Genomic DNA, 249,635 nt, shown 5'->3' on the forward strand with positions numbered 1-249,635 from the left:
ACCCGCCTCAGTCTCACAAAGTGCTGGTATTACAGGCGTGAGCCACCTCACCCAGCCGGTTTATCCTTTTAAAGTCCCCATTGCTATTGTTACAAGAGTAGAGTTTAGTTAATTGCTTTCTATTTATGACAGGGCATGGAGTGCAGCAAAGTCTACCAAATTGAATACAGTTTTGGAGTGTCGACAAAATATGAATTTCCTCTTCACTTCTGCAGACTATCCATATGAAATTATATTTAATCTGTATAACTAACTCCTCAGTCTATTCTGCTGTAATAAAGCATCTTTTCAAGAAATGAAAATAATATCTACATGATTAGAAAAGCTGTTTATGCCAATTTGATGAAGCATTTATTTTAGGTTTGCACCTATATAGTGTGGTTTTGGAACTGGCAACACTTCTATTTCCATCTGTCATTTAAAGCAAGCTTGGTTTAGAAGAGCCACATAGTGTACTAAAGGTTAGAACAAAGACTCTAGAGCTAGGTAAATCTGGGTTTGAATCCCTTACATGCCTTCTAGTTGAGTATCCTTGGACAAATTTCTTAATATCTCTCTGCACTTCCATTTTCTCATCTGTAAAGTGGGTAGAAAAATTACACCTACTTTATAGGGATATCATGAAGATGAAATGAGTTGATGCATATGAAGTTCTTAGTACAGTACCTGGCATGCAGTGATGTTAGCTGATCATCAGGGATTACTGGTTCTCTTTAACCCACTGCTTTTACACAATGAACAGTTAGGTGTAAGGGTGATCAAATTAAAGCACATCTTTTAATATTGTGGGGCTTGGGTCTATATTTAGACTCATTTCCAGAATAGTCTCATGGCCAGAATTTAGACGCAGCCAGAATAGTCAGTGGCTAATATTTTTTGAGGACATCTTCAGTGCCATTGTTCTATCATCATATATTATATTAAACAATGTAATATTAGTGTTGTGGGGATATTTTTTCAGGAAAATTATGTAAATTTATGTCCAGATATATTACTTTTTGAATTTCATAGAACATATATGATTGAAGGGAAGCTGAAGAGTAAATTTTGGTTTTCTTGAAACCACTACTGAAAAGAGTTCACCTCCATAATGCCTCTTGCTATATTCCCATTATTCAAGGTCTATCTAGACTGCCCCAGAAGATTTTCAGACATTTTAGGTAATCTACACTTTTTGATTTTTCTAGAGAAGTCAATCGAGGAATCATGGGAATTAATCTAAACTTCTTACAGGCATTATTCTAATTTTCTAATCCAGGAAGGTGAGAACGGACCAGGAAAACTTCTTAGTAATAAGCAGAAAGAATTTGGTGCTAAGAAAGAAGACAAGTACACAGATTGCATTCTGTTTTTATTTACCAAGCAGTCCTGAACATTTGTAATAAACAAGGCTGTATACAGGCACAGTATAGAAACAAGTGGCACCATCTTTGCTCTCAAGTAGCTTATACTTCACATGACAAAAATATATGCATGAACAAATACATAGCAAACGAGGAAATGCATATAAAATAGCGTCCTATCAAAGCATGATTGTGAATAAGCTTTAAATCCTAAAAGATTCATTCCAGCAAGTATTAATAGTATTTTGGTTCTGATTAGTTCTACCAATAACTTGGGTCTTGAACTTTCAACACTTCATTAACTGAAAGAAGAGGCTGGGGTAATCACTGTTGCAATAGCATGACTGCTATTTTTTTTCTCTTGCAGCCACCAACTGAGAGCTACAAAACTGCACTTCCTAGAGATATGTTGAGAGAGGTTCAAGGCTCAACAGAACTTACCCTTTTTCTGTCAGAGGTACAATTAGATGTTTGATGTAGCTCCCAGGTTAATTACAAAGTGAGCATTACATTAGATTAATAAATGCTGAGGTTGATGCCCTTGCAATGAGGGAAGACAGTACCGAATAATTCAGCTCACATTTTCTGGTCGACAGTTACCAATGTTAGTTATTTGGCAGGTCAGCCTGACCTGGGTTATGTCACAAAAGGCCACATGGGGCAGCTGTGGAAGCAAATCAGTGATCCTAGCTCAAGGGTTGTACAAAGCATTTTGTGCATATTCAAGTTCAAGTACCATACAGTACAGGCTGATTTTTCCCTGAGATTAAAAGTAAATATATTTTCCCACTTTTTAATTGGTCAAATATTTTATTGAAACATTTAATTGAAAGTAACCTCCAAAAGTATTTCCAAGTTCCAGGAATTTGAACAGTATGCTGATAGAATAAAGGAGGCTATTACTGTAAAACTTCTTTCAGTATATATAACCTATGCAGTACATCAGAAAGCAACTCTGCTTGAGCATATAAAAAGTGATGTCTAAGTAGGAAAAAATTTGGCACTAGGCCAGGTGTGGTGGCTCACACCTGTAATCCCAGCACTTTAGGAGGCAGAGGCGAGTGGATCACTTGAAGTCAGGAGTTTGAGACCAGCCTGGCCAACATGGTGAAACCTCGTCTCTACCAAAATAACCCAAAAATTAACCAGTTGTAGTAGTGAGCACCTGTAATTCCAGCTACTCAGGAGGCTGAGACATAAGAATCGTTTGAACCTGGGAGGCAGAGGTTGCATTAAGCCGAGATCATGCCACTACACTCCAGCCTAGGCGACAGAGCAAGACTGTCTTTAAAATTTTTTTTTAAATTGGCACTTTATTTTATTATAACAATAGAAATGACAGTACAAAAGTTCATCTTTTCTAAATAGAACAATGACTAGCAGATCGTAAGGTCCTAATAAATATTCCTTGAAAAAATCTTTGGATAGCCTGAGAAAGTAGAATTCATTTGGCATTTATACCTAATATTAATTTCCTGATGATTTACACAAATATTTTTGGGTCAAGTTTTGAAACCCCAATAACCTAATTCCTTACTATTCCACAGTGTGGTCCACAGACAAGCACCAATATCACCTGGGAGCTTGTGAGATCTGCAAAATCTCAGGCCTAATTAATCAGACCTGCTGAATCAGAATCTGCACATTAAAGTTTGATAAAATCTCTTTCAAAACAGGTGAAATAAGGCCAGGCGCGGTGGCTCATGCCTGTAATCCCAGCACTTTGGGAAGCCAAGGTGGGTGGATCACTTGAGGTCAGGAGTTAGAGACCAGTCTGACCAACATGGTGAAACCCTGTCACTACTAAATACAAAAAATTAGCTGGGCATGGTGGCGGGTGCCTGTACTCCCAGCTACTCAGGAGGCTGAGGCAGGAGAATTGCTTGAACCTGGGAGGCAGAGGTTGCAGTGAGACAAGATCATGCCATTGCACTCCAGCCTGGGCAACAAGAGCAAAACTCTGTCTCAAAAATAAATAAATAAATAATAAAACAGGTGAAATAGTCCTAAAGTTAAGATCAAAGCCCTCTTTAAAGAGAGAAACACAAGGGAAGTAGATCTTAAAATATGGTAATGGAACCAGAAAGGATGTTTGGAAGGTGCAGAATATTACTTGCACATGGGATGTGGCAGGTACATACAGTCAAACGCTCATACCCAAGTGATTATTGTGACCTTGGGTGAGTTTCTCAACCTTTCTTGGAGTTATTTGTAAAAGAAAAAAGGCAAGTTCGAAAACTTCTAGTTCTAATGTGACTTTCCTCTTGTCTTCAGGTGCTTTGGGTCTTATTTCCCACAAATTAACAAAAGCATCCCTTTCACCCTATGTCATACCAGTTTGGCCACTGTGTGTGCCTCTTGTCCTAATTTTTACCTAGCCCTCACCCTACACTACTCTGCCACACACCTGAGACATATGCTGTAGGCATTCTGGATATACTTTTAGCCCATTAAATGTGAAAACAGCATTTATTCTGGAAAGCTCTCTTCGTTTCAGATAAATCAGAAAGACATTTAATTGTATATATTATACGTATATCACCTGATTAAGTGGGCAAAATAAAATGAATAACCCTTGTAATATCCCCTTTTCAACACATATTCCCTTCTGTTATACTTCGTACTATCGTTGGGGAAACAGGACAGATGTTTTTTTTCTCTGCTCTGTAAAAATTTTTAAAGAAATCTTTCATAAAGATCTCTTTTGTATTTTTTAGTTTTATATATTTGTTCTACTAACTTAATAAGGTATTTTAATGGAGATTCCGTAGAAAAATAATTGCTAGCAGAGCTTTAAAGACAGTTTAAGTATTTATATCCCTAGAGTAGAGGAATATTGTATGACATGATTTAAGAAAACCATTGCTAATGAACACAGTCATCAGCAGATTTTGACTTAAGGGGCACTGAAAAATCCTCTAATCTTATCTTCTCTTCCAAAATATACTATCTGCTGGGACCTTCTATTTGCATAGTACAAAGACAAAGAACTACTAAGCCATATGACTCCAAGATAATCCTGATGTGGTAACTTAAAAGATGTCATCAAAGTCTTGCCACACCTCTCATCAGGAGGTGAAATCTATTTCCACCCCCCTTGAATCTAGACTGGCCCTGTCACAGACTTTGACAAATAGATTGTGGCAAAAGTGATTATGGAACTTCTAAGAGTAGGCCTTCAGAGATCTATAGACTATGCTTTCTCCCTCCTGGAATGCTCTCTATTGGAAGTGAGCAACCATGCAAGAAATAACAACTACCCTGAGTCCACCATGCAGGGAGGAAGCCTGAGCTAACCTCATGAGAGTGTGTGAAGGAGTACAGAAGGGCCATACTTGTGAGTAAAACTTTCTTGGAACTTCCATTTCAGCTCCACCACCAGATAAGCACAACTGAGCGAATGACACCAACCAGTGTCAAGAGAAGCAGGACTACCCAACTACACTTTGCCTAAATTCCTGATTCACAGAATTATAAGCAAATAAAATGATTGTCTAAAGCACTAAGTTTTGGGTTAATTTGTTATGCGGCAATAAAGAATCAAAACACCTGGAATCCAGTTACCTTCTCTTTTATTACCCACCACACATGGTCTGTCTCCTGTAGTATCGCTGTTTTTCCTGACTAGCTTTCTCATCCTGCTGTTACATTCTTACTAGGAATTTCTCTAAGCAATATCCAGTTAAAATTCTGGAAGGGAATAGGCTGGTTGGCTTTGCTCATTGTCTCACTTTTCTTGGGCAGAACCTTTTGTACCAATCCATTTCATCAGCATTTTTATGGGTGAATCTTAGTTTACCAGGTACCGACTCTCATCAAATTAGTGTCTGACTCTACACAAGAAATACACAAAGAGCCTGGTGCTGCTTTCCTGAGCAGGACAGTTCATAGGGACATTGAGCATGGTTGGCATCTAACCTGGTTATTCTGAAGATTTCATGATTAAATCCTCAGTCCTATGAATTAACCAATTGTCCAGTGTTAAAATACAGACACCCCCTGCACACATGAAACTACTCATCAATTGTTTAAACTTTAATATATGTAAAATGTGTCCTGTAGGATCTAGCTGAATCTGAGCATTAATGCTGGAAAAGGAGGAGGAGGCCTGAGATCTTTGGCTGCTTGGTAGAGTAAAGGTGGTAGAAAGAAGTCAACAAGAACTTAAAGGAAAGATCAAAGGACAGTGAAAGAACACTTTTCCTAGTTTTGCCTAGAGCAGGCTTTTGATTAAAGGTAGAGTGCTGACTCTCTAAAGATAGATATCTAAAAGGATTCTTCTAGATACATGAGATCACAAGAAAGATTGTGCAAGGGCATAAATAAGAGCATACTATAGTGATTAAGACCATGTGACATTAAAGGAAGAGGAAGATGGAAAAAAGATACATGAAGAATATAAACAAGAGGTTGGTGCCTAGAAAAAGAGGAAGATAGTAGAAAGTTTGGGAAGTATAGAAAGTATAAGATCCTTTAGGAGTTGTTCTTTATATACTACTATTTGCTAAACTTCAATGTTTAAAATTCAGCATTTGTACAGCAAGCGTAGGTATACAGCTAATATTAAATTCTAATATGTAATGGTCTGTATACTTCTAGAAGCTTTCAGAGTTTTGAACTGATATTCCATTATAAATTTTTTAGGAATTCACCATTTGTAATGTACATGTCTAGTGATAATTCTTTCCCTCAGCCCCACCCCCCAGATCTTTATATGTCTGGTAATTTCTCATCATTCAGGCTTTCATTGAAATGGAAATGCCTCAGAAAGCCTTTTGCTTTCTTAACCATCCTTGGCAAGAAGAATTCCATGATGGACCCTCCAGGTTCCTGGCCTTGATATACACACATCTCTCAGTTACTCAGTAAAACACACTAATGTAGCTATTGCTGTAAAGGAAGTATGGAGATGAAATCAAGGTCTCAAATCTATTGACCTTTAAATAAAGAGATTAAATGGGTGGAACTGACTAAGTCATATGAGCCCTTTAAAATAAATTTTCTCAACCACAGTGAGATACGACCTCATAGCTGTTACAATGGCTATACCAAAGAGACAAGAGAGGCTGGGCATGGTGGCTCACGCCTATAATCCCTGCACTTTGGGAGGCAGAGAAGGGTGGATTACTTGAGGTCAGGTGTTTGAGACCAGCCTGTCCAACATGCTGAAAGCCCGTCTCTACTAAAAATACAAAAATTAACCTGGCTTGGTGGAGGGCATCTGTAATCCCAGCAACTCGGCTGAGGCAGAACAATTGCTGAAACCCAAGAGATGGATGTTGCAGTGAGCCAAAACTGCACCACAGCACTTCAGCCTGGGCAACAGAGTGAGACTCCATTTAAAAAAAAAAAAAAAAGACAAGAGATAACAAGTTCAGCTAATTTAATGTATAGCATGCCAATTATAATTAATAACAATGTAACATACACCCAGAAATTGCTAAAAGAGTCCATTTCAATGTCCTCACCCCAAACAAATAATATGTGAGGTAGTAGATATGTTAATTAGCTTGACTTTTCATTTCACAATGTGTACATATATCAAAATATATTGTACACCATAAATATATACAATTTTTATGTATTCATTTAAAAATAAGTAAAAATAAAAATGGGGCTTATACTTTAAGAAAATTGATTTTGGCCAGGCACAGTGGCTCACACCTGTAATCCCAGCACTTTGGGAGGCCAAGGTGGGTGGATCACCTGAGGTCTGGAGTTCGAGACCAGCTTAGCCAACATGGTGAAACCCCATCTCTGATGAAAATATAAAAAATTAGCTGGGTGTGGTGGCAGGCTCCTATAATCCCAGCTACCTGAGAGGCTGAGGCAGGAGAATCACTTGAATCGGGGTGGTGGAGGTTGCAGTGAGTCGAAATTGCGTCATTGCACTCCAGCCTGGGCAACAAGAGCAAAACTCTGCTCAAAAAAAAAAAAAAAAAGAAAAAAGAAAAAAAAAACTTGATTTTATCTGGCTGTTTGAAGAAGTCAGAGATGTGAAGTTTGTGAAGGTTATCACATGCCATTGCTGACAAAGATGGAGGAATTCAAGGAATGTGGCAGGCTACTGGAGCCCAGAGTAGCCCTTGGCTAACAGCCAGCAAGGAACAAGGATCTCAGTCCTACAGCTACAAGGAACTGGATTCTGCCAGTAACAGCAATGAGCTTGGAAGCGGAGTTTTTATTTCAGCCTTGTGAGACCCTGAGCAGAGAACCCAGCCATACCACGCCAGACTTCTGATCTACAGAACAGTATATAATAAATGAGTGTTTTTTTAAATGGCTGAGTTCATGATAATTTGTTACATAGCAACAGAAAACTTATTTACCATCCTAATCTAAAATAAGACCCCCTAATCACACTCCAGTCATTATTATACATCAGTTTGTTTTTCTTTCTTCAAAAAATATATAATAATATATGTATTATATATAAAACATAAAATTAATATTTACTTGCTTGCTTGCTATATATCTCTTCCCTAATATTATATTAGACAATAAGCTTAGTGAGGGAACGTAAAAGGTACCCAATCAATATTTACTTAAAAAAAGATAAATGTCAACATTTAAACAAATATTTTTCAAAAAAAAGGTTAGTCAAATCTCAGAGATACCATCCCCCCCAAAAAATTTTTTAAATATGTCTTCTAGGCCAGATGCATTGGCTCACACCTGTAATCCCAGCACTTGAGGAGGCTGAGGTGGAAGGACTGAGTCCAGGAGTTCAAGACCAACCTAGGCAACATGTTGAGACTCCATCTCATAAAATAAATTTGTTTTTTAAAATGACTTCTACTTGTCAGTCCTGCTATAGTTGTCCCTTAAAGACCTACATATACTTCCATAATATGAATTTCAATTTATACTCAGAGCCTAGCAAAATGGAACACACATAAAAGTTAAAAGTTACAATTGGAAAGGACTCAGCTGATTATGTATTCCACTCTCAATGCTGTTTAAAAAGAAAAAATATATGAGTCTTCATGTAATATGGAATGTCCTGACAAGTTTCCTAACAAATTATTTCACAGACCAACAATAGAAATCACCAAGAAAAATGTCCACTTACTTAGGGTAAATCTTTCTAGGTTTAGTGTTCTTTATTAACATCTCTGTTGTTCTCTCCTGGATTACTCACCCTCCTTCTCCAACCTTTTCTGTGCTCCAGAAGCTGGCCTGTAATTAACTACATCAACAGACGCCCACATCCTCTACTTTCTAGTAGATTTAGCCTAGTCCTGTCCAAGAGAAATTGTGTGATATGGTATGATATTATGTGATATGGTATGATATTATGCGATATGATATGATATATGTATAAATAGTTTTTTAATTTTAATAATTTTCTAAAAATTTAAATTTTCTAATAGCTATGATTTAAATTAAAAAGCAGGTAAAAATAATAACATGTCAGATATTATTACATATTATATATTGATATATACATATTTAATATGTGTTAATGTTTAGTAATAATGTATATCAAATATGTATGTCCATACTATTGATACCATTTTTATTTAACATAAAATTATTAAGGTGATATTTTACATTCTTTTTTCATACTAAGTCTTCAACATTTGGGATGTATTTTACACCTAAAACCACATTTCAGTAGCCACCTGTGACCAGGCTATCGTATCAGGCAGTGCAGTGTAGCCCAGAAGAAGCCCTGACAATGGATCACCGAGAGGGCCAAGAGTAAATGTGGGATATTTCTTCCCCTGATTCCTTTGCTGTGGCATCCCCTCAGACTGGCACTGTCCTCCATCCTAACATCATAGTTCCTTTTAAGGTGGGATAAACTACACATCTCTTTCGTCCTGCGTTCAGGTAACCATTTTCTCACCTTTCCCCTTGAGCCTAGGGATGATAACAGCATTCCCCTTTGTGATTCCTATAAGCATTTTCCAAACATCTGTAATATTTCTATATAAAACCCTTCTCAAATTATCATAATGTGAGTATGCCCTCTATTTCCTCCTGGGACCATTTCTGATTCGTGGCTCTTTTGTTGGAATTTTTCTAAAACCTTTGAGGGCTGTATTCCCAATATTTCAAGAATGACCAATTCTGAGTATATACTCATCAAACGATAGGGTGGTATAACTAAAAAGTATGCTAATAAGCAGAATAAATAAATAGAATTTGGTAAACTAAAAATTGCTTAATGTAATGTATAAAGGTACAAAACAGGGGTATATATTCTCTATTCAATGACAATTGTTAAAAAAATAGCTGCATGGAAAAGTTGTAAGGTTTTTAACAGAAGCTTTAAATATATATATATATATATATATATATATATATATGTTTTTTTTAATGGAGTTTCGCTCTTGTCACCCAGGCTGGATTGCAACGGCATGATCTTGGCTCACTGTAACCTCCGCCTCCCGGGTTCAAGCAATTCTCCTGTGTCAGCCTCCTGAGTAGCTGAGACTACAGGCGCCCACCACCACGCCCAGCTAATTTTTTGTATTTCTAGTAGAGATGAGGTTTCACTGTGTTGGCCAGTCTGGTCTTGAACTCCTGACCTCAGGTGATCCACCCGCCTTGGCCTCCCAAAGTGCTAGGATTACAAGCGAGATCTTATATTTTATGGATAAAAATATCTACTTCCAAAAAGGATGTGGAAAAAAATAAAATAAAAACATTCATTTATCTTACATAGATATTGACTCTATTTGTCTTATATAGATTTATTCTAATTTTTTTTTTTTTTTTCTGAGACAGAGTTTCACTCTTGTTGCCCAGGCTGGAGTGCAATGGCACAATCTCAGCTCCGCCTCCCGGGGTCAAGCGATTCTCCTGCCTCAGCCTCCCGAGTAGCTGGGATTACAGGCATGTGCCACCATGCCAGGCTAATTTTGTATTTTTAGTAAAGATGGGGTTTCTCCATGTTGGTCAGGCTGGAGGTCTGGAACTCCCAACCACAGGTGATCCACCTGCCTCGGCCTCCCAAAGTGCTGGGATTACAGACATGAGCCACCACACCCAGCCTATTTTAATTTTTTAGACAAAGGGTCTCACTCTGTCATCCACAATGGTGTGCACTGGCATGGCCTTGGCTCAATTCAAGTGATTTTCCCACCTTAACCTCCCAAAGTATTGGGATTACAGGCACATGCCACCATGCCCAGCTACTTTTTAAATTTTTTGTAAAGACATGGTCACAGTATGTTTCCCAGCTCATCTCGAACTCCTGGGCTCAAGCAATCCTACAACTTCAGCCTCCCAAAGTGTTGGGATTACAGGCATAAGCCACCACTCCCAGCATAGTCTTATATTATTGATTTCTAAGGTGTATCTATATTGAGAAGGATTGTTAACTAGTTCCAAGAAGCAAATTATACATAAATATCTTTCTAAGTTGTAATCTTTGGCATTTTTAAAATAAGAAAACTCTGTTTCCCTCTGTGGAAGAAGAGAAGTTGATCCAATTGTGTAGCCTAATCCCTCATGTAAGCTGTTTAGGGACAGTTTCTGAACTCACTTTTGGCCCAAGGGAAATGGCATGTCTCTTTTATCACAAATTCTAATCATAATTTTATTTTTTTATGAAACAGAAAATTCAATTGTTTACACTTCTCTAAAGAAAACCAGACATTTCAGTAAAATATTTGCCTTTGAGGTTGTTTTTCTTGGCTAAAGGAGTTGTCCATGAAACAGATGGAAAAATCTATGCTAAAATGAAAAGTAATTGGAGTATAAATTGACCTTAACCTAATGTGATAAGAACATTTCTTCTCTAAAAAGTAATACGATTATCTTTCTTAGGGATCAGTAAATAGTAACCACACTATTGAAAAATATATTTGAATGAGATTCTGGGAAGCACAGCAGAAACAAAAGCACTTACAAAATCAGTTTTCTAAGCTAAACTCCATTTGTCTCACTGAAGCCAGCCAATCCCCTCCATGTTTTGAAATAGTTGGCAGGTGTCCCTAGGACCATGACATTATGAGTATGTGAGGATAAACTTATGCTTAGATACTGGTTAAAATAGAATAGGGAGTGGAGAGATTACTTTCTAAGCTGGAGTCTTCACTAATATATATGTGGATTCACATGAAGCAACTTAGATTTTTAAGGACAATCACTTGTAAAACCACAAGAGGGTTACCCCAAACCTTGGTCATTTATAATTAGCCACATAAGCCTGCTTTTGAATATCAGACTCTGTCAAACATTAAATTAGGCTTCATGCTTATGAGCCTCTGCTTCTGCTCAAAGGAAAACATTAATCTAGATTACTAAGCAATTACATTGTTGAATAAGCTGTCTCAAGAATATTTCTATGTTACATTTACAATCGATTTTTTCTAAAAACGGGTACAATGAATTACCTGAAATACTCTCTGAGAATTGTTTATGCAAATATCTCTTGGTCAATCATTCAGCAATGACCCAGATTTTTAGATCACTCTTCCTCAGTAAAATGTCTTGAGAATTACAGAGAAAAAAAAGACATTGTTACAGAGAAGGAAATCTTGTGGCAAGAAGCATTTGGTGCTGAAAGGTAAGTAATAAACCAAAATATACGTGGCTTAGTATCCTGACACTAAAAGATTATGATGGGAAGCCAAGATAGGCATTATAGCATCAGAACTTTCTAGGTTTTTCTCCTGATAATGAAATTATGTGATTTTTACAACTGATTTCATAAATATTAGACCTAATGTTGAGAATGTTGATAATTAAATTATGTGGTTTAACACATATTTCTATAAATATGAGACCTCAATTTTCTAGGACCTCAGAAGAATAGAAAAGCTTGAATGCAATAAAATGGAGGAGACAATTTTTTATCTTTAATATGAGCTTACTTTATATCTGCAATAATGCATTCAGTAAAAGATATATGAAACTCCCAGGAATAGTCATATCAATAGAGATTTATTCTAAGGAGTAAGTTATTCGCAGTTATACATTGAGATGGAATTGTTTCTAATAACTCTGGGGAAAAAATTTATTTAAACGAGTTGTGTCACCTGCTTAAAGAAGTTTGGTGACTTTTCCAAAAACTAAGAGATAACTAGAAAGTGGTAAATTGGTAGTAACATTGTTTGGAAAACAAAATGCAACTTTCTTTTAAGGTAAAAATTATGTCTGAATTTTTTTCAAGATTATACAAAAAGTCACTAAAAACTGACTCATTTTCTCAAAATTATATTTCCTAAAAGTCTTCAATAAGAAAGATATTTTATTATTGGATCATGTTATACAATTATCTCTCATAGCAAATGTAAGCAGAGTTACATTTGGTCTCATTACAAACATTTGGTACAAACATAGGTACAATCGACTAGCTGACTGAGTATTCTTATTTATGACTTTTAGAGAGTTAGATGGTGTTCATTCAAGATTAATTACTCAAAATTTGTTCTTTAAAAATCTCAAATCTGATCACATCCCAACCCTGCTTACATCCATTTCATGACATCCCATTGTTGTTGGGTTAAAGACTCTTTAGGTTGGGAAGGACATAAACCCAACAAAAAGTAGATTGCCCCCAAAAAAAGGGGAAGTGGAAGAGGGATTGACTAGCATAGTGAAAACTTGCATAAATAGGTCATCTTCATGTTTAGCTAGAAAAATGAGCTCAAATGATATCACCAGGATTCCATCTCACTCTGCATTTCCCAGCTCTCATTTGGTCTATTTTAGCTCTGTTGTCAGGTAGGTTCTTCATTCATGATAGATGCTAGAAACTCTAAGCTTACATTTTATGTTTGCAACATCCCAACAAAGAACTGAGTCTCATTTTCTCTGATTTAACTGATTTAGCTGTGATCCCGTGATTCAGAGAGCCACAATAAATCAATCACTAACATCAGAGGGATACAATGTTCTGACTATCCAGGGCTGTGTCAATGTTGGCCTTGAGGCTGGACGTGAAGTCAAATTCACCTAGTCACGTGTAATAAATGTAGGGGGAGGAATAGTTCATCTGGGAAAATCAGGCATGAACCTAGGAGAAATGGATTCTGAATAGGCCAAAATTGCATATTTATTCCAGTTTACCTCTTGGCTGCACAAGCTCATGTTTCTATATCTTTACCTAAAAATTCAGAAAAACCCAAGCCTATATTAAACAGTAATATCATATGTAATCAAAAACATGTATCAGCATCACTTCAGTTTTATTCAGTTACTGCATCCAGCCTGAGTCCAGACTCTACTGTTAATGTGCCTTTCTCATGGTCCAAAAACCTATCTTTAAATGATACCTTTGACCATCTCCAAGAAATCTAATATGCATTTATTTGGAGGAAACAAAATAACCATCATAAAAACTCCTACTTGAAAAAGGGGATATGGGTGGGAGATGGCAGAAAATGATCACCGTTCTTTAGCATGTATACTATCCTGCTAGACAGGAGCAGCAACAACCCCTTGTCCTGGTCTTGAGGCAAATTCCTTCGTCAGTCCTTCAGTCTGCTCTTGGATCTGTCTTTTGGGATGCCATTGTTGCTTGTCCTTTATGGTCACAGCTGCCAAAGGCACTGGGGATAACCACTTTCTGGTTATCATACCCTACTGATAGTGCTGTTTCTGTTGGTATAGATTTAGGATCCTGACTGAGTATTGCCTCAGGGGTTGAGCAATCATAGCACTCAGTTTACCGGTATTTGCATTTCTCTGGAAACCTCTGTTCCTTAAAAGTTTACTGAACTCTACAATCTGTTTCGAGTAAATTCAGTGAGTTTACAACAAAACTGAGTTAGTATTGCATTCTAATCCTTGATTCTAGATTCCAAATTTGTTGTTTCTGTCTTCTAACAATTGGTCTCAGTGCTGTCTCCCCAGGTAGGCAGAATTCCTAGTTTCACTCATAGCTTCTAATTTTATTCTACTCTCCCCGCCTTTGCTAACACTAAATTTAGATGAGAGTGAAGCAAAAATGCTTCTGACTTTTGGCTGGCTTGTCTATCAGGACAAGGGCCAAAAGGGCCGCTCTTAGTGCTTTTACTGCTTCCAGAGAAGCCAGCTTTTAATGCAGCTGTTTCTCGCTTGTAGGACGTCATTAAACTCTACAAAAAGGAACAAATACATTTCTGGAGCTTTTTTTCATATACATCCTTTAATCTTCAGCCTGAGTGGACACATGGTCTGAGCCCCAAGATATAAAAGACAGGTGAATCAACATCTGTGTCAATTTCTCAGCTAAAGAAAGAAGGGTCCTCAGTGCTTCTTTACTACCTGAATTGAGCCAATTCCACATTTAAGGATCTGTTACTTACAACGCTTCAAATCTTGCACTATTTAAAAAATATACAAATCAGTACTCTTTCACATCTAAGTGACTAAAAAAACCTCAAACGGGCTTGTTTGGTGGGAGAAATTTGCTGGTTCATAAAACTAAAAAGTTATGGAGTAGATCTGCTCAATGATGTCAACTTGACTTCCCTCTTATCTCTCTGCTCCACTATCCTCTGTGTTGTCTACGCCACAGAAAAGGCGTTTCCTTTGAGAAAATGAGTTTTTTCCTTCTGGCTGCTAGTAGTATTAGGTTTACATCCCATCACATCGGCATCCCCAGCAGAAAGGGAATACTTTTCCCCAACTACACAAGCAGAAGGCCCAGAACTAACTTTATTGGTTCTTATTGGCCTAGCTTGGGTTGTATGCTTTCCTTTCTTAGTAATTTCTATGGTGAGAGGAGGATTATTCTCCAATTGGCCAAGGCTGGATTAACACATGTCCAGCTTTAGGCTGGGTGCAGTGGCTCATGCCTGTAATCCCAGCACTTCAGGAGACTGATGGGGAGAATCACTTGAAGTCAGGAGATTGAGACCAGCCTGGAGTTTCATCAACATGGTAAAACTCTATCTCTACTAAAAATACAAAAAATAGCCAGATGTGGTGGCGCATTCCTGTAATCCCAGCTACTCAGGAGGCTGAGGCACGAGAACCTAGGAGGTGGAGATTGCAGTGAGACAAGATTACACCACTGCACTCCAGCCTGGGCAACAGAAAAATACCCTCTTCCCCCCGAAAAAAATGCCCAGCTTTGAAGCTAAAGATAGACAACCTGAGCCTTGTGGTTTGAAGGTTGGTTTTCCAAGGATAAATCATAGTGTTATTACTTGACAAAAGAGGGGATAGATCTTGAGTAGGTAAAAAAATAATAATTTTTTAAAAGACTCAGTGTGTCATATAAGGCCCTGGAAGATCTGACCCCTGCCTACCTTATCTGCCTTGTCTGATTGTGGTCTCCTGCTTACCCTTTGAGCTCCACCCCACTGGCCTTATGTCATTTCTCGTTCTGCTTGTGGACATTCACATGGGCAATTTCCTCTGCAAAAAGCAAAGCTCCTTTCTTCAGGTTTCATTGGATTGGTTCATTCCTACAAATTTTTCAAAGGTCAGCCCAACTATCACTTCCTCAAGGAAACGTTAGGTTGACTCATAAACTGACTTGTATCCCTCCTGTTATCATCCCCCAAAGTCTCCAAACCTTTCATTTATATCTCCTACCATAATTGTAATTTAAGTATCTAATTGGGTAATTTTAGCTCCATGAGGACAAAATTTCTCTGTAAATTTAAAAATATGGTATTACTGAATGGATAAATGTAGGCATGAGAAAATGGGAAAGGTGAAGGAATACATAGGTGCTGAAAGTAATTAGTTTTTCCCATCGATCTATTTCTGGATCTAGTTTTTCATCAACTCTCTCTTTCTTTTGTATATCAATACCAGTATCTCCCACTGTGGGTTGTTCACTATTGTGTAACAGAGAAAATTAGTTGTAAAACATAACACTGCTATGAGGGTAATTTGAAGCAAAACATTGTCTATCTCAGAAAATGAGCACTTTACACAGGTGCTCATCATCTGAAATGGATAAACCTAGGTGAAGTGCTAGTCCAGTGATTTACCAGCTCTTTTGAGACAGAGTCTGGCTCTGTCACCCAGGCTACAGTGCAGTGGTGCAATCTTGGCTCACAGCTCACTGCAACTTCCACCTCCTAAGTTCAAGTGATTCTCCTGTCTCAGTCTCCCAAGTACCTTGGATTACAGGTGTGTGCCTCCACACCCAGCTAATTTTTTTTGTATTTTCAGTAGAGATGGGATTTGCTATGTTGGCCTGGCTGGTCTTGAACTCCTTGCCTCAAGTGATCCACCTGCCTTGGCCTCCCAAAGTGCTGGGATTACAGGCATGAACCACTGTGCCTGGCCATTTACTAGCTCTTTGATTGCAGGAATTTATTTATTTTCTCTGAGCTATTACTTATCTGTAAGCTGAGGATAATAATATCCACCTTGCATAATTCTTACAAGAGTATGAAGGCAATACAGTCATACCTCAGAGATCTTGTGGGTTCAGTACCAGACCATAGCAATAGAGCAAATATCACAATAAAGTGAGTCACATAATTTTTTTTGTTTCCCAGAGGATATAAAAGTTAAGTTTACACTATACCATAGTGTATGAAGTGTGCAATAGAATTATGTCTTTTAATTTTTGAATATTGCTAAAAAATGCTAACAATCTTCTGAACCTTCTGAAAGCCATGACCTTTTTGCTGGCAGAGGGCCTTGCCTCAATGTTGATGGCTGTTGACTGATCAGGGTGTGGGTTGCTGAAGGGTGGGGTGGCTGTGTGTGGCAATTTCTTAAAATAAGAAAACAACGAAGTTTGCCACATTGATTGATTCTTCCTTTCACAAAGGTTTCTGTGTAGCATGTGATGTTGTTTGATAGCATTTTACCCACAGAACTTCTTTCAAAATTAGAGTTAATCCTCTCAAATCCTGCTGCTACTTTACACACTCAGTTTACAAAATATTCTAAATCCCTTGTTGTCATTTCAACAGTGTTTATAGTGTCTTCACCAGGAGCAGATTCCATGTCAAGAAACCACTTTCTTTGCTCATCTACAAGTAAAAACTCTTCAGCCATTCAAGTTTTACCATGAGATTGCAGCAATGCAGTCACATCTTCAGACTCTCTACTAATTCTAGTTCTCTTGCTGCTTCCACCACGTCTGCAGTTACTTTCTATTGAAATCTTCAACTCCTAAAAGTCATCCTTGAGAGTTGGCATCAACTTCTTCCAAACTCCTGTTAATGTTGCTATTCTGACCTCCTTTTGTGAATCACAAATATTCTTAATGGCATCTAGAATGGTGAGCTCTTTCCAGAAGATTTTCAATTTACATTGTCTGGATTCAACAGAGGAATCGCTATCTATGGTAGCTATACGCTAACAAAATGTGTACCTTAAATAATAAGACTTGAAAGTCAAAGTTACTCCTTGATCTAGGGGTTGCAGAAAGAATGTTGTGTTAACAGGCATAAAAACAACATTATTCTCCTTGCACAAGCCTCCCAGAGCTCTTGGGTCACCAAGTGCGTTGTCAATGAGCAGTAATATTTTGAAATAAATCTCCTTTTTTTGGATAGTAGCTTTCAACAGTGGGCTAAAAATATTCAGTAAACCACGTAGTAAATAGATAGGTTGCCATCCATGCTTTATTGTTCCATTTATACAGCACAGGTAGAGTAAATTTGGCATGATTCTAAAGGGCCCTAGAATTTTCAGAATGGTAAATTGGCATTGGCTTCAACCTAAAGTCACCAGATGCATGAGCCCCTAAGAAAAGAGTTGACCTGTCCTTTGAAGCTTTGAAGCCATGCATTGACTTCTTGTCCCTAGCTATGAAAGTCCTGGATGATGTCTTCTTCCAATACAAGGCTGTTTTGTCTCCATTGAAAAATCTATTGTTTAGTGGAGCCACCTCCATCATTTATTTTAGCTAGATCTTCTGGACAACTGCTACAGTTTCCCCATCAGTACTTGCTGCTTCATTTTGTTCTTTTTTTTTTTTTTTTTTTTTTTTTTTTGAGACAGAGTCTGGCTCTGTCACCCAGGCTGGAGTGCAATGGCACGATCTCGGCTCACTGCAACCTCTGCCTCCCGGGTTCAAGCTATTCTCCTGCCTCAGCCTCCTGAGTAGCTGGGACTACAGGCGCACGCCACCACACCCTGCTAATTTTTGTATTTTTAATAGAGACAGGGTTTCACCATGTTGGCCAGGATGGTTTCGCTCTCTTGACCTCGTGATCCCATTTTTAATAGAGACAGGGTTTCACCATGTTGGCCAGGATAGTTTCGATCTCCTGACCTCGTGATCCGCTGGCCTCCGCCTCCCAAAATGCTGGGATTACAGGCATCAGCCACCACGCCCGGCCTTCATTTTGTTCTTTTATGTTAAGGAGATGGCGTTTTTCCTCAAACTTCATGAACCAACTTCTGCTAGCTTTCAACTTTTCTTCTGCAACTTCCTTACCACTCTCACAGACTTCACAGAGTTGAGGATTGTTACAGCCTTGCTCCAGAGTAAGTTTTGGCTTAAGGGAATATTGTGGCTGGTTTGATCTTCTATCCAGACCAATAAAACTTCCTCCATGTCAACAATAAGGCCATTTTGCTTTCTTATCATTTGTGTGTTCACTGAAGTAGAATTTTTAATTTCCTTCAATAATGTTTTCTTTTTTTGCATTTACAACTTGGCTAACTGATGTGAATGGCCCAGCTTTCAGGCTGTCTTGGCTTTTGACATGCCTTCCTCACTAAATTGAATCACTTCTAGCTTTTAATTTAGAGTGAGCTGTGCAACTCTTCCCCTTGAACATTTAGTGGCCATTGTAGGGTTATTACTTGATCTATATTTCAACATTGGTGTGGTCTAGGGAATATGGAGGACCCAGGAGAAAAAGACATAGGGAACAGCCAGTCAGCAGAGCAGGCAGAACACTTACTGCAATTAAGTTTGCCTTCTTACATGGGTACAGTGTTGCACCCAAAATAATTACAATAGTAACAAAGATCACTGATCACAGATCATTACAACAGAAACAATCATAATGAAACTTAGAATATTATAAGAATTATCAAAATGTGAAACAGAGAAACAAAGTGAGCCCATGCTGTTGGAAAATGTACCAATACGCTTGTTCAACTCAGGGCTGCCACAAACCTTCGATTTGTAAAAAATGCAGTATCTGTGATATGCAATAAAATGAAGCACAATAAAACAAGATATGCCTACGTATTCTTTGGGCCCAGCACAAGCAATATTCTTATGATTATTCTTGGATCACAGAACTGTCACTGCAGTGGCAAGCATAAATTTAAAACCATAACCATCATTGTACATCACCCAGGTGAAGATCCTTTTGCCAGTGTAAGAAACATGGCGGCCAGGCACCATGGCTCATGCCTGTAATCCCAGCACTTTGGGAGGCTGAAGGGGGGGGTGCGGATCATCTGAGGTCAGGAGTTCAAGACCAGCCTGGCCAACATGGTGAAACCCCATCTCTACTAAAAATACAAAAATTAGCCAGGCATAGTGACAGGCGCCTGTAATCCCAGCTACTCGGGAGGCTGAGGCAGGAGAATCGCTTGAACCCAGGAGGCGGAGGTTGCAGTGAGCCAAGATTGTGCCATTGTACTCTAGCCTGGGGACAAGAGTCAGACTTCGTCTCAAAAAAAAAGAAAGAAAGAAACATGGCATGGGAGGGGGAGGGCACAACGAAATCGCCTATGTCAGTAACTATGGAGACTATACACCAATTCTGGAGAGGCATGTGGTGAAAAGTCCCTCAGGTCTTGGGATTTACTCTATAAACTTACCTGAACCATAAAAAGAAAACTTTACACTGAGTCAATTGGCTCTGGAAAACCAAAGAATTTCTGTGACTTGCTTTATTATGATACTCTTTTTATTTTAGTGGTCTGGAACCAAACCCATGGTATCTCTCATACTTTCTTATCAGACAGAAGAAATGTATTGAAACCATGCTCTTTTATTGCTTAAGGCTGAAGGGGGTGACGTTTGATGGGTTTAGTCCTTTATAAGACCACTCCTCTACCTCAGCTTGTCAGTAGATTGATTTTTTAAAAGACCCAATTTTTCAGGGACCTTATTCAATATATTATCTTCTCTTCCTTTTAACTATGCACCTCCGTTTGCTCTCTCCCATTAGCATTTAGACATGCTCAATTCTTTCCCATCTTAAAAAATTCCTTTCTCAATCTCACATCCCCCCACAGCTACTCTGCTATCTCCTTCCTCCTCTCTGTAGCGAACATTCTTTAAATAGTCATCTGCACTCACTATCTCTACATCCTCACTTCCTGTTTAGCATTCAACCTCAGGCAATCTGGCTTCTGTCACCACTGCTCTTCTAGTAAAACTCATTTTGCCAAGGATTGCAATGAATGCACTACCATCCAAGGGATACTTCTTATCACTTGTCTCAGGTGATAGTTCAGTATGTGACCCTGCTAATGCTCTGTCATGAAGCATTTCCTTAATTTGGCTCCCATAAAACCACACACATCTGAGTTTCTCCTTTGGGGGCTCCTTTTTCTCTTGAACCTCGAGAGTGGTGTTCCTCCGTTTCTCTTCTGGAGTTCCACTTTTCTTCTCCCTCATTGTATGAGATTATCTTCCTCAACTGCCATCTTTATGCTGATGATTCACAAATTTCTAACTCCAGTCTGGATCTCTTTTCTGAATTTTGGGCTCAGATACCCAGCTACTCACTGTGTGTCTCATAATGGATGTCCTTCCAGTGCCTAAAACTTAACTTGTTCATTGTGATCGTTTCTTCCCACAACCCCCAAACTCCTACTCCCAGGTCCTTCTATCTTCTTTTTATCTCCAGTGAAAGCTACTACCAACCATTCTGTTGGCCAGGTCAGAAACCTGGCTGACATCCTCAATCCTGCCTCTGCCTCACCCTGCTCCAAGGTAGTTACTGTGCTCCATTCCTGCTACTTCTGTTAATACCTCTGGGTCTACCCATTTCTATCTTCTCTATTATTGCCTAATTTCTCATCTAGACCACTCTAATTTTCTACTCTCTCCTCATAGGTGTCCTAGCCTCTGTTATTGTGTTCCCTCAATCCATTTTCCCCACAGCAACTACAGAAATATTTTCAAAGCCCAAATCTAATCACTTTCTTCTCTTTTCAAATCCATTATTGATTTCTCAGTCCACTTAAGCCACAATCCAAACCCCATACCATGATTTAAAGTAACCCTCATAATCTGATCCCTGCAAACTGCTGCATCCCAATAGTATGAACTCTTCCTCTTTACTTTCTATAAGGCTTTTGGAATTAATTTTATTTCGTCAAACATGTCATGCTCTCTTATGTCTCTAATATAGATACAGTCGTTTATCTAAAGCAAGCACTTTTCTCTGACTTACCGCTTGGCCTGAATAATTCCTATTCATCCTTTAGATCTCAGTTCAAATGTTACTTCCATGGAAAGATCTCCCTGAACCCTGAACCTACAAGGATGAATATTAAGCACCCTTCCTATTGCATCCTGGCATACTTTTATTCACATAACTCAAAATATAGAACAAGGCTGGGAAAATAGAGCATGAGAAATGCCACTACTAATGTGAAACAAGAATGAAGAACAAATATGTCATTCTTTCTTTTTTTTTTTTTTAGAAAAAGACATTTATTCAGCGTCACAATCAGACTATTACATTTAGCAATCAAAGCATGGGTGCAAAAAAAAATCTACATTAAAACCCTTTGTTGGAATGCTTTACACTTTCCACAGAACAGAAACTAAAATACCCTGTTACACAATTAGCCACAAATACAGTCCTCGAGTTTTTTGCCCATACACATGAGTATTTGTCTAAAACATGTCTTCTTTGTAGCAGCTAGGCCCTGACACCACTGTGCTTGGCTGAGTTCACAAATCTGTTGTAACCTGTAGCTTCCCTGTCATTCTTATAACACACTTGTGAGAGATGTTCTATGACGGTATTTCCATCTACTTCTGATCCTTCTGTATTTTGGGGATTTCCTGGCAGACCTCCATGATGACACAGTTTACTCTGTTTGATTTTGGTCATGCACTGATTAAACTGTCTCTCTAGAACGTAGAAATCAAAACACAAATGACACATTAATCTCTTAATGTATCACCATAAACTATGATAAATTAGAAATTGATATTTGAGCAACCATTTATGCAATGGAAATGAGAATAACAAGCCTTCATTTCTACAGTTTTTTTAACAAAAAAAATTATTTAAATGTGTCCTGACTAGGTTAGATTTTATTCATCTCAAATTCTTTGGTAAGCTCCTCCCTCCTCTCAATTCATGGCACATACCTTTCAGGAGCAAAGCAATTCAAAAGTCCCAACTAAAAGTGGGACCTATAACTATTTCCCTTGTCACCCCACAGCTATGATTCTGAATTTTATAAATTACTACAAAAATTCACATCTTTCCCATTGGCTGCCATCAATAAGTCTCTCAAAAGTAAAAATGTATGCTACCAAGTAAAGTAATTATTATTTCCAAAAGCTAATAATTCTATAATAAATACATTCTACATTTGCCCTTTTTCTAAAGATATTGGATATGCAATAAAGTATTATTGCTTGGTAAACAGCCTTGTTGGAGAACATTATTATTTGCCAGAATTATATGAAATTTGTCTTTTCATGAAATAGTTTAGAGCAAAATGTTTCACTCATTCTAGATTGTATGCATCAAGTTTCATTCTGTTTTTGTTTCATTAGAAAATATGTGAATTTGAAACTCTAACCTAAATCCACCAAGCCCCATCCCTCCAGCCTTACTCAATAAAAAGGGGAATTGTTTCAATAAATTTCAAAATTTTAAAAAAAACTTTTCATAAAACTTTCAGTTCAAAAACTTCTGGTCTAATGATTTTTTTCTCATTACTTACACACACACACACACACACACACACACCCCTTCTCTCCCTCTAGCTCTTTCTCTCTCCTCTCTCTCCCCTTCATCCAAACATCTTTCTCAGTTGCTTTGAAGGGGAGACAGCAAGGAAGAGCTCCAAACATTTTGTCTTTCATGCCTTTGAATAACTTATTCTTTCCCTTAGAAATGCTTTTAGGGAACAGATTAACTTTCATCTCACATTTGGAATAAACACAATTACTATCACAGTGGATGGCCTACTTAAAAAAAAATACACAAAGCACTCTCTTCCTAAATGTTTCCTTTACTGTAGCATTCTCCTCTATCTGTGTGAGCACAGGCAAGGAATGAAAATGTATCAACCTACGATACAATGTCACAAGTTGGTAAGAGCTTCTTTTCTGCCTTCAGGAAAGAATTAAAGTTGCCTTATTTCCCTTTAGTTTGTGGAAAGAATACTGAAGAAAACTTGAATTTGAGAATTTATCACCTGCTGTGTCACCCTGGGCAAGTTCTTAATCTCTCTGACACGTTCCTTCATGTATTAAACACATGTTCCCTGGTGTTAAAAAAATAAAATTCAATAAAATGGAAATTATAATGGTCTTACCTGTTTTCAAGATTACTGTAAATACTAAATGACATAATGCATTTTAAAGGTTTTTGTAGGTTTTCAGTAGTGGAGGCTAGACTACAATGTTGGATCCTATCGTATACTTATTGCCTGAGTTTGACACTTCCAATAAGTGTGCTTTTGGAGTTTCTCTTTCTAAATTTTTTGAATATCTATTTTTGACCTCACACTACCTTTACCTTTAACAGCAATTCTCACTTATCAAAATTATGACTTTACTGTTTCACCAATTTTAAATTTAGAGACTCTCTAGTTCTTGTTCACTAGTAGACAGTGCCTATTGACATTGTATTACTAAAGGGGTTTCAGAAAACTTTTCTTCATTAAAATATATCATCATCATCCTAGAATCAGCATGCACCTGACCACTAATCCTTCTAAAGAAACCCTTCTTCAATAGTTATCACTGTCTTGCATCTTCCTATCCAGTCAAACTAGGGCCAGTGTTCATAAGATTTCAGAAAACCTCAATGAAATGCTCCTTTGGGATTTGTTTTTGCTATTCTGATGTGTGTGTGTGTGTGTGTGTGTGTGTGTGTGTGTGTGTGTGTATGTGTCTGTGTGTGTGTTTTCACCTTCTACTCTAGCCTGTCAGAAACCCCTGTTTTGTGGTCCCTGCTTGGATATAATTTATTCTCTTGAGGATACAAGTCATTGTGAAATGCAGAACAATTGCCTGGCAACCAACCCATGTTCACTTTAGTGGTATGCCTAATTACTAACAGATCAAGGAGGTTTTCTGCCAAATCATATTGTACTCTGAGATATAACATAAGAAAACAAATTAAACAGAGGTTGTTAGTGCAGAGCTTCACAGGAAACTACTTAGCCTCTCATGCTTGCACAGGCTTTGAGTTGGATCTGAGTCAGAGCTCAATTTTCCCACACATCTCCAGAAAATATGAAAACACATTTTAGAAGATTTGAAGAAAATTGGATATCAACTAATAGCTACCTTACTTCCTTTTTAATTTGCCTTCTCCATATAGGGTGTCTGTAGGAAAGGGAATAATTTAACTTACTGGGGCCTAAACATTGTTTAATCTCTATAGGTCTTCCTTCCAGGAAGAATTGCACTAACTGTTAGCATGATGCCACATAATAACACTCATAAACTATTGCATGACTATTATTTTGGAAAAAGAAAAAAAATCATATTCAACTGGTGTAATTGCCAAGATTATAGGAATGGCTTAAAAACTTTAAAATTTTTGACAAAACTCTATCAGTAGAATTTTCCCATGAGAATAACCACAACAACAAAACAGAATATTCTTCACACATGGAACTCAGGCAATGTCCAGTACTTCTTTCTCCCCACTGCTTCAGGGCATTGTTCCTGTCACTTACATTTCCCCCTAATCATTCTTATTCACTACTTATAATCTGAGTCATTCTTCAGCTGCTAATTATTTATGTCTTCCTCAATTTTTTGACCTATCACAAGAGAATTCAGAAATATTTAATCAATATGAAATATCAAAAGAGTTAAAGGCAGCTTTGTAGGATCTTTGCAAAGGAAAGAGTTCCACTATACTATAGAGAGATATATAAAGTCTGTTCTTTGTCATAGGATATTCTATGAATGATAATATTGTGTGCCTGTTAACTATTCATAATAGGTGTAAACACTAAATGTTTTTATTGCATTCTCACACATTAAGCTATCCCAGTGATTTTCAAGCACAGTTTGTACATCTCATTGTGAATCATTCAAAAAGTATTGTTACTCCTGCCCCATCCCAGACCTCCTTAATCAGAATCTCCAAAAGGCCTGCGGGGGTAGAGGAGTGTAACCTAGTCATGCATATTTTTCAAAAGCTCCCTAAATTAGTTTTTGTTTTCCCAATTGAAAGGTTTGGTGCTATCCCATTCTGAGCATTTTATTAATATCACCAAAGACCCATGTCCGATTAATGATTTCAGTAGATGGCGCTCTTTCCACCTGCCAGCTTCCTTGCTTGGCGGTATGAACCCTAAGTCATTCATAAAAGTCAAGGGCAGGTCAAAGGTGCAATTCCACGCCAATATTGAAAACATACACTAGAACTTACCTTTGCAAACCAATTGTTAGTCAATTAAGACACATGTTAAAGTGGTTGTGGGGAAGGGGTACAGTATCACATTTGCTTATTACATGAATTATTCTTCTGAAGAGTTCAAGAATGTCAACTCTCTGGCACAAAATTGGAAACTAAAGAAACAGAGTAGAAAGCAATGATTTTTTTTTTATAAAGTAGAGATTTGGACAAAAGAGGTTTTTTTAAAAATATGAGAAAGATATAGGAAATACTGATGTTACCGCTATACAACCTACTGTGTGAAAAACTTATGATGGGGCAAACATAGATGTCTGTATCTGCTAAATTGGGAGACAGCACCAGGTAGCCTGCAAGATCATCAGCTTTAGAGTCAGCTAACCCTGCTTGAGACAATTCTTCCCGCTATTTTATAGCAACCAAGTTACTTAGCCCTTAATTCTCAACAAGATATTACCTACTTTACTTGGTTATAATAAGCATTAAATTAAAAGAGATAATGAATGTAAAACAATTATTTCAATGCTTGGTGCATAGCCAGTATTTAACCAATAAAATTACTTTTCGAGTGCTAAGTAAATGTAGGTGCTGAGTTTTTAATTTTTTAAGTAGCAAAGGATAATAGAAAATTACCATGAGGTTTTGAAGGGAAGATGCCTTTACCAGTCAGTGCTAATAATGGTGAGAAAAAAATTAGAGGAGGATAAGCAGGAAAAAACCAGAAGGTTAGCTTTGGTATAATAAAAAAGGCCTAAATCTTAATTCACAAAATTTAGATTTGTAAGGTGCTCTCTATTTACAGGATGTCTGACCCTAAGTAAATCAATTAATCTCATCTTTAATATTTATATGATGGAAATTACATTAAATAAATCACTTAACCTCACCTTTAATATTTATATGATGGAAATTACATTAAATGCCATTTTTAATATGACATGATTTTGCATATTAAGTCATAATAATGCACATAAAATGCCAAAAAACTATAGAGTCCTATAAAATGGTGCTGAGGTAATTATTAATAGTTAAATTTTATTGATTACTGAAATTCATCATTAAAGTTAAAAATTATTCTTTCAAAATAAAATGAGATACTAAGTGAGTTAGTAAATTTGGATGAGGACAAAAAGAGTAGTTACTGGACTGTGAAGTCAGAATTTATGAAAAGAAAAAGTATTCCCTAAAATTGCAAGAGATTGGTATTAGCAATATTTGCAATAATTGTGGAGGAATTTCCATGATGTTGTCCCACTAATGATTCTAATATTCTTTCATTTTCTTTTTGAGACAGAGTCTTGCTCTATCACCCAGTCTGGAGTTCAGTGGCACAATCATGGCTCACGTGGCTCACAGTCTTGAATTCCTGGGTTTAAGTGATCCTTCCTCCTCAGTAATATTCTTTCTATAATGCCTTTGCCAATACTTTTCAGTTTATCTTATATTCTACTTTGCCCCCATTAAATTAGTACACACATTGGATAGTTCCTGATTTCATTAATTTAATATTATATAATTTGTATTTTTTCTTTAAAATTTTCAAATTATATAAAGAAAAATTAACCAAATAAAATCAGATTAGGAAAAAAGTAACTAGAAATCATAAGAGATTCTATCGAGACTCTCATCATATTATAATCCCTGGGTTTAGACAATAATTTTTATTAATAATAATTTATATTAATAAGCTAAAATATTATATCTCAATATGTCATCTATTGGAGACTGTTAAAACTTAGTATTCTGTGTTAAATACGTACCTACATATAATGTGCAGTAATGTAACCAAACAAAATAAATAAGAAAGCTTTTTCACTGCAGTGACTGCTATGCTGTTTGATGGTCAATTGTCTTTTAAGCATACAGAGAATCTTTATCATGTTATACTTCAGAAACATGTTTTTGGAGATGGGAAACAACAGGCCATGATTTTATGTTTTTGTTAAACCACTATAATTCTTTCAAAGCAGTGTATATCACAACTATTTCTCTGTGTTGAAGAGAGTATCAAGTCCTTAAAGAAAAATGTAATCCCAGCACTTTGGGAGTGCGAGGTGGGCAGAGCACGAGGTCAGGAGTTCGAGAGCAGACAGGAGAATTGCTTGAACCCGGGAGGTGGAGGTTGCGGTGAGCAGAGATTGCGCCACTCACTCCATCCTGGGTGACAGAGTAAGACTCTGTTTCAAAAAAAAAAAAAAAAAAAAAGAAAGAAAGAAGGAAAGAACACTTTCTATTCTGCAGGTGGGGAGGAAATGAAGAATGCACCTATTATTTTTGTGTTAGTACAACATAAAAAAATTTTGCATTGTAAAGCAAACTACCATCTTCAGCTCTTTAATGGACAGCAGCAGACAGGAAACTGCCTCCACCCTAAGAGACTTAAAGACTGAGCAACTGAGTTAGATAGTAGGTGCGCAGGCCAATCAAGTCAATTTTCTAACACAGAGTAGCATGTTGTGGAACTTGTTCTATTAGTCTTTTTTCTCTGTTAAGGAAGCAAGGGTCTCTCTGCATGGAAGCAGTGCTGCTATTTCTAGTTTGAGGAAAAAAATGGTAAAGAACTTGATAATTAATTGTTGTTAAAACAGCAAATTATATTTTAAACATAGATTGTCCACACCTATAGGAGGAGGAATCTCAAGAATGCACACAATTAATAAAAGCTGGTTCTGAATTACCCATACAAGTGTGCACTGCGTTCAGTAAACAACTGATTATGCAAACTATATCCTTTCTTTCCCAGAAATAGCAGGAGGAAGTTTTTTAAATCAAAAAAAAATCTAACTAAAATATTTTATACATGAAGGCCTGCAGAATTTTACTTCCTTTTGCTGTTGAGAAGTCACAATAGCCAAGAGGAGTAATGTATTTTATTTTAAATTTAAAAAAGTCATGATGGTTAAGGGTAGAGTGGAGGTGCAGAGAAAGAAGTTGGCAAGAAAATGTTCAGGGCCTGTTGTAAAACCAACTGCAAGCCAAACATGATTCCAAATAGGCAAGAACACCCTGTTACAACAGAGAGCAGTTTTCAAAGAAGAAATGAGAGGGAGGTGACCTGAAAGATCATTTCCCAGTTATAACTAAAGGAACCTACGGATACTTTTATATTAAACACATGTTAATATAATATTTTCCACGTATTATTAAATGTAAGAAGATATATAATTATATACTTCTATAGTCAGAAACAAAATAACTCCTAGAAGTAAATGGTTTGTTACTGTAGTAGTAGCAACTACCTGGGCACTTACCTAGTGCTCTTATTAAAAACTCACCACAACCCTGCTGTCTTACAGGTTGTTGAACAGATTGAAAGAAATCGATACCAAGAGAGTTAAGTAAAATGCACAAGGTCACACTGGAAAGATAGAGTTAAGAGTCACTCAGCTCTGTAAAACTCCAAAGCCCATGTTTCAACAGCTCTGCAATACTGTGCACTATATAAATGTGTGTTGTGATCTTGAGAGAACTTTATTTCCTGGACTCGGAAAATACATCACAAGCCGGGCGCGGTGGCTCACACCTGTAATCCCAGCACTCTGGGAGTCAGGAGTTCCAGACCAGCCTGGCCAATATGGTGAAACCCCATCTCTATTAAAAATACAAAAAATAGCTGGGCATGGTGGCACACGCCTGTAGTCCCAGCTACTCGGGAGGCTGAGGCAGAAGAACCGCTTGAACCCGGAAGGCCAAGGTTGCAGTGAGCCGAGATCGCGCCACTGCACTCTAGCCTGGGTGACAGAGAGGCTGTCTCAAGAAAGAAAGAAAAGGAAAGAAAAGAAAGATAGAAAGAAATAAAGATCACAAAGAACTTTCAAACAGCTTAGATTTTAAAGTGTATTAACAATTTCCAAGACCTAAGTGACACTTTAGTGTACAGCTAGAAAACATGGAATGTCATTCCCACCTGAAGTGTTTAAGGGAAAATGTACTATTTTCCTTAGTTTGTGCAAAATCTGAAATCTGAGTCAACTTTGTTTCAAAATGGAATAAATAAAGTTTGATTGGACCCACTAAACATTCTTCTTAGCAACAATGCGACACTTGCAAGGAGTTCCCTTTTTTATACGCTTCAAAGAGGAAATATTCCGATTTCGTAAAATTAGGGCTCCACTTTTAAAGAAATTACAGACCAAAAAAAGTGTGGTTACACAATATAACTAGTATTGACTTAAGGGTATTGTGATCACCATGCAGTGATCCCATAAAAGATGTGACCAAAATACCCACTTAAAATTTGAACGTCAGTCATGTAAGAACATGTTAAAGATGAAGGGAATATTTCAAAAACGACTATCTGACGTAATATGATACTTACTATGACTCATATGGGCTTTGTTCTTCATCTCATCTTCAAATAAAAAGTTGATGATTAGAAAAAGGAGCATTAGAAGGGGAAGTAACACTACTCGGCAATAGAGAAAAACTCCGGTCAAAGGAAGAGCATAGTTACAGAGCTCCGAATGCCAGGGAAAATCAAGCATCCGTCATTCGGAATTAGCTCTGTATCGGTCGGTTTCTTCATTACTTAATTGTACGGGGGGAAACTACTTCAAAGTAGAGGCTCTTACGAGAGGCAACTTAAGCATTTGAAGTGCAGGTTTATTTCCTCCTAGCGAGAAGTAGAGGGTCACTAGTGAGAAACCCATCTTCAATCTGTGAGACGCCCCCTTCTACTCAGCCCACATGGCTAAAGTAAACAGAAGGTGGGCCGGGGCGGGGAGAAACAGAACTCGGTCAATTTCCCCGTTTGTTGGGTCTTTAAAAATACAGGCCCCTGAAACACTAAGGGCATGCCCTCGGTGAAACAGGGGAGCGCTTCTGCTGAATGAGATTAAAGCGACAGAAAAGTGAAAAGAGAGCGCGGGCAAGGGGATCTAAAGGGAGATAGAGACGCGGGCCTCTGAGGATAAGGCGGGCGCAAGCAGAGGTGTGGTGCGGGGAGAGGTGCCAGTGGGTGGAGGCGGGGGCCAGAGCGAGGGCACGTGCGGGTACACTCCGGAGGAGGTGGGTGCGCGCAGGGGCGTGTGCGCGGTACCTCGAAGTGGTGGTGGAGTGCAGACCAGCAAAAAGTTTCAAAGGGAAATCTTGGATGTCATGTCCTTGTCCAGGCACCCATGCCATCCCAACCTCCCACCTCGCCCCCAACCTTCGCGCTTGCTCTGCGTCTTCTCCCAGGGGTGGAGACCCGCCGAGGTCCCGGGGGTCCCCGAGGGCTGCACCCTTCCCCGCGCTCGCCAGCCCTGGCCCCTACTCCGCGCTCATCCAGGCGCACCACTACCCCCGCGCCACTGCACGGCGTGAGGGCAGCCCAGGTCTCCACTGCGCGCCCCGCTGTACTGCCCCAGGTGCCTCCGGGCTTTGTGCTGGACGCCCGGTGCGGGGGGCTAATTCCCTGGGAGCCGGGGCTGAGGGCCCCAGGGCGGCGGCGCAGGCCGGGGCGGAGCGGGAGGAGGCCGGGGCGGAGCAGGAGGAGGCCCGGGCGAAGGAGGAGAGCCGGCGGTAGCGGCAGTGGCAGCGGCGAGAGCTCGGGCGGCCGCCGCCGCCTCCTCGCGAGCGCCGCGCGCCCAGGTCTTGCTCGCATGCGAGTCACGTCCGCCCCCTCGGCGCGGCCGCCCCGAGACGCCGGCCCCGCTGAGTGATGAGAACAGACGTCAAACTGCCTTATGAATATTGATGCGGAGGCTAGGCTGCTTTCGTAGAGAAGCAGAAGGAAGCAAGATGGCTGCCCTTTAGGATTTGTTAGAAAGGAGACCCGACTGCAACTGCTGGATTGCTGCAAGGCTGAGGGACGAGAACGAGGTCAGAGCGCTTCTCTTATGCCGCGAAACTCTCCCTTTCTTCTCCCCTTCGCTTTTTCTCGGGCTTCCAGGGATTGGGGAGCAAACCCTGTAGTGTCACCCACAAATACCAAGAGGGAAGAGGGAAGCTTCACAAATTACTGGAGCCTCTTCAACATGGCTGACAAATATAGTTTTAATTCCCTCTACCCCTTTTAAACCTGTAGTTCTGTGTTCTCTTCTCTCCTCCTAATGCTCGGCCCCTCATCTCCCAGAAAACTTACCTTTGTGCCTCCGACGAGCCGGTTTCCCGGCCTTTTTTAATCCTCAGAAAAGTGATTTTTAAATTTGCTTTCCTTTCTAAAATAGTTCAGCTTTGGGGGGCACTACTTTTCCCTTTAATCCTCTTCCCCTGTTTCTTTCGTGTAAGTGAAACGAGTCTCCCGTTTATCCTGAACAACCTCAGAGAGAACACTGATAGGGTGTTTTTCGACCCTTTTATCAGCTGTAGGGTCTGGGTCTGGGTTTGTGTCTGCCTCCTCCTACCTTCTTATCCCCCTTTAGGGGGCTGTACGAAGTGAATGTCACAGGGAGTGGAATTGGAGTACACTGAGTGGGGTTTTTTTTTTCCTTAAGTCCGCGCGTTTTGTTAGCGGCGCTGAGTGAAAGAGGAAAGAATAGTTTCTCTGGTTCCCCGAACAAGACCAGAACTCACTTTTCTCAGGGTACATAAGTCAGAGCTGGGCTGAGCCTTCCAGCCTGGGGAATGTATGTAAGAGAATTTATGGACAAATCTGTGTCCCGGCTTTGTGCTTCTCCCGAATCAGCTTCGTTTGGTTCCTTGGTAAGTGACAGGCAGACACAAAGGCAGGCGCAGGCCCGGGGAGGGGGCGGGAGGGTGTGGGGAGCGCAGCGTTGAGAGTTGCAAGACTGCAAGGTCAGGGGCGCCGAAAGAAATGAAACCCAGCAAAGAAGTGAAGAGCAGATTTATAACAGTCCCATCCAAATTTCTCTTTTGGCTTCTCTCTTTGGTCTTTCATCTCTCTGCCTTTCTCTCTGTGTCTCCTCTCTACTCTTTTCTTCTCTCTCTCTCATACACATACATACACACACACACACACACCTCACTCGCATCTTGCTGAATCTTTTCACTGGGACTGCTTGTCTAGTTTTATTAAGCTAATAGGGTTTGTATGGAGAATTTTCTACCTATGACATAATGAAGTGTGGCCTGGATAGACTCCTGGAAAGGCTGAAAATGAAATATAAGTGTTATTTGCTGGTTATTCCCCTCATGATATACTTTTAATTACATTGAGTGAGTTCTCCCTTCTTCATCTAATGTTTAAGGATTGAGAAAAGGCTTATTTTCCAGCGGTAAAATTTAGTGCATAAAATTTAGTGAAATATTTATATATTTACGTGTCTAGGGAATGGAATACATTCATGAATTTAATATCTCAAATCACACATTGTGCTTTTTCCCCTTCAGTCAGGGATTATAATGGGAAACCCAAATTCAAAGATATTCATCAACAAATGATCCAACGTAGGAATAAGATTGTATCTTAAGGGAAGTTGGGATTCACAGAGAAAAGACATTGGTTTGGTTTGGTGTGATACTGTGGGTATTGTTGCCTGGCTAATGAAATCATTACATTTGCATTTTAATGGAAATTTGAAATACTAAGGGGAGTTATGTTCTTTTACATGTTTGTATGTGTGCTTAATAATGTTTGGAATAGAATATAAATTTAAACACAATAAATATTGATTTTTTTAAATGTTAATAAGCAGAGAACTGTTAGTGAAGTGTTGGATAATCAAACTGAAGTTTAGAAGACAATTTATAGGATTAAAAAATGGATAGAAGGAAAAACACAATAATAGATATTTCTCCATAAGTCGAATTTCCAAAACTATTTGTCCTCGATAGTTCACTTTGTAACTTTCTATTTTGATCTTTGTTAATTTAATGTAGTTTGCTTTAATCATTGATACGCGGGGTTCTTTCACATGATTACAAGGGAGAACCATTACTCTTCTCTGTGGAATAGAAACGGTTCATTGGTTAGTTCTTATTTGCCCTAAAATTAAAAAAAAAAAAACTTAGGATTTTACCATTAGTGCTGTTCATGGTAAACTATCGAGAAAACTATGGTTAATTATTCCAGCGATTCAGAATTAAAAACAATTCCTTTTGCTAACAAACTAGTACATACTTTTTGGGGACAACTTTTCAAATGTTGTGGTATATACTGTCTTCAGGCTATTCAACTAATAATAGATATAACATTTTCCACTCAATAAATAAGAATAACTGCATTGGTTAATAATTTTGAATACAACTATGAAGGCTTGTTTTTTCCTGTCATCAAATTTAGGTTCTTGTTATTTTGTGCATCCTACTTTTATGCTGAAAATAGCTGCTAATTAATACTGTATAAAGTATTTCAGTGATTATAAGGAAAAGATGTGTATGTTAGTCACTTTATCCTTTGTTGGAAAAGAGAAATTATTTTAATAAGTATGGGGTAGTTTACAATAAAAGACATAACCTCAGTTCTTTCTTTACCATATATGTGATCATACTACCTAGGTGCTCCAAAAATTCCATAGGACTGTCTTGGGTTATTGAATTTTAGGAACATGATAATGGACAATAACAAGATAGATAGCTTTTCTTAACTATGACATTGTTTTGCTTATTTTCTTATTGAACTAATCATTAATGAGAAATTAAGTTGCAGTGAGAGAAGTCCCTTGCTTTGTTTAAACTGTCCTATTTGCCAAACTCTTCTTAAGGCTTTAGTTAGGTCTGATGTGTCAGTTTATGCCAGAAGCCGGAGGAATTGATATGATTTTGAGGCAGTGGCACATGGTCCTACTAGACATTGGCAAGTGAACATCACTTCCAGAACAAGTGAAGTGCACCTGCCAAGGAGTTGTTATGAAAGAATTCCAAAGTCTTTATTGGGCACTGGTCTTGTATTAGGTAACAACAACTGGAGTTAATGTTTTAGTTTCACTTGCTGAAGTTAAAAGTTCCCTATCAATTCTTCTAAGACTCCACCTCCAAACAATGTTGTAAGTCAAATGTCACTATCGAAATGTATTTCCTTAATTGCTGACCTCATTAAGAAGCCCTTCTTATGATTCATAGGCACACCTCACAGAAACTCTATTTTCCATCCTGCCCAAAGTCTGAGTAGGTAAATTCTTATAAATTCGTATGAAATTACCTTGAAATAAAATGTCTTCAAAAGTTATGGATGCTAGACATTGTATAATGTCAATATTTTAGAATATCTAATATTTAGAAAATCTTAGATCTACTTTTTATGCTTTAATTGCTTCTCATGCAAGTTAAATTGTTTTTGTTGTTAAGAATTTCATAGTCTTATCTAGTAATTTCAAATTGCTGGAAAGAGTCATCTTTGTTTTATAAATAACCATGTAGACTGTTTTAATGTAATTGTTTCCTACCTTGGGAACAGGCTAAAACTTTGGACCAGCTGTCAGTATTTGTTCATCAGAATAACACTTTGTCAATGATTATTCTACCATTGCACAGTAGTTCTTAAGGATAGTAATGGTACCAAAGCCAGCAGCAATAGAATACCTCCCAAGCCAACTTTACAATTGGAGCCTTAACTGTGGGAAAGACCAGTTGCCAAGTAGAGCTGGTGGTTATCTGGGAAACTGTGCTGAAGAACACAACCACAAATGATTTTGCCAAATATACAGTATTTACTTGGTCTAGATCTCCAATTTCTATTTCCACTCACTGCCAAAACTGAGTGAATACTGTGACATTATTGAAGGAGGTTATGCAGTACATCTGTTGGTTTGGTGTATAGTAGGAGAGAAGGGTTCCAGGAAGGAAAGGGGAAGGTGAGAGCATGTGAATCACTGTGACTACAATCCAAAAAGAATTATGTATGTCTGCTATTTCCAGCATTATTTTTGTCCTATATTGTACATTGCAGAGACTTGCTGACTTAAAATAGATACATAATCTTTTTCTCAAAAGAATAGATATTTGGTTGTCCATTCCAAATAACAAATTTTGGATGGGCATGGTGGCTCATGCCTGTAATCCTAGCACTTTGGGGGGCCAAGGTGGGAGATCACTTGAGGCCAGGAGTTTGAGACCACCCTGGGCAACACAGTCAGGCCCCAGTCTCTACAAAAAATTTAAAAAGTTAGTGGGGCACGGTGGTACATTCCTGTAGTCCCAGCTACTCAGGAGACTGTGGTAGGAGGATGGATTGAGCTCAAGTGTTCTAACTTACAGTGAGCTATGATCACACCACTGCGCTCCAGCCCAGGCAAGAGGGAGAGACCCTATCTCAAACAGCAACAACAACAAAACCAAACAAACAAAAAAGCACATTCTATCAGCTTTGATTTATGTTTTCGTCATTTGTAATGACATGTAGTTAAATATGTCATACTTCAAAAAGAAGAAACAGCAGGTGGATTTTCAATACAATATATATTATATATAGATAATATATATTTTCAATATATAATATATGTAAAAATAAATTCAGTGATAATATCATCCTACCTGCAGTTTGAAGAATTCAGAACTCAGGCCGGGTGTGGTGGCTCATTCTGGGAGGGGAAGGCAGGAGGATCACTTGAGGCCAGAAGTTCTAGACCAGCCTGGGCAACATAGTGAGATACTCATCTCTATTCAATAAAAATAAAAATAAAAATAATTCAGAACTCAATGCTTTATACTCACTGAAAGTTGTTCCTCTAAACTGACTTGAAATCATGTTCCAAATAAACTGAGAATTAAAGTAAGAGACGAGGCCGGTTGTGGTGGCTCATGCCTGTAATCCCAGCACTTTGGGACACCAAGGCAGGTGGATGACCTGAGTGAGGTCAGGAGTTTGAGACCAGCCTGGCCAACATGGTGAAACCGTGTCTCTACTGAAAATACAAAAATTAGCCGGGCATGGTGGCACACACCAGTAATCCCAGCTACTCAGGAGGCTGAGGCCCGAGAATCACTTGAGCCTGGGCGTGGTGGCTCATGCCTATAATCCCAGCACTTTGGGAGGCCGAGGCAGGTGGATCACCTGACGTCAGGAATTCGAGACCAGTCTGGCCAACATGGTGAAACCCCGCCTCCACTAAACATACAAAATTAGCCGGGTGTGGTGGCACATGCCTGTAGTCTCAGCTATTCTGGAGGCTGATACAGGAGAATTGCTTGAACCCTCCCGGGAGGCAGAGGCTGCGGTGAGCCGAGATGGCTCTGCTGCACTCCAGCCTGGGTGAGGCAGAGAGACTCTGCCTCAAAAAAAAAAAAAAAAAAAAAAAAAAAAAAAAATTAATAAATAGGAGATGAATAAATTGGGATAAAATGTTTTTGAAGGACAGTCTAGGATATAAAATGAACTGGTTGTTTGACTAAAAATACTACAAATGTTTCTTTCAAATTACATTTCTTTTTTGTCTATTGGAAGGTAGGCACTGATTCCTATGTCTTTCTATTCCCTAATAGAACCTACTGTTGATCTCTCAGTCAATATTTAATGGATGATATAGAACTAGTGAAAAACCATGCAATTTAACTGGAAAAAAAAGTATAATCTATTTTCTTTTCCTTTTTCTTTTCTTTTTTGAGACGGTATCTTGCTCTGTCACCTAGGCTGGAGTGCAGTGGCATGATCTCGGCTCACTGCAACCTCTGCCTTCCAGGTTCAAATGATTCTCTTTCTCAGCCCCCAGAGAGTAGCTGGGACTAGGAGTGTGCCCCACCACACCTGGCTAATTTTTCTGTTTTTATTAGAGACAGGGTTTCACCATGATGGCCAGGCTGATCTTGTACTCCTGGTCTCAAGTGATCTGCCTGCCCGGGTCTCCCAAAGTGTTGGGATTACAGGCATGAGCCACTGCACCTGGTCTAATCTATTTTCAATGTATAAGGGAAAAATAGTGTTAAGTGTCTTGGTGATGGTGATGGTAGGAGTAATGGTGTGTTTTCCTTACATTTAATTTCTACAGGCTATGGCGATTGCCCTATAAAAGCCACCCATTTTAAGCACAAAAGTGAATGGTTTTTAGTAAACTTATATGGGATCATATATTTTTAATTGAAATATTTTTTGAGATAATTATAGATTCATATGCCATTGTATGAAATAATACAGAGAGATTCCACGTATACTTGCTCAATTTCCCCCAGTGACAACACTTTGCAAAACTATAATATCATATCACAACCATGATACTGACATTGATATGGCCTACTAATCTTATTCATATGTCCTCAGTTTAACTTGTACTCATTTGTGTGTGTTTTGTTTTATACCATTTAGTCACATGATCACATATTTTTAAACCTTTTTTTTCCTCAAAACAGAGAAGTTTAGCACAAAAGTTTAGCAAACATGTGATTGTGCTGTTATGCCATATTAAAATGTGTGTCAGAATGTAAGTTTTTGTTTTCTTAAAAGTCCTTTTTTTGATAGAATGGCCTTTATGTTAAAAATATTTTAAGTTGTTTTTTGACAGTGTAAGTTGATGTCATTTAATTCTCATCACAACCCTAGAGATAGGTATTATTCTTATCCCTTTTTATGAATGAGGAAACTGAAGCCCAGTGAGGTTAAATAACTTCCTGAAGTTCATACAGCCGATACATGGCTTAGGCTTAGCCAGCATTTGAGTTAAGCAGTCTGTCTCTAGTGCCAAATCTTTTAATCACTATATTATACTTCCTCATTATCATTGATAGCTGTAAAAGTGTATAATATGGACTATGTAGAGAAAGACATAAAAGGAGATTTAAAATGCATACCGTTGTTGACATGAAAACTTGTAGCCAAATGTTCATTACAGCATTATTAATAATGGTAAAAAATGGAAACAACCCAAATGTCTATCATGTCATGAGTGAATAAACAAATTGTGGTATATCCATACAGTGAAATATTATTAAGCAATATAAAGGAATGGATTATTGATAAATGCTGTCACATAGGTGAATCTGAGAGGCACAAGAAAGGCCACATATGATATGCTTTCAATTTTAAGTAACGTCCAGAATAGGCAAATCTAAGGAGACAGAAAGTTGGCTAGTTATTAATAGGGGCTAGGGGTGGGAGGGAAGTGACTGCCCATAAGTGTGAGATTTCTTTTGGTGATGATGAAAATGTTCTATAATTAGGTAGTAATGATTGCCCAACTCTTTGAATATGCTGAAACCCACTGAATTATATGCTTTAAAAGGATGAATTTATTGTATGTGAATTATATTTCAAAAAGCTGTTGTTATAAAAATGAATATAGTTATTTGGTTTATGTTATGTCAGAAAATATCTTACATCTCATGCAAAAGAAATGCAGGAACTATTTGGACTGAATGAGGCTAAGCATATCTTTCTAGGAAGATGGCATCAAGGAGTTTTATTACACCTGTAATCCTGGCACTTTGGGAGGCCAAGGCGGGAGACCAGAAGTTTGAGATTAGTCTGGGCAACATCCTCTTATAGATGAGAAGGATACTTAATCACTCAAAAGTTGGCATTGTGTTTTGTGATAATAGCCTTTAGAGCTTATATGGGAAGATTCAATAGATAGTGATAGGTTATATGACTTGGTAAACAGGGCTTAATGTATAGGTGCAAGAAACTTTCTCAGATGTCTTTAGTTACCTAGCCATTCAGTTCAGGAGATGTAACCCAAGTGTTAAAAGGAATGTGACTGGGCGCGGTGGCTCACACCTGTAATTCCAGCACTTTGCGAGGTGGAAGTGGGCGGGTCTCTTGAGCTCAGGAGTTGGAGACAAGCCTGGGCAATGTGGCGAAACCCCATCTCTACAAAAAATGCACAAGTTAGCTGGGTGTGGTGGCACATCCCTGTAGTTCCAGGTACTTGTGGGGCTGAGGCGGGAGGATGGCTCGAGCCTGGGAAGTTGAGGCTGCAGTTAGCCATGTTGGTGCCCCCACACTTCAGCCTGGGTGACAAAGTGAGACCCTCTCTCTCAAAAAAACAACAACAACAAAAAAAAAACCTATAAAAATTGCTGTTCTTGTTTAAATTACTACAAAGTGCAGTTTAATCTAGAAATAATAACAAATTACTAGATTTTGGGGGGGTATTAATGTCTTATCTATGTGAAAACAGAAGGGCAATGCAGGGCAGAGAATAAACTTCAACACTTTGAGTTTGTTAACTGTTTATATCTCCACTTGTCATGTTTCAGATTTTAAAGTTAAAACGACAGAGTATCTCATAGGGTTTAAACAAGTGACTCTTTTTCTATTAACTGATACTGTGGCATGTTGAAGATGTAAAATAAGGTTGAAAAGGAAATTGCTCTGCAGCAGTCTTCATAATGCCAGGACAAAGTGAGAAACAGGGTCAGAATGATGATGGCTCTCCATCTTTGCTACACATGGCTGCAAGTATTTACAAATACCAGCAGAACTTCTACAAACCACTTAAAGGTAAAATGAGTGCAGATTTTTAACACTAGTCCCTATGGAACTATGACTTGTAGTTTTGGACACACAGGGTGAATTACTTGGGGTTGATTGTATTTGAATTTCTAACCTTATGTAATTCTAGATACTAGACATTCTTGTTGTGCAATACTTCTCTCCCTTTTTATTCTCATGAGAATGTTGGGTTGCAGCCAGTTGGATCCCATACCTTGGGACCATGACTGATAACTGGAGTGGAGAAAATTCACTGATCTGGAAAGGTTGAGCTTTAGGGATCAGAGACATATTTAAGGTACACATGTGATTGTACCCAATAAGGAAGTATATTGGCTTTATATAATTGTTATGATCACTTGTTCAATGAGTAACTGTAGAATTTTACTTTTTAAGAGTATGATCATAGCATCTACTTGTAGGTTTGTTGAGTATGTGTGACAAGCCCAAGATAGGTGCTCATGTTAGACCCATTAAGAAGTTGGTGTAGTGACGGTTATGGAAAGCAGTAAGATAGAATTTAGGTTCTGTTCTCCTTACTGGAGAAATGAGTAGCTTACTTGTCTTCACTCTCTCTTCTTTCTCTTAAAACTTTGTGAACCACCTCAGCTGACTATAAATTTTTGTACTAGTATCTCCATAATTTTAAAAAAGTTGTTCACAAGTTTGAGTGTAGTACTTCATCTTTGCTTTTTAATGCACTTCCAAAAAATGTAAATCTGTTCTCACATATTAGGAACATTTTGATTTGTTGTTTATTTTTAGCTTTGCTTTTTATAAGTAATTTATACAGAAGATACACCATATTCGAAAGAAGAAAAATGGGCTGTGAATTTTTGCTGATGTACTACTCTCTTCAAAGGGAATTGCCTATGTTCAGGCATAGAAATGCAGGCAGTCTGACATTTAGGTATGCCATACAGAGTATTGATATTTTTAATTTGCTACTTTTAAAATTTTGAGATTTGTCACAGTTTGTTCTGTGGGTGGGTAAAAGTAATGGTAATTTTAATTACAGTTGTCGTGCCTCATTAGCCATTGCTAAAACCTGCCTTACCAAATCGCTTATTTTCTTGATGCAGTGTTAAATCTAGCTTCTGTGTCCAGATTACACATTAATGAGAACATTGACCTATCTCTCAAATGGGTTATTATTATAGTATTTTCTCCTGAAATAGATGATGCATAAAAGAAAAGTAAAAAAGCTTCAATGGGGATAATGAAAGCCAGATAATGTAGCATGGTATATGAGTTATTCCTCCTGTTTTTCTTACCTGTTTGCACTAAGGGCACCCATTAAAAAATACCATAATTATTAGTTGTGCTGCCTCTGAAGTAGAGCACCAGAATGTGAGAGTAATACAATGAAACCACACCCAGATTCTATCCATAACGTACTGTCCTGGTCTTATTAATTTTTTTAACCTGCTTGTTCTTTTAGCACTTTTCCTGCTTTTGTTTGAAGTCTCTTGCTTTGAAGTTATAGAATTTTTATATTTGCCATTGGCTGTAAAGTTAGCTCTTTTATAACTTTTCATTATATTTGCATTAAGAGGATCACTTTGAGCACCCTGTAATTAGTTCAGATGATTATTAGCTTTTTGTTTGTTCTACTGTGCACTCTACTATATACATTATAACAGAAGAAAAAACCATTTCTACAAATACGGTGTCTGATAGTTCATCAAATCAGAGTGAGCATCTTAAAAAGTGAATTAAAATATTAATTCATTTACGTTCCTATTTTAATGTACCAAATGTAACTGATGAAAAGAATACCATAAATGGGTACCTTTCAAAAATGAAGGAAGAAAAAAATCTCACAACTAAAGATTCTTACCATATAAATTATTTATTTTAGTAAATAATTATTTTAGTACAAACAGATACATTTTAGCAGGAAAAAAACATACTTTAAACTTTGTTTTATGGATTTTATCTTTCTTCCAATCTAGCCACCGAAATGGTTTTTTCTCCAGTGAAGTTATATTATCTACATAAGTTGAATTTAAAACAAGGTTGTAGTTTAATTTTGCAGTTGTCTGCCACATTACGCTTGTGGAAAAACACAGGCAGAAAGCAAAGCTAATAGACATTTTGCTGTTGGCTCACCTTATTAATGGCTAAGATTTAATTATGTATTTCTACTGAAAAGCAAACTTGAAAAAGACATTTGGTTACTAACTGTGGGAACTAAAAATTTTTATTTATTTTTTATTTTTTATTTTTTGGTAGAGTCTCACTCTCTTGCCCAGGCTGGAGTGCAGTGGCATGATCTTGGCTCACTGCAGCCTCCTCCTCCTGGGTTCAAGTGATTCTCCTGTCTTAGCCTCCCGAGTAGCTGGGCTTATAGGCACCAGCCACCATGCCTGGCTAATTTTTGCGTTTTTAGTAGAAACAGCGTTTCGCCGTGTAGGCTAGGCTGGTCTCGAACTCCTGACCTCTAGTGATCCATCCGCTTCTGCTTCCTAAAGTGCTGGGATTACAGGTATGAGCCATTGGGCCTGGCCAACTTATTTACCATTACAATTATTTACTTTGAAACAACTTATTTACTGTTAAAAAATGTGGTTCTTGTTTCAAATAAGAAATTTTATGGACATCAACTAATATTTTAAACATATATTGTAATTTTAAAACATTTTTACCAACATGTTTTTCAAGATCATGGGAAATCTAGGGTATGGCACTTTAAAGTGACTTTAAAGACAATTCTTGGGTTTTGTTGAAGTCAGAATATTTTTAAAAATACAGTGAGTTTAATTTACTACTGACAGTTTTCTTTATTTAATTTTTTTTGCATTGTTATAATTAGTCATGCCTTAATACTAGGGCTTTTGGGAAACTATATTTAGGGGTTAAAAACTTAGTTATTAACATTGTAATTTTTCTCAGTATTGGTAAGAATTCAGGTGTTTAAGGAATGGAGTTTACTTTTTTTCTGTTCACAAACCCATTGTAAAAGATATAATGAATGTAGATGAAGGTGAAATCTGAGATAGGAAGAGAGGTAAAATACTACTTTTTTTTCCTTCACCCAAGGAAAGCCATTGAATACTGAATGGGTCATGTTGTAATTTAATTGGGTGTAAATTATAACTTTGTAAATCATTTGCCTACTTAGTGTATATCTCTGGTTTTTATGTAATTCATCTCTCATAATATCTCAGTTTACACTGAAGTAAATAAGCAAGCAAGAATAAGTCCTGCAAACAGAGGAAGTAGAAAGTGCATTCAGAATGCATTGCTGAAATTATAAAACTGATCCTAAATTGAGTTAGGTAGAGCAGTTAATTTAGGTTACAAGAAATGCAACAGGAAAAAAATATTCCAGTTCTTCCTCTCTTTTGGAAAAAAAAAAAAAAGAAAGAAAGAAAAGACAAATCACCCTTAGTTAGAGATAATTCCTTGACATCTGTATGCTCATTTTTAGGGCCAAAAAATAGTAGGCTTCTCTTTGGAAATTGTAGAAGCTTTCTCTCCTTCCAGTTACACGGGGTCACATCAACATTTGACACGTGGGTACCGTGCACGTGGCAGCAGTATTTACAAACACCATCCTAGGATTCCAGAGACTCTTATGTAACAGTGGAGAGAGTAAGCTTTGAGTGTCTGTGGGCGGAGGAATCAACACAGTTTAATTCGTTGTCCGGAATCCCTTGTCTGGCTCTGATAGGGTCATGAACCAAAGATCAAGGTGTTTAGGTCAGGATCTTCCCTAACGCATGGTTTTCCTACCAAAGCCTCAAAAGCCGTGCCTAAATACAAGATTAATCTTTTTTCTTTCTTTCTTTCTTTCTTTCTTTTTTTTTGAGACGGAGTTTCGCTCTTGTTGCCAAGGCTGGAGTGCAATGGCACCGCGATTTTGGCTCACTGCAGCCCCAGCCTCACCGGTTCAAGCGATTCTCCAGCCTCATCCACCCAAGTAGCTGGGATTATAGGCATGCGCCACCACGCCCGACTAATTTTGTATTTTTAGTACAGACGGGGTTTCTCCATGTTGGTCAGCCTGGTGTTGAACTCCCTACTTGAGGTAATCCGCTTGCTTCGGCCCCCCAAAGTGCTTGGATTACAGGCTTGAGCCACCGCGCCCGGCTAAGATTAATCTTTTTATGCCCTGCAGCAAACAGAACTAGTCATGCCAAACCATTCTTGTGATTTGGGGAAACGTGAGCAGATGATGCTTTGGATCTGATTATAATTCACAGTGCTCTTGTAATTTACGTGAGGTTTGCATACCTGCCTCCCAGCCTCACAAAATGCCTTTAAAAAATTACATCTTGGCCAGGCACGGTGGCTCACGCCTGTAATCTCGGCATTTTGGGAGGCCGAGGCAGGTGGCAAGAGATCGAGATCATCCTGGCCAACACGGTGAAAACCCGTCTCTACTAAAAATACAAAAATTAGCTGGGCGTGGTGGCGGGCGCCTGTAATCCCAGCTATTTGGGAGACTGTGGCAGGAGAATCGCTTGATCCCGGGAGGCGGAGGTTGCAGTGAGCCGAGATCGCGCCACTGCACTCCAGCCTGGCGACAGAATGAGACTCCGTCTCAAAAAAAAAACAAAACTTGATATTTGTAAACATCTTAAAAAGCAAGAGAATTCATGATTGACTTCCCAAACTAAACGGTCTGACCAGAAAACACTCAAGAAAACTCTTGGTTAATCATGCCCCTTAGTATACCATTATACCTGCCTCTTCCCTTTCCCCATCCTCTGTAAATTCTCTCAACCTTCCTTCATTTTTAATTTCATATCAAGACCTAGAGCTAAAACAACAACAACAAAGCTTTAAGTCTCTATATTTAGAGAATGTGCCTCCTATCCCAAATTGATTTTTAGAGCTTTTCATTTATTTTTATCAATACAAAGCAAGTTGAAATAAAAAAAAAATAAGGCATCAAAAATTTAAATGTCTAACCGTGTATATTTGGTATATGTGTACTGGTGCTATTTATTAGCTGTAAGCAGACTGGTTTGAATATTTAAAATATGAACAGAATTTGAGTTCTTTTTGTATTGCATCTAAGGATCATTTGAGATGGATGTCATCATTTATCATCCAAAATAGAAGCCTTCTTGCCTAACAAAGAATTGTAATTAGATCATCAAAGATGAAATTTATAGTTAATTGAAAAGTTAGCTCATTTGACTGCTTCTTTCATAGAATATGTTTTTGTAATTACACTACCTTTCTAAAGATAGGAAAAATCAGAGTCTCTGAAATGTGATTCTATAAATGAAATATATATATATGTTTAAATAAAGGATCTTTTCCCAAGAGCTAAACCAAGCACCAAATCTGTTTTTTGGGGGTTTTTTGGTTTGTTTGTTTGTTTGTTTTTGACAGAGTCTCCCTCTGTCGCCCAGGCTGGAGTGAAGCGGAGCGATCTGGGCTCACTGCAACCTCCGCCTCCTGGGTTCCAGCAATTCTCTGCCTCAGGCTCCCGAGTAGCTGGGATTACAGGCACTCGCCACCACGCCCGGCTAATTTTTGTATTTTTAGTAGAGACGGGGTTTTACCATCTTGGTCAGGCTGGTTTTGAACTCCTGACCTGGTGATCCACTCTCCTCAGCCTCCCAAAGTGCTGGGATTACAGGTGTTTTTCTTTAAGTAATATTTGGTATAAGAGAACTTTATATTTGGAATAATTTAAATATTATCTGACCGAATCTATTATTCACATATAGAAACTCAGGTTTTAGCCATTTAACATCTAAAGCTGTTCTCATTTAGAGGAAATTACCAAAAGAGTGACTCATTTAACTAACAATAAAATCTAAGGATAGATATTTTTTCATTCTGTTGCAGAGCAAAAACAGCCTTCTGGATATGAAGATATTACTTCTTTAGTGTTTATTACTTATAATTTATTATTGTACGTTTCTGATACACTGAATTAAGATACGGTGAGAGTAGGTTGTAGATTTTTAAAAGTTCTTATTTGTGTGATTTATCTACTTGCTTTTTTAGTGTTGCACTAGAAATGATGTATTTCTCTCAATTATCCTCGGCCTAAATAGTAAAAGCTTGGGTGAAATTACTTATGAGTGTACTTTTCCTGCACAGAGCAGAGCCATTACTGAACACTCTTGAGCTTTAACAAAAATCATCCTATCTTATATTAGAATATTAATATTTTCCCTCTTTCTCAGACCTTTGTTTCACAGTAAATCGTATATGGATATAAGCTGCAAGTGCTCAGAATTTGATTAAGGCTGTAAGTTAATTTCTACTAAAAAAGGGATTTAAATATAACTTTCATTTGGCTCTACTGTAGTTTCACTTGAAGGGACAAGCATGCAATAAACATTGACTTATTCAGTGCATAGGCTGTCTTCATAAAGATGAGACTGAGTGACAGTTGTCTCTGTATTATAAAATATCAAAATGGTAGATTGAGTCTGATACATACCAAGGAGCAATGTGGAAATTTTAGGCTGTTCAACTTTTTTCAGTTACTACTAAGTGTGTGTATGTGGTGTGTATGTGTTTTGAACTTTTCATATTTAAGCTGAATCCTCTTTGGTAGAAATGGTTAAATAGACTATAGTAAAAGTTTCTATCTATAAATATAAAATGAAAAAATACTGATGTCTTGCATTTTCCCTAATATATTGAAGGTGCACAAAATCCTTGGGGTCTTTTGTATAAACTGTTTTTATATGGTTCCTGTAGAAGACAGCTGAGGCACCAAACACACACACAAAACAAACAGCTTGCTTGGTGATGATAACATTCGTGCGAGGGAGTTCTCTTGCGTAGGAGTCCCAGGTTACCCTAATGCCTTCCCACATGGTCAAACACATGGAGCTTTCATATTTACACACAGCTCCAGAATTCTGAAGCCTGCAGTTGTTTATCAGTGGGGTACAGGGAGAAAGAGTGGTGTCTATCTTACTAACTGTTTAATGACCTGGATCATGAATATTGATACAGAATAAGAAAGCACTGGCCTGACTGCAGGGGAAACATGGTAGATGCCTAAAGGAGGCTTTTCCCTGCCCCACATTGTTTATTTTAAACTATCATTACCACCTGAAAGGAGCTTTTCACTTTGAACTTAAAATAGTAGCTTTTAACCCTGACAAGCAAGTAGGCACTTTAGTATTCAAGAACTGAAGGCGACAAGCCCTGAGGAGTGTTACTCTCTTTCACAACCAAGCTGACTCAAACTCTTTTAGAAGCTAGTACAGTAACTTAACCGTCTCTAATAATGTTGCTGCATGCCTTCATAGAAACAGTTGGAGCAAGAGCTGCATTTTCTTGTTTTTAAGTGTTTATCTGTTATTTACATTTTATTTTTGAAAACATGCCATTCCTATTACATATAGAAATACTTTCCAAAATCACTGTTTTTATAGAACTATTTTGCCTAACATTAGGATTCTATTGAAGAGCCCATATCTGCAATAATACGGGGAGAAAATCCCCTTTTGTGTGACAGATTAATGATAAAGAGAAAGAAAAGGTGAGAAGTAATTTTGGAAAATATGCAATGATAAACTAGTGGTATTTATTGAACTAAACACCAGCAGCTGTGCTTAGCATGGATAATTGCCTAAAAGGATGAGAGAAAAAATGTAAAAATCAGGAGACTATAAATTTTTCAGTGAAGAATAAATTTTCTATCACAAATCATGAACATTTTAAATATGTATTTTAAACTTTTTCCTACTTGTAACAAATTATCAGACTTTTAAATCTACCTTTTTTGAGCTTTTCATCTTTTTCCCTGAATTATAGATTTAATTCTGTGTATGTATGTGTGTGTTTGAATATATTTTTATATTTTAGATCTAGATTTGTAAACTAGAGCTGTTTCTAACTGCTTATAAGACATTGCCACCTGGATTGCCACCGCCTTCACTCCAGTATTTCAATAAACAATTCATCAAAAACATAGTTTATTTTCAAACATAGAATCTTGGATTGTTACAAGCTGAAAGGACTTTAGAGACTCAGTAACCCCATTCCTTGCATTTACAGATGAGAAAATGGAGGCATGGGAAAGTAAAGTCAGTTGCCTCAAATAGCATAACAAGCTATGTATATTTCTAATAATAGCTACTATTGATTAAGTTCTTATGTTGGGTTAAGTACCATGCTAAGCACTTTCCAGTGATTATCTAATTCTTACATCATCTATATTTTTGTTGGTGCTATTACTCTCCCCACTTTACTAAGGAAGAAACCAAAACATGGGGTTAAATAACTTCCCTATAAATTTTGAATTATCTTTGGCATCATCTCCCTATTTGCAAATCTCCATTGTCTCTTTGTTCGTAATCAATGTAAATCAACTCCTAAACAGCTGGATGCCAACAAGCAGTCTGGTGTTTGGAGCTCGAAAGGTTCAAGAGTGTGTGTGTGTGTGTGTGCGCGCTCCAGCTTTATTGAGGTATAATTGACAAGTAAACAGTCGACAAAACTGTACATGTTTAAGGGATACAATGTGATGTTTTAATATACATTGTGAAGTGATTATTACTATCAAGCTAATTCACATGTCCATCACCTCTCAGTCATTTTTTGTGTTTACGGTGAGAACACTTAAGAGCTACTCAAATGTAGTCGAGGATACCATACAGTACTAACTGTAGTCACCATGCTGTACATTAGATCTCCAGAATGTATTAAATATTCATCTGGCATAACTGAAACTGTTTACCCTTTGACAAACCTATTTCCCCTACTACCCAGCCCATGGCAACCACCATGTTATTCTCTGCTTTTATGAGTTCGACTTCTTTAGATTCCACATATAAGTGAGATCATGCAATAGGAAGATCTAGTTTAGAATCCTGACTTTCCTTTTTATTAGCTGTGTATGTCATATTCAGGTTGCCTTAGCATTTGTGAATCTGCTTCTCTACCTGTAAAATGAGAACAACTAATAATTCTTATCTCATGGATTACTGAGAGGATCAGATGAAGTAACATAAATAAAACATCCAGCATGTTACTTGGCAAAATTGTAGTGATTGAATAAATATTTGTTTATTCTTCAAGCATGTGTTGAGCATCTATGTATCAGGCAAGAAGAGAGCCATCATCTTTACCCTTCTGGAATATACAGGCTCATAGGAAATAATCAATACTTTGATCTTTTTTAAAAACATAATGAGATGAAAATTATAGGACTCATAGACTGGTCAGTTGAGGAATTTCCCAGGATACTTCTAGCCTCTGCTCAAAAGGTGTGAGTTCCCAGTTGCCTGAATAGGTACTAGAGTTGGCATAGCTTTCTCAGTATTGGGACCTGACAGGGAGATTGCACAAGTGTAACAGCACAGCCTCTGAAGATTGTCTCAAGGGGGAAGAGATGAAGGATTACTTCCATCCCTTTTATTGTTTCAATCAAGATATAAATTATGAGCTCATAGTACCATCCTTTCACGATCATCCTTTATTGTCTTTATTAGATACAATGAAAAGATACAAGTTTGTCCATAGAAATATTAAATGATAGCAGGCATGATTTAAAAAGTACTAAGGACTATAGATATTACTGTTTTTCCTCTATTTTATATCGTATTTTTAGGAAGAAGAGACAACATTTTGGCATACCTTGCTTAAAGATAGATGATAGCCAGGTGTGGTGGCTCAGACCTGTAATTCCAGCACTTCGGGAGGCCGAGGCGGGCAGATCACCTGAGGTCAGGAGTTTGAAACCAACCTGGCTAACATACAGAAACCCCGTCTCTACCAAAAAATACAAAAATTAGCCAGGCGTGGTGGTGGGCACCTGTAATCCCAGCCACTCAGGAGACTGAGGCACGAGAATCGCTTGAACCCAGGAGGCAGAGGTTGCAGTGAGCTGAGATCGTGCCATTGCACTCTAGCCTGGGTGACAGAGGGAGACTTCGTCTCCCCCCCAAAAAAAACATAATTGTCTTGGTGTGCTAATCAGGAGCTTCCTGTGAGAATGGAAATTCCTTACATGGCAGTGTCATGAAATTTTAGGCCCATGTGAAAGATGTTTTTGAGTGTCTCTTAAAATAGTTAACGGTTTAAAAATACATTATTTATGTGTCAGAAACTGCTTTCATTGAGATTGAAGTTTCTTTGAGAACTAGGATCACATCTTGTATATCTATTGAATTTCCCACAATAATTATCATGCAAGCAAATGAATAGCAGACCCTCAATAACACTTACTGATGATTATTGCCATGTATAAGTTGGGATACTCTTGAGTACCTTTCTAAGTCTGCATTTAGGGAAATACAGAACACAAAATGAAATGTTTGATTGGTTGCTTAGTTTCCACAGTGACTTTTCAAAATATATAGGAGCAGGGTAACAAAACTATTTTAAATACTGCAATCATAAGTATGCCTTTATTATTCTTACCCACAATAATGCATTGCTTTAAAAAATTATTTATCAGTGTCAGACCATACCTTTCTGAGTCTCCACTATGTAAGATGTGAAAGTTAATATTCTTCAATTCCAGCTACTTTTCTTTTCCTGCCTTCTGTCAACTCCTCTATTCCATATCATTACTTCCTATTGCTAAATTTATAATATTTATATTCTGGTTTGCATCTATAGTTAATTCTCTTGTGCTTCATTTCTCAGTGCTAATTGAAAAAGAAAACACATCATTTACAATGTCATGATTGTAATAAATAAAATTCACTGTTAACACCAAACAGTATGGTTAAACATGTAGAAAAGGAAAAAGTGATCCTGTGACACTAAAACTTAGCTTGTTCTAAGGATGCTACTTTAAGCATTAGGGTAAAATGGATTCCCTTTCGCTAAATTCTTTCAGTTCCTCAAAATTATGCCACATTTTTGTTTCTTTCACATTTGGACTTAGATTTTCCTGTAAGCATTCAATTTTTCTTGAAAATTTTAATTGCATTTTTTTATTCTTGTTGACAGAAGAAACATTTTCATCATATCACAATGTTTTTTTCAGATTTCTTAATTATACCATTTGATGAATGAAATACACTTTCTTCTTGAAGTCTGATTTTTCTGTTCTAATTTAGAGTTTCTTCTCATTTTTCTCCTGGCTATGTCTATTATTGCTTTAGTTTCATGTCTTTGTATTTGATTATTATTTTTCTTTTTACTACTGTTTTTCTTCTTACAGGAAAAAAAAGAAAAAAAAACGGGTTTTTACAAATATTGTGCTTAGTCTTTACATGTCCAAAATGCCTTATATTTTTCCTCATAGTACATTCATAAATTATTGTGATTAGAACCATAAATTCGAAGTAATTTTCTCTCAGAGCTTGGGAAACATTGGTACATTGTTACCTTTCATCTAGTATTGCTTATGAGATAGATATCTGATGCCAGTCTGATTCTGTCTTTTTTAGATAACTTTTTTCCCTATTCATATGTTTATTAGGATCTTTATCTTTTCACTTCTGAAATTCCTCCAGATATGGCTCTGTTAAAATGTGTTCTTCTCAGCACTTGATGATTCTGTACAATCTGGAAACAACTGCCTTTACTTAGCTTAAGGTACTTTTCTTCCATTGTACCTTTGATTATTTCTTCCTTCTTTTTTTCACCCTATCTTTATGAAACTCATGTTAATGGTGCATTAGAACTTGTGAACTGATTTTTCTTATTTATTAAATTCTATCACATATTTTTCATCTGTTTATCTCTGTATATTTTATTTTCTCAACTTTTGATATTTTTGTTAATTGAAATTTAATTTCCAAAAAGTCCATTTTCTATTCTCTGATTGATTCTTTTTAATGGTAGCCTATTTCATGGCTCAAATCATATAAAATGTATTAAATTTTGTGGGAAAATTAGGCAAACAAAGAAAATTGAATTTTACCTAACTATATCTAAAAACAATACAACTAACCTTAAGAAAAGTGCGTATATGTGTACACATATACATACGTGTGTATATGTGTACACATATGCTACATGTACATGTATATGTAGTATATGTAGTATATGTACATGTAGTATATGTGTGTATGTATGTATATACACATGTAGTATATCTATATACATGTATATGTACAAAGAAAAAATAGGTATATAATAGTTTCACTGTACTTTATTTGCTCCCCTTTTAAAAATAACAGTGCTAGAGTTCATGACTGACTAATTTTCAGAATTTGGTGTGTATGGTTGTTTATTAAGCCCTCAATAATAATGCTTTAGTATTACAGTGCCCAGGCATAGTCAGTGACTGTGCTAATAGTCCTAGCAGTAGCGGTTCATCCTGTACAGATCTAAGGTGTAACTATTTTCATTTCTGGGCCCTTGGAGATTCTTTGCTCATCTTCATATCTTTTTACCTATCTTGCTGTTCAATAACAGGTAATAGAAAAGGAGATAAAACTTAAATGTCATCATTTTCCACTGCTTAACAGTCTTTAAAAATAAATGTGAAACCCATAAGGACATAATCTTGCCTAGCTTTAAGGAATGAAGGAAACACTAGAAACAACAGAGAGAAAAGGAATAACTGATCCTCCAACATGTTCTGTTGACTCTACCTGTAAAGTATATTCAGGATCTGACTATTTCACACCATTTCACCAATTTCCATCTCCATTCAAACCACCTTCATGTGTTACTTTGAAAAGTGCAGTTTCCCTGTCATGGGTTTCCCTGTTTCTAGCTTTGCTTCCCTTTCTTACCTCACCGTGGGTTTTTACCCAAACAAAAATTCAAGTGATCATTTAAAATTAAGTCAGGTCATGCCTCTCCTCTGCTTAAAACCATTAATGGGTCTCTGTTTCACTCAGAATATAAACCAAAGCCCTTTTCATGACCCACCAGTCCTCAAGTGAATTGGCTGCTATTTGTGTTTCTGATTCCATTTCTTGCTGCTATTCTCCCTCATTCTATTCTAATTTCCTTGGTTTTCTTGCTGTCCTGGCAACAAGAAGAGCATCCTTTTTCCTCCAGGCCTTTGCACTTGCTGTTCCCTCTTCCTGGAGCACCCTTCCTTCAGAGAGCCACAGGTATTGTTTCTATCTTTCCTTCTAATCTCTCCTTGAGTGTTACTTTTTCAGAGATAAATTCCCTAACCATTCTATCTAACAGAACTCTCACTATTGACCTTGCTTTATTTTCTCTCTTTTTTTTTTACATTTTATTTTTTTATTCCCATAGGTTATTGGGGAACAGGTGGTATTTGGTTACATGGGTAAGTTCTTTAGTGGTGATTTGTGAGATCTTGGTGCACCTATCACCCGAGCAGTATACACTTCACCCTATTTGTAGTATTTTATTCCTCACCCCCTTCCCACCCTTTTCCCCTGAGTCCCTAGAATCCATTGTGTCATTCTTGTGCCTTTGCATCCTCATAGCATAGCTCCCACTTATGAGTGACAACATATGATGTTTGGTTTTCCATTCCTGAGTTACTTCACTTAGAATAATAGTCTCCAATCTTATCCAGGTCACTGCAAATGCCATTAATTCATTCCTTTTTATGGCTGAGTAGTATTCCATCTTATAAATATGCCACACTTTCTTTGTCTACTCACTGATTGACGAGCATTTGGGTTGGTTCCACATTTTTGCAATTGCAAATTGTGCTGCTATAAATGTGTGTGCAAGTATCTTTTTCATATAATGACTATTTTCCTCTGGGTAGATAGCCAGTAGTGGGATTGCTGGATCAAATGGTAGTTGTACTTTTAGTTATTTAAGGAATCTCCACACTGTTTCCCATAGTGGCTGTACTAGTTTACATTCCCACCAGCAGTGTAGAAGTATTCTCTGTTCACCATATCCGTGCCAACATCTACTATTTTTTAATTTTTTAATTTTTTTATTGCCATTCTTGCAGGAGTAAAGTATTGCATTGTGGTTTTGATTTGCATTTCCCTGATCATTAGTGATATTGAACATTTTTTTCATATGTTTGTTGGTCAAACATATGAAATTTGTATATCTTCTTTTTAAAATTGTCTATTCATGTCCTTAGCCCACTTTTTGATAGGATTGTTTGTTTTTTTCCTTGCTAATTTGTTGGCGTTCCTTGTAGATTCTAGATATTAGTCCTTTGCTGGATGTATAGATCGTGAAGATTTTCTCCCACTCTGTGGGTTGTCTGTTTACTCTGCTGAATGTTCCTATTGCTGTGCAGAGGCTGTTTTGTTTAATTAAGTCTCACCTATTTATCTTTGTTTTTGTTGCATTTGCTTTTGGGTTCTTGGTCATGAAGTCTTTGCCTAAGCCAATGTCTAGAAGGGTTTTTCTGATGTTATCTTCTAGAATTTTTATAGTTTCAGGTCGTAGATTTAAGTTTTTGATCCATCTTGAGTTGATTTTTATATAAGGTGAGAGATGAGGATCTAGTTTCATTCTTCTATATGTGGCTTACCAGCTATCCCAGCACCATTTGTTGAATAGGGTGTCCTTTCCCTACTAATTTATGTTTTTGTTTGCTTTGTCAAAGGTTAGTTGGCTGTAAGTATGTGGGTTTCTTTCTTGGTTCTCTATCCTGTTCCATTGGTCTCTGTACCTATTTTTATACCAGTGCCATGCTGTTTTGGTGTCTATGGCCTTCTAGTATAAAGTCAGGTAATGTGATTCTGCCCAATTTGTTCTTTGTGCTTAGTTTTGCTTTGGCTCTGTGGGTTCTTTTTCGTTTTCATATGAATTTTAAAATTGTTTTTCCTAATTCTATGAAGAATGATGGTGGTATTTTGATGGGAATTGCATAGTTTATCAACCCTTGGCATAGTGTTTCTGCTTTTCTTAAAAAATTTTTATTTTCTGCTTTCCCCAGTAGATGTGAGTTCTATAAGATGAGGAACATTGTCTGGGTCACTGACATGTAGCGTCAGCATACCAAACAGTAGCTAGCACATGGTGAGCACTCAATAAATATTTGGTGAAAGTTGCAGTGAATAAAAATGGTTTCTAAAATGGCAATGTTTATAGTCCCAGCTACTCTGAAGGCTGGGGCAGGAAGATTGCCTGAGTCTCAAAAGTTTGGGGCTGTAGTGCACTATGATTGTGCCTGTGAATAGCTACTGCACTGTAGCCTGGTCAACACAGTGAGAACCCATCTCTTTTAAAAAATGGCAATGAAATAATCTTATTTTTACTGCTTTTCTCTTTAAGGCTGCCAGTGTTGTCTTTTCTCTGCTGATTTATCCTCATTGGAAATTGAAGATAGATAAAATATCCGTTGATTATTTATAGGTGAAATTAGGCTTTTGGATCCATGAGGAATAGCTGAGACAATCTTCCAGGAGCTTCTGGAGCCGAGGAAACATTGGTCACTAAAATACCATTTATATTGGCAACTATACTCTTTTCCGATGCTAGTGTTTCAATTACATTGTGCGTTTAAAAGACTGTTGTGGCTACCTCAAAATATAAACATGATGTGCGACACTACTTGTTAGTTTTGAACAACTGATTTATAAATAGACTTAGGGTGCTCAAGCCTCCTGCAAGTTGAGCACTGCCTGTGTTCTTCCTTCTGCTTCCTTTATTTCAGTTGTGTGTCTACCAACTTCCTCCTTCTACACTAGGAGAAACTGCACTGTTTCCAATATCTTTAACATCTGCTATCATGATGAGAAAATATCTTTTCTGGATTTGAAATACCTTCTTCATTCATTTTTTTTAAATGGCGGAAATAAATTCATAGTGTTTTGAGTGCAGTTTTCTTCCTGCTCTTATTGCTGGCTCAAAATCCAGGAGAATTTCAGTGTTATTTCTGAGCTCCATGATGGGAGTTCCATTTCTGTTTTATTCAAAGTGTTATCTCCAGTGTCTAGCACAGTGCCTGGCACATTATAAGCCTATAATGTTTATCTAGTGGATGTAGACCAATACTATTAAAGAATTCTCATTGCAAAGATTTAGTGGCATGAAAAAATGATAATGATTAATGCTCTACTCCATGCTAAGGAAATGAAGTGCAAATTGTTAGTTCTTTATTTTTCTTCCAAGTATAGAGAACTTTCTGAAATTAAAGAAGCATTGATTAGTAAGTTTTAATATATGTTATTGATCATAATAATATGTAATCATATAACCAAATAAGATAACACAAGCCAATAGTTCCTTATTCATCTTTTGTTCTTTAAAAAATGACAGGAAGATTAGAATAAGAGAAAAAATTAGAGGTCAAAACAGTTTTCTTCAAACCAGTAGTGTAACTTACCAAGATATCTTCTGTAATACTTAAATTCTGTATTGGTGCTACCAAGATGCAACTCTTGAGCTACAACTGCCTCTTGATAAAGGATGCTGGTCCCTGCTGCCAGTGTAATGTTTGCTCATTTACAGTGGAATGTACAATATAGCACCTGGGATGGTGAAGAAGGTGAAGCAACAACTTTAAAATAGCTGTGGGTAAACCTACAGAAACAGACTTTTCTCTTTCTTCCAGATTGCATTATTCATTTTCATATGCCTGCCTTTGTCTGCTTTGGAAGCCTATTTCCTAATCTTCCAAGATTTATCATCACCTTCATATGTCCATAGCATGCATTTCTCAGACAGGTAGGATAGAATTGGTATATATTTGGTATAGCAAAAAGTCATGGTTGTCTTTAGATTATATCCTTAGTTTTTCATGTGGTACTGAGGAGAAAGCCTACTGTTTCTTCATCTATAAAATGAAGGACCTGGGCAAGATAACATTCTGTGAAATTTCACTGAACTTTGAGCTCAGCAAAGTAGGGGTGCGTGTGTGTGTGTGTGTGTGTGTCTATTTGCAACGCATCACAGACCTTAAATAAATACAGTTGACCCTTGAATAACATGGAGGTTAAGAGCACCAACCCCCTGCACTGTCAAAAATACACATGTAATTTTTGACTCCCCAGAAACTTAACTGCTGTTGACTGGAAGCCCTGCTGATAACACACACAGTTGACTAACACATACTTTCTATGATATGTATTGTGTACTATATTCTTACAATAAACTAAGCTAGAGAAAAGAAACTTATTAAGAAAATCTTAGTAAAGAAAATATATTTACTATTTATTAAATGGAAGTAGATCATCATAAAGATCTTCATCCTTTGTTGTCTTCACCTTGAGTATGCTGAGGAAGAGGAGGAAAAGGATGGGTTGGTCTTGCTGTTCCAGGGGTGGCAGAAATGGAAGAAAATTCACATATAAGCAGATGCATGCAGTTCAAACCTGTATTGTTTAAGGTCAACAGTATTTGTTACATTGCATTTTGTAAGTGACCTTGTTATTTTTTTTCAATGAAAAAAATAGTGCTCCATTCAAATGCCTGTATGTTTATGAGAAACATTTCAGAACTATGAAAGTTGAATTCAAGGTTTCTTGCAGATTGTTTGTATACTTTCTGTAATGTTTGTTATATAATGAGAATACTAATGGTCTTACAACTTGAAACTGATTAACTGATTAACTCTTTAAGCAACTTAAAAAGAAAATCTTACAGTGAGGAAAGAGTATTCATCAGAAGTATTCTAGTAGATGACATATTTTTGGTAATGAAATTGATATGGGCAATTAACAGCTTTTTCCAAGTTGGCTATGCTGCTACTCTCTTATTATACAATGATACTATTTTTCAAAGCAGAAAGCAAATTAGTTTTATTTTTATAAACCAAATTTTAAATATCCCTTTAGAGAACAGAAAATACAAAAAAGTATTTGCTTCTCAGACCTCTCAACAATGTAAATTTTCTTCTTAAGAGGAAATTTATTCTTGCATGCCAACACAAAGGATAAAAAGTTTACCTGTCCTTAGTTTCTAAGAGGAAAATGTGCATAAAATTTCCATCTGCTGTGTGCCAGTTACCAAAACGATAAGTTCCAACTCAATCTTGGTTGGGTGTGGTGGCTCACGCCTGTGATCGCAGCACTTTGGGAGGCCGAGGTGGGCGGATCACGAGCTCAGGAGTTTGAGACCAGCCTGGCCAATATGGTGAAATCCCGTCTCTACTAAAAATACAAAAAAAAAAAACTAGCCAGGCGTGGTGGTGTGCGCCTGTAGTCCTAGCCACTTGGGAGGCTGAGGCAGGAGAATCGATTGAACCCAGGAGGTGGAGGTTGCAGTGAGCCGAAATTGCACCACTGCACTCCAGCCTGGGCAAAAGAGGGAGACTCTCTCAAACAAACAAAAAAGACTCAATCTTACTAAAAAATTGCAGAGAAGAATGAGTCATTTTAGTCAATAAAGGAAATAAAGAAATTCTAGTTTTGAAAATGACATAATTTGCTACAAGAATGCAAAGGTGATGACATGAGGAAAAAAGGGGTTTGCCGATTTGTTTTCTCTACTACTCAGCAAATGCAGGCCAGGAACCCATTTATTCAAATATTTGTTACATGGTAAATTAAAACATTTATAAAATTAGGCTTATATTCTTAGAATTCCTGTTAACAAAGTGACATATAAACAAGATTATAATCTAGTGGAGATTAATATTGGTTGAGAAAAATCTTGAGACTTCTTCAAGACTTCAATTTAATAAAATATTGACTTAGGTAGATATATGTGAGGAAATATATATTTTACCCATGCGTGCAAAAATGATGTATGTATTTCTTAAAAGAGTAGGTAGCAATGACTTCAAAGGACCATAGCTGTCCCTATCAACATATATATATTAACAAAACAATTAGAAACATGAACTTAGTGTGCTAATTATATTTCTACCCAAAGCCTCAATTTGTTCTATAGCTATACTGTTCATATATAAATAAAATTTTAGGGGTATCAGAGAGAGTTAGAAAAGAGCAAATACATGTATGAATTTGATAAGCCTATCCCTTATTTGATAGATCTTAAAAGACATTTTATCACTGCATTCTTCTAAAGAAATGTATTTGTACGTTTCAAAACAACCCTTTTTGAGAAGTAGACTATGATCACAGATTTTCTTGCCACTAGTATTTCCTAAGATTTATTTGGAATAGAAGATTGATATTTTTCTGGGATTACATATGGTTAAAAAGTAAAAAAGAAAACAAAACAAAAAACTCTTTAAAAACACAAGTAAAAAGCTGAATAAATTGGAAAATTAACGAATCTTCTTAGATCTGTCAGAAAAATGAGATTATAGGGCAAACCACTGCATCAAATATTAGAGAATCAGACAGGTAGATAGAAAGAATCACAACTTAGTGGGGCAAAAACCTACAAGGAAAATTTTTGTGGGAACCGGTGCCAGGTAGGAAAACATGAACTGTAATTGAAAAATTGCTCAGTGTGGGCAATTGTTCAGTGTGGGCAAGTCTGAGGGTTAAAAACTCCAGGAGGACTCACTTATGGAAGGGCCTGTACATTTGTGAGATTAACCTCCAGGAGTGTTCACAGTGACTACTGGAGAAAATTCCGTAAGGGGAGAAGAAAAGGAACCATCTTGAAATATGTCAGAGCATTTTGTTAGACTCAAGCCTGCCCTCAAGAGAAACTATTTTACCAGAGCCTAAACTTTTGGGATTTTATAAGAGCGGAAAATAGGGAGGGGAAGGGAAATACCTAAGTTCAGCCCCCTTTTAGCTTTCCACATAGGGAAAGGAAAATATATAACTCTGGACAACTCAAACCATCCTGTCCACGTTAGGGAGCCTAGGGGAACTGAGAAAACTGGTGAAGTTCATAGTCCATGGGTACAGTTTCACCAAAGAGGGAGACCAAATCATAAGGCTACAGAATGCTTCCCTTTCCCACACATTTTACTATCATATTACTAAAAGCCTATTTGCAGCAGTTTCTTTTACTGAGTATATCATGTATGTCATTCAACCAAAAAATTATAAGGCATGCTAAAAGGCGGGAAATGCAGTTTGAAGACACCGAATAAGCATCAGAAGCAGAGTCAAATATGGCAGTGACATTGGAATGATCAGACCAGAAACTTTATAAAGAACTATGGTTAATATGGTGAGGGATTAAAAAAATGACATACAAGAACAGATGAATAATGTAAATATAGAGATGGAAATTTTAGGAAAGAACCAAAGAGAAATGCCAAGTATCAAGCATAGTGTACAGAAATGATTAAAAATGCCTTTGATAGGCTCATAAGTAAATTGAACATAGCCGAGGAAGAAATCTTTGAAGTTAAGGATATGATAATAGGAACTTCAAAACTAAAATTCAAAGAGAAAAAAGACTGTGAAAAAAACAGAAGAGAATATTCAAGAACTGCAGGAGAACTACAAAAGGTATAATGTATGTGTAATGGGCATACTAGAAAAAGAAAGAAAGGATTAGATGCAATATTTGAAGCAATAGTGTGTGAAAATCTCCCCCAATTAATGTCAGACACCAAACTACCTCTCCAGAGAGCTCAGAGAACACCAAGCAGGATAAATGTCCCAAAACTACTCATGGGCATATTATATTCAAACTTCAGAAAATGAAAGATTAAAAAAATGTTGAAAGAATCCAGAAGGAAAAAACACCTATAGAGAAGCAAAAATAAGAATTTTATCTGACATATCCTCATAAACCATGCAAATAAGAGAGTAGAGTGAGACATTTAAGATGTTGAAAGAAAAATCCAGCAGTGTACAATTCTGGAGCTTGCAAAATTATCCTTCAGAAGTTAAGAAATAAAGACTGTCTTAAAGAAACAAAAATTTCAGGAATTTGTTGCCAGTGGACCACCCTTGCAAAAAATGTTTAAAGTTCTTTAGCGAGAGATAAAATGATATAGGTTAGAAACTCAGATCCACGTAATGAAAATAAAATTAGGGATACAGTAGTATTTCCCAACTTGATAAAGAAAATACACAAAAAACCTACAGCTTCCATCATACTTAATTTTTAGAAACTCAAAGCTTTCCTGCTAAGATCAAGAACAAGACAAAGGTGTCTCCTCTTACCACTTTGTTTCCTACTGGAAGTGCTACCTAATGCAATAAGACAAAGGAAAGAAAATGAAAGGCATACAGATTCCGGAGGAAGAAATCAAACTGTCTTTGTTCACAGATGACAGTTGTTTATATAGAATATCCAAAGGATCAGAAAAAATAAAAAACTGGAACTAATAAGTGATTATTGTAAGGTTACAGAATACAAACTTAATATAAAGAAGGCCAATCACTTTCCTATATACCAGCAATAAACAAGTGTAATTTGAATTAAAAACACATTACCATTTACATTAGCACCCCAAGAAATGAAATACTTTTGTATAAATCTAACAGAATATATATATGAAGAAAACTACAAAAGTGTAATGAAAAATACCAGTGAACTAAATAATGAAGAGATGTTACATGTTCATTGTCAAGATGTCAGTTCTTCCCAACTTGATCTATAGATTCAGTGCAATGTCATTAAAAAACACAGCACGATATTTTATGGATATCAACAAAAGGATTCTCAAGTTTATATGGAGAGGCAAAAGAGCAGAATAGCCAACTCAGTATTTGAGGAGAACAACAAAGTCAGAAGACTGACACTACCTGGCTTTAAAGCTTACTATAAAGCTCAGATAATCAATGTAGTGGGTACTGGTGAAAGAATATTCAAATAGACCAATGGAATAGAATAAAGAGCCCAAACAAACCCATATAAATATAATCAAATGATCTTTGACAAGGGAGAAAAGGCAATACAATGGGGCAAAGATGGTCTTTTCAACAAATAATGCTGGAAAAACTAGACATTAACATACAACAACAAAAATTTTTAAATCCAAAATGAGTGTAAACACAGATCTTATACCCTTTGCAAAAATTAACTTGAATCATAGACCTAAATGTAAAATGCAGGACTATAAAACTCCCAGAAGATAACACAGGAAAAAATCCTAGATGACTTTGGTATGGCAGTGACATTTTTTAGATAAAGCTCCAAAGGCATGATACATGAAGGAAATGATTGATAAGCTGGACTTAACTAAAATTTAAAACTTCTGCTCTGTGAAAGACAATATTAAGAGAATGAGAAGACAAGCCATTTCTGCTCTATGAAAGACAATATTAAGAGAATGAGAAGACAAACCACAGATGGAAAAATTATTTGCAAAAGATACTTGTCATAAAGAACTATTGTCCACAATGTGCAAACAACTCTTACAACTCAACAGTTTGAAAATGAACAACTCAACTTAAAAAATGAGCAAAAAACCTGAACAGACACCTCACCAAAGAAGATACACAAGTGTCAAGAAAGCATATAAAAAGATGTTAAACATCATAGTCATTAGGGTATTGGAAATTAAAACAACAATGAGATACTGCTACATACCTGTTAGAATGGCCGAAGTCAGAACACTGATGAAACCAAGTGCTGGTGAGAATGTGGAGCAACAGGAACCTTCATTCATTGCCGGTAAGAATTCAAAATGGTGTAGTCACTTTGGAAGACAGTTTGGCAGTTCCTTACAAAATAAACATACTCTTACCATATGATTCAGCAATAGCACTCCTTGGTATGGACTTGAAAACTTATGTCCTGGCTGGGCACAGTAGCTCACGCCTGTAATTGCAGCACTTTGGGAGGTCCAGGCAGGTGGATCATTTGAGGTCAGGAGTTCAAGACCAGCCTGGCCACCATGGTGAAACCCCATCCCTACTAAAAATACAGAAAAGTAGCTGGGTGTGGCAGTGTGCACCTGTAATCTCAGCTACTAGGGAGGCTGAAGCAGGAGAATCACTTGAACCCAGGAGGCAGAGGTTGCAGTGAGCTGAGATCGTGCCACTGCACTCCAGCCTGAGTGACGGAGCAAAACTCCATCTCAAAAAAAAAGCAAAAACAAAAACAAAACTTATGTACACATAAAAACCTGCATACATTGTTTAACAGCTTTACATAATTGCCAAAACTTGGGTGCAATCAAGATATCCTTTAATATTTGAGTGGATAAACTGTGGTACATCCAGATGTAAGAATATTATTCAGCACTAAGAAATGAGCTATCACATCATAAAAAGACATGGATGAAACTTAAATGCGTATTATAAAGTGAAAGAAGCTAATCCGAAAAGGCTAAATACTGTATGATTCCAACTATATGACATTCCGGAAAAGCCAAAATTATGGAGACAGTAAAAAGAGCAGTGTTTTCCAGGGTTTAGGAGGGGGGAGGAATGTATAGGCAAATTTTTAGAGCAGTGAAATGAATCTATGTAATACTATAGTGGTGGATCCATGTCATTATACATTTGTCCAAACACGTAGGATGTAACCACCAATAGTGAACCCTAATGTAAACTATGGGCTTTGGATATCAAAATGCATCAATGTAGGTTTATCAGTTGTAACAAATATACCACTCTGGTATGGGATGTTGATAATGGGGAAGATTGTGGGTCTGTGGGGACAGGGGTATATGGGAACTTTCTACTGTTTTACTGTGAATCAATTTTCCTGTAAAGTTTATTAATGTTAAAAAATTTAATGCACATGTACCCTAAAACTTAAAGTATAATAATAATAAAATAAAATAAAAAATTTAGGCAATCTGAAAAAATGTTAATAAAAAAGAAAATAAACTAGTTGAATGTATCAGTTCATTTTCATACTGCTATAAGGTACTGCCTGAGACTGAGTAATTTATAAAGGAAAGAGATTTAATTGACTCACAGTTTAGCATGGCTGGGGAGGTCTCAGGAAACTTAACAGTCATGGCAGAAGGTGACTTCACAAGGTGGCAGGAAGGAGAAATGAACGTAGAAGCAACTACCAAACACTTATAAAACCATCAGATCTCATGAGAACTCACTCACTATGATGAGAACAGCATGGGGGAAACTGCCCCCATGATCCAATTACTTCCACCTGGTCTCTGCCTTGACACATGGGTATTATGGAGATTATGGGGATTATAATTCAAGATGAGATTTGGGTGGGGACAAAAAGCCTAACCATATCAGTGATAAAAGTATGTCTTTCTTTTATGGGGTGCTATAGTGTTTCATTTCAAGTCATCTTTTTGACCTCCATTTTCCAATCTGGGGATAGGAAAAATAACTTTGTCTCCTCCTTAATTGACCCACAACCTTGTTTGCAATGAAGAATCAACACAAAATCTTTCATTAAAAGAAATAGGGGAGGTGATAGGGGGATATCCATGAGTGTCCATGGGCATAATTCAGTTGCCTTCATTCAATGCCAATGATACTGCAAAGCCTGCAAGGCAAATTCATGTACCTACAGACAGACTCCATCCTTTTTCTCAAAGTATTCAAGATAAAAAAATCTTGTTTGATTTTATGTGAGGATTTTTTTCACCATCTATCCTCAAAAAAATGAAAAATATCCTCTTCATTTGGGAAATGAGTGCTTATAATAGAAAGTAATTTGTAGTCAGCTGTTACACTTAGATGACTTGTGTCACCTCTGACCTGCTTTCTGATAATGCGTGACTTCATTCATGGCTCTCTAGGTGACCTGTGTACCCTGACCTGGCATAAACCTGGAGTATTAAGTCATTTCAGTGGCACATGTTTGAGGGAAGATTGACATCCCACTGGAAGACTATCTACAGTGAGATCCTCTAAAGCAGCTGCATTCCTAGTGAGGCATGATTAAGTTTATCCCACTATTAGGTTCTGGAGTATTACTTGTCATGCCCAAGAGGAAAGTTTTTCTAGCATGCAGAGTATCTGGTTTTTAATGGCTACTGACCTGAAATAAAATGTGCCTACTAAGAGTTGTTCATTTGTCTGTCTCCCTTCTTTCACTGTTTTTTTTTCTTGGAGGTTACAGTAGTTATGCCTTTCTGGTCAGCTGGCTGTTGACCTATCATAGAAATGACACTTTCACATCTTCAAGTGTAAGAAATTAGATGTTCCAGCCTTCACTTAGTTTCTCATCCAAAATCAATGACAAAACTTTCAGTATTGATTTCTCATGGCCTATGAACCTGAGTCAACTTGGCATAAAGGACTTTTTTAGACAAGCTTCTCTAAACGCAGAGTCAGTGGCTTCTTTTTGCCAGACTCCACTTTGCTCAGTGATAACATTAAAATGGTGATTTGATTCGTTCCTAGTCTAAAAATACTTCCTCATATTCCAAAATCTCAGTCATTAATACATGGAGGAAAATACAAATTATTACATGCCTGTGCTTCTCGACTGTTGTAGATAGATAAAATATATACAATTGTGTTCTATAATTATTGAGTTCTTTTAAGTTTTATCTTTTTTGTTTTATTAGGAAGCAAAATTATGTTTATTTCAGAGCTTATTTACTGCATTTAGAATCTCATGACACTTAAAAACCTTTCTAAAATGTAAATATTCTCCATGATCTCCATGGTCACAAATAGTATTTCACGTTCTAATTGATATTGCCATTTTATCATTTTTTTTTCTTGGAGACAGTCTCACTCTGTTGCCCAGGCTGGGGTTCAGAAGCATGATCTTGGCTCACTGCAACCTCCACCTCCTAAGTTCAAGCGATTTCTCCTGCCTCAGCCTGCCGAGTAACTGGAATTACAGGCACGTGCCACCACACCTGGCTAATTTTGTATTTTTAGTAGAGACAGGGTTTCATGATGTTGGCCAGACTGGTCTTGAACTCCTGACCTCAGGTGATCCACCCACTGCAGCCTCCCAAAGTGCTGGAATTACAGGCGTGAGCCACTGCATCTGGCCCTTTTATCTTTCTTTTAACTCAAATCCTCAAATTTATCCCTCCATGTGAAGTTGCCTTCCCTGATTATGTACTGTCCTAGTTTAATCTTCATTCCTTGTTTGCCTCTATAAAACCAAGTTTAAAAATAGTCTCTGATTCTATAAATCATCACTCTTATGCTCATTTATATTTCTATCTAGAATATTTTAAATCCTTTGTAACAAAGTTTCTACTATGCAGTCTCCCTTTCTCAGCTACAATCTATATACTCCTTGGCCATATCTTTTGTTATTGTGTGTGTTTGTCTTTGTGTGCGTCTGTATGGTAGTGGTTTGTAAATTCTCCATTTAGTCACAATATGCTTTTTGAGGATTTTCCTTTTCCTGGGAATTTCTTGATGATTTTTATTTTGTCATGTGATGAAGAATGTATGTCAAAGCACCATTGCAGAAATAGTGCTTTTCTATTTACTTGCACTCTTCCATCTTAGAAGAGCTGGTGATAGACAACCAACTCTTCTTTTATCTTGGTTTCTACAACACAGAGGTTGCTAAGCGACTTTAATCCCTTTTAACACAGGACAATCAACAATAACAAATTCCTGCTTTCTTTAGATTCAGATATTTCACTTAGAAAATCTAGCAAATAAAAAATGGTTTAAAACTTTTTTTAAATGTGTAATTCTGTACAATCTCCTACATCTGTAACATTGCCCCAAATATTTTTTACTTATGCTGCTGTTTCTTGAGCATTATGATATGCTTATTCATAGGCAATCAACTTGTAAGTAGCAATAGTGTAGCCCCCTTCTAGGAAATTGAAGATGTGAAAATTCAGTTTAATGTGATAATGACAGTTACTTTGATGAAAAATACTATGTCACAATTTGTTATAAAAATACTCATTTGGATTTCTGATTCACTTATATTACCCTCCAACCTTAAATATGATTGAATGTATAGCTTTTTATACTACTTTCTTTATTTAGGGAGAAGTGTATTTAAATTCTATTATCTTGGTTATTACTTGAAAGTTCAACCTCATACTTTCATTTTTATATAATTTTAATATTATGAAAATATTTTATGTAATTTTATGTATAATTCGAAGGCATTTTTAAATATTGCATCTTTAAATTTTTATTTCTTTTATCAAATTTTCCCTATCATTTGTTCTCTGGCTACAACCAAAGTTAATAGTTACATTTTTTTCCAGTGACAAATGGTAGATTTGCAAAGACTTGTAACAGTTGCTTAATACTTTTTTATCCCTTATTTAAGAATCATGCAAACAACCAGAGCTGATAGGCAGCAGGTGCACATGAGTGTGGCTGTGCTGATGGTTACTGAAAGATTTCCAAGAGACATTCTGAGATTCAGCTAAAAACCTAGCTCCCAATAGAATTATTGTCCTGCAGTCAGCCACGCAAATACAATCACAAATACCTGAAGTTCCTTGTGTAAAGAAAAATAAAATGACTAATAAAGCATCGAAATCAATGCAAGTTACCTTTCTTTCCCCCTTTCTTCCCCTTTCACTCCTTTCTTCTCCTATACTACTTGAAATTTCTAGCGGGGATCACTAAAATGCCTGGATGTTAGGAATGGTAAGTCTATTGTAGAGAATTATATTTTCTATTTTAGTGGATGAAAAATAAACCATACCCTTAAGAGGCTTTTCAAAGTTAAGATTTTGAGCACACCCTTCATTGGCCCAGTCTCTGACCAGTGAGGTCAAGTATTAGCCAGTGTCAGAATGTCATGAAAAGTTTGTGTTTCAGATGCAGAATTTTTTTTTGCGTTTTCTGCATGATGTTTTAGGGTATTTTCTTCTGAAATGTTTTCCATCTTGGTTTTTAAAAATTATTTTAAAAAATATTGCCTCATAACTTCTTTTTATTTTTGGAAACTATATAAATTGATCTGATAATCTATACACAATGCCTTGTGAATTTATACCTGTACCTCTCATGTTCCACTGTTTGGTTCCTAAATAATCACTTTGTGTAATGGAAATACTATGTTAAATTGTTTATAACTGGTGGTTGACATTTCAGCCTTGTTTGGCAATTGTAGTACATAAAGACTGTTGATTAGAAACAACCTCGTATGGTGTATACTTGTTTTTATCTTCATGGAATTTGTTCTGCAAACACTTACTGAGTTCTTCACTGGGAGTCACCACTTTGTCTATGTTAGAAGGAGCAGGAAGTGAATACATTTAAGGTATTTAATTTTCTTCTTAAAACTTTGACTACCATAGTGGTTTTTTAAAGCATTAACAGGAGAATAGCCATCACTGCCAAGTAGCTGACATTCTGAAATAGCACTTCCCTTTAGGCACTGTATGGTTGGGATCATTTACTTGCAGAGGTGTGTGTGTGTGTGTGTGTGTGTGTGTATTTATGTGTGTACTCATGTGTATAAGAATAGGAGAAACACTTTGTGGGCATATGCTGCTGAGGTGAGTAACGTGCTGATTAGTGAACTCCAGTCTGACCCCATTTAAACCTGGAGGAGAATCACATCAAGCACAGAAGCAGCCAAGGCAGCATTTCAACAGGAAGGAAACATCTATTACTGGGGCTTTGAAGAAACATGCCATGAAGGTGTACTAGTATCACAAAGGGAAGGGAAGGACTAAATTCAGCATGATAAACAAAGTCCCTTTTTTGTAACAGAAGTGTTTGATGATGTTTGATCAATGGTGGATCTATCTCTTGAAAGGAAAATGCATTTAAACCCCAAATGGAGGATTCTTATGTAAGGTGCCTAGCTTGTAGTGATATATTCATGTTTATAGGTAGAGTGACTGGTTTTTAGAGAAGAGGTGTTTTTTTTTTTTTTCCTTCATTTTTTGAAAGAAAATGTGTCTGTTTCTAGGCTTTGAAATGTAGAATTATTTACCTTTCACCAAAATGAAATGTTTCATTGAATCTCCTACAAGCTTGTGGAGGCCATGAAGCATGTTGATTAAGAGCGCAGGCTCCGGAGGCCCTGCTACCCACAAAGGGTGTGCTAAGGTAAACAACTGATAGTATTTTGAAAATTAGATGACTTAGAATCCATTCAATAAATTTTAGCTATTTTTATTGTCTTTTTTTTCCTAAATCTATTTGGAAAATATTGCAGATAAAGTAGATAATACCTTTTTAAAACACAGTGAGACCAGGCGCAGTGGCTCATGCCTGTAATCCCAGCACTTTCGGAGGCCGAGGTGGGCACATCACGAGGTCAGGAGATCGAGACCATCCTGGCTAACAGTGAAATCCCGTCTCTACTAAAAATACAAAAATTAGCCGGGCGTGGGGGCATGTGCCTGTAATCCCGGCTACTCAGGAGGCTGAGGCAGGAGAATGGCATGAACCGGGGAGGTGGAGCTTGCAGTGAGCCAAGATGGCACCACTGCACTCCAGCCTGGGCTACAGAGCGAGACTCTGTCTCTAAAAAATAAAAAATAAAAATAGAAGAGTGAATAGTTTATAAAGATAAAATAGAATAGGCTTCAATTTAGGGAACAAAGGAAAATATGTTTAGGAATGATATTATGCTCAAAATGATTGCAACTTTGATGGTGAAGTGTATTTTATTCAATTAAAAATGTAGATATGGCTGGGCATGGTGGCTCACACCTGTAATCCCAGAACTTTGGAAGGCTGACGCAGGTGGATCATTTGAGGTTAGGAGTTTGAGACCTGCCTGGGCAACATAGTGAGACCTCATCTCTACAAAAAATAAACAAAAAATGTGCTGGGTGTGGTGGTACATGCCTGTAGTCCTAGCCACTTGGGAGACTGAGATGGAAGGATAGCATGAGTCTGGGAGGTCAGTGCTGCAGTGAGCCGAGATCGTGCCACTGCACTTGAGCCTGAGTGACAGAGCAAGACCCTGTCTCAAGAAAACAAACAAAAAAACAAAAACAACAGTAGATATGTGTGTGGGAATGAGAACATTTAAATGTGCTCATCGGCTTAGATTTTTCTTTAACCCCCTTCATGGCCCTTATCTTAACCTCTGTCTTCAGCACTACCCTTCATATGTTTGTTCTGTTTTGTCTTCTAAGTGATTTTTTTTATAACTCTTAATGTATCATGGCAGAAGGAAAACTCAATGTATAAGCTGACTGTATTTTGCATTTTCTTTGAGAATTTTTTTTTTTTTTTTTTTTTTTTTTTTTGAGATGGAGTCTCACTCTGTCACCCAGGCTTGGAGTGCAGTGGTGCGATCTCAACTCATTGCAACCTCCGCCTCCTGGGTTCAAGCAATTCTCCCGCCTCAGCCTCCCGAGTAGCTGGGACTACAGGCTTGCACCACCATGCCTGGCTAATTTTTGTATTTTTAGTAGAGACGGGGTTTCATCATGTTGTCTAGGCAGGTCTCGAACTCCTGACCTCAAGTGATCCACCCACCTTGGCCTCCCAAAGTGCAGGGATTGCAGGCATGAGCCACCGCGGCCTGGCTTCATGATTCAAAATAGCATCATTAAGCTTCTCTTTCAAAACATGTATATAAGCCTGTGAGTCATCACTGTATTTATTCCAGAATATTATCATATTGGAGACTTTCCAAAGCTGAACAAAGCCAGAATTATTGGCTACTGAGGAACTATATTCTAGCAAGAGACTATTCTATTTGTTGGGGATCACCTCTTTTTACTAAAGGGGACTGTTTTGGGCATATAAGACTAGAATTCATGGTTTCTCCTTGATAGTTTGCCAGCTTGATTCCCAGCCAACCAGATAACTGCTGGTAGTGACACTCATGTCCTCTAGGACTCCCAATCTTGTGCCAGCTCAGAGAGGGAAATCCCCCTAGAACTGCTCACACTGTTCCAAGAACCACGAGCACCACCTTGGTATAGTTAAAAATGTGATACCAACTCAAATTTTGATAAAAACAAGTTCTATAAAGCTTAATAAAGATATATTTTTTACTTTTTAAGTTTTGTTTTACTATTTTAAACAGAAAACAGAAGGTAAAAACTCCTCTGCCTTCCTCAATGTTTGGTTTGTCAGTTGCTGAACTCAGATTTAAGAGTCTAATCATATATGGGCAATAACCCTCTTCTAATCTTAATAATGTTTCTTTGATCATATCTTTAAAAAGAAAAATGAAATAGCCTATTGACTCCAACCCTGACCTCCTGTACTTCACCTGCCTGATGAATATTTATTTGAAATACATAAGTTTTTTCAAATGCGTCATGTCAAGAATTTGTCATTTCAGATTCCTTTCTAGAATTATCTATTTATCGGATTAATAGCATCGTTCTTCCAGACAACCAAACTCAAAAGCTTTATCACTATAATTGAATTTCTTTTTTCTCCTTACATTTAAAATGTTACTAAATGTCATTCATTTCTTTATCAGAATATTTGTTTGATCATTTTATTTCATTTATTCTGCCACCCTCTCATTCCAACTATCACTTATACTTGAGTACTGCAATAAGCCAATATCTTGCATATGATTATTTATAACACCTAAATCTTCTACCACTTCACACTCACTGGGATGGATATAATTTTTAAAACATACAATAACAGGTGTTAGTGAGGATGTGGAAAAATTGGAACCCTGACACATTGCTAGTGGAATGTGAAAAGGTGCAGCCACTTTGCAAAACAGTTCGGCAGTTCATCAAAAGATTAAGCATGGAATTACCATAAGACCCAGTAGTTTTGCTCTTACGGATTCCACTCTCAAGAGAATTGAAAACATATGCCCATACAAAAACTTATAAACATTGTATATCCATGTTTGTTGCAGCATTATTCACAATAGCCTAAAGGTAGAAGCAACCCAAATGCCTATAGATGGATGAATGGATAAACAGAATGTGGCATAGACATACAATGGACGATTATTCAGCCTTAAAGAGGAAGAAAATTCTAACACATGCTAGAAAATGGATGGATCTTGTATACATTCTGCTAAGTGGAATAAGCCAGTCACACAAGGAAAAATATTATATGATTCCACTTACATGAGGTACTTAGAATAGTCAAATTCATAGAGGCATACAGTAGAATAATGATTGCCAGGGGCTGGGAGGAGGAGCAAATGGGAAGTTATTGTTTAATGAGTATAGAATTTCTGTTTAGGAAGATGAAAAAGTTCTGGAGATGGGTGGCGGTGATGGTTGCACAGCAATGTGAATGTACTTAATGCCACAGAATAGTATACTTAAATATGGTTTGAATGGCAAACTTTGTTACATATATTTTATCACAATTAAAAAGTTTTAAATGAATATCCAAAGAAGCATTATTTATGAGGCTAAAAGTGGGAGTAACCCAAAAGTTCATCATTGATAGCTAAAGGAAATATGGTATATCAAAACAGTAGAATATTAGTCATACAAAGGAATAAAGTACAGACACATGCTACAACACAGATGCACCTTAAAAACATTACACTAAGTGAAAGAAACCAGACATAAAAGGCCAAATTTTGTATGGTTTTATATATATATAAAGTCGTTCAAAATAGGAAAACCCGTAGAGACTGAAAGTTGATTAGTGGTCACCAAGGCCTGGGGGAGGAATGAATGAAAACTGGCTCCTAATGGTACTGGGTTTTTTGCGGGGAGGGGGACAGAGTGATGAAAATATTGTAGAATTTGATAGTAATGATAGGTGACAGTGGCATAATTTTTTTTAATATACTAAAACCCGCTGACTCATATACTTTACAAGGATGTATTTTATGGTATGTGAATTATATCTCAAAACACCCGTTAAATCTTAACGTATGGCTTTTATGATGCCGTGTTTCTAAAGAAGCAACATGTCCCAGTCTCAGCTTACTATTTCTAGGCATGTGACTTTGAGAAAAAATTAAGAGGCCTCCCTTCTTACTCTGTAAAATGGGAATAATAATAATGATGATAATGATAATAATAATGATCTCACCAGATTTTTTTGAGTGTTAAATGAGGTAACATATGTAGTGCATCTAGCATAGTGTCTGGCATTTACCAAGAACCCCTGGAACCTGAGCTTCAACTGCTTCTGATACTATTCCAGATACTATTACAGGATATTCCAATACTGTTTCCACATATTCAGGACAATGGACCAACTCCTTTAGCCATTTTATCAAAACTCTTTAGATTCTGTTTCAAATCGGTCTTTCCAAAGTCTTCTTGTGCTCCTTTGTAGACACTCTTCAGTCAGAGAGAGCTTTTTAATCTCCTCCAATTTGCTGCAGCTGTGTCTTTGCCTCAAAGCGCTTTCTCCCCATTTCTCTTTTCTCTCTGCCCTTGGAACTCAGTGGACTTCTCTCATGTTTTTAACCTACTCCCTTATATCAGCGCATGTCATCTCCACTTATTTGTAGCACCCAGTATTTTTACTACATCTTTGACCAATTAAGTCTTACTTGGGTTATGTTTTTAAAGTAGGTATCTTATTAGGTGGTCCTTTTAAACTATATGTCCAGTCTCTCCAGCTAAATTAAAACCCTTGAGCACAGAGACCACGTTATAATGTTTTACCTTTTCCATACATAGCACTTAGCATATTACCTTGACATGGCATATACTGAATGAATCCTTGCTATTTATGAGTTTAGTTAGTGCCACATCTCATGAAGTACGGGGACTTAATGGTTCTCAATCCTGACTTCATCTTAAAGTCACCTGGAGAATAAAGTTTCCTCTTAGCTCAACAAGTCAGAATCTCTGAGCAAAATCCTCAGCTTCTTACCTAGGTGATACTCTTGTAAGCCACACTGTGAACCACTGGATTCAACAGATGAAGTAATATAAGCCACTGGCTCTTAAGCCTCATTGATTATTGCCGTGAAGATGTGAAGACTAAAGATGCTTTGGGCATTGCAAAGTGTTCTACAGATATTAGAATTGTTATTATGGTACATTTGAGAGTGTCATTGCTTTGAGAAAGATCCTCTTAAGTTTTTTAACAGCCACAGTGTAATGGAAATATCCAACTATAGGTATCTAAAACCTTTTAAACTCTTTATATCAGGTGTATATACCCTGTTCCTTTTTGCTAACTTAAAAATGTTCAAACTCTGTCTTCTCTAGGCTGGCAAACATTCAGCAGCACACCCTCTCAAGATTGTTTACTTGCCTTTGCTCCTGTTGAGTTACGACGCTTGGAAGCAGGAGATGGGCTCAGCATCAGCCAATAGGACATGATCCAGGAAGAGCAGTAAGGGACTGAGCTGCTGGTAAGACAGTAGAGACAGTTGACGCTTGTTTGTCAAGTATGAATTTATTCCTAATTTAATGGTTAATTTCTGTCCCAAACTTCAACTCCAAGTTACCCTGCACCCTCTCAAATACTTTTCTTTATTGTCTATGCTTAGGACACATGGATTAGATTGTTAAGATTTGTGAATTTACTGAAGTTGTGTGCTGACTTATGTATAGCTGTATTTTTCTGGAGAAAGATAGATTTTTATCAATTCTCAATGTCTATGGAGTTTTTAAAAAGAGGTAAGGATTATTCAAATGTAACTATAAACATAAGAAAATGTGATATCTATAACCAGGTGTTACAGTATTTATTGCCTCCATTTTGCTTCACTTGTAGCCACTTTGTCTCAATCTTGTTAAGGACCAAATAAATGGTATTTGTGGTTACTTGCTGATCTGAAAAGTGAGTACCTCCTACACCTGGCTAGTCAGTCTTGTGACAATTTGGTGCCGTAGAACTAGCAGAGAATTAATTATGGAGTGGCAGATCTCAGGAGCAGCTATGTGATTTTACATACGGTTTGTTTTTAATGGATAGAGACAGAGTCTGGCTGTGTTGCCCAGGCTTCTCTGAAACTCCTGGGTTCAAGCCATCATCCTGCCTTAGCCTCTTAAGGAGCTGGGATTACAGGTGCATGCCCCCCAGGCCCAGTTCATATGATTTTCTGAAAATACAAAAGAAAGAGATAGACACAAAATACTTTTTTAATCATGTTCTTATAACTATCTTAATAAAAATCAATTTGCTCTGAATGCCATGACCTGCTGAGTGTCCCAACCTAAGGGTTGTCAGACCATTTTCTCATATATGCATGTATAGAAGTAGGGAACTAATATATTTTTGTCCAAAATGTTTAAGATGAAGATGAGAATGAATTCTACAATATATAATTTTGCCTGTACTATATAAGACTTAAAATTATAGAGACATTGCAGGAGAGACTCTGGATTAGATAGAAAAAAGAAAGAATTAGGCTTTTTTTTTTTGTCTATAATCCTTTTAGTAGGTAATTCAGCTTCAGTTTCACTAAATCTTGTTTATGCATTCAGCATAACAAATCTTCTAATAAGCCTGTATAGCTCTAATCTCTGCCTTACTACAGACACCTGAGGATATAAGTATCCACTCTGCCACTTGATACTTCTTAGAGACTGTCCTGGTGCTGAGAAATGCTTTCCAGTGTGTCCTCAGTTGAACTCCCATGATTCCTGGATGTTGCCATTTTCAAGACACAGGGCAAGTGCATCTGTCTAGATTACCTCTCTACCTTGGGAATTTTAAGTCACTCTGTGAGGGAAAGAGAACTCTCAGTATAGTAGTAACTCTCAGAATGAAAATTTTCCCCTTGCATGTTAATATTTTTAGAGTAATCATTGTCACTGAAAATAGACTTCCTCTTTCCCCTCTCATGCTGGAAAATCTTAGGTAATTATGAATAAAGCATTCTTTACTTTTCCCCTCCTCCCTTGATGATTGCTTTACCTCACTCTGTGAGAACTGTGACTACTCATTCTGCTCTTTTACATGAGAACTGAGAACGCATTTTTAAGATGGAATTTTCCTCCTTAATGAAGTCATAACATTAGTCAGAAGATTTTCTCTTCTTGAACGTTAAGCCTGGGTAAGGAATAAAGTGCAGAAGTTTATGGAAAATTATAAGATAACTTACACACACACAAAAGAAGACAACAAATTAAAATATTAGCCATTGAGGGTAAAGGTTTTACAGGTAGCTCTCTGAGGAGTTCTTCCCTCATATCTCCTCAAAAATCTTGTTTTGCATTTAGTTTTTTACAGTTGGATAAGCTCAGCCCTTGACATATTTTCAATAGCAAATAAGCCTAGAGCTTATTTTTAGTACATTTATTAGGAATGTGTTCTTGGGAAAATTATTTAACCTCTGTAAGCCCTGCTTTATATGGCAAAGAAGAAAGTAGGTAATAATAGATAATAACAGGATTATTTTATGCATTACCTGTACATTGCCCAACATATAGTAAGTTCTCAATTTTATATTGGTATTTGTTTTATTATTAACCACTTTTATTAATGTTGCTTTTAGTTTTAAAAATATGAATTCATTCAAAAATATTTCTTGAGCACCTGCCAAATACTAGGCACTCTTCTAGGAGCTAGAGTGGCATTAATGAGTAAGAGACAAAAATCTCTTCCCTTGTTGAGCTTAGAATCTGTTAGAGTGAGAGACAGACACATACAAAATACAATGTATAATATACTAAATACCAAGAAGTGCTAAGTATAAAAATATAAAGCAGAAAAAGGAAATTGAGTGGCAGGGTTAGGTAGTAATTGAAGATATAGTAGTCAAGTAAGGCAGCTTCAAGAGAAGATTATATCTTAAATAAAAATCTGATAAAGGTATAGAAACAAGCCATGAAGTTATCTGAAGGAATTGCAGGTAGTGGAGAACAGCCAAAAGACCTGGAGTAGTAAAAGGTTTTATGCAGAGTGATTTAAAAAGAATCACAGTATCTTATACATCAGTAAATATTTACACATACACTTAAGTAAGTGATATGGACAAGAACTTTGGAAGTTGAATAGCAAGGCCCATCTGGACTATAACAGAGGAGGCTTCACAAAGGAAGGTGACAGGGCATGGCCTGGATCCTGAAGGACAGGAAGAATTGGGATCGATAACAAAGAATGACATCCCAGTGGAGAGAAGTAGAGGGGAAACAGCATGAAATGAAGTGAAATAAGAATGTTGGCCTTTAGGGCAGGAATGGGCCAGGCAGAGGGCAAGTGGGAAGCAGGAAAAAGGCGACCTTGTATAGAGTTCATGTTGACAAATAGAAGATGGAAAAGCGGGGTAAGGCCAAATTTAGTAAAATCCTAAAGTCAAGCTAAAGATTATTGCATGCTATCCTGAAAATATTGGGGAATAATTAGAGCAGATGAGTAGAAAGGTGAATTATTGTATTTAGCAATATCATTATTTTTACAAATTTAAACAAATAAGGAAATGGAGGCAGTAGTTGGAGTAATTTAGGAGATAAATTGAAAATGGATTTTGTTAAGAGAGAAGGGAAGATAGATTTTATGTATTTTAAGGAAAAATCATGAGGATTTATTTGCTGACTGCACATAAGAGATAAAAGAGAGGAGTCAAAGATTTCTCTAAAATGTTCAAAATGATTAATTACGTGTTGGTATTAAAAGAAATAGGGAAGTTGGGACATATGAGTTTGAATTCAGCGTAAGTCAGTTAAGACAATCAGATGCAGATATTCTTAAGGCAACTAAAGTTCATTTGATATTTGTCATATAGGCTGAATTAAGTTTCTAAGAGCTGTTTTTACTATGCATTAAATCCATGTAATACTAACATAGTACAAAAGTTGTTTGCTATCCAAATTTTATATTTTTATAACAAGTTGGAGAGACAGAGAATCAAAGCATTATTGATTTGGAACCATTAGACATCAACTAATCCAATTAGTTCACTTTGTGGAAGGAAAAAGGATACCCAGAGATGTTACATGACTTTATAGCCATGCCTCTAGCTATTATGTAACTTGGTCTAGCCCAGGTCTCCATATTGAGACTCTCCTCCTGCTAATAAAAAAATAATAAAAAAGTATTAGTGATTTGTATTTTGCCAGCTTGCTTGTGGAGAATAGGATTAGAAGGTTTGACTTGCCTGTTAGCACTCTCTTGTAGCCATTTTTCTAATTAACGTAGACACATTTTATCCATTCTCATGAAACAGATCTAACTTGTTTAGAAGCTTCAGTCTTCTTGATTTAATTAATCACTTTCTCCCACCTTTAGTCATTGTTGAAGTTTCCTGATTTACAATGTTATCTTTTTATCTCTTCAGTAGTTTAAGGAGGAATGATATTTCTACTGTTGTACTATTTTTCTGTTTATCTTTCAGAAGAAAAATAGCTTTTCTTATTGGCCCAAAAAACCATCACCCTGCAGGAAATAAATCACACTCTTTGCTTGATTTTCCTGATCTGGCTACTGATTTCTCTTCAAATTTAAGTCAATACTTAGACTTTAAGACTTCATTGTTACTTCCTTACAGGTCATTCTTATGAACTAAAATCCATAGTCATTGTTCTAGCAAGCCTGAGCAGTTTATTCTTTGAGTCACAGGATTGTAAAAGAAAAATAGACCTTAGAGATCATAATACAGTGCTCTTCAAACTGTACTCTTCAATTTTTCTACTAATCAGTTATTTGTTTTTTATTCTAATAAAATATAATTACCTAGCAAGTGAGCAGACATGTATTTACAGTAGCTTTACAATTCTTTATACACTTCTTTACTCTCTCCATTACACATGCCACATGGTATGATACAAGTCATAACTCAACTATGTGAAAGCAAAACCACTCTTATACATGGTGTCTTGCATATATGTTAAGGCCCAGAGTGGTATCAGTAGTCTCTCTGTCCCGAGAGACTGAATTAAACAAGACTGTTGACGTTCTCGTGGCATTTATCTGACAATCTTGGCAATCCCTAAATTCACAAATAGCTGTATAGCATTTTTTGCATTTAATGCATATCCACATATGATGTGTCCTTTGATTTTAGAACAAGTAAAGCAGGCTAAAATAGACTGCACCTTATGAAAGTCATTTTCACTATTCTTGTGTTTCAGTTTCCTCATCAAAAGGTGAAATATCAGCTGCCTCTATTGATCTCAGGATCTTTTAAGTAGAAATGGAAGAGTCTTAGTGAAAACAGTTTGTATTCTGAAAGAAAATTGCAATGTAAATACAGGCACTAAAAACGTTTATTCATCTTTACAGATGTTAATCTGACCAGACATTTTTCTCAAAATGTGAAAATAGTATGGATTTTCTTAGCTCATTTAATATTGAAAAGACTAGAAAAACAAGTAATGATGTTCTAGAAGAATCTATGATCATATAATTACAGTTGTCCTTCAGTATCTGTGGGAGATTGGTTCCAGGACCCCCCATGGATATCAAAATCTGTGGATCCTCAAGTCTCTTATATAAAATAGTGCAGTATTTGCACATAATTTATGTATACCCTCCCATATACTTTGAGTCATCTCTTGATTATTTATAATACTACAATGTGCATGCTATGTAAGTAGTTATTATACTGTATTGTTTAGGGAATAGTGACAAGAAAATTAATCTGTACATGTTCAGTACAAACACAGCAATCCATTTTTTTTCTGAGTATTTTGATCTGTGATTGATTGAATCCACAGATGCTGGAATCCATGAATACCCATGGGGGGCTGACTATAATGTTGTCTATGTGCGTAGCAATTTTGTAATTCTCAACCGAGGACGTGTATAGTCCTTGAATCTTGGTAGGAATCTTGGGGACTTTTCTTAAAATATTTTGACCATCTTCTCAAGATCTTGACTCCTACCCCCACTTGTACACGTGCACATACTTGTGCACACTCACACACAATACCCTTCCTTAAGTCCTGCTCACCAGCTTGCTTCCTATTGCATTGAGAGCATTCAACTTGTAGACCAAGAACTTCTACCATTTTTTTCCACCTCTACCCCAAAACACAGTTTAGACATATCCATTCTTTTCATTCTTCAGAGTCATCTCACCACTTCCATAAATTATTTCCTAATTGTTCCCTCTGCCTCTGTTCTTTTTTCTTTTTCTGATGATCAGTTTAAAGTACCTCTGTATGCTCATTCTTAAGTGCAAATCTGACCATCTATATGCCTTCTTAATATCCTTTCTTTTATGGATACCCATTTCAAACTTTATTAAAGGAGTGGAAGCTTCCCCCTCCCCACCTCACCACTTGAAGTTTTTGCAGTTAGAATGGAGTTTATCTGGTTAATGCAAAAATAGATGTGATGTAGAATTCTTGGGGATACCTACTTATCCTCTCTTCAGAGTGGCCCTGAATAGCTCTGTGAACCCAGGAATCTAAAGAACTCAGTACAGAAACCATCAGCCTACAGAAAGCAGATCAAACTCTATGCTTGATATTCCTGATCTGGCTCCTGGTCACTCTTCAAATTCTTCCTTACTATATTGTCCCTTCAGATTTGTAAATCTTTACCATGACATCATATTTTACACATTGAACCTTTGTACCGCTGTTCCTCTCCTGATGAACTTCCCTTTTCTCTTAACTACACAGCTCAGATTTCTCATAAGGGAAGCTTCATATTTGTTGTGGCACTGTTGTTCCTCAAACATCCTACTTCCTGTAGTCATTTGTTTGTGCTTGTCTCCTTTGCAGATTCTGAAATTCCTAGGGCAAAGGCTGCATCTTGTCTTCTTATTACTGATATTTTACACAGTATCTGGTTACATAGTAGACATTCAATCATACAATTTAAAATAACAGGTTGACTTTGTGATCTTTCTCATATGTTTTATTTCCCTCTCCCCCTACTGGCAACTTCTTCCTACTTCTTAAAATAGATACAGCACTTGCCCATTAAGTGGAGGGAAGAGGTGTGGGAGTCCAGTAGTTGGAACTTCAAGTGTCAAAACATGATAATCTCATTTGCAAAGTTACATTATATCAGAGCTTGAACCTCAGAGATACTTAATTATAAGTAACACTTGTGGAACATTTGATACCTACATTTTTTTTGCTAAAGCATCCTATCAAAATTAAATGTGTTGCAGTTGAGATTTGTGAGGTTTTAGCTATTTGGAGATTTTAGGGATATGTTTAGTGTTCTAATTCTAATAGTATTGATGAATATAAATGTTTCACTGTAGAAAGAGAAGTTTGAGAGCTGTTGTGAATGATATTTGATGTCTATTAGGTGATAATTTTTGATGACTAAATATGCTGAAGACCTTAGTGAGAAATACATGAATACAGAAAATATTTTGAAAATTATGAAAAGTTCATCATTGATTATAGATTTTCTTATCCAGCAGTTTTTGGTTGTGTTGTGTTTTTCACCGTCAGAGAAGCAGAAAGTGGTCAGTGGACTTTAGAATGTAGGCTCTTGTAGGAGGCCATATGTTTGAGAGTGCTGTCCAGGTGCTTTGTGATGTGGCTGAGAATGGGTGCAGGCTTGCAGGGAAAAACTAATACTGTAGATCTCCAGAGAGCATTTTAGGAAAGACTTCTAAGCTTTAGGTTCCCTGACCAAAGAGTAAAAAGTGATTCTTAATATCCATAGCTATAGAGGAAAGTAAATACACTTCCCACATCAAATTTAGAATTAAATATTTAGGCATTTCAAGTGTATTTCATTTAGAACAAAATAAAATCATATATTCATTAATGAAATATGAAACCAGATGGTCTCTGGAAGGTTTTTCCCTTTACTGACTTTCAGACTAAGGCAAGGAAGAGTAGTTTTGTTTTTTAATTTATATTTTAATTGTCCCTTTCTGTGTTTCCAAAAGTTTTATTTTTTGAAAGTGAGTCACCTTTTAGACATTTGAAAAATTAGAATTACTATGATGCTTATTCTATTAGTAAGTCTTCCTAGAGTAGCAAGGTAGAAAAGCATCTCTGAATGCTTACATAGTAAGTATTTAATAAATGTTTTTTGGGCCAGGTGTGGTGGCTCACTCCTGTAATCCCAGCAATTTGGGAGGCCGAAGTGGGTGGATCACCTGAGGTCAAGAGTTTGAGACCAGCCTGACCAATATGGTGAAACCCCATCTCTACTAAAAATACAAAATTAGCTGGGGGTGGTGGCACATGCCTGTAATACCAGCTACTCGGGAGGCTGAGGCAGGGGAATCGCTTGAACTCAGGAGGTGGAGGTTGCAGTGAGCCGAGATCATGCCATTGCACTCCAGCCTGGGCAACAAGAGTGAAACTCTGTCTCAATAAATAAATAAATAAAATATATAAATAAATGCTTTTTGATTTAACGAAGGTGTCATTGTCCTATGAAAAGGAAAACTATCAAAATATATTTTTTAAAACTTAGCTTTTGATAATGATATGGAAGATATTTCTCTTAATAACCTAAGTCAGAAACTAAAATATGTTATAAAATGCTAATATCAAATATTTGAGACCAGTTAAAGGAGACAGAAGGAAGTTATGGAGAAAGAAGCAGTAGCCAGAAAATAAGGGCAAGAGAATGTTTTCTAAATTTATGAGAATCAGAATGTTTACAAAATTGCTATTATTTTCATCTGGAAAAAATATGCCTTGTAGCCTGAAAAAATGAACATTCCCTTTCCATACCATGCAGGAACCTTCTTTACTGCACTCCTAAGAGGACTAGTCTAGCACCTAATTGGATACTTGTGGTAATAATTGGGAACTCACTGATCTGGTACATCAGTGTGGGAGTCGAGTAGTCGGAATTTCAACTGTCAAAACATGATAGTCTCATTTGCGAAGTTACACTATATTAGAGCTTGAACCTCAGAGATACTTAATTATAATTAACACCTGTAGAACATTTGATACTTCCTTTTTTTTTTTTTCACTTGAGTGTCCTACCAAAATTAAATGTGTTGCAGTTGAGAGTTGTGAGGTTTTAGCTATTTGGAAACTTTAGGGATATGTTTAGTGTTCTAATTCCAATAGTATTGATGAACATAAATGTTTTACTGTAGAAAGAGAAGTTTGAGAGCAAGTTGAGCAAGAATCTGTCACTCTAGGTCTTCTACTCTTTATTAAAGAATGTTGGATTCATTTATAACTTACTGGTCCCTTAAATATTAAAGTTTGGTGTTTGGTATCTTAAACATGATTACATCCTTATAGGGCTCTCTTCTAATTGCCTGGATACTGCACATCTATTAATACAGTCTCAAAGCACACTTGCTTTTTTGATAGTAAGAGCATACGATTTAATCACATTGAAGTTACAGTCCGCAAAAGTTTTTGTCTTTTTTTCAGGCAAGCACCTGATGAATGAATCTCTACTATCCTTCACTTTGTGACTGATTTTCTAAATAAATGTTGGAGATTTTAACTTACAATTTATTAATTTCCATCTTGTTTCTTCAAGTCCCTCCTTTAAGTCTAAGGAAATTTATGGAAATCTTTTTCCATACCATCAAGTAGCTTATTTCTTTTTAACTTTTTTTTTCCTTAAGTTCAGGAGTACATGTGCAGGTTCGTTGCATAGGCAACCTTGGGTCATGGGAGTTTGTTGTACAGGTTATTTCATCACCCAGGTATTAAGCCTAGTACCCATTAGTTATTTTTCCCGATCCTCTCCCTCCTCCCGCCCTCCACCCTCTGATAGGCCCCAGTGTGTGTTGTTCCCCTCTGTGCGTCCATGTGTTCTCATCATTTAGCTCCCACTTATAAGTGAGAACATGCAGTATTTGGTTTTCTGTTTCTGTGTTAGTTTGCTATGGATAATGGCCTCCAGCTCCATCCACGTCCCTGCAAAAAACATGATCTTATTCTCTTATATGGCTGCATGGTATTCCATGGTGTATATATAACACAGTTTTTTTTATCCAGTCTATTATTGATGGGCATTTAGGTTGATTCCATGTCTTTGCTATTGTGAATAGTGCTGCAGTGAAAATACGTGTGCATGTGTCTTTATAATAGAATGATTTTTTTTTTTCCTTTGGTATATACCCAGTAGTGGGGTTGCTGGGTTGAATAGTATTTCTGTCTTGAGGTCTTTGAGGAATCGCTACACTGTCTTCCACAATGGTTGAACTAATTTACATTCCCACCAATAGCATATAAGTGTTCCTTTTTCTCCGCAACCTCACTAACGTGTTATTTTTTGACTTTTTAATAATAGCCATCCTGACTGGTGTGAGATGGTATCTCATTGTGGTTTTGATTTGCATTTCTCTAATGATCAGTGATGTTGAGCTTTATTTCATATGTTTGTTGGCCGCATGTATGTCTTCTTTTGTAAAGTGTCTGTTCATGTCCTTTGCCCACTTTTTCTTGGGGATGTTTGTTGTTGTTGTTGTTGTTTTTCCTGTAAATTTAAGATCCTTATAGATGCTGGATACTAGACTTTTGTCAGAAACATAAATTGCAAAATTTTTCTCCCATTCTGTAGGTTGTCTGTTTTCTCTGTTGATAGTTTATTTTACTATGAAGAATCTCTTGAATTAGATCCCATTTGTGAATTTTTGCTATGAACTGGGTCTGATATGGTATGAGCATATGTTTAATTTTAACTCCCAGGTCACACTGTGTTTTTTTTTTTTTTTTTTTGGAGATGGAGTCTCACGCTGTCACCAGTCTGGAGTGCGGTGATACAATCTTGGCTCATTGCAACCTCTGCCTCCTGGGTTCAAGCAATTCTCCTGCCTCAGCCTCCCGAGTAGCTGGGACTACAGGCACACACCACCACGCCCAGCCAATTTTTGTATTTTTAGTAAAGATGGGGTTTCACCATGTTGGCCAGGATGGTCTCTATCTCTTGACCTTGTGATCTGCCCACCTCAGCCTCCCAAAGTGCTGGGGTTACAGGCTTGAGCCACCACACCTGGCCCCAGGTCATACTTTTAATCAAAATGAGAAAAAAAGATTGACTTCACTGGAGTGCTTATGTCTTGTTTTATATTCAAGTTTTAAGTTTATGTTCTTGAGATTATTACATCTTGAGTTACTTGATAATACCACAGTTGAAATCCATGTTGTTGAGTCCTTCAACCCCTTGAGGACTGAGAATTCCCTTTAATTATCTGTCTGAATCATTTAAATACTTGTAAATCAAGAGTTCAATTTAGAAATGTTATACTTGATACATTTTTTAAAGCTGGATAAATTAACCTATTAAACAAAATTCTCTCTTCTTCAAAAAAAGGCATCACTTCCCCACAAATGTGTAATTTAGGAATTGTTTTCTATTGCAGTGGTTCATGCTTATATATTTTAGCTGCTCTAATGCAAGGTGTTTCCTAAAAAGTTTAAGGAAAGTATAACTTTATTTTCATGTATGATAGTAAATAATACAATAGGGGGTGCATTTGTGCTGTGCGTGTTTTTGTTCCCATTTCAGTGCTCAATTACTGTAGCTTCTAATAAATAAAATTATCAGTTGCTAACATTTAAATCAAACAGTTCCACAAGTGGAAGTATGGCTTATTTGTGAGAGTTGTGTTTTTTTAAACTTAACCTTACTGAGGGGTTTTAAGGACTGCTAATTATAGATTGTACTAAGCAAAGTATAAAGTAATAGAAGGTTACCAAGTTGAGGCTAGAATTCAATTAGTGCCAATACAGTTAAAATGGTATCATTAACAGAACATCTTCATCCAGGATCTTTTTTTTTTTTTTTTTCCCCAGACAGGGTTTCACTCCTGTTGCCCAGACTGCAGTGCAGTGGCTTGATTGAGGCTCACTGCAGCCTCAACTTCCCGGGCTCAGGTGATCCTCCCACCTCAGCTTCCAGAGTAGCTGAGACCACAGGGGCGTGCCACCACCCCTGGCTAATTTTTTGTATTTTTTGTAGAGACGGGGTTTTGCCATGTTGCCCAGGCTGTTCGCAAACTCCTGGCCTCAAGCAGTCCACCTGCCTCGGCCTCCCAAGGTGCTGGAATTACGGGAATGAGCTGCCACACCTGGCCCATCCAGAATCTTTAGATTACCAACTTCTGTCTTCCAGGTTTTCATGCCCTTGGAAATTTCTGCATATTTTTAGAGGTAAGACCCATCCTCATCTTCTTCCTAATCCTTAACATATTGTGAACACAGATGTATATACAATTAAGTAGTTCCCCGAGTTACAAATATACTTAAATATACTTTAACTTATTATAGAAGGCTTACAAAAACTGTGGATAAATAACATATATTTATCTTAGTTAATGAATAACTGATGCTGAAAATAATGTGAATGTCAAATTAGTTCTCTTTTTTTCTAGCCCTCACCTTTGAAAAGCCTGAGCCTCTGAGACGTGAGATGACTGCTGTAAAGTGAAGCAGTGAATTTCTAGAGGCTGGGTTCACTCTTCGGGTCCTCTAAATCCTAGGTCGCTTCCCACTACTACATACTACCCTAAAAAATCTGTAATTCACAGTTTTATTTTTTAATCTTTTTCATAACATTACATTTTTATTGAACAAATACAGGAAACAGTTTTAAATTACTCATTGCTCTTGAATACATTGGTGATTATTTTTCTTCTCTGAAATTCTGTTTTCCTTAAAGGCAGTCGTTTTTTGGCCTCTTCTAAATGACACTTCGTATTTTTAGTAACATCATAACTTCAGTGGCCACAATGAGCCCTCATTTTGCAACATATGCCTACTTTTCATATCTGGCTTGCCTTTTGTTTATTATTTATAATTTAATGAAAAGAAAGTACCACTCTTTCCATAGTTTTGTAATAGAATTGCTGTCAACAAAGTAGTGGATGCACTGTTATAAAGATTTCATTGTGAAAACATGAAATGGCTGTTAACTATATATCAGGCAAAATAAAAACAGGAAATATAAACATTTCCTGGAACAGGGCAGAGTATGAGTAAATAAGGTATCAAATATAATTGGATACCTGGCCAAATATTTTTAAATGTCTTAAGAAATGTCACTGGAAAGACTGGAGTACTTGGATTTGTCTCTTATTCTTATTTTGATTCCTAACACTGTGCTTGGCACATGGTAGGTAATTAATAAATGTGTGGTGGATGAATAATGATTATCATTCAGTTAGTGACTAAGAGAGTTGGAAAGGGCTATCAATTTCAAATTGGTTCCTTTAAGACGTTTTTGCATAAGATTTGGGAGAAAAGTAAAAGAGCACCATATGATTATGCTTTACTAAGAGCTACTTCCATTCCTACATTGAGCATGTGGACTCATATTTGGCCTATATAATTACATTAGAATAAACAAAGCACCAAAAGTTGGAAAAGGAAGTAGTAGTAGGAGAGGGTTTTAAGCTATGTATTTACTGGGAAAAAAAAGTCATATTTTCTTTTTTAAAAAATTCTAAAAATACTGTAATCAGTTGGGAATTGAATGTGCTTTGTGTCAGACAAAGGTCTTTGTATACAATACATTACATTTTATATACCAATACATTACATTACATAGAAGGGAGTGCCTGGCTTTGGGAAACACATCTACCTAAACTCTTAACATAGCACCGATGCTGCCATACAGTAGGTAATACCAAGACAAATCAGGGCTGTTATTAACAACCTTGAGGAAATGTCTTGGGAAATATTTAAATAATTTTTGTTTAATTATAATAAGGAATATACAGCCTCTGTGAAGTCATCCCAAACTCTTCGAGGCAAATTTAGTCTCCTCCCACCCCTGTTTTTTAATGTTTCTAAAGGATGTTATGTATAATCTATTAGAAAACTGGCCAGGTACAGTAGCTCATGCCTGTAATCGCAGCACTTTGGGAGGCCAAGGCGGGTAGATACCTGAGGCCAGGAGTTTGAGACCAGCCTAGCCAATATGGCGAAACCTCTCTACTAAAAATACAAAAATTAGCCAGGCGTAGTGGCAAGTGCCTGTAATCCCAGCTACTCAGGAGGCTGAGGCAGGAGAATCTCTTGAACCTGGGAGGCAGAGGTTGCAGTGAGTTGAGATCGCATCACTGCATTCCAGCCTGGGCGACAGTGAGACTCCGTCTCAAAAAAAAATATATATATATATATATACACACACACACACACACACACACATATATATACATTAGAAAACTAATTACATTGTTTTCTTAAAATGTTTTAAACATCTCTCTTCCTCAAGGACAAGAATCTTGCATCCTTAGTGCATACCAGGTACTTAATAGATATTTAAATGAATAATGAGCTACTGTTGCCTAAAAATATTAGACATCATGTAATATCAGGCCTACAGTTGATAGAAAAAAGTATTCTCAACTAAGAATAATTTACCAGTGGAGAAAACTATTAGTTTTCCCTTCTTTTTCTTTGCTTTATAAAATTTAAATGACATTAAGAGTTATGTTTCTTGGAAAATTGAAAAGAATATCTGTGGGAACAATGGGCTCTGGGTGTAATTGCAGGATAATTTGAAAAGTTTAAAGAATATTTTCCATAGGTATAAGTTTATTTAGGCTCTATGTCTCCTTTTGAGATGACTTTAGCAGTATATATTTTCCTGGAACACCATTCACTCTAGGTTTTCTAATTTATTGGTTTAAAATACATGGCATTTTACCAAGTAAATATTCTCTGTATCTGTAGGTACAGCACCTCTGTGTACACTAAGTTAGTGTACGTATTTTTTTTAAATTGCCTTAGTTTTGCTATTCACTAGATTATTTTCCAAGGAACCTACTCTTAGATTTATTAAGCCTACTATATATATTTTGTTATTAACTAATTCTCTTATTTTTAAAAATTACTTTTCCTTTCTTTGCTTAAATTTGCTTTGTTTTCCTAAATTATTGATTTGGAATACTTGTTTTTATTTTGTTTTGTTTTGTCAATAAAAGAGTTTTAAGACTCTAGTTATACTATAGCTATAGCCAATGCATTTTGAGAGGTGCTTACATATTACAATTATTTTCAGAAATTCCTTATTTCAAAGCTTTGCTTTCTTTGAACAAAGAATTATTTAGGAAAAGAAAGGAATAAAAATCTCTTCAACTGATTCTCCACTTGACTAGCTTTATTATTTGCAGTATTCTGTTTTTTACTTCTTGTAATACTTCTTTATATTTTGTTGTGAAATTATGTTACCTAACAATATTTTCCTTAACTTCTTAATTTTAGCCTGTTTTCCAAGTTAATCATTTATCTATTGTTTCAATGAATACCTAAGAAAATTTTCTTTGTCAGGATAAGGCACATGAGGTCTAAGATTTATTTCTAGAACAGTAAGCAAATCATTTCTGAAAGTGTGTTCTTCTACTATTAAGTAACATGTTTATTTTTGTCTTTTAGTTGAAGTCCCCCCCTACCCAATAGGTACTATTCTGATTTGTTCTCCTATTCACACATTCTTGAAGGAGAGCTGATTCATCTGTACCCACGAAATTATATATAATTTTCTCAGAGTGTACAAAACATTGTCTTTTTTTTTTTCTTTTTTTGAGTTTTTCACTCTTGTTGCCTAGGCTGGAATGCAATGGCAGGATCTAGGCTCACTGCAACCTCCACCTCCCGATTTCAAGAGATTCTCAGCCTCCCGAGTAGCTGGGATTATGGGATTATAGGCATGCACCACCACTCCCAGCTAATGGAGTTGGGGAGTTGGGGGTTCTCCATGTTGGTCAGGCTGGTCTCAAACTCCCGACCTCAGGTGATCCACCCGCTTCAGCCTCCCAAAGTGCTAGGATTACAGGCATGAGCCACCACACCCAGCCCAAAACATTATCTTAATGGAGCATTTAGAACGTTATCACTGACAAACTTTTTTCTATTGAAAATATTGCTTAAGAGATCAGGTCATGCCCACCCCACACCCCACATCCTTTGTATTTCTCTTTTACTTGTCTTGACCTCTAGTTCAGATTTATAGTTTGGTAATGTCTGATTTTCTTTTTTAGTGCTTCAGCCCATCTGGTTGGGGAACAGCTCTATCCCACTGGGACCTCTCCCTTTCCCCATGAGTGACGCCAGGGTCCCGCTGCCCATAAGCATTCTGTTTGCTGAGTTTGTATATATTTCCTTTCCCCGGCTTTGCTGCCTTTGGATGCTTTGTGGTTAAATAAGACATACCCATGTTTCCTAAAGCCTCCTTCACCTTTAGTCCTTGATGCTGGGGACCTTTTGGTTGGGAAGACAGCTTCCTTATGTCAGGGTGAGCCTGCTACACAAGTATGTAACTCAGACAGTGACCTACTGTTGTTTCTGTTTAGTGTTTCTTTGTCTCCCTCAAACGATACAAATGTGGAGGTCTTCAATTGCAGTCTCCCTCTCTCCTATTAGTTTTGTCTGCCACAACCCATGCCCTCCAAATAAGAGATGATAGAGCAGTCTTTACTTATTTTCTGTAGCACTCCACAACTGACTTTAGAAGAGGGACTGGGATTGGGCTCTTAGTGATGACTTTTAATGTGGATTCATCTGCATTTTCTCTAGAAATTCTTTAAACTTTCTGCCTCTCAGCTGGCACTGTTCCATGGTATTTTAGTGCTAATGGGGGATCTTTTCTAATTTTTGTTTTTCTTTGACTGTTTAAATCATTTACTGGAAAGAGGGCTTAGATATCTGCTCATATGCTCCTGCTAGTCTACAAGTCCTCCAGCCTGATTTTGTTCATGAACATGATGGAAATAAGCTTCTTAAATGCCTTTAATATTGGATACTGCTTTCAAGGAAATTTAAAATAGCAAGCAGGCTTTCAAGAAGAGAGAATAAATTATCAGCCAGTCTCGCAAGAATAAAAATAAGCCAAGTCATATAAAACAAGTTTGGAGTAAACTTGTTTTTACATTTCAAATTCGAGTTGAACTCTTCAAGTGAAACTTCAGAAATATAAAAAACTTTAACTGATAAAGATTCCAAACATTAATATATGGAAATATATGAGCTCACTGAAAATTTTACATAAATTTTACTAGAAGAGGTGACTGACCAGTTGCTTTTATAAGATGCTCAAAAAGATCTCAAATCTTAGGGACTAATATTGTAAGTATATGGGGAAATTAAGACAAAGATTTACCATCTTGTGAGTTTCTAGTTTGGATAATAAATTTCACAAGAAATTGCTTTAGCACAAACATGAAAACCTTAAGCATGAGAACTCTCCTTTTGAAGTACAAAGGGACACTAAAGTGAATAACTCAAACTGGAAATGTAGAAAATTGAATTTGCTATGATTTGAAGTCCTTTCAGAATAGCCAACAGATTTTAAACAAGAGTTTGTATTGCATAGTTTCTTTGGGATATACATTGAAGGAGAAAGGAGGAGGGAGTTTTAAAAGACAAGTGGAAGGCCCTTTCTGTTTGTTTTGGCTATGGCTTCCATTTCAGTGTCTGTATTTAAGGGATCATAAAAGGAACTGAAAAGATTGGTCACAATGGCAACTCTGTACCTGTATGATTTCGGATGTGGAAAGAGTTTAGTGATTTCCCTGTTAACGTATACTGCTGTGGAAGTCATTCATTATGCAGTTAGGCATTAGCAGAATAAATACAGTTCACAGCTATAGGAACCAAATTTAACTTTATCACTCTCGTGATTTAGAATATTTTCATATGCTTTCATATGTCCTACAGGCAATAAGAAGATAGAATCAATACTTGGTGATTTATAGGTAATTTTTTAAAAGGGAAGAAAGAATTAAACATCCATGGTTTCTTCTTAAGTAACTGGGTGGATGATAGTATCCCTCACACCAATGGGGAATATAGATGACAGGTTTGGAGTGAAAGACAGTGAATTCCATTTTGGATAAGTTGAATTTGAAGTGCCTATGGGACATACAGGTACAGATGACTAGAAGACAATTGAAAATCCAAATTGTGAACTCTGCTGAAGGTTAGAAGTACAGATCTGAGATTGAATTGCTACTTGAGTTCATGAGAATAAAATAGGTCATTCTGCAAATGGTTATCTCAGTATCTTCCTGGCCATCTCTTGGGTCACCTTGTTGACTTTTCATTCTCTTTACAATCTCTAAATTCTCATGTTTTTAAGGCTCTCATCTTAGGCCAACTTATCTTGGGTTACCTTGCTAACTTTTCATTCTCTTTACAGTCTCTAAATTTGTGCTTTGAAGGCCTCATTCTCAAGCTGGCTTCTCTGTTTTGGTGGGAACTGGTAGCAATCATTCATTTGTAAACAACCCAAATGGCTAGCATTGAGCAGGACTCCCCAGCATACTCCTCTGAATTATGTTTTGAGTTATCTGAAGGATCAATATCTCAAACTAGGAAACTCTAGCTTTCTCATTTATTTTTATCATCTGATTATTTTTCTTGCCTTTAAGTATAAGGGATAGAGACTTGATTGATTTTTATGTACAACAAGTTAAAAAATTTAGTTAGGCATCTTTGCCATGTAATCAGTTTATACTTCTTGAATCTTTTCCAGTCATCAAAAAGTTGCTGAGCATGCGCAGCTTTACTTACTAGCTTATAGCATGAAGAAGAGTAAAATAAGAGTGGATAAAGGCACAGTGGTAAGTAGTCAGTGTTTCCAATTAATCTCACAGTTTAGGATTAATTTAGCGTGAATTCTGTTCTTTGGTGTCTTCCTGCTTTTTGACGTGGTAACCTGCCATAACAAAAGGAAACAGCAGGAAACTTGGTACCAATTAAAACAGTCTTCTTCCACCAAAGAACGAACTGTCAGCAAACAATCTCAAATTCAAAGTGATAAGTGTTTTAGAGTGAAACAAGGATAAAGAGACAAAGCTATTAAATTTTAACATCTGCTGGAACACAAAGCGCATGCCAGTAGAATTAAGTTTGGCATTTAATTAGATACAATTTGCACATCAGAAATCAAATAGATGCCTCAAGGCATGGTATATATATATATATATATATATTTGAGCGAGGGGCACTTCTAGCAAAACTGAATACACTGGTATAAATGTCTGTGTGAAAATTTTTTTATCCATTCACTTTTGGTGTGTATTCCAGCTATGAGTTATTCAACCAGGCTCACTAAGTTTGAGTCTGATTAATAACGTTTGAGGTCACACCTGATTAACAGTATTTGAAGTTTGAATTTTTTCTAAGATGACTCAAGCGCAATAACATTTTCTATATCAAAATGAATCTCCATCCAAATAGGAAAGAAATCTGAAATTTCTGTTTCTGTGTTGACTGAGATGCTCCGGATGAGCCTGGACTCAGACCTCACCAACTTTGGATCTTTATGTTAAGTAGTCAGTGGGGTTGACTTCTAGGACTAGAGATCAAAATGTTCTACACCTCTTGATATAGATCAATGGCTGATGTAATGTGCTTCCAACAACTTTCTTTTAACTAAAACAGTACATATACCAAGTTGGTTTGTCACAATGGAAACAAAACAGAAATCTGACAACAGATTTCTCTAATTTTTTTTGTGTATGTTTCTGAATGGAGCTAAAATACATAATTTTACTCTTCCTTGGTGAAGATGCCTTTATAAAAGAGGACGTGTTTGAGAAAATTAAGAAATCTTGTGGGTAGCCATGAAAGAATTATTTTAAACAGAATTAGTATAGAGGTGTGAAGATCTACTGAAGAGTGATAAGTAAGTATGGAAGAGATGGCGTTCAGTATTGGGCTTCAGTATGAATAGGTAGAAGATGAGCAAGGCTTAGAGGCAAGAGGTTCATTCAATAGGCTGTTGCGGTTATCCAGCAATGAGATGGTGACAGCATGAGCCATGGTAGTAAAAGTAAGGATATGGATAATTTATGGGTCCTACAGACAATAAGAACATAGAACCGATAGGTTATTTTTTAAACGGGAAGAAAGAATTAAACATCCATGGTTTCTTCTTAAGTAACTGGGTGGATGATAGTACCCCTCACACTGATGGGGAATGTAGATGACAGGTTTGGAGTGAAAGAATGAATTCCATTTTGGATAAGTAGAGTTTGAAGTGCCTATGGGACATACAGGTACAGATGACTAGGAGACGATTGAAAATCCAAATTATGAACTCTGCTGAAGGTTAGAAGTACAGATCTGAGATTGAATTGCTACTCGAGTTCATGGGAATAAAATAGGTCATTCAGTAAATTGTTATCTCAATATCTTCCTGGCCATCTCTTGGGTCACGTTGTTTACTTTTCATTCTCTTTACAATCTCAAAATTGTAATGTTTTTAAGGCCCCAATCTCAGGCTGGTTTCTCCAACTGTACTCTTACTTGGGATGATCTTATCTAGTCATGGGGCATTAAATACCATTGGTAGGTTAACACAGTTCACAGTTATCTCCAGCTAAGACCCCTTACTGATTTCCTGACTTGTACACTCAACTGCCTGCCTAATATACCCACTTTAATGATAACGTACATCTCAAACTGAGCTTGTTCGAAATAGAAGCCTTAATTTTTCTGTCAGTCATATTGGTCCCATTTACCCATCCTAACAAATAGCACCATCATTAACCTTTTAGCTCAAGACAAAACTCTAGGCATTATCTTGCTTTCGTTCCTTTCATGTACTTTCTCACATCTAATCCATTAACAAGTTATTCTGTTTCTGCCTCCAAAATGTGTCCTAAATTGATCCATTTCTCTGCCACTGCTCTTCTCTAGTTCAGGACATTATATCCTTTCTCTTGGATTACTGCAGTCTCTAAACTTCATGCATCTGTGTTTTATATTTTTAATTCATTGTCTGTACAGCTACCAGAGTGATCTCTTAAAGGTCCAAATCAGTTCATGTCACTGCTTTATATATATAATGCACCTATGGCTTCCCACTGGATTTAAATAATAATCTTAACACTTTACCCCTCCATGGCCTTTGCATACTTCTAACCTCACACCTCAAAACACTCCTCTTGTTCACTGAGAACTAACTAGACCAGTTTCTCTTCTCCTCAGCTATACCATGCTAATTTATGCTTCAGTGCCTTTGTACTTTTTTTCCCTCTAGCTGGATCATTCTTCCAGGTCATTCTATCATTGGCTTTTTCATTCAGTTCATATAGATATCAACAAATCAAGAGAGTCTCTGCTCTATCTAAATAGTCCTGTTTTAGTCCTCTTTATCTCATCACTCAGATTTATTTCCCTCATAGCACTTATCAGTCTGAAATTGTTTGTTTATTTGGCTACTTGTTTGTCTAGATAAACTTCACTGATGAAGGAATCCAGACTATCTTGTTCACCCCTACATCCCTAGAACAATATGTTAAAGATAAATAAATAAATAGATGAAAGAATGTTGAAGAGAAGAGTGTCCAGTCCAGCCCCCTGAGGTGACCAGTATTTAGGGAATAAGCTGAGGCAGAGGAGGGCCATTAAGAAGGAGCAATGAGAGATAGAGGAAACCTAAGAACAAGGTGTCCCTAAAGTGAGAATGTCCTAACACAGGTCTAAATGAAAGGATAGTTCAGAAGAGGGCACTGCAGCTGGCTGAAAGAGAACAAGAAAGGCTGTAAGGTGGAGGTGACTTTTTAATTGAGCCGTGAAAGATAGGGAAATTCTTTATGAAGGAGTAAATGGAGGCACAAAGGCATAGAGGCAGAAGATGCATGCCTGTTTGGGGAATAGAGAGTCATCCCATTTGTCTTTCACATATCTCATTTAATACTTCTCATTTAATCCTTTTAGTGTTAATGTTGTCACTAGATTAAAAAACAAAGGCTCCATCAGGATCACAAAGTAAACAGAAGAATATGGATTTAAATGGAGATCTATCTGACTACAAAGACTACTTACTGCAACTTAAGTCATTGAGATTCCTTATGGGCACCTCATATTCACCCTGCATATACCAGTATGCCAATGTTGAAATGAGGTGTGAATAAGCAGGGTAACAATAGAAACAGATATTCTTACCTTGATTATTCCTTTGGTAGCTTCAAGGGAAATTGAGTTTGAGGATAAAGTAACTCTTCCCATGTCAGCACTTTTTATCTGTCCTGAAACATGAGAAATTCTAAATGTTCAAGCCATGCAGTTTTCATCTAGTCAGATGGTTGAGAAGTCCAGGTTACCCATAGTTGTAATGAATACCTCCTCTTTATCTTCTTAATGTTCTGCTTTGCCAAATGATCTATAAAGATTACTCAGTGTACCTTTCAGATTGAGGTCCAGCAGACTTTCAGAACATTACATTTAATTACAGAAACCCAACTAATAAAATAATAAGCTCATGTTAGTTTCAGGTGTTGATTTGTTTTTAATGTAGTCTATATTTACATATAATGACTGGCAACTTAACAGAGTTATAATAGATTATTCACCTGTATTTGCCTTTATTTGTGTGTATACACACATGTATACACACTTTAAACTAGAGTAAAATCATTTATGCATACTAAATCAAACTTGAGAGTCCCAAAATTTTCAAATTGTGTATGGCTTGTCTGTATTTTCTAAGACTGTCCTTTCTGGTTTAAGTGAAATTAAAAATTGAGTTAATGGTATTAGTCTCTTTTAATTTTCCATTTTTTTCATGATTAAAAAATATTAATTTCCAGCCAGGTGCGTTAGCTCACTCCTGTAATCCCAGCACTTTGGGAGGCTGAGGCGGGTGGATCACCTGAAGTCAGGAGTTCAAAACCAGCCTGGCCAACATGGTGAAACCCTGTCTCTACTAAAAATACAAAAATTAGCCAGGCATGGTGGCACATGCCTGTAGTACCAGATACTTGGAAGGCTGAGGCAGGAGAATCACTTGAACCTAGGAGGTGGAGGTTGCAGTGAGCTGAGATCTTGCCACTGCACTCTAGTCTGGGCGACAGAGTGAGAATCTGTCTCAGAGGAAAAAAAAAATTAATTTTCCCCATTCCCCCACCCACCCACCAAAAGACTCCATTGGAGTTTTATTTTACAAATGCATCTGCTCATCTACTTCTTTTTAAGTGCATAAACTAGTTTTACAAGCTTGAGTTTAAATCTTAACTCCTCAATTCTTTTTCTGACATAGAAATATACAGGTGCATTATGAAATAGCTAATAGTGACTATTTTCTAGGGCTGTAACTCAATATTTATAAGCATAATGATATCACCTGCTGAAGTTTGACACGTCAGTATAGTTCTTTTGTTACTCTAAGTCATAAAGGCAGAATTTGGGAAAATTCACAGCTTTTCAAATATGCAGAAGAGGAAAAATTGAGAGGAAGCATACTAAAATTTCTTTAGCCAATTTTAATCAAGTTGAGTTTGAAACTTACAGGATTATGCTTCAAAGCTTGTAATGATCATCACAAGTAGCCTTATTCAAAATGACACACTAATTTCTACCGCATCTGTACTCTTCTCATTGTAAGATGTTACATATACCTATGCTTGACCAAATGGACTTCCTGCTATTTTAAGACATTTTTCTGTGTTTTAAGTCTTTCTACAAATTTTCTCAAGCATTCCCCTTTACCTAGGATGTTCTTCTTTCACTGCAAGTGAAGAAATTCTAAAAATTCTTAAAGCACACTACCAAAAGCCCTTCATTTGGATGACCCACCTTCCTATGAGTCCCCATAGTTGCATGTCTGATGGCATTTATTTTAACTCTATGATCTGCTTCTAAATTAGATAAAAGCTCTCAGAGAGGACTATGACTAATTGTCATTCTGTTTCCCATGGCACCTAGTACAGTACTCAGCTCACAGGCTCAATAAGTAATGAGTTGAACTACGTTTTTTTGAAGCAGAGTCTCCCTCTGTCCCCCAGGGTGGAGTACAGTGGTGCAGTCTCTGCTCACTGCAACCTCTGCTGCTGGGTTCAAGTGATTCTCCTGTCTCAGACTCCCGAGTAGCTGGGACTACAGGCCCATACCACCATGCCTGGCTAACTTTTAGTAGAAACAAGGTTTCACCATGTTGGCCAGGCTGGTCTCGAACTCCTGGCCTCAAGTGATCCACCTGCCTTGGCCTCACAAAGTGCTAGGAAAAGTTTGCCATTGTCGTGTTATGATATATATTGGTTTTTGTCCATGGTTTCTGGTTCATAGCTCCAATATCCCTTTTTACAGTCTTTTGTTAGAATGTGGGGTGTGTTAGGCCTCGGGGCAGGCCTTAGAAAACAGAACCTCTCCTGCCTTCCTTTTACTTGCTCCCTGAGGGAGATTTTTTTTTTTTTTTTTTTTTTTTTGAGACAAGACTTCCCTGTGTCACCCAGGCTGGAGTGCAGTGGCATGATCATAGCTCACTGCAGCCTCAACCTCCTAGGTTCAAGCAATCCTCCCATCTCAACCTCCCAAGTACCTGGGACTACAGGCACATGCCACCACACCTGGCATTTTTTTTTTTTTTTTGTAGAGAGGAGGTTTCGCCATGTTGCCCAATCTGGCCTCCAGTGCCTGGGCTCAAGTGATCCACCCACCTTGGCTCAAACCACCACACCCAACCCTGAGGGAGATTCTAATCTTCCCCACCCTTCTGATTTTGAGTCTTAAAACCCCAGAGAAAGTCCCACCCTTTGCACTGGGGAAAGGAATGCTGATGATCATGAAGCCTCCATAAAAACCCAGGAGGATTGAGTCTGGGGAGCTTCTGGATAGCTGAACCAGTGGAGGTTCCTGGAAGGTGGCTCATCCAGGGAGGACTTAGAAGCTCTGTGCACTTTCCATATACTTCACCCTAAGCATCTCTTCATCTGTATCCTTTGATAAACCAGCAAATGTAAGTGTTTCTTGAGTTATGTGAGCTGCTTGACCAAACGTATTGAACCCAAAGAAGGTGTTGTGGGAACCCCAACTCTAAGCTGGTTGGTCAGAAGTTCTGGAGGCCTGGATTTGTGACTTGTGTCCGTGGCAAGGGCATCTTGGGGACTGAGCGTTTAATCTACGGGGTCTGACACTGTCTCCGGGAATTAAATTGGAGAACACCCAGCTAGTGTCTGCTGCTTGGTGTTGGGGAGAAACCCTCACACATTTGGTCACAAAAGAGAAGTTTTCTGTTTTGAATATTGTTGTGATGTGAGAGCAGAGGAAAAATGCATTTTGGAGAGGTTTTTTCCTACACAGCCATAGGCAATGATAAGAATATGATGCTTTTTTCCAGAAAATGCTACATGAGACCTTTTTATAAAATCTAATTTTCTTCAACTGAGTAGCACTTAAACTAAAAAGAATAGGTTATTTCAGTGTCTCTCTGTAATAACATCTTACAATCACTTGTCAGACCGTGAAATAATGTTCTAGAAAATTAATGAAAGAGCTTTTTAAACTTTGTGACATTTGACTTATATTTATTACCAAAAAGCCTGAATTATTATTCAGCATATTATAATTTTATTTAAAATTTAAATTAGAGATGAAATACTTGTAAATGTTTATAAGATTGGTAGCTGTGTGGGCTTCCAGAGTTAGAAATGCCTCTGAGAAAAGATTTAGAGTTTTGAAAGTATTTTGAAAAAAGAAACAGAAAGGAATACAACATTTTCCCAGCACTGCTTCAATAATGCAGTCTTCAGCATCATCTCAAAGCAGTAACTGCAGTACAGATGAGATCAGCCAGTTTTTTTTTTCCCCCTTATCTGCAGTGATTTTACCATCTCTTCATGCTACATCTTACCACAAAGAGAACATTGAAACATGGGAAAGAGTTTGCTTTGATTTCAACCAGAATGCCAACTCATTTCTGGGGTTCTAAACCATAACCTTTTTTAGCAGAGCAGTGTAGAATTTTTATACAATACCATAAATGGTTGGCCTGAGTAACATTTTAACTGTAAGTCAATACCTTTGAAGAGACATGTCTGACAATTCAGAGTTCTATTTTCTCCATGTGTGACTAAAGTACCTTTTCTATTAAGAGACCAACCACCATTTCCTTCTACTCTTTGTTCTCCACTTAAATAAACTTAATTCAGCTTCAAAATATTTTATGATCTTGATTACTAACTGTGGGTCTTTAGAAGACAATGTAAAACATTTCCATGCTGTGAATATTAGAGCTAGTATTTCTGGGGGAGGTAGAAGAGGAGAGATAGAGTGCAAATGAATATTTTTAAAGCCACGCTGACTAAAACAAAAGGAATGTTTTATACATGTTTATTTTATCGTACTTCTTTGAAACAGGTTGGGGGGAGGAGAGTTAAAATATTGGTTTGAATTTTAATCAAAGTTCTTTCATGGAATTGTTGGTGCTTCTGGTAATAACAGTTCTATAATCTTTGTGAGTTAATCTGAAATGTTCTTTTTCTTCATCGTAATTCAGTGCTTGTCTTAACTGGTGGACTTATTTTATGGTATCATGTTTATAAGATGGCAACTAAAATCAGATTTTTTATACTCCTAAAAGATGGATACGATAGAGGGGAAAGGGGGTAAGCTACAACTTTTAGGTTGTTGGTGATATTTGAAGTGTTTATTGCTTCTGATTTACATTTATATATTATATTCAAATATAAACTTTAAAAGTAATGATTTGCCACAGGTTAAAGCAGAACATTTATATGATATTTCCTAGATGTTTTCCTCTACAATCCTGTTTTTGTTCTATGAAAAATGCCATAAACTTGGATCATTCACTAATTAATTTGTAGCTGTTTTCAAACAAAAAGCTAATTCATCTTTTAGCGGATTTAGTTATAATCATGATAACAGATGTATAGCTAAGTCTGTTGGACAAACTGTTGGTCACATCAATCTTAAATGCATCATACAGCGTGACGTGAATTTATGATATTTCCTAGGTAATGCTAAGGTTATATGGAAATTTCTTTGCAGGTAGTTAAGTCTTATTTTGAATTCAAATGTTATTTTCAATACATACGTGGAAGTATATTTTTTGTTTGTCCTAAATGTTTAGATTTTGTGAGTTTACAATTTTTTTGTGTGTTATTTGTTCTTGCCCCTCCCTGCATTCCCTATGAAGATGTATGTCAGCACTATGCAACACTAAAATAACAATCAACCAAATTATATCCTATGAACAGACCTTTCTCTTCATTTCAAAGGCATAACTTGGATGGTCTGTTTAGCTCATGGTGAAAAAAAAAAGTTATGATTTTGTATTTGGGCAAAGTACAGGTGAAGAGCGTGAATAATTAGAACAGCAATATAACTGGAAGAAGATAGTTTTTACAAGTTAAATTTGAAGCTAAAGCAAAACTTGCATAGGTATGTGTCCTTTGCTCTTGAAAATGAACTCAGAACTCTACATCTGAGTGGTTATATGAATTTATACTCTCCTAGTCCACAGGTTCTCATCAGTGCCTCAAGATCTATGCACAGATTAAAATTACATAAGATATCATATACTACATCTGAATTAGGGGTTTCCAAAGTATGCTATTCCATGGAAATACTGTTTTTTCAGGGTGCTCCATAAACAATGATCCTGTATTTCATTATGTCCAGGAAATGCCACACAGCACCTTTCCAGACATCCTATCATCATATTAAAGACTTTGAGGCCATGCATTAAAGAAAGTTTTAAATTAGAAAAAAAAATAAGTTTTCTTACTTGAGCACAGAACTTTATTATCTCTCAGGCTGGTCCTCCTTTTTTAAAATTACATGTTAATATCCCAAAGAACCAGTGTCCCATAGATAGATATCACATATGATAAGAATCTGTTTCAGTGGTGTTGGTGTACATGTGTGTTCAGGTACCTACACATTAGGACACATCTCTAGTTTATTAATACTGCACTTATAAAGAGACATGATAGAGACATCAAGAAGACATCATTTTAGGGTGGACACCATTGCCTAGGACCTGCTTCTTAATGTTAAAAATGCAGAAACCCAATTTTATCTCTCCCACAGAGTTGACTGGAGTGAAGGAAATTGAGTTGTTTTAATTAAACTCACATGAGATTGATGTTTAAACAAAATTGTAAGTTTATCAATTAATAATCAAGAATTCCCATTTTTAATTTTCAAAATATTATTTATGTCCACTGTCCAGTGTACTTGCTTTAAGGGCACCCAATGATTCTTGAAGATGAAGAGTCTTAGGAATATTTATTATCTAGACCTCAATGAAGAAAGCTTTTTAATCATCCTGCCCCATAGAAGAATTTATGTTCCTAGTGATGTGATCATATTGGCCAATCCAGTGTTTCTTTTCCAAGGACAGTACTGATAAGGAGCACCAAATCTACCTCTTTGTCCTGAACAGATCATCTCCATCTATTCATAGTTTGGCTCAGAAGTTGGACAAGGCTGCATTTTATCTCTACTTCTTCCTCATGTTGGCTATGCCATGCCACTTCATTCTTTTAGCTTCTATTTACTTATGTGTAAAATGAGGTAAAAATTATACCCTTCGAGCCGAAAGTGGTCTTCGTGATGACTTATTTAATTGAAGCCCCAATAGATATTTATCATTGCCAGTTTTAGAGAATCATAGCATTTTAGAACAAGACGGCCTTAGATGTAATCATGTTCATTCCCCTCATATTATAAATTTTTAAAAATTGAGATGTGGGGTGGTTATGACTTGCTCACAAACCCACATTTAGAACCAAAACTCAGCATTCTTGTTCTGACTGTGTCTTTGTCCTGTAGGTATATGTCTTGTCTTCTCAATTAAATAATTAAAGATTCTTAAAGATAGAGACCATATTTTATGCAACTTCTGGATCCCATAAATTATGTTTCCAGAAGAACCTTTTGTAATGAAAAAATATATCTATGTATATATTATATATATAGTCTATTACTATTTTGATAATCTAAAACATGCTGTATAATTTTAGGCGATCTTAACCTATTTATCAGAGCTTTTCAGATCAAAGAAAATTAGAGTAATCTTCATCATGTATGGGAACATAAATGTATTTTTCTGATGAACACATGGTTATATGATACTCTTTTAAAGCATCTGTATAGTTGAAATTTGTCATTTTCCTAATATTTAACCCATGAGAGAATTTCTTTTACTCTTTCTTCTGATGGACTGAAGTTATTTTATGTTATGAAATAATGTTGGCAGCTTTTCATTAGAACTGGTACATATTGAAATTTCTTAAATCGATAACTCATGGATGTGCAGTTAGTTTAATGGCATCTCCATTATTAATCTGTAAGAAGATCCTCATCTTACTCTCAAAAATAACTGTAATATCCTACAAATTAAAACATGATCATTGCTAGTTGTTCCAAAATAGGAAGAATAAAAATGACCAGATTGTTATGGTAACCAGTTGATTAAGACTAGATCAATATGAAAACGAATTTGTTCAAGTCTGTACAAAACTTCTCCAAAACATAGATGGCATGCCTTTTGAGGCAATGGTAGGGAACAAAATATTTTTGAGAAGGAACAGATTTTAGGGATACAGTACAGTACATAATTGCCAAAATGCCTGTGTTGCAAGGATTCCTGGTAGAGTTTTTAAATAAAATGCTAGGTATGTCATGTTTGTTTCACGTTAATATTGTAGAGCCCCCTGGGGATGTGACAATTTAGTTGACCAACTCTAATATAGTTAATTTCTACCTTTTGATAGCTTTGTGGGGTTTTGTTTGTTTTTGGTTTTGCCATTCTTGATTTTAGGGCTGAAGATATGAGACAATGTATCAAACAATAAAGAATTATGCATTGATTAAGATCATCTTGGTGAATTAGATGTTTATTATATAACTCGACTTTAAGACTTTGTTCAGATCTCACTATCTTAATGAGATTTACTCTCACTGTATAGTATTTAGTAGGGCAACCACTCCCCGATACTCTTGATTCCCCGTTAGCTGCCCTATTATTTCTTTGTTTTTCCCTTAGCACTCAACATTTTCTTACCACACCACATAATTTACTTTCTTATTGTGTTTATTGTTTTTCTCCTCATTAGAATATCAGGTCCAAAAAGACAGGAGTATTTATCTCTTTTGTTCAGTGGTGTGTTACTGGTGACTACTAGAGTGCCTGACACGTAGAATATGTTCAATAAATATTTGTTGCATGAAAGAATGAATACCTTGACAGATTATTTTTATAACTCTACCAGTGTCATTATATAACTACACTGAATGATTGTGAGCCCTCCTAGAAATTACATAAAGTTCTTATATATTATTAGAACCCATTTGTTGCCCTTATGTAATGGTTCTATTGGAAAAATCATGCCTCAGTATATAAAAATGAAAGTTTTTTTTTCTACAATTGCCCCTCAAATATACTATTATAGTCTCCTTCACCCCATTCAGCCATTGGTGTCTTCTTGACCAGATAACATAATTTTTACAGCACCTTTTGGTTATTAGAACAATTTTATTTTAGTCTTTCAAACTCAGTCCTATTCATTTTAAAACTCCCACCTCAAGCCTGAGTCAGTGTTCTTCTCCCAGCACAAACTTAAACACTGGCTCCAACCCTTGGAGTTGAAAGTAGGGGAGGCTCACTCTTGATACCTCCCCTCCCCCTCTACCTTGAGCACCAGTGCCTAGGAGATTGGGCAGGACTGAGGAAGGATGAAAAGGAGCTCAGGGCTCCTTAAGCACCTGAACGAGACTGGAGGACTTTGGATGTTGCTATTTTTCTGCCTGGCATTGACTGGCTATTGGACGCCCTCTATGAGGCAGGCATCCAAATGCCGGCTTTCTTGACACACATGGAGCGTTCTTTAGAGAGGCCTACAAGGGCTCTCACTGCACAGTACCCTGATAGGAGAGATCTGTCCCTATCTCTTCTATCGCCATAGCTACTTCAGCTTTGCCTGCTGAGTCCACCCCACAGTCTCTTTCTGCTGAGGCATCCTTGCCCTGGACAGATTCTTAGAGCATGACCAAGCCTAAACAACTTCTGCAATTTTTCTAAGTACACTTTTATTTAACTGAAAGTTTCAAGCATTGGATAATGTAAATGTATCCTAGACAGTGTTCCAGTAAGGACAACCAGCTCACAATTATCCATTCTAATAATGGGAGTCAACTGAAATGGAAAAATATAGATTTTTAAAATAATTTATGAGAAACAAATATTTGTGACACGTTACATTTCTAATTATGTTTATCTTTATTATTATTATTATTATTATTATTATTATTATCGTTTCCTTCAGTACACACTAGTTTGGTGAGACTTGGAGAAAGGCCAGGAATAAGCCCAAATTCAAGAAACAATTCCAGGATTAACAGATACGTGGATAATAGAGAACTGACAAAAGATCATGCCCATTTTACCAATGAGAAACTAGTTGGTTAACTTGGGTTGCAAACTGAAAGCAGATTTATACTAAACTGGCAGGTGTCTCCAGATCTTAAATGCAGATCTCTGTCTCTGAGTTAATCTGCCTCTCATCTTCAATGGCATTCCTCTGAATTTTTCTCCCTCAAATAATCTATACATTATTAAATTTTGTTTATACTGCCATTTTAGGAAACACATTTTAAAACTTTAAACGTGGGAATTAAATAATCCCTGCTGAGGATTATGAAAAACCTGACAAAGCCTCCTATGCACATGATTTAGATTAGGAGCAGGGCACATGCTGTATGTATATGTGCAGCTACTTGTCCAATTAACACCTTTTCAGAAATCTGAGGACTTTGACATATTTGTGTGTTCAGCAGTCCTTTTTCAAGAGATGTGAAGTACATCTTCACAGATTTTTAAATATTAAGACAGAAAGTTCTTACAGAAGGAGAAATAAAATGTTAGCTTTGCCTTAAAAATATTAATTCACCTAATATTCTCCATACTTAATCCATATAGGAAACATATCCCAGGTCTAACATGTAGCTTGGTTACATTAATTTTGCTGTTGAAAAATATATGTTTTGGATTATGTTTTTAAAATTTTAGCTTTAATATTTAAATATTAAATAATGTTAACTTTAAATTAATGAAGAATAGTTTTGTTTTTTTTTTTTCTTTTATTATTATTATTATTATTATTATTATACTTTAGGTTTTATGTGCGCAATGTGCAGGTAAGTTACATATGTATACATGTGCCATGCTGGTGCGCTGCACCCACCAACTCGTCATCTAGCATTAGGTATGAAGAATAGTTTTTAATTTTATAAGAAATGCCCTATAAAAAAACACTTTCTTTACCTCAAGAGTGAGACTTGCCAACCATACCAATATTACATAGTAATTTTAAAGTCAAACGAAATGGAGAGAACTTAATAGATACAGAAGATAAGAATTTAAACTAACATTTTGCTCGGGATTTTAGAACACTATCCAGAGGGAAATTTAGTAGACAATAATGAAGTCCATTGCATTGCACACATCTTGAAATAAGTGTATAATTGACACAAGCTATGTCCCATGTTGATAGGAAGAATCCAAAATAGTTTTGGAGAATAGTGCCATCTATGCAGGAGGTATGGCTGTATATATCATCTTTACTCAGTGTTTTCCATGTCAATAAATATTTAATTCCTAACACTCTGAATTACTAATGGAGGTAAAGCCTGTCAGTGGAAGTGACAGAGAGATATACAGTGATTCCTGTAAGTTTGATCCTGAAACACAGTACCGTTAGCAGATATAGTTCCCATAAGCAAGCAGTCTGAAGTATTTACCCTCAGTAATCTGAATGTGTAAATAAACAGGATTCATGATGGTAGAGTAATTTATATATACTTGTAGTATTAGGACATGCAAAACTTTTTTTATGGAAAAAAATAATTTACTACCTTATAGTATGGCAACTATACAAATCTATAAATTGACTCTTTTGTCCCCTTGAAAAAAAGCTGACATAAAATTTAAATGATGTGTATTTTTTCTCTTAGAGCAATAAAAGATATACCCCCACCTAGAAAATCAATAAACCAAAAAATAAAACAAAAGCAAAATCAAGCCCTCTTCACAAATTTGAGCATATCTACAGCTTTATGTGGTGAGAGATACAGCTACCATTCTTGAGTAATCCGAAGAGTCAAATGGTATGGAGCAAAATTACAATCTTAAATGCATATTGGTGAAATGAGATGCTGATCCATTTGCACACTAATGTGCTATTTTTAAGTCATGCATCATAGCATCTTCAAAGAGGCCTGTCATAATTATGATGGATTAGACTGCAGAGTCAGTCCTAGATTCAGTAATTGTTTCACAGATGCTGCCAATGCGACTTGAATTTATAATAAATTATTTTCAGAGAGGTGGGAGAAGGAACAAAATCAAAGGAAAACTGCTGTGGCTAAAACCTGTTTTGGTCTTAGGAAACCAAAATGTTAGCTAGCAGTCAAAAGGCCAGTATTTTCAACTGAGATAAACATGCTTCATTAATACATGCCTCTGACATAGAAGATAAAGGTTAACATAATTGACATATCAGCCAGTTTCTCTCTCTCTCTCTCTCTCTCTCTCTCTGTCTCGTAACTTATGAAAATTTATTCTGGGGCATTAGCTGAAATTATTGAGTGGCCATATAATTGTTGCATGTTTCTATTTATGTTAAATTGCCTGGTTATAATTTGACCTTTAGAATTTCTGAAAAAAATGATGGTATTTATAGTAAATAGAAATATTCTTTTTGGTTCCTTGGAAGTCCATGCATTACAAAGAACATTAGATTATTGGAATAAAAGGATAGACATACATAATATGACCAGTGGGATCTAAATTATAACCTTTTAAAATTGTGATTTAATTAATCTGTCATTTAGGCAAATGATAATTTCTAAAACTGCCTTTTTAGACTTAAAAAAATACCAAAGTTCTTATAACTTTAGTATTATATTTTGTTCATTCTTAAAGTTTAATTCACTTTGTTGCCTTTTTGGTAAACCTATGAAGAAATCTCATGCTGCACCATATAGTAAAAAATCGTGTGTGTGTATATTTGTGTGTGTGTGTGTGTGTGTGTGTGTCGTTTCAATAATGAGCTATGTTATATTTTGATAAGCAAAGATAAGTTTATAGTGAAGCAGATAAACATGCCATGTATTTTCCTAGGTTAAGGGTTCAATAATCAGAAGAGCTTCCACAACTCATTTGCTGTCTCACTAGTTTTTTTGAAATTGCACTCTATGAGTTTTTTATGTGGTGTTCTCTGTACTTGCTGACTACTGATGCACATTTCTACTTAGGTCACTGGTTCTCCTCCCTCAGTAATGTTGTAGGTAGCTTTGATGAACATTCGTTGTCAGCCTTTTACCTTTGACTTAGTGTTTTTCTTTCATACTACGGCAAGAAGAAATGAAGTTAAATTTTACAAGAGTGACTTGGGTGGCTGATATGCCCACATTGACAGGGACAAGAGCTCTACTCTTCCCCTCTCCTGTATTCCCATGGCACTTCAGTAGTCTCATTGCCTCAACATAACCACAGTTCAGGGCAGTAGAGGATGTATGCATCTTTGTGTTAGCTCCATGCCATGGCAACTGCACTGAGTGAGGATTCAACTCAGTGCAGCAGGACTGAAAAAATAAATGAACTAATGTGTCTTGAGCTCCAATTCTCTGAGTGACATTACCAGGGGAGATTCATAAATCATCCTCAAATATTCTAGAGAAAAATCATCAGCAGTCCAGCATTGCAAAGATAATCTGGGAAGGTGGCAAAGAAGGGATCAGAATAACTCTGTGGCAGCTTCAAATTCCATGTCCTAGAAGTTTACATTTTCTTTTTTATTCTATCCCAAACCACATAAAGAAATGATTTGTTGGCAAAAGACATGCAAAATGCCCTTAATCATCTTAATAATTACAGACCTACAGATACGTAGCCGAAATACTTTGTTTTTTAATCCTAAACCTTAAAAAAAAAAGCTTAAGTTGTTGGCTAAATGTGAATTTAATAACAAAACTTACTCCTTTAATTATGCACTTGTCTTAGTATTATGTGGTGGGAAGAGCTTCAGAGAGCTGCCAGAGTGCTTAGGCCTAGCCCCTGTGGGAGCCTCTGTTTTGGTGCTTCACCATGGGCAGATTCCTCAGTTTTCACATCTTTAAAATGAGAAAATGGTACTAGATCCTTGCTGCTACTCTGAAATGTTTATACATTGTTAGGACCATTGTTACATATTATTACTCATATTTGAGTGTTACCTTAGAATTTCTTAGCCTTGTGATATGGTTTGGTTGTTGGCTCCTCTAAATCTCCTGTTGAAATATAATCCTCAGTGTTGGAGGTGGGGGCCTGGTGGGAAGTGTTTGGATTATTGGGGCAGATCCCTCATGGCACGGTGCTGTCCTCCTGATAGTGAGTTCTCAAGAGATCTGGTTAAGGGTGTGTGGCACGTCCCCCTCCCTGTCTCCTTCCCTCCCTCTCTCCTTTCCTCCCTCCTCCTCTCTCTTCCTCTCTCTCTTTCTCCCACTCCCACCATGTTAGATGCCTGCTCCTGTTTTGCTTTCTGCCATGATTCTAAGTTTTGTAAGGCCTCACCCAAAGCAGATGCCAGTGCTATGCCTCCTATACAGCCTGCAGAACCATGAGCCAATTAAAGCTATTTTCTTATAAATTACGCAGACAGCTATTTCTTTATAGCAACTCAAGAACAGCCTAACATACCTTTCAAAAAGTTAAAATGCTATTTAGTCGTTCTAGAAGCAAGAGCTCTTTCTCCAGAATCCTGGAAATAAAGATGCCAAAATAATATGGCATGTATTTGATCTCAGGGAAGTTTCATTTTTTCAAAAGGAGGAAAAAAGAGTAATATAATTTTTTTTAATATTTTCGTAGCTCTAACAGTGCTTAGAACCAGTTCTCAAGAGCACATTGTGAAATTATCAGGAATTGCATGAGCTGTAGGTTGATAACATGATACCAGCTATAACCCATAAGAGCATCTCCTGAGGAATATGTTAAAAACTGTATTCATTCTTAAATTTTAACTAAATGCAATGAGTGAAGTATTGACATCATGAAAATCATCCCTGGGTAAACAATTAGTCACGCCACATTTTCCCAAAGGTTCTTCTGTCTCTGTTCTTGTATATAAACTTCGTAACCAGTTTAACAACCCAAAAAAAGGCCTTAATTTTGATTGGCCAGCATCCTCTTAGGAAAGACGTTGCCATCCTCTTGTAAAGTTGCTTCTCATTCTAAAATAAGAATTGTTTCCATCTAGGGAATGATTTTTATAGGTAGGATCTTATTTGGCATGGACTCTCTTGCATACAGTGAATTACAATGTGTAGACCTTCAATAGCGAAGTGTTTGAATATTTAGTTGCACAATAGAACAGTATCTTGATTAATATTGTATACCGTGTTAATTTTGTGTTCTCTGGTGTAAGAAAAAATAGAAGGATGTTTAATTTCAACTAAAAAAATCAATCATGATAATTCAGAATATTTCCGATGAGTCATTTATAAGAGCAGATATGAATTAAAATTATATTTTTGTTCTTAGTCTCTGAGAAGCAAAAATCACACAAATAATCTCTATAGCAAAAATGTATATTTATCTGAAAAACAGTTTAACTTTGAAAAACTTTTCTTTGCAATCATTTAAATTCATTAAAAAAATTCATTAACTCTACTTTCACTGACTAGCAGATGAATAGCAGGTAAATATCTACAAAAATTCATCTTTGAAGATTTTTTTATCTTATGCAAAAATTATTGACTTTATGTAGGCTTTTTATGCAAGCTTGAAAACACTGCATAAATGACCCCATAAAAACTACAGCATGAAAGCTTTTTCAGTATTTCTACAATGAGCAAAATGCATAGGTCTCATTACCTTCTCTTTTATTAAGCAAAATAATACTTTATCAACATCAGTATGCAAGCACTAAGAGCTTGAAAGAGTACTGTGCAAGTGGGTTACTGGATCATAATATTCCAGGGTATGTATATAAAAAGTGTGATTTAGCACATATTAAAGTAAAAGAAAATATTGCCTTTTTCTCCTTCTAAAATGGCAGTTTATTAGTTTAAATTTCCTGAAATAAGATTTAAAGACCAATAACAAATTTTCCTCATTCTAACATATAACTTTCCTGCCCTTCTTGTGAAAAAGTTAACCATTAAACTTTTCACACAAATGATTGTATAAAGGACTTGCTGTCACAAAATAGTTCTGTATAATGTTTAAAAATGGCCATTGTGTTTAAAACTCCATATTGAAATACATTTCTTATTTAGTCACCTACATTTCTTAGTAGCTATTATTATACTCAAAGGATTTGCCCTTGACACTTTAAAGAATGTCCAAAATTATGTGGAATGGATCATAATAAAAGGTAATATATTAAATGCTCAAAATATTTTATACCTTAGAAAGTAGAAAAACATGTATTATGTACAGATCCTACAAATTTTATATAATTTATCATAAATGTACACATGTATATACATGTAAATACCTTTTGATTGCTCTGTATATGAATTGGTGTTTTACAGTTACCAAAAGAAAAGTGCCTTTTTTTGGTAGTATCTGGACAGCTAATTGACTTTCTTTCTACAGGATTTATTTAGATTTATGTCTATGCTCCTTAATTTTTGAAAAGTGATAGTGTCCTGATTTTGGAGAAGCCTCTTATATCAAAGACTACAAATCAATGTTCATGATTTTAAAACCTAAAGTTTCTTTATTAGGTGTTATTGATGATTAAGAGCCATTGTCTCACCCAAATTTTCTACTTGTTCAATAGAAACATAATGTAAGCCACATGGAATTTTACATTTTCTAGTACTCACATTAAAACAAGTGAAAAAGAAACAAATTGATGATACGTTTGATTTAACCCAATATATTTAAAATAGTTCAACATGTCTTAAATATTTTTTGAATATTTTTGTGTTTTTTTAACACTAAATCTTTGAAATCCAAACTAAATGTTTTCACAGATACCACATCTCAATTTGGACTACACACATTTTAAGGGCTCAGTACCTATATGTGACTAGTCACTGTTGGATGATGTATATCTAGACCATCTCTTAATGTATGGAAGGAAGTAAATCTAGCAGAAATAAAAACACCACTTTGTTTTCTTTGTCCAATATGAGTTATAACTTTATTTTTTTGAGACGGAGTCTCACTCTGTTGCCAGGCTGGAGCGCAGTGGCGTGATCTCGGCTCACTGCAACCTCCGCCTCCCGGGTTCAAATGATTCTCCTGCCTCAGCCTCCCAAGTAACTGGGACTACAGGCGTGCGCCACCATGCCCAGCTAATTTTTGTATTTTTGGTAGTAGCGGGGTTTGACCACGTTGGCCAGGATGGTCTCGATCTCTTGACTTCGTGATCCGCCTGCTTCAGCCTCCCAAAGTGCTGAGACTACAGGCATGAGCCACCATGCCTGGCCTTTTATTTTATTTATTAAGTAATACACATGCTTGAAAGTTATTAAAAAAAAAAAAAAGGAATAGTTAAAAGTAATCCCCCTCCCAGTGCTTTTCTCCAGCTGCCCCATTCCTTTTCCTGGAGGCAAATTATTATGGCCAGTTCGTTATATATTCTCCAGAGATAATTTTTTTTTTTAATTTTACAAAGGTATAGGTTGTAGCATTCTTATATAAACTGTTGTGTAGCTTCCTTTATTCCATTTAATTACTGGGAGATACCTCCATCTGAAAATATAGAGATACTAATTTTAATAGCTACATGGTATTATATTGTGTGGCTGTACCATAAATTATTTAACATAACCCTTATTGATATAGGTTGTTTCTAACCTTTTATTACTGCAAAAGATTGTGCCTACATCATTTAATGTATATATGAGCATATTTGTCAGATTTTTTTTTTTTTTTTTTTGAGACAGTGTCTCACTCTGTCACCCAGGCTGGAGTGCAGCATCACAATCTCAGCTCACTCCAACATCCACCTCCTGGGTTCAGGTGATTCTTCTTCCTCAGCCTCCCAAGTAACTGGGATTACAGGTGCCTACCACCATGCCCTGCTAATTTTTGTGTCTTTTTAGTAGAGATGGGATTTCACCATGTTGGCCAGGTTGGTTTAGAACTCCTGGCCTCAGGTGATCCACCGGCCTCAGCCTCCCAAAGTGGTGGGATTATAGGCGTGAGCTACCACACCCAGCCTGTCAGATAATTCTTAAAAGGATCAAGGAAAGTGTTTCTGAAATTTTATACATATTGCCAAATTGTCATCCTACAGGATATTTGTAGCAGTTTTGACTCTCAATAGCCACATGAGAGAGTATCTGTTTTCCCACATGCTTGCCAAACATAGTATAGTATCAAGCTTACTGATCTTCACTAATTGGAGAAGAGAAAAACTGTACCTTGTTGCAGTTTTAATTTGCATTTCTTTTTATGAGCAATAGTAGACATCTTCTTAAATACTTAAGAGCCATTCACATTTCATTTTCTATGAACTGTCCATGTCCCTTGTCCATTTTTTAGTATGTGGTTATTCATCTATTTGTAGGAGTCCTATATGTTAAGAAAAGTTTTATACAACTTTTAACTCTTTTTACATGTTTATTTTGGCACATATAAATTTTAGCAAACTTTCCCATCTTTTATGACTTCTAGATTTTGTTTCACAAAAAAAGAACTTACCCAGTCATTAGTTTTTTTTTTAAGTTTTCTCAGATTGTTTTTAACTTTTGGGGGGGTTTTATTTCCTGTATTCAAATATTAAATTCATCTGGAATTTATCTTAATATAAAGTGTAAGGGAATGATCCCACTTTATCATTTTTTCAGATTACCCAGTTGTTCTAATATCAAGTATGTCTTTGAAATCCCATCTTTATCTTGTAGCATATTTCTGTGGTTTGGGTCTATTTTTGAACATTCTGTTTTATTCCATTGATCATATTAATATTATATGTGCAAACACAAACTATTCTAAGTATAGTAGCTTTGTTGCTTCTAATTATCTTTTAATTTGGCTACTAGGCCCCATACAATTCTTTTTCAGAATATTCCTGGCTACCCAATTTGTTTATTTTCCCAGATGAACTTTGGAGTCAACTTCCTTAATTCCTCAAAATATTCTGCAAGTACTTTTAGTAAGAGTATATTAAGTGAATAATTTGACAACTATCTAAGAACATATTATAGCTTTTCACTTGTTTTGTTTTTGTATTTATATATTACTTAGTATAGTTTTAAAGTTATATTAAAATAGGTCTTCCACATTTTAAAAACTTATTCCTAGCCTATTAATTTCTTCTATTATAACTACAGTATTTTATTCCAGTAAAACTTCTGACTGGTTGATGCTCTTATAAATCAAGGCTATGAATTTTTCTTCAGCTACTTTGCTGAATTCTCACAAACTGTAACCATTTTTTACTTGATTCTCTAGGTTGACCTGTATATAATCTTTTTACCTGTAAACAATAACTTTAGTGTTGCTTTTCAACATCTATATTCTTATTTCTTCTATTTCATTTTTCTTGTTTATCAAGAAATAGCTGTTTTAATAGAGTTATTTTTCGCCCAAAGAGAAAATAGTCTTTTTTTCTACTTATATCTTTAAAATAAATGTAATGAGAAAGACTGTGGGAAAATAAAGCAGACACCTTATACAATGGATTAATTTTTTTAGTGCCATTTCTTCTGGCTTTCTCTATTATTGGGACTCTGAAATCTTCATTAGTACTACTCTCAAAAATGTTCAAATGAATGAAATCAGATTCAAGGGTTACAAGTGCAGGTTATATAGGTGAATTGCATGTCTTGGGGGTTTGGTGTACAGACTATTTTGTCACCCAGGTAATAAGCGTAGTACTTAATAGGTAGTTTTTTGATCCTCTCCCTTCTCCCATCCTCAAAGTATCCCTGGTGTCTGTTGTTCCCCCTCTTTGTGTCCATGTGTTCTTGCTATTTAGCTGACACTTAAGAGAACATGTGGTATTTTTCTGTTCCTTTGTTAGTTTGTTTAGGATAATGGCCTCCAGCTCCATCCATGTTGCTGCACAGAACATGATCTTGTGTTTTTTTATGGCTGTGTAGTATTCCATGGTGTATATGTAACACTTTCTTTACCCAGTCTACTACTTACGGACATTTAGGTTGATTCCATGTCTTCGCTATCGTTAATAGTGCTGTGATGAACATACGTGTGCAATATGCCTTTATGGTAGAATGATTTATATCCCTTTGGGTAATATGCCGAATAATGGGATTGCTCGGTCAGATGGCAATTCTAAGTCCTCTGAGGAATTATCACACTGCTTTCCACAACAGCTGAACTAGTTTACATTCCCACAAGCAATAAGTGGATAAGTGTTCCCTTTTCTCTGCAGGAATGATTAATTCTTTTAGAGAGTCAAAGATGGAATCCTAGGGAAGATGATATCTGAGGCAGGTTTAGAGTCATTGGGCAAATAAGGGGATTAAGAAGGCATTCTAGGCAGACAGAAAACCAAAGGCATGAAGCTCTGAAACAGCTTACTATGTTTGGATATTTATAAGCTGTTGTTATTGTTGGAGTGTAAACTGTAAGAGAGAGTGGGAGGACAGAAAAAACAGCTTGTATGCGGGGGGAAGAAAACATTTAAACAGAAATTCTCAAAAGATTTGGGCAGCCAGCCCCTGTAGAGGAAAACATAGAATCACCTAGAAAGGGTTTTTCATAAACTACACTTTTCATCACCCCTATTCTGTCACCTGGAATATTGATAACACTGAAGGGAGTGTGCCTTATCTCTCAGGTGTATTTGGATGGAATAGTTTGAGAACCATGCAGGCAAGTTTAACCCAGTGGGTTAAAGAGAATATGACATCAGATTTGCATTTTAGAATCTTCCTTTTGATAACAAAGGGAACCTTAAAGGGCTGGAGGGGAAGGGCAGAGGGGGCTAGGGGAGGAGAACCCTTTTAAAAAGCTACTTCAGGTGGGGTGCGGTGGCTCGCACCTGTAATCCCAGCACTTTGGGAGGCCAAGGCAGGCAGATCACCTGAGGTCAGGAGTTCAAGACCAGCCTGGCCAACATAGTAAAAGCCCGTCTCTACTAAAAATACAAAAATTAGCTAGGCATGGTGGCAGGCACCTGTAATCTCAGCTACTTGGGAGGCTGAGGCAGGAGAATCGCTTGAACCTGGGAGGTGGAGGTTGCAGTGAGCCAAGATCGTGCCACTGCACTCCAGCCTGGACAAAAGAGTGAGACTCCATCTCAAAAAAAAAAAAAAAAAAAGCTACTGCAATAGATCAGGAAGCACAGTGATAAAGAGAAGATCTGAGCTATGAAGTAGCAGTCAAGATGATTAAAGGAATATATAGGAAGTAGAGTTGATAGAACTTAGCAAGTGATTAGGTAAATGAAGTGCTAGAGAAAATAAAAGGTGATATTTTTCAATTGTTTTTAGCATTTTGGCAAAAAATTACTTAGGAATGAAATTGATGCTAATAACTAAGGGTATGAACTTCCCACATTAGCTGGTAATTTTGATCACCCTTGTTTTCCATGACCATAAATATTTTAGAGTTGCTAGGAAGACAAGAATGTTTATTTCCTGAGTAGCTGTCAGTTGTCACTATGAAACATGAAAATAAATATCAGTTTGCTATGTCTAGGTATTCCAATATTTATGCACAATTATTCCTTAAGATATATTAGTATTTTATATCTATATATCTATATTTATATAAACACATTTTAATTTTTGTTTCCATGCTCTTTAGAATTCAACTAGAGGGCAGCCTTGTGGATGGCCCCGAAGCAAGCCTGATGGAACAGGATAGAACCAACCATGTTGAGGGCAACAGACTAAGTCCATTCCTGATACCATCACCTCCCATTTGCCAGACAGAACCTCTGGCTACAAAGCTCCAGAATGGAAGCCCACTGCCTGAGAGAGCTCATCCAGAAGTAAATGGAGACACCAAGTGGCAGTCTTTCAAAAGTTATTATGGAATACCCCGTATGAAGGGAAGCCAGAATAGTCGTGTGAGTCCTGACTTTATACAAGAAAGTAGAGGGTATTCCAAGTGTTTGCAAAATGGAGGAATAAAACGCACAGTTAGTGAACCTTCTCTCTCTGGGCTCCTTCAGATCAAGAAATTGAAACAAGACCAAAAGGCTAATGGAGAAAGACGTAACTTCGGGGTAAGCCAAGAAAGAAATCCAGGTGAAAGCAGTCAACCAAATGTCTCCGATTTGAGTGATAAGAAAGAATCTGTGAGTTCTGTAGCCCAAGAAAATGCAGTTAAAGATTTCACCAGTTTTTCAACACATAACCGCAGTGGGCCTGAAAATCCAGAGCTTCAGATTCTGAATGAGCAGGAGGGGAAAAGTGCTAATTACCATGACAAGAACATTGTATTACTTAAAAACAAGGCAGTGCTAATGCCTAATGGTGCTACAGTTTCTGCCTCTTCCATGGAACACACACATGGTGAACTCCTGGAAAAAACACTGTCTCAATATTATCCAGATTGTGTTTCCATTGCGGTGCAGAAAACCACATCTCACATAAATGCCATTAACAGTCAGGCTACTAATGAGTTGTCCTGTGAGATCACTCACCCATCGCATACCTCAGGGCAGATCAATTCCGCACAGACCTCTAACTCTGAGCTGCCTCCAAAGCCAGCTGCAGTGGTGACTGAGGCCTGTGATGCTGATGATGCTGATAATGCCAGTAAACCAGCTGCAATGCTAAATACCTGTTCCTTTCAGAAACCAGAACAACTACAACAACAAAAATCAGTTTTTGAGATATGCCCATCTCCTGCAGAAAATAACATCCAGGGAACCACAAAGCTAGCGTCTGGTGAAGAATTCTGTTCAGGTTCCAGCAGCAATTTGCAAGCTCCTGGTGGCAGCTCTGAACGGTATTTAAAGCAAAATGAAATGAATGGTGCTTACTTCAAGCAAAGCTCAGTGTTCACTAAGGATTCCTTTTCTGCCACTACCACACCACCACCACCATCACAATTGCTTCTTTCTCCCCCTCCTCCTCTTCCACAGGTTCCTCAGCTTCCTTCAGAAGGAAAAAGCACTCTGAATGGTGGAGTTTTAGAAGAACACCACCACTACCCCAGCCAAAGTAACACAACACTTTTAAGGGAAGTGAAAATAGAGGGTAAACCTGAGGCACCACCTTCCCAGAGTCCTAATCCATCTACACATGTATGCAGCCCTTCTCCGATGCTTTCTGAAAGGCCTCAGAATAATTGTGTGAACAGGAATGACATACAGACTGCAGGGACAATGACTGTTCCCTTGTGTTCTGAGAAAACAAGACCAATGTCAGAACACCTCAAGCATAACCCACCAATTTTTGGTAGCAGTGGAGAGCTACAGGACAACTGCCAGCAGTTGATGAGAAACAAAGAGCAAGAGATTCTGAAGGGTCGAGACAAGGAGCAAACACGAGATCTTGTGCCCCCAACACAGCACTATCTGAAACCAGGATGGATTGAATTGAAGGCCCCTCATTTTCACCAAGCAGAATCCCATCTAAAACGTAATGAGGCATCACTGCCATCAATTCTTCAGTATCAACCCAATCTCTCCAATCAAATGACCTCCAAACAATACACTGGAAATTCCAACATGACTGGGGGGCTCCCAAGGCAAGCTTACACCCAGAAAACAACACAGCTGGAGCACAAGTCACAAATGTACCAAGTTGAAATGAATCAAGGGCAGTCCCAAGGTACAGTGGACCAACATCTCCAGTTCCAAAAACCCTCACACCAGGTGCACTTCTCCAAAACAGACCATTTACCAAAAGCTCATGTGCAGTCACTGTGTGGCACTAGATTTCATTTTCAACAAAGAGCAGATTCCCAAACTGAAAAACTTATGTCCCCAGTGTTGAAACAGCACTTGAATCAACAGGCTTCAGAGACTGAGCCATTTTCAAACTCACACCTTTTGCAACATAAGCCTCATAAACAGGCAGCACAAACACAACCATCCCAGAATTCACATCTCCCTCAAAACCAGCAACAGCAGCAAAAATTACAAATAAAGAATAAAGAAGAAATACTCCAGACTTTTCCTCACCCACAAAGCAACAATGATCAGCAAAGAGAAGGATCATTCTTTGGCCAGACTAAAGTGGAAGAATGTTTTCATGGTGAAAATCAGTATTCAAAATCAAGTGAGTTCCAGACTCATAATGTCCAAATGGGACTGGAGGAAGTACAGAATATAAATAGTAGAAATTCCCCTTATAGTCAGACCATGAAATCAAGTGCATGCAAAATACAGGTTTCTTGTTCAAACAATACACACCTAGTTTCAGAGAATAAAGAACAGACTACACATCCTGAACTTTTTGCAGGAAACAAGACCCAAAACTTGCATCACATGCAATATTTTCCAAATAATGTGATCCCAAAGCAAGATCTTCTTCACAGGTGCTTTCAAGAACAGGAGCAGAAGTCACAACAAGCTTCAGTTCTACAGGGATATAAAAGTAGAAACCAAGATATGTCTGGTCAACAAGCTGCGCAACTTGCTCAGCAAAGGTACTTGATACATAATCAAGCAAATGTTTTTCCTGTGCCTGACCAGGGAGGAAGTCACACTCAGACCCCTCCCCAGAAGGACATTCAAAAGCATGCTGCTCTAAGGTGGCATCTCTTACAGAAGCAAGAACAGCAGCAAACACAGCAACCCCAAACTGAGTCTTGCCATAGTCAGATACACAGGCCAATTAAGGTGGAACCTGGATGCAAGCCACATGCCTGTATGCACACAGCACCACCAGAAAACAAAACATGGAAAAAGGTAACTAAGCAAGAGAATCCACCTGCAAGCTGTGATAATGTGCAGCAAAAGAGCATCATTGAGACCATGGAGCAGCATCTGAAGCAGTTTCAGGCCAAGTCATTATTTGACCATAAGGCTCTTACTCTCAAATCACAGAAGCAAGTAAAAGTTGAAATGTCAGGGCCAGTCACAGTTTTGACTAGACAAACCACTGCTGCAGAACTTGATAGCCACACCCCAGCTTTAGAGCAGCAAACAACTTCTTCAGAAAAGACACCAACCAAAAGAACAGCTGGTTCTGTTCTCAATAATTTTATAGAGTCACCTTCCAAATTACTAGATACGCCTATAAAAAATTTATTGGATACACCTGTCAAGACTCAATATGATTTCCCATCTTGCAGATGTGTAGGTAAGTGCCAGAAATGTACTGAGACACATGGTGTTTATCCAGAATTAGCAAATCTATCTTCAGATATGGGATTTTCCTTCTTTTTTTAAATCTTGAGTCTGGCAGCAATTTGTAAAGGCTCATAAAAATCTGAAGGTTACATTTTTTGTCAAGTTACCGATGCTTGTGTCTTGTGAAAGAGAACTTAACTTACATGCAGTTTTTCCAAAAGAATTAAATAATCATGCATGTTTATTTTTCCCTCTCTTCAGACCCTGTAAAATTTGAATGTATCTGTTTTAGATCAATTCGTCTATTTAGCTCTTTGTATATTATCTCCTGGAGAGACAGCTAGGCAGCAAAAAAAAAAAAAAATCTATTAAAATGAGAAAATAACGACCATAGGCTGTCTACTGTAGGAACTTTAAATATTTTTTAATTCAAGGTAAAATATATTAGTTTTACAAGATTTCTGGCTAATAGAGAAATTATTATCTTCAATCTTCATGAGTTGGGGGAAATGATAATGCTGACACTCTTAGTGCTCCTAAAGTTTCCTTTTCTCCATTTATACATTTGGAATGTTGTGATTTATATTCATTTTGATTCCATTTTCTCTAGAATTTCATCTTTTTGATTAAAAAATATGATACAGGCATACCTCAGAGATATTGTGGGTTTGGCTCCATACCACAATAAAATGAATATTACAATAAAGCAAGTTGTAAGGACTTCTTGGTTTCTCACTGTATGTAAAAGTTATTTTTATACTATACTGTAACATACTAAGTGTGCAATAGCATTGTGTCTAAAAAATATATACTTTAAAAATAATTTATTGTTAAAAAAATGCCAGCAATTATCTGGGCCTTTAGTAAGTGCTAATCTTTTTGCTGGTGGAGGGTCCTGCTTCAGTATTGATCGCTGTGGACTGATCATGGTGGTAGTTGCTGAAGGTTGCTGGGATGGCTGTGTGTGTGGCAATTTCTTAAAATAAGACAACAGTGAAGTGCTGTATCAATTGATCTTTCCATTCACAAAAGATTTCTCTGTAGCATGCAATGCTGTTTGATAACATTTAACCCACAGCAGAATTTTCTTTGAAAATTGGACTCAGTCCTCTCAAACTGTGCTGCTGCTTTATCAACTAAGTTTTTGTAATATTCTAAATCCTTTGTTGTCATTTCAGCAGTTTACAGCATCTTCATTGGAAGTATATTCCATCTCAGACATTCCTTGTTCATCCATAAGAAGCAACTTCTTATCAAGTTTTTTCATGACATTGCAGTAACTCAGCCACATCTTCAGGCTCTACTTCTAATTCTGGTTCTCTTGCTACATCTCCCTCATCTGCAGTAACCTCCTCCACTGAAGTCTTGAACTCCTCAAAGTAATCCATGAGGGTTGGAATCAACTTCTAAACTCCTGTTAATGTTGATATATTGACCGCCTCCCATGAATTATGAATGTTCTTAATAACTTCTAAATGGTGATACCTTTCCAGAAGGCTTTCAATGTACTTTGCCCGGATCCATCAGAAGACTATCTTGGCAGCTGTAGACTAACAATATATTTCTTAAATGATAAGACTTGAAAGTCAAAAGTACTCCTTAATCCATAGGCTGCAGAATCAATGTTGTATTAACAGGCACTAAAACAGCATTAATCTCCTTGTGCATCTCCATCAGAGCTCTTGGGTGACTAGGTGCCTTGAACAGTAATATTTTGAAAGGAGGTTTTGGTTTTGTTTTGTTTTTTTTTGTTTTTGTTTTTTTTTTTAGCAGTAAGTCTCAACACTGGGCTTAAAATATTTGGTAAACTATGTTGTAAACAGATGTGTTATCATCCAGACTTTGTTGTTCCATTACTCTACACAAGCAGGGTAGACTTAGCATAATTCTAAAGGGCCTTGGAATTTTCAGAATGGTAAATGAGTATGGGCTTCAACTTAAAATAATCAACTGCATTAGCCTGTAACAAGAGAGTCAGCCTGTCCTTTGAAGCAAGGCATTGACTTCTATCTATGAAAGTCTTAGATGGCACCTTCTTTCAATAGTAGGCTGTTTAGTACAGCCACCTTCATCAGTGATCTTAGCTAGATCTTCTGCATAACTTGCTGCAGCTTCTACATCAGCACTTGCTACCTCACCTTATCCTTTTATGTTATAGAGACAGCTGCTTTTCTTAAACTTTATAAACCAACTTCTGCTAGCTTCCAACTTCTCTTCTGCAGCTTCCTCATTCTCTTCATAGAACCGAAGGGAGTGAAGGCCTTGCTCTGGATTAAGCTTTGGCTTAAGGAATGTTGTGGCTGACGTGATCTTCTATCCAGACCACTGAAGTGCTCTCCATATCAGCAATAAGGCTGTTTTGCTTTCTTACCTTTCATGTGTTCACTGGAGTAATTTCCTACAAGAATTTTTCCTTTACATTCACAACTTGGCTAACTGGCATGCAAGGCCTAGCTTTCAGCCTGTCTTGGCTTTTGACATGCCTTCCTCACTTAGCTCAATCATATCTAGCTTTTGATTTAAAGTGGCAGGCATACAACTCTTCCTTTCACTTGAACACTTAGAGGCCACTGTAGGGTTATTAATTGGCCTAATTTCAATATTGTTGTGTTTTAGGGAATAGAGAGGCCCAGGGAGAGGGAGAGAGCCCAAACGGCTGGTTGATAGAGCAGGCAGAGTGCACACAACATTTGTCAGATTATGTTTGCACCATTTACCAGATTATGGGTACGGTTTGTGGCACCCCCCAAAAATTAGAATAGTAACATCAAAGATCACTGATCACAGATCGCCATAACATATATAATAATAAAGTTTAAAATACTGTGAGAATTACCAAAATGTGATACAGAGACATGAAGTGAGCACATGCTGTTGAAAAAAATGACACTGATAGACATGCTTAACACGTGGGATTGCCACAGACCTTCAGTTTGTAAAAGTCACAGTAACTGCGACTCACAAAAGAGCAAAGCACAATAAAACGAGGTATGCCTGTATTTTTTTTTAAAAAAAAAGCTTTTTGTTAAAATTCAGGATATGTAATAGGTCTGTAGGAATAGTGAAATATTTTTGCTGATGGATGTAGATATATACGTGGGTAGAGATGAAGATCTTAATTATAGCTATGCAGCATAGATTTAGTAAAAGACATTTGAAAAGACAAATGTTAAATTAGTGTGGCTAATGACCTACCCGTGCCATGTTTTCCCTCTTGCAATGAGATACCCCACACTGTGTAGGAGGATGGAGGGAGGACTCCTACTGTCCCTCTTTGCGTGTGGTTATTAAGTTGCCTCACTGGGCTAAAACACCACACATCTCATAGATAATATTTGGTAAGTTGTAATCGTCTTCACTCTTATCACCCACCCCTATCTTCCCACTTTTCCATCTTTGTTGGTTTGCAACAGCCCCTTCTTTTTGCCTGACTCTCCAGGATTTTCTCTCATCATAAATTGTTCTAAAGTACATACTAATATGGGTCTGGATTGACTATTCTTATTTGCAAAACAGTAATTAAATGTTACAGGGAAGTAAGAGGAAAAAGGGGTATCCTTGACAATAAACCAAGCAATATTCTGGGGGTGGGATACAGCAGGAAATTTTATTTTTAATCTTTTAAAATCCAAGTAACAGGTAGGCTTCCCATTAGCTTTAAATGTTTTTTTTTTCCAGCTCAAAAAAATTGGATTGTAGTTGATACAACATATAATACATTCTAATTCCCTCACTGTATTCTTTGTTTAGTTTCATTTATTTGGTTTAAAATAATTTTTTATCCCATATCTGAAATGTAATATATTTTTATCCAACAACCAGCATGTACATATACTTAATTATGTGGCACATTTTCTAATAGATCAGTCCATCAATCTACTCATTTTAAAGAAAAAAAATTTTTAAAGTCACTTTTAGAGCCCTTAATGTGTAGTTGGGGGTTAAGCTTTGTGGATGTAGCCTTTATATTTAGTATAATTGAGGTCTAAAATAATAATCTTCTATTATCTCAACAGAGCAAATTATTGAAAAAGATGAAGGTCCTTTTTATACCCATCTAGGAGCAGGTCCTAATGTGGCAGCTATTAGAGAAATCATGGAAGAAAGGTAATTAACGCAAAGGCACAGGGCAGATTAACGTTTATCCTTTTGTATATGTCAGAATTTTTCCAGCCTTCACACACAAAGCAGTAAACAATTGTAAATTGAGTAATTATTAGTAGGCTTAGCTATTCTAGGGTTGCCAACACTACACACTGTGCTATTCACCAGAGAGTCACAATATTTGACAGGACTAATAGTCTGCTAGCTGGCACAGGCTGCCCACTTTGCGATGGATGCCAGAAAACCCAGGCATGAACAGGAATCGGCCAGCCAGCCTGCCAGCCACAAGGTACTGGCACAGGCTCCAACGAGAGGTCCCACTCTGGCTTTCCCACCTGATAATAAAGTGTCAAAGCAGAAAGAATGGTAAAGTGTGGTATAAGAAAAGAACCACTGAATTAAATTCACCTAGTGTTGCAAATCAGTACTTATCTCTAAGTTTTCTTTTACCATAAAAAGAGAGCAAGTGTGATATGTTGAATAGAAAGAGAAGCATACTATTTACAGCTGCCTTTTTTTTTTTTTTTTTCCGCTATCAATCACAGGTATACAAGTACTTGCCTTTACTCCTGCATGTAGAAGACTCTTATGAGCGAGATAATGCAGAGAGGGCCTTTCATATAAATTTGTACAGCTCTGAGCTGTTCTTCTTCTAGGGTGCCTTTTCATTAAGAGGTAGGCAGTATTATTATTAAAGTACTTAGGATACATTGGGGCAGCTAGGACATATTCAGTATCATTCTTGCTCCATTTCCAAATTATTCATTTCTAAATTAGCATGTAGAAGTTCACTAAATAATCATCTAGTGGCCTGGCAGAAATAGTGAATTTCCCTAAGTGCCTTTTTTTTTGTTTTTTGTTTTGTTTTTTAAACAAGCAGTAGGTGGTGCTTTGGTCATAAGGGAAGATATAGTCTATTTCTAGGACTATTCCATATTTTCAGTGTGGCTGGATACTAATTATTTGCCAGCCTCCTTTTCTAAATTGTGAGACATTCTTGGAGGAACAGGTCTAACTAAAATCTATTATGACTCCCCAAGTTTTAAAATAGCTAAATTTAGTAAGGGAAAAAATAGTTTATGTTTTAGAAGACTGAACTTAGCAAACTAACTTGAATTTTGCGCTTTGTGAAATTTTATATCGAAATGAGCTTTCCCATTTTCACCCACATGTAATTTACAAAATAGTTCATTACAATTATCTGTACATTTTGATACTGAGGAAAAACAAGGCTTAAAAACCATTATCCAGTTTGCTTGGCATAGACCTGTTTAAAAAATAATAAACCGTTCATTTCTCAGGATGTGGTCATAGAATAAAGTTATGCTCAAATGTTCAAATATTTTGATTGCCTCTTGAATTCATTTGCTAATTGTATGTGTGTGTGTTTCTGTGGGTTTCTTTAAGGTTTGGACAGAAGGGTAAAGCTATTAGGATTGAAAGAGTCATCTATACTGGTAAAGAAGGCAAAAGTTCTCAGGGATGTCCTATTGCTAAGTGGGTAAGTGTGACTTGATAAAGCCTTTGGTCTTAAATCTTGGGCATTTTGATTTGTAAATCTGACCCTGAGAATTGGGTTACCCAGAACAAAGACTCATGCCAGTTAAAAAGAACATTACCTGTATTTTTTATCATGTGTTATCTCTTAAGAAGAGGCAGATTAGTTCTAAAATCAACAAACTGTATTTAATTGAAATAATTTAGTGATGAGGAAGAGGTCCATTCTAGTGCCTGCTAAATGTATAATCCTTCTTAGAATGTGAAGTGGTCCTTAAACTTTTAGCTACCTTCAGTTAATCTTTATATTGTCATTTATGAAAACCTTGAACTAAGACTTATGTATCTTTCATCTAGCTCTGGTTTTAATGCAGGTAGCATTTAATTGTCCCCACTGTACTGGGTATAGTCTGCTAAACATTAAGGAGTAGTATTGCATCTCTCCTTGTTCTGATACTAGGGTCAAAGCCCACTTTTTATAGATGGGCAGCAAAAGGCAAATTGCACATGCTGATAAATGTTGCCCTAATTGTGATCTAAACATGATAAAATATACATACATAAGTGCCCTTATCTGCTGCAAGTGACCCTTGTTTTGTTTTGGTTGGGGTGGGGGTGTTTGGGATGGAATGGTGATCCACGCAGGTGGTTCGCAGAAGCAGCAGTGAAGAGAAGCTACTGTGTTTGGTGCGGGAGCGAGCTGGCCACACCTGTGAGTCTGCAGTGATTGTGATTCTCATCCTGGTGTGGGAAGGAATCCCGCTGTCTCTGGCTGACAAACTCTACTCAGAGCTTACCGAGACGCTGAGGAAGTACGGCACGCTCACCAATCGCCGGTGTGCCTTGAATGAAGAGTAAGTGAAGCCCAGGGCCTCTCCCCTCTTTGCGGCCACGGATAGGAAAGCCCAATCTTTGGTTGGAAGGAAGAGAGTTCAGCGTGCACTTTTACATTTATAAAATGGGGATCAAAATGCCTGTTTGGCAGTCATGCGATAAGAAGTTGTATTTGCTAATGTGAATAACTTCAGATGATTTCATTACCTGAATTGTACAGTTTAGCCATTAACTAGGAGCAGTCAGAGTGTCTGTAACCACATGGCCTCAGTTATACCATAAACTTGAAATTGTTTATGTGCTCATATGCATTGTTTATGTGCTCATATGCACTCAGTTCCTGTGTGCCTGGCCACTATATTAGTATGTATTGACTCCACTTCCATGTTGCAGTATCTGAAACAGAAAGTAAGTCTAATGAGAAACTTTGGGATTCCCAGGTCAAATACCTTCCATATGTATGTAGCAAAAACAAAATACAAAGCCTAGAAGTTCTGTAGAAATAGAACTGATTTTTACTTTCATTCAAACTATTCATTATTTCCACAATAGTAATCAAAACTGCTTCCGCTTTTACTGCTGCTAAATGATCAGGAAATTACTGGATATGGATATATATTATTTTCCAGGAATATAAGAATTTAGAATAGAACTGCAAGAGTATGCACTTAAATATATTTGGTGCATCCAGTTGCTAATGTTTTGTTTTAAACACCATCCACTTTGCACGAAGTCTAAACCTTCACTTGGAAAAAGCTTCATTTTTAATATTCCTCTACTGTGCTGATAATCCTGTATAACACTAAAAGAATAGATGAACGTTCACGGTGCTACACAGAAATGTTTTTTTTTTTTTTTTTTTTTTTGAGATGGAGTTTCGCTCTTGTTGCCCAGGCTGGAGTGCAATGGCGCGATCTTGGCTCACCGCAACCTCCACCTCACAGGTTCAAGAGATTCTCCTGCCTCAGCCTCCCTAGTAGCTGGGATTACAGGCATGCGCCACCACGCCCAGCTAATTTTGTATTTTTAGTAGAGACAGGGTTTCTCCATGTTGGTCAGGCTGGTCTCGAACTCCCGATCTCAGGTGATCCACCCGCCTCGGCCTCCCAAAGTGCCTTACAGGCATGAGCCACTGCGCCTGGCCAGAAATCTTACAAGTTATTTTGCTCACGATTGGTTTTAAAATAATTTTAATTTTGTACTATTTCCTTTAGTCTCTTTTTCTCTGCATCCACCAAACTATAGAATCGTTTGCTGAGCTTATAAGAAATGCTCATACTGCTCATTGCAACAGCTAGCCAAATTTGTCCTTTGCTGTTTAAAACTCTAACTAGCATGGTTTTACTAAATTTATGTTAACACAATTTCTCTCCCTGGGTTGTGGGGAGACAAATCAACTATAAATAATCTCTTTAGAAAAGTTACTCTTTCTATATGAAAGTGTGACTTGACTTTCTATGATAATTATGATCCAAAAATTTTATGGTGTGTACCTGACCACTTTTACAAATGATTAATTGGAAGGTAGAAATTGCTGATTCGTAACATGTAACTTACAAACTTATGATGGACTACTTTAAGCGTAAATTTTTTTTTTTTTTTTTAAGATGGAGTTTCAATCTGTCACCCAGGCTGGAGTGCAGTGGCGCAATCTCGGCTCACTGCAACCTCCACCTCCCGGGTTCAAGCAATTCTCCTGCCTCAGCCTCCCGAGTAGCTGGGATTACAGGCATGCGCTACCACGCCCAGCTAATTTTGTATTTTTAGTAGAGACAGGGCTTCTCCATGTTGATCAGGCTGGTCTGGAACCCCTGACCTCAGGTGATCCGCCTGCCTTGGCCTCCCAGAGTGCTGGGATTACAGGCATGAGCCGCCGCGCCCAGCCTAAAATATTTTTTTAATCTACCCTGACTCCTCTTGCTCTTTCTGAAGAAAAATTTTAAAAAATGTATGTAGGTGCCTTTAATTGGAAAAAAAAATTAAAAATTAAGGCAACCTGGGCTCATACTGGTAATAGCATTTCTCTCAGTAACTCGGTAATGCTGCATTGTCTTTAAAGCATAGTATCTCTTAGACTTGACGGTTTGAAATTCTAAATCACTGAAGAACCTCTTGTGAAAATGATAGTTTTAAAATTTCTTTTCAAGAATAGTCCTATTGCAAAATGTTTGAATTTCTTGAAGTTTCCTGGAAACTATATTTCATTCATTGTAATGAATTTAATTTTCATTAACATAGATCTCTAATATTTTTCTCAGCTCACCGCAACCTCCACCTCCCGGGTTCAAGTGATTCTCATGCCACAGCCTCCCGAGTAGCTAGAATTACAGGCATCCACCACCATTCCCGGCTCATTTTTGTATTTTTAGTAGAGACAGGGTTTTGCCATGTTGGCCAGATTGATCTCGAACTCCTGGCTTCAGGTAACCCACCCACCCTGGCCTCCCAAAGTGCTGGGATTACAGGTGTGGGCCACCATGCCCAGCCAGCTTTTCCATAATTCTTATAAATGCCAATGCCTGAAATGGAATCTGACATATAAAAAAATTACATGAAGAACTTTTATTATTTTGCATTTGAAAACCATGAAAAATAGTTGGACCAGAGTCTCAGAAAGCTTGTAATTTGTTAGTTTAACTGCTCTAAATGTCAGGCAGATGCAAAATTATTAAAAGACATGCTTCAAATATGAAGACAATTTAAAAGCACAGCTGTACAATTTTGCTTTTTGTCTAGTTTCAAGGTAAAGATGAATAATCATTTAGATAATGCTTAAGCTATGCTTATGCATACTTAGAGCAATTCTCCAAAATAAAAAATTTTAATACTTAAATACATGATTAAAATAGACACGTATCCAATGTCAATACAGACTTTACTCAGAAATAGCTTTTGAAGTTTCTTCTACCCCATAAATAGATTTTATTTTATGGCTGGCAGAAGTGAAAATTACAACTTTTTGCCAAGGACAGAGAATAGAATAATCTCAAATTGGGGCTGCAGACTCAGTTTTATGTTCAAAGCTGTGTGAACCTCATCACTGAGTTCTTACAAATCCCTGTGTCCACATGCTCCAAACCACCCACTGTGAGTTCAGAAAAGAACTCTGAGTGCATCTTTCAGTGGGAAAGTAAAAACTGATTTTTACATTTCCTTTGAGCCAAACCAGCTGTTTCTTCTTTAAAGATTTCCCTTTGCGATTTCCATTTTATGACTAAGTCTAACCAGTATTTTTTTGGCAAGTAAGAGTTGTGGGAGTGTATCTGTCATCATAAGGAAATCAAAGCCAGAAATGCCTTCTGCCATGGTGGGTGATGTTAAACATTTCAAGGAACTTTATATTATAAAAATTGTCAAACATAAAAGGAAAAGTGCAATATAATGAATTCCATGGACCCATCACACAGCATCAATATTTATCAACATTTTATCAATATTTTTTCATATATTTTTCCCACATCCACTCCCACTAGTGTTTGAAAGCAGAAGACAGATAACTTACCATCTTACCTGTTAACATTTCAGGATGTATTTCTAACAGGTAAAGACTTTATCATTTAATATTTAGACTATGTTTGTTCCAATTATCTGATTAGATTCTATTTCAGAAAACACACACATAAACAAAAATGATAATGAGAAAAAGAAAGCCCTTCCACGTGATTGACACTTCTGAGTAGTGTGATCCCAGTTCATGTCCATTGTCTGGGGTAACTATTAAATAAAACTTCCTCTGGTAAAATTGTCTCCATTTAGAAGATAAATTCTATGATTCACAAGCCTCTTTTTATTTATAATAGCCCTTCCCCTTTTTTTATGAATTTGTTTTTTAAAGAAACTATGATTTTCTCTGTAAAATTCCCCACATTCTGGATTTGGCCGATTTCATCTTGGTTCTTTTGTTTAACCTGTTCCTCTATCCCCAGTATCTTCTGTGGACTGGTAGTTTGACTGGTTCTTTTTCTTTTTTTTTTTTTTTTTTTTTTTTTTTGAGACAGGCTCTCGCTCTGTCGCTTAGGCTGGAGTGCAGTGGCCCAATCTCAGCTCACTGCAACCTCCACCTCCCAGGTTCAAGCTATTCTCATGCCTCAGCCTCCTGAGTAGCTGGGACTACAAGAATGCACCACCTCACCCTGCTAATTTTTGTACTTTTAGTAGAGACGGGGTTTCGCCATGTTGGCCAGGCTGGTCTGAACTCCTGGCCTCAAGTGATCCGCCCACCTTGGCCTCCCAAAGTGCCGGGATTACAGGCATGAGCTACCACGCCCAGCTGATTTTTAAGTAATATAAGTATGTGTGCATGTATAGTATACATTGGCAAAAACACTTCATAAGTAGTGCTAAAATCGTCTTATTTATATACATCAGGAGACACATAATGTCTGCTTGGTTCCCATTTTAGTGATGTTAAGAGTGTTTAGCATGTTTAGTTGTCAGCCTGATCCATCATTATGTTCCTCATCAAACCTTCACCGGATAGTTTCACATCAATTGATGATCATTGCCTGTTTCTATTATTTTGTTTTCAAGTTGACAGTTTTCTCTCACTTGATGTTGTGTAAATTTAGTTATATAAAGTTAAATTATTTTGCTATTTTTTCTATGCTGTATATATCTGAATAACTGACCTAATTTTTACTTTAAAAATATTTTACAATTAGAAGTCCAAATAGTAAATCAAAGGTTAAGAATTTTTGCAGAAATCTGTTATATAGATGACATTTTAATATTTGCCCTTTATATCGTTTACCATGAGCCAAATTTCAGGTCATATTAAAATGACTGTCATGTGCTAATTCTAACAATATTTGAAAGACCCCTATCAAAATACAAATACCTTTTAGTAGCCATTTTATTAGAAAATCAACTTTAAGTTATTCCCCCATGTTTTTTTCTAATTGAGATATAATTCACATACCATAAAATTTACCCTTTTAAAGTATACAATTCAGTTGTTTCAGTACATTCGCAAAGCTATGCAAATGTCACCTCTACCTAGTTTCGGAACGTTTTCATCATTCCCAGAAGGAAACCCTGTATTTATTAGGCAGTCACTTCCCCTTCTCCCCTTCTTCCTTCCTCTAAGTGGCAACCACCAATAAACATTCAGTTTCTCTGGATTTACCTATTCTGGGCATTTTGTATTAGTGAAATCATATATTTGGCCTTTCTGTCTGGCTTCTTTCATGTACCTCAATGTTTTCAAGTCTCATTCATTTTTTTTGTCCATATATATATTCACACCACATTTTTTGAGACAGAGTCTCGCTCTGTTGCCCAGGCTAGAGTGCAATGGTGCAACCTCAGCTCACTGCAACCTCTGTCTCCTGGGTTCAAGCGATTCTCATGCCTCAGCCCCCAGGTAGTTGGGATTACAGGTGTGCACCACCACACCCAGCTAATTTTTGTATTTTTAGTAGAGACAGGGTTTCACTATGTTGGCTAGGCTGGTCTCAAACTCAGCCTCAAGTGATCCTTCTACCTTAGCCTCCTAAAGTGCTGGGATTACAGGCATGATCCACTGTGCCCAGCCACATTTTCTTTATCCATTTATTAGTTAATTGACATTTGGATCATTTCTACTTTTTGGCTATTATAAATTATGCTGCAATGAACATCGGTGTACAAGTTTTTGTGTGAACATGTTTTCAGTTATCTTGGGATATACACCTAGGAGTGACATTGTTAGTAATATGGTAACTTTATGTTTAACTTTTTGAAGAACTGCCAAACTGTTTTCCAAAGTAGCTGCATCCTTTTACATTTCTGCCAGCAATGTATGAAGGTTCCAGTGTCTCCACATCCTCAAGAAAATGTTATTGTCTTTTTAATTATAACCATCCAAGTGGGTATGAAGTTTATCTTGTGATTTTGATTTGCATTTTCCTAATGGCTGATATTGGGCATCTTTTCACGTGTGTATTGACCATGTATTTTTTTGAGAAAAGTCTACTTATATGTTTTTAATTGTATTATTTTTAGAGTTGTAAGAATATTATGTTGATACTTGAACTTTATCAAATGCATGGTTTGCAGATATTTTCTCCTATCCCACAGGTTGTCGCTTCACTTTGATAATGTCCTTAAAGTACAAAAGTTTTAAATTGATTTTGATGAAACTCAGTTTCTTTTTAATTGGTAGCTTGTGCATTTGGGGTCATATTTAAGAAATCATTGCCTCATTCAAGATCTGAAAGATTTACACCTATGCTTTCTTCTCAGAGTATTATAACTTTAGTTCTTACATTTAGATTTTTAATTAATGTTGAGATTAGATTTTTTAATTAATTTGATGGTGAGAGATAAGAGTCCAACTTCATTCCTTTGCAAGTAGCTGTCCAGTTTTCTCAGCACCATTTGTTGAAGAGACTGTTTTTTTCAATTAATTGACCAAGATGCATGGGTTTATTTCTGGACTCTTAATTCTTTTAATCTGCATGACTTTTCTTATGCCAGTACCACACTGTGCTGATTCCTGTAGTTTTGTAGTAAATTTTGAAATCAAGACAGGTAAGTCTTCCAACTTTGTACTTTTGCCTACCATGTTTCTTGGGTTTCCATATGCATTTTAAGATCAGCTTCTCAGTTTCCTTTCTGGATTTTTTTTTTTTTTTTTTTTGGTAGAGCTGGAGTCTTACTATATTACCCAAGCTGGTCTTGAACTCCTGGCTAAAGAGATCCTCCCGCCTAGGCTTCCCAGAGTGCTGGGGTTACAGGCATGAGCCACCACATCCAACCCCCTTCTGGGACTTTGACTGGGGTTCTATTGAATCTGTTGGTCAATTTGGAGAGTATTGATATCTTAACATTAAAGCTTCCAATTTATGAACACAAGCTATTTTTCCATTTATTCTTAAATTTCTTTCAGTAGTGTTTTGGATGAAACATGTACAAAGTCCTGCACTTTTTATTTTTTTTAAGACAGAGTCTTGCTCTGCTGCCCAGTCCAGAGTGCAGTGCTGCCATCTCAGCTCACTGCAACCTCCACCTCCGGGTTCAAGTGATTCTCCTGCCTCAGCTGGAACTACAGGTGGGCGCCACCATGCCTGGCTAATTGTTTTGTGTTTTTGGTGGAGACAGGCTTTCACCATGTTGGCCAGGCTGGTCTCAAACACCTGGCCTCAAGTGATCTGACTGCCTTGGCCTCCCAAAGTACTGGGATTACAGGCATGAGCCACCACGCCTGGCCTGTACTTCTGTTAAAATTTTTTCTATGTATTTTTTTTTTATCCTATTGCAAAATCAAATTTTTTGTTGATAATATATGGTCATATATTTCACTTTTTATATCCTACCAACTTGCTGAACTAGCTTATTAGCACTAACTTTTTTTGGTAGATGCCTTAGAATTTGCTACATACAAGATTACGTCATCTACAAGTAGAAATAGTTTTGTTTCTTCACTTCCAATCTGGGTGGCTTTATGTTTTTTTCTTGCCTGATTATCCAGTTAGAACTTCCAGAAAATGTCAGGTACAATTAACAACTGCAGACATCCTTGTCTTATTCCTCATTTTAGAAAGAAATTTTTAGTTTTTCACCATTAAGTATGATACTAGTTGTAGATTTTGTTTTAAAAAAAAACTGTGTCAAGTTCAGAAGTTCCCTTCTGTTGCTAGTTTGTTGAATAATTTTATCATGAAAGGGTGTTGAACTTTTCTCAAATGCTGTGGCTACATATAATGAAATGATCATGTGTTCTTCTCCTTTATTCTGTTAATATGGTGTATTATATTGATTCATTTTTATACATTAGATTAACATTATATTTCTGGAATAAATCCCACTTGGCCTCAGTGTGTATTACTTTTTATATATTGCTGGAATCCGTTTGCTAGTATTTCATTGAGGACTTTTGCATCTCTGTTGATAAGGTATACTGATCTTTAGTTCTCTTGTGATATCTTTGGTTTTGGTGTCAGAGTAATTCCGAGTTCGCAAAATGCATTGGGAAATGTTCCCTTCTCTATCTTTTGGAAGAGTTTACAAAGGATTCGTTTAACTCTTTTTTAAATGTTTGAGGAAATTCTCTACCTCTGGGCTTTCCTTTGTGGGAATTTTTAAACATTTTTAAAATAGATTATTTTTAAAGCAATTTTAGGGTAAAAGCAACATTGAATGAAAGGCACAGAGCTTCCTTAAGTACATGCTGCCCCTGTATGTGCATAGCCTCCCTCATTATCAACATCCTTTACCAGAATGGTACATTTGTTGCAATCAATGAACCTGCATTGACAATTGTCACTGAAAGTTCATAGTTTAGAGTTCACCTTTGGTGTTATGTATTCTGTGAGTTTGGATCCATGTTTAATGATACTCATTCACCATTACAGTATCATTCAGAGTAATTTCACTGCCTTACAAGTCCTCTGTACCCTACCTATTTTTCTCTCCCACCCCACTAACCCTTAGCAACCAATGATCTTTTTATCTCCATAATTTTGCCTATTCGAGAATGTCATATAATTGGAATGATACAGTATATGTAGCCTTTTCAGACTGGTTTTTGTCACTTAGTAATAAGCTTTTAAATTTTCCACCATGTCATGATAGTTCATTTCTTTTCAGCATTGAATAATATTCCATTGTCTGGTTTGTCACAGTTGATTTATCCATTCACATAGTGAAAGACATCTTAGTTGCTTCCAAGTTTTGACATTTATGAATAAAGATGTTATGAAAGTATGTAGGTTTTTGTGCGGACAAAAGTTTTCAGCTCCTTTGAGTAAATAACACAGAGCACAGTAGCTTGATTGACAGAGTAAGAAATATTTTTTCTCAGTCTGTATCTTGTTTTTTCATTCACTTGACAGTGCCATTTGCAGAACAGAGAGTTTTAATTTTAATGAAATCTAGGTTATCAGTTAATTCATGAATAAGGTTTTTGGTATTGTATCTAAAAAGTCAACACCAAACCCAAGGTCATCTATATGTTCTGTGTTATCTTCCAGGAATTTTATAGTTTTGCATTTTACATTTAGGGCTGTTACCCATTTTGCATTAATTTTGCAAAAGCTATAAAGACTATGTATAGATTCACTTGTTTGCATGTGGAGTTGTCCAGTTGTTCCCATACCATTTCTTAAAGACTATCTTTGCTTTATTGTATTACCTTTGCTACTTTGTCAAAGATCAGTTGATTATAATTAAGTGGTCTGTTTCTGGACTCTTTATTCTGTTCCATTGATATATTTGTCTAGACTTTCACCAATGCCACACTATCTTGTTAACTTAGGCTTTAGAGTAAGTCTTGCAATCATGTAGTGTCAGTCCTCTGACATTGTTTTTCTCCTTCAGTATTGAGTTGGCTATTCTTTTGCCTATTACTAAGTAAAAAAACCAGTCTGAAAAGGCCATATATACTGTCATTTATTGGTCTTTTGCCTCTTGATGTAAACTTTAAAATTAGTTTGTCAATATCCTCAAAGTCTTGCAGGAATTTTGATAGATTGCACTGCATTTCTAGATTGAGTTAGAAGTACTGCCATCTTGACAATACGCATCTTCCTATCCATGAACATGGAACATCTCTTTCTTTGATATCCTTCATTAGAATTTTGCATTTTCCTCATATAGACCATGTACATATTAGATTTATACATAAATATTTCATTTTGGGGGTGCTAATGATAATGTATTTTTATCTCAGATTCTGCTTGTACATTACTGGTATGCAGAAAAGTGATCAACTTTTGTATATTAAACTTGTTTCCTGCAACCATGTTATATAATCACTTTAGATCCAGTTTTTTTTTTTTTTTGTCATTCGTATTTTCTAGGTGATCATGTCATCTGCAAAGACAACTTCTTTCTAATCTGTATACCTTTTATTTTCTTGTCTTAATGTATTAGCTAGCATTTCCAGTATGATGTTGAAAGGCACTGATGAGAGGCAACATACTTGCCTTGTTCCTGATCTCAGCAGGAAATCTTCAGTTTTATCAACATTAAATATGTTAGCTGTATGGTTTTGTAGATATTCTTTATCAGGTTCAGGTAGTTCCCCTCTTTTCCTAGTTTACTGAGAGGCTTTTGAAAATCATGAATCAGTGTTGGATTTTGTAAATACTTTTTTTCCACCTGTTGATATTACCATATGATTTTTGTTTAGCTTATTAACAACATGGATTACATTAATTGATTTTCAAATTTTGAACTAGGCTGGCATACCTGGGGCAAATCCCACATGGTTGTGATACATTATTTATGAATGCATTCATGGTCATGGTTGCTATTAGTCTGTGGTTATCTTTTATTGTAAAGACTTTGGTGTTGATATTAAGGTAATGCTGCCCTCATAGAATAAGTTATGAAGTATTTTCTCTGCTTCTGGCTTAATTGAGATTGTAGAGAATTGATATAATTTCTTCCTTAAAACTTTGGTAGAAATCAGAATGAACCATCTGGGTCGGGTACTTTGTTTTGGAAAGTTATTGCTGATTCAATTTCTTTCATAGATATAGGCCTATTTAGATTATTATTTTGCATAAATATTGGTAAGTTGTGTCCTTCGAGGAATTGGTCTGTTTCACCTTATTAAATGTGTGGGCACATTTGTTCATAATATTTCTTTACTATCCATTGTTTTTGAGACAGGGTCTCAATCTGGTTGCCCAGGCTGGAGTGCAGTAGCATGATCTCAGCTCACTGCAGCCTTGACTTCCTGGGCTCAAGTGATTTACCCACCTCAGCCTCCCAAGTAGCTCGGACTACAGGCACGTGCCACCATGCCTGGCTAATTTTATTATTATTATTAGAGATGGGGTTTTCCTATGTTGCCCAGTGTGGTCTTGAACTCCTGGACTCAAACAATCTGCCTGCCTCAGCCTCCAAAGAGTGATGGAATTACAGGCATGAGCCATCACACCTAGCCTGATGGCAGAACTTTTTAAGAAGAGTAGAATGGTATATGGCATTTTCAAAAATTGTTTTCCCCTCCTCCTATGGAAGCATGAAGGGATTTTTCTCTAGTATTCATTGTGAGAACCTCATCTGGCTCCTGAATGTAGAAAACTCACAAAACTGTGAGGAACCTATTATGACTGGATGCCTTTGGAGTTGTTCACACTGAACCTCCAGCAAGTCATCAATTATAGTTCAGATTTTCCTATCCCAACACTGGTTCCTACAGAAGTTTCTGCTCCAGTAAGCTGTAATTCCTTGATTTTGAGGGCAGTGATTTTCCCTGTGACCTCATTTCTCTGACAGATCTAAATAGTGTTGATTACATCTTTTAACCTGTTGTAGGTATATTCAGATTTTCTATTTCTTCTTGAGTCAATTTTAGTAGTTTGTGTTTTTCTAGAAGTTTGTTCTCTAGCTCTGCTTTAGCTCCATCCAATAAAATATGAGTGTGTTGAGTTTTCATTTACAACAAGGTATTTTCTAATTTCTATCATTTTTTTGATTCCTGACTATATAGGAGTATATTGTTACCTATTACCAAATTTGCTTGTTATTCATGTATAATTTTATCAGAAAACACACTTTGCACAATTTTTGCAGTGTTAATTTAGACTTGTTTTATAACGACATACAGTCCATCCTGGATAATGTTTCATGTGTGCTTGAGAAGAATGTGTATATTCGGCTGTTGGTGGGTGGCATGTTTTATAGATGTCTGTTAGACCTAGTTGGTTTATAGTGTTTTTTACAACTTCTGTTTTCTTTTTAATCTTCTATCTACTTTTAGCCATTATTGAAAGTGGATTAGTAAATTATCTATTTATTCCTTTAATTCTGCCATTTTTTGCTTCATGTATTTTGGTGCTCTGTTGCTGATTACATATATGTTTACATTTGTTACATCATTTTAATGGCTTGAACTTTTTATTATAAAATGTATGTATCTTGTAGATATCGTAGAGTTAAATCTTTTTAAAAATTGATATTGCTAGTCTCTGCCTTTTAATTTTTCAATTTATATACATTTAACATAATTATTGATAAGGTAGGATTTGTCTGCCATTTTGTCTGTATCTTGTCTTTGTTTGTGTTCAATAGATATTTTCTAGTGTACTGTTTTAATTCCCTTGTCTTTGATGTTATTTTCTTAATGGTTTCCCTGGGGATTACAACTAACTTATAACAGCTAGTCTGAAGTAATACCAATTCCAATATAAGGAAACTTTGTTCCCATATAGCTACATTCCCTCTTTCTACTCTGTGCTATTATACAAATTACATTTTATGCCCATTAACACAGGTTATGTTTTGTCTTTTAAATCAGATCGATATTGTCATTTAAATCAAATATGAGAAAAATAGTTACAAACAAAAATACATATATGATTTCATATTTACCTATGTAATTATCTTTACTGGTGCTCTTTAAGTTCTTAGGTGTATTTGAGGTACTGTCTAGTGTCCTTTCCTTTCAGCCTGAAGCACACATTTAATATTTTTTATAGGACATGCCTGAAAACAATAAACTCTTATTTATCAGAGAATGTCCTAATTTATTATATAATACATTTCTGAAAGATAGTTTTGCAAAATACAGAATTCTTGGTTGGCAGTCTTTTTCTTGTGGTTCTATGTCATTCTACTGCCTTCTGGTCTTCATTGTTTCTGATCAGAGATCAGCTATTAATCTTATTGGGAATCCTGCATACATGATAATCATACAGTTTTCATGACTTTCTTGTGTTGGTGGCTTTCAGCAGTTTGGTTATGATGTTTATATGTATGCATATCTTTGGGTTTATGTTACATGGAGTTAGTTGAGCTTCTTGGACATGTAGATTGATGTTGTTCATCAAATTTGAGAAGTTTTCGACCATTATTTTTCAAATATTCTTCCTATTCTTTATTCTTGATCCTCTACTTTGGGAACCTGCATTATGTCTATGTTGGTATGCTTTATGGTCTTCCACGGATCTCTGAGGTTCTGCTTAATTTTGTGTTTTCATTTTTCAGACTGAATAATCTCAATTGACTTATCTTCATAGTCCCTTTTTCCCCTCCCTCCTTTTCAACTCTGCTATTGAACCCCTCTAATTTTTTACTGCAGTTATTACACTTTCAGCTTTAGAATTCTATTTAATAATATCTTTTTCTTGGTTTATCTCATGTATTTAATAAAATGCTGTAGTCTTACTTTAGTTAAATACAGTTTTCTTTCATTATTTGGGCATACATGAAATAGCTGACTTAAAGTCTTTGTCCAGTGGCCTAACATCTGGACTTTTTCAGGAATAGCCTCTGTTGACTACTTTATAGGGGCCATACTTTGTTTCTGTTTCTCTTCATTGTTTAGACATTTTAAACTAATGTAATGGCTAAGAGCAGTGGCTCGTGCCTGTAATCCCAGCACATCGAGAGGCCAAAGCAGGAGGATCACTTAAGCCCAGGAGTTCAAGACTAGCCTGGGCAGCATAGTGAGACCCTGTCTCTACAAAAATAAAAATAATTAAAATAATGTAATCTGGTAAATCTGAAAATCAGATTCTACCCCCTGCCCAGAATATGTTACTGTTTCTGGTGGTTGTTGTTTATTTCTTTTTCTTTTAACTACTCCTATAAAGTTTGTATTGTTTCTCATAGATAGCCATCGAAGTCTTTGCTTGGTTACTTAGAGGTCAGCTAAGGATTAGACAGAATTCCTTAGGTGCCTGAGACCAATAAGTCAGTCTTTGACAAAGGGGTCTGTATGTGTGTTGGGGCATGCATTCAACACTCAGCCAGGCTGGTTGCGGCTCTGGATTAGCCTTTATTCCCTGCTTGTACAGCGTCTCAAGGTTAGACTGTGGTGAGAGTTTAGGGCTTTCTCAGGTCTTTTGTGGGCCCTACATTAGCATGTGGCTTTCTAAATTCCCAGGAATATATTTTCAAAGCCTCCTATGGATCATCTCATTTCCCAGGTAATTTACTTTTAAGCTCTTCTAGTTATCTTATGTTTTGCTCCAGTTATTAGCTACACCTCAGTCAGTGACAATATTCAACAGCTGCCTATGATCATTTGACAAATGCCTATGTGGAAAAGGCGGTTCACACTAGGTGAACTCCAAGTTAGATAAAGTAAAGATAACCTTACTAGTGGGATCTTCCAGGAAACTACCAAATAGGTCAAATAATGTAAGGTCTCTGTGAATGGGACTTTAGAGTATATCCAACCAATCTAGAGTATATCCAACCAATCTGGCCTCCTCTAGTGGCAGCCTGGCTGCTGCTTTTCATAATAAATGTGGGCTGTTTTGATTTGAAGGCTACCATAGAGCTGTGGGGAAAGTTAAAATACCACAGAGCTCACTGTTCTCACTGAAATCCTGTCTTTTTTTTTTTCTTTTGAATAAATTCTCCCTATATTGCTGCAAGCTTTTTGCTAATTTCCAGATCTGAAAAAGCTGATTCTGACAATATTTATCAGTACTTTTATTGCTTTTATGGAGGATAAAATTTTCAGAGATCCTTATTCTGCCATTTTTGCTGACATGTGTAAAGTGATCATTTCTAATTGTAAAATTCCTTTTGCATTTATTAGCTGGAATACTTTACAGGACTTTTCCTCATCAACTGTTTAGTTACCATTTAATATAGTTTGTAAGAATGATAGAATAAATGCATGGCAAGAATCTTTACTTCCCAAATTTCAGAGATTTTGATGGGAAATTATATTTAGAGATCACAATCAGTGTCTAGATGTGCTCCCTGCTATGGAGATGTCATTACTTTTAGGCTTTTTTAATGGGCAAATACATGAAGTAATTATTTTTTAGAAAGAAAATCTGAGATTAACTCAAATCATTAATTCACACTGTTTTTTCCTAGTCATAGTTGACAGAGTATTATTATCTTTTGTTTTGCTTCTCTTGTACACTGAAATTCTTGGTTTTTGATATTAATAATTATTTATTTATATCACAATATACATACATTAATTTAAAAAAATTTACCGTGCTACCTATTTTTTCTTGTAAGTTGTTTTATCTCTCTTTGCTTACTTGTATGTTTGTTTATTGTCATTAGGATATATCAAACTAGGGCTATAAAGCTGTAGTACTGTATTTTAGCCAGAAACTAGGAAGCACTCAAATGCCCATCAATGGTAGAATAATTCATTTGTCACATTTTTATAAGATGGAATATGGTACTCAATGAAAATGAATAAAGTACAACTACATGCAGTGATTTGGATGGATATCCCAAACATAATGGAAAAAGCAGATAGATACAAATAAGCTTATATTATATAATTCCATATACCTATGTGTGTATCAAGTATAAAAGTAGGCAAAACAAGCCACTGATGGTGGCACACACCTATAGTCCCAGCTATTTGGGAGGCTGAGGCAGGAAGATCACTTGAGCCCAGAAGTTCAGGTTCAACCTGAGCAACATAGCAAGACCCCATCTGTAAAAAGAAAGCAATATTAACATAAAAATAGGCAGAACTACCATATTCTTAGAGAAGTTACTGTTAGGGAGACAGACAGTGAGTGACTGAAAGGCAAAATGAGGGGAAATTCCAGGGGATAGTAAATATTTTGTTTCTTAGTGTGGGTTCTACTTACCTGGGTATTTTCCGTTTGTAAACTGTAAAATTAACTGCACTTTTCTGTATGTGTATTATATTGCAATAAAATTGTTTTAAAGTCAATTGAAATAGTTCTGTGTGTGGTTATGCCACAGCTTAATACAGAGTTAGATTAGACTTCTTTTCAAACTCATTTTGCATACAGACACCTAGAATATCAGCTGCACAGCCTATATAATGCTATCCATAGCAATGAATTTGGTCTTTTGATTTTTCAGGAGAACTTGCGCCTGTCAGGGGCTGGATCCAGAAACCTGTGGTGCCTCCTTCTCTTTTGGTTGTTCATGGAGCATGTACTACAATGGATGTAAGTTTGCCAGAAGCAAGATCCCAAGGAAGTTTAAGCTGCTTGGGGATGACCCAAAAGAGGTTTGTTTACTTCCTGATGTATAATCACTTTATTTTTCATAGAGAATTCATTAGCATAGATGAAGTAAACAATATGACATATCTTGGTAAGCTCTTATTAATCAAAGTTTTTCCCACACTTTAGATACACACTATTTTTTAAGTTGGCATAATAATCATATTATGCCAAAATAATAGATAAAATTTGAGCAACAAAAACTTCCTCTTTGGTCTTTTATGTTAATTCCAAAGTTTTAAAGGGGTGTCACTTCATTGTTAAAACTAAATGAGAATTGGTGATGTTTTTCATATTTTGACTCTGAATTATGGAAGTTACATAAGTACTACATTCAGAAAAGACCATTTTTAGTCACATTTATGTGCAATGAGATTCAAATAATTTAAAGTCACTGTAATGAATGCATTTAAGTAACTAAAACATTTAGATTTTAATATAACTCTGTAATGGAAATAAATGGACATTGATTTCTCACTGAAGTCATTGGTTTTTGTCTTGTATCTAGAATACATATTTGTTAAAATATAATTTGCAAATTGATTGATAAATTTAACAACTTTTGGGTGGCATGTAGTCTAGAGTATAGATACTTCTTGACTTATGAGGAGACTACATCCCTATAAATCCGTTGTAAATTGAAAATCCATTTAATACCCCCAATAACCCATCCTAAAGTAAAAAAAAAAAACTAAGCCATTATAGGTCAGGGACTGTCTCCGTACTAATTGAATGATTAGAAAACCTCAGTATATTTAGCATTTAGATATGACCACATTTTCAGTCATTCTATACACTTACAATTATCTTTTGAATTTCGAATACAATTAAAATATTTCCATACTATAGATAACATTGATGAGTCCCTTTAAATGAAGAATTTGTTAACCTTATTAAGCTTTCACTTACTATTATAGTCACAGTTAATAAAGCAAGTGCAAAAACTCCTGAAATCACAATATAAGTTTTTTAAAGGATGTTTTCAATAATTAAACTTTACTTAAATGTGCAAGACATCATTTCATAAGACAAGAACATGAATATTAATAACTTAATGAAAAGTACTGATTTTGCATGCTCTCATTTTAATTTTCTACAGATAACTTTTTTTTTTTTACCACTGTTTTATCAAATGATAAATGTTTATCACTTTCATGAGGTTTAATGTAAACCAAATCCGGAAGATACCAAGTAACTTATTGCCTCTGTTGGGCAGGAGAGCTCTGTTCAGAAACCTCCTCACCTTCTAAAATTTACATCTCTGCCAGGTGGTTATGTCTCACAACTTTTTTTTTTTAGAGAAATATCAATCTGAAATGAAGACTTCTAAGTATAAATGGAGCAGCTAAATATGATCACCTACCATTTTTTAACAGCACATTACTTGGAAAATCTGTTCTTCATGAGCAGGGCAGGTGGGGGTGTAACTGAGCCTTTCCCCTTTCAAGTAAATTCTGCAAACGTTTTCATGTATCCTGCATTCTAGTTCTGAAGCATTTTATCCATATTTGAAGTGTCCAGTAAATTTTAGTTGCTCTATGGAGAGATCATTTCAAATTTTTTAAATACTATCTTTATAAACATGAAATATAAAGATTAGAAATAGACAAATTAAGCTAAATAAGTTCTTTTAATAGTTCATCTTCCTTGGTAGCTAAAAAATGTGACCTCTTTAAGACCATACGTCTTCATTCCCCTAACCCTACTCCTGGCACAGGCTTGTGTGTATAAAATGCAAAATATCCACATGCAGTTAGAAAATCAATCTTATGAAAAAAACAAATAGCTAGATATTTACTAGCACATATAAAATTAAATGATAGTCATGTTTTAAAGATGCTTTATTTAGTAATAAAGGCACCGTATATTGTGTTTGGGATTCAAAATGTAAGGGGAATAATCTAACTGATAGTCTCTTTTACATAGAGAAAATGGACTTAGAATTTAATATGTAGAATTATTCACTTTATACAGGAAGAGAAACTGGAGTCTCATTTGCAAAACCTGTCCACTCTTATGGCACCAACATATAAGAAACTTGCACCTGATGCATATAATAATCAGGTAAGTTTAAATAATCATTGGCAGCAATTGTAACAACTTACTTGTTACTAATGACCTACCTATGTCCAAAAATATTTTTGAAACAATGATTTTTAAATATTATTCTAACTTTTCCTCTTAATTGTTGAAACCACTGCAGTGTTCAGTTTCGAGTATATGAAAATTATACCATACAAAAGTACTTTTTTTTAGTCTTTTAGCTGTAAAGACATGCGCTTTTAAAAGTCACAGGCTTTTCTATCTACTAATCTTGTTCTCATATGAATAATTTTGTTTCTGTAAACAGACTATGGAGATTACATCAAAATTATGTGGCCCAAGCTATAGGTTCTAACCACCTATTTTTACTGCAAGTCTATAAGTATAAATGAGTATTCATAAGAATTTATAGACTTACAAATACTCATGTAAAGCTATGCATATACTAACATTGTAAGTATATATATTTGGGTCCAGATGTGTCAGATTTTGCCAGATCTTCCTTTTTTGTTTGACCTTGACTTCATACATCAAGCAAAAACATTTTTTTTTCTATTTTACATGTGTATTCTAAACTATAGCTAGTTAAGACAGGTAGATGATTTGGTCAGAAATCGCTCATCTTGAAGGCAAAAAACTAAAATCTTCACTGCTTCAGTAACATCAACAACAAAAGCATTAAGCGAAAGTCTATTACAAACCAAACACTGTGTTTAGTCACTGGGAACATAAAGGTGAGCAGTGCCATCTCTGTCTGTCTTTAAGAATTCCGTCTTTGCCGGGTACGGTGGCTCACACCTTTAATCCCAACACTTTGGGAGGCCGAGGCAGGTGGATCACCTGAGGTCAGGAGTTCTAGACCAGCCTGATCAACATGGAGAAACCCTGTCTCTACTAAAAATACAAAATTAGCTGGGCGTGGTGGCAGGCGCCTGTAATCCCAGCTACTCGGGAGGCGGAGGCAGGAGAATTAGCTTGAACCTGGGAGGTGGAGGTTGCAGTGAGCCGAGGTCGCACCATTGCACTCCAGCCTAAGCAACAAGAGTGAAACTCCATCTCAAAAAAAAAAAAGAATTTCATCTTTAACTGGTTGTGGTAGTTTATGCCTGTAATCCCAGCTACCCAGGAGACCAGGAATCTGAGACTGCAGTGAGCCATGATTGCATCACTGTGCTCCATCCTGGGTGACAAAGATGACCCTGATTCTTAAAAAAAGCAAAAAACAAAAGAATTCCTTCTTTAGTGGAGACAGAGACATATAAAATAAATAGCAGTTTTAGAATTACACAATTCCAGCTGGAATAGAAGTATGTGCACATTTCTAAAAAAATTTTTTTTAAAAAACCCTGAAAGTAGACTAGATATCACAAGCGGCCTTAGATGCTAAATAAAGGTCTTTGAACTTTATTCTGTAGGTAACCATTGGGCTGTTTCAAGTGCGTGTTGGGGATGGAGGGGTAAAGTGATTTAATTTGTATTTTGAAAAATTTACTTAAAAGCCAAGTAAGGGAAATACAACTTAAATCTATGTAAGATTAGAGAGAGAAGAAAGCTATTGCAAGCATTGGGCAAGAGATTTTAAGGACCTAAAGAAATGGCAGGAATTAAGTATGTACACTAACTAAGGTGGAGCTTAGAGAACTTTGTGACCAGATGTATAGATAAGAAGAGAATTTGGAGATCCAACAAATTTCCAGTTTGGACAGGTAGTTCTAATTACTAGTATCAGAAATCGGTAAGAAATAGTAAGTTTTGGGATGGGGAGAAGATATCAAAATTTTGGACATGCTAGGCTTCTAGGTTAATTAGATGGAGAATCAGGAGAAAAATTCAGGCTAGCACTGTAGATTTGAGAGTCAGAATGCCGGCAGGACTTAAGGTTGAATACATAGGAATGAAAGGAGGTTTTCAAGGTAGATATTATAAAGAGGACAAAGGGCTGATGATGGGATTCTGGAGCCATCAATCATTTTAGGCATGAGTGGAGGAAGAGAAGCCAATGAAGTAAGAACTGGGGGAGGGAGTAGAAGAAATGGAGTAGGAAAAGTGAAAGAGGGAGATGGATGGATGGAGGAAAGCTGGAGTGATGAGAAGACACCCAGAGCAGAGTATACAGGAGCAATAGGTATGGGGCTCTGGGATGGGTGCTCTGTCATTTACTTGATAATATTAAAGACTCTTGTGGGATTAGATTAGTTTTCACAGCAGACATGGACAAGGGACTAATCCTAAAATGATTTAGCTACTCTTCTTTTCCACTGTGGACTTTAACAGTCCCAAACAAACTTTTTTTTTTTTTTTTTTTTCCCGTTGGAACAATAGAGGCAAATTAAACGGTGGTCTATTTGTAAGTTATTTTATGTAATAAATTATGTTTTTAGAAATGTGTGTGAATATCTATGAAAAGTGTTTTAAACACTATTAATAGTTGGATTAATACTGTTATTTTGTTTAGCTAGTATCACAAAGTATAAGGAGTGCTTTGATACTGTTGTAAAAGTTTAATTCTCAGCAAGAACTTCTGAAATAAATCAGGCTATAAAAATGAAGTGAATGAGTCTATGTTGCTAGATTTAAAGTTGGGTCATTTTCTATTAAATGAATTTTTAATAGGTGCTGTTAATCAAATGGCTTTACTTGAGGAAAGAGGCAGAATAACAAAGCATTGATGTTCTTTTTGCTCCCTTAATTCTTATTATGGACTGTCTCATACTTGAAACTATTTTTTATATATTTCCTAAAACTTAAGTACCCAAAATATGAAGCCATCAAATATGTTCAAGTTACAACAACATGAGTAGATGTAATTCCCAATATGTGTTTTAATATTTATATATGAAACAATGTGTTGATGTAATGTCTAGATAAATTAAGTCAATTAATAGTTGTAAATGGATGAGATGCTTCTGAATGGATAAAATATTTTTATATTGCATGGTAGGTACTATTGGTAATATTCATCCATGTATGTTAGTATGCTTTAGAGATCAAAATAATAGCCATGTGATGTTTCCACACAGTACACAGGAAGACCATTTGATGTTATAGATGCTGTCATAAAACCTACTATTTGATCTTTACCTCCTTTCCCCAACTGAGTGTATTATCTCTATTTCTCACATCTGAATATTCTTCCTTGCTTTATTCCTTGATTTCATGAAGTCTTATTGCTAAAGTTTAATTGGCTCTCCACAGCATCTCTTCTGTCAGTCCCATGGAATTAGAGCTTCAGTTTTCTCCACTTAAATGTCCTTTCTTCATGTGTATCCAGCAGACATATATTTGGCTCTGTCTTTTCTATGCCTGCCTTACAATTTAACAGTAGACCTGAAATAGCAGGTTTGAATCTCAAAATCGTGTGCTATTTATCATACATGAAGATGACATTTTAGACAAATGCTTCTAAGAGAGCTTTCTATGAAGATGGAAATATTCTCCATTTATGCTGTTCAGTGTAATAGGCACTAGCCACATGCGGTTATTATTTAACAGTTGATATGTGGCTAGTGTAATTGAGTTTAAATTAATTTAAAAATTAACAAAAACAGCCACATGTGGATAACGGTTACCATAGTGAACAGCACAACCTTAGACCATGAGAAAGCTATGCATTTAGAATTGTCTTCCAGACATTTAGATGGATTTCCAGTAATTCATTCACAAAATCCTGCATGATATTTTTTAGGAGATGGCGTAAGTGTAATTTCTAGCTGATTGTATATCTGTTTTTGTTCAAGGAACAGAATAAAGCTAACTAGACCACATAATGAACTGAACAGCCACAAAGCACACATCTATGTTAAAGAGTAGTTGGTACCTTCATTTTCCTTTGGCCAAAGTTTTATGAGGTTAGATAGACAAATACATATATGAATCCAACAGTAAATAATATGAAGCCACCACAAACTTTTATCATAATGCAAGTTCATCTTCTAGCCATGATGGAGTAAACAGAGACTAGATATGCCTTTACACATTTAAGAAAAAACTGACAAAATATATGAAACAATGGTTTTTAGACATAGAATAAGAAATTCAAGAGACAGTGGCACCAGAGAGAAAGGAAGTAAAAAGGTGAACCTATAAATACCCCAGTTTACTTCCTGAAGAGAGTATTAGGCCCCAGTGTAGCCAGTAGGAACCCAAACACACCCAGCATTATCTCTGTATTAAGGAAACAAAGTTCAAAATTTGGAGAGGCCAAGGTGACGAGAGTTCACTATTCAGAATATCAGAGAGGAGAGAGTGTTATTGAGAGGAGCTCCAGAGACCTGCAGAGGGTTCTGATCCAGTCTTCAGCTGAGTATTAAACAGCACATGCATGTGAAAAAACTGCCAAGGCTAGGTAGGGAAAGAACCATCAGAAGAAGCAGGCAGAATAATCCCTTGATCTCACACAGGACCTGGAATAGTTCTTGATCATACCAGCCAGACGGAGAAGACTTCATAAACTATTCATAATTGTATTGCCTTGGTAGTAGAAGTAAATTTGGCTGTTCTGACCTCATCTAAAAATGCTTAAAATGAAAACATAGAAGGACCAAACTGATTCTAAGTAATTTAACTGCATCCCAGTACAAAAAATAAAAAAAAAAAAAATCTACCAACAAGGTAAAATTTATAATCTAGCATTCCATCAGAAAATACAAGGCATACAAAGAAAAAAGAAAATATAACCTTTACTGGGGAACAGGCAGAAATCAATCAATAAAAATAGTCCCAGAACTGACATATGTGATACAATATGTAGATAAGTTCATTAAAATGGCTATCATATTTCATATGCTAAAAATGCCAGAGGAAAGCATGAGAGTGATAAGGAAAGATCAGAAGATATTAAAATACCCTACAATGACCTTCTAGAAGTGAAAAATATATATCTAGATTAAAAATACACAATGTGGAATTAACAGATTAAGGAACTTGAAGACATAGTAATAGAAATTTTTCAATATAAAGAAAAACAAAACCAAAAAAAATGAATATATAAAAGACCTATTAGCCAATATTGTTACACTAATATATGTGTAATTGTAGTACCAGAAGGAGGTGGGAGACAGAAAAATATTTAAAGAAACAATGGCCAAATTTTTTTCAGATTTGTTCAAAACTGTGAACCCACAGATCTCAGCAGCTCAGCAAACCCCAGATTAAAAAACGAAGACATAAAGACTATCAAAAATTTATAATCAACTTGCTTACAATCTGTGATAAAGAGAAACTCAGAAAGGGAAATGGAGAAAAAAGGACATATTACACTAGGTGGGAAAAAATAAGACAGGAGACTTCATTCAGAAAAAGGCAAGAGAGAAGATATAAGAGAAACATCTTTAACATACTAAAAGAAAAAAGACTCTCCACCCAGAAATATATAATCAATGAAAACAACTCTCAAAAAAGACAGCAAAATAAAGAATATTTTTTCAGACATACAAAAGCTGAAAGAATTCACCACCAGCAAACTAGCACTTTAAAAATGTTAAACGAAATCCTTCAGGAAGAAAGAACATGATACCAGACAGATATCTAGATCAACATAATGAAATGAACAGTATCAAAAATAGTAAACATGGTTAAAAGACTTTTAAAAAAATGATAACTTGCTATCTTAAAAATATATTAACAATGTATTATGAGGTTTATAACACGTAGAAGTAGCACAGAAGCTGAGGAATTGAAAGTATATTATTGTAAAGTACTTATATGATATGTGGACTGGGTATATTACTTGGCTGTAAACTGTGAGACGTTAGAGTACTCTGTATACCTTAAACCACTAAAGAAAAAAAAAGTATATAGCTAATCAGCCAGTAAAAACAGAAAAATGAAATCAATCCAAAAATGTTTTTAAAAATATATAGGACCAAAAAAAGATAAATATAAAAATAAAACAAATAGCAAGATGGTTTATTTAAACCCGACTATATCAATAACCACATTAAATGTAAATGGTTTTAACACCCCTAATTATAAGGCAGAGCTTGTGATATTGAAAAAAAAGCAAAAACCAAGAAAACCACTTTAAATATAAAGATACAAATAAATTAAAAAGATATTTTTAACACAAAAAATGATGTTGAAAAGACATAACAGGAAAAAATATGATTATTGCAGTAGGTGCAGAAAAACCATTTGATAATATTCAACGTTCATAAAAGGAAACTTTCTCAACCTATTAAATACATAAATGGAAAGCCAAAAGTTAATGCTATACTTAGTGGTGAAAAACTAATACTTGACCCCTAAGATAAGGAACAAGACAACAATGTCCATTTTTAACCAACTACTTCTATTCAACATCAAACTGTAAATTTTAGAAAGTGCAGTAAGGCAATAAATAAAGCAGTCAAGACTGGGTAGGAAAAAATAAAACTGTACTTATTTGCAGATGACATGTTTGTCTACATAAGAAGTCTCAAAAAATCTACCAGAAAATGAAATTAATATATGAATTTAGCAAAGTTGCGAAATACAAAATTCAAGTGTATTTTTATATACTAGCAATAAATAAAACAAATCAAAATAAACCATTAAAATAGCATCAAAAATATAAAATTCTTAGACATAAATTTGACAAAAATATATAAGATTATATACTGAAAACTAAAACATTGCTGAGATAAATTATAGAAAACTTCAGTAACTGGAGAGATACACTATGTTCATGGATCAAAAGACTAAATATTATTAAGATGTCAGTTCTCCCCAAACTAATCAATATGTTCAATACATGATGTTTCAAAACCTCAGCAGGTTTTTTGAAAGAATTGGACAAGATGGCTCTAAAATATATATACTTGGAAATGCAAAGGACTTGGAATAGTCAAACAATATTTTAAAAGAAGAGCAGAATTTGAGACTATATATTGCGTGGTTTTCAGATTTACTGAAATCTATACTTGCTACTGTCTGTCAAGACAGTTTGATATTGCCCAGGCGCAGTGGCTCACGCCTGTAATTCCAGCAATTTCGGAGGCCGAGGTGGGTGGATCACTTGAGGCCAAGAGTTTGAGACCAGCCTGGCCAACATGGCAAAACTCTAATAAAAATACAAAAAATTAGCGGGGCATGGCGGCGCGTGCTCACAGTCCCAGCTGCTTGGGAGGTTGAGGCCTGAGAATTGCTTGAATCCTGGAGGCAGAGGTTGCAGTGAGCCCAGATCGTGCCACTGCACTCCAGCCTGGGTGACAGAGTGAGACTCTGTCTCAATAAATAAATAAAATTTTTTAAAAGTTTGATATTGACATACCTACATACACACCATTATACACAAGTGGATCAGAATAGAGAATCCTTAAGTAGACCCAACATATATAATATGGTCAATTGATTTTTAACAAAGATGATTCAATTGGGAAGAGATAACCATTTTATCCAGTAGTATCTGAACAGTTGGAAAGCCATAAGGGAAAAAAGGTAATCTTTACCCTTAATTTTACACCATTTATAAAAATTAACTCCAAATAAATCCATTTATATGAAATTCTAGAAAATGAAAATGTGTAGTGATAGATTAGTAGTTGTCTGGGAACAAAGCAGGAAGCATGAATTATACAGGGGCATGAGGAAATTTTTAAGAGTAATGATTATGTACTTTATTTTGGTTGTGACAAATATATATCAAAACTCAAATAGCATACTTTATGGCCTCAATAACACTATAAAATGAAAACTTTACCATGTCAAGATATTTGCTCTATTTTGTGTCATTCCATTTTGTTTCTGGATATAAAGTTCAAAACATTTTTTTAAAGTTCTAAATGGTCTAAATACTAGTGAGTTTTCGGTGTAAGAGTAAAACTAACTACTTTCCCATTCACACACACTTTTATTTTTCAGATTGAATATGAACACAGAGCACCAGAGTGCCGTCTGGGTCTGAAGGAAGGCCGTCCATTCTCAGGGGTCACTGCATGTTTGGACTTCTGTGCTCATGCCCACAGAGACTTGCACAACATGCAGAATGGCAGCACATTGGTAAGTTGGGCTGAGGACAGCTTAGCAGCTGTTGAGTCTGTTCTCACACTGCTAATAAAGACATACACAAGACTGGGTAATTTATAAAGGAAAGAGATTTAATTGACTCACAGTTCCACATGGCTGTGGAGGCCTCACAATCATAGCTGAAGGCAAATGAGGAGCAAAGTCACATCTTACATGGTGGCAGGCAAGAGAACATGTGCAGGGGAACTCCCCTTTATAAAATCATCAGATCTCATGAGACTTACTCTCACGAGAACAGCATGGGAAAGATCCGCCCCCATGATTCAATTACCTCCCACTGGGTCCTTCCCAAAACACATGGGAATTTTGGGAGCTACAATTCAAGATGAGATTTAGGTAGGGACACAGCCAGACCATATCAGCAGCATCTCATATTGAGGAGCAGAACACTGGAATTTAGTAGCATTTGGTTAGAGTAATATGTTGTCTGCAGGTATCACTGGACAACAATATTTTCATGAATGAATTCCTGTTGCAAAGTGACCTGCTTTGGCATAACAAGCAGTCTCATGATAGGTTGGCACATTAGTTTCCTGTCAATTGTGTTGACAAGCACATGAGAATCATGGAAATCCTTGGTGTTAATCTAAACCAGTGACTATGCATTGCCAGTTACAGTTAACTGCCAGGAAAATCTCGAAATTCAGTGCCAGTTACCTGGTAGATTGTAATCAGTTAAGCAAAAAGCCATATACAAGCCATTCACCTTACAGAGAGAGAAGCATATTCACCTTACAGAGAAGCATAAATGAGAAACACATCATCATTGTCACAGTAACTGTGGTAACCTATTGTAAAAGATTCACAGTGCAAAAGAGCCTGACTACATATTACAGTGGGTAAAATGGATCGGTCTTGTAATTGGAGGCAGTGGTGAGGGGAAAATAGATATGTTATATATATATATATATATATATATATATATATATATATATATATATGTTCTATACCAACAAAGGGTTCAGGGTATAATTTTGCATGTAAAGGGATGACCCAGAGTAGAGATAAAGAACAAAATACTCTGTTGAAAAAACTATAAATCAATCAACCTAATGAATTATCAACATGGATGTAGGTGTAGTTGAAGAAGATGGTCGGTGAGAATATGGAAATAGATATCAGGAATTAAAGTCATATTCTAGGGCAGAAAAGCATTCCTGGAGGTATTAGATGATAGCTGAAGTAATTTGAAGAAGCTGGTGTGAAGTTTTTTGTTGAGAAGCAGAGAAGGTATTCATTTAATGGTCTAGATCAGAGATTGGAAAACTCTTCTCTATAAAGGGCAAGATGGTAAATATTTTAGGGACTGCAGGCCACATAGGATTTGTCACGTTGTTTGGTGGGTTTTTTTTGTTTGTTTTGTTTTTTAAAAACTCCTTGAAAATGTAAAAACCATTCTTAGTTTACTGGCCATACAAACACAAGCTGTGAGGCACATTAGCCATAGGTTCTGGTTTCCTAACTTCTGATCCAGAAGAACAAACACAAGGCCTACCAACCACCCCAACATCTAAAATCATCACTAATCATGTACTCAGCACCTGCTCATTATTAGAAGGCTATGCTAGTTTCTGAAAAGCAGAAGTAGTAAATGATAACTGGAGCTACAGTGCATCCTAATATAACCATGTTTCATTCCAGCAAGGTGACAGAGAGTAAGATGATGAGAAGGATGTTTAGAATCAAGAAGAATTTGCCTCTGATAGAGCGTGGGTTCTGTGAAGTAAAATGGAAGGAGCACTAGACAAGAACTGAATAGGGTTAAATATGTATGGGAAAAGTAACAAGGTGCTCAGAGACATGAATTTGAAGACTTTTCTGTGCAGGAAGTGACAGGCTCATTAATACCATCTCATGTTGAAGTTATTTCTAAAGTCAGTCCATTATGATCACATTTCTCTCAAGAATATCTTCTAATTTTATTTTAGATCACATTAGATCACATTGTCTCCATTGATCAAAAACACTAAATACTAAAAAGCTAGTATTTAAAAACCAGCAATAATCTTTTACCAAAGCTAGTGTAATTGTGGTAACTGAAGCAAAAGGTACCATTTAATTATCAAAGCAACAGAGGTAGCTTTCCTCCCTCCACCCCTTACCCTTTTCAGAGTACCCACTTATATGGTCATATTTCAGAAAAGAAATGAAGAAAAGAGAAAGTTAGGTTTGACAGAGTACAAAGGAGGAGAGAAAAGAGAGTGAAAATAGTATTAAGTTGCATATTACCTATATCAGCCAAATCTTTACCTTTTCATTTTTTATATTTTTACTTCAGTTATCTTACAGAAATTTCTTAAACAGAGAATTAGGTGTCAGGTATGTGAAAAGACATGAAATTTGTGTTCAGAAGTATGAGATGAGGCAAATGTGATACTACCAAAAACAGAGGAAGTCATTTCGTAGAAAAAACTTTTAGCCTGTTTTTGAAGAGGCTTCACATCTAGCACATCTATTTTTGAAGTGTGAAAAGCAAGAGAGTGCTTCATTTTGGGGGAGTGTTGCTTCTTCCCATAGACAGAAACATATGTGAAGAACAAGGGTCACCACAGGTAACTGTTCCTGATAGACTCAGAGAAAGGGTGGGTGGGCAATGTCAATTTGTCTTATCTCCCTGTACCATTTTGACGCTATTTTCATTAATAACAGGTAGAATGGTTTTATGGTAATATATATGTCATTGATCTGGATCAACTAGGCCACCAACACAAATCTGGATACTGAGAGGAGAAAGATACATACACACACACACACACACACATATACATACATTTTCTTTGGGACCTGTAGTTGAGGCTGTAATGTCTTACTTCCCTACCAGGTATGCACTCTCACTAGAGAAGACAATCGAGAATTTGGAGGAAAACCTGAGGATGAGCAGCTTCACGTTCTGCCTTTATACAAAGTCTCTGATGTGGATGAGTTTGGGAGTGTGGAAGCTCAGGAGGAGAAAAAACGGAGTGGTGCCATTCAGGTACTGAGTTCTTTTCGGCGAAAAGTCAGGATGTTAGCAGAGCCAGTCAAGACTTGCCGACAAAGGAAACTAGAAGCCAAGAAAGCTGCAGCGGAAAAGCTTTCCTCCTTGGAGAACAGCTCAAATAAAAATGAAAAGGAAAAGTCAGCCCCATCACGTACAAAACAACCTGAAAACGCAAACCAGGCTAAACAGTTGGCAGGTAAATTTAATGTAAAGCATTTGTAGATAAATGTGTTGTGTGGTATATTAAAAATGAAAATTATTTTGGTTTTGCCCCCATCAACTTGTAAGTTCTGGAGTACACATGCGGGATGTGCAGGTTTGTTATACAGGTAAACATGTGCCATGGTGATTTGCTGCACAGATCAACCTATTACCTAGGTATTAAGCCCAGCATCTTCCTGATGCACCCCTACCAATAGGCCCCAGTGTGTGTTGTCCCCACTCCCCCACCATGTGTCCATGTGCTCTTATTGTAAAATGAACATTGTTAATTTTGGAAAGTTATATCAGTCATGGTCTTAGTTCTGTGCCGGAGTCTTCTCTAAAGTAGCAAGGGCCAGGCTTTGTTCTCAGAGATGGTAATGAGATATTGCACCATCAACATGGAAAACATGGAAAAGTCTGGATTTTATTCTATAATAAACAGCAACGTTTTTTTAACAGGTAAGTGATACGATGAAATTCATTGTAATTTGGCAGTAGGCCAAATTAGTAGAGGAGCTAATAGTTTGGAGATAAACACAGTAAACCAGAACTGAGGTAACAAGACCTTGAATTTTGTTGGTTAGTAGCAAAGATATAGCAAAATGATGCAAATGAGGTCTTCCAAAATGGGAAAAAGAAAATCAATACATTAGTGACAAAACATTGGAATAAAAGAGAAGAAAAGTTTAAAGATGACCCCAAGTTTTAAACCTAAACTTAACCTACCGTTTTAGGTTTCTAAAACAGTACTATTTATTGAAATAAGTTTGAAAATATGATTGAGAGAAAGAGAGGGGAGAATTTAAGAGAGAGAGAGGGGAGAATTTAGACATGTTGAGTCTGTGGTTTGGGAGGGGTTCTACATGTAGATTATCCTACAAAACTTTTACCCATCTAAATAGATTACAGCTGTAGTAATAACAATAGAACATTATTCATGAATACTAAGTTATTTTCTTTCCATAGCCTCTTGCTTTATGTCTGCAGTTTGTAAAAAGAAAAAAAAATCCAAAATTTGGAGATGGTATTGGCCTGGCCATTAACAAAAGCAAGCCAGTTTGCTTAAAACTAGCCATCTTTGCTGCTTCATGAAGTCAAATTTCTCTACTGATTCATTTCCAAGCTCAGAGGAACTAAGTTAAATAATTTAGAATATGCTAAAGATGCTTGATAAGTGTTTATTGATTGGTTGACTTACACTAAGTAAATACTGTTCACTTAGGTTAGCTGTGAAATATAATCAGATAGAACTTTGCCTCTGCTCCCTTTTAACTGGCTTCTGCAGGTAATAATCCCTTCTGTTCTCAGAACTGCCATTGCAGTTTCATCTATTTGTTCTTAACTCATATGACTTTTTAAAATGAGGTCAAAACAGAAGTATGACTTTTAAAAGTTTCATTTACAAAGCTGAAAGTTTCTTTAAAGTGTTATCTACAACTGTGTTAACTTCCTTTCTGGAAAGCCTGCTCATAAAGTAGCATTTGTTGATTATATAAGATGCTTTTTGTGTTTAAATGCATGTCATTCTTTTTTTCACAACATTCCCGAATCTTACTTATTTTAATTATGTAGCAAATTCCATTGCATGCCAGGCAATGAAGAAGTAAAGTAAAATAAAACATTGTCCTTCCCATTTAGGAATTTACTTACCAGTGGGGGTGAAGAGAGGGCTAAAAACATAACTATAATACATTGTGAGTATTGCTTTATCAGATCTATCTTTGCAGTTGAGTATTACAAAAGCACTAGAAGATGAGGTCACAGTGGTCCCTTGAGGAAGGGATGACTACACCAAGGAAGGATAGGGAGGAGGGAGGAAAAAGGAGGCACTTCAAGCAGAGGCATGTTCAGAAGTTCCAAAGAACATTTTGCTCTCAATGGCTTTGGATGTTTATTTCATTTTTTTCACTAAGTTCTGCATTTCTAATGCCTTAGACAAAAAATTGTGCTGGACAATGATCAGAACCCTGACTTTGCTCTTATCTTTGCTTAATTGGTGTTGTATATTCCCAGTGGAGTTTCTTACCTACATTTAAGTATCCTCACTAGCCTTCATAAAATAATCATCAACATCAAAGATATCTGTTTCTGTTCTCTCTTACCCTGTCCACAGAACTTTTGCGACTTTCAGGACCAGTCATACAGCAGTCCCAGCAGCCCCAGCCTCTACAGAAGCAGCCACCACAGCCCCAGCAGCAGCAGAGACCCCAGCAGCAGCAGCCACATCACCCTCAGACAGAGTCTGTCAACTCTTATTCTGCTTCTGGATCCACCAATCCATACATGAGACGGCCCAATCCAGTTAGTCCTTATCCAAGCTCTTCACACACTTCAGATATCTATGGAAGCACCAGCCCTATGAACTTCTATTCCACCTCGTCTCAAGCTGCAGGTTCATATTTGAATTCTTCTAATCCCATGAACCCTTACCCTGGGCTTTTGAATCAGAATACCCAATATCCATCATATCAATGCAATGGAAACCTATCAGTGGACAACTGCTCCCCATATCTGGGTTCCTATTCTCCCCAGTCTCAGCCCGTGGATCTGTATAGGTATCCAAGCCAAGACCCTCTGTCTAAGCTCAATCTACCACCCATCCATACACTTTACCAGCCAAGGTTTGGAAATAGCCAGAGTTTTACATCTAAATACTTAGGTTATGGAAACCAAAATATGCAGGGAGATGATTTCAGCAGTTGTACCATTAGACCAAATGTACATCATGTAGGGAAATTGCCTCCTTATCCCACTCATGAGATGGATGGCCACTTCATGGGAGCCACATCTAGATTACCACCCAATCTGAGCAATCCAAACATGGACTATAAAAATGGTGAACATCATTCACCTTCTCACATAATCCATAACTACAGTGCAGCTCCGGGTATGTTCAACAGCTCTCTTCATGCCCTGCATCTCCAAAACAAGGAGAATGACATGCTTTCCCACACAGCTAATGGGTTATCAAAGATGCTTCCAGCTCTTAACCATGATAGAACTGCTTGTGTCCAAGGAGGCTTACAGAAATTAAGTGATGCTAATGGTCAGGAAAAGCAGCCATTGGCACCAGTCCAGGGTGTGGCTTCTGGTGCAGAGGACAACGATGAGGTCTGGTCAGACAGCGAGCAGAGCTTTCTGGATCCTGACATTGGGGGAGTGGCCGTGGCTCCAACTCATGGGTCAATTCTCATTGAGTGTGCAAAGCGTGAGCTGCATGCCACAACCCCTTTAAAGAATCCCAATAGGAATCACCCCACCAGGATCTCCCTCGTCTTTTACCAGCATAAGAGCATGAATGAGCCAAAACATGGCTTGGCTCTTTGGGAAGCCAAAATGGCTGAAAAAGCCCGTGAGAAAGAGGAAGAGTGTGAAAAGTATGGCCCAGACTATGTGCCTCAGAAATCCCATGGCAAAAAAGTGAAACGGGAGCCTGCTGAGCCACATGAAACTTCAGAGCCCACTTACCTGCGTTTCATCAAGTCCCTTGCCGAAAGGACCATGTCCGTGACCACAGACTCCACAGTAACTACATCTCCATATGCCTTCACTCGGGTCACAGGGCCTTATAACAGATATATATGATATCACCCCCTTTTGTTGGTTACCTCACTTGAAAAGACCACAACCAACCTGTCAGTAGTATAGTTCTCATGACGTGGGCAGTGGGGAAAGGTCACAGTATTCATGACAAATGCGGTGGGAAAAACCTCAGCTCACCAGCAACAAAAGAGGTTATCTTACCATAGCACTTAATTTTCACTGGCTCCCAAGTGGTCACAGATGGCATCTAGGAAAAGACCAAAGCATTCTATGCAAAAAGAAGGTGGGGAAGAAAGTGTTCCGCAATTTACATTTTTAAACACTGGTTCTATTATTGGACGAGATGGTATGTAAATGTGATTCCCACCCCCCTTACAACTCTACACATCTGTGACCACTTTTAATAATATCAAGTTTGCATAGTCATGGAACACAAATCAAACAAGTACTGTAGTATTACAGTGACAGGAATCTTAAAATACCATCTGGTGCTGAATATATGATGTACTGAAATACTGGAATTATGGCTTTTTGAAATGCAGTTTTTACTGTAATCTTAATATTAACTTTTATTTATCAAAATAGCTACAGGAAACATGAATAGCAGGAAAACACTGAATTTGTTTGGATGTTCTAAGAAATGGTGCTAAGAAAATGGTGTCTTTAATAGCTAAAAATTTAATGCCTTTATATCATCAAGATGCTACCAGTGTACTCCAGTGCCCTTGAATAATAGGGGTACCTTTTCATTCAAGTTTTTATAATTACCTATTCTTACACAAGCTTAGTTTTTAAAATGTGGACATTTTAAAGGCCTCTGGATTTTGCTCATCCAGTGAAGTCCTTGTAGGACAATAAACGTATATATGTACATATATACACAAACATGTATATGTGCACAGACATGTATATGTATAAATATTTTAAATGGTGTTTTAGAAGCACTTTGTCTACCTAAGCTTTGACAACTTGAACAATGCTAAGGTACTGAGATGTTTAAAAAACAAGTTTACTTTCATTTTAGAATGCAAAGTTGATTTTTTTAAGGAAACAAAGAAAGCTTTTAAAATATTTTTGCTTTTAGCCATGCATCTGCTGATGAGCAATTGTGTCCATTTTTAACACAGCCAGTTAAATCCACCATGGGGCTTACTGGATTCAAGGGAATACGTTAGTCCACAAAACATGTTTTCTGGTGCTCATCTCACATGCTATACTGTAAAACAGTTTTATACAAAATTGTATGACAAGTTCATTGCTCAAAAATGTACAGTTTTAAGAATTTTCTATTAACTGCAGGTAATAATTAGCCGCATGCTGCAGACTCAACAAAGCTAGTTCACTGAAGCCTATGCTATTTTATGGATCATATGCTCTTCAGAGAACTGAATGGCAGTCTGCCTTTGTGTTGATAATTATGTACATTGTGACGTTGTCATTTCTTAGCTTAAGTGTCCTCTTTAACAAGAGGATTGAGCAGACTGATGCCTGCATAAGATGAATAAACAGGGTTAGTTCCATGTGAATCTGTCAGTTAAAAAGAAACAAAAACAGGCAGCTGGTTTGCTGTGGTGGTTTTAAATCATTAATTTGTATAAATAAGTGAAAGAGTTGTATAGTAAATTAAATTGTAAACAAAACTTTTTTAACGCAATGCTTTAGTATTTTAGTACTGTAAAAAAATTAAATATATACATATATATATATGAGTTTGAAGCAGAATTCACATCATGATGGTGCTACTCAGCCTGCTACAAATATATCATAATGTGAGCTAAGAATTCATTAAATGTTTGAGTGATGTTCCTACTTGTCATATACCTCAACACTAGTTTGGCAATAGGATATTGAACTGAGAGTGAAAGCATTGTGTACCATCATTTTTTTCCAAGTCCTTTTTTTATTGTTAAAAAAAAAAAAGCATATCTTTTTTCAATACTTGATTTCTTAGCAAGTATAACTTGAACTTCAACCTTTTTGTTCTAAAAATTCAGGGATATTTCAGTTCATGTTCTCCTTATGCCAAGATGTCACCTGTGTTTATGTAAAATCGTTGTAGGTTAATAAATATATTCTTTGTCAGGGATTTAACCCTTTTATTTTGAATCCCTTCTATTTTACTTGTACATGTACTGATGTAACTAAAACTAATTTTGTAAATCTGTTGGCTCTTTTTATTGTAAAGAAAAGCATTTTAAAAGTTTGAGGAATCTTTTGACTGTTTCAAGCAGGAAAAAAAAATTACATGAAAATAGAATGCACTGAGTTGATAAAGGGAAAAATTGTAAGGCAGGAGTTTGGCAAGTGGCTGTTGGCCAGAGACTTTTAACTCTCTAAATGAAGTTTTTTTGATCCTGTAATCACTGAAGGTACATACTCCATGTGGACTTCCCTTAAACAGGCAAACATCTACATGTATGGTGTGCAATCGATTGTACAATTACATTTTGGCCTAAATACATTTTTGCTTACTAGTATTTAAAATAAATTCTTAATTAGAGGAGGCCTTTGGGTTTTATTGGTCAAATCTTTGTAAGCTGGCTTTTGTCTTTTTAAAAAATTTCTTGAATTTGTGGTTGTGTCCAATTTGCAGACATTTCCAAAAATGTTTGCTTTGCTTACAAACCACGATTTTAATGTTTTTTGTATACCATAATATCTAGCCCCAAACATTTGATTACTACATGTGCATTGGTGATTTTGATCATCCATTCTTAATATTTGATTTGTGTCACCTACTGTCATTTGTTAAACTGCTGGCCAACAAGAACAGGAAGTATAGTTTGGGGGGTTGGGAAGAGGTTACATAAGGAAGAGAAGAAATTGAATGGCATATTGTAAATATCAGATCTATAATTGTAAATATAAAACCTGCCTCAGTTAGAATGAATGGAAAGCAGATCTACAATTTGCTAATATAGGAATATCAGGTTGACTATATAGCCATACTTGAAAATGCTTCTGAGTGGTGTCAACTTTACTTGAATGAATTTTTCGTTTTGATTGACGCACAGTGATGTACAGTTCACTTCTAAAGCTAGTGGTTAACTTGTGTAGGAAACTTTTGCAGTTTGACACTAAGATAACTTCTGTGTGCATTTTTCTATGCTTTTTTTTAAACTAGTTTCATTTTCATGAGATGTTTGGTTTGTTTGTAAGATCTGAGGATGGTTATAAATACTGTAAGTATTGTAATGTTATGAATGCAGGTTATTTGAAAGCTGTTTATTATTATATCATTCCTGATAATGCTATGTGAGTGTTTTTAATAAAGTTTATATTTATTTAATGCACTCTAAGTGTTGTCTTCCTGAAGTTTTTTTAGTGCTTGAATGACTGCCACCTCAATGAAGAAAAGGGAATAAAAAATAATTTTTAAAGACACTTTTAAGATAGTTAGTCGTATGTTAAACTATATCTAAGATAATACCCAAATAATTAAGGCCGAAGTATTTCTCTGGTGAAATGGTGTAGATATTCACTCACTTTTCCTTCCAACTAACTTTTTAGTGTATTCACTTTGCATGTGTAGACAGTGTAAGTCAGATATAGAGTAAAGCACCTCTAATCTTAGATTGTCCCCTCCAGTGTTTTGTGAAGGGTTTCAGGATAGCAGGTGCACTAAGGTTGAATTCATATTGCTTAGAACTAAGGCCTACTCTGTTTTCAGACTCTCACCTTCCACTTCTTGCCTACTCTTCTTAAGGGAAGATACTTCTTCCTGTACATCCGAAAGGCAGAGTGGTAGGCTGGAGGAATGGGGAGAGGTGGCCTGGAAGGTATCAGACAAATATACTTGTCCTCATCTAGTCCCACATGGCTTCAAGGAGCTTGAGGCTAAATCGTCCTCATCTCTACCCATTCTCTGCCATGTGAATCATCCCATACATAATATCAGTGCACTGCAGCTGAAACACTTCCTAGAACCACAAGATGCTAAACAATAGTTGTAGGAATCTTCCAGCCCTCCATTCCTTCCCAAATTGGCAGAGAAATCATTTTCATCATGCATGAAGTAAAGGAATTCCCTTTCTCACATTTCTCTCTGTTCAGCCTGGGCCAAATCTGATTCAAATAGTGAAACCCAGGAAATGACTACCATTTAGTAACCTCTGAGCTTATTGACTGGGAGATTCCTCCAGGACTCTGCAAGCCAGGATATTAAGAGCAGCCACAACATCACTGTTAAAACACAATGATCTAATGACTTGGCTTTTGTTTTAATTTCAACCCTCTGAGCACATGGTCAACCCTCATTTCACCATCCATCATCTGGCTGAACCTTGGGAACCTCCCACTCCACATTTGCAAGTCTCCACTGCCCAGGGCAGGGAGAATTTTAGACTCTACAAGCTCAAAAGCCTTTCCTGCTAGAGCCCTATTCTGCTAGGATCTCTACTAGTGGAGGCTGGTGATGCTAGCACACCATAAATGAACATGTGGGAAGGCCTGCTGGTTCTGAGCCTGCAGGTGGACTTGAACAGGGGAAACAGCTGGAAATGACAGACGAGCCAGCATTCACAAAGCTTTATTGGCCCCTTGCCTCTCCTGGAAAGACATACCAAAGACAAACCTTTTCTTGTAGGTGACAGCTTTTCTTGCAGGTGACAGCTGCCCTGTCACACAGTACCACCCATTTCTTCCTCACTTTTTTTCAGTTGGTTTATCACAACTGTTTTTCAGTTGGTTTATCACAAAAATCCTTCCACTATGGGTAATTCTAGCTTATCTTTGAGTCCTGCCTGATTCCACTGCCCAGCACTCATCAGCTGTGTAAGAGCCAGACTTAGTGAGAAAAGTCATTTTTCAACAAGGCACCTAATCCATAGAGTGTGGAGAATTTTAGATTGATTTTGTTGGTTTAAAGGCCATCTGGAGGCGAGTATCAAAAAAAAAAAAAAAAAAAAAAAGTCTGGGGAAGCATCTTTTCTTCCCTTAATTGATTTGAGGGAAGTGCCTGTTTCATGAAGACACTTGTTTATTAACTTCAATCACCCAACTTATCCGTAAGGAGTCAGGGACTTTATCTCCCTCACCCCCACCGCCCCCCTCCCCCAATACACTCAAAGTTGTTGAAAGAATGAGAAAGTGTTCACAAAAGATGCTTAGAATTAACTCATTTATGTTACTTTCGTTTTACTAGGAGAATTGTTTCAAAGAACGAAGATGCTTTTGGTCCCATATATTAGAGGCTACCTGCCTAAATTCTCCTCTCTAACCAGGTAGTTTCTCACAAACTTCCTTGGTTTTCTCATCCAACATTCACTCTTTAAAAGAGCCACACTTTCCCTCACATATATACTCAACAAATATAGTTTTTTGGAGGGACTTCTTTTTATGCTGTTTCAATTTGGCATTTTTACTCCCTAATGAGTCTTTTTGGGCACAAATGTATGAGGTATGTGAGAAAGTTACATATATATATATATACGCACATATATGTGCGTATATATATACGTATATATATATATATATACGTATATATATGCATAGTGATGAAGTTAGGGTATTTAGGGTATCCATCACCAAGTACAACATTTTTCTTAAGTCTAGTCACCCTACTCTATTAATTTTTTTTCTGAGATGGAGTCAAGACTCCATGCTGTTGCCCAAGCTGGAGTACAGTGGCACAATCTCAGGTCACTGCAACCTCCACCTCCTGGGTTCAAGTGATTCTCCCACCTCAGCCTCCCAAGTAGCTGGGACTACAGGTGCACGCCACCACGCCTGGCTAATTTTTTGTATTTTTAGTAGTCAGGGTTTCACCATGCTAGCCAGGCTGGTCTCACACTCGCTGACTTCAAGTGATCCGCCCACCTCGGCCTCCCAAAGTGCTGGGATTACAGGCGTGCACCACTGCACATGGCCAAATATTGACTTTATTCTATCTTACTATATATTTGTATACTTTAACCCAGTTCCCTTCATTCTCTCCTCTCCCCACAATCACCCTTCCCAGTCTCTGTTATCTGTCTTTCCACTCTCTACCTCCGTGTGATCAAATTTTTTAGCTCCCACAGATAACCCACATATAACGTGATATTTGTCTTATGCCTGGCTTATTTCACTTAAAATAACGACCCCTCAGTGCCATCTACGTTGCTGCAAGTGACAAGATTACGTTCTTTTCTGTGGTTGCTCCATTATGTGTATAAACCACATTTTCTTTATCTATTCATCCACTGATGGACATATAGGTTATCCCATGTCTTTACTGTTGTGAATACTGCTGCCATAAATATGCAGTGCAGAGATCCCTTTGATGTACTGACATCTTTCCTTTTAGGTCACAGTAGGATTGCTGGATTGAATGATAGTTCTATTCTTAGTTTTTTAAGAAATTTCTATACTGTCTTCTATAGTGGCTGTAAAATTTACATTCCCACAAACAATGTAAAAAGAGTTCCCTTGGCTGGGCGCGGTGGCTCATGCCTGTAATCCCAGCACTTTGGGAGGCTGAGGCAGGCGGATCACGAGGTCAGGAGATCGAGACCATCCTGGCTCACACAGTGAAACCCCGTCTATACTAAAAATACAAAAAAAAAAAATTAACAGGGCGTGGTAGCGGGCCCCTGTAGTCCCAGCTACTCGGGAGGCTGAGGCAGGAGAATGGCATGAACTCCTGAGGCGGAGCTTGCAGTGAGTCGAGATCAAGCCACTGCACTCCAGCCTGGGCGAGAGCGAGACTCCATCTCAAAAAAAAAAAAAAAAAAAAAAAAAAAAAGAGTTCCCTTTTCTCAGCATCCTTGCCAACATGTGTTTGTTTTGTTTTGTTTCACTAATAGCTATTATGAATGGCAATAAGATGATATCTCATTGTGGATATGATTTACATTTCTCTGATTATTACTGAAATACATTACTGATTATTACTGATCATAAGCCTGTTTGCCATACAAATGGCAAATAATCAGTAATAATCTATATCAGTATAGATTGTATCATTCTGATTATTACTGATTATAAACCTGTTTGCCATTTGTACATCTTCTTTTGAGAAATGTCTATTCACTTACTTTGCCTACTTTTTAAAAAGATTTGTGCTTTTTTCCTGTTGAGTTCCTTCTACATTCTGATATTAGTCCCCTGTCAGATGAATAGGTTGCAAATATTTTCTCTCATTTAACAAGTTGTTCTCTCACTCTGTTGATTGTTTCCTTTGCTGTGCAGCAGCTTTTTAGTTTAATATGGTCTCATTTGGCTATTTTTGTCTTTGTTGGCTATGCTTTTGAAGTCTTAGTCATAAATTCTTTGCCTTGACCAATATCCAGGAATGTTTTCTCTAGGTTTCCTATTATTTTCGTAGTTTTAGGTTTTACATTTACATCTTTAATCCATCTTGAGTTGATTTTTGTATATGGTGAGAGATCGGGTCTAGTTTCATTCTTCTGCATGTGGCTGTACAATTTTCCCGGCATCATTTATTGAACAGGGTGTCTTTTTTCTATTGTAAGTTCCTGTCAGCTTTGTCAAAGAACAGTTGACTATAAATATGTGGCTTTATTGCTGGATTCTCTATTCTGGTCCACCAGTCTATATATACACATATATATATAATATATCTTTCATATATATTTTCTATATACTATATAATATATCTTTCATATATATTTTCTATATACTATATAATATATCTTTCATATATATTTTCTATATACTATATATCTTTCATATATATTTTCTATATACTATATATCTTTCATATATATTTTCTATATACTATATAATATATCTTTCATATATATTTTCTATATACTATATATCTTTCATATATATTTTCTATATACTATATAATATATCTTTCATATATATTTTCTATATACTATATAATATATCTTTCATATATATTTTCTATATACTATATAATATATCTTTCATATATATTTTCTATATACTATATAATATATCTTTCATATATATTTTCTATATACTATATAATATATCTTTCATATATATTTTCTATATACTATATAATATATCTTTCATATATATTTTCTATATACTATATAATATATCTTTCATATATATTTTCTATATACTATATAATATATATTTCATATATATTTTCTATATACTATATAATATATATTTCATATATTTTCTATATACTATATAATATATATTTCATATATTTTCTATATACTATATAATATATATTTCATATATATTTTCTATATACTATATAATATATATTTCATATATATTTTCTACATACTATATAATATATATTTCATATATATTTTCTACATACTATATAATATATATTTCATATATAATATATTTTCTACATACTATATAATATATATTTCATATATATTTTCTACATACTATATAATATATATTTCATATATAATATATTTTCTACATACTATATAATATATATTTCATATATAATATATTTTCTACATACTATATAATATATATTTCATATATAATATATTTTCTACATACTATATAATATATATTTCATATATAATATATTTTCTACATACTATATAATATATATTTCATATATAATATATTTTCTACATACTATATAATATATATTTCATATATATTTTCTATATACTATATAATATATTTCATATATAATATATTTTCTATATACTATATAACATATATTTCATATATATTTTCTATATACTATATAACATATATTTCATATATAATATATTTTCTATATACTATATAACATATATTTCATATATATTTTCTATATACTATATAATATATATTTCATATAGAATATATTTTATATATTTCATATATAAATTTTATATATTTCATATATATTTTATATATTATATATTTTATATTATATATAATATATATTTATATATTATATTATATATAATATATATTTATATATTATATATATTTTATATTTTATATTTTATATATATTTTATATATTATATAGATATTATATCTATTTTATATATTCTATAGATATTATATCTATTTTATATATCTATTTTATATATATTTTGTATATATATATATTTTTAACCAGTACCATACTGTTTTGGTTACTTGTAATATATTTTGAAGTTAGGTAACATGGTGCTTCCAGCTTTGTTCTTTTTGCTCAGGATTGCTTTGGCTATTTAGGCTCTTTGGGTTTCATATACATGTTAGGATTTTTCTAATTCTGTAAAGAAATAAAATGGTATTTTGATAGGAATCGTGTTGAATCTATAGATTGCCATGGCCAATGGGGTCATTTTAATATTTATTTTTCCAACCCATGAGCATGGATACTTTTCTATTTGTGTTGCCTTCAGTTTCTTTCATCAACGTTTTGTTCTTTTCCTTGTAGAGATCTTTTACCTCCTTGGTTAAATGTATTCCTAGGGTTTTTTTTGGCGGGGGGAGGGGGAGCGGTTATCTATTGTAAATGGGATTTCTTTCTCAGCTACATGATTAGTGAATAGAAATGCTACTGATTTTTGTATGCTAATCTTGTGTCCTGCAACTTTAATTCATTTGTCAGATCTAAGAGTTTTTTTCATGGAGTCTCTAGGTTTGTCTAGATATAAGATCATCCCAACAGCAAAGAACAATTTGACTTCCTCTTTGCAATTTTGGATGCCTTTTCTCCTTCCTGATTGCTCAGGGAACACTTCCAGTATTAAGTTGAATAAGAGGGTAAAAGTGGTCATTTCTGCCTTGTTCCAGTTCTTAGCAAAGGCTTTCAACTCTTGCCAATTGTGTATGATGTTAGCTGTGTGTTTGTCATATGTGGCCTTTATGGTTTTTAGGTGTGTTCTTTCTATGTCCAGTTTGAGTTTTCATCATGAATTGTTGAATTTTATCAAATGCTTTTTCTGCATCTATTAAGAAAATCATATGGTTTTTGTCCTTCATTTTTTGTCGATATATCATGTTTATTGATTTACATATATTGAGCAATCCTTGCATCCCTGGGATAAATCCCACTTGGTTGTGGTGTATTATCTTTTTGTTGTGCTGTTGGATTTGATTTGCTAGTATTTTGTTGATGATTTTTGCCATCTATATTCATCAGAGATATTGACCCTGTTTTCTTTTTCCTCATATCCTTGTCTGATTTTTGGCATTAGGGTGATGCTGGCCTTGTTGAATGAGTTAGAATTCTCTCACCTTTAATTTTTTTGGAATAGTTTCAGAAAGATTGGTAATAGGGATTTTTTGTACATTTCGTAGAATTTGGCTAAGGATCCATTCAGGAGACTTTTTATTACTGATTCAATTTTACTTCTCATTATTGATCTGTTCAGGTTTTCTATTTCTTTTTGATTCAGTCTTAGTAAGATGAATGCTTCTAGGAATTTATTCATTTCATTTAGATTTTCCAGTTTGTTGTATATAGTTGTTTGTAATAGTCTCTGATAAATGTTTGTATTTCTGTGTTATCGGTTGTAATGTCTCCTTTTTCATTTGATCGTATTTGGATCTACGCTGTTGGTTAGTCTACCTGGCAGTTTATCAATTTTGTTTATCTTTTTGAAGAAGCAACTTTTTGTTTTGTTGATCCTTTGTACTTTTCTCAGTCTAGACTTCATTTAGTTCTTCTCTGATTTTTATTATTTTTCTTCTGCTAATTTTGGGTTTGATTTGTTCTTGCTTTTCTAGTTCTTTGAGGTATACTGTGAGATTGTTAATTTGTAATCTTTCTACTCTTGATGTAGACATTTACTGATATAAACTTCCCTCTTAGTACTGCTTTTGCTGTATCCCACAAGTTTTGGTATACTGTGTTTCCATTTTCATTTGTGTCAAAAACTGTAATTTGCATTTTAATTTCTTCAGAAGCATGTTAATTTTGTAACTATAGCTTTCAAAGTTTTTAGTATTGATTTCTAGTTGTATCCCATTGTGGTCTGAGAAGATACTTGATATGATTTTGATTTTTTGACATTTGTTGAGACTTGGTTTGCAGCCTAACATATGGTCAATCTTGAAAGATGGTCCATTTGCTGATAAAAAGAATGTATATTCCACAGTTGTTGAATAGAATGTTCTCTAAATGTCTGTTAGGTCCATTTGGTCTGAAATCCAGTTTAAACTCAATGTTTGTCGATTTTCTGTCCAAATGATCTGTCTAATGCTGAGAATGGAATGTTGAAGTAACCCAGTATTAATATATTGCAGTCTATCTGTTCCTGTAGATGTAGTAATATTTGCTTTATGAATCTGGGTGCTCCAGTGTTGGGTGCATATATGTGTAGAATTGTTATGTGTTCTGTCACTGAACTGATCCCTTATTGATATATAAAGCTTTAAAAAAAAAACTTCTTATTGAATACAAATCAAAACCACAATGAGTTATCATCTCACGTCAGTTAGAATGGCAATTATTAAAAAGTCAGGAAACAACAGATGCTGGCAAGGCTATGGAGAAATAGGAACACTTTTACACTGTTGGTGGGAATGTAAATTAGTTCAACCATTGTGGAAGACAGTGTGACTATTCCTGAAGGATCTAGAACCAGAAATACCATTTGACCCAGCAATCCCATTACTGGTCATAAGGAATATAATCATTCCACTATAAAGACACATGCACATGTATGTTTATTGCAGCACTATTTACAATAGCAAAGACTTGGAATCAACCCAAATGCCCATCAATGATAGACTGGATAAAGAAAATGTGGCACATATCCACCATGGAATACTATGCAGCCATGAAAAAGGATAAGTTCATGTCCTTTGTAGGGACATGGATGAAGCTGGCAGCCATCATTCCCAGCAAACTAACACAGGAACAGAAAACCAAACACCGCCTGCTCTCACTCATAAGTGAGAGTTGAACAATGAGAACACATGGACACATGGAGGGGAACATCACACACTGGGGCCAGTCAGGGGGTGAGGAAGAGTATTGAGACAAATGCCTAATGCATGTGGGGCTTAATATCTAGGTGACAGGTTGATGGGTGTGGCAGACCACTGTGGCACATGGTTACCTATGTGGCAAACCTGCATGTTATGTACATGTATCACAGAAATTAAAGTAAAATAAAAATTTAAAAAAGAAAAAACTGTTCTTGACTTAATCTGTTTTATCTGATATAACTATAGCTACTCCTGTTCACTTTCAGTTTCATTTTGCACGGAATAACTTTCTATCCCTTTGCTTTTTATCTATACGTCTTTATAGGTGAATTTTTTGTAAGAAGCATATAGTTGGATCATAGTTTTTAAAAAATCCATTCAGCCATTCTACAACATTTAAGTGGACAATTTAATCTATTTATGTTAAAGATTATTATTGATATGGGAAGTATTGCTCCTATCATGTTGCTAATTATTTTCTGGTTGTTTTGTATATTTTTTCATTCCTGTCTTTTTCTCTTATTGTCATTGTGATCCTGGTGAATTTCTGTAGTGGTACCATTTGAGTCCTTTCTCTTCCTCCTTTGTGTGATTTCTTTACCAGTAGGTTTTACACTTTCATGTGTTTATATGATGGTAAATGTCCTTTTGCTCTTAGGTTTAGGACTCCCTTAAGCATTTTTTGTAGAACTATTCTAGTGGTAAAATATTCCTCAGCATTTGCCCGTCTGGAAAAACTTTATAAAAGATATTTTGCTAGGTATAGTATTGTCTGGCAGGTTTTTTTTTTTTCTTTCAGCACTTTGAATATATCGTCCCATTCTCTTCTGGCCTGAAAGGTTTTTGTTGAGAAATTCACTGTTACTCTGGTGGGATTTCTTTCATAAGTGACTAGGCACTTTTCCCTTGCTGCTTTTAGAACTTGCTGTTTATCTTTGACTTTAGTCTGGTTGTAATGTATTGTGGAGACCTTTTTGCCTTGTTTGTTCCAGGGATCACTGAGCCTCCTGTATCTGAATATCTGAATCTCTTGCTAGATCCAGGAGGTTTTCATATATTATCTTGTTAAATAAAGATAATATATGAAATAATAAACACAAACTATAAATATGTTTTCTAATATTTCATTCCTTTTCCCTTGGGGATACCAATAATTTAAATATTTGACCACTTTTTGTTCAAAATGTAACTAAGGCTTTGCTCATTCTTTCCTATTTCTTCTTCATTATTGTCTGGCTAGATTGTTTCAAAAGACCTGTCTTCAAGTCTTAGGATTTTTTTCTTCTGACCAGTCTAGTCTATTGTTGAAGCTTTCAAATGTATTTTCTATTTCCTTTAATGAATTCTTCTAGAATTTTTTTTTTTTGGGGGGGGAGTGGGGATGCAGAGGCAGTCTTGCTCTGTCACCCAAGTTGGAGTGTAGTGGCACGATATTGGCTCACTGAAACCCTGCCTCCCAGGTTCAAGAGATTCTCCTGCCTCAGCCTCCCAAACAGCTGGGACCACAGGTATATGCCACCATGCCCAGCTAATTTTTGTAGTTTTTGTAGAGACAGGGTTTCACCATGTTGGCCAAGCTGGTCTCAAACTCCTGGCCTCAAGTGATCCATCCGCCTCAGCCTTCCAAAGTGCTGGATTACAGGCATGAGCCACTGCACCCTGCCACTTCTGGAATTTCTATTGGGTTCTTTTTTCAAATATCTTTTTGAAAAGTTGTTCATATTCTGAATTGTTTTTCTAATTTCTTTGTATTATTTGTCAGAATGCTCTCATATCTCACTGATCTGCTTTAAAATCAATATTTTGAATTCTTTATCTGGAATTTCAAATATTTCTTTTAGATGAAGATCTTTTGCTGGAGAATTACTGTGTTCCTCTGAGGATGTTGTATTTTCTTGCTTTGTGTCTGTCCTTGCATTAATATCTGTGCATCTGGTTTAATAGTCACTTCTTCCTATTTTTAAATTTACTTTCATATGGGAGAATTTTTCCTGAAGATGTATCTATGATGTCAGTTGAGTAGGGCACTTCAACTTTGACCCCGGGTGCATGCAGTAGGTAGTCTCCATATGATTTCTTTAGCTGTAAACAGTGTTATTGGTTTCTGTGATTTCTTCAATGGGTTGGGGTGTAGTTATTAGTGGAGGATACAGTGAAGTTGTACTGGGGACTAAGATGCCAGGTAGGCCAGTCTTAAGGTCCCAGTGGTGACAGTGGTGGGCTGAGCATGCCTATCTTTGTGCTTCAAGATGATGTACCCTAGAACCTATGTTGGTTGTTACTGGTGGCCTGATTCTTGGGCCTCAAGGTGGCTTGCTCAGATGCCAGTAGTGGCAGGGGTGGTGGGGTTCTCAGGCTCCTAGATAGCTGGTGTGGCATGGGCAATAGCAGTAGCCATGGCAAGATGATTTCTCTGGGTCCTAATCAGTGCGCATTGATATTGGCAGTACTGTGATGGGCTGGGCAGGCCTGTCTCCAGGTCCACAGTTGGTGCTTGCAGGTATATACCAGCTGAGGAGGTACAGGCTATGAGTTAAGGCCCAACCTCAGGCCTGTAGGAGTGCTGAGGTACATGAGGTGGTGGATTGGTTGGGCAATCCCCACATCCCCAGGCTATGTGCTCTATCTTGGATGGGGAGAGGGCAAAATGAGCTGGGCAGGCTTGTGCTCAGGTTCCCTAATGGTGACAGCAGCAACCAGCCATGATGGGCATGGGTGGACAATCCCCAGGCCTCAGGTGGAGTGCTCTGCTTGGTAAAGAGGCAGTAGCAGCTGCACTGAGGACTTGCCTGGGTAGTCACAATCTGGGCCAAAGGGTGGGAAACATGCAACCCCCACTCATACCCCAGTCTTAGTGGGGCTGGCCCCTCCAGCAGTGAAAGCCCATGCCTAGCTTACACCTTCTTGGTCATAAGAGCAAGTCCCAAAGGCACCTCACACCCTGTTCATATCCTAATCTCCATCCTGGGGTTGCCCATTTCCTGGCAGCAGCAGCTGCAGCACACACCTTGCTCACTTCCTATGCCAGGTGAGAAGGCACTCTCAGCTCACTCCCGAGATGCATCAGCAACAGCCCGAGTTTCTGTAATGCCTCAGTCCTGGCACCACTGGATCCTAGGACAGTGTGTAGTCTGCTACAGGCTAGATTTGGAAATGGTTCCTTTTCATAGCTGCTTAGGTCTCAGAAAAGGTATGGGGCTCACTGCAAGATCCCTTCTTGGAGCAGTTTCATTCCGTGACCTCCCTGCAGCTCCCTATGTTAGTTTCAGGGGTTGGGAGGGTCAAGGGGTTCTCCAACAGCCCAGAGTCCACAGTTTTACAGTAGGGATGTGGAAGTCTCTCACTCACCCTTTCCCCGAGTTGGGAAGTCACTCCAGCTCCCAGTTGATCCTGGCCAGGCAGGCTTCTAATCAATTCTTAATTCACACAAAAATGAGAATTCTATTTAGTGAAATAGTAGTTACATAAAGTTACTTGACCTCCTATCTCACTCCCCCAAAAAGAATGAATTCTGATAATTCATGAAATTAAGGACTTACAGGCATATTCACTGAGCACTTGCTTTTATTCCTTGCAAAAAAAATAGTAATGTCAATAGAAATTTGAGTGTTGTTGCTTGAAAACTGAGTTGCCTGTGGTGCTCTCACATCCTTCTCTCACTGGGAGGCTCTTTATTTTGGTTTTAAGGAATGAAATGAAGCACAGAAAACAGTACACAGTTGATGCTCCACATATGTGGATTCAATCAACCATTGGGAATATTCGGGAAAAAAATGAATGGTTGCATCTGTGCAGAACATATAAAGGCTTTTTTGTTATTTCCTAAATGATACATTATAACAACTATATACATGGCATTCCTCTTATATTAGGTATTAGAAGTAGTCTAGAGATGATCTAAAGTATATGGGAGGGTGTGTGTAGGTTATATACAAATACTAAGCCGTTTTATATGAGGGACTTGAACATCCCTGTATTTTTGGTATCTTTGGGGGATCAAGGAACCTCACGGATACACAAGGGACAACTGTAGCAGAAGTTACCTGGCTTTGGATTCAGACTCGAAGTTTTTTCAGTTGTGGACATTGAGCCTCATCTGAAAAAAAAATCCGTATAATATGCACCCATCATAGGGTTATGGTGAAGATTAAATGTGAATGTAAAGCTTTAAGTGTGAAGTAGCAATAAATGTTTTTTTCTATCAATACAAAATTTTTTTTCATCTCTCTTCTCCCCTTTCATCACATTAGGAGGTTTCTTCTACTGAGCACACCTTAGAGCTCTGCTAGCTGAGCCCTATAGCCCTTTCTCCCTTCTTCCCATAAGCAAGATCTCTGATTCCTCCTCTGACAAACAGGTTTACATAACAGCAAAAGAACACCTGATCATGAAGCATAACTAGGACTCCCAAATTAGAGAGAAGATAGTCACAAAGCAAGGAAATAATTCCCTGTCTGTAATCTCATAATGCCTTAAATTGCTCTCAGATGAGGTTACTATCCCCCAGCGACTGTGGAAACTCTAGTAGTTGGAGAGACATCACAAGTTTCTAACTTACCAAATACATATCAAACACTAATAAAAAGCCCAAACAATTTAAGAGCTAGCAGCAGAAAAAAAAAATCAAAGAGAAAAAAGCGAGGAAATGACAATATTTGTATTTTCATTTCATAAAATTAATGTTTATAATATCTGTGCCTGAAACAGATATATTATTTATTTATATTCTGTTTATTTATATAAACAGAATAAAGTATTTTTAAGGCATAGTATGTTAAAAGGGACAGGACTAGAAGACAGGATATACTTTTTTCCCCTACTGAACTGGGGAAGTGAAAGATCTAAACCAAGAGTTAAATGTTGGTCAAATCTATTAAATCGGCAAATAAAGCATTTTTAAATTAAAAAAAAATTAAAGGTAAAAGGAGAATTTGGCTGAATTTGGCAGAAGAGACCTGGCGAAAACTCCTGTCAATTAAGTTTCAATTTCCTCATGAGGCAAATAAACACAGTCCTTCCTGACTTTCTCCCGAGACCCAAATCTATAATACAAAGGCTAGGAGGCCAGGTCCATGCCTCTTTCCTCCTAGGCTCAGAGTTCCTGAGTTAGCCTGTTGTGATGAAAGAACAAGACCTAAAGGAGTCTGCAAGCACACTGTTTATGACAGCAAAGAGGCCCTGGCAAACTGTTCTATCACGTGGTGCACATGGCTACAAGACAGCTGTCTCTAAGTTAATACCAGCCTCACTTTTCCCCATTCTTTACCTAAATGCATATTCAATTAAAAATTTCTTAAAAGAGTCTCACATGAGAGAGACAAATAGAGTAGTGATTAATAAAGCATAAGCATGGTTGACTGAGGGACCTGGGTCCAGACAGGGTTTCATCAACTACAAACTTGTTATTTTTTAGCAAGTTAGTAAACTTCTCTATGAGTTTGTCAGTAAAATGAGGATTATAACACCTACACCTCAGGAAACTTGAGAGAATTAAGTGAGATCACTCGTGTATGTCAGTTCTTGGCATAGTTTCTGTCATTATGTGTTCCAAAAATGATAGTTATTGGAGTTTAATTTTCTATAAATCTGAGTTTCACTTGGCATTGATTAATTTCAAAGTAAAATGTTTTTACAAAGTTTCAAAATGTAACGAAGTTCAACTATACCCATTCAATAATATGGATGAATCTAATAAATATTTAGCAAAAGAAGCCATATACAAGAGTACATAGTGTATTATTTAGTGCATATGAAGTTCAAAATAGACAAAGCAAATCCATGTATTTTGAAAATCAGGGTAGTTACACTTTAGAGAAGATGGGGGTTGGTAGTGGGTAGTGACCGGCAGAGGGCTTGAGACAGAGGAATTTCTGATTCTAAAGTGCTGATAATATTCTTTTTCTGTATCTGGAAGCTGGTTACATGAGTGTATGCACTTGATGAAAGCTCACTGACCTTTATACTTATGATTGGTACTCTTTTCTGATATAGGTTAGACTTCATTATAAAGTTCACTAAATAAAGTTTTAGAAAGATAACAAAGTCATCACTTTTCCTACTATGGACAACTAGCTCCTCCCATTGATTGATGTTACAAATACTTATTAACTGCCTACTCTGTGTGTTCCAGGCACAATTTTAGATGCATGAGGCACATCAGCAAATAAGAATCCTCCATTTTCAGGGAGGGAAAAAAGAGGCAGAAAAAACCTGGCTAAAACTCCTGTTAATTAAGTTTCAATTTCCTCATGAGGCAAATGAAGATGATAAATATCCTGTCTACTTTTCAAAGTATATTTATGTACTGTAAAGTCTATCAGAAAAAGAAAAATCTTCTCCCCCAAGGTCTCATAAACAACACACATTGATCTTGTGAGTAGTACCCTCAATGATTTCCTCATTGAGGAAATGAGATTGAGAGAAAAGTATTTTTCTCACTGAGTGCTGAGGCTCATGCCTGTAGCCTCAGCTACTGGGGAGGCTGAGGAAGGAGGATTGCTTGAGTCCAGTTGTGGGCTGTAGTACACTAGGCTGATCAGGTATTTGCACTAATTTTGGCATCAGTACGGTGACCTCTCATGAGCAGGGGACAATCAGGTTGTCTAAGGAGTGGTAAACTAGCCTAGATCAGAACTGTAGCAGTTCAAAACTCCTGTGCTGATTAGCAGCGGGACTGAGTCCATGGATAATCACTGTACTCCAAGCTGGGGCAACAGAGAGAGACCCTACCCTGTCTTTTTTTTTTTTTTTTTTTAAGATATTTTTCTCAACTCCAAATATAGGTCTCCAAACCTTCTTTACTTTGCCTTCTAGTGGGAGTTTCTAGTTACTGTTAGTTTCAAAATCCAGAAATTTGGAATAGTACCTAAGAGCAATTTCAGTGGAGAGATCATTCAGAAATATCAATCTCCATCAGTATCCCCCAAACTACTCATAAACTCCCCCCAAAAGTCATAAAAGCTCCAGCATGGCATCCAGGAGCAGAAAAAGAAAGTCATAAAATCTGAGTTTAGGAGTACTGTCAACAAAATTGCAGACTAGGAAGCTCCAAGTCTTCACTTCCCCATGGAAACACTTTAAAAAAAAGAAAAAATAAAAAAACAGAAAAAAAAAAAGAAGAAACTGCTGGCTAAATTAACCCTACAGAAGCTCTGGAAAAATAATCATAGGTCTATAGCAATCAAGCAAATGCAAAAATCAAGAAAAAGCTGTATTCAAAATGTTAAAAAAAAAATCATACGCTGTTTTTATTTACCCTTGCCTTACCACCTCTCTGGCAAGGCAGTCTTGGTCTGGAAGAGGAAGCATCCCAGTTTCCAGTTCCTTCCTATAAACTAGAGGGGCAGAGAAGACCTTATTTGCAAAGTTCTAACCTGTCTGGGGGCTACCTGAAGGTCTAGTCTGTTTTGCCTAATTTACATCTCAAATAAAGAGAAGCAGTAGGTGCTGCTTATGAAAGCTACAGAGAGACTAAGACCAGCAGATGCCTGGGGCAAAAGATTATGGGTAGAGACCTACAATAGGCCATGTAAGGTTCTAAGAAGCTAAAGGTGAGACTTTGGAAATGTAAAATATTCAAGAACCACCTTGTATATGGGGAAAATTGAGAAAGTCACACAAAGGCTCAGAATAGACCCATATGCAGAAAAGACTGGAGAAGAATTTGTTTTCCATTCAGGCTGGTCCCAAGGCCTAGAGAACACCCAGCTAATAAAAGAAGGACTACCCCTGCTCAGAGACAGTCCATAAAGACCAGGAGACATGGCTATTTTTCCAAATGCCCAATTTTTAAACAGTTTTTAACAAATTCACAAGGCATACAAGGAAACAAGAAAACATGTATAACCCATTCCAAACAAGAAAATAAATTTCCAGAAATAAATTCCTTTCCCATCCTCCCAAAAACACAGATTTACTAGGTAAAGACTTTAAAATAACTGTGTTATTCAATGAAATAATCATACCAATTAAAAATGAACAAAGGACTTGGATAGACATTCTTCCAAAAAAGAAATACAAATGCCCAATAAGTACATGAGAAGATGTTCAACATGACTAGTCACTTGGGAAATGCAAATAAAATCCACAATGATGGCCAGGCATGGTGGTTCATGCCTGTAACCCCAGCACTTTGGGAGGCCAAGGCAGGTGGATCATCTGAGGTCACGAGTTTGAGACCAGCTTGGCCAACGGGTGAAACCCCATTTCTACTAAAAATACAAAGATTTGCTGGGCATGGTAGCACATGCCTGTAATCCAAGCTATTAGGGAGGTTGAGGCAGGAGAATCACTTCCACCTGGAAGGCAGAGATGGCAGTGGGCTGTAATTGTGCCACTGCACTCCAGCCTGGTGACAGAGTGAGACTCTGTCTCAAAAAAAAAAAAAAAAAACTCACAATGAGATGTCATTCTATCCCTGTTAAAATGGCAATTATAAAAAAAAGAAAGAAAAAAGAAAACAACAGGTATTAGTGATGATATGGGGAAATTGGAACCCTTGTGTATTAATGGTGGGAATGTTAAATGGTGCAGCCACTGTGGAAAGCAGTAAGACTGTTCCTCAAAAAATGAAACATAGAATTACCATATGACCCAGCAATTCTACTTCTAGGTATATATCCAAAATTATTAAAAAGCAGTGACTCAAACAGTCATGCTTGATATATACACCCATGTTCATAGTAGTATTGTTCACAATAGGTGGAAGAATCCCAAATGTCCATTGACAGATGAACAAAAAATACTCTGTGTATATATATTATATATGTGTGTATATATACACACATATATACACACACATATAATATATATATACACACCCATATAATATATATACACACACACTAGAATATTATTCAAATTCTTCAAAGAGGAAGAAAATTATTCTAAAAGGAAAGAAATACCTGCACATGCTACAACATGGATGAACCTTGAACACATTGTGTTAAATAAGTCAGACACAAAATGACTGATACGGTATAATTTCACCTATGCAAGGTAATTGGAGTAGTCGATAATTGGAATAGTTGAATTCAGAGAGACAGAAAGTAGTATGGTGGTTGCCAGGGGCTGGGAGTAGGAAGAAATGGGGAGATAGTTATTAATTGGTATGGTGTTTTAGTTTGGAAATTTTTTTTTAAAATACTGGAAATGGATGATGGTGATGGTCCATGGTTAAAATGGTAAATTGTGGTGTATAATTTACCACAATAATAGAAAAAAAAAAAACCTTGGTTTTTGGTGAAAATGGTAAATTATTGTGTATATTTTACTACAATTAAAAAAACTTTAAATTTGCTAAAAGAGCTAAAGCAAAATATGGACAAAGAACTAAACAAAATAAAAAAATAAGAATATGAAAAAGAAATTATAACTAAAATTCTCGAGCTGTAAACAATAACTGAATTGAAAAAGTCACTATTCAGAGGTGGCTGGCAAGATGGCTGAATAGGAACAATTCCGGTGTGCAGCTTCCAGCGAGATCAATGCAGAAAGCAGATAATATCTGCATTTCCAACTGAGATACCTGGCTCATCTCATTGAGACTGGTTAGACAATGGGTGCAGCCCACGGAGGGTGAGCCGAAGCAGAGTGGGGCATTGCCTCACCCAGGAAGTGCAAGGGGTCAAGGAACTCCCTCCCCCAGCCAAGGGAAGCCCTGAGGGACTGTACCACAAAGAACGGTGCACTACGGCCCAGGTAGTACACTTTTTCCATGGTCTTTGCGACCTGCAGACCAGGATATTCCCTCAGGTGCCTACACCACCAGGGCACTGGATTTCAAGCACAAAACTGAATGGCCATTTGGGCAAACACCGAACTAGCTGCAGATGTATTTTTTCATACCCCAGTGGCACCTGGACCTCCAGTGGGACAGAACCGTTCACTCCCATGGAAAGGGAGCTGAAGCCAGGGAGCCAAGTGGTCTATCTCAGAGGATCCCACCCCCACGGAGCCCAGCAAGATAAGAGTCACTTATTTGAAATTCTCGCTGCCAGCACAGTAGTCTGAAGTCGACCTGGGATGCTCAAGCTTGGTGGGGGGAGGGACATCTGCCATTACTGAGGCTTGAGTAGGCGGTTTTCCCCTCACAGTGTAAACAAAGCTTCCAGAAGTTCGAACTGGGCAGAGCATACCGCAGCTCGACAAAGCCGCTGTAGCCAGACTGACTCTCTAGAGTCCTTCTCTCTGGGCAGGGCATCTCTGAAAGAAAGGCAGCAGCGCCAGTCAGGGCCTTATAGATAAAGGGGCTTACAGATAAAGTTCCCATCTCCCTGGGACAGAGCACCTGGAGGAAGGGGCGGCTGTGGGCACAGCTTCAGCAGACTTAAATATTCCTACCTGCTGGCTCTGAAGAGAGCAGTGGATCTCCCAGCACAGTGCTCAAGCTCTGCTGAGGGACAGACTGCCTCCTCAAGTGGGTCCCTGACCCCCATGCCTCCTGACTGGGAGACAACTTCTCAGCAATGGTCAACAGACACCTCATACAGGAGAAGTCCAGCTGGCATCTGGTGGGTGCCTCTCTGGGACAAAGCTTCCAGAGGAAGGAACCGGCAGCAATCTTTGCTGTTCTGCAGCGTCCACTGGTGATACCCAGGCAACAGGGTCTGAAGTAGACCACCAGCAAACTCCAGCAGACCTGCTGCAGAGGGGCCTGTTAGAAGGAAAACTAACAAAGGAATAGCATCAAAATCAACAAAAAGTGGACCACCAGTGAACTCCAGCAGACCTGTGGCAGAAGGGCCTGTTAGAAGGAAAACTAACAAACAGAAAGGAATAGCATCAACAAAAAGGACATCCCCATAGAACCCTCATCCAAAGGTCACCAACATCAAAAACCAAAGGTAGATAAATCCACAAAGATGAGAAAAAAAAAAAAAAAACAGTGCAAAAAGGCTGAAAATTCCAAAAACTGGAATGCCTCTTCTCCTCCAAAGGATCACAACTCCTCGCCAGCAAGGGAACAACACTGGACGGAGAATGAATGTAACGTATTGACAGAAGTAGGCTTCAGAAGGTGGGTAATAACAAACTTCTCTGAGCTAAAAGAGCATGTTCTAACCCAATGCAAGGAAGCCAAGAACCTTGAAAAAAGTTAGACAAATTGCTAACTAGAATAACCAGTATAGAGAAGAATATAACTGAGCCGATGGAGCTGAAACACAGCACGAGAACTTCGTGAATTGCTCACAAGTAACAATAGCTGAATCAATCAAGCAGAAGAAAGGATATCAGAGACTGAAAATCAACTTAATGAAATAAAATGTGAAGAGAAGATTAGAGAAAAAAGAATGAAGAGAAATGAACAATGCCTCCAAGACATATGGCACTATATGAAAAGACCAAACCTATGTTTGACTGGTGTACCTGAAAGTGTCAGGGAGAAGGAAACCAAGTTGGAAAACACTCTGCAGGATATTATCCAGGAGAACTCCCCCAACCTAGCGAGACAGGCCAACATTCAAATTTAGGAAATACAGAGAACACCACAAAGATATGCCTCGAGAAGTACAACCCCAAGACACAGAATTGTCAGATTCACCAAGATTGAAATGAAGGAAAAAATGTTAAGAGCAGCCAGAGAGAAAGGTCGAGTTACCCCCAAAGGGAAGTCCATCAGACTAACAGCAGATCTCTTGGTAGAAACCCTACAAACCAGAAGAGAGTGGGGGCCAATATTCAACATTCTTAAAGAAAAGAATTTTCAACCCAGAATTTCATATCAAGCCAAACTAAGCTTCATAAGTGAAGGAGAAATAAAATCCTTTACAGACAAGCAAATGCTGAGAGATTTTGTAATCACCAGGCCTGCCATACAAAAGCTCCTGAAGGAAGCACTAAACATGGAAAGGAACAACCGGTACTAGCCACTGCAAAAACATGCCAAATTGTAAAGACCATTGACAATATGAAGAAATTGCATCAACTAATGGGCAAAATAACCAGCTAGCATCATAATGACAGGATCAAATTCACACATAACAATATTAACCTTAAATGTAAATGGGCTAAATGCCCAAATTAAAAGGCACAGACTGCCACATTGGATAGAGTCAAGACCCATTGGTGTGCTGTATTCAGGAGGCCTATCTCAAGTGCAAAGACACACATGGGCTCAAAATAAAGGGATGGAGGAACATTTACCAAGCAAATGGAAAGAAAAAAAAAAAAAGCAGGGGTTGCAATTCTGGTCTCTGATAAAACAGACTTTAACCCAACAAATATCAAAAAACACAAACAAGGGCATTACATAATGGTAAAGGGATCAGTACAACAAGAAGAGCTAACTATACTAAATATATATGCACCAATACAGGAGCACCCAGATTCATAAAGTAAGTTCTTAGAGACCCACAAAGAGACTTAGACTCCCACATAATAATACTGGGAGACTTTAATACTCCACTGTCAATATGAGATCAACAATACAGAAAACTAAAAAGGATATTCAGGACTTGAAATCAGCTCTAGACCAAGTGGATCTAGTAGACATCTACAGAACTCTCCACCCCAAATCAAAAGAATATATGCACCCCTCTCAGCATCACATCACACTTATTCTAAAACTGACCACATAATTGGAAGTAAAACACTCCTCAGCAAATGCAAAAAAAAAAACAAAACCCAGAAATCATAACAAACAGTCTCTCAGAACACAGTGCAATCAAATTAGAACTCGAGATTAAGAAACTCACTCAACTACATGGATACTGAACAACCTGCTCCTGAATAACTACTGGGTAAATAACGAAATTAAGGCAGAAATAAAGATGTTCTTTGAAACCAAGGAGAATAAAGACACAAAATACCAGAATCTCTGGAAAACAGGTAAAGCAGTGTTTAGAGGAAAATTTATAGAACTAAATGCCCACAGAAGAAAGCAGGAAAGATCTAAAATCAACACCATAACATCACAATTAAAAGAACTAGGGAAGCAAGAGCAAACAAATTCTAAAGCTAGCAGAAAACAAGAAATAACTAAGATCAGAGCAGAACTGAAGGAGACAGAGACACCAAAAACCCTTCAAAAAAAAAAATCAGTGAATCCAGGAGCTGGTTTTTTTGAAAACATCAACAATATAGATAGACTGCTAGCCAGACTAATAAAGAAGAAAAGAGAGAAGAATCAAATAGACACAATAAAAAATGATAAAGGGGATATCAGCACTGATCCCACAGAAATAAAAGCTACCATCAGAGAATATTATAAACACCTCTATGCAAATAAACTAGAAAATCTAGAGGAAATGGATAAATTCCTGGACACATATACCCTCCCAAGACTAAACCAGGACGAAGTCAAATCCCTGAATAGACCAATAACAAGTTTTAAAATTGAGGCAGTAATTAATAACCTACCAACCAAAAAAAGCCCAGGACCAGACATATTCACAGCTGAATTCTACCAGGGGTACAAAAAAGGAGCTGGTACCATTCTTTCTGAAACTCTTTTAAACAAGAGAAAAAGAGAGACTTCTCCCTAACTAATTTAATGAGGCCAGCATCAGCTGATACCAAAACCTGGCAGAGACACAACAAAAAAAGAAAATTTCTGGCCAATATCCCTAATGAACATTGATGCGAAAATCCTCAAGAAAATACTGGCAATTCGAATCCAGCAGCACATCAAAAAGCTTATCCACCATGATCAAGTCAGCTTCATCCCTGGGATGCAAGGCTGTTCAACATACACAAATCATAAACATAATCCATCACATAAACCAAACCAAGATAAAAACCATGTGATTATTTCAATAGATGCACAAAAGGACTTCAATAAAATTCAACATCCCTTCATGCTAAAAAACTCTCAATAAACTAGGTATCAATAGAACTTATCTCAAAATAATAAGAGCTATTTATGACAAACTCACAGCCAATATCATACTAAATGGGCAAAAGCTGGAAGCACTCACTTTGAAAACCAGCACAAGACAAGGATGCCCTCTCTCACCATTCCTATTCAACATATTATTGGAAGTTCTGGCCAGGGCAATCAGATAAGAAAAAGAAATAAAGGGAATGCAAATAGGAAGAGAAGAGAGGAAGTCAAATTGTCTCTGACTGCAGATAACATGATTGTATATTTAGAAAACCCCATAGTCTCAGCTCAAAATCTCCTTAGGCTGATAAGCAATTTCAGCAAAATCTCAGGATACAAAATCAAGGTGCAAAATTCACAAACATTGCTATACACCAATAATAGACAAACAGAGAGCTAAATCATGAGTGAACTCCCATTCACAATTGCTACAAAGAGAATAAAATACCTAGGAATACAACTTACAACTTACAACTTACAACTTCCAACTTCTTGAAGGACCTCTTCAAGAAGAACTACAAACCACTGCTCAAGGAAATGAGCGGACACAAACAAATGGAAAAACATTCCATGCTCATGAATAGAAAGAATCAGTATTGTGAAAATGACCATACTATCCAAAGTAATTTATAGATTCAAGGCAATTCCCATCAAATTACCATTGATTTTCTTCACAGAATTAGAGAAAAATTACTTTAAATTTCATATGGAACCAAAAAAGAGCCCACATTGCCAAGACAATCCTAAGCCAAAAGAACAAAGCTGGAGGCATCACACTACCTGACTTCAAACTATACTACAAGGCTACTGTAACAAAAACAGCATGGTACTGGTACCAAAACAGATATATAGACCAATGGAACAGAACAGAGGCCTCAGAAATAATGCCACACATGTACAACCATCTGATCTTTGACAGCCTGCCAAAAAGAAGCAATGGGGAAAGGATTCCCTATTTAATAAATTGTGTTGAGAAAACTGGCTAGCCATATGCAGAAAACTGAAACTGGATCCCTTCCTTACACCTTATATAAAAATTAGCTCAAGATGGATTAAGACTTAAACATAAACCTAAAACAATAAAAACCCTAGAAGACAACCTAGGCAATATCATTCAGGACATAGACATTTGTAAAGACTTCATGACTAAAACAGCAAAAGCAAAGGCAACAAAAGCCAAAATTGACAAAAGAGATCTAATTAAACTAAAAAGCTTCTGCACAGCAAAAGAAACTCTCATCAGAGTGAACAGGCAACCTACAGAATGGGAGAAAATTTTTGCAATCTATCCATCTGATAAAGGGCTAATATCCAGAATCTACAAGGAACTTAATTTTACAAGAAAAAGACAAACAACCACATCAAAAAGTGGGCGAAGGATATGAACAGACACTTCTCAAAAGACAAAATTTTTGCGGCCAACAAACATGAAAAAAAGTTCATCATCACTGGTCATTAGAGAAATGCAAATCAAAACCACAATGAGATACCATCTCGTGTCAGTTAGAATGGCAATCATTAAAAAGTCAGGAAACAATATATGCTGGAGAGGATGTAGAGAAATAGAAATGTTTTTACGCTGTTGATGGGAGTGTAAATTAGTTCAACCATTGTGGAAGACAGTGTGGTGATTCCTCAAAGATCTAGAACCAGATATACCATTTGTCCTGGCATTCCCATTACTGGGTATATTCACCAAAAGATTATAAGTCATTCTACTATAAAGACACATGCACACATGTTTATTGCAGCCCTATTCACAATAGCAAAGACTTGGAACCAACTCAAATGCCCATCCATGATAGACTGGATTAAGAAAATGTGGCATATATACACCATGGAATACTATGCAACCATAAAAAAGGATGAGTTCATGTCCTTCGCAGGACATGGATAAAGCTGGAAACCATCATTCTCAGCAAACTAACATAAGAACAGAAAACCAAACACCACATGTTCTCACTCATAAGTGGGAGTTGAACAATGAGAACACATGATTCATGGAGGGGAACATCACACACCAGGTCCTGTTGGGGGGTGGGGGGCTAGGGGAGGGATAGCATTAGGAGAAATACCTAATGTAGATGATGACAGGTTGATGGGTGCAGCAAACTACCATGGCACGTGTATACCTATGTAAAATACCTGCAGGTTCTGCAATGTATCCCAGAACTTAAAGTATAATATTTTTTTTAAAAAGTCACTATTTAGGTTCAACAGCAGATTTGAGTCAGCAGAAGAAAGAAACAGTGAACTTGAATACAGGACATTTAAAATTATCAAGTCTAAAAACAGAAAGAACAAAAGACTGAAGAAAAGTATACAGAGCCTAAGGAATTTATGGGCTACCACCAAGCTGAACAATATAAGCTGTATGGGAGTCTCTGAAGTGAGGGTGGTCAGAGACTTTCTTTGAAGAAATAATGGCCAGAAACTTTCTAAACTTGATGAAAGACATAAATATACATCCAAGAAGCTTGAAAAATCTAATTAGGATAAACCCAAGAAAATATTTATTATGTACAAGGGAGTCCCAATATGATTATTAGTCAATTTCTCAGCAGAAACTTTGAAGGCTAGAAGGCACTGGAATGATATATTTAAAGTGCTGAAAGATAAAACTCAGATAAGAATTCTACATTTGGCAAAACCGTGCCTTTAAAATGAGGGAGGAGTAAAGACATTCCCAGATAAACAAAAAACTGAGGGAGTTTATAACCACTAGATCTGCCTGGCAAGAAATAGTAAAGGGAGTCCTTTGCATTGAAGTAAAAAAATATTAGACAGTAACTTAAAGTTTTATGAATATATAAATATCTCTGGAGAAAGTAAACACATGGGCAAATATAAAAATCAATATTTTTATAATCTTGGTTTCTCATTCTACTTTTAATTTTCTACATGATTTAAAAGACAAATGCATAAAAATAGTTATAAATCTGTGGTTATAGGCATATAATGTATAAAGATGTAATCGGTGACATCAATAACAAAGTGAAGGAGAACAAAGAACAGGAGTTTTTGTAAGCAATTGAAGCTGAATTGGTATAAATTCAAAAAAGATTGTTATAACTTTAGAATATTATATGTAGTCCCTATGGTGACCATAAAGAATATATAAAATGTACACAAAAGGAAATGAGAAGGGAATCAAAACTTGTCATGATAAGAAAACAACTAAGGCAGTAATGGAGAAAAAGAGGAAGAAAAAGCTAGAATGTATACAGCAACCAAATAAAATGGCAAAAGTAAGTCCTCACCAATGAATAATTACATTAAATGTAAATGGATTAAATTTTCCAATCAAAGGACATAGATTGGCAAAACTGATTAAGGAAAGCAGGAAACAATTTTATGAGATTCATTTTAGAGCTAAGAATACACATAGATTGAGGGTGAAAAAATGAGGAAAGGTAATCCATGCAAACAGTAATCAAAAGAGAGCAAGGATGACAATATTTATATTAGACAAAGTCAACTTTTTTCAGGTGTACATAGAACATTCTTCAGAATAGAAATGTTAAGCAATTGAAGCTTAACAAAAAAGTCTTAATAAATGTTACACATTTATTAACAAAAAAGTCTTCATAAATGTTAAAAAGTTGATATCACACAAAGTATCCCTTACAATTATAATGGAATGAAACTAGAAATAAGTAGCAGAAGGAAAACTGGAAAATTCACACACATTGAAATTAAACAATATACTCAAACAACCAATGGGCTAAAGAAGAAACTATAGAGAAACTGGAAAATATTTTGAGAGAAATGAAAACACAACCCCCCCTACACACACTTATGGCATGTACAGAAAGCAGACCCAAGAGAAAAATGTATAGCTGTAAATACTTACATTAAAAAGAAGGATGTCAAATTAACAATGTACTTTACACTTTAAGGAACTAAAAAAAGAAAAAACTAAACCCACAGCTAGAAGAAGGAAGGAAATAAAGATTAGAACAAAGATAAAATACAAGATACAAAAAACAAAACAAAAAAAATTAAACCAAGAGTAAGCTCTTAGAAAAGAACAACAAAATGTTTAGCTAGAATGACTAAGAAAAAAAGCTTAAGTAACTAAAATCAGAAATGAAAGAGGATATTACTACCAATTTTACAGAAATAGAAAAAGATTACATCAGTGATTGTCAGAGTTAGAGGTGAGGAAACAAATAGGGCACAGAAGATTTTTAGGGCAGTGAAACTACTTGGTATGACACTATAATGGTGGATACAGGTATATATTTGTTTAAATCCATAGAATGTACAACTTGAGTGAACCCATGTGTAAACTGTGGGCTCTGCATAATTATGTGTCAATGTAGGTTCAGCCAAGCAAAAGTGTCCTTTTCATTATAAAGATTCAAAATGATGCCCCTCAATGCTAACTCAATTAAGCATCTACAACAGGCCAGGCTTTGTGGTAGAACTACAAAGAGGGTCGGAAATAACGGTAAGTTTCAGCCCCTACAGACTTCAAGTACAGCTGCAGGTTGAGAAAATCATATTCAATAAGTGCTCAGTTGCTTATGGTTTGCAATGACAGTGATGGTCAGTCCAAGTATTTTCAGGTCAAGGCATACAACTTTCCAAAAGTTATGATTTCATCTGCCATACAGGCTGTCATATTACTCACATATTTGCAGCTTAGGAAGTTCTCAAGAGGGCTTGAAGCAAGAGGCTTGCTATGGATATTACTAATCACTAACATTTAAGAGTACTGTGGGCTAAATATTGATTTCAGCATTTTACATGTATTTATTCTTTTAATCCTCATAACCACAATTTAAGGGAAGTACAATTTTTATCTCCATTTCATACTTGAGAAAACTGAGACACAGAATATCAATAATTTTCTTAAAACAGAGCTAATAAGTGGTTCCAGAGCCTGGTAGAAAGCAAGGCAGAGATGAGGAGTTCTATTCTATCAGGGCAATAGGATCTTGGGCTGACCAATCAGAACAGTGAAAAGCCCAGTAGGCCAGCCTTTCCCCTAGCTGTCCAATTTTTTAACAGGGCTCCTGGTGGCAACATGTAGATTATCCTTATTTAGACCTGTCAGCAAAGTCCTGGGGATCATGTCTGGGCCCCATTAATAAATGGCTAAGATACACTGCCTACCATTTCTCTGTTCCACAGAAAGGGGTCTGGGTCAGTGAGAAAGAGAGTGGGAAGGAAAAGTCAAAAACATCCTCGGTTCCAATGACACAGCTTAGGATGGTGAGAATATGTCACATACACATTAAAACCCCCCTAATTGTGTTGTCCACTTCTGACTCGGAAAAGCCACAGTGGAAAACATTATACCATGATGCTACAATACCTAGGATTCTGCTCTGTTCAGCACTTCCAACCTTGAAGGACAAAAGCAAAACAGTGTGGGTGTAGGTGGGTGTGTGTCTGGCTGCAAGCACATGCCAGCCACTGCCGTCACACAGCCTTGCCTATGCTTTGGTATATTAAAGACTGGTGAGTCACTCGCACTTATGATAACCATTCATAACTAGAATTTTAGAAGAGGGGAAAACCCCAGGGCTGTACAGAATGACACGTGACACTCTCCAATGGAAGGACAGAAAGAGCAGAAGCCACTTGCTAAATCTAACCATGAGATCTTTCAGAGAAAAGAGGGCCGTTCAGCTTTTCTGAGTCACTATTAATGTGAGCCAGCTGGAAACAGAAAGAATGACTCAAGAGAGTACTATCTATCCTGGAAATGGGGTCAAAGCAGGTATGGTGGGGGAACTGGTTGTGGGCGAGACTGAAGGAGGAAGAAAGAAAGATGAGATGTGTATTTCCTCAAAGTTGATGCTCCTTTCAGTTATTTACTCTTCTCGAGGGTGTCATCGGTATTCTCGGAAGGTCTCAAAAGTGGCAGGGTTCCATCTACCTCAGAGTTATTTCTTTTTGCATATTTAATCTTTTATATTTAATATTTAAAAACAATTTTTACATCTTTCACTGCAGGAATTTCCAGTTTGTAAGTTGGAAAGCGCTGGAAAGCTGGCCCCACTCAGTAACAATACAACTCTAATCAAAGCAGGTGTTTGCAGGCATCAAGGTCAAGCTGGGCTGGGGCAGCCAAGGGCAGCCCAGAGGTCCTTCTCATAGCACTACCTTCTCATAGTACTACCCTGCCTTGCGCAAAGCCCCTTGTAGGACCATCAGCAGGATTTGGCTGACTAACAGAGGGCAAATTTCATGCTGCTTTGAGCCTAATGCCTCTTTGTTTTTACTACATTTTATTTACAAAGGGACTTGTGCAAAAATCATAGAATAAGATTTCAAAGTTTTGGGGGGCAATGTGGGTTTGGCTACAAATTTTCAGAGGAACAAAATACCAAAAACACAAGCTGTGGCCTTATTCTGAGTAATTTCAGAAGAAAATAAGCCCTTTTGGAAATGTATGCTCCTACATTTCTGATGTAGGTTGGAATGTGCTGGTTGCAGTGCTGGAAATATGGATTTACAATATGCATTGGAATTAGGCAAACCTGAGTTCATGTCACACTTCTGCTATTATTATTATTATTATTATTATCATTCTATTATACTTTAAGTTCTAGGGTACATGTGCACAACGTACAGGTTTGTTACATATGTATACATGTGCCATGTTGGTGTGCTGCACCCATTAACTCGTCATTTACATTAGGTCTATCTCCTAATGCTATCCCTACCCCATCACCCCACCCCACAACAGGCCCCGGTGTGTGATGTTCCCCTTCCTGTGTCCAAGTGTTCTCATTGTTCAATTCCCACCTATGAGTGAGAACATGCGATGTTTGGTTTTTTGTCCTTGTGATAGTTTGTTGAGAATGATGGTTTACAGCTTCATCCATGTCCCTACAAAGGACATGAACTCATCCATTTTTATGGCTGCATAGTATTCCATGGTGTGTATGTGCCACATTTTCTTAATCCAGTCTATCATGGATGGACATTTGGGTTGGTTCCAAGTCTTTGCTATTGTGAATAGGGCCACCATAAACATACGTGTGCATGTGTCTTTACAGCAGCATGATTTATAATCCTTTGGGTATACACACAGTAATGGGATGGCTGGGTCAAATGGAATTTCTAGTTCTAGATCCTTGAGGAATCACCACACTGTCTTCCACAAGGGTTGAACTAGTTTACAGTCCCACCAACAGTATAAACATATTCCTATTTCTCCACATCCTCTCCAGCACCTGTTGTTTCCTGACTTTTGAATGATCGCCATTCTAACTGGTGTGAGATGGTATCTCATTGTGGTTTTGATTTGCATTTCTCTGATGGCCAGTGACAATGAACATTTTTTCATGTGTCTATTGGCTGCATAAATGTCTTCTTTTGAGAAGTGTCTGTTCATATCCTTCACCCACTTTTTCATGGGGTTGTTTTTTTTTTTCTTGTAAATTTGTTTCAGTTCTTTGTAGATTCTGGATATTAGCCCTTTGTCAGATGAGTAGATTGCAACAATTTTCTCCCATTCTGTAGGTTGCCTGTTCACTCTGATGGTAGTTTCTTTTGCTGTGCAGAAGCTCTTGAGTTTAATTAGATCCCATTAGTCAATTTTGGCTTTTGTTGCCATTGCTTTTGGTGTTGTAGTCATTAAGTCCTTGTTCATGCCTATGTCCTGAATGGTATTGCCTAGGTTTTCTTCTAGGGATTTTATGGTTTTAGGTCTAACATGTAAGTCTTTAATCCATCTTGAATTAATTTTTGTATAAGGTGTAAGGAAGGGATCCAGTTTCAGCTTTCTACATACAGCTAGCCAGTTTTCCCAGCTTCATTTATTAAATCAGGAATCCTTTCCCCATTTTTTGTTTTTTCAGATTTGTCAAGGATCAGATGGTTGTAGATATGTGGTATTATTTCTGAGGCCTCTGTTCTGTTCCATTGGTCTATATATCTGTTTTGGTACCAGTACCATGCTGTTTTGGTTACTGTAGCCTTGTAGTATAGTTTGAAGTCAGGTAGCATGATGTCTCCAGCTTTGTTCTTTTGGCTTAGGATTGTCTTGGCAATGTGGGCTCTTTTTTGGTTCCATGTGAACTTTAAAGTAGTTCTTTCCAATTCTGTGAAGAAAGTCATTGGTAGCTTGATGGGGATGGCATTGAATCTATAAATTACCTTGGGTAGTATGGCCATTTTCACGATATTGATTCTTCCTATCCATGAGCATAGAATGTTCTTCTATTTGTTTGTGTCCTCTTTCATTTCGTTGAGCAGTGGTTTGTAGTTCTCCTTGAAGAGGTCCTTCACATCCCTTGTAAGTTGTATTCCTAGGTATTTTATTCTCTTTGTAGCAGTTGTGAATGGGAGTTCACTCATGATTTGGCTCTGTGTTTGTCTGTTATTGGTGTACAGGAATGCTCATGATCTTTGCACATTAATTTTGTATCCTGAGACTTTGCTGAAATTGCTTATCAGCTTAAGGAGATTTTGGGCTGAGACAATGGGGTTTTCTAGATATACAATCATGTCATCTGCAAACAGGGACAATTTGACTTCCTCTTTTCCTAACTGAATACCCTTTATTTCCTTCTCCTGCCTGATTGCCCTGGCCAGAACTTCCAACACTATGTTGAATTGGAATGGTGAGAGAGGGCATCCCTGTCTTGTGCCAGTTTTCGAAGGGAATGCTTCCAGTTTTTGCCCATTCAGTATGATATTGGCTGTGGGTTTGTCATAGATAGCTCTTATTATTTTGAGATACATCCCATCAATACCTAATTTATTGAGAGTTTTGAGCATGAAGGGTTGTTGAATTTTGTCAAAGGCCTTTTCCGCATCTATTGAGATAATCATGTGGTTTTTGTCTTTGGTTCTGTTTATATGCTGGATTACGCTTACTGATTCGTGTATGTTGAACCAGCCTTGCATCCCAGGGATGAAGCCCACTTGATCATAGTGGATAAGCTTTTTGATGTGCTGCTGGATTCGGTTTGCCAGTATTTTATTGAGGATTTTTGCATCAATGTTCATCAGGGATATTGGTCTAAAATTCTCTTTTTCTGTTGTGTCTCTGCTAGGCTTTGGTATCAGGATGATGCTGGCCTCATAAAATGAGTTAGGGAGGATTCCCTCTTTTCTGTTGATTGGAATAGTTTCAGAAGGAATGGTACCAGCTCCTCCTTGTACCTCTGGTAGAATTCGGCTGTGAATCCATCTGGTCCTGGACTTTTTTTGGTTTGTAGGCTATTAATTATTGCCTCAATTTCAGAGCCTGTTATTTGTCTACTCAGGGATTCAACTTCTTCCTGGTTTAGTCTTGGGAGGATGTATGTGTCGAGGAATTCATCCATTTCTTCTAGATTTTCTAGTTTATTTGCATAGAGGTGTTTATAGTATTCTCTGATGGTAGTTTGTGTTTCTGTGGGATTGGTGGTGATATCCCCTTTATCATTTTTTATTGCATCTAATTGAGTCTTCTTTTTTCTTCTTTATTAGTCTCACTAGTGGTCTATCAATTTTGTTGATCTTTTCAAAAAACCAGCTCCTAGATTCATTGATTTTTTTGAAGGGGTTTTTGTGTCTCTATCTCCTTCAGTTCTGCTCTGATCTTAGTTATCTCTTGCCTTCTGCTAGCTTTTGAATGTGTTTGCTCTTGCTTCTCTAGTTCTTTTAATTGTGATGTTAGGGTGTCAATTTTAGATCTTTCCTGCTTTCTCTTGTGGGCATTTAGTGCTATAAATTTCCCTCTACACACTGCTTTAAATGTGTCCCAGAGATTCTGGTATGTTGTATCTTTGTTCTCATTGGTTTCAAAGAAAATCTTTCTTTCTGCCTTCATTTTATTATGTACCCAGTAGTCATTCAGGAACAGGTTGTTCAGTTTCCATGTAGTTGAGTGGTTTTGAGTGAGTTTCTTAATCCTGAGTTCTTGTTTAATTGCACTGTGCTCTGAGAGACAGTTTGTTATAATTTCTTTTCTTTTACATTTGCTGAGGAGTGCTTTACTTCCAACTATGTGGTCAATTTTAGAATAAGTGTGATGTGGTGCTGAGAAGTATGCATATTCTGTTGATTTGGGGTGGAGAGTTCTGTAGATGTCTATTAGGTCCGCATGGTGCAGAGCTGAGTTCAATTCCTGGATATCCTTGTTAACTTCCTGTCTCGTTGATCTGTCTAATGTTGACAGTGGGATGTTAAAGTCTCCCATTATTATTGTGTGGGAGTCTAAGTCTCTTTGTAGGTCTCTAAGGACTTGCTTTATGAATCTGGGTGCTCCTGTATTGGGTGAATATATATTTAGGATAGTTAGCTCTTTTTTGTTGAATTGATCCCTTTACCATTATGTAATGGCCTTCTTTGTCTCTTTTGATCTTTGTTGGCTTAAAGTCTGTTCTATCAGAGACTAGAATTGCAACCCCTGCCTTTTTTTGTTTTCCATTGGCTTGGTAGATCTTCCTCCATCCCTTTATTTTAAGCATATGTGTGTCTCTGCAAGTGAGATGGGTCTCCTGAATACAGCACACTGATGGGTCTTAACTCTTTATCCAATTTACCACTCTATGTCTTTTAATTGGAGCATTTAGCACATTTACATTTCAGGTTAATATTGTTATGTTTGAATTTGATCCTGTCATTATGATGTTAGCTGGTTATTTTGCTCATTAGTTGATGCCGTTTCTTCATAGCATTGATGGTCTTTACAATTTGGCATGCTTTTGCAGTGGCTGGTACTGGTTTTTCCTTTCCATGTTTAGTGCTTCCTTCAGGAGCTCTTTTAGGGCAGGTCTGGTGGTGACAAAATCTCTCAGCATTTGCTTGTCTGTAAAGGATATTTTCTCTCCTTCACTTATGAAGTTTAGTTTGGCTTGATATGAAATTCTGGGTTGAAAATTCTTTTAAGAATGTTGAATATCGGCCCCCATTCTCTCCTGGCTTGTAGAGTTTCTGCCAAGAGATCTGCTGTTAGTCTTATGGGCTTCCCTTTGTGGGTAACCCGACCTTTCTCTCTGACTGCCCTTAACATTGTTTCCTTCATTTCAACTTTGGTGAATCTGACAATTATGTGTCTTGGAGTTGCTCTTCTCGAGGAGTATCTTTGCGGCATTCTCTGTATTTCCTGAATTTGAATGTTGGCCTGCTTTGCTAGATTGGGGAAGTTCTCCTGGATAATATCCTGCAGAGTGTTTTCCAACTTGGTTCCATTCTCCCCATCACTTTCAGGTAAACCAATCAGACATAGATTTGGTCTTTTCACATAGTCCCATATTTCTTGGAGGCTTTGTTCTTTTCTTTTTACTCCTTTTTCTCTAAACTTCTCTTCTCACTTCATTTCATTCATTTGATCTTCCATCACTGATACCCTTTCTTCCAGTTTGTTGAATCGGCTACTGAAGCTTGTGCATTCATCACATAGTTCTTGTGCCATGGTTTTCAGCTCCATTAGGTCATTTAAGCACTTCTCTACACTGGTTATTCTAGTTAGCCAGTCATCTTATCTTCTTTAAGGTTTTTAGCTTCTTTGTGATGGGTTCGAACTTCCTCTTTTAGCTTGGAGAAATTTGGTCATCTGAAGCCTTCTTCTCTCAACTCGTCAAAGTCATTCTCCATCTAGCTTTGTTCTGTTGCTGGTAAGAGGCTGCTGCATTCCTTTGAAGGGGGAGAGGCGCTCGGATTTTTAGAGTTTTCAGTTTTTCTGTTCTGTTCTTTCCCCATCTTTGTGGTTTTATCTACCTTTGGTCTTTGATGATGGTGACGTACAGATGGGGTTTTGGTGTGGATGTCCTTTCTGTTTGTTAGTTTTCCTTCTAACAATCAGGACCCTCAGCTGCAGGTCTGTTGGAGTTTGCTGGAGGTCCACTCCAGACCCTGTTTGCCTGGGTATCAGCAGCGGAGGCTGCAGAACAGCGAATATTGCTGAACAGCAAATGTTGCTGCCTGATCATTCCTCTGGAAGCTTCATCTCAGTGGGGTACCCGGCCCTGTGAGGTGTCAGTCTGCCCCTACTAGAGGGTGCCTCCCAGTTAAGCTACTCGGGGGTCACCGACCCACTTGAGGAGGCAGTCTGTCCACTCTCAGATCTCAAACTCTGTGCTGGGAGAACCACTACTCTCTTCAAAGCTGTCAGACAGGGACATTTACGTCTGCAGAGGTTTCTGCTGCCTTTTGTATGGCTATGCCCTGCCCCCAAAGGTGGAGTCTATAGAGGTAGGCAGGCCTCGTTGAGCTGCAGTGGGCTACACCCAGTTTGAGCTGCCTGGCTGCTTTGTTTCCCTACTCAAGCCTCAGCAATGGTGGGCGCCCCTTCCCCAGCCTCGCTGCCACCGTGCAGTTCTATCTCAGACTGCTGTGCTAGCAATGAGTGAGGCTCTGTTGGTGTGGGACCCCCTGAGCCAGGCACGGGATATAATAGCCTGGTGTGCCATTTGCTAAGACCTTTGTAAAAGTGCAGTATTAGAGTAGGAGTGACCGGATTTTCCAGGTGCCATCCATCACAGCTTCCCTTGGCTAGGAATGGGAACTCCCTGACCCCTTGCACTTCCTGGGTGAGACGATGCCTCCCCCTGCTTCAGCTCTCGCTCAGTGGGCTGCACCCACTGTCCTGCCCCTACTGTCTGACAAGGCCCTGTGAGATGAACCCAGTACCTCAGTTGGAAATGCAGAAATCACCCATCTTCTGCGTCACTCAAGCTGGGAGCTGTAGACTGGAGCTGTTCCTATTCAGCCATCTTGGAACCACCCCCACTACCTCAGAGTTTTAAGAGACTTAGCCTAGGGAAAAAAAAAAAAACAAAAAACTTGCCCTCACAACCCAGTGTGTATGGCATTGACATCTGAAAATCAGTAGAGAAAAGCTGGGCTAGGCAAGAAAAATCCTCCTCTGTCTCATACACATGGACTCATTATATCAGTTATGCCTTCCAGGATTAATGAGGGAACAAGGGAAGGAGAGATGGAAGAACAGAACTATTTTCCTTTCTCTACAAGTAAGTTAGAATGTTTAAAACTTTGGAGCAGGGAAAGGGACTATTCCTATTCCTCTTTCTCTCCCCTCATCCTTCGCATCCCCCACCCCCATACTTGCTACTGTGTTAGAAAATGTTTCTACATCTGACTTGGCCAGTAAAAAACTGTTGGGCAAACTACCTCTTTTGGTGATTAGAACCCCTGGAAAAAAAAAGGTCACTTACAATCTTCTTGAGACTCAGGCGAGAGACAATATAGTCTGCTGCATGAGGACCAGAGTCTAATATCAAAGGCAAAGCAGTCGCTATTTAGTCAGGCCTGGGTTCAAACTCTGGTTCTGCCATGTCTGAACTTCAACAATTTAACCTTTCTAAGCCTTAATGTCCTCAGTCTGAAAAATATTGTAATAGCTATCTTGCAGATTAATAGAATTAAATGATATGATGTATTTGAATGGCAACACATAGTAAAAGTGGCTCTTATTTTAGATATTTCTTTTCCAATGCCAAATAAAGCCTCCTACGCCTTCCCGTCTGGCATTCCACCCCATCAAAGAATAATCAGAACTAGATAAAAAGATTAGTCTAGACTTACAAGTCCCTGAATAGACCAATAATAAGTTCTGAAATTGAGGCAGTAACTAATAGCCTACCAACCAAAAAAAGCCCAGGACCACATGGATTCACAGCCAAATTCTACCAGAGTTATAAAGAGGAGCTGGTATCATTCCTTCTGAAACTATTCCAATGAATAGAAAAATAAGGACTCCTCCCTAACTCATTTAATGAGGCCAGCATCATCCTGATACCAAAACCAGGCAGAGACACAACAAAAAAGGAAAATTTCAGGCCAATATCCCTGATGAACATTGATGCAAAAATCCTCAATAAAATACTAGCAAACCGAATCCAGCAGCACATCAAAAAGCTTATCCACCACAATCAAGTCAGCTTCATCCCTGGGATGCAATGCTGGTTCAACATATACAAGTCAATAAATATAATCCATCACATAAACAGAACCAATGATAAAAACCACGTGATTATCTCAATAGATGCAGAAAAGGCCTTCGATAAAATTCAACACCCACTCATGCTAAAAACTCTCAATAAACTAGGTATTGATGGAACATATCTCAAAATAATAATAGCTATTTATGACAAACCCATAGCCAATAACATACTGAATAGGCAAAAGCTGGAAGCATTCACTTTGAAAACCAGCACAAGACAAGGATGCCCTCTCTCACCACTCATATTCAACATACTATTGGAAGTTCTGTCCAGGGCAATCAGGCAAGAGAAAGAAATAAAGGTTATTCAAAGAGGAAGAAAGGAGAGCAAGTCAAATTGTCTGCTTGCAGATGACATGATTGTACATTTAGAAAATGCCATCATCTCAGCCCAAAAACTCCTTCAGCTGATAAGAAAATTCAGCAGTCTCAGGATACAAAATCAATGTGCAAAAATCACAAGTACAAGCATTCCTATACATCAACAATAGACAAGCAGAGAGCCAAATCATGAGTGAACTCCCATTCATAGCTGCTACAAAGAGAATAAAATACCTAGGAATCCAACTTACAAGGGATGAGAAGGACCTTTTCAAGGAGAACTACAAACCACTGCTCAACGAAATAAAAGAGGACACAAATGGAAAAACATTCCATGCTCATTGATGGGAAGAATCAGTATCGTGAAAATGGCCATACTGACCAAAGTAATTTATAGATTCAATGCAATTCCCATCAAGCTACCAATGACTTTCTTCACAGAAAAAGAAAAAACTACTTTAAATTTCATATGGAACCAAAAAAGAGCCCATATAGCCAAGACAATCCTAAGTAAAAAGAACAAAGCTGGAGGCATCACACTACCTGACTTCAAACTGTACAACAAAGCTACAGTAACCAAAACAGCATGGTACTGGTACCAAAACAGATATATAGACCAATGGAACAGAACAGAGGCCTCAGAAATAATGCCACACATCTATAACCATCAGATCTTTGACAAACCTGACAAAAACAAGCAATGGGGAAACGATTCTCTATTTAATAAATGATGTTGGGAAAACTGGCTAGCTATATGCAGAAAACTGAAACTGGACCTCTTCCTTACACCCTATACAAAAATTAACTCAAGATGGGTTAAAGACCTAAATGTAAAACCCAAAACCTTAAAAACACTAGAAGAGGTCCAGTTTCTAGAAGAAAACCTAGGCAATATCATTCAGGACATAGGCATGGGCAAAAACTTCATGGCTAAAAGACCAAAAGCAATTGCAACAAATGCCCAAATCTACAAATGGGATCTAATCAAACCAAAGAGCTTCTGCACAGCAAAAGAAACCCTCATCAGAGTGAACAGGCAACCTACAGAATGGGAGAAAATTTTTGCAAACTAGTCATCTGACAAAGGGCTAATATCCAGAATCTACAAAGAACTTAAATTTATAAGAAGAAAAAAAACAACCCCATCAAAAAGTGGACAAAGGATATGAAGAGACACTTCTCAAAAGATGGCATATGTGGCCAACATACTTATGAAAAAAAGCTCACCATCACTAGTCATTAGAGAAATGCAAATTAAAACCACAATGAAATACCATCTCACACCAGTTAGAATGGTGATTAAAAAATAAGGAAACAACAGATGCTGTTGAGGCCATGGAAAAGCAGGAATGCTTTTACACTGTCGGTGGGAGTGTAAATTAGTCCAACCATTGTGGAAGACAGTGTGGCAATTCCTCAAGGATCTAGAACCAGAAATACCATTTGACCCAGCAATCCCATTACTGGGTATATACAAAGGATTATAAGTCATCCTACTATAAAGACACATGCACACATGTTTATTGCAGCACTATTTACAATAGCAAAAATTTGGAACCAACCCAAATGCCCATCAATGATATACTGGATATAGAAAATGTGGCACATATATACCATGGTATACTATGCAGCCATAAAGAAGAATGAGTTCCCTTTGCAGGGATATGGGTGAAGCTGGAAGCCATCATTCTCAGCAAACTAACACAGGAACAGAAAACCAAACACTGCATGTTTTCACTCATAAGTGAGAGCTGAACAATGAGAACACATGGACACAGGGAGGGGAACATCACACACCAGGGCCTGTTGGTGTTTGGGGTGGTGGGCAAAGGGAGGGAGAGCATTACGACAAATATCTAATGCACGTAGGGCTTAAAACCTAGCCTGGTCTGCCCAGGCTCCTCCCTCCCTGTTACCACAGCTGCCCTCCATCCCCTGCAGGGAGTAGAGATGGGATGGGGTCAGGCAAGTACACTGGATGGCAGCCACGCTAGCAACACTGTGGTGTATCTGGTGAGCAGCTGACCAGTCTGTATCTCAGAAGAGGAAGTCTCTCATCCGCCCATCCCTGATCCAAGTACCAATCTTCTAGTGACATGGAAGCTGAAAGATCCCTGGGTTTCTCCTGTCTTTCATGGGTTGGGGAATGTGCCCATAGGAAGGGGACATGCCTGGCTTGACCTTCCCAAACCCCACCCCCAACCAAGGCACAGTTCAGCAGTTTGGCTGCTGGTGGGAATTGGTACCTGACCTGCATGGCAGGTCATGGTCCCAGGTAAATATGAAGGTCTGTATTTGTCCATGGAATATCCTCATGCCTAGTGTCTATACTTGTTCCTCAAATACTGTCATGCCCAAGTGCCTGTGGAGAGAAAAGGATCCTATCTTCTTCTTTATAGTTTCCCTGAATTTGGTGTTTATCATAGGCACTCTTTGAAGGGGATGAGCCACCAAATTCAAATTGTGTAATTTCAGTGTTTCTGTATATGAGTTAGACGCTCTGATATTTGCATTTTAAACTAGCACTGCACAGTATAAATGAATGGTAAAACTCATGTTAATAAATTTTTAATTTTTTTAACTTAAAACATTAAATAGCAAATAGAACACACCAGGCCAAGTCAAGAGAGACCACGGAAGAAAGGAAGTTTATGTGAATTCTTATTGGACAATATATTCCTGCTTTTTGAACAAGAGGCCTCAAATTTTCGTGGTACACTGGGTCCCTCAAATTATGCAGCCTCCATGATTAGACTGACTTTCAATTAGCAAAGGAGTACCTTTTAAGTGTAGATATCCTTCTAAGATCTTCTTAGAATGTGTAGATTATACTTTTCTTTATGCCTTATAATACTTCACTTATCTCTATATTTCTCTACGTTTTTAAATTCTGCCCCTACTAAATTATAAATTCTGTAGACAACAACTGTACCTTATTCATCTTTTATCTAATTCCTCTTAAATCTAGTACAATGGTCCAAACATGGAAGATTCTCAATTAAAATTGCTGCATGCCTGAAAATCACAAATAAGGAAATATTTAAAATGCCCATATGGTTTGGATGTTTGTCCCGTCCAGATATCATGTTGAAATGTGATCCCCAGTATTGGAGGTGGGTCTGGTGGGAGGCATTTGGGTCAAAGGGCAGATCCCTCATGAATGGCTTGGTGACACCCCTATGCTAATGAATTAGTTCTTGCTCTTTTAGTTCATTTAGTGGTGGCTGGTTGTTTAAAGGAGCCTGGCACCTCTGCCCCCTCTCTCCCCCTTCTCTTGCCAGTGACTTGCCTTCTCCCCCTTTACTTTCTGCCATGAGTAAAAGCTTCCTGAGGACTCACCAGCAGCTGAGTAGATGAGGATATAATGCTTGTATAGCCTACACAACTGTGAGCCAGATAAACCTCTTTTATGAATTACCCAGTCTCAGGTATTCATTTATAGCAATGCAAAATGGATTAACAAAAATGCCTCCAAGGAGCTTGTCATCATTATAGAAATAAGAATCCAGAAAAGAGATAAATCCAAACTTTCCATGTTCATCCCTGTTTCTTTCCTGAGCTTCAGGCTATAGTTCCAACTGCTTGCTGAATAAACATCTTCATCTGAATGCCCCATGGACATCTCAAATTCAATATGCCCAGCTTATCTTTATCTACCTTCACCTCATCACCTCCTTCCCTCCTTCTGGGGTTTGTAGTAAATGGCTGCACCATTTCCCTTGTTACTCAAGCCAGAAATTTGACCACTGTGCCTCAATCTTTCTCCTTCCTATCTCCCATATCAATCTTTGAGTCTATTCATCTTACCAGCTGTCTCTCTTGATATTTACTTTTAGAATCTCTTCATTTCCTCATATTGCCAACCACCTCTCCAACCCCCAGTTCAGGACATCCCCATCTATTGCCTGGACTATACTTGTCATTCAGTCTCTCTACTTTTATTATTTTCCCTCCTTATCCTTCCATCTACATTTAATTGATACAGGGTATCTTGAAATATTTGACGGAAAAGTTTTCATTCTGTTTTATACTGGTAAATTGATAAAATGGTTATATTAAAAAACTGCTTTTATAATTCCTCAAAACCACAATGAGATCTCACTTTATACCTACCAAGATGGCTATAATTTTAAAGTTTTTTTAATTAAAAAAAAAAAACAGGCCAGGCGTGGCAGCTTACACTTGTAAACCTGGCACTTTGGAAGGCTGAGGCAGGTGGATCAGTTGAGCTCAGGAGTTTGAGACCATCCTGGGCAACATGGTAAAATCCTGTCTCTACAAAAAATAGAAAAATTAGCTTGGTGTGGTGGTGCATGCCTGTACTCCTAGCTACTCAGGAGGCTGAGGTAGGAGGATCACTTGAGCCTGGGAGGTTGAGGCTGCAGTGAGCCATGATTGTGAAGAAAAAGAAGGGAAAGGGAAAGGGAAATAAAAAAAGAAAAAGGTAAAGAAAAAGAGAAAGAGAAGGAAAAAAAGAATAAAAAGAAAAAAAGAAAAAGAAAAAAGTGTTGGTAAGGATTTGAAGACTGAAACCCCCGTGCGTTGCTGGTGAGAAAGTAAAATGGCACAGCCAGTGTGTAAAACAGTTTCACAGCTCCTCAAAAAAGGTAACTACAGAATTATGTGGGCTAGCAGTTTTACTCTGAGGTACATACCCAAATGAATGAAAATGGACTCAGCCAGATACTAGTATGCCAATGTTTGTTTGCAGCATTACTTACAATAGCCAAAAGATGGAAATATTTCCAGTACCCATCAACAGATACACAGATAAAGAAAATCCAGTGTATCTATGTATACAATGGAATATCACTCAGTCATAAAAAAGAATGAAAGTTCTGATACCTGCTACAACATGGATGAACCTCAAAAACATTATGCTATATGAAAGTAGCCAGGCACAAAAGGACAAATCCTAGACAATTCCACTTATATGAAATAATAAAAACAGGCAAGATCAGAGAGACAGAAAACAGATTAGAGGTTTCCAGGGGCTGGGGTGAGAGGGAAGTAAAGAGTTATTGCTTAGTAGGTACAGAGTTTCTGTTTGGGTGATAAAAGAATATTGGAAGTAGATAGTGGAGATGGTTATACAACATAGTGAATGTAATTAATACTGCTGAAATATACACTTTAAAATGGTTAAAATGCCCAATTTTATGCTATATTTTACCACAATAAATAAAATTCTTTCCAGAAATAACATTCATGTACATGAAAGCAAAAAAAAATCCTTCTTTATATGGATTATGTGAAATTTAAAATTATATTAGAATAATTGTTCTTGGTACATATTTATGTGTGATATTTACTTTCTTTGCTGTAAATTACACTATGTGAACGTTATTTTCCCCCCAAAATTAAAATTTTCATTAAATTATCTGAAATTTTTTATAGCTGAATTTTATGGTTAAAAAATTTGAAGTTGTTACACCTTTAATGGACCCTTCCCTGAAGTCCGCATTATGTTTCATTGAGAGAGCACTCTTATTTATTATTTATTTATTTAGAGACAGAATCTCGCTCTGTCACCCAGATGGGAGTGCAGTGGCACGATCTCGGCTCACTGCAACCCCTGCCTCCCTGGCTCAAGCAATTCTCTTGCCTCAGCCTCCCAAGTAGCTGGGACTACAGGTGTGCGCCTCCATGCCCAGATAACTTTTGTATTTTTAGTAGAGATGGGGTTTCACCATATTGGCCAGGCTGGTCTCAAACCCCTGACCTTGCAATCCGCCCACCTCGGCCTCCCAGTGCTGGGATTACAGGTGTGAACAACCACGCGCAGCTGAGAAAGCACTCTTCACAGTATCTGGTAAGCCCACATCAAAATTGAATGTTGCATATTGAAATTATAGGTATTTCAGGTCAAATATTTTCACAGATACTATCTTTCTGCCATTCTTTAGAGTGCTTTTCTGCAATACATAATTTTACAAAACAAATTTGTTCAAAAAGTTGCCTCTATGATCCTTCTGAATGCTACATCAAATTTAGATGCTAAATATCATAAATCTTTTCACGTCCTTCCGTCTTAGCAGTCTTAGCATAGAATACTGATTCATCCAGTTAAAAACAGGAGCTCCATTAAAAGGTTATTCCCACAAACGGAAATATTGCAAGGCAAAATTTAGAACTTCAGAATTAGATATTACATACCACTTAAGTCCTCATTAGGTATTTCCATTCTTCTCTTACATTGCAGAGATAAATTTGAATGTCTTCCTACTTCTAAGCTTTCCTTTATCATCCCCAGTAAATATAATTTGCTAAATAATTTTTTTGGGTTTCCATTTATTAAAAACTTGCATTAAAAATTCTCAACTTATTTTAAACAAAACAGTCCAAGGACTTGTCCACAAAATTTTAAAACCACTGTAGGCCACTTAGGCTGATTTGCAAAGAGTCCTCCAAAGGCTCAGATATGTCTAAAATCCAATTGTTGATGAGAAGAGAAAAAAATAATTGTGCCATGAAAAAGTAGTTTTGTGTATTTAACATTATCAACATCGTGAACTCATATAGACTGTTTACATATTGATTTTTATATATTCAGAGTTCTAGCTACTCTGAATATATTAAAAATGTATTTAATTGATAGAATAGCAACTTGTTCAGTTGCATTTATAAAGTATGTATGCACCACAAAAAAATCCAAGTACATATATTTCAGCTTCATAAGTTTCTTAAATTTACTATAAAAATAATGGTTTATACCATGCCTGTTGTCCTTCACCAAATTTGTATTTCTCTTATCACAAAATAATTCCTTGTACAAAGTTGAACTTCTAAACTAAGTTTGCAATAGCAATCACAATAATGCCAACCAAATGAACTTCCAAAAAAAGTTTACTTTGGTTTCATGAATTATATATTTCTTAAAAAGGGAACATTATTGGAATTGGTTTCCATTATTTAAAGCATGTGATAATACCAGCATAAACTGGTATCATTTGACTCAGAATTTTTCTTCTATTAATGGAGCCAATATATTAAGAATTTTCACTTCACTTGGTAAGTTCACTAGAAAACTTGGAAATGAAGATGAGCAGAGTAGTTATTTGCTGTAATATGAAGTCATGTTTCATAGAGTAATAAGGAAATGCACTTTCTGCATCTGTACAAATTAAATTGTTATACAGTTTTCTTATAAATATTAAATTTTGTAATAGATTTTTCAGCAGACTTTTCATTTGATTAGTGACATCATTTTATGCAAGTTATCCAATCACCATCTACTTTCTCAAGAAACAATTCACTACTTAATTCTTCATTGAACATAGGCTTTTGACTATTTAAACTCATGGCTGCTGAAAGCATTTTTTGCTAAATAAAAGAGCACCATCAAACAATGAATTAAGTAAGTAATTGTAGATTTATACCCTCTAATAAATGGCAAACCCACTGTAGTAAATACCGAGATTTCTCTTTTTATGCTTTACAGAAAGACCACCCAACTTCTACTTCCTGCTCATTATTTCATGTACATTTAACCTTTACTGACCCTTGTTTTCTACTGACCATGATGGATTCCTGTGTCTCATAGACTGGCATAACTGGCTGGCACATCAGATAGAGAAGTTTCAAATACTTCTCCCACCACTGCCCAAGACTTAAAGGACTCAGACCTACCTACTGGGTAGGTACTGGGTAGGTGTTTATGGTAAACACCCTGCTTATTGTCCTTGAATGGGAGATGCCTTTTAGAGTTAACTATATGTTCAGGTGAGAATTCTGTTCACTGACAAACATCTCAAGCGCTACAAAAAGAGATCCTGGTAGAAGCCAGAAATACAGAGTTGTTAATTTGTTAAAAATGAAAAATCTAAGACAAATGATAAAAATAGATAAGACACTAGAACAGGCAAATTATTCCATTTTGTTATCCAACTTATCTTTTCCCACTGAAGCCAGTGTGATGTTTTTGAAATGTAAATTTGATCTTGTCCTTATTAAATTCCTTCAATGGCTCCTTCTAAGCTAATGTTCAAAACCTTTGGGATAGCCTATGACGTTCTTCATGAAATGTACTTCCTCATCACTTGCCATCCCCACCTCACATAGTAGAGTTTACCTTCTCTGAATAAGAAGAAACGTAGTAGTACAGGGGGAACTAACTAAATTTCCTTAATAAGCTATCCTGCCATGATTTCCTTGCGAGATCTAAGATCTGCCTGTGGGCCTGGCTGACTCTTCCCCTTCCTTCAGGTATCAGGCCAAATGTACTTCTTCAGGGAATACCTTCTGGACTGCAAGTCTGAGTCAGGAGTCTTTCCCATCTCTCCTTGCTGTGTTCCCCACTCTTAACACTCACTGCTCTCTAGTAGAATCTAACCTGTGTTCTTTTCTGATCCTTCTGTTTTAACTAGTGTCCAAGAAAGCAGACATGTCTTACTTACCATTGTATAACTATATAGTACACGTAGTTAGCCCTTAAAATATTATTTACATACATGAATGACAATAAAAGACAGCATATAATCAGTGCCAAATTAGTAGTATAGAGGGATAATAACTGCTGTGAGTACAGAGGAGTAAGAGTACACTTTAGACCCATTAGATTTCACTAAAGATATATTTGGTCTAGATCCTAAGGAGCTCAAATAGGAAGGGTCAGGGTCAGAGTTAAGGTTAGGCTTAGATTTTAATAGGGTAGGGCCCAGGACATATGTAACGATTGGAGCAGCTTGCCTGCAGAGTATGTGAAAGGGCTTGGAACATAATGAAAAAGATCAGTGAGGCCCCATTGTAGAAGGTCTCGGATTCCAGCAGATTCCAGTCTAAGACATTTACTTTATCTTGTAGGCATGGGGATGTCACTAAAAATTTGTGGGTCAGCATTTTACAATACAGCTAACTAGATTTAGTTTGATAAAGAACAAACTGGAAATCCTGAAGCTCTACATTTCTAACAAATACTTCCTCAATTTAGACTCACAGCTGGCTCTGCCTTCCATAACCACAATCACACCCACAGAATAAAAACTAGACAATGAATTTCTATAGATGCCCAGAAATTCCTAGGAAGCTGAAGAGTATAATCTTAGTCTCAAAAAAATGCACACAGTGTTAACGGCTCAGTAATTGGGGAGGGTCTTCAAATCCTTCCAATAATGGAGTTAGATATACCTCATGTTGGCAGTGGCATTCAAGCTAGTTTCTCAAATATGAATTTGAAAACTCATTATATAGATGTACACAAGATGTTCTCATCTTTTTGCCCCTTATTCTTAAGGCTGTCAGAAACTTCTTACCAGTTGAATGGGAGCCAGTGCAGAAATGTAGCGTATGTAGACTGACACACACACACACACACACACTCACATAGCACCAATGTGATTCAGACGTGAATTGACTTGGCATAAAGCTGTTGCCAGACATGTTATTAAATGCACCATTCTAGTAATGACTGTCCCACTTCCTGAGCCTTCATCCCACCTCCCACTAACCTTGCTGTCTTTCATTTTGAATTGAAGTACCCATTAAGGAATCCAGAAGGGCTCTTTCTCCATTAACACTAGCAACATTTTATCGTATACTATCTGGTTCGTTTGCCATATGTATCTACTTTCCTACCCATAACACAAACACACATGTGGCAAATATGTCCTTACTAAGTACCAATGCGGATGACAATTTGGGAGGAGTTCACTTAGTCAATTCAAATGGCAAAGGGGATAAAAATGGTAAATTTCACAGTTCAGCAGTAAAATAATAGTACCCTGTTATTTAACCAACATGGACAACAATCCTGTCTTAAAAATATGCATCTGACCAGTTTCTCTTACACTCAAAGACTTTCACCTTCCAGAGACACAACCAATAATTTTGCTCATCCAGAGCCAATAATTTTGTCTTTCACACTCTAGGTTGACAATTTGTTCTTGAAATGAAGTTGTCAGTATTATGCCTGTCAGTCATCACCAAAACTTGTCACAGCTAGGATGGTGTAGCTTAAATATTTTTCATACTTTTAAGGTAACAGCCTTTCTCCTAATTTTTGCTCTATTGCAATAAAAGAAAAGTCCAGAAAAGTTTGCTTCTGAAAATGAATATGAATAATTCCTCAAAGCTGGCTTGCACATACCACCTTGTTTTTACCAGCTGTTTTCTATTTCCACTGTTAGGAACTGGCATTGTGGTTTATTTTAATGCAAAAGAGGTGTTGATTCCATTACAGGAGTGGTTCCCATATATTATGGCAGAATCAGCAGGAAAGCCTATTCTACTCTTTGAGTGGGATAAAAACACTCAGGACTTAGTCATTGAAGATGTATCTTTTGCTGTGAAGATTCAAAATGTAAAAGATGAGTTACAGTTGGAAAAATTTAGTAGAAATACATCATGTACTATTACCTTTAGACTATCAAATTCCCAAAATAACAGACCTATCAGTCCACTGTAACTAAACTGGTTGTCTGAGCATACCATCTTTCACTGGCTTTCCCACCATCAACCTCCCCAGCACAGCTGGTTGGCACTGTTGCCCATTGCCCTCCTCTTGCAATGACTAAGGGAGACAATTAGGAGAATATAAGGTAAAACAAAACCTTTTTTTGATAGAACATGTTTTTTAAAAAAATATACAACTCATGCTACTTCTACCTCATCCTCTACACATGGGAGCTCTGAATGTGAAAGCAGAAAATTATTAGCAGAACAAATAATAATGAGTAGTTAAGATATCAGAAACCACCCAGACAGCTCTGATCACTTTTGTTCTTTTTGGCAAATGGATTAAATTCCAATAGCCATAATGCCTATGTCCTATGTCCTCTTTAAGAAAACTATTTGATGCAAAGTACTCTATTAACCATTTTCAATTGTAGCGTGCACAAGAGAGCTGGATGGTCTTCGAATACAGCCTCTGTAGGCAAGCTGCTGACAACACTCCTCCTTCCTTACATTCCTCTATCCTTTCTGGCTCGCTCTTTCATTTACTTCTTCTTGCTCTCCCCTTCCTAGAAGGGAGTTTTGTTTTCAATTAACGAAGAAAAACAGAGTTTCTATCCCCTGATTGTCCTTCTCAGAACATCTTTGGACAACAACAGCTGCTCGGCATCTGTGGGAAATGGTTTTATTAAAGAGATTGGGGAGCATTGATTCAATTCAGTAGACAAGAGAAGTCAAAATTACCATTAGCTACATTAGTGCACTTACTGCTCCAGACTGTGAAAGGAATTGTGAGGCTCCTCACTCAGAGGCCACATGAAGGCAATGAAGGAAACCACAATTACCTCCCTGAAGATCTCTCAGCAGGACTGTAATTGGGCATGCCACGGTACTCAGTGTTAGCTGCAGTGATGAACAGCCAGCCTGTCACTGCATGTACAGGAACCATCCTGGAACTAAAAGTCTTGGTGACTTCTGAATCCATTTCTCATAATGTAATCAATAAAATGCTTCATCATGACCCACTAAATCCTGCAGACATTGCATTAGACTCTAACATCTCCACAAAGGGTAAAACAGAATTCTCTGATTTCACCACTTAGTAAACCTATAGACAATGGGAAAAAACCTACCCCCACTCCCCAGTTGGCACAACCTCCTACTACAGACCTATTTTATTTTATTTCATCTCCTTCTCAAACTAGCTTTTATTTGGGAGGTGCGTCATGTCAATACATACTTCTTTAAAAATCTATGATTTACTGGTACCAAAACAGAGATATAGACCAATGGAACAGAACAGAGGCCTCAGAAATAATGCCACATATTTACAACTATCTGATCTTTGACAAACCTGACAAAAACAAGAAATAGGGAAAGGATTTGCTATTTAATAAATGAAGCTGGGAAAACTGGCTAGCCATATGTGGAAAGCTGAAACTGGATCCCTTCCTTACACCTTATACAAAAATTAATTTAAGATGGATTAAAGATTTAAATATTAGACCTAAAACCATAAAAACCCTAGAAGAAAACCTAGGCAATACCATTCAGGACATAGACATGGGCAAGGACTTCATGTCTAAAACACCAAAATCAATGGCAACAAAAGCCAAAATTGACGAATGGGATCTAATTAAACTAAAGAGCTTCTGCACAGCAAAAGAAACTACTGTCAGAGTGAACAGGAAACCTACAGAATGGGAGAACATTTTTGCAATCTACTCATCTGACAAAGGGCTAATATCCAGAATCTATAATGAACTCAAACAAATTTACAAGAAAAAAACAAACAACCCCATCAAAAAGAACACACACTCCTCAAAAGAAGACATTTATGCAGCCAAAAGACACATGAAAAAATGCTCATCATCACTGGTCATCAGAGAAATGCAAATCAAAACCACAATGAGATACCATCTCACACCAGTTAGATCATTCAAAAGTCAGGAAACAACAGGTGCTGGAGAGGATGTGGAGAAATAGGAACACTTTTACACTGTTGGTGACACTGTAAACTAGTTCAACCATTGTGGAAGTCAGTGTGGCGATTCCTCACGGATCTTGAACTAGAAATACCATTTGACCCAGCCATCCCATTACTGGGTATATACCCAAAGGATTATAAATCATGCTGCTATAAAGACACATGCACACGTATGTTTATCGTGGTACTATTCACAATAACAAAGACTTGGAACCAACCCAAATGTCCAACAATGATAGAATGGATTAAGAAAATGTGGCACATATACACCATGGAATACTATGCAGCCACAAAAAATGATGAGTTCATGTCCTTTGTAGGGACATGGATGAAGCTGGAAACCATCATTCTTAGCAAACTATCTCAAGGACAAAAAACCAAACACCACATGTTCTCACTCATAGGTGGGAATTGAACAATGAGAACACATGGACACGGGAAGGGGAACATCACACACTGGGGCCTGTTGTGGGGTGGGGTGAGGGGGGAGGGATAGCATTAGGAGATATACCTAATGTTAAATGACGAGTTAATGGGTGCAGCACACCAACATGTCACATGTATATATATGTAACAAACCTGCACGTTGTGCACATGTACCCTAAAACTTAAAATATAATAAAAAAACTATTCTGTTTTTCTTTTAAATTGGTGCCACATTAAAGAATCAGCAACATTAAGTATACTACGCAGCATTGTGGCTCTTTACAGCTTAAGGAGAGAAAGCCCCGCATTTCCAGTGCTTTCAATTTTTCACCTTCCCTTGTGAGATCCCATATTCTAAATTTCTTAAGTGCTCACTAAAGAGAGCCTGAATCTGAATCCCAGACGGAAAGATTGCTTAGAAATGCTTAATGAATTAGAAAGCATCATGAGTTTTTTATCCAAAACTACAAGCTTGAAAAAGATAACTTAGATCACAGATCCAATCACATGGAGTTTCCTTAGAAATAGCAAACCATATTCCCTTGGAGAAAAGGGCTTAAAACCAGTGCAGGGTTGGTTATAACTCCTCCACTGTAGTCACGACTGAGTTGACCAACACTGGCAACTTTATAAAAGGAAATGAAGATGTAAACTGAGCACAGTAAGCCAGATTCTCTCTCAAGAATTTGAGCTGTAAGGCAGACTAAATAAAAAATATGATGACGGGTACAAGAATTGGAAGCAGCAGCATGTGGAATTGGGTCATGCAGCCATAATGGGCATGTGCTGATGAAACCATTTAGGTTTAGTAGGAGATATTGATAAACACTGATGAACATGCAGACTGGACAAAAGTCCCAGCCTGCCTGCCACTGGCATCCAAGAACACTGTCCCAAGGGCCTAGGAGTTGACATGCCCTGCCTGTGGCTTCTGGCTCACATGTGGACCATCAGAGGACCTAACAACAGGACCAGAACACCTGCCACCAGCACTCAAGATTCCCCATCCACCACGGTCTGAACAGGCACACTATCTGGGGGCCTGAGAATAGGACTGCACTGCCTGGCGCCACCATCACCACCCACACAACCTACCAACCTCGAGACTGGCCCTGCTGGCCTGCTACTGCCACTGCTGGAAACCACACAAGCCACCTACCATATGACCCAGAAATCCCACTACTGGGGATTTATCCAAAGGAAAGGAGAGAAAAATCAGTATCTCAAAGGGATACCTGCACTCCCATGTTTTTTGCAGCACTATTCACAATAGCAACAATATGGAATCAACCTAAGTGTCCATCAATGTATGTATGGATAAAGAAAATGTTATATATATATATATATACACACACATATATACAATGGAATATTATTTAGCCATAATAAAAAATGAAATCCTGTCGTTTGCAGCACCATGGATGGAACTGGTGGTCATTATTTTGTGTGAAATAGCCAGGCATAGAATAACAAATATTGCATGTATTCACTCATATGTGGGAGCCAAAAGTTGATCTTATGGAAGTAGAGAGTAGGATGATAGTTACCAGAGGCTGGAAGGGTATGTGGATGGGAGGAAGCGATGAAGAGAAGTTGGTTAATGGGTACAAACATACTGTTAGATAGAAAAGTAAGCTCTAGTGTTCGACAGCACAGTAGGGTACTATAGTTAACAATATATTGTATATTTCAAAATATCTAGAAGATTTGAAATGTTACCAACATAAAAGTGTTCAATATAATAACCTCACTTGATTTTTTCTATGCATGTATCAAAATATCACATGTGCCCTCTAAACATGTACAAATATTGTGTAGCAGTTGAAAAATAAAACACATAGACTTAAAGGACAGAGGAAGCATCTTAACTTTTCGAATTTCCAGTTCTAGTTTCTGCATGACCTTGCTCTACTTTGTTTTCTATTCCTAAATATATGCACTCTACTTTAAGTGGGCTTTTATTCCCTCCAAGCAATAAATCTTTTTTTAAAAAATTGGATTATAACTGGCCCAAGTTACCAATTCATATAAGGACAATTTGTGTACTAATTGAGAATGAAACTACTACAAGACTAGAGGTAGAGATATCCTTCACATAATTGCTGTTCCCCATTTTTAATGCACTAGGGAGTAAACAAAAGTCTAACCGCATTTCCAATTTCTCCCTATCACCACTTCCAAGCATTCCAGTGTTGTGAAACTTCTGGACCATATAAATCATATACTATACATGTCTCTAAAATGCCTGGATTAACAGTCATATTTAACTTTACTGGTTGAAGCTCTGGCACCTACTCCCGTGATTCCAACAAATCTTTTGAGAAAAAGTGAAGTCTTTTTTTTTTTTTTTAAATCATTCATTTTTTCAACCCTTAGAAATCCTGCATGGTGGCTCATGCCTATAATCCCAGCACTTTGGGAGGCCAAGGCAGGCAGATCACTTGAGCCCAGGAGTTTGAGGCCAAGGCCGGCAGATCGCTTGAGCCCAGGAGTTCAAGACCAGCCTGGGCAACATGGTGAAACCTCATCTTTACTAAAAATACAAAAAAATTAGCCAGGCAAGGTGGCAAGTAGCTGTAGTCCCAGCTACTTGAGAGGCTGAGGGAGAAGATCACCTGAGCTCAGGAAGCCGAGGCTGCAGTGAGCCATGATCACCACTGCACTACAGTCTGGGTGGCAGGAGTGAGACCCTGTCTCAAAAAGAAAGAAAAAAAGTAAAAGAAATCTCACAAAGATGCTCAATCTCTCAAAAATTACCAACTTCTACTTTCATGGCCCATATTGAGAAAACTGACAAAAGAAATTTTGGGTACAATCAAGATGGAACATTATCAAGCTTGGGGAAGCAGTGATTTCATGTTTCTTCTTTTCCCACCTGCTAACACACATACCTATGTTCGCTGTCTTTGCATCACGCCTCATTTGGCTGGTGAACCATTCCTACTCAAATTGAACCCACCACTGTCTTGTTACTTGTCATGTCCTCTTTTACTTTTTCTTATTAGGAGGCCCTGTTTGTTTTATTTCTTCTCTGTAAATATCTTGCGTTTTCCCCCTTGGTGTTTCTCCAGCACACTTTTGTATCCTTATTTGTATCCTTAACGTGATCGACATCTTCCATATTCCATGATGTCCAGGAAAATGAACTAGACGGAGACTGAAGGCACATGTATCAATCCCAGCTCTGCCACCAATTGTATGATCTTATCCCTTACTTTTCTCATCTGTACAATGATGAAGGGTTGAAACAGATGATCTCCAAAAGCCTTCCTTCTTAATTTCTGTAACTTTATAACATTTCTTCCAAAAGGAAAAAGCTTTTTAAAATGTTTCTCCCATGACTATGTCTTATCTTTGTATCTCCAGTACTTAATATTTGGAGGATGCCTAATAAACATCTGTTAAATGAGCATATCACCCCTGGCACTGATTTGTGGCATAAGCTTCAGTAATATTACATTTCATTATCACCAGTGCAACAAAATGGAAAAATGTACATTCTCCATAATTCCAGGTGGCAGAGGTGAGCAGAATAACCTGAAAAGACTATCCTCCATAAAAGAAGTCAAACTGACAGAACTCTACCACATTTTCAATGGGTCTGCAGATCATGGAAGGGTTTTGTGTCAGAGGCATGGGCATTTAGAAGGTGGCAGAGTCTAAAGGTGCAGGCAAATGTTGGAAGACTGTGATGTCATCTCTTCCTACAACCCTTCACATTTTCAATAACATTACTAAATTCACAAAATCATTGACTGGACTTTTACGGAAAATGACATAGTGAAAGTCTTCACGTTGGCTGGTGTAGGCTGGATTGTAATGGTATCAACATGCTAAGATTGACAATGATTAGAGGTGACCATAAGAAAATGGAATTGGGAAGTCATAGAAGTTATGTGGTGAATTCACATACACAAAAAGTGGCATATTCAGCACTATTCACAATAACAAAGATAAGGGATCAACCCAAGTGTCCATCAATGGATGAATGAATGAAGGAAACGTGTTATATATACACACAATGCAACACTGCTCTGCCATAAAAAATGAATGAGTTGTCATTTGCAGCAACATGGATGGAACTGGAGGTTATTAAGTGTAATAAGCCAGGCACAGAAAGACAGATTTCTCATTTTCTTACTCATATGGGAGCTTACAAACTTGATCTCATGGATGTAGAAAGTAGGGTAATAGATATCAGGGGCTGGGGAGGATATATGAGTGGGAGGGGTGATGAAGAGATTTTGGTCAATGAGTACAACATACAATGAGATAGAAGGTGCAAGTTCTGACATTCTATCGCAGAGCAGGGTGACTATAGTTAGCAACAACATACTGTATATTTCAGTCTCTAGAAGAGAGAACTTGAAATGTTTACAACACAAATAAGTAATAGATATCTCAAATACCCTGATGTAATCATTGCACATTCTACACATGCCACAAGAAAACCTAGCATATTGAGAATTTGAGCCCAAGTCACCTAAACCTTCAAGAAACTGAAATCCCAAGTGACATCTAGGTTACATGTCTCATTCCTTGCCAACAACTAGGGCCACAAATGCATAACTAGACTATTATAAATGTGATAACATATAAGAAATTAATATATCAAAGTTACATGGAAATGGTAGGATGCTATAATTAGGCCAACACCAATTATAATGGAAATACTTCCTTTGAATAAGGCAGGATGCTTAGTGATACAGCTCATAAAAAAACAAGCCTTTGGCCTGGGCACAGTGGCTCGCGCCTGCAATCCCAGAACTTTAGAAGGCCAAGGTGGGTGGATCACCTGAGGTCAGGAGTTCGAGACCAGCCAGACCAACATGGTGAAACCCCATCTCTAATAAATACAAAAAATTAGCCAGGCATGGTGGGGCATGCCTGTAATCCCAGCTACTTGGGAGGCTGAGGCAGGAGAATAGCTTGTACCTGGGAGGCAGAGGTTGCAGTGAGCCAAGATTGCACTCCAGCCTGGGCAACAAGAGTGAAACTCCATTTCAAGCAGACAAACAAAAAACAAACAAACAAAACCCACAAGCCTTCTCTGTGTACTAACTAAAAAAATAATTTGCCTTAACAGGATGTGCAAGACTGCATTTGCTTTTATACCTACTCCAAAGTACTAACTACGATTAAAAAAGAAATTATCTCTGGACCTCTGCCTTTTAAAAATTTACCACACCAATAACATCTGAAATCAAAGCTGTTGATCAAAGGAAAAAACCACTAAAATAAGTTGGCATTGTATTGGATAGCAGAGAGATTGAAGCAAAAGATATTCCACCAGCCTAATGACTGGGAAACTCTTTTATTGAATGTGAACTTAAGCAGGCTGAAATCTAACATGTCATGCGGTATTAGCCCTGTCTCCTAAGACCCTTTCTATTCTTTCCTCAGGAGCCACTTACCATAACATCTAAGATTATTTATCTCAGGATGCACTTGACTTACCAATAAAATCATTGAGTGGGAACTATCATGTCCCTACAATCATAACAGTAGCTGAAATGTGACAAACCAGAAAGGTAAAGAAAAATGGAGTTATACTGAGGTTAGCTTCAAGAGGCACTTCCTTTTTTTCCCAAAAATGAAAACTTTTTTTTTTTTTGCTTGACAATAAAAGACACATATGTTTACTGTAGAAAGTCAATATTCTGGTGTCTCTCTCTTCCTCTTATAAGGATACAAATCTTATCAGATCAGGGTCCCAAGCTTTTGACCTCATGTAACCTTAATTACCTAAAGGCCTTGTCTCCAAATACAGTAAAAATCTCAGGTGCTTTCCAGCTCTTGATGCACATTTTCACCAACAATTTATGATTGTGCCCATTATCCCTTGCAAATCAAGTATTCTCTACCTCCTCCCACATCAGACTGATAGTTTTAGTTTTTTTTTAAATGTTGAGATGGAGTTTGGCTCTTGTTGCCCAGGCTGGAGTGCAATGGCGCGATCTTGGCTCACTGCAACCTCCGCCTCCCAGGTTCAAGTGATTCTCCTGCCTCAGCCTCCAAGTAGCAGGGATTACAGACACCTGCCACCACACCCGGCTAATTTTTTGTATTTTCAGTCGAGACAGGGTTTTACCATGTTGGCCAGGATGGTCTGAAACTCCTGATCCACTGCTTCGTCCTCCCAAAGTGCTGGGATTACAGGCGTGAGCCATCGTGCCCACCCTGATAGTTTTTAAAACAATAGAATCTTGTTTTTATAAATGTTTATGTCACACTGGGGACTAGGCCAAATTTTGGATGGACATGATTCAGTTCACAACACCTTCCCATAAACATTTCAGATATTTAAATTTGTGTCAATATAGACCTACATGATCATTTTAATGGTTTCCTAATATTCTCTTGTATGGATATACCATCATTTAAAACGACACATATATTTCTAAATTTTAATATTCTAAATAATGCTGCAATGCAGATATATTTATGCCTATGTGCATTTATGTTTGTACCCTATTCTAATAATTTCCTTGTAGCATATTCCAGGTAAAGAGTCACCTTGTCCCTTTGGGCTTAGGAAATTGGCCTAAGATGATGTTGCTGTTCTGGCTATTGCTGTTGTTGTGAGTAATGAAGTTTTTGTCTCTGGCCCAGGCATCCATGAAACTGTTATGGCCTAACCTGTTGGCTGTGCCAGGAATGTAAAAATCTCAGGTGCTTTCCAGCTCTTGACATACATTTTAAAATCCAACAGTTTATTCCAGTGTCCTTTATCCTTTGCAGATAAGGGATTATCTACCTCCTCCCTTATTAGGCTGATTGCTTAGGAAAAAAAAATCAATAGAATCTTGTTGTATTTACAACTTTTTGTTTTTTGGCCATTCCTATAGCTTTTTTGTAAACATCAATTTTTCTATTGTGTGTTTTCTGTACAAAATTTAACATTTTTTGTATATTAGAAATATTGACATTTTGTCTGCTAGATATTAATGACTTTTTTTCAACCTAAGTATGTGTTTCATTTTTCTAAAGTCAAATATAAAAATATTTTGCTTTGTGAGATTTTGTCTAGATGTCATGTCTTCTCCGCTTTAAAATGAGTGCATGGTGACAAATCTTTGCAGATATTCAGCTGGGCCATCAATTGGCAGGAAGAGTACACCTGCACCCCCCTCTTCCTAATTGAGTTATCCAATTTGGTTGACGTGAGGTAGCTGAGCAAATGTTTCATACCTCAGTGTAGCTTTCTTTGCCTACACCTCAATATGACAGTGGCAGGGGCTCGTGGCCCAGCAACACTATCCTGTCCATGCTGGGGCTTCCCTGTGCTACACCACAACCCTTTATACTTGGAACTTACATCCCAATTCCAAAAGGCTTATACAAACAGTTGCTGAACTTAAAATCCCACTTCTGTTTATCAAGACCTGGCTCTCCTGAACCAAATTCAGTCTGCCCATATCTTTACCCCTTTTACTCCTCTTTTGCAGACTTCAAGCTATTATCATATTTTACTCGTCCAAAAAATTTTAGAGTCATTTCACAAATATTCCCTCATCTCTCTCCCCAAGCTCAATACCAGTAGAATCTTCAATGGGATTGCGTTAAATATGCCATTTAATTTAAAAAGCATTGATGCCTGAATCCACAGCATCTTCCTATACGTTCTTGCAAGAATCTTTTCATAGCCCTCATATATCTTTTTCATATTATCCCGCACGTTTATTGGTAAGTTTCATCTTTATTTTTTATTTTTATTTTTTCCTACTGTATAACCAGTTAGTATACTTAAAAACCATTGACTTTAATATCTTATAGCCAGCCATTTAACTTAATTTTATTGGCACTAATAGTTTTCCAGGTGATTATCTGCAAATAATAGATAGCTATAGTCCCTTTCTGTAGTGGCATTTAGGGTAGCCAGATGAAATAGAGGACCAGAAATTGTTTGCTCATGTAAACTGGTAAGTTTTTAGTATGAGTTTTTCCTATGCAATACTTTAGAGTACTATTACTAAAAAATTGTTGTTCATCTGAAACTCAAGTTTAACTAAGTGTCTTGTATTTTTATTTGGTAAATCTGGCAAGTTTGGTTGTGGTGCTAGCACTACAAGAATTGTGCCAAATAATGATGATAGCATTGCCGTACTATTTCTGTTTTACTAGAAATGACTCTACAGTGTTTCTCTGTCAAGTATGTTAATAGCTCCTAATTTTAGTTATAAGTTCAACAGGACCAGAGACCTCTCACAAGTCTGTAAGCACAGTCCTAGCACCACGCCCGATATACAGTATATGTTTAAAAGATATTGACTGGATAAGTGATAAATATGCTTTACCATGTTAGCAAAGTTTAAGAAAGAAATTGTATAGCTGGCTGGGCATGGTGGCTCACGCCTGTAATCCCAGCACTTTGGGAGGCCAAGGTGGGCGGATCACGAGGTCAGGAATTTGATACCAGCCTGACCAATATGGTGAAACCCCGTGTCTACTAAAAATACAGAAATTAGCTGGGCATGGTGGTGCGCACCTGTAGTCCCAGCTACTCGGAAGGCTGGGGCAGCAGTATCGCTTGAACCTGGGAGGCAGAGGTTGCAGTGAGTTGAGATGGCACCACTCCAGTTCCATCCATGTTGCTGCAAATGACACCTCATTCATTTTTTATGGCTGAGTAGTGTTGCATTGTGTGTATATATAACACGTTTCCTTCATTCATTCATCCATTGATGGACACTTGGGTTGATCCCTTATCTTTGTTATTGTGAATAGTGCTGAACATGCCACTTTTTGTGTATGTGAATTCACCACATAACTTCTATGACTTCCCAATTCCATTTTCTTATGGTCACCTCTAATCATTATCAATCTTAGCATGTTGATACCATTACAATCCAGCCTACACCAGCCAACGTGAAGACTTTCACTATGTCATTTTCCATAAAAGTCCAGTCAATGATTTTGTGAATTTAGTAATGTTATTGAAAATGTGAAGGGTTGTAGGAAGAGATGACATCACAGTCTTCCAACATTTGCCTGCACCTTTAGACTCTGCCACCTTCTAAATGCCCATGCCTCTGACACAAAACCCTTCCATGATCTGCAGACCCATTGAAAATGTGGTAGAGTTCTGTCAGTTTGACTTCTTTTATGGAGGATAGTCTTTTCAGGTTATTCTGCTCACCTCTGCCACCTGGAATTGCACTCCAGCCTGGGCGACAGAGCAAGACTCCATCTAAAAAAAAAAAAAAAGAAAGAAAAACAAAATAAATTGTATAGCTTACATTGTATTGTTTTGTGAAACTATACAGGAATGTGTAGCTCAAGTGGCAAGTAAGATAAGAATGCATAAGCAGATATGAAATAACCGTATAAGAAGTTAATAGTAACTAAGAGTTTAGATTCAGAGCCATACTGCCTAGGTTCACATCTTGCCTCCATTTTACTGACTGCCTGATTGTGGGCAAGTTTCCCAAGTCCCAGTTTGCACATCTGTGAAACGAGAAGAATGACAGTATCTACCTCATAGGGTTATTATAAGAATTAATTGGGAAAATTCCTGGTAAATAATCAGCACAGTACCTGGCATGGAGCATTTTCATAAGTGATATCTATTAGAAATTATAGCTACTATTGAACATTTAGCAAGGACTAAGTACTGTTCTACATATTTTACTTATACTATCTCATTCAAAATAATATCACTCTTCACTTTTCTTTGCCCTGTTTCAGAGAATGAAACTAAGAAAATAGCTGAACTTTTTCAGAAGTCTGTAAATTGGTAATACAAGACTCTCAAAAAATAAGCCAGTGATTCTTAAATTGTAACCCTGGGACCAGCGGCCTCAGCATTACCAGACATTGATTTTCTATTGCTGCTGTAACAAACGACCACAAATTAAATGACTTAACGTAACACAAATTTGTTACCTCACCGTTTTTGTAGATCAGAAGTCTGAACCCAGCTTGGTTTTCTGCTTAGTGTTTTTACAAGGCCGAAATCAAGGTTTCAGCAGAGCTGCACTGCTTTCCAGAAGCTCTGGGGATGAATCCACTTGGATCATTCAGGGTATCAAGAAGCCAGTTCCATATAGGACCAAGGTCCCTGTTTCCTTGAGCCATTGGGGGTCATTCTCAGTTTCTAGGGGCCAACAACATTCCTTGGCTCACAGCTCCTTCCTCCGTCTTCAAAGCTAGCAAGGACAGAGTGAATGTTTCTCATGCCCCAAATGGCTCCGACTTCTCCTTCGGCCTCACCTCTCCTGTTCGCCTCATCTGCTTTCAAGGGCTCATTGGATTACATTGGCAATCTGGGATAATCTCCCTATTTTATGGCCAGTTGATTAGTAACCTTGATTCCATCTGCAAAGTCCCTCCACAGCAGCATCTAGATTGGTGCTCAAATAACCAGGGGAATGGGATTCCTTGGTGAGGCGTCTTTAGAATTGTTCCTTTCACACCTGAGAATTTTTGGAAATTCAAATTCTCTTGTCCTATCCCAGACTTACTGAATCAGAAACTCCAGAGGAAGGCCCAAAAACCTGTGTTTTAGTGTAATTCAGCTGATTCTGATTCGTGCACACCACAGTTTGAGAACCATTGAACTAGTGGAAGTGTTGGGGCATGCCGTTTGATTTCAAAACTTAAAGCTAAGCCAAGGATATCTGTTCTTAATTTTAAAGTAAATCTCTGAGAGGAACTCACTTTAATAAATTATTTTATAATACATGACTATATTAATTACATTATATTAACCATTACTGATTTGTTTTATTCAGTGGTGATAGATTTCAGTTTAATTTCCAACTGATACCAATGAAAATGTTGCTTCCTCAAAGAAAAAACGTTGTTTATATATACCTTCTTGAAAAAGAGGCTAATTTAAGGGGAAAGTTTTGCAATCATGGAAAATAACATGTAATTAAGAGCACCTGAGAAAATCCATAAACCAGCCTAGACACTCCTTCAACCCTGGTTAGTTAGAGGTAGCCGAGAAGGATTTTCCAGGTGCCGCTCATCTCTTATCATTCACCTCCTTGCATAGCTTTTTTGCTTTGCGTTTTTTGACTTTCAACACTCACATGAGAGGAGATTGATACAGAAGAAAGGGACTACAAGGGACCAAAGAGGACAAAACTGGCTCTAGAAAACAAGTCTTCAGAGTTAGTTGCTAAACTGGCCAGCTTGTGTACACATAGTTTGCAAATGCAGGCTAGCGAGGAATAATTTCCTGACTAAATCATTTTAAACACAACTTTTAATCCTACATAACTGTACTACATGCTTCAGAGATGTTTTAAAATGAAAGAAGAATAAAGTGGCATAAGACCTCTTTGCAAATAAAATGGTAAAAGATTGACATAGCTGCTCTAGCCCATAATGTCATATACCTACCCAAGTTGTAATGAACCATCTTCAAATACATTGCCTATTGTTTTTAAAATTGGGGGATGTGCAATCACAGCTACATAGTAAACCTGACATATGAATCTGATAATTTTTTAAGTTCATTTTATACTCCTTGAAAAATCTATCAAAACCTCAGAAGGCTGTGGGCATATGATTGATTCTTTTATCATATCTCCCTCCTTGGGATCCAGATTCTAGATCAAGCTCAAAAGCCATTACAATGCTAGCCTTCTATGTCCACAAATTTAATTGAACTAGCCTATGTTTTGTTGGTTTTTAAACATTTTCTTAGAAGGATTAGACTATGAAAATTGTTTAAAAATATGATAAAGGAGAGGGCTCCCTTCAATGTGTTTTAAAATATATCTCCACTTAAGCAACCTCACTGTTAAACTTGTCACTTGAGGGGGAGATTAATTTAGAACAAGACAAAATGGTCTTTCTTGCTAAGCCTTTTTTCTCCCTTGTGTATTTCTGAGCAGAAACTGTTACAATTCTATTTCAAGCTTAAAAAAAAATGTTTTATAAAGGCTCACCCTCAGCCCCTTGGCATTAGACCTGGTTTATCACTTTCCCCTGCAGACATTTACACAAGAGTATTAATGTGGCATGTCAGTAAATTGAGACTCTCAGAGTTAAGGGTTAATCAAAATAATTTAGGTGATAGCAGTTAACTCTCTGGAGAATCTGAGAACTGAGGCTCATCAGAAGCTGGCTGCACATGAGATGGAAAAAAATGTAAAAGCCAGGGCTCTTTCAGTAGAAATCTCCAGGTCTCAGCTGGCACACAGGCTCAATTATCGGCTTTTTTAGCTTGGTGAAAAGTCAAGCATCCCCAGGACCCTGCTGCTCCAGGCATTTCATTGGCTCATTAAATACAGGATTTTGTTTTTCAGCCCCAGCCAAACGTGATATGCTATCCAAACAGAAAGTATGATGAGAGCTGGAATAGCTAACACATGCGCTTCCTTTACCCCTTCTCTGCGCTTCTCTCATCCCACCCTGCCCCCTATGCACTTTATTACAAGCACAAAATTCCTACAGAAAGAAACAGTGAGAGGCTTCACTGCAGGGACTGTTCATAAGAACTCCAACCTCAGTCAGTTACTCGGAAAGTATGTTCTCAGCATGTGTGTTAGATTAATTCAACTAGAAATGTTTTTGCCCCAAAGGGCTCACAAAGTAGAAGATGACAATGAATAAACGAGACCCAGAAGACTTTAATACTAGATAAACATCAGTTAATCATGCTAAAATGTTCCAAAGTCAGAAGCCATCAATGAGCATGAGAAATCTTTGGAAAACTGCTTGATAAGATCAGGAAAAGTGGAGAAGAGTTTTTGCTTCCATTACTCATTGAAATGAAGAATAACTTATCCCCTAGATTGATCTCCTATGTAAAAAATATTCAGACTATTTTGGAATAGGGACCTGTTCTACACATGCGTAGGAACTGACTTTTAATGGTTAAAATAAGTCCAATACAGTGGAAGTGGAGAAGACAATTTCTGGATACAGTCCAGCAGACCCCAGAGCTTCCTGCTACTCTGAACAAACAGACACATTACTTTTTTCTCTTTTAGAAGTAAACAGTTTACAAGAACTGCAGAGCTATATCTTGAAACAATCTGCCACACCATTTTCCACACACATAATCCTCCTAGATTAATTTTAAAAAAAAGAATGTTGATATAACCAATATGAGTGACATGGTGGTAAAATAAAATGCATTCATGTGTGGCTGCTGACATCCTAAAGTAATAACACCCCTAATAGATAAAACCCTAAGAGCAACCCAAGAATATGTGTTATAAACCAAAAATATGTTTATATCTTTTGACTGAGGAATACCAGCTTGAGGATTTATCCCAAAATAAATAAATGAATAGAAGAAAAAGTCACATACTTAACTTACGTAAAAAAAAAGTATTGGGCTCTATATTGGCCCTGTGCAAAATCCTTATTTAGCAAAGAGACAAATAAGAAATTGTCTCCAATTTCTTATTTCTCTTTGCTAAATTACAAATTTACAAATTACAAACTACCTAGTGGGAGAAAATAGGGGCATAAATAATCACAATGTGATGTAATAAGCACATCATCTGAGATATACGCTAGGTTCAGCAGTAACACAGGAAGTGGGAGAAGAACTAAAGGGACATTTATTCAACATATATTGTAGAGCACCTCCTAAGGGCTGTGCTAGGCTCTGAGAATAAGAAGCAAGGCAGATTGCCCCTGTGCTCATGACGCCCATAGTGGTCTAGTGACTCCAGATGAAAAGGGCAGCACATGCCCATAAGAGATGAAATAGCCTAGTATATTTGAGGAACTGGATGTAATAAGGTATTTCTGGAGCATAGAGTTAAGGGTTAGGGTTAGAGGGAGTGAAAAGAGAAGCAAAGCCAGGCTGTCGGGAACGTGAATGCACAAAAAGGTGTTTAGACTTTACCCTATGTTTGATGTAGCTTCACTGAAGAATTTGCAGAGGAATGACAAAGTCGGATCTGCATTTTGAAAGGTGATTCTGTTACCAGCATAACATGAGTTGGGTTAAGGTGGATGTGAGCAGTGAGATTAGTGTCAGTGAAACCAAATGAGTCTACTGGTCTAGTCCAGACGAGAAGCCAAAAAAGCTTGAACTAGTTGAGTGCCAGAGAGTACAGAGAGAAGAGAAGCAATTCAAACAATCTGGTACAGCTGGCCTTTGACCTTCACAGGAGATTTGTCCTTGCAAACCCTCTATCTGATGCCCATGGAAGTGTTTATAGAAGGGCCCGGCTTTCTCTCAAACAACTTTCCATTGCCACTTAGATTCCTTTCCTGTACCTGTCTTGATACCATCAGTTAAATAACTATTAATTTTTCATTGTATCTTTCTGTTTCACTTGAGCAGTTTTTGCACTCAAACTGGAATGGCCATTGAAGTGCCTTCGCAATGATGAAGTTGGTTATGATGCTCATCTGAACCACTGCCAAATATGACATTTCACTTCAGTTTATCCAAATGATTTTCTTAGACTGCATTCTCTTTCTTTCTACCTCTGCCATTAGCAACAAGTAACGAGTTCTTTATAGAATTGTGTTTCATAAGAAATAAAGTTTTGTTTTTGTCCCTGTATATGCTAGGGCAAGTAAGGAACCACAGAGCTGAATATGGAGGCAGGATGGGTTTCTGTGACAGCTAGAAGCAGTGACTCACTTCTGTACTTAGCTATACATCATCCTACATTAAATATCGCCTCAGGATGTAATTAAATAATGCTTATAAGGTAGTTAATATTGTATCTAGTATACCAGAAGCATTCAAAAAATGTTAGTAATATAGTGAAATTTAATGCAGGTATCAAATTAGTTTTTTTTAATTTAATGGATATGAACTCTCTACCTCAGGCCAAAAAATTTTACATACAATTTCAGAATACATAGAAATGTATGAAAATAAGCACTAGGTAGGTATTACTGCATATGCTAAAAACTAACACACATATGCACACACACACATATATACATGCTAGTACATGAGAAAACCAGACCATTAAGTTAAAAAAGAGCAAAGTGAAAACACATGAATTGCATTATCTTATTTGTGTAAACATTTTTATAAATCTACAGCTAGACAGGAGGAATAAGTTCTAGTGTTCTATACCACTGTGTGATGACTATGGCTAACAGTACTATGTTACATAAGTTCAAATAGCTAAAAAAGGGTATTGAATGTTCCCAACACAAAGAAATGGTAAATGTTTGAAATGATGAATATGCTAATTACACTTATCTGATCACTTTACATTATATGTATCACATCACTATGTACCCCATAAATATATATAATTAGTATGTGTCAAAAAGATTTTCTCTTAGGAAAATAACAAATTTTTACAACTTTTAGAATATCTCTGTATTTTCAGAATAAAGTAATGAAACATTTCACAATTATTCTGGGAAAAATATCCATGCACTATTTTCAGGATAACATGATTTATATCATCTGACATTTTGGGGGTCTTTTGCTGGCAATAAAACATGCTGAGAGTGGCTAAGCATGCTGCAAAGTGATTTCTCAGTTGCTTTTGAGGTGTTTTAAGGTTCATTCCCTGTAAACACACAAATTTCTAGAGTGTTTTTTTTTAAACCTTTCAAGAGTTTACATGTCTGTAAAATGTCATTTAATGTCACTGGGATTCATGCAAATTGAAGCTTCTACCTCTGGTATAAAAATAAAGGTTATCACCTACAATGAAAAATGTGAATGTGTCATCTCTCTGAGGTGCCGCTTCACCAGACCCAAAGCATCAGAGTAGTGTTCCTTATACTAAAGAAAAAGAGACAGATTTGAAACTTTCTCCAGTAAGACAAAGATAGTCTGGGGGCAAGACTTCCTTGAGATACATTTAGCATAAGTGAGAGTTGTAAGGCTAGGGCCTTGTGATTGAAAATATGGTCTTCTAACCATCAGCAGCATCATCAGCATCATTGACACCTGTCAGAAATACAGAATCTCAGGCCCTACCCCAGGACAAGTGAAACAGAAACTGCATTTTAACAAGATTGCCAGTGATCTGGAAGCACATTAAGGTTTGAGGAGATCTGAACTTAAATCAGTGGCTGGTTTGGGCACTATCATTAACATTGTTTCTCATTAAACAACTTCATATATTTATTTTTCTGTAAATTGTTTTTATTATTTACAGTACTAAGTACTATATGGCTATTTTATTTTAACTACTTGAATATATACTTCAAAATAATGTGTTTTCCTTTGGAAAACTAATGTGTCTATTTTTTAAGTGACCCACTTTTAGGAAACTAACCATGACTTAAATTGAGACAGAAAAAAAATACTATAATAGGTGGACTCTAAAGGTAGCCCAGGAATACTGCAAATTGCAAAGTCAAAGATTTACTAGGAGGTAGAATTGACATGTCCTAATGAAACTGCAGGCCAGATGCAGTGGCTCATGCCTCTAATCCCTGCACTTTGGGAGGCCAAGGCTGGCGGATCACTTAAGATCAGGAGTTCGTGACCAGCCTGGCCAACATGGTGAAACCCCGTTTATACTAAAAATACAAAAATTAGCCTGGCATTTTGGTGGGCGGCTGTAATCCCAGCTACTCGGGAGGCTGAGGCGGGAGAATCGCTTGAACCCAGGAGGTGGAGGTTGCGGTGAGCCGAGATCGCGCCATTGCACTCCAGCCTGGGTGACAGAGACTCTGTCTCAAAAAAAAAAAGAAAGAAGAAAGAAGGAAGGGGAAGGGGAAGGGACAGAGAGAGAGAGAGAGAAAAAAAAAGAGAGAGAGAGAGAAAGAAAAAAGAAAGAGAGAGAGAAAGAAACTGCATGTGGAGACAAGACAACTGGGAGAGGAATTGCTAAGAATAACTCTGGGCTTTCTGGCCTTGGTAAGTGGATGAAGGCTGAAGCCCCATTCACCAATGGAAGATGTGTGGTTTTGGTAGGAAAAACCGTAAGTCCAATTTTTAGACATGCTGATGCCTGTGGATTTTCCAGATGAAAAAGTCTGAAAGATAGCTGGATACATGTGTGAGGCTCAGGGAAGATGGTTGCATTGATAAAACAGTGGGCCTCTTATGCAAGGCCCAGAGCAGGCTCCTCCAGCATCTGCACTAAAGCCATTACCTTCACTCTCTCTCGACCCAACCCTAACTGTTTAACAACAGGAACACTTCTGATGTCCATATCCACAATGCCCATGCAATTCTAAGACCTCAGTGAGACTTGATGGATCCACCATGAAACCATAGTTATCTTTACTCCCCAGCAGGGAGGGCCCTCTAGGTACAGTCTTACCAAGCTCATCTGGGGCAATTTCAGGAAGTCTGTACCAGAGCGGACTGGATCCCGGAAGGAAGAATACAGATGCCTGATATTATTCTAAACCAGGCAGAAGACTGGGTTTCTCCCCCAAATTCTCCAGCCTATAACCATAAGTTGCCATAGCCAATTCACTAACATGTGCAAGAAGGTACATTTCCCCTCAGAACTTGTGCATCATGGTTTTCTATGAGACATTTCCTGACAACCGCATTGGTGCCCTTGCTTCTAAAATAAATATGATTTTAGACTAAAGTAGAACTTAGACCCAACGGGTAAAGACTGGAAAGCTGCAAGTGAGAAAAGAAGGAAATATATTAGGTAATGTCTCCCACAAGTATATCATTTAAAAATATTTCAGAGAGAAGCTAACTTTTTTGCTTTTATATTTTTGTTCTTAAAACTTGACAGTTAAGCAAGAGAAGACATTTTTAAAATTTGGTACATTAATAAATTCAAATCAACAAAAGAGAAGCTACTCAGTGTGTTTGAATTTTTTAATTTTTTCAAAAAGTTGCCTCCAATATCAATTATAGAACTTAGGTTTATTGAGATAATTTTTCTTTTATAGACAGCACCACCTCTAAACACCACAACTTCTGCAGATGCAGCAGAAAAGCTGGATTTACACCCACTCTATAAAATTTCATTACTTAAAGAGGATATTTAAAATCTAAAAACTGACAGTCCAATTCAAGCAGGAATGAAACTGCCTATCTCGGGTAGTAGCATGCGTTTTAGCTAAGCTTCTCCATTGGGAGACTGCCTGTTTCTTTCTGCCTGGGAGAGATACTTTCTCATAGCCAGAGCAGAGGTGCTTGTTAAGAGTAATATTTCACGCTGGGCATGGTGGCTCATGCCTGTAATCCCAACAGTTTGGAAGGCTGAGGAGGGTGGATCATTTGAGGTCAAGAGTTCAGGATCAGCCTTGGCCAACAAGGTGAAACCCAGTCTCAACTAAAAATACAAAAATTAGCCGGGCGTGGTGGCACACACTTGTAATCCCAGCTACTCAGAAGTCTGAGGCAGGAGGATTGCTTGAACCTGGGAGGAGGAGGTTGCAGTGAGCCAAGATCATGCCACTGCACTCCAGCCTGGGCAACAGTGAAAGACTCCATCTCAAAAAAAAAAAAAAAAAAAGAGTAAATAAAATTTCAATGTTAAAGCAAGGAGCTTTCATTTGCGCCCTGTCTTGCCTCTGATGGAGATGCAAGCATTCTCCAGGTTGGATAACCTGATCACAACAATATCAGCTGCTGGAACGCCTCCTTCTCAGAGTGACCACTTTGGACAAGAAAATAATTTGTCGTAAGTGTAACATGACTAATATTTCTATGAGCTTCCTTCTCTGATGACAGGTGCAGCAAAATATGGTTTCAAAGATTAAGCCAATGAGATTTTATGGCCTTTGTCCATCAGCCCCATTATTTCACAGACTATTTTAGAGCTATGTATCAGGTAGACACTATTCTAGATGCTTCATATACATTATCTCATTTGATCCTCATATTGTTCCTAGCAGGTCAAGTTTCAATTATAGAGATGCGTATCACTTTTTCTTTATTCCCACCTTATCATCACCTTCCAAGAAGGGGTAGACCTTCATATGACAAGACCCTGATCCACCAGGTCACAGTTGACTAGACCAGAGGTCGACACCTGATATCAAGTAAACTGTGCTAATCAAATTCATACTTGTAGGAATTTGCAGCTGGATATATAAAACATTAAAACCAATAAATGCTGTAATAGGCTATATTTGATCCATTTGTAAGTCTTCAGAGAGAATAAAAAACGATGTAGAGACAAAAGACCATTTGGCTCTAAGACAAACTCACTCAGTACTCACTGATGCCTACGTTTCAATTCCTAGATTGACTTGTTTCTGAGGCCTACCACATTTCATGTCCTTGGGGGTTCATAAGGCACCCTGTATCTTTACAATTATTTCTTCTTTCTTCTTAAATTACCTTGAGTAGATAAGGTCATCTACTGAATACATTAAATACAACCCAATGGTCTCTAAGAGACTATCCTTATCTTCGTTTTATAGATGAGGAAACATACTCAGAGAGTTTAAGCAAGTTACCTGAGATCATGCAGATAGGAAAAAGTGGAATTCAAGCCCAAATCTACATGACTCCAAAGTTTGTGCATTTCACCACTAGATTAATTAAGATCCAAAAATTTGAATATACCTTGCTGTCTGTTAAAGCTGTCTAAATCTAAGCTAGAGGCTTTATGATTTACAGAAGTTATTGCCGTGTCTTCTTAGAGTTTAATACTCAAAACAACTGCTTACTGTACACAGACAGACATAGAGTGTCCATATTTTCATCTACATCATTAAGTCTAGGGAAGTGAAACTTCCTGCTTTCTAGCTGAGTTGGCCTTCTTTCAAGGACTCCAGTTCTAATTGCTTTTGCAGAACATGTATATTTCCAATACATTAGACTCATTTGCTCCCAAGGAAAAATTTGATTTTTTTCTGGTCAATTTGCTATGCACAATTTGTCATCACTAGACCATTCCTATTGTTTACCTTTATGGATGGTTTCCCAGATGAAATTCACATATATTTTTTTCTCTTTCTAACTAGCCACAAGGCTAGAGTTACTCATGTAACTCTTCAACAGTTCAGCTCTGGAGTTTAGCTATTAGCCTTACTTTATGGAGAAAAAACCCCACTTAAGCAAACCTATTACCATTTCTGAACTGTTTTGGTTTTTGTCCTGGGATGTGGGGCCTCACCACTCTATCATCCTACATAACTGCTTAGCTTACAAGAATCTGGACTTGGGCCACTCTGATTCAATGATTATGAGAATGGTTTAGGTTAAGATGTTTTTATTGTAGTTCAAGCAAAAAACCATCACTTGCTATAAATCCACCAATTTTGGTTACTTTAAATTTGTTATCCCCATAACATTATAACATCAACAAGAATTAGTAAAAATCATCCAGATGTCCACCACTCCAAGAAATCACCTTCATTAGTTTTCCTGTATTATTTTGTGTTCTGTTTGTAGACATGTATACATTTTACCTAGTTTTAATCATAACAGATGGTACTTTTAGTTAGCTTTCCTTCATATAATTTGTCAGGAATCACTTTTTTGAACTGCTAATTCTTTTAAATTATTGTTTGAGTAGCCACATTCAACCATGTCAGATGTTAAACTTTTAGTGTTTCTAGTTACTTCTTTAAACAATGCTAAATCTGGTAACCTAGCCTTTGAGGTGACAAGCTCATGCTTATACCCCCTCACCATGAGTGTTGACAACCATTGGCCACATGTAAGCAAAAACTAAACTGGCAGCAGGAGAGCTCATCCCAGGATGTTGCCAGTTTTTCATTTGCCTGGCAGGGGATCAGTATGCACCCATCTCTTCCTTGGCAGTAATCTAGGCAGATTTGGAAGGTTTTCATCATACTTAACTTGGGGTTCAAAAGCAACGACAACAAAAAAGCAGCTAGGGATCACTTCAACAACACATTTCATCCTGAGGGCAATATGGGTCAGTAGGTGACGTGCAGTACAAATTGAAACTAGTGTTTTCTATAAGTACTCAAAGTTCTGCGCCTCTATCTTCTCTCCAAATAGGTCCCAAATATGTTACAGAAAAATCTAGGATGGTATTTTCCTCCTTTGACCACAGCTGAGACTCAGAGGGACTTGAGGTCTTACTGGTACTATTAGTGAACATCTCTGAATTTTTCTCCTCTGGACCCTCAGTCAGTGCTTCTAGAACTGTGTGCCTCTTTTGGCTACTGTAAAAGGCACAGTGATTTAAGCCTGGAGAAATGTAAATCTGGGGCAACCAACAACCTCCCATCTATCCTTCAAACACATATACACACAATTTTACTCATATTGGTTCATTTTCTTATCAAACAAATACATGGAACAACACAGTAACAAGAAAAGCAAAGAGATTGGGAGTAGATAAGAGGTAACCTATATTTCCTAAGGTGTTTATACTGACCATCCCTCAGCCCTACCTTTACAGGGGGATTCTCTCTTAAGTCAGGTTGCAGTGTTTAAAACGCTATGCAATTTGCTACTGTGTTACTCAGTTTCCAAAAGCCACAATTTACTCAATTCACCTGTTCTGAATCTTTCTTGATTCTCAAAGAAGACTGTCTCTGATGAGCTCCAACCTTCTGGGTCACACTTCCTTCTGATATGGGGCCTCTCTCTTCTGTGAAGGTCTCTATTCTAGTCTTCCTGAAGCAGCCTGACGTACCTTCTTTCTCTGCATTTTCAAATGGCCACAATGATGTCACTCTCAGCTGTTTCTAAGCTGGTTCCTAACCTCAAGACTAAGGGAATGACTCAGCTGGAATCAGTAACCTTGTCTTTAAAAGGTCAGACTATTTTGAACCACCACCACCACCACCACAGACTTAATGCAGTCAACCTGTTTAACAGGTATAAATTAAATATGGGCATACTAAAGATGTGTTCTGAGTAAAAGAGACTTATAAAAGATGGAACATTGTTTGCCAAGATTCAAAAAAGTTTTAACTTTGAAATTTCATTACACTTAGTCTGTTGAGAATGGTAGACATTTTTAAAGCTACTAGTGAACTCCCAAAACTCAATTTGGCAGGCTTTCCTCTGACCTCATCTTCCTTGACCACTAGGCCTTAGAGTCCAAAGGCTGGAGGGGCTGAAGTTCTGATGTCCAAAAGGAAACGAAGGGTGACCCAGCTCCAGGAGAGAGAGGAGAGGAGAGAGGGAAAGAGACTAGCATTTGATACAATTGTCCCTCTAACCTTCCGTTCCTATCCTGGCTTCTCTGACACCCACAATGCCAAGTTAGTTTTGCTCTCATTCGTTTCCTGTTCCCTCAGGTAGTTTATTCATGCCAAGTGCCTGCAGTTATCACCTGCATGTGGTTTCTTGGTATTAGTTGAGAGTTGCAAGTAATAGAAACCTAACTTGAACTAGCATAAATTTTACAAACATATTTAAGGATCTTAGGCAAGCATGAAGCTGCCTAAATAAGGAATACTTGGGATCAGAGACTCAAACATGCGAGTTTTCTACCAATTTTGTTTTCTTTTTCTGTGTGACTGTTTCATTTTCCTGTGTGCAGACCATTTTGAATTTATATCTCTTTTGTTCCAGAGAGCAGGAAGACTGGGTTGTAATGTCTTGGTCTCAATTCCAGATTTCTAAGTAAGGCTATTAATTGGCTCAGTTTAGGCTTAGGTCTCGAATAAATCAATTTCAGCAGGGGGTAGCGTCAAGGGAAAAGGTTAGGTGATCACCTTGGATCAATCAACCATGGCTAGGTGGTCATAAGAACATGGTGTCCCTAATGTCACCTCCAGACTTAACTTCCCATCTGAGCACATGAAGAATTTGCTAGATATTGTCACATGCTGCCATCTCCAACTTAACAAGCCTGAAACTGATCTCATAATTTCCCACCCAAACTATAGGCCACCTTTACTATTTGTGAATGAATAGTAGTATCATTCTCTCACCATCCTTGGCCCAAACCTTGAATCATCCTGCCTCATCTCTTTCTCTTCTGAGGGCAGTCATCAATTTGTAAAACAGTATTGATTAATATTTAGTGAATATTTACTGTATACCACTAAATGGTATCTGTATTATCTTCTTTAATTCTCAAACAAACCCCTGAGATAGATTCTATTGGTAAAGCCATTTTTACAGATTAAGAAACTAAAAAAGTTAGCTTGCTCAAGATCATACAACTACAAAGTAATGGGACTTAGAAGTAAATTTAAGTCTGTTCAAACTCTGAGCCAAAGCTTTTGTTTTGTTTTGTTTTGTTTTTTGAGACGAAGTCTCACTCTGTTGCCCAGACTGGAGTGCAGTGGCTTGGTCTTGGCTCACTGCAACCTCTGCCTCCTGGGTTCAGGTGATCTTCTGCCTCAGCCTCCCGAGTAGCTGGGACTACAGGCATGTGCCACCACACCCGGCTATTTTTTATTTTGTATTTTTAGTAGAGACAGACTTTCACCATTTGGCCAGGCTGGTCTCAAACTCCTGACCTCAGGTGAACTGCCGGCCTCAGCCTCCCAAAGTGCCGGGATTACAGGTGTGAGCCACAGTGCCCGGCCTAAGCCAAAGCTTTTAACAATCATGTGATACTGTCTTATCGCTTCTCAAATATTTTTGTTACATAATATTTCTGATATCTCGTACCCTACAAATCCCTCCCCAATCAGCTTGTACACCCACGCACACAGCCCTGGCACTGCCATTCCCCTACAGCTGGAAAGCTAGAGTCAAGTGTGAGTAGCCCAAACTTTTTCAGGGGTTGCCGTGCTATGTTCCTTGACATTATATGTTAATTTTTAAAACAATGTGTTCATTTTTTTTTTTTTTTGAAACAGGTCTCACACCCATCACCCAGGCTGGAGTGCAGTAGTGTGATCATGGTTCACTGCAGCCTTGATTTCCTGGGCTCAGGTGATTCTCCCACCTCAGCCTCTTGATTAGCTGGGACTACAGGCACATGCCACCACTCCAGCTAATTTTTGTATTTTTTTGTAGAGACAGGGTTTCACCACATTGCCTAGGCTGGTCTTAAACTCCTGGGCCCAAGCAATCCTCCTGCCTCGGCTTCCAAAAGTGTTGGGACTACAGGCATGAGTAGCAGTGCCCTGCCAGTTTTTTTTTTTTTTTTTTTTTTTTTTAAGTAGTGAAATGTATTAGCTTGTTCTGTCTTCCTTTAAATCATTCATTCCTCTGTTATCTTCTATATTTTTCATGACTCACTGGACACCTGCAAAAATTCCAAAGCATAAAATGCTTTAGATGGATATAACCACTTATTATTGGCCTATGTGTTGAATATATCATATTTTCTTTGACTAGATGAGTCTCACTGTTAAGACTATTCCTAGGAAAGACCTTCACATAATGTGCATCAATTTTCAAGTCTGGTGAACCTTGCAAATCCTCCACCAGGGCACATTTTCCCTTGGCACATGGCAGTGTAGATCTCTTCTCACGTATAACCATTTGCTGGCCTATGTTGAATTTCTATTGCTTATGGTTAGTAGTTATAGTAAGGGGGACTTTAAAATGGTGCCCAATGACCCTCTCCTCCTGATCTTCACTCCTTTGTTTCATCCCTTCTCTCGAAGGTAGGCTGAACCTCATGGCTTGCTTCAACACAATAGGATACAGTAAAGTTGACAGATGTCACTTCCAAGAGTGGTTACAAAAGATGGTGACTGCTGTCTTGCTAGGAGACTCTATTTTGTTGTTGGCTTGTACACTTTGATGAAGCAAGCTGCTATGTTAAAGAGGCACATATAGTAAGGGGATGAGCAAGAAGCCAAATCTTCCTATCCACCAATGTAAGCTTGGAAGCAAATCCTTCCCCAGTCAAGACTTGAGATGACCCTGGAAATATGAAACCCTGTTAGGCCCTTCCTGGATTCCTTGACCCACAGAAATTGTGAGATAATAAAGTTTGTTGTCTTAAGCCACTAGATTTTATGGATTTTTACTCAGAAATAGATTAATAATATAACAAAATTCAAAACATCAACCTTTCCTCTATTAAACTGATGTAATCATATATTTGACTTTTTGGGAAAAATTATTTTTACAACTGTTTAACCTTTATTTGAGTCACACAATAAGCTATTTTTGTCCATCCTTAGAGTGTTTCCAGTTGATGACTTCCAGTATCCTATGCTAGGAACAGGGAAAGAGGCAAAGGCAAACATGTGGCTCCTTTTCTCTTAACACTACAACATTTGAGAAGCTGCAGAAAGTACACTTCCAACATAATTATATGAGCCTTTCAGTGTGACTTCTTGCCAATCCAAGGTCCCTCAACTAACATTCTTTCTACCATCAATTTCTTCATGTAATATTCTTCCTACTAAATACTAAACACACACTAAAAATTTAAATTTCAAAACTTAAAAATATAGCATATTAGTTTAGAAAACTAATGAGAACAGTAGGGAAAAATATCTTTATAATCTGAAATGATTCCAAAATTAATCCCAAAGTGCATACAATTCAGGCTGCCAAATAATCTATCAGTTATCAGTTGTAGTGAATAAATTACCAACTCCTTTTTATGATGTGATGACAACTTTGGCTTTAGTGACCATATTCTCTGTGATAACAAAGAGCAAAGGGGCACCCACTACCTGTTTCCTTAGATGTAAAGTGTTGTACTCCTATTTTCACAAATTACAGAAAGATAATTGTTTTTGTGAATTATTTTCTTGGGAACAAAATTTTTACACTGATCCTGCCTCAAAGGTTTGTATTCTATATAAAGCAATAGCCAAATTTCTGTTTGTGGAGAAAGTAAACAAATATTTACTGTTTCTCCCTTTTTTCTCCAAGAAGCACCACCTTAAGCCATACACATTTGTGTACCCCCATAAACCATCAAGTGTAATATTGGCCAGTTAGATGATCCTTTTTAGGGAAGAAAAAAGGATCAGAAGCCAAATAGCATCTGCATGTAAAAAGTACTTTATTTCTCCAAAAAATAAGAAATCTATCTTGAAACTGCATTTTAACACCAGATACCTTTTAGTATGCATGCAGGTTTCACTAAATAATTCTTTGTCTCAGTCACCCCAAGTATCCAACCCTGAGACCAACTCTTAACACTCCTCACAAAATATATTCCTTGTAATAAATTGCAAAAAGCTTTCATGGGATGGACAATTGGTTAGAGAGGATGAATCTAATCTGTGCCACAGAGTATTTGGCCAACATCAATTCCAGCTCCCACACCACCTGTTATCTTTGGAATTCTGTCTCTGTTTTAAATCATTCTTTCAATGCACATTAGAAAGAAGCACTAAGGAGTGGCAAACCTAATTTGTTGCACTTTTTGTTTTATACCATGGGAAAATATCTACACAAACAGATGCTAATATAAAGACAGTGTTTTTAATAGAATGGTTGGTTTATGTTCCTCCCATTTGCTCAAAGTACTAACACATCATTAACATTCAACACTGAAAAACTTAGATTGACACACACTTTTATTGTCCAACATAAGTGTTAAGGGAAAGACAGCCACAGATTTGCATTCATCTCTTTCCTGTTCCCAGCATAGGATACTAGGAGCCACAGATTGGAAACATTCCAAGGATGAGCAAAAAGAGCTTACTGTTGGACTCATACATAATAATTAAACATAATTTTGCCCAAAAAAGTTGCTGTGAGTCAATCACAAGTAATATTTTAAAATTTAAAATGTTAAGTCACACAGTATTCCTGAATTTACATTTGATCTTTAATTCATAGTCACATTTACAAGCAATATTATCAGGTTGGGCAGTGGTAAAAATCAAATTATGGTTTGAGAGTCTACCAAATTCTTATTACAAAAAAAGATCTCTGTATGAAGAATATTATTTTGTATTAAAACTATCAGTTTTAAACAGCTGTCAGCCGGAAAGAAATTTACAGCAAAGAATGGTAAATGATGTATATCTTCTTTTCCTTAGTCAGGACAACACAATAATTTTTAACTACATACAGTATGAAGGGGCAAATAATTATGTTTCTACATTAAAGGAGGCAAAGTACACAAGAAAGCATAACAAAAAGCAAAAGCAAAAATAAAACAAGTTTGGATTAAGATCTAGTTTCAAGCCAGTCCCCATCACTTGCTAGTCATGTGGCTTTAAAAAATTAACCGCTGTAGATTCTACATTCCTCTTCCAATAAGCAAGATTCTTTCCAGTTCAGAAAGTTCTAAATTATAAATCCTTCTTCAGATTCAGAAAAGCAACCTAAAGTCTATAGCTATTGTACTTTCTGCAGATTTCTGTATTACATAAAATCTATCTGTAAATGGTTAAGTATATTCTAGAGACAAATTAACAGACATTAATGTAAATTACATTAATAGTACTTTGTTTTGTGGGGCAGGATACAAGCTGGAGTAGGTATTGGTAAAAATGAAATTATGGCTTGAGAGCCTACCAAGAGTTCTAAAATCTTAATAAATTAAGAGTTTTAAAAATTTTCTTAAAAAACTAAAGAAAATGAGAAGTCAGAGGAATGACATGTGATGTTATAGAAGGAAAAGGAAAAAAATTAACTTTTCTTTGAGAAAAATATCCCCTAAAACATAGTAGTTTCAAGTAAGTGAGGTTTTAAGTGCAACAGGTAATCTTTAAACTATTTTTCATGAGAGTTTATCAACTGAACTAATTTATATTACATCCAGGTGGATTACGTTTTTCTCATTTTCACTATATATTATTCTTATTTGTTCTACCACTCTCTTCACATTATTTAGGTCTTCTATGACTGTGGTCAAATCATGGTATTTCTCATCAGAAAATCAACACATGTTACTGCTACTTTCAAGTTCAGGAGGTCAAGTTTCAAACATGGAAGTGAGAGGTGAAGCCACTGGGCTTCTTGGTTGGTGGAGACTTGAACTTTTCTGTCTAGCTAAAGGATTGTAAACACGCCAATCAGTGCTCTGTGTCTAGCTAAAGGTTTGTAAACACACCAATCAGCACTCTGTAAAAATGCACCAATCAGCACTCTGTGTCTAGCTAAAGATTTGTAAATGCACCAATCAGCAGTCTGTAAAAATGGACTAATCAGCGCTCTGTAAAATGGACCAATCAGCAGGAAGTGGGTGGGGCCAAATAAGGGAATAAAAGCTGGCCACCTGAGCCAGCAGCGACAACTGCTGTGGGTCCCCTTCCAGGCTGTGGAAGCTTTCTTTTTTTGCTCTTCACAATAAATCTTGCTGCGGCTCACTCTTTGGATTCACACTACCATTATGAGCTGTAACACTCACTGTGAAGGTCTGCGACTTCACTCCTGAAGTCAGCAAAACCATGAACCCACTGGGAGGAACAAACAACTCTGGACACGCCAACTTTAAGAGCTGTAACCCTCACTAGCGAAGGTCTGTGGCTTCACTCCTGAAGTCAGCGAGACCATGAACTCACCGGAAGGAAGAAACTCCAGACACATCTGAACATCTGAAGTAACAAACTCCAGACACACCATCTTTAAGAACTGTAACACTCACTGTGAGGGTCCGCAGCTTCATTCTTGAAGTCATCAAGACCAAGAACCCACCAGAAGGAATCAATTCTGGACAAAGAAGTTAATATCAATAATTACACAAAAACCCATATTAGAAGTCACTCTGGAACAAGATTTTTAGCCTTTGAGCCCTGAGTCTCTTTTTATTGTTAAGTATTTCATGTTTATTTTTTTCTCATCTTCTACAAAAAAGCAGCAATAAACATGTGATGATCAGCCCTTTGTCAGTTAAACTTTTTCCCCTGGGGCATTAGAGGAATTTTCTATGAGAACTCTCAAAATGCCTTACATACTTTTATGACTAAGATGTTACCCAGAGAATCTTACTTTCTTGGTATCATTTATTCACTTTGGGGAAAAAAAAAGCAACCCATAACTGGTAACACTAATCATTGTTTCAGAAAACACAAAATATTCTAGGCTGCATTAAAAGGTATATAGAATGCATAAAGAAAGAGGTACTGGTTTTTGTTTTGACATTAGGCAAATATTTACTATATTCATTTGGAGGATCCATAGCAAACAACATAATAAAATAATTCAGAAAAGACTTTAAGTAAAAATCTCAATGATTAATAGAATTTTAGGAGGCAAGAATTATTTAAACCAACAAAGATCAAAAGAGACAAAGAAGGCCATTACATAATGGTAAAGGGATCAATTCAACAAGAAGAGCTAACTATCTTAAATATATATGCACCCAATACAGGAGCACCCAGATTCATGAAGCAAGTCCTGAGTGACCTACAAAGAGACTTAGACTCCCACACAATAATATTGGGAGACTTTAACACCCCACTGTCAACATTAGACAGATCAACAGGACAGAAAGTTAAGAAGGATATCTAGGAATTGAACTCAGCTCTGCACCAAGCGGACCTAATAGACATCTACAGAACTCTGCACCCCAAATCAACAGAATATACATTTTTTTCAGCACCACACCACACCTATTCCAAAATTGACCACATAGTTGGAAGTAAAGCACTCCTCAGCAAATGTAAAAGAACAGAAATTATAACAAACTGTCTCTCAGAGCACAGCGCAATTAAACAAGAACTCAGGATTAAGAAACTCACTCAAAACCACTCAACTACATGGAAACTGAACAACCTGCTCCTGAATGACTACTGGGTACACAACAAAATGAAGGCAGAAATAAAGATGTTCTTTGAAACCAACGAGAACAAAGACACAACATACCAGAATCTCTGGGACGCATTCAAAGCAGTGTGTAGAGGGAAATTTATAGCACTAAATGCCCACAAGAAAAAGCAGGAAAGATCCAAAATTGACACCCTAACATCACAATTAAAAGAACTAGAAAAGCAAGAGCAAACACATTTAAAAGCTAGCAGAAGGCAAGAAATAACTAAGATCAGAGCAGAACTGAAGGAAATGGAGACACAAAAAACCCTTCAAAAAATCAATGAATCCAGAAGCTTGTTTTTTGAAAGATCAACAAAATTGATAGACCATTAGCAAGACTAATAAAGAAGAAAAGAGAGAAGAATCAAATAGACGCAATAAAAAATGATAAAGGGGATATCACCACTGATTCCACAGAAATACAAACTACCATCAGAGAATACTACAAACACCTCTACGCAAATAAACTAGAAAATCTAGAAGAAATGGATAAATTCCTTGACACATACACCCTCCCAAGACTAAACAAGGAAGAAGTTGAATCTCTGAATAGACCAATAACAGGCTCTGAAATTGTGGCAATAATCAATAGCTTACCAACGAAAAAGAGTCCAGGACCAGATGGATTCACAGCCGAATTCTACCAAAGGTACAAGGAGGAGCTGGTACCATTCCTTCTGAAACTATTCCAATCAATAGAAAAAGAGGGAATCTTCCCTAACTCATTTTATGAGGCCAGCATCATCTTGATACAAAAGCCGGGCAGAGACATAACCAAAAAGAGAATTTTAGACCAATATCCTTGACGAACATTGATGCGAAAATCCTCAATAAAATACTGGCAAACCGAATCCAGCAGCACATCAAAAAGCTTATCCACCATGATCAAATGGGCTTCATCCCTGGGATGCAAGGCTGGTTCCACATACGCAAATCAATAAATGTAATCCAGCATATAAACAGAACCAAAGACAAAAACCACATGATTATCTCAATAGATGCAGAAAAGGCCTTTGAATCCTTCATGCTAAAAACTCTCAATAAATTAGGTATTGATGGGACGTATCTCCAAATAATAAGAGCTATCTACGACAAACCCACAGCCAATATCATACTGAATGGGCAAAAACTGGAAGCATTCCCTTTGAAAACTGGCACAAGACAGGGATGCCCTCTCTCACCACTCCTATTCAACATAGTGTTGGAAGTTCTGGCCAGGGCAATTAGGCAGGAGAAGGACATAAAGGGTATTCAATTAGGAAAAGAAGAAGTCAAATTGTCCCTGTTTGCAGATGACATGATTGTATATCTAGAAAACCCCATTGTCTCAGCCCAAAATCTCCTTAAGCTGATAAGCAACTTCAGCAAAGTCTCAGGATACAAAATCAATGTACAAAATCACAAGCATTCCTATACACCAATAACAGACAAACAGAGAGCCAAATCATGAGTGAACTCCCAATCACAATTGCTTCAAAGAGAATAAAATACCTAGGAATCCAACTTACAAGGGATGTGAAGGACCTCTTTAAGGAGAACTACAAACCACTGCTCAATGAGATAAAAGAGGATACAAACAAATGGAAGAACATTCCATGCTCATGGGTTGGAAGAATCAATATTGTGAAAATGGCCATACTGCCCAAGGTAATTTATAGATTCAATGCCATCCCCATCAAGCTACCAATGACTTTCTTCACAGAATTGGAAAAAACTACTTTAAAGTTCATATGGAACCAAAAAAGAGCCCGCATCACCAAGTCAATCCTAAGCCAAAAGAACAAAGCTGGAGGCATCACGCTACCTGACTTCAAACTATACTACAAGGCTACAGTAACCAAAACAGCATGGTACTGGTACCAAAACAGAGATATAGATCAATGGAACAGAACAGAGCCGTCAGAAATATTGCTGCATATGTACAACTATCTGATCTTTGACAAACCTGACAAAAACAAGCAATGGGGAAAGGATTCCCTATTTAATAAATGGTGCTGGGAAAACTGGCTAGCCATATGTAGAAAGCTGAAACTGGATCCCTTCCTTACACCTTATACAAAAATTAATTCAAGATGGATTAAAGACTGACATGTTAGACCTAAAACCATAAAAACCCTAGAAGAAAACCTAGGCAATACCATTCAGGACATAGGCATGGGCAAGGACTTCATGTCTAAAACACCAAAAGCAATGGCAACAAAAGCCAAAATTGACAAATGCGATCTAATTAAACTCAAGGGCTTCTGCACAGCAAAAGAAACTACCATCAGAGTGAACAGGCAACCTACAAAATGGGAGAAAATTTTCGCAACCTACTCATCTGACAAACGGCTAATATCCAGAATCTACAATTAACTCCAACAAATTTACAAGAAAAAAACAAACAACCCCATCAAAAAGTGGGCGAAGGATATGAACAGACACTTCTCAAAAGAAGACATTTATGCAGCCAAAAAACACATGAAAAAATGCTCATCATCACTGGCCATCAGAGAAATGCAAATCAAAACCACAATGAGATACCATCTCACACCAGTTAGAATGGCGATCATTCAAAAGTCAGGAAACAACAGGTGCTGGAGAGGATGTGGAGAAATAGGAACACTTTTACACTGTTGGTGGGACTGTAAACTAGTTCAACCCTTGTGGAAGTCAGTGTGGTGATTCCTCAGGGATCTAGAACTAGAAATACCATTTGACCCAGCCATCCCATTACTGGGTATATACCCAAAGGACTATAAATCATGCTGCTATAAAGACACATGCACACGTATGTTTATTGTGGCACTATTCACAATAGCAAAGACTTGGAACCAACCCAAATGTCCAACAATGATAGACTGGATTAAGAAAATGTGGCACATATATAACATGGAATACTACGCAGCCATAAAAATGGATGAGTTCATGTCTTTTGTAGGGACATGGATGAAACTGGAAATCATCATTCTCAGCAAACTATCACAAGGACAAAAAACCAAACACCACATGTTCTCACTCATAGGTGGGAATTGAACAATGAGAACACATGGAGACAGGAAAGGGAACATCACACTCCAGGGACTGTTGTGGGGTGGGGTGAGGGGGGAGGGATAGCATTAGGAGATATACCTAATGCTAAATGATGAGTTAATGTTTGCAGCACACCAACATGGCACATGTATACATATGTAACTAACCTGCACATTGGGCACATGTACCCTAATACTTAAAGTATAATAATAATAAAAGAAAAAAGGAAAAAAAAGAATTATGCAAAAAGTTAATTTATTATAAAATTTATTTCTATTTTGAAAAGAAATGTATTACTTTTTATACCTTAAGATTTATGTGAAGCTCTCTGAATACAATGATCAGGTACCTTTATGTTAAAAATAAGCTAAATTTTAAAAACCTGCTATTTAAATTAGATATGTTAAGTCTCTTTTTTTGGAGATCCTTAAAACAAATATATTCTTATATTTCAAAGATATTACATGGGCTTTTGGAACAGAGCAGAGAGACACCCCTCAAAGTGCTTTCAAATGCAGTATTAGAATGCTGACAAGATGCAGAAGGCCTGTGATTTCCAGGAATCCACTTAACTTCTCTCTAAATTTTACTTAATGTAGTAAGTAAAGTGTAAAGAATATTTGTCTTCCTCAAAGGATGTTGTATCTATTAAATTCAATAAACATGAACTGTTAATGTGCAAAACAATAATGCAAACATTGTCATAAAACAATCTCTGTTCTCAGTGAGTTTATAATCTAGTAAAAGAGATAATATGAACAATTCTAATACAAGTCAGAATGACCTAAAGACTATAATGGAGGAATAAATAAATAGTGCTATTTACCTCTCACAGAAAAGAAAATAATTGATTTCAACGTGAAGGGTTGGGGACAGAAAAGGCTGCATTTGAGCTGGACTTTGAGGATAAGTAATAGCTCAAGAAGCAACACGATAAGAGTGAAAGGGACATTAATCCTTGAATCAAAAGCCAGAGCTCTCTTCTACTTTTGCCTCTACCACTCACTAGAAACTAGCAGGAATCCTTTGCACAGAAGAGGCTGTGAGCATGTGGTCTTGTCTGAGTTGTGTTGTTCACACAGGAAGGGAGAGCTCAATCTACTTGCTGATTTCACAGTGGGCTTAGCTGTTTCTGTCCACCTGTGGACAGAATGCTCCTGATGCATGAGATTCTGGCCTGAATCCTAGTATTCATGTTCTACTCTCCAACTGGGGAGAATTCCTGCATTAGGATGGTAATCCCTGGTGTTGCCAACTACTAAGTTCTCCTAGAAGACTACAGATGCAAATAAGCCATCCAATTTTAGCTGCTTTAATTAGGTAAGACTCATTGTTTGGCATTCTGCATGATTCCTTTCAAAATCTTACTGGTACTACTATTTAGCCATTTTCAATTTACAGTGTTATTAAAAGCTTAAACATTTTTATCTTATTTTCATTTTTAACCTTTAAAGAGAACAGGAAGCAATAACATAATAGGGACAGTCCTACAGCTAGTCCTGCCTCAAGCAGGGAAAATTAGTATATTCCCACCGTGGCTTCCTTAGTTAGCTTGGCAGAATATTTTCAGGGCTGAGATATAGATTTCTGACTTGAAAGTGGGCTAATCTCTTTAAACTTGGATCCAGTATTCAGGATCCAAACTTAGCACCTAGAACTAAGGAATACCATTATAATTGATAAAAACATTAAGATCCAGTGGATAAATTGGCAAAGAAAAGACAAAGGACATTCATAGAAGACACTATGACTAGTAAATACGTAGGGAAAAAAATTAAACCTATTAAGAAGACTATAACAATAATAAAATATTCTATCCTAGGAAGAATAGGAAAGAACTAGAAATCTCATATATTGCCGGTGGAAATATACCTTGGAATAAGCCTTATAAAAATCTATTTGGCTATAAAATGTTCTCTTTCTATTTCCACCTTAGGAAATTTATAGAAATCTCATAATCTTCTGGTTTCCATCCCTACTCTCGCCCCCAGCACAATCGGTTTTCAAAACCACAGTGGGAATGATCTGCTTCTTTGTTCAAGACCCTCCAGTGGCTTCTCATTTTACCAGGGTAAAAGGGTAAGTCCTTAGATGACCCATAGGCCCCACGTGTTTCCCTGCTCCCTCTGGGGTCTCATCTCTGCTTCTCTTCCCTGCTCCCTACACTCCAGCCACACAAGCCTCCTTGCTGTTCTTGGAACAAACCAGCTGCACTCCTGCCTTAGGACTTTTGCTCTTGGCATTGCTACTTCAATGCTCCAGACCCACATGGGCTCAGTCCTGCTTCCCTTCACCACTTTGCTCAGTTGTTATCTTCCCAGTGAGGCCTGCCTTGACCTACTCAATTCAAAATTTCAATTTGCTACTCTTACCCCTGAACTCAACCTGGATTCCCAATTTCTCCTTACTCTGTTCTTCCTTTTACGTATTAGACAAATTTTTTTTATGATATGTCTTCCCCACACAAAATGCAAGTTTTACAACAGCATGGATTTTGTCTGTTTTGTACTCGTGCATGCTAAAAACTTAAAATAATAGCACCTGGCACATACACATAGGCAGTCAATAAGTAATGGTTGAATGAATTATAGAAAAACATAAATGAGAAATCATGTCTAAAACAGCAGACTTGCTAATTAAAATCACTGTAGTGGCATGGCTTCTGGATGGATCCCTCTTATCTTTCTGCCTCATTCAATCTTTTGCAGCCAGGTACTCAAAAGAGGAGAAAGAGCCCCAACTATCTATGTATTGGGTATTCTTGAATGGAGAAGCAACGTTGACATTTTTCCTCTCGGGGTGAAAAAGGATCCTTTTAGAGTCTTGTTTACTAGTCATATTATAGAGGGGCATAATTTGAGAAGCGGAGTCTGGTCTTAACAGGTCATCGGAACAGGGTAAATGTCAGGTCAACCACAGAAACCTTGATCTGTGGCTACGGCTCGCACATTTTAAAAAGCTCTTCTATCTTCTGTGGCCACCACTGTCCCCTCCCACCTGTTACAGCAGAGCTACTTCTTCACTATTCTAACTCCTCCAAAGCTGCCACTTCAGCAGAGGCTTATCTCTCATTGCGTCCTAAGAAGACATAAGTCTACATGTGGGGCTGATACTTTATCTAACACAGTTTGCTAACTTAGATAACAAGTTATTCTCATCAAGTAAATTTTTAAGTTTTAACCCAAACCACATTTAATGTTTAATACTAAACTTAGTGTAACTTTTACTCCCTCCACCTTTTTTTTTTCTAACAGGAGGTAATAATAATATTCTATGTATGAATCCACTACACAGGCAGACACCTCATTTTCTTTCTCCTCTTCTTGGTGGGGAGATAAACTCAAACAGAACATTAACACTGAAAAATTCCCAATATGATCTATCCTGTGAATATCTAAATCTAATCTAAGATTCATGGAGGAAATGAAAAATGATTGTGGCTCTACCCCAGAAATTCTGATGAATAGATCTTTAGGGAACGCCAGGAATTTGTACTTTAAGAAGCATTCTTGGTTATTTTGATGCTGGTGTTTCATACAACCCACTGGTAAAACAGAATATGGAAAGAAGGATGAAAATAATAGAAGCCAACTGGAATTTAAAGATTTGATTCACCATGTAAGACATTATAAGACAGTATAATAAGTAACGATAAACTAGTAGTGACAAGACATACCTTGACCTATGGCAAGACAATGATGCCCCTTCTGAAACTAAATCATCATATTATTAATAAGCATATAAGCTGCTAAAAATGCATGTAGTCATTGGTGGAGGAAAGTGCTCCTCTGTAGACTGAAGAAATGCTACTAAATATATCATACATGAAATGTTTGTCTTATGTGAAAAATAAATGAAAGCTCATAAAAATTTCAGATATTTGTAATTATAGCAAGTTTGAGAATGATTCTTGGATAGTCCACCCCCTTTACTTTTTCACATCCATGGGAACTGGCTGTGGGTATTACCTAAAATTGCATCTATGGATCAATTTTAGTTTCCTAATTCGTTTTAGGCAGTTTTAACAATAATTCGCTCTGTATTTTCCCAGTAGTTTTCCTTTGTAAGTATTTAGTACAATGTCTATTCAATTTGTTTCATGGGATTGGACTGGCAAAAATTAAATTAGCTAGTATGGAAGACATTCTGAAACAATCATGAAACAGCCGCATTGTCATAATAATAATAGTGATGACTATATAGCACATAGAAAGATGCTTATAATTTAAAACATTTCAAAATTATATACTAAGATTATAATTACATAACATCACACACTATGAAGATGATCATTAACTGGACTATTGTAGACAGATGGTATATTAGTTTGTTTTTGTGTTACTATAAAGAAATACCTGAGGCTGGGTAATTTATAAAGAAAAGAGGTTTATTTTGGCTCACAGTTCTGCAGGCTGTATAAGTACAGTACCAACATCTGCTCAGCTTCTGGTGAGGGCCTTGGGAAGCTTACATCATGGAAGAAGGCAAAAGGGGAGCAGGTGTGTCACATGGCAAGAGAGCAGGCAAGAGAGGGTGGGTGCAAGAGAGCAAGAATGGGAGTTGCCAGGCTCTCTCATGTGAGCTCTCATGTGAGCTACCAAAGTAAGTGATATGGCCTGGCTCTGTGTCCCCACCCAAATCTCATAATGATTTGTAATCCAAGTTGTAATCCTCATGTGTTGAGGGAGGGGGTTTGTGGGAGGTAATTTGATCATGGAGGTGGTTTCCCTGTGCTGTTCTCCTGGTATTGAGTGAGTTCTCATGAGATCTGATGATTTTATAAGGGGTTTTTCTCCCTTTCGCTCTGCACTTTTCTCTCCTGCCACCATGTAAAGAAGGATGTGTTTGCTTCCCCTTCTGTCACAATTGTAAGTTTCCTGAGGCCTCCCTAGCCATGTGGAACTGTGAGTCAACTAAATCTCTTTCATTTATAAGTTACCCAGGCTCAGGCAGTTTTTTTTTTTTTTTGAGACGGAGTCTTGCTGTCACCCAGGCTGGAGTGCAGTGGTGCTATCTCGGCTCACTGCAAGCTCCGCCCCCCCAGGGTTCATGCCATTCTCCTGCCTCAGCCTCCTGAGTAGCTGAGACTACAGGCGCCTGCCACCTTGCCCGGCTAATTTTTTGTATTTTTAGTAGAGACGGGGTTTCACCGTGTTAGCCAGGATGGTCTCAATCTCCTGACCTTGTGATCCGCCCGCCTCGGCCTCCCAAAGTGCTGGGATTACAGGCATGAGCCACCACGCCCGGCCGGCAGTTCTTTATAGCAGCATGAGAACAGACTAATATAGTACATTGAGTGGAGTGCTGCTATAAAGATACCCAAAAATGTAGAAGCAACTTTGGAACTGGGTAACAAGCAGAGGTTGAAAGTTTGGAGGGCTCAGAAGAAGACAGGAAGGTGTGGGAAAGTTTGGAACTTCCTAGAGACTTGTTGAATGGTTTTGACCAAAATGCTAATAGTGATATGGACAATGAAGTCCAGGCTGAGTTGGTTTCAGATGGAGATGAGTAACTTCTTGGGAAATGGAGCAAAGGTGACTCTTGCTATGCCTTAGCAAAGAGATTGGTGGCATTGTGCCCCTGCCCTAGAGATGTGTAGAACTCTGAACTTGAGAGAGATTATTTAGGGTATCTGGCAGAAGAAATTTCTAGTGGCAAATCATTCAAGAGGAAGCAGAACACGAAAGTTTGGAAAATTTGTAGCCTAATGATGCACAAAGAAAAACCCATTTTCTGGGGAGAAATTCAATCCTGCTGCAGAATTTGCTTAAGTAACAAGGAGACAAATGTTAATCACGAAGACAATGGGGAAAATCTCTCCAGGGCATGTCAGAGACCTTCACAGCATCCCGTCCCATCACAGGCCTGGAGGACTAGGAAGAAAAAATGGTTTTGTGGTTTGGGCCCAGGCCCCCTTGCACTGTGCAGCCTTGGAACATGGTACCCTGCATCCTAGCTGCTCTAGCCATGGCTAAAAGGGGCCAAGGTCCAGTTAGGCCATGACTTCAGATGGTGCAAGCCCCAAGCCCTAATGGCTTTCATGTGGTGTTCAGCCTGGGGGTGTACAAAAGTCAAGAAGTGAGATTTGGGAACCTCTGCCTAGATTTCAGAGGATGTATGGAAATCCCTGGATGTCCAGGTAGAATTTTGCTGCAGGGGCAGAGCCCTCATGGAGAACCTCTGTTAGGGCAGTACAGATGGGAAATGCGGGGCTGGAGCTCCCACACAGAGGCCTCACTAGGGCACTGCCTAGTGGAGCTGTGAGAAGAGGGCCACCATCCTCCAGACCCCAGAATGGTAGATCCATCGACAGCTTGCAACTGTGTGCCTGGAAAAGCCACAGACACTCAATGCCAGCCCATGAAAGCAGCCATGAGGGGGGTTGTACCCTGC

At 37.1% G+C, this 249,635-nt stretch overlaps 1 protein-coding gene across 3 annotated transcripts; it reads left to right on the forward strand.

Annotated features, from left to right (window-relative positions):
- Positions 1-31,083: 31,083 nt before the first annotated feature.
- Positions 31,084-161,443, forward strand: TET2 (tet methylcytosine dioxygenase 2). 3 transcript variants are annotated; one of them, XM_054484591.2, is made up of 12 exons: positions 31,085-31,555; positions 73,540-73,685; positions 85,241-85,278; positions 115,598-119,052; positions 123,059-123,149; positions 124,554-124,647; positions 125,289-125,497; positions 141,231-141,381; positions 143,351-143,440; positions 151,259-151,396; positions 154,245-154,599; positions 156,721-161,443. In XM_054484591.2, the coding sequence occupies exons 4-12, from the start codon at positions 115,644-115,646 to the stop codon at positions 158,190-158,192; spliced, it is 6,009 nt and encodes a 2,002-aa protein (XP_054340566.1). In that variant the 5' UTR covers positions 31,085-31,555; positions 73,540-73,685; positions 85,241-85,278; positions 115,598-115,643; the 3' UTR covers positions 158,193-161,443. The 3 variants fall into 3 exon arrangements, with proteins under 3 accessions (XP_063520024.1, XP_054340566.1, XP_054340565.1); XM_054484590.2 differs by lacking the exon at positions 85,241-85,278 and having other exon boundaries at positions 31,086-31,555; XM_063663954.1 differs by lacking the exons at positions 85,241-85,278; positions 123,059-123,149; positions 125,289-125,497 and having other exon boundaries at positions 31,084-31,555.
- Positions 161,444-249,635: the final 88,192 nt, after the last annotated feature.

This window comes from Pongo pygmaeus, chromosome 3 (genome assembly GCF_028885625.2).
Source record: "Pongo pygmaeus isolate AG05252 chromosome 3, NHGRI_mPonPyg2-v2.0_pri, whole genome shotgun sequence".
In the NCBI taxonomy this organism is placed as follows: Eukaryota; Metazoa; Chordata; class Mammalia; order Primates; family Hominidae; genus Pongo; species Pongo pygmaeus.

What these genes read in the sequence shown, in the direction of transcription:
- TET2 (XM_054484591.2), top strand. Translation starts at nt 115,644, where the DNA reads ATGGAACAGGATAGAACCAACCATGTTGAGGGCAACAGACTAAGTCCA. An exon ending in GATGTCCTATTGCTAAGTGG is followed by an intron (nt 124,648 to 125,288) that starts GTAAGTGTGACT and finishes TGATCCACGCAG; the next exon opens with GTGGTTCGCAGAAGCAGCAG. An exon ending in TGCAGAATGGCAGCACATTG is followed by an intron (nt 151,397 to 154,244) that starts GTAAGTTGGGCT and finishes CTTCCCTACCAG; the next exon opens with GTATGCACTCTCACTAGAGA.